The 236,160-nt window shown below is 42.2% G+C and overlaps 22 protein-coding genes and 8 long non-coding RNA genes across 75 annotated transcripts; 16 read left to right on the top strand and 14 right to left on the bottom strand.

Moving 5' to 3' along the window:
* The first annotated feature begins 18,114 nt into the window (after positions 1–18,114).
* LOC124192154 (uncharacterized protein ZK1073.1-like) lies at positions 18,115–27,678 on the top strand. 3 transcript variants are annotated; one of them, XM_046585334.1, is made up of 12 exons: positions 18,115–18,183; positions 18,359–18,467; positions 18,665–18,891; positions 22,671–22,721; positions 23,621–23,738; positions 24,047–24,257; positions 24,747–24,824; positions 25,304–25,315; positions 25,485–25,594; positions 26,412–26,583; positions 26,972–27,080; positions 27,175–27,678. In XM_046585334.1, exons 3-12 carry the CDS (start codon positions 18,846–18,848, stop codon positions 27,282–27,284), a joined length of 1,017 nt encoding a protein of 338 aa, XP_046441290.1. In that variant the 5' UTR covers positions 18,115–18,183; positions 18,359–18,467; positions 18,665–18,845; the 3' UTR covers positions 27,285–27,678. The 3 variants fall into 3 exon arrangements, with proteins under 3 accessions (XP_046441290.1, XP_046441291.1, XP_046441289.1); XM_046585335.1 differs by lacking the exons at positions 18,115–18,183; positions 18,359–18,467 and adding an exon at positions 23,278–23,341 and having other exon boundaries at positions 18,873–18,891; XM_046585333.1 differs by lacking the exons at positions 18,115–18,183; positions 18,359–18,467; positions 18,665–18,891 and adding exons at positions 21,598–21,849; positions 23,278–23,341.
* A 423-nt stretch (positions 27,679–28,101) lies between these two features.
* Positions 28,102–30,316, top strand: LOC124192178. The gene is made up of 6 exons (XR_006873605.1): positions 28,102–28,293; positions 28,404–28,505; positions 28,573–29,012; positions 29,117–29,218; positions 29,288–29,465; positions 29,540–30,316. It is a non-coding gene; the product is annotated as an uncharacterized LOC124192178 (long non-coding RNA).
* On the bottom strand, positions 30,274–32,512 carry LOC124192176. The gene is made up of 4 exons (XR_006873603.1): positions 32,498–32,512; positions 30,770–30,981; positions 30,611–30,708; positions 30,274–30,546 (listed from the first exon to the last, which is right to left on the bottom strand). It is a non-coding gene; the product is annotated as an uncharacterized LOC124192176 (long non-coding RNA).
* Positions 31,385–34,839, top strand: LOC124192175 (protein regulator of cytokinesis 1-like). 3 transcript variants are annotated; one of them, XM_046585367.1, is made up of 12 exons: positions 31,385–31,497; positions 31,563–31,589; positions 31,663–31,804; positions 31,863–32,227; positions 32,303–32,450; positions 32,513–32,677; positions 32,739–32,978; positions 33,038–33,169; positions 33,237–33,395; positions 33,462–33,608; positions 33,672–33,797; positions 34,171–34,839. In XM_046585367.1, exons 2-12 carry the CDS (start codon positions 31,576–31,578, stop codon positions 34,465–34,467), a joined length of 1,935 nt encoding a protein of 644 aa, XP_046441323.1. In that variant the 5' UTR covers positions 31,385–31,497; positions 31,563–31,575; the 3' UTR covers positions 34,468–34,839. The 3 variants fall into 3 exon arrangements, with proteins under 3 accessions (XP_046441323.1, XP_046441326.1, XP_046441325.1); XM_046585370.1 differs by adding an exon at positions 33,894–33,951 and having other exon boundaries at positions 31,434–31,589; positions 34,171–34,312; XM_046585369.1 differs by adding an exon at positions 33,894–33,969 and having other exon boundaries at positions 31,434–31,589; positions 34,171–34,312.
* Positions 34,840–34,841: 2 nt separating this feature from the next.
* On the bottom strand, positions 34,842–37,736 carry LOC124192177. Its single transcript, XR_006873604.1, has 2 exons — positions 37,014–37,736; positions 34,842–36,935 (listed from the first exon to the last, which is right to left on the bottom strand). It is a non-coding gene; the product is annotated as an uncharacterized LOC124192177 (long non-coding RNA).
* A 636-nt stretch (positions 37,737–38,372) lies between these two features.
* LOC124192170 (neurogenic protein mastermind-like) lies at positions 38,373–48,997 on the top strand. The gene is made up of 9 exons (XM_046585360.1): positions 38,373–38,777; positions 39,694–39,847; positions 41,356–41,435; positions 42,089–42,348; positions 42,424–42,769; positions 44,944–46,286; positions 46,387–46,487; positions 46,629–46,834; positions 46,919–48,997. Exons 2-9 carry the CDS (start codon positions 39,760–39,762, stop codon positions 46,979–46,981), a joined length of 2,487 nt encoding a protein of 828 aa, XP_046441316.1. The 5' UTR covers positions 38,373–38,777; positions 39,694–39,759; the 3' UTR covers positions 46,982–48,997.
* A 33-nt stretch (positions 48,998–49,030) lies between these two features.
* Positions 49,031–52,200, bottom strand: LOC124192172 (condensin complex subunit 2-like). 3 transcript variants are annotated; one of them, XM_046585363.1, is made up of 12 exons: positions 52,087–52,200; positions 51,788–52,029; positions 51,539–51,727; positions 51,365–51,457; positions 51,106–51,294; positions 50,879–51,037; positions 50,715–50,811; positions 50,208–50,651; positions 49,946–50,144; positions 49,605–49,878; positions 49,457–49,546; positions 49,031–49,388 (listed from the first exon to the last, which is right to left on the bottom strand). In XM_046585363.1, exons 2-12 carry the CDS (start codon positions 51,986–51,988, stop codon positions 49,167–49,169), a joined length of 2,157 nt encoding a protein of 718 aa, XP_046441319.1. In that variant the 5' UTR covers positions 51,989–52,029; positions 52,087–52,200; the 3' UTR covers positions 49,031–49,166. The 3 variants fall into 3 exon arrangements, with proteins under 3 accessions (XP_046441319.1, XP_046441320.1, XP_046441321.1); XM_046585364.1 differs by having other exon boundaries at positions 51,788–52,009; positions 52,087–52,189; XM_046585365.1 differs by having other exon boundaries at positions 51,788–52,193.
* A 59-nt stretch (positions 52,201–52,259) lies between these two features.
* Positions 52,260–56,546, top strand: LOC124192171 (X-ray repair cross-complementing protein 5-like). Of its 5 annotated transcripts, none has more exons than XR_006873601.1 (12): positions 52,277–52,414; positions 52,471–52,611; positions 52,684–52,797; positions 52,870–53,310; positions 53,373–53,513; positions 53,579–53,741; positions 53,809–53,954; positions 54,026–54,163; positions 54,230–54,618; positions 54,688–55,225; positions 55,987–56,054; positions 56,197–56,395. XR_006873601.1 is itself a non-coding variant. In XM_046585361.1 (11 exons), exons 2-11 carry the CDS (start codon positions 52,534–52,536, stop codon positions 56,002–56,004), a joined length of 2,166 nt encoding a protein of 721 aa, XP_046441317.1. In that variant the 5' UTR covers positions 52,260–52,376; positions 52,471–52,533; the 3' UTR covers positions 56,005–56,395. The 5 variants fall into 5 exon arrangements, 2 of the variants coding, with proteins under 2 accessions (XP_046441317.1, XP_046441318.1); XR_006873600.1 differs by having other exon boundaries at positions 52,278–52,376; XR_006873602.1 differs by lacking the exon at positions 56,197–56,395 and adding an exon at positions 56,416–56,546 and having other exon boundaries at positions 52,293–52,376.
* A 137-nt stretch (positions 56,547–56,683) lies between these two features.
* Positions 56,684–61,610, top strand: LOC124192174 (angiotensin-converting enzyme-like). Its single transcript, XM_046585366.1, has 12 exons — positions 56,684–56,811; positions 56,879–57,016; positions 58,008–58,166; positions 58,246–58,378; positions 58,440–58,583; positions 58,790–59,320; positions 59,407–59,457; positions 59,526–59,701; positions 59,768–59,934; positions 60,012–60,134; positions 60,205–60,365; positions 60,430–61,610. The coding sequence occupies exons 1-12, from the start codon at positions 56,725–56,727 to the stop codon at positions 60,519–60,521; spliced, it is 1,962 nt and encodes a 653-aa protein (XP_046441322.1). The 5' UTR covers positions 56,684–56,724; the 3' UTR covers positions 60,522–61,610.
* Positions 61,295–70,097, top strand: LOC124192168 (phosphatidate phosphatase LPIN3-like). 8 transcript variants are annotated; one of them, XM_046585359.1, is made up of 14 exons: positions 61,357–61,610; positions 65,125–65,305; positions 65,390–65,669; positions 65,735–66,045; positions 66,105–66,326; positions 66,402–66,657; positions 66,730–66,928; positions 67,255–68,101; positions 68,166–68,314; positions 68,380–68,619; positions 68,691–68,805; positions 68,876–68,979; positions 69,257–69,367; positions 69,687–69,788. In XM_046585359.1, exons 2-13 carry the CDS (start codon positions 65,129–65,131, stop codon positions 69,363–69,365), a joined length of 3,009 nt encoding a protein of 1,002 aa, XP_046441315.1. In that variant the 5' UTR covers positions 61,357–61,610; positions 65,125–65,128; the 3' UTR covers positions 69,366–69,367; positions 69,687–69,788. The 8 variants fall into 8 exon arrangements, with proteins under 8 accessions (XP_046441307.1, XP_046441310.1, XP_046441315.1 ...); XM_046585351.1 differs by lacking the exon at positions 69,257–69,367 and having other exon boundaries at positions 61,295–61,610; positions 69,687–70,097; XM_046585354.1 differs by lacking the exon at positions 69,257–69,367 and having other exon boundaries at positions 61,350–61,610; positions 67,306–68,101; positions 69,687–70,097.
* Positions 70,098–72,098: 2,001 nt separating this feature from the next.
* LOC124192285 lies at positions 72,099–73,550 on the top strand. Its single transcript, XM_046585500.1, has 3 exons — positions 72,099–72,534; positions 72,645–72,979; positions 73,038–73,550. The coding sequence occupies exons 2-3, from the start codon at positions 72,936–72,938 to the stop codon at positions 73,492–73,494; spliced, it is 501 nt and encodes a 166-aa protein (XP_046441456.1). The 5' UTR covers positions 72,099–72,534; positions 72,645–72,935; the 3' UTR covers positions 73,495–73,550.
* Positions 73,551–74,034: 484 nt separating this feature from the next.
* On the bottom strand, positions 74,035–75,654 carry LOC124192054. Of its 2 annotated transcripts, none has more exons than XR_006873564.1 (6): positions 75,463–75,654; positions 75,298–75,401; positions 75,115–75,232; positions 74,729–75,023; positions 74,522–74,666; positions 74,035–74,298 (listed from the first exon to the last, which is right to left on the bottom strand). It is a non-coding gene; the product is annotated as an uncharacterized LOC124192054 (long non-coding RNA). The 2 variants fall into 2 exon arrangements; XR_006873563.1 differs by having other exon boundaries at positions 75,302–75,401; positions 75,463–75,648.
* Positions 75,655–78,231: 2,577 nt separating this feature from the next.
* On the bottom strand, positions 78,232–119,670 carry LOC124192867 (dipeptidase 1-like). Of its 2 annotated transcripts, none has more exons than XM_046586382.1 (15): positions 119,133–119,670; positions 115,688–115,787; positions 115,285–115,488; positions 110,155–110,740; positions 98,535–98,931; positions 92,789–92,954; positions 87,652–87,811; positions 87,144–87,276; positions 85,732–85,882; positions 85,517–85,586; positions 82,706–82,882; positions 81,059–81,143; positions 80,582–80,657; positions 80,318–80,456; positions 78,232–79,030 (listed from the first exon to the last, which is right to left on the bottom strand). In XM_046586382.1, exons 4-15 carry the CDS (start codon positions 110,332–110,334, stop codon positions 78,905–78,907), a joined length of 1,860 nt encoding a protein of 619 aa, XP_046442338.1. In that variant the 5' UTR covers positions 110,335–110,740; positions 115,285–115,488; positions 115,688–115,787; positions 119,133–119,670; the 3' UTR covers positions 78,232–78,904. The 2 variants fall into 2 exon arrangements, with proteins under 2 accessions (XP_046442338.1, XP_046442339.1); XM_046586383.1 differs by lacking the exon at positions 119,133–119,670 and adding an exon at positions 115,945–116,060.
* A 2,226-nt stretch (positions 119,671–121,896) lies between these two features.
* On the bottom strand, positions 121,897–137,124 carry LOC124192868 (agrin-like). 3 transcript variants are annotated; one of them, XM_046586387.1, is made up of 14 exons: positions 136,897–137,124; positions 136,678–136,828; positions 136,428–136,617; positions 136,247–136,360; positions 135,906–136,163; positions 134,729–134,862; positions 127,522–127,653; positions 125,507–125,651; positions 124,365–124,526; positions 124,153–124,296; positions 123,842–124,000; positions 123,434–123,601; positions 122,997–123,302; positions 121,897–122,920 (listed from the first exon to the last, which is right to left on the bottom strand). In XM_046586387.1, the coding sequence occupies exons 8-14, from the start codon at positions 125,626–125,628 to the stop codon at positions 122,683–122,685; spliced, it is 1,299 nt and encodes a 432-aa protein (XP_046442343.1). In that variant the 5' UTR covers positions 125,629–125,651; positions 127,522–127,653; positions 134,729–134,862; positions 135,906–136,163; positions 136,247–136,360; positions 136,428–136,617; positions 136,678–136,828; positions 136,897–137,124; the 3' UTR covers positions 121,897–122,682. The 3 variants fall into 3 exon arrangements, with proteins under 3 accessions (XP_046442343.1, XP_046442342.1, XP_046442340.1); XM_046586386.1 differs by lacking the exons at positions 134,729–134,862; positions 135,906–136,163; positions 136,247–136,360; ... (1 more) ...; positions 136,678–136,828; positions 136,897–137,124 and adding an exon at positions 129,228–130,493; XM_046586384.1 differs by lacking the exons at positions 134,729–134,862; positions 135,906–136,163; positions 136,247–136,360; ... (1 more) ...; positions 136,678–136,828; positions 136,897–137,124 and adding an exon at positions 129,228–129,562 and having other exon boundaries at positions 125,507–125,654.
* On the bottom strand, positions 135,918–136,999 carry LOC124192514 (non-structural maintenance of chromosomes element 1 homolog). The gene is made up of 5 exons (XM_046585873.1): positions 136,897–136,999; positions 136,678–136,828; positions 136,428–136,617; positions 136,247–136,360; positions 135,918–136,163 (listed from the first exon to the last, which is right to left on the bottom strand). Exons 1-5 carry the CDS (start codon positions 136,997–136,999, stop codon positions 135,918–135,920), a joined length of 804 nt encoding a protein of 267 aa, XP_046441829.1.
* Positions 137,125–137,351: 227 nt separating the features above from the next.
* LOC124192869 (heat shock factor-binding protein 1-like) lies at positions 137,352–138,214 on the top strand. Its single transcript, XM_046586388.1, has 3 exons — positions 137,352–137,632; positions 137,704–137,770; positions 137,857–138,214. Exons 1-3 carry the CDS (start codon positions 137,438–137,440, stop codon positions 137,943–137,945), a joined length of 351 nt encoding a protein of 116 aa, XP_046442344.1. The 5' UTR covers positions 137,352–137,437; the 3' UTR covers positions 137,946–138,214.
* On the bottom strand, positions 138,042–154,498 carry LOC124192865 (inactive dipeptidyl peptidase 10-like). Of its 3 annotated transcripts, XM_046586379.1 has the most exons (20): positions 154,291–154,498; positions 154,049–154,115; positions 153,647–153,821; positions 142,087–142,256; positions 141,711–141,767; positions 141,523–141,576; positions 141,325–141,442; positions 141,120–141,214; positions 140,854–141,008; positions 140,658–140,765; positions 140,417–140,544; positions 140,156–140,307; positions 139,948–140,042; positions 139,765–139,891; positions 139,452–139,675; positions 138,984–139,388; positions 138,748–138,915; positions 138,514–138,683; positions 138,248–138,450; positions 138,042–138,184 (listed from the first exon to the last, which is right to left on the bottom strand). In XM_046586379.1, exons 2-20 carry the CDS (start codon positions 154,082–154,084, stop codon positions 138,095–138,097), a joined length of 2,730 nt encoding a protein of 909 aa, XP_046442335.1. In that variant the 5' UTR covers positions 154,085–154,115; positions 154,291–154,498; the 3' UTR covers positions 138,042–138,094. The 3 variants fall into 3 exon arrangements, with proteins under 3 accessions (XP_046442335.1, XP_046442337.1, XP_046442336.1); XM_046586381.1 differs by lacking the exons at positions 153,647–153,821; positions 154,049–154,115; positions 154,291–154,498 and adding exons at positions 142,707–142,807; positions 142,882–143,238; XM_046586380.1 differs by lacking the exons at positions 153,647–153,821; positions 154,049–154,115; positions 154,291–154,498 and adding an exon at positions 142,707–143,238.
* Positions 154,499–155,541: 1,043 nt separating this feature from the next.
* On the bottom strand, positions 155,542–175,407 carry LOC124192051 (protein big brother-like). The gene is made up of 7 exons (XM_046585187.1): positions 174,465–175,407; positions 173,380–173,690; positions 171,236–171,322; positions 168,849–168,956; positions 159,180–159,296; positions 156,800–156,952; positions 155,542–156,650 (listed from the first exon to the last, which is right to left on the bottom strand). The coding sequence occupies exons 2-7, from the start codon at positions 173,572–173,574 to the stop codon at positions 156,606–156,608; spliced, it is 705 nt and encodes a 234-aa protein (XP_046441143.1). The 5' UTR covers positions 173,575–173,690; positions 174,465–175,407; the 3' UTR covers positions 155,542–156,605.
* Positions 175,408–183,752: 8,345 nt separating this feature from the next.
* Positions 183,753–190,040, top strand: LOC124192399. Of its 3 annotated transcripts, XM_046585642.1 has the most exons (13): positions 183,753–183,892; positions 183,955–184,236; positions 184,416–184,572; positions 184,638–186,195; positions 186,265–186,959; positions 187,690–187,760; positions 187,824–187,883; positions 187,976–188,169; positions 188,256–188,400; positions 188,476–188,570; positions 188,632–188,853; positions 189,601–189,711; positions 189,784–190,040. In XM_046585642.1, the coding sequence occupies exons 1-13, from the start codon at positions 183,835–183,837 to the stop codon at positions 189,886–189,888; spliced, it is 3,753 nt and encodes a 1,250-aa protein (XP_046441598.1). In that variant the 5' UTR covers positions 183,753–183,834; the 3' UTR covers positions 189,889–190,040. The 3 variants fall into 3 exon arrangements, with proteins under 3 accessions (XP_046441598.1, XP_046441597.1, XP_046441596.1); XM_046585641.1 differs by having other exon boundaries at positions 184,638–186,959; XM_046585640.1 differs by having other exon boundaries at positions 184,638–186,959; positions 187,690–187,883.
* Positions 189,943–190,671, bottom strand: LOC124192405 (NADH dehydrogenase [ubiquinone] 1 beta subcomplex subunit 9-like). The gene is made up of 3 exons (XM_046585652.1): positions 190,513–190,671; positions 190,297–190,439; positions 189,943–190,227 (listed from the first exon to the last, which is right to left on the bottom strand). Exons 1-3 carry the CDS (start codon positions 190,608–190,610, stop codon positions 190,031–190,033), a joined length of 438 nt encoding a protein of 145 aa, XP_046441608.1. The 5' UTR covers positions 190,611–190,671; the 3' UTR covers positions 189,943–190,030.
* Positions 190,672–191,045: 374 nt separating this feature from the next.
* LOC124192400 (katanin p80 WD40 repeat-containing subunit B1-like) lies at positions 191,046–199,420 on the top strand. 3 transcript variants are annotated; one of them, XM_046585644.1, is made up of 16 exons: positions 191,046–191,577; positions 191,766–191,896; positions 194,854–195,072; positions 195,140–195,265; positions 195,357–195,544; positions 195,615–195,765; positions 195,828–196,176; positions 196,560–196,640; positions 196,878–197,138; positions 197,212–197,425; positions 197,495–197,744; positions 197,810–198,025; positions 198,089–198,165; positions 198,242–198,316; positions 198,386–198,505; positions 198,587–199,420. In XM_046585644.1, exons 1-16 carry the CDS (start codon positions 191,544–191,546, stop codon positions 198,717–198,719), a joined length of 2,625 nt encoding a protein of 874 aa, XP_046441600.1. In that variant the 5' UTR covers positions 191,046–191,543; the 3' UTR covers positions 198,720–199,420. The 3 variants fall into 3 exon arrangements, with proteins under 3 accessions (XP_046441600.1, XP_046441599.1, XP_046441601.1); XM_046585643.1 differs by having other exon boundaries at positions 191,057–191,577; positions 197,212–197,744; XM_046585645.1 differs by lacking the exon at positions 196,560–196,640 and having other exon boundaries at positions 191,058–191,577.
* LOC124192403 lies at positions 199,355–200,737 on the bottom strand. The gene is made up of 5 exons (XM_046585649.1): positions 200,531–200,737; positions 200,235–200,448; positions 200,017–200,176; positions 199,758–199,939; positions 199,355–199,698 (listed from the first exon to the last, which is right to left on the bottom strand). The coding sequence occupies exons 1-5, from the start codon at positions 200,641–200,643 to the stop codon at positions 199,429–199,431; spliced, it is 939 nt and encodes a 312-aa protein (XP_046441605.1). The 5' UTR covers positions 200,644–200,737; the 3' UTR covers positions 199,355–199,428.
* Positions 200,738–202,286: 1,549 nt separating this feature from the next.
* LOC124192402 (purine nucleoside phosphorylase-like) lies at positions 202,287–206,651 on the top strand. 3 transcript variants are annotated; one of them, XM_046585648.1, is made up of 9 exons: positions 202,287–202,422; positions 202,479–202,555; positions 202,629–202,674; positions 204,731–204,817; positions 204,938–205,032; positions 205,103–205,281; positions 205,357–205,532; positions 205,620–205,810; positions 205,876–206,651. In XM_046585648.1, exons 3-9 carry the CDS (start codon positions 202,652–202,654, stop codon positions 206,121–206,123), a joined length of 999 nt encoding a protein of 332 aa, XP_046441604.1. In that variant the 5' UTR covers positions 202,287–202,422; positions 202,479–202,555; positions 202,629–202,651; the 3' UTR covers positions 206,124–206,651. The 3 variants fall into 3 exon arrangements, with proteins under 3 accessions (XP_046441604.1, XP_046441602.1, XP_046441603.1); XM_046585646.1 differs by having other exon boundaries at positions 202,371–202,422; positions 202,490–202,555; XM_046585647.1 differs by lacking the exons at positions 202,287–202,422; positions 202,479–202,555; positions 202,629–202,674; positions 204,731–204,817 and adding an exon at positions 203,259–203,810.
* LOC124192404 (Fanconi anemia core complex-associated protein 24-like) lies at positions 206,598–207,784 on the bottom strand. The gene is made up of 4 exons (XM_046585651.1): positions 207,525–207,784; positions 207,312–207,451; positions 207,099–207,248; positions 206,598–207,002 (listed from the first exon to the last, which is right to left on the bottom strand). The coding sequence occupies exons 1-4, from the start codon at positions 207,673–207,675 to the stop codon at positions 206,763–206,765; spliced, it is 681 nt and encodes a 226-aa protein (XP_046441607.1). The 5' UTR covers positions 207,676–207,784; the 3' UTR covers positions 206,598–206,762.
* LOC124192406 lies at positions 207,076–209,536 on the top strand. 2 transcript variants are annotated; one of them, XR_006873713.1, is made up of 4 exons: positions 207,130–207,206; positions 208,758–208,833; positions 209,115–209,437; positions 209,501–209,536. It is a non-coding gene; the product is annotated as an uncharacterized LOC124192406 (long non-coding RNA). The 2 variants fall into 2 exon arrangements; XR_006873712.1 differs by lacking the exon at positions 208,758–208,833 and having other exon boundaries at positions 207,076–207,206.
* Positions 209,537–209,663: 127 nt separating this feature from the next.
* LOC124192398 lies at positions 209,664–210,514 on the top strand. Its single transcript, XR_006873711.1, has 3 exons — positions 209,664–209,799; positions 209,890–210,131; positions 210,235–210,514. It is a non-coding gene; the product is annotated as an uncharacterized LOC124192398 (long non-coding RNA).
* Positions 210,515–211,163: 649 nt separating this feature from the next.
* Positions 211,164–211,877, top strand: LOC124192397. Its single transcript, XR_006873710.1, has 2 exons — positions 211,164–211,408; positions 211,625–211,877. It is a non-coding gene; the product is annotated as an uncharacterized LOC124192397 (long non-coding RNA).
* Positions 211,878–212,324: 447 nt separating this feature from the next.
* On the bottom strand, positions 212,325–212,948 carry LOC124192356. 2 transcript variants are annotated; one of them, XR_006873701.1, is made up of 3 exons: positions 212,913–212,948; positions 212,612–212,728; positions 212,325–212,526 (listed from the first exon to the last, which is right to left on the bottom strand). It is a non-coding gene; the product is annotated as an uncharacterized LOC124192356 (long non-coding RNA). The 2 variants fall into 2 exon arrangements; XR_006873700.1 differs by having other exon boundaries at positions 212,799–212,942.
* A 1,742-nt stretch (positions 212,949–214,690) lies between these two features.
* On the bottom strand, positions 214,691–231,353 carry LOC124192352 (rho-related BTB domain-containing protein 1-like). 15 transcript variants are annotated; one of them, XM_046585578.1, is made up of 16 exons: positions 224,910–225,457; positions 224,496–224,728; positions 223,029–223,342; positions 221,294–221,397; positions 219,388–219,585; positions 218,741–218,827; positions 218,541–218,664; positions 218,371–218,463; positions 218,014–218,181; positions 217,783–217,929; positions 217,483–217,728; positions 217,315–217,338; positions 217,074–217,187; positions 216,724–216,894; positions 216,381–216,620; positions 214,691–216,308 (listed from the first exon to the last, which is right to left on the bottom strand). In XM_046585578.1, the coding sequence occupies exons 3-16, from the start codon at positions 223,209–223,211 to the stop codon at positions 216,000–216,002; spliced, it is 2,208 nt and encodes a 735-aa protein (XP_046441534.1). In that variant the 5' UTR covers positions 223,212–223,342; positions 224,496–224,728; positions 224,910–225,457; the 3' UTR covers positions 214,691–215,999. The 15 variants fall into 15 exon arrangements, with proteins under 15 accessions (XP_046441534.1, XP_046441532.1, XP_046441537.1 ...); XM_046585576.1 differs by lacking the exons at positions 224,496–224,728; positions 224,910–225,457 and adding an exon at positions 231,214–231,353; XM_046585581.1 differs by lacking the exons at positions 224,496–224,728; positions 224,910–225,457 and adding an exon at positions 229,816–230,010.
* Positions 231,354–231,870: 517 nt separating this feature from the next.
* Positions 231,871–234,158, top strand: LOC124192355 (F-box/WD repeat-containing protein 4-like). Its single transcript, XM_046585590.1, has 8 exons — positions 231,871–232,462; positions 232,524–232,622; positions 232,691–232,743; positions 232,808–232,973; positions 233,038–233,176; positions 233,248–233,432; positions 233,512–233,640; positions 233,712–234,158. Exons 1-8 carry the CDS (start codon positions 232,194–232,196, stop codon positions 234,016–234,018), a joined length of 1,347 nt encoding a protein of 448 aa, XP_046441546.1. The 5' UTR covers positions 231,871–232,193; the 3' UTR covers positions 234,019–234,158.
* The last annotated feature ends 2,002 nt before the right edge of the window (positions 234,159–236,160 follow it).

Below are 236,160 nucleotides of genomic sequence, written 5' to 3'. Positions count from 1 at the left end.
CCTCAAAAACCGACCCCCTTCCCAACCAACCCCCCGCAAAAAAGAGCCGACGAGCAATACGGCCGACTTAATTTGTGGTGCTTTCACCGGTAATATTTCGCTGCTTTTCAGCGTGTGGACCATGCGAGAAGCCGCAAGAAACGGGAATGTAATCGCAGTTGAAAAATCGTAATATGAAAACATTGTCGATGTCCGGCAATAAACTCAAATAGCAGCAAGTGCGACAGCAGTCGCACTTGCTGCTCCGACTTGACAATGCCGACATGGACATAAACCTACCCACCCCCTCCCTTTATTGGGGGGGGGGGGGTTTAAACCTCTTAAACCTCCCCTTTTTTGGGGGGGTTTTAATCACTAAAGGCAATTTTTGGATAGCCTAAACAACAAACAACAGCCCAGGTATTCCGACCTAAAAGTGAAAAAGTTGTAGTCGCAGCCGCCGACTGGCTTTACGAAAATGACCCCCCGACTTAAATGTGAAATCTTCTACCCCCTCCCCCCATCCCATTACCTCATAGAAGTTAAAATTCCCTTCCCCCAATCCCAACCGCAAAAACGGCCAAGAGCCAAGAGGGAATTATAGAGTTGGCTAACGTCCGAAGTTAGCCAACTCTAATACTCTATTACCCAAATGGAGCAGTTTGAGATCCTGCGTCTGGAAATCAATTTTGTGTCCAAAAGGGCCAATCAGCGTACAGCCTCTTTAAAACGCTGTTCGCTGATTGACCCTATTGATCACAGAATTAAATTCTAGACCCCATGTCCAACTGCTCCATTCCCATTGCCAGCGAATATGAAAACATCGGTGATGTCCGGCAATGAACTGAAAAATCGCAGCAAGATTGAAAATAATTTTCGCACTTGCTGCGACTTGCCTCGTTCACCGACATCCACCGACTGTTCTGAATAGTGAATCGTTTACCCGTTCAACAAGCCAATGTATAACACTCGAACGGCGTCTAACCGCAATACGATAACTGCTGCCCCCCCCTCTCCTCCCCATCCTTAGTTATACACACACACCCCTGAACGAAATCGGAGCGCCTGTATAGCTAGGCTACTGATGCTGTTGGGACGACGTGGGTTTTTCTCGAGTTTCTCGTTTCACAAACGAAGAAAAGCGAAACTCATTCATCAGTTCGTGCCACGAGAAATTGGATCCACCCCGTCGATTCCCGTTCGCTTGAAATTGGGATTCAATTTGATTAAATGGCAATTGTATCCTACCGAATTGTCGACATGTTTGTAAATTATAATGACCATTGAAAATCATTTCCTTTTTTGTATTTGTTTATCCATTTCCATTTTTTTGGGGAATATTTTATATTATGGCCACAGTCAATGATGCGAGGGTATTATTTAGACAGCACGGCATCAATAATAAATTAATAAGTAGAGTGACACACGCTGATGGAGAGAATTTAAAAAGATTCAAAATAATACGGCCAATGGAATGACGACGAACGGGGAGAATACAATAATTCAGACAGACATCAGCATCTATTCTGCTTGACACTACACTTTTTTAAAATTTTCAATAGACGCAAGGGCAGACGCAGTCTCAGGTGAAAATGCTGCATAAATTAGTATTTTTGACCGATAAACAGGTATATATATCTTATATGATGTGGCTCTATTTTGGAAACCCCTCCATCACTGAAACAAAATAGGCGGTCAACATGTACACCCTCTCGTCTTTTTTTTTCTTTTTTAATATTCTCCCAATTCGTTGGGGGTTCTCCAGTGACCCACCAACCAGGTAAACCCCGAAAAAGAAAAAGATTTATTCCACATCAAATCAAAAATTGATGATGATGCCACACTGCTGGAGGGTTAGTCTCTATTACATATGCACGAATAATATCCGATTTATTTTCCCCCCTCCAACAACAACAACTGCGCGTATATGCATATTAGGTTACACAATCAATATAGACGGCACACACTCGGCCTGTCTATCTCTCGCACCCGCGGACACACGCACTACCCGATCCCAACGACACGCCCATGTAGACGCGAGGCTGTGAGGGGGGAAAACGAGCTGGTTTCTATTTTCTATTTCCACTCGCGTATCAGAAATGGAGAAAATAATAAAAATTGGAACTGAAGAAGAACTTTCTCGAGTTGTATAAAGACAACAATCCCCCCCACCAAAAAAAAAATAAAAAAAAAGGGAATATAATATTTTTTTAAAGGTGTGCTCTGTGTGTTTAGTGCTGTGGCAGTATAATGCCACAGGATGAGAGTGTGTATATATATAGAGAGAAAGATGGTAGGGTCCGATGTTTATTTTTTCCACTGTGGGGGGAAATCTAGAGAGAATAGATCAGAGTCGAGATCTTTGATGAACGCATGCAACATTGGGAGAAACAAGACGAGGAAAAGAGATAGATAGATAGATGGATGCTGCTGCTGCTGCTGCTGGCGATGGATATAGTCAGCAGTCCCAGCTGAACGAGGTCGTGAGCTGGGGGGGAGAAGAAGAAGAGGAACACCACAATCTCTATAGCTCGTCGAGTCCGTAGAAAATAACGAGGGATAAAATAAATAAAAGCTAGCTGGGCACAGGCTGGAAACAACTTACGACACACAGGGTCTATATAATAGTTAGTAAAAAGAGAAAAGATCCGGCGGAGGGAAAAAGTAAAAAAACAAGGAAATGTTAACCTATAAATAATCCGGTAGTTTATGATGACTTGACGTCTGCATACAGCCAAAGCTGATGATGAGGACGGGCTATATATATATATATAGCTCTAGGACTTGTCAACTTAAGTCGAAAGACAAACAGACACGACCAGCAGCAGCTGATGAGATGTTTGATTTCCGCGCGTCTTTCTCTACTTATACAAATAGAGGCGCGAGCTCTTATACTTCTCTTCATTCCATCGTCCAGGAGAAAGAAGATTTCCCCCCATTTTAAACCCTGGGAATAACTTGACTGATGGGAATATCTATGCTGTACATTTCCCTTCTTTTCCCATTCATTTTGATTGGCATAGACTTTTTTGAATATAAGTTCCGTCATCGCAGAGCTTCTGAGAGCTCCTCAATCCTCTTTATTTTAGTTTCTTATCCAGAGTCCGAATCAGTTGATTCTTTTGTGTGTGTGTGTGTGTGATGGAGGCTCGTCGGACAAACACTCTGTGGCGTCCGACGCTTTCAGACACACACCAAACACATTTTTTTATTCTCTTTTCGGCTCTTTGCTGGGCCGTTGTTTGATGTGTGTGTGTGATGAGTCTAGTAGTAGTAGTAGTAGTGTTTGTCTTTTTTATTATATTCACTTCACTCCGAGTGATGTTGGGACTAGACCATCGTCTCCATTTTCCCCCTATCGCCACCACACACTATATAGAGTGTCGTGGCGGATGGATTGGGGAGAGCCGAAGGAGCCGTAGGAGCCGAAGGTGAGTCAGAGAAAAGTGTCAGTCTCTTTTCCTTGTCTCTTTTCTTATCTCTGCGACTCACACAACAACAACAACAACCAAGCCAGCCAGCCAGCCAGCCAGTCAGAGAGAGAGATTTAGCTACTCTGTTCTAAATATACGTACTACTTACTATAACTACACCCACCCGTGATGTTGTTGTGTATTAAATATATTGCCGTGGCGCCGCTGTGCTCCCCTACCGAATACATGTTATCCGGTTTTTCCGTACTCTACTCCGAGATGCAGCTGCATGTGTTAATATACGAAGCTGGGCAGCTCTTCGGCGGTTTCTCGGAAAATGTGTGTGTGTAAAGAGCTCAAATGGAAACCACCACCACACGCCATCAGATAAAACAAACACATCAGAGAAGAAGCCGTTGGGTTTAAAAAGAAAAAAAAGTCACAAGTCAAAAGAAAAAAAGGGCGACACAATGCCAAGTGGATCTACAAGTCCAGCCCCAAAACAGCTGCACATATTTTCTCATAAAAGAATTGACGTCTATCTAGCTATATCCCTCACACACACAACAGTCTGCTTGGGCTTGGGTGCGCTCTTCTGTTATTCCCATTTCTCTTCCAGTCTAATGAAGTCTCTTTCTCATCTCTTTCTACTTTGTGCAGTTGTCTGTCACACACGTAACACTCGTTTTTTTGGCTTCCAAATAATGTTTGGTAAAAACTCTATAGGATATATCCTGATGGCGTGCTGTGTGGGAAAATGTCATTGGCTGTTGATATACACTCATCTGCTGCGCCTCCATTAGAGAGGGGGAATTCCGTTGCACACAAGAGAGAAATAATGATGATGACACGACCGTCTTTTTTTTTTCCCGCGTGACCCGGCACAGCTCTGGGTGCCGGAATAATTGAAATGAGTCAAAAGAAAGAAAGAAGAAGAAGAAAAAGGTTGACGCGCGGGTCTAATCAAAGCGATTTCCACCGGCGTGAAAACATGTACTAAACACGTCATTAGATAATACTGTGCCATCACGACACGCCAAGAAGAGAAGACTGGAGAAAAGAGAGAAAGTTCTCGAGTTGTTTTTGTTTTCTTGACACTTTCGTCATTATCATTTCAAGTGCCAAACCTTTTTTTTCTATTTCGACCTGGAAATAAATCAGCAGAAATGGCTTTTCTCTTTTTTCACTTCGATTTGTTGCGAGTTTTTCTTTCGTGTATGGCAAATCAATCAGAACTTTTTGGTTTCTAGATCCCCAGTCGTCAGATCTTTTCACCCCTCGACCTGAACGAGGGCTGCTCACGAGCTAGAACCCACCGCCGAGTTTTGTATATATGCTAATCCTTATAGCAATCACTGCTGTGGCTTTTGCACCAACAAAAAAAGAGAGAGATGGAATTCTTTCGCCCCTCCATCATCGCAGAGATCCATCATCTTTTTTGGGGGGGTTTCCTCTTATACCTTACCTTAGTCGTTTCTTATTCTTCTCGTGCGGGGAGAAATGTGTTTGCGCTGATTTCAACAACAATCTCTCGTCGTCACAAAATGCAAAGTGTTTATCTATATAGTATATAGGAAATGCCATCAGCATCGAGCCGAATAAAAAACACTGAGCAAATGGCTGATAATAGTAAGTCGATTTTCCATTCTCATCCGAGAGCTTTTTACGTAACTTAACCGCCAGCGGATAAATTCCCTTATAAAATGGTCATATCTTTCATCGTTTTATTTGTTTTGCCAAGCGAGAAACCAAAAAAAACCTTTCAGAATAGGAATAAGAAACGAGAAACCGGTCATTCCACTCAGCATCATCATCGTGTAATTCGAAACTCCCCTTCACATACAAAAAAAAAAATAAGAAATATATGCTCTAGATGATTATTAGATAGATTCCTCCTCTACTATATATCCTTGCCCATAATTTTCATCGCTGCGAGAATTCCCTGTTTGGTTATATATGCATACATACATATTATAAGCTGGATATTATGCGCTGCGCATAAATGTTACACGCTAAATTAGCTATATCCGCGTGTAACTGTATATCTCTCCTCCAGTCCGCGCTGACGCTGGCGCAAGTGTTTATTTCGCTCGACATTTCTTGGTGGCCACCATATAAGAAACAAAAGAGGATATATATGTATTCTTCTTATTCGGATGCTGCATATAGCATGGTTAATTGAGCTCCGGCTAGCGGGTTCCAAAACATTCAAAAAACCAACTCAACGGTCGTATGTAATTACATCACCCACCCACCTTGTTCTTGATTAGCCGGGGCGCCATTATTATATTATATTATTATATTATTCAAAAGAAATGGAACAGGAAAAAAACTAAACTTTTGTTTCAACAAAAGAGATTTCTCATGTGGATTATTAATAATACACCAGTGCATCATCGACATTTCCCGATAGTTTTCTCTCTGCATCATAGGATACATGGAGAGATATGCCTACATAGTCGTTTCCCCTTCATCATTAAAAACGGAAGAAAAATGTTTTTCGAAACAAGTTTATTGCGTAACTTTTTTTCAAATAATAATGCGGTGCTTATAGCGGGGCCGCTCGCATCAGCTGATGCTGCACTATCGGAATATAAGTCGAGAAAAAGGAAAAAACAAAACAAAACAAAAAAAACAAACGGTGAACTTTAATAGCCGAGGCGGCGGTCGGTCGGTCTCGACCATTGCCGTCCATCGCTCCTTTCATCCTCTTCGTTCATCCGAAAAGGAGAAAAGAAAAAAATGGAGATAACTATATACATATAAAAGGTATAGTATATAAGCACACACGTACACTACTAGAACAGTATTACATAGCTGCGATGCTCAGACATAATATTTCAGACAGCAGACTGCTGCGCACACGGCTGGTATTTGATTTTAAAAGGCGCGCTTCTATTTCGGTTGGTTAATTCTAAACTGATATACCAAAAGTCTGAAACCAAAAACTTCAACGTTTCTTTCAAATATTCACCCCCTTGGTTACGATATGATAAAAATATAGACTGCAGAGAAAATACACTTAACCCCAGATGGATATATATAATGCCATCAGGTGGTTTTTGGGGGGTATAAAACGCGCGTTGACAACTCCATTCGCCCTTTTTTGGTGGGTCCATATATCCTCATCTTACTGGTGTCCCTTTTATTTTGGTCGAGTGGGCGGCGATAGATGCCTCCTCCTGTAATGTATACCTTTGAGCCACTATGACCCCCCCTCACTCACTCTCCTTTTATCTGAGGAATTTAGAGTAGACACAGCACAGGGTATGACTATACATATACCCTCGACCACACACGGAACAGCACATCACTGCGCTGTTGTTTTTCTTCTTCTCTAATTTTTAATTTCGGTGCGGTGGCATCCCAAACAATTCTTGGTGTCTTGTACAGACAGACAGGTATTATAATACTACACGTATGTATCGGCTGGGAATATTATTGGCCAGCAGCAATATTAAGGTGCGCATCATTTCCTGTTAATCGCGGGACGCCGGCGTGAATAATCGCAATCGGATACGCGTGGCTGACGTTTCTTTCTTTTTATAAGACACAAATCCCCGAGAGAATGAAACACACACACAAAAATGTATTGAAGAAAGAAAGCCTCGACAGTCTTAAGGGTCTTTATATAATACCCATAGAAAAGGCGGTAGACATAAAAGACGGATAAGAAGAAAATATCCGAAAATTGTTCGTTGCTTTTGATCATCATATAAGTTCGTGCTGTTCAAGCTGATGGATCATCGCCAGCATCTGCTGTCGAGAGAATTTTTTCCTTTCGTTTCTCCATCAGGCTCAACCCACTGCTGCACACGAAGATTGTCCAGCATAAGGGGAAGAAGAAAGAAAGAAAGAAAAAGAGTTGGGGGCAGCAGCAGCGGTATGTGAGATGTGCACCGGCGGGCGGCGTCATAAACGCCCAATCGACTATAATGAATGTGCCATCCCGAATTTCCCTTTTTCCTTTTTTTTCTATTATGACAAGCCAGAAGGAAAAAAGAATGGGGGAAAATATATATCTATACGCACCCCCACGTCAAACGGGTTAATTAACGACCACCGCATACCATTACATAATAACGTTCCTATAGATCTCTGCGGTGATGGCAATTCGCTCCCGCCCGTCAAACGATATGCTCGCAAACTATTTGATGTGTTCATACAGACGAGGAAATGATGGGGTGACATTCCTCTTCTTATCACACCAATTAAAATGCGCCCACGCACACAAGAAAAAGAATTGTATACCCAAACGACACATGTGATTGTTGTGTGTAACTGTGGGCTGTGTCCACCTGGGAGGAAAACTTTACCAAAGCGGATAAAACCCTCCACGAAGGAAATTTTTAAAGGAACCGCGCGTAAATAGGATCGGAGAGAGAAAAAGGGGCAGTCATCCGACTCTCCAGTTCAGCTCAACATGTCCGCCCATAATCTTCTTCTCTATACCTGCTTTGGTGCCGGGCTGCTATACACAAAACACGGTGATATTTATATGCATAGTATGGCCAGCAGTGCACTATAGTATAGTACATCTCTATACTTTTTCTTTTTTTCAAGAAGCTGTCGACTCGTGTGTATACGTTTATATCTGCCATATCCACGGCAGCGCACACCCACTGGAATGGGGATTTCACAGAGATGAGGGCCAACACACTAAAGGAAAAACTTAAGAAAACTAAAAAAAAAACCGGGGTCGTAAAGAAAATGGGGAAAAGAAGAAAAAGGTTGGAAAAACCATTTTTTTCTTATATTAGAGTGATGCTGGGCCAATTGGGAAGAAAAAATATTTCTGGTCATATCCCCCCACTTTTTTCTTTTTGCTTTTGAACTCGCACATTTACGCACAAGACACAAATAGAAGCCGCCCTGAAATAATAAAAAAAGGTGTTGAGCAGAAAGAGAAGAAGAGACCCCTGAGCTGGAACACCTTATTCCAAATTTTTTTTTCTTTTTTCCAGGAGAGTCGGCGCGTGAGGTCTTTTCAGTCCAGGAGATGGAAAACTGAAGGCTCAAGCCGATAAGGAAAGAAAAGACGATGAAAGAAAGAGATACATACAAAAATAGTAAAATCCTGAAAATCTCTTTTTTTTTTTGTTTTTCAAATATTTTTCCACGTCTTTATAGATGTAGGGTCACCTTTTCTTTCTCCCTCTTTTCATCCCGCTGCTGACGTTTGTCTGGAAACACACACAAAAAAAAATGTCAACTTCGGCCTCCTTTTTAGTTGATGATTTTCTCTGGCGACCCCATCCACTGATTCATCTGCTCTCCGAGAGTCTTTTGAGCGGTGCACAGCCTCTGCTCTGCCCGGCATCAATTTGATTCTCTCCCTTTTGCGCTGGATGTGTCTCTCCCCTTCGACTATTATATATACCAAAGAGGCCACCCATCGAGGCTTAAACCCACCCAAGATCTCATCCCTTTCTTATAAATCCCCCTCCATCAGTTTCCTATTTTTAGCGATCTTCTTCTTCTTTCTCTTGTAACAAAATGGTCCCATTATTTTCTCCAGTTTTTACGTCAGATGGAAATTTCCAGTCTCCTACCACCACCAGACTTTGGTTCGGGAAAAAAGAAGCCAACGAATATTATAAGGAGTATATTAGAAGGGAAATAATCACGTCGTAAATATCAAAGAAAAATGAATAACGTTCAGCGTTATAAAATAATTGAGTAGAATAGCATCTGTGTGTGTGTGTGTGAGCGTCTGGGAAAAATGTATATAAGAATAAATTTTTCTTCTTCGTTTTATCCTTCATCAATTTCAACGTTCCATACGTCTAACATTTTTGGTTTTTTGTTTTCTTCTCCCCCGGGACCGGCTGACGAGACTTTAATATTCTCCCGCTCCTTTTCGTCGTCCCGCTGCCGTTGGAAACGGAGGGGGGAGAGAAAGAAATAGAAAAACAAAAAACCAAGCGGACCGTGAGTGAACGACCGTAGCGAATCCGTGACTGTGCCGGTTGCGTGCCGTCGAAGATCATGATTGCCATCAAGAGAGAAAAGAAAAAACCCAGGCCTCTCTCTCCTTATTCTCTACCAAAGTTTTTAAATAAAATAGAATTCCGGTTAGTTATGGACTGAAATAGAAAAAAACGGCCGCAAGACAAAAGGGCAGCACAGCCAAAGGTGTTGTCGAATTCATAAGAAAAAAAAAAGTTGGAAACCAAACAGTCACGCGGGGTGGAACAACAAGTAAAAAAGAATCAAAGGTGAGCCCAGGTGCGCGTGCAATACCTGGTATAGGACGATAATAAAGGCGAATAATAATAGAATGGCAGTTAATGTACTTGAATGCAATATCTGAGAAGCAAAGAAAAGATTTCGAATTCTTTTTTCCTCTTCATTTTATCTTTTTTCTCCTCTTCAATATATTCATTGGTTCTAACGAGCTAGACTAATGGCAAGTTAATGACCGCGCTCCTTCCAGAAAGAAAAGAAAAAAAAAGACCAAAACTATTCATTCAGATTTTTGGTTTTTTCTTCTTTTTTTGTCAATGAATAATTTTCTTTTTGTCTTTTGTTTATTGTTATTCGGGCCAGAGTATACTAGACATGTCTGCATATGATTAGACGGCAACTTCAATAGTTTATGTTCCACACAAAACTTTGCGGATGCCCCCCCCCCTCCTCACTGGATGGATATACTACGACAGAAGAAAGCCCGGCAAATGATATGTGGCGCCGCCAGGGATCGCTGGACGGTAGTTAATGGGTTTGCCTTTAGTTTCTTCTTTTGTTTTTACCTTTTTTTCCCCAGTTTCGGCATAGAATTATAAGAGACAAGTTTTTTTTTGTTTTTCGGGGGGGTTAAAGATGACGGCCGAGTTTTCTATATCGTCCAGTTCCATAAATTTGTTGTTTGTCCTTTTTTCCTTATTTTTCTGGACAACAAAATTCAAGTCCCATGTTTTTATCCATCGGGTCTGCACCACCTGGGACAGAGAGGGGGAAAAAAAGGACAATATTTTCCAACGTCTTTGGCGCTGCGGGAGGGCGCGGTCGTCGGATATAAGCGACACACAAGAAAGTCTGACGGAGAGCCGAAAAAACTGTTGTTGGTGAAATACTCACAAAGATCATTCCCACTCATGTTCAAACCCCAAACAGGGTCGCCTATTTTTTCTGTAAATTTATTCCATCGACACTGTGAAGCACAAAAGTGAAAAACGTTTCGATTTTCTTTTGTGTCCCGCTCCTTTTTTTTCTCGGTCGGACACGCAGCGCTGGGATCGCTAACGATTCCAGGTGAATCGTGTCTTCCAGCGGCTCTATACACAATCAAATGCCACAGATATTATTATACACACCTATAGCACAAACGAAACGGGTGAAAGAAAAGCTGGGGGGGTTTGGGTGCCATATCCTCCAGGTGTTTCTTATATACCTTATTCTTCTGAGTATGTCGCGCCGTGATGAATCCGGCCCTTAATTGCATTTTACACGCTCGCTGGAGATGAGGAGAGAGAGGTGCTCACATTCCGGACAAACAATAACAACTTGTCCTCTCTATGCGTCAGTCCTATATACAACTATACAAGTCTGTCGTTAAGTTTTTATCAAACTGCTGTGGCCTACAGGTAGGTTTTTTTTTTATTCGTCCGCGTTCGATGGATTTCTTGATGTGCTGTCCAGGTGTTTTTTTTTCCCTTTCCTCTCCAGTCCATCTCCTCCCTTTTTATTATTATTTGATTATTATTTCTGTTTTCTCGCGGCTGAAGAAGAATATTTATTTATTTCTTTTTCGGGCGCGGCCGTGTTATTTCTTCTTGCGTCACAGTAAAGTTCTTCCACCTTTTTCCGGGGGGTGTTTTTTTTCTTCTTTTATGGCGAAAAAATATTTTTTTATTCCTCTTCTTTCATCTTTTATTTATATTTTTTTAAAAAAGAAAAAAAAAGCACGAAACCAACGAACAAAGTATGCGCCATCTGTAATAATCATAATAATACTATTTTTTTTTTGTGTGTGTTGTTATTATTATTATTCTGTTGCCCCCGATTTTAGATTTTTTCTTTCGACGAAATCACGCACTGGACCGCACGATCATATTTTGGCGTCTGGAAAGAAAAGAAAAGAAAAATTCCTTTCGGGTTGCTGATGGTGTGGTGGTTTTGCCTCATCTTAATGGGACGCAGGTGGACAATAGAAAAATATAATCCAAGTGCACATCGCGTCAAAAGACCGGAATATCTCGTAACCTCAATCACACGACGACGACCAAAACGCCCCAATTTTCCTGTTTCGAATAATATAACAACAACATCAACAAAGAAACACGAAATATATTTTTGCACGTGTCCATTCACCGCAAGAAGTCAAAAAAAGAAGAAGACGAAAATGATTTGATGAGTTTGACTTTTGCCAGAGGCCACACACTTGTGTGTATATAGCAACCGCCCCCAACAAACGCCAAAGCTCCTCTTTAGTCAAATGTTTTCTTTTTTTTTTCTTTTAAATTGTAATGATAATACCAACATTTTTATAACGTCGAGTTAAACAAATGACACACATGTGCGGCTTTTCCACCAGCTCAAAAAAAAAAAAACGATACAAGGGGGGAAATATAATAATAATAAGAAAAAGACGACGAAGCAAAGTAATCAGCATCGAAATGGTAATAATAAAACGGAATACATCCGACGACGTCGCATGTAATAACCCGACCCGGCCGGTACGAGCGCGCGTACCGGGTCGGGTTCATCTTCATAGACCACTAAAAAAAATAAGAAAAAAAAGTCAAATCTTCTTCGTCTTCAGCTCCCGCACTCCAGGAGGTCCTCGCTCACAAGTCTCTTCTTTTTAATATCAAAAGATGGAATATAAAAATCCTTTTCATTTTATTCCTTTTTAAAAAAGAAAAAAAAAAATCTTTTTCTTCTTCTCGGCCCCCCGAGAGTTTGTTGTTGTTCCCTTAGCTCTCTTTCACCTTTGGAGTTTTCCTTTGGTTAAATTACATAATAAGTGAGGTGCTGGGGATATGTACAATCCGAAAGGAATCAACTTTCGAGGGAAAAGGAATAATAAAAAAGTCTAATCATAGTAATAAACTCTTCGTCAGGATCGAGTATAAATGTGAGCGTCTTTAGTTGATGCCTGTGCCATTCGATTCGGTTTCAGTCAAAATTTTTTTTTATTGGAAAGTTGATGGATCATTTGTGCCTTTGATTTTTGGCCTCAGAACCTCATCGACGACTTTTTGTCACCAGTTACACCATCCCCTAAAAGGTCACACAAAAAGGTATAAGGTTATAAGGTTTAACTCTGATTATCTCTGTGTGAAAAAGAGACGATGGAAGAAAAACGTGCGTCGTGCTGATGGCCAAGGATCTTCGATGGCGTGTCAGAATCTCCTCAACTCGACGCGGCAGATCCGGAACATTTTTATTATATTTGAGACTCTCGAATGTGTTTCCTTTTCAGCCTTTTTGAAGAGTTCAGTTACACATCGCCTCTCTATACTATATACGTATATATAGTATAAGCTGCAGCTGCGGAATCGTTCTCACGTTTTCCGCTCCGTACGTCGTAAAAATGACGACGAGAGTCTGGCGACCATTTCGGAGGAGATGAAAAAGAAAACGACGAAACACTTTAATTTTATTCAGAGACAAAATTTTTATATTTGAGCCGAATTCAATTTTCTTGATCGTCTTAAGCCTAAATAAATTTGAAATCAACTTGACCATAAATTTTATATGAAATTATACAATTGCAGCACCCCCATCATTATCAAAAATACTCAAATGAATCAATCATTATGCACAGGTGCTGCCTGCGGGGCAACCCATCGACTCGACACAACAACAACAACAACAGCCATCGTAAACGAAAAAAAAGTTACACAATTTCTTTGTATTTTATTTGATACGGGGTGGCGGGGGGATAATATTTTTTTAAAAATCGTTTTTCCCACACTCAAACATCTTGAAAATCTTATTACGAACAGATCGACTTTCACGGAGGCAGGTGGGGGGGGGGAGATAGAAGTTGGAAGGGGGTCAAACTATAGCCAATTGCTTAATTGGTGTAGTATACTATATATAAGAAGAAAAAGAAGATGGGAGGTAAAAGTTTTGTCGGCGTACGATATGATAGTTGCATGGGGGGCCCCCGTGGTTAAATAGACTCGGCTTTCTTGTATACGTTTGAAAAACTGTTGATGTGGTCGAGTATAAAACAGAAAGAGAGAAGAGTAGAGGGCGGATAAATAAGAGGAGGAAAAGATGTGTTGTTCGTTTGTTTCAGCGTCTTCGTTAAAATAGTGTCCTGACAGAAAGGAGGAAGGAAGGAAGGAAGGTGAAAGACCCTTCAATTAGGGTATATGTAGTATATACCTTACCGGGTCTGTGTATATACATATATACACAGCCGGCCATATAGCCTTCAATCAAAGCCCAGCACAGATGATTGTACTTGTATACTGACCAAACTTGTTATTTCTCCAACAGTCCCCCCCTTTAGACATTTTTGGCTGTTTTTAGTTTTTACCTTTTTGGCGGAGGAGGGACCCTTCCTCCTCCTCCGCCTCCTCCTTTTACATACCCAAATTTTATTTCACCGAGCCAAACGAGGAGCGCGAGCTCAAACTGATCGCGCGAGCGGCCATTCGTCATGTCCAGCAGCCACCAAAGAAAAGAAACACAGCATAGTCTTTTTTACCTGTGTTGTGTGCTGTCTTATACACAGAGTTGTGCTGTGATATACCTGTGTGTTATGTGTGTTGCCGTGGGAGACACTCATACCATCTCTCCGTCTCTGTCTCCTTCTTTTCTTTTTACAACCTCAGGAGTGTCCTGGGCTGTGCTGCGCGTCTATATAGGAAATAATAATACAAACGACCCGTGGGAAATGTAATTTTGTGTGTCTCTTTTTTTAAAAAAACAAGGACGGGAGAAAAAACAATAACATCAGCGCAAGCCACAAACGCTGCTGTAATAATAATAGAAAGAAATGAAAGTTAAATCAAAGCAACTGCTGCGCGGCACAGTTCCTTTTTTTATTGTTATTATTATTTGTTATTTTTTGGGGGGGTGTATAAATATTTGAACATTTTTCGAATAATCTATTTATTTTTGATGATGACACATAGACTGTGGTGGTGGTGGCCCGGCTGCTAGACGAAGCGTAACGTGAAACGGTTTTTTTTCTCAACTACCGCAGAAAAGAAACCAGAAGAAGAAGAAGAAGGACAGCAGCGCAGTGCAGCACGTAACTCTATTTGAAATTCGGGATGAAAAGATGTTATATAAAAATTCTTTCGAATTTTAATTCGAACGGACGTGTTGTATAATAAAGTTCTCGCCCTTTGACAGAGAGAGAAAGAAAAGTTAAAGAAAAAGAAGAAGAAGGTGATGGGAAATGTTATTTAGTTCTGTTGCTGGTTTGTGATGAATGGAGACTCCCATATCATCCGCGCTGGATACATTTGCATAGCCACTCTCACCGTGCGCGCGCGATATAAATAAATATGTAATATGTACAGTCTGTAGCGCGCAGCTTTATGCAGCAACTTCTAGAGTGCGCATGTTGCTGTATAGATTCATATAAACATATATATACAGCTCAAGCCAAAAAAAACTTATCATCTATATTTATAGTCTGTGGGTGCTGGTGCGTGTGCCTTTCGCCCAGCAGCTATCACTACGCACGGCAGTAGAAGAAACGGGCGTGAATGTAAATCAACTTCTTCTTCTGCATTACACACTGTGTACTATGCCTTTTGGTCAGGTCTTTGCATTTGAATCACATCCATATGATCTATCCTGGGAATAATCAAAAGGAAAAAGATGGGCGACGTTTTCTATCGTCTTATACCCGCGTACCCAAACGAAACGATGATGATGCCAGACATTTAAATGAGTGAATATGATGTATACGTATAACTCAATCTCCTTCTACCCAGTTTTCCCGAGTATTACATAAAAAGAGAAAACGATGAATATCGGATGTAGTGAATAAGCGTCGCCGTTTGAACCCAACACCAAATTTGGAATGAGGAAGACGAAATAAAAATCCCAAAAACTTAAAAACAAAAGAGAAAACGGGTAAATAATAATAAGGAAATGCCGATAGGATAGAGTCGAGTCAATCCCGGACATGTTCACTTGTGGAGAACTCTTCTCCTAAGCTTTTCTAGTATAATGCAACAGTTGCTGGAATATTATAAAGAGAGACGATTTTCACAAAATACCGAGGGGTGTATATATAAAGACACACGCAACGATCATGTGTCCGTGTGTGTAACGACATTCCCCAGCAGCCAAACTCCCCCCCCCCCTTATCCCTTTTTTGCTTGTCCGTTTCGATTTTCTCGATTTTGTTCCATGTTGGAAAATTCCGTTATCTGATGACAGATTCGGATTGTTGTTGGTTGTCCTCCCCGTTTTGTTTTCGACCTCTGGCGCGCTGCTTGAAACCTTTTGCCAAAAAATCAAACCAACAAACACAATGGGCGAAACAAATGCCGATAAAAATGTTCCATGTTGAGTTTGGGGTTAGAAAGAGAGAGAGAGACGAAAGCGGATGATTCGTCACTATGGAACAATGCCATTCACATGCTAGCATTCCCGGATGAATGGCCAAAACAACAACATTTTGTCTTTGTGTCTACGTGCAGCAACTGTGTTGGTGTTACTATATACACGAACGTATGTGTTATTTATATACGTATTCACGTATTCCATTGTGTGCGCAGTTGATAACGAAATCTGCTGTTGATAAGTCGCAACGCGTTATTGTTTTGACCTTTCCAATTCTAAATGTGTGGCGGGTTATTTTTATTTCTTATTTGGAATTTTCTTTGCCAATAATATAAATATAAAAAGAAGAGATTATTGGCGAGCTCTCCTTTCCTTTTTGGTTTTGTTTGGTTTTGTTTTTCCCAGGTGTTGTTATTTTTGAATGTTACTAGAAGACAGTGTTTGGATGACTGGCCGCTAGATGACTTTAGATGGCGAAGCTTCCTCAGCACATCTCTCTTATTACCAACAGTCACGCCGAAATTCACTGGGAAGAAACAGAACAGAACAAAAGTGCGCAAGTTAAATCAATCGCGCATGTGACAATTCCACCGCCGCTTTGTCACACGACGACATTCAACAATTTGGCCGCCCATTTTTCGGTGAAAGTTTCTTCTCCCGTTTATTTTCCCGTCCCATTCATTTACGTGTTATTCCGCCAGCACACATCAGCAACGCTGTAATCATATACCCGTATAAAACGCCATCAAAATAATAATAAGCTTATACGTCCTGCTGCTCCTAAAGAATGTAATTTTAAAAAGCTTGGCACTTTTCAAATTGGTGACACGAAAAGGCAGACAAAATACCGCCCTGGTTTAGTTTTTTTTTTCCCCAATCGACAGGTATTTCACTAACTCGCCCGTCGTTCAAATAAATAACGGCCGTAAACATTTTTTTTAGGAGCTACTCCGGCCGATTCCGTATGCCGGGCGGTATATGTGTCCAGCGCGCACGTTTGCAGACATGCGGATGCGGTTTCGCCGCTTTCAAAACAAAATTTCGGTTGCGGTTTTTACCGTCCGCTTATTGTGTTGAGCTGGACAATTAAATTGTGCCCAGTCTCTGCGTGCGCTCCTGCATCGGCTATGTACAATAAACTATATAAACGGAGGCAATGCCTTCAGGAATGGGAGGGCGAGCTGGCCAATCGTGAAGATAACAGTAACAACAGCAGTTGTTTTATAGACAGTTTTGGCTGAATGGAAGAACAAACCGAAAGATGTTGTATACAGCACCGGCTGTGTATATTATGAGACTGGAAATTGCTGTGACTTAAACACAAGGAATGATGGGGTTGCTGGCAGAATGTCGCGGGATGTAACGACCAAGGACAGGAAAAGTATAAAGGAGACTTCGGAATATTTTCACGGATCGAAAGTTGAACTAGCTATATCACGGTCCAGTTGTTTTTCGTTTTTAGACAAACTTTCGATTGCCATCGGTTGTGACGTGCGGATCGACCGATTGGCGGTGCTCAAACATATGTTGGTTTTTTTTTCCTTCTCTTTGACATGTTTATCTAATATGTAGATTATTACAGTCAGTGAGTGTGCGGAGTCGTCCACCATATGTCTAGATATGCAGTCGACGTTTGAAGCCTGCTGGCATCTAAAAAGAAATATATCCACTCAATCAGATATCGCCTGACTGACCCGCCTTTCAATATAGTTCAGTCTCTCTATATTTGTTGGTTGCTGCTGCGTACACACGTATGTTTATTCACTAGCTTCCAAGAAGGTTTTGGAGGGTCTTGCTGTGACGGTCTGAAAGTAATTAGGCTATCTGCGGATTGCTGCTTGCAAATTTTTACTTTTTCCCTGTCTGTAGTAGGAGGGGCTCAGTGTAATATGATCAGGCGAGCTATTATAGATGCTATTATAATTCCAATGCGTTCAGAGGATGTGACAAAACCGCGTTTTTGAGCGATTTGGATGAGGGAGTTGTCAATTGATTATTTCTATATAATTTCTATCGTCTATCGATATCTTAGCTCTTTTGCATGACTAGTGTCGTCTGCTTTTTTATTGTCTACACGTTTCGAAAACGAAACGATATTTAGCAATTAGCATTATAAAGAAACGGAACGATCAATTTTAGAAAACGTACGTGTCTGAACGAGAAATTGTACAATCAATAAAATTACTGAAGTCATCGTGTTAATTTAAAATTTTATAACTGTTGGTCAGTTAATCATCTGTCGGTTGTCTCGGTGTGAACTTGGTGGCTCTCCATGCTTTCCACTACCCCATGGTGGTTGACGCGGGTAAATAAAATTAAAAATACAAATAGAATTATAGAGAGAGCTTTAATAGAAGAGTTAAATCAGTTTCAGTGAAATGCTAGTTTCTGACCAGCATGTACCAATTGCACCATGTAGTAGCCCCCAGTCGATGCTTGGCAGTTTGTTTGCATCACGTATAACCTTCTCCTTTCTGCAGATTTGAGGCATGAGCCAACAGCCAACCATCATAACAATATGTATGCAAGTTTTGCTTCTGCTGGTGTTGACCTGTCATCGGCAACAATCTCAGTCTCATCATCATTCGGGTAATGATTTTTTCTTTTTGTTACTTTTATTCCTGAGACCTGCTAGATAATGTGCATAAATTCAGTGTATTACATCAAAACTTTCATTTCTCCCATATTAAAAATTATGTTTTACCTACTGTCTCATTTTCAACTTTTCTCTTACTTGTTTCTGTAAATATTTTTTTCATAACTTAATTTGACATTTTTTTATTTAGATAAATAGCATCCCCCGTTTGGTTGGAGAAACTACCGATCTCGATCAAGTGACATCTTTCTTCTTTTTCCCTTTCTTTAAATCCTCTTTGTTCTCGTGTACACCCATGTGAGTGTGGGTGTATTCACGAGGACGTCACCCTTTTGCTGATCCTGCCTGGCGTATTCAACTTTACTACGCGGATGAAGCACTTGTGTGGATGCCTGGCCATATTTCCCCGACTTAAAGGTAGGAACAATGTATCGCTATTCTTCCTTCTTGACTATCTGGTGGCCTTGATTAAAAAATCGTTACACAGTACAGAGTACGATTAATCCTGAGCTATGCCGTTGACTGGAACTATTTTCTTTAGCTGTTTTTGTTTTTCTCAGTCAGGGTTCATTTTTGCCATTTCCAGTTTTTTACCTCACAACTTTGTCTATGGTTGAACAATCGAATTCAAAAATATTTGAACTTTATACACTTTAAGCAAAGTGCAATTGGAAAATTTGATGACTAAGAGCCCCCTTCCACTACACGCCGGCACTTCCTTGTTGCATCATCACCTTTGACTTTTCCTTATGTATACGTTGGGGCGCAGAGTAGCAATGAGTTAGGGTGGGTATACTAGGCGTGAGTTCCTGCGGGACCTGTTGGGTGGGGGAGGGTGAAAAAAGATGATGTGTTGGTGGGGCCGGGGTGATATTAGATATGTGTTTTACCCCTGCAACTTTATTTACCGTAGACGGATATAAGATTTGGCGGAGGCATTGGAACGTGCTGGAGTGGAATCGATATCCCGACCAGAGAGCCCTGGGCCTGTATTTTCGTCAAGACAGAACGCTGTCGGGCGTAAATGATGGATCCAACACCCTCCAGTTCCCCAGCGGCGGTCGCTTTAAACTCCGCCCCAAAATAGAGAAAAGAACAAATCTAAAAAAAATAGAAAAAGTATTGAGAAAGAAAATAGGAGATCGCGACGACATAGAAAACCTGGCAAAGGCCGAGCGCCGGCGGTGACGGGTTTAATGTCCACAATGTTTTCCACTTAAATATTGTGTCCCTTGCAGCACAAACGCCAAGTTCTCATATTATTCCGCCATGTTTTTCTCCCCCTTTTCGCCGAGCCTTTGACATTATAAACGCGGGATTAACCGGGGCGCAATCTCATCAGAAAACTGCGGGAACGTTGGTCTGCCTCGGCGTTGAAATCAGGATAAATACGGCGATAGGCTACTATCGATACCCCATCGAGATCTTTATTCTTGCTCGCTACGGTAAAATCGTATACAGATATCCTGTAGCTATCCATTTTCCTATTTGCAATGGACAGCAGCCGGCCCAAGTCGCACGCAATCCTATATAGCCGGGGTCTTTAAAACAGATCGCAATGATATAGAAATAAATAAAATAAACGAAAGAAGAAAAAAGCTGCGGCCTGCAGCGTTCATATCGATCGCCCAAAACACATCTGTCCCGACTGAGGAGAGTACCGTGCTCGCTTCCTTATATCCTTAGACTCTCCATTTCTAATAAAGTCCGAGTCATATTTTATTTTATTTTTTCCTCCCACATTGTAATCGTCGATTCTTTTTTTATTTCCATAATTTGTCAATTTAAAACGACGTCAAGAATTTTAATCCTTTCTTCCGGTATATTACAAAGTCCTTCAGCATGGACTCGACGGTCCAACAAATTGATGAAACTTTTATTTTTTTTTAAAGTAAAAAAAAAGAATTGGGAAAGTTATCGGATCTCCTGCCAGAGTTCCACACACATTTGACCGGTCAGCAGCGAACCCGAGATGGACCGTGGGGGATCAATTGAATTTCGCCATCCAGCAGAGTGGTTTGAACATTCCTTTTTTTGATAGGACATCCGCTTTTCATGTATTCTAAGGCTATTGTGTACAGCGACCGAAATGAGACCGCATCCATCGTTGCTGGTAGGGAAAAAGTGATATACGATACAGGCCAATATTTGGTGATTGATGCCCAACTGCCGATAAATAATGCACTGCGTAAAAGAAGTTGTGCCAATCACAAGTTTCATCACGCTTACTCATGGGCGCTCGTAACAAATATTACACGGGATAGTAAATACTTCAGGGCAATAAATATCACGCAGTCGTCATAGAGACAATGTAGAATTTGACCGATACGGGGAAAAATTATCCCGACAGTTCTCCAGCCATAATTGTGAAGCTGGAAGAAGAAAAACAAAACAAAAGAATCTATCGGACGTTATTAATACAGACGTCCTCGGGCGCTCTTGTGTAGTAATTGTTTGTTCAAGTTGTCGCGACTAAAGGTCAAGCAGTCTAAAATTAGAGACCCCAATTCGATAAGAGAACGTTGGCATAAAAGATAATAGCCTATATCTCGGAGCTGACCATAATGTTCCAGGCCTGTAGATACACATCCCGAAGTATTTTTTTGCGCATTTCCCATGCGACTAATGTAGACAAATAATATAAAAGCCGAGAAAAAGAGTCTCTATACAGCACAGCTTTACATGCTATAAAGATCTATTCGGCGGATTCCCCCGCGGATCTCGTCTTACGCATGACAATGAAGAGGGCGCCGACTATAGATATAGTACACTGTGTGGCTTATATACATCCTTGATGTCTTTTGTGATGACAAATATTTTGTTATTCTACCAAGAGAGAGAGAGAGAAACACTGTTTTTTTTTGGCGGATTGTGAAATGAGTTCCCACATCCCATTATTACCCGCACGTATACATTGGGTCTGCGACTGTGCATCGATATACCAGAATATGATATTCTTTTTTTTATTTCTCACACATCTAGTTATTCACTGTGTGTGAGCTGCTACTACCCCAGCAGTGGGGTGGTGCTGCAAATCGATAGGGGAGTGCGCCGCTGTCTCTGAGGTCTCTCTTTCCTGCTATACTGTCCAAAGTCTTGATGTAGGAGAGCAAAAGGGCCAAGAGGATCACTTCGCCAGGGCGGCACCAGTCTCTCTCCAGAGCTTCCAGCGTCAACGTTCGTTGCCATCTCGTTTCAAACAAAAGAATAAAAGAGGGAAAAATACGTTTTTTCTTTTTCGATTGCGTGTGCTGTTGTGTATCATCCCGCCAGTGCGTTTTCCATTTATAAAACGTGTTAGTTTGATCGACCGACATGGCAGCAGATAACGCCAAGAACGGAGACGCGCTTCCTCACGTCGACACTCACCGAGAGGTCCAATTGTTCTTTGATTTTAAAATAATTACATTTTGTGTCGGTAGAAAATTGATCCTCTTTTTCAATGTCACTTTCATTTCCGTTTTCCTTTGAAAATCGCATTAGGTCCTTTAATACTTTCGTCTATTTATCACGAGCCCTTTTTCTTTTTGAGATGGGGTAGAAGGGACCCTGGTCTTTCCAGCATTCATTGAAACTGCTTTTCATGTCCATTTCAATCCCGATCGTCTATTTGTTTATGCGAGACGCACCTCGCTGCATATATATATATTCGAAACTCCCCCATCTCATTTTTATAGAGCTATCTACTACAGAGCTACTTAAATCACCTCAGTTATTATATATATGTATAAAAGCAAAAGCTTTTTATTTATTTGGGACCCATTTATTTTCTTCGTATTACTTTTTCAAGGAAGTTTATATGGCACATTTTTCTCTCTCTCCCGCCCAACCTGACAAAAGAGAAAAGACACGTTTTTTTATTTTTCAAAAAAGTTTATTTATCGATCGATTTGTGCGTTTAACTGTGAGGCTTTCTCCTCCTACACGTCTCCGTTTGATCGGTCCACGTACATTTCTTCCTTTTTTTCTTTCTTGGACTCTATCCAATCGACTCAAATCGTTTCGAACGAAAGTCAACAAAGGCAAAAAATAGAAAATGTTGAATTTAAGTTACATACGCAGTTATCTCTGTGTGTGTGTTGTTTTTGATGTTTTTCTTTCTGGAGCTCGTATATATAGAGAGAGACGTGAGCTGTATACATCATCATGGCAAAAGTCTTAATATTTGTCTTTTGTTCTTTGTTTCCGTTGAACAGAAGAGGATCATCAGCACCAGCAATTGCGGAAACTTGACTGTTCACATTCAGGTAAGCGCTGCAGTCTATTTTGTTTGGAATACGTCAACAAGGGGAGGAAAGAAAACGTTAAAAGGAAAGTTTGGCTGTTGTTTGTTTCCGAGAGTTTTCTCCGCGTTTGGCGGATGACAGACGGATGATATAAGCGATGAGTTTCGGTTGTGATCCACATCCAACAGCCATTGCCAAATGACTGGCTGTTTTCATTTGGTCGTTGGGGCGCAACAATAACAAGGGAGAGAAACTCTCACCGTGGCGATTGATTAATCATCTTGCCAGCGGGAGCTGCCCGAGTTCCCCCCCTTCTTTATTAGTCGTGTAATGATTACATGTATTGCCCACGCCCCCCTCGTTGGGTGGGTACGCACACATATATATCCATTTGTTATTGGCAAAAGTAAACTAAAAGGAAAACAACAACAAAAGTTTATGATGTTTTCCTTTTGGCTACTGGCTATTTTCTTACTGCTGTTTACGTCTCCCTATTTTATTGACTATTTTCACGATTTATTTTTTTTATATCCGGTCCCTTTTTTTTCACCCAAAATCGGATTGACTCGACCTGAAGGGATCCCTACAACATGGCAATGCCAAGCCGGTTTTCCTCACTGTCCACGATATGGGATCGAATCGTAAGTTTCTCCTCTTCGTCTGTTTGTGTCAGCCTCTTTTTACCGCATGAACTCGAACCCTCGTGAATATTCAAAAGGGTCCCCCCAGGACTTGTGTAACCTATAGAATAATACCGTTTCTATAATATTTAGAGAGAGAAGTTTTCGATATAGAGTGTCGCTTGAAGGCTCTTGAATTGTCGAATCGAATTGACTATGTAATAAATTCTTTGAATGAAACAAACATGTCGTCGCTGTATTAACCGGAAAGATTTTTATTATCTTGGGACCATTTCACAGATGCCGAATTCTGCAAGTTTCTCGATCATCCGTCGATGCTTGACGTCAAGGAGCGGTCCGTCTTCGTTCATGTCGACTTACCAGGCCAAGAAGATTATGCGCCAGATCTGCCTGAAGAGTATGTCTCTCCTTTTTAGTCTTTACACACACTTTAGGAGCTTTGTTTTTGTCGAAAACGGTATACAGCACTTTATAGCGCAGTATATGTCTACCACCGGCTTATAGAGTGTGCTGTGCTGTGCCAATTGACGTTGAAAGTGCCTTCATCCATGTGCCTCTGGAGATCAGAGAGACGACGGCTATTATATATTGATGTCATGTGTGCACTCGGGGTTGTTTGTCCGTTTGAAGTTGCCTCGTTTTCTTATCAAGTTAAACTTAGAGCCCCCCCACATTGAACCTGCGCTTTCGTTGACTTTATTTCAGTTTCCTGTTTCCGGATATGAGGACCATCGGCCATGGATTGATGGAAGTAATCGACGCGCTATCCATCCCTTACGTCATCGGTTTGGGTGAAGGAGCCGGTGCCAATATCCTGGCTCGATTTGGAATGGATTATCCCCAACGCAGTCTCGGATTGATCCTGATCCATTGCACGTCAACCGTGGCCGGTGTCATGGAATATTTTCGTGATAAGGTGAATCCCCATTCTTTTATATGCGTCAGCGCTTTATAAATTCAACTATCCGATTTTCCGCTCCGCATTCCCACGTCACATTAAAGCGATGGCAAATATAAATAATGGGTTTATTTGGAAAGAAATGGAAAAGAAAAATCCGACGCCCACTAAACTGAGTCAACTTTTTCTTTCATAAATAATGATATGCCGACCAAATTGGGGAGAGTCGAGCGGTTAACTCGGCTTTGAGATTTCCTGCTTTCCATTTAGAACGAACGGAAATGAACTCGTTCCTGGGTGCGTGACTGACATGCTGAATGAAAGGAAACCAGAAAGAATATCACCCCGACGAAAAAAAGAAGCTAACGAATCGCAAATGGCTCCGAAATTGTATATACTTTTTCTTCTTCTTTTTGGCTAATTGCTTCTGTTCGTTTTGTTTATTTATACTTGTACATGTTGGCATCCACATCGGTTCTACTTTCTACGGCTTGACACACGCGGCAGTTGATCAACTGGAAGCTGTCGAACGTCGGAATGAATCCCACGGCGGAGCAGTATTTGGTTTTTCACAAATTCGGCCGCGTAAGTCCACATATAGCGCAGTGTTTAGAAAAAGAGAGAGACTGTAGTTTGGTTTATTTTTGCCCGCGGGAAAAGCCTTGTCACGCTAATACAATCATCGCCATGGAGGCGTAATTTTTCGCTTTCTCCTTCGTTCCAAGGGATATAATATAAGACCTGACGTGACACCGGCAGCTTTCACGTTCAGGCTCGCGTTCGCGAGTCTCACGACACCGATCGAGCGAAACAAAGCCCAATAATTCTTTCTTTTTGGAGGGGCGGGGGAAGGTCGTGCAACACTTATCCCGATATCTAATAATTATTCATCGTCGTTCGTGTTACGCTGTTGACATTTTGAATTATTTAGAGTCCTTTAAAACTATGTGGTAAACTTTTTTTTCCCCCTGTTCATAATGAAATAATTTCATTTTTTCTTTTTCTTTTCAACGCCGCGGGATGACGTCTCTGTGGATTACGACCGGCGTCGTAATGTGCTGCAGTCGTTGGAAGAGGTAAAAAGAATTCGACTTTATCCCCTCCTGTCCAATTTCCCACAGTATAAGGGGAAATTCAATCAGAAAAAAAGATCTTTTATCCCCAGTAGACCCCAGACGTATATATAAAAGTCTACTCATTTCTTATTTACCGTAATAATCGTTTCGTCTCTTTTGTGTGTAATAGCAACTGGAACGGTCGGAGAACAAAGAGAAGGTGATCAACGAGTACCAACACAAGTTGCGCAGCACCATCAATCCCAAGAATCTCCGTCGCTATGTGGAGACCTTTCTCAAGTATTGACCGCACAACGCCATTCTTTTGATTAGAGCCTAGAGCCTATCGTTCCTTCGTCGTGGTGTACATATATCGGGTTTCTTTTCTTGTTATACGCGACCGAAATCCGAATGCGTGGTACATGTATAAGAACATATGTACCGCGCTGCTGGATTATTTCATTTCTATCGCGCTGTTCCTCTTCTCCTCCTCCTCCGGTCCAGCTGTCACGTAATCAGGTTGGCCTTTTTTCGCCGTCTCAACGAGACTCGCTTGTCTCTGGCACCTCTTTTATCTTATATAGACTTTTTTCTTGAAGATATTTGCTAAAGGATAATAAAAGTGGCTCAGAGAATTGGCAACGTAGGCGAAATAAGAAAAAAAGGAGATGAAAAAGAAGTTGCGTGTCGCACAGTTGGATGTTTCACAATCCTTTTTGTACACTACTGGCACATCAAACGACAGGATTCTTAATGACGGGGTGACATAGGGAACCATCCACGACAGGAATTGATTACTTGGCTGTCGTCGCGGAGACAGTATAGACTCGTTTGCATAGGCTCAGTTCTTTTATTCTCGTACACTCTTTGGGCTATAAATCTTTATTTTACTTACCCCCCCAGCAGGAGGAAACAAATTTGGGGGGATTTTTGTGGATTCCAGACAATGTCATCGCCGTTGCCGGAAGAAATATTGACGTGTTTCTTTGTTCTATATTTTCTTATCGGCTTATGTACATCAAAACCGGGATATTACTACTCCCGAAAGGAATTAATGATTATCAGTTGACTTATTTGATTTGCTTTTCTCATCTCTTTCTTTTTTTGGTTCTGCCAGTCGGACGGATTTGAGCGAAGTGCTCGAGTCGCAACTCAAGACTGATGTGATGCTCGTAGCCGGAAGTCTGGCATCTCACTTGCACACAGTACGCACTATGGCCAACCACTTGAACAAGACGAAATCGACGCTCGTCCTGATCGATGGAGTAGGTGACGTTCTCAACGAAGCTGTAAGTTCCCGCATATTTCCACGTTCCGCCTCTTTTGACTGTGCCCAAGAGTTTGATTGACGTCGTTAACGTGATTGCATAAACGGCGTGTGTTCTCGCCCAGAGGCAGAGTCTATACCGAATAGAAGAGAAAAGAAAATGAGGTCGGCCATGAGCGTAATAGCGTTAGCGCTACATGTACTTGGCCGTTATTATATTAAAAGAGCCTCTTGTCTCCTTGACCAGAATGGGCCCATGCCATTCTTTACGACACACTTTCTTTCTTCTTTTTTTTTTTACTCCCCGGCTCCGCTTATTGTATGTGCGTAAAAGCGGCGAGGAGAATCATTTATAAATTATAACGCGTGGATTTTTTGGTTGTTTTTGTTCATTCAATTTTTTACTGCAGCCGGAAAAGTTTGCGCACAATTTGGTTCTCTATGTTCAAGGGCTTGGAAAGCTGAGCTCCCTTCCAGTGACTGGAAGTTGGAACGCGCGTAGCCGTACCACATCGCAAAGTGAGTAAACGCGCTAAATAAGTTAACTTATCAAATAGAGTCGCCCCAAGTATTGAGCGAATAATGATAGCAAACGATTTCCATCCTGGAGCAGGTTCGGACGCCCAAGATGCGGAAGCCGGTCGCCATCGATCCCGCGCCATGTCCATGGAAGAGTACGACATCCCCAACGTACGGCGCTTGAGTCTGGCCAAAAAGGATTGACGACTGCAATCAGCAGCCGTATAAATATTGCGATATCTCATTGAAGTTTACAATTATATAGTTATGTTTGTTAGCTTTAGTTTAGAAGGGGGAAAAGTCATCAATGTTCTCTGTTGATTTATTAAGAATAAATATTAAGCTCTTGAGTGTGCGCCTAGTTAATTGAAATGCTTTTTTTATCTTCGTTCTTCTTATATGGGATATTATTATGTTTCAGTCAGTGTAGGATTTTGTTTTGCTCCCAATTTTGTTCCTGATTGTTACATAACCTCGTTCGAAAGGATTTGTCTTTGTTTCGTTGGATTCGGTCTTTTTCTCTCCCACAAAGCAAACAATTTCTTGTAGCGGTTCAGATGCCGTAAAGATTCAGAAAATAAATCAATTGATTTCCTTATACGTTTCCCCTTGTTGTTTAGGTCGACGTTAAGGAAGTTGACAGAGAACGGGATGTGCGATTTGTCACGCACGACAGTTGCAGCTGACTTGGTCGATGCAAATAGTCGTATCCTTTTCACGGTTTCGTTTCCGAGACAATCAGTCCCATCGACGATCCATTCCACTGTCGTTGTTGTTTTGTAAGAAGATGCTGTTAATGTAGGAGTCGCAATTTATGTTTCGATGGTATCGTCGACATTTGTACAGGGCACTTCGCTGATGGAGAATAGCTGCCTATTTATACCGAACACATTGATGGTCCATTTCGAAAAGGAAATCGAAAGAATCTTGATTGGAAGACTTTGAATAAAATATTTAAAATCGTTTATAAAAACACAAAAGTTACATAATAAAATCATTTTTGCAATCCTAGTTTCTTGGGATCGACAACTACAAAGTCAAAAAATTCCAAGCAGAGATTTCTTCGAAATATTTCCCACGGAAGAAGGGAAATTTGGGACCAAAATCGTCATCTGTCGACTGATTCCAACACTACGTGTAAAACCACTGAAACCTATTTGAATTTGAATGGATTCATTCTTCTATCCATTAAATCCATCGTCACGTCCTTCAGGTGAGCACATTTTTCGACTCTTCAATTCCTTCGTTATCAGCGTTTTAAAAAGACAATCGTTCGTATGTATTTGAGTCTTAATTCTGTGCATTTTTTATTGCTGTGTTTAGCTATAGTACTCAAAGCTGGTCGTCCTAATCAGTACGAGAAACCACCTTCACTTTGTCTCAACATTTCCAAATCGTACCTTGAAACAAGCGAACCATTAAAAGGTAATTTAATTTGAGTGTTTTTTTTCCGGAAGTGGTTCGGTTATAATTGAGGAATTTTTGATTTTAGATGGAGAGACTGTTACATTGCGAATTTTAAGCAAATGGAAATAATCTGAAATGATTTCGACTTGGGTTTAAGTCTCATGCTGATACCAGACGTCATTAATTACCGTAGTGTCGTGCGCAAAAAAAAAAATGCATTAGCTTTTCTTGGAACTCATTTCGAGATTTTGATCGCCCATCCTTTGCGCACGAGAATGTATCTATACTACCTAGAAAAGAACAGAGGTAAAAACGACAATAATCTTCCATGAACACAACATCCTTTGTGAAAATGCTGTGAAACTTTGGACGCATAGTGTACGTCTGTCTGCTGTCTGGGAATATTGAACGAGTGATACTTGGGGCCAAAAGTGTCAGGGATGTCAGGGACCTGTTTCTTTCAGTTTTTGGCATTCGACCTCTTTTTCAGCTAGACGTCACACTATCTTTTAAAAATGTCTTTCGGTAATATTTACTTTCCTACTTTTGTTTCATTATCAGCAGTGTAATGAGGGAATTTGTCGTGTGTATTTGAGATTTAATTCTGTGCATTTTTTGGTGATAAGTAGCTGTGGTAATCAGAGGTGGTAAAGATAATCAGTACACGAAACCGCTTGGAACTTCTATTCACCTCTCCAAAGCGTACCTTGAAATAAGCGAACCACTAAAGGGTAATTTTATGTTTTCCCGAAAGTGGATTGGGACTAATAAACTAATAACTGAGGAGCCTTTGATTTCAGATGGAGAGACTATCACATTGCGGAGATTCAAACAGTCTCTTGGCGGTGGAGTGATTTGCGCTCTCTTCAACAGCACTAGAGATGAAGTTTCTCTCGATTTAACATTTCCTGTTGGAAAAAAGTATACACTCTTCATCGATGCCAATGATCATCCTTCAGCACGAATCCATCTCACTGGGTATACATACTTATTTTATTGTGGTATTTCATTTTTCTGAGATTCTGACAATCGAATCTATTTTTGTTTTCTAGGTCTTTTATAGTTGAGCCCTAACTCTTTCAGTTGTGAAAGCTCATCGCGTAATTTTTCTTGAATTTCACGTTAAACGTTTTGAATCCGTGTTGCAACTTGCAGATTACTTTTCCTTATAAATATAATAAGCTCATTCTGCCTATATTATCGTTCTACTTGATTGCTCTTCGTATTCAGATATATTTCTTTTGCGCAAGCTAGATCGTGCATCGCAGCTCCAATTGTATTTTGTCACCTTTTCTTTAGTTAAGATCTCAATAGACACGAGACTCGAGATTATCAAAAGGTGACGTACATTTTATGAAAGACGACTGGTGTTGGTGTGTTAGCGCAGACCTGGTGAGTGGTGGCACACCTGGTTCCCATTCCCACTGACTCACTTTTTCTGACACCTGTTGCTCCGACATATAGGTGGGGTTTTTATTCAACGGTTGTCATATTCTAGAATGTTCTATTTAGTTTTTGAAACATTTAGACCAGATGACGATGCGCATGTGCTGTTTATTTTTTAAAATAAAGTGTACAGTAGATTAGTATAAAGGTCCTCATATTTCGTTTGAAATACGCAAAGTTCTATTTTCCAGAGTAACACTGAAAAGAGAACGCTTTAAATAACATTATTTTCAGCTATATATGGGATTAAATAAATGAAAACCACGGGAAGTTTTAATTTATTTGTGTTAGATAATTTATTGTCAACTTCCCGTACCTACAAATGGAAGCATTGTATCAATCAAAGACTATTTCATGTTTATTAATAATAGAAAAGTGGTATACAAAAGAGAATAAAATTGTTGAACTAGATTTTTGTTTGTTTCACCGTTCTTAACGCGTAACAACGGTCCAAAACAGGATAAATGACCAATGCAATTGCTAAAAATGTAAATCCCCATTATCCATTCACCGGAAATGCATGTCTGTTAATATAGAATAATAATGCAGGCCTTTGTCGCGGAAATGTTCTCTACTCGACATTCCACTTGACACTTTCGCAATACTTAAATGCCTATAATGCCCAGAAAACCAATTAAAATTCAGTACTTTAAATTTTAGCAATCGTTATATACAACCTCAGATCCGCACTTTGCAGCATTTTCGCTACTAGCGCACCAAAAAGATGGACCCCAAGTACATGGATCTTTACCGACGGTGACATCTTCAGCCTCCACTGTAAAGGAGAAAACAATGATGCAGTTGTTAAAATAACATTAAAAAAAAAAAACGATTACCAAGGAAGGCGACTGCAAGGACGAAGCAGAGCAAAATCAACATGGAACGCATTTTGTTAACGACTGGTGTGTGGTGCGTGGTGTCAGTGTGATATATATACCTATTGCCACAGCACTCTCACTGACTCACTGTTTCAAACACCTGTGTTTTTTTTTCTGTTTTCTCTGCAAGGGACGACGACTAGTCTCATATGGAGCCAGTTTAGAAATTTCTAAAGAGTTCAATAAACTAAATGAATACATATATCACATATCCGCTATTTGAATAGCTGTTATTTGTATAGACAAAATTTATTTAAAAGGTGCCATTTGTCTATTATTTTTTGAAACGCCATTGTAATGTAATGCAAAATGGTAACATTTGATTTCGGTTTTTCCTATTAACGTAACAAGTTCCTATTAGTAACAAGAGATGTTTAATGAAGGAATGTACGGTATCATTTAGTCAGACTATTAATACAAATATTTTTACGTGTGTAGTTAAAATGTAGTTAAAAAAACCGAAAAGATTAAGGAATTCAAAAAGAACTGGCGGATGTAACATTAAGCAGAAACCGGCAACAGCGCATGTTCAAATGTACCCAATGGCAAGACATTTAGTGAGAGCATTTTAACCAACCACAGAAGTCGACTCTCACCCTCTCAATTTTTCCATTCCCCTTTTTTCAAACCGACGATTGTGCCAGTAACTGTAAGTAAGTAACTGAGTAAGGCAGCATCGGCGTTTTGTGAGTGAATGATTTGAGTCAGGTTCAGTAACAGATTAGTAATTTTATAGTTTTTTGTGTAACAGGCTTTTATTCAACATGTCTGTTGACAAGTAAGTTGGGTTTGGTCAGGTTTTCTTTTTTCTGAAGAGGTGGAATTAACTTGATTCATTCTTCTTTATCAAGGGCGTTCGAGGACGAGTTCCTGAAAGAAGGCTCGCAAGTTTTAAAAAATGTAATTCCGAAAATGGTCCAAATCTGGAAGCAACTGGGCTTTCCTCAAAGTAAAAGCCAAGAGCGTTTCAAAACAGCAGTTTCTCATCACAAAGTAAAGTCTTTGGTCACATAATTATTTTCTGAGTTTAAATGTTCTTTGTCCATTGCAGGAATTATGGGATTCCATGCTTGAAGAAGAGCAGATTAACAAGAAAAAGATAGTGAGCAGCATTGATCGTCTAGGAAGACAACACCACCAACTTTGTAAAGAGTTAGGTACCCATTACAGAGAATTTGGGGAAGAGATGCCACTTCTAGAAATGGAGAAACAGCTACAAGAGACCTTAACTGCATTAAACAGAGAAAAGGAGGAGCGTATGAGAGCAGTGAGAGCTCTGTTTCAAGAAGAGGATGTGTTGTGTTCTAGATTGAATGCAGAACGCTGTTCCCTCAATCGAGACAGAATTCCAAGTAGTGACCAGTACGGCAAGTTGCAACAAGCTATCAACGACCTAAAAACAGAAATCATAAAACGGTAAGTACAACCTGAATGCTACAAAACAGTTTCTACATTCTAATTATAATTCTTTTCTTAATGATAAATGTGTAGGCAAGGACAGTTTGTTAGTATGAGAGATTCGATTAAGAACTCCATGGCACAATTAGAAATGTCAGCACGGAATCCTTTTGAAATGGATCTTCTTGTGAGCGATCCGCAAAGCGTATCGTTGTCAGAAACTGATTTGAATAAAATCAAGGTATGTTTTGGTTAACTTTCTATGTTGAACCAGTAAATAATGTATACCTTTTCACATTCTAGGACATCCAACAAGGGTTGATTTCTCGGATTGAAAAAAATCAGAAGAAAGTAACTGATATGTGGAATACCATTGAAATATTGTGGGAGAGACTCAGTGTTGAACCGGATGTTCGCGAAATATTTCACATGCAGAATCGTGGATTTGCTCCATCCACCGTCACAACAGTATGTTTTAGATAATTTCCCTTAAGTAAAATAAACTTATGCAAAGTTTTTAATTTCACAGTTGGAACGTGAACTAACTCGTTTGGAAGACCTTAAACGACAAAATATCGAAAGGTTTATTCATTCAGTAAGACAAGATTTGATTGGTTGGTGGGATCGCTGCTATGTTTCGGACGCCGAGCGTCGCAACTTTACCCCATTTTATGCTGAAGTATACACCGAAGATCTACTTGAATTGCATGAAGCTCAGGTAGAAAGGTACAAGGAGCTGCATACGTCTTATAAAGACATATTCACGAAGGTAACTTAAATTTCAACTTGTCAATTCCTGTACGCTTAATTATGATCTGTTGTCATTAGGTTCATCATCGAGAGAACTTATGGAAACGCATGGAGGATATCGAGGCCCGTGGACAAGATCCGTCTAGATTGTTCGGTAATCGTGGATGTGCGCTCTTGCAGGAAGAAAAAGAACGCACCAAGATAATGAAGGTAGATAAAGCATTTGATGTAAAATCATTATGTGCTACACAGAACATTTTTTTAAAATAAATAACAGGAACTCCCTCGGGTAGAGGCCCAACTGACCGAGTTGATCAATAACTATGAACGGACAAATGGGCAAGTATTGCTTATTGATGGCCAAGACTATCGTCAGGTTGTCGTAGACCAGTGGGTCAACTACGAGGAGCAAAAAGAGCACGAAAAACTCCAAAGGGTAATCTGAAATGAATCTTTCTTAAGTTGCTTAAAATATTCATACTTTTTTTAAAAATATTTTTAGCAACGAGAGCGTGCCGACAAACTGGTCGAAGAAGCCAAAGGAGGAGCTAAGCCCAACACACCGATGAAACGGCGCTTGGGGACAACTGCCATTCGCACACAGATGGAGTCACCAAAATCCAAGCAAAGGAAACTATTGGTGCCCTCGGTAAGAATTTCTTCAAACTAGTCTTATGTTAATCGAGTCTGACAGAATGTTTGTTTGGGAAAGACGGCTCCTCAGGCACGACTGGGACCTGGTCGCCGGATCTTGACTGAAGCAATTGGCAATCAGCCTCCTCATGCGACGCCCAGTGATCATGACGTTTCGGTCATGTCTACTTATTCTGTTTTTACAGTAAGTGTTGACAAGACCACCTGACGTGTGTGTCTTTTACGTTTCAAAAGACTTCTTCTCGTACTGTCCAAATGCTTCAATTGCTTCATAATGCAGGAAAACGTAGCTGCTCGCATACAGGGTGCCAGCTCGCCAAACCAAAACTATTGAAGATGTGTGTTTTTTTATTCAAGTAAAACGTTTTTTTTCCGCCAGAATCTCACGTAGCGTCTGTTGATTCCGTTACGCACACCCCATACACACACTTGTAGTTTTGAAATTTTTTGGACCGCCATGTTTGTTTGTTACAATCTAGTTTTGAAAGTAGCTTGCTTGGGAAATATTTTTTCAAATGGATTATATTCTAACATTCTGTTTTTCGTTTATTTTATAGGAGACGTTACAAAAAGCTAGGCAAGCGAAGTGTGTAAACTCCACGGTTTTGATGGATTGTAACACACCATCATCAAGTCGTGGAAACGCGACGCCATCAACATTACCGCACCGTCGATCTACACGTTTGGCTGCAGCCGCCGCGCCGACCTTAACACCTCAACCCAACCGCACACAACACCCCATGTATCGACGCTCGAAATCACATTCGATAATGGCCGCGCCTCTAACTACCCGTCTCACCCCGGCTCGTTCCACACCTAAACTCGCTATCCATAAAAGGCCTTTCCTAATTTAAAATAAATGCCTTTTTTATTTTTTTTTTTAGCGCTTGATTTGATGGCTTACTGGTCGGTAATTTCAAAATTAGTAAGAATGTATGGTATCGATTTTCCATGTTCATGTATATATCTAATTCCTTCTCTCCTGTTGATGGCTATACTAAGTTTTTTTTCTTTTTTTTTACATGGCAGCTTGGTAGTCATGTCTTTCGAAAAAGTTTCAACTGGCTTTTAACCAAGGTTATCTAATAAATGCTATTATTCTGAAAATATTGAAGAATTGTAGAGGCTTGTGTTTGCTGTTTCAGTGTGGAGTTACTATGCACTAATGTAATCGTTTTCTTTTCATTATCCAAGGTTTATTGAAAAATAAATTCGAGTTTCTTCAATCTGCAATTTCGAAAGTGTGTATAGGAATAGCTTCTTGTTTACAACAAATGTTTATTCTGAAAGTTGCACAATTTACGAAAATTTATTTATATCTTCATGAACGAACTGGTTTTAAGGCTTCTTCATGGGAACTGAAATCACACGGGTTGTTGTATCGGAAGTCACGTAAGAAAGCTCCAAATGGGACCTTAAAACAAGAAAATAACTAACGTATTTGTTGAATATGTTAATATAAAAGCAAACACTGTTGGAATGGCTTGAGATCCAAGTGGATACTTTCCTCTCGACGATTAGTTCCACCGAAATCTTCCGAGTACACTCAAAGTAAGTTACCTAAATGAACATTAATTTCCTGTAGAAATTAAAGATTAAAAAATGTCTGTAATATCTAAGAAATTTGTAAAACGGTTTGCGATTCTTTTCTCTTTAGCGATTTGTGGGTCCTAAAAAGGACCCGTTAAAAAAAAAGGGATGACAAAGAGAGGTGGACAAAGTCACATGGAAAGAGCGATTGACAAAAACATAGTAGACATAACTGGAGCAATTTCAAGAGTTGATTTTTTTTTGTTGCATGAGGAAATAGAAAAGACAAATTTAAAAAAAAAATGGGGGGAAAAAGAATGCTTTCTGGAAACAAATGAAAAGATGGACGAACGAAAAAAAAAATGCAAAATGATCACAAATAAAGTAATAAACATTCGATTGCAGCGAAATGATGAGGCTTCAAGGGTGGAGGGGCGAGAGACACGATCAATTGTTTGGAGGAGGAACTTGGGTTTTATCACAATCCTCTTGTAAACAAAATAGCGACTGGCAAGCGACCACCACGACGGCCATTAACCACCATACTGACTTTAGACATAAAACAAATAAGAGAAAAAAAATTGGCCATTCAAACAAATGCAAATAGATGGGGATGAATTTTACTGAATGAACAATGGGCATTCACACTTTTCTTGTTTACATCGGACACATTGCTTTGTTTTTGTTTAAAAATAGAGGCTCGGACGCCCTAAATCTTCTGATTTTCAAATACACATATATGGTAGGGGTGGGGTGATAAACACGCTTTGTACTCTACCGTTATTTACATCCTTAAGAATTTTCGACAGAGTGAGGATCATCCAGTTGACCATTTTTCTTACTTAACCTTAATTCTCTTTCTAGCCGACAAATTTCCCTGATGCCAGCAGCTTTGTGTTCTTGTCTCCTATACAAAGGTTCGTCGTTTTCAAATCTATGGCAAAATTTCTCTGGGGCTAGACTTTTGGAAATATGGTCTCTACTGCAAAATTTTACAAAGGTGACCCTCAATCGTACAAACAAGGTGAGGGAACTGGTGGAGGGGATACAAACAATTTGATACTTTAATTGTAAATTGTCAGCCTTTGTTCCAAAATCCAATTTTAAATTCGAAGGTCTTTAGCGAATGCACTGTCCCGTTTGTTTTCTTTTTGGTAAAGAGAGCATTCGGATTGGAGAGGGCAGATGGGATGGATTGATGAGATTATGATGTGCCAGGTATGCGTGAGGGGATAAGATATATAGGAAATAGATGATTGTGCATTCTTAGGCCTTGATGTTGAGGAGCATCTTCAACTGATTGGATATTTCTTGGAACTGTTCTTTGTGGTATGTTGCATTTGTAGTGGTCCAGTGAGGTGGAGGTTTAGGAAGACTGGCCGCCGCTGGAGCCTCACTGAACTTGGCACCCGCATAGAAAAGCCCATTGGTAGATGGTGATGCTCGATTGGGGCTTGATTTGGAAGATGCATAAGAATGAGAACGGGGACTACCAGACTGGACACTTCTTGGTGAACCATAGCGTCTTCTTGCACCAGAATCAGGAATGGCAATAGGCTGAGCAGTAGGTGTCCTGCTAGCCCTGTTTGGGGTTGAAGCCGTATTGGATTGGCTTGAAATGGCCATGTCCTCTATGGGATTGCCCGTAGAGGTCGAGCAAGCACGGCCTCCCCGTCTAACCCCACCGTTAAGGCTACTCTTGGCAGTAACCATGATTCTCATCACTTCTTCTTTCTTGATTTTATTAGCAAAAAACAAGCGGGTTTCTTCTCTTTGTTTCTATCGACCCCAACTACAAAACAACAAAAAACATGAAAATCTCGTTAATGACAACTAAATAATAAACCAAGCAATGATAAAATGAGCTTACCTTGAGACGAGATCACAAAAACACAACGAAAAAGGCGAAAATGGATGATAATGCGCAGTACACACAAGTGGCCGTAAATATACAGGACTTGACGCCACCAAACAAAGGACCAAAATGGCGGCTGCTGCAGCTGCGACGCAACAACGACGACCTGCTTGGTTTTCCCCGATACGACGAGTATAGAATAGTAGATGTGAATTGGTGTTTGTGATGTGCTTTGGTAGGGAGATAGATAGAGAAAGGCAACGTTTTCTCTTACCGACGACACACAAAGGAAAAAGAAAACTTTCTTCTCAAGTCTTTCTTTTCTTCAAGACAAACTGTTTTTCTTCGAAAACAAGTTTGTTTCTGATTGCGCAATATATTGCCCAAAAATGACTCGTTGAAAAATCTCTCTTTACCCCGTTTTTTTGAAAAAATCGAATAGCAGTTAACCGTATTTCAAATAAATGAATTTTACACAGGGGTTTAAAAAGAGAGGAACGAATCACAAAAGATTTATAAATTTCTGCTTGTCTGGAAAAAGGCTTCTAACTTGACTCGCGAACACTTCCCGGCTAACTGGTTGGCCAACAGGGGGAGCTTGGCTTCTTTGCTTAGATGGCCTCAAAACTCAAGGCCGAATATGCTTTTTGTATAGATACGGATTAGTCAATAGACGAGGGTAAAAGTCCCTATCCTGCAGAGCCATCTGGTGATTTTTAAGAAATAATGCTTGCTAAACGTAAAAAAGACAACTGATGCATCGTTTAAGTGGATGCAAAAAATACATCGAATATAATACAATATATTTTATCATTGAAAATTAAGTTTAAGGTAATCAACGGTATTTTCGTAGTTTTGATTTATTGAAGATTAAATGATAATTATAGGTGGCGCTAGTCACCACCAGCTTTTCGTCTTTGTCTTCACCAGCCAATGACGATGCAAGATTGCTTCACATCACGTGACCGTCTGCACACAAGGAGAAAACAAGGACAAACGTTGATTTTCTCGTCATTTAAAAAATACTTGGGTGAGGAAGATCAGTAATGTTATAGAATACAGAAATAGATAGTATTCCCAGTATTGGCTGTCCCCCAGGTAATCTGACACAAGCGATTTCCTTCGAAAGAAGAAGTACTTAAAGAAAAAATTACAAAACCCCTCAGCGAAGGTCTCGTAGACCAACGTTTCGAAATATTTCCTCCCATCATATATATGAGGATAGAGTGTGGGCTGCGCTGATGTATATTTCGAAAGCCCCTGGAGTCTCTCTCTCCCTCCTTTCTGTGTGAACAACGTTGCCAAATGCTGCTCCAAGATGGCGGTTGTTTTAGGCTCCTCCCCTTCTCTCGCTAGGACCTACGGTTTAGGTTTCCCCCTTGCGTTCGAGCCGCGCGATCCAGTCTTGCTCAGTAAGCTACCGGAGGTGGTAGAAAGTGTATGGTCCACGCGCGTGTGTGCAGTGAGTGTGTATGTGTACGGTGGGGCTACGTCACGCAGCTGGGTCATATCGAACCTGAATATCGAATGATTGCATATATACAGCTTCTCTCTTATTCATTAAACTCTTTTGGGCATGAACTTGTTAGCAGTGGTGGTGGATCGAATTGTATGAGCATCATGGAGAGAACCAACTAAAAGTCCACAAAAGTGCACCCCAGCTCAGTGTCGAGAAACCACGTTGTTGCCGCCACTGCCGTCTGTGCGTCGTCGAGCTTGGATATATATCTCTGTGTGCGCTGAGCCTCGAATCTATAGGATTACATATTCCCAGTCGAGGTAAAAGATAAAAGTGGGAGGAAAAGGAAAAAAAAAAAGATTTGATTGTTGAATTTTATGTCTGATGCTAGAGCTACGTTTTTGCAGCATGAAAATCGATTTCAGATGGGGGATTCCGGTCCTTGGCTCCTTGCTTGGGGGAAAAAGGTTCCTACTACTAACACACACACAACTTGGAAAGGGGAGGGAGTCTAGGAGGTGGTGGTGGAAGGGTAGTACCCAAGTAGTAGTCATCGGTACAGATTGGGGATGCTAATCAAAATAAAGTTGTCCAGATTTCTTTCAAGTGGAAGTAGTCCTTTTGGTTTTTTTCGTAAAATGTTGTGTTGAATTTATTTAAAAAAAAAAAGAAAGAAACTGGAAAATGTGAAAAGGAGCACGCGGAAGAAAGCGCCTTTTTCCACTCTCGCTTAGGCAACTTTCCCACTTGTATATCCAGCCATCCGCTTTTACTCCGCCCACCTCTCCCCTCCTTTTCTCCCTCTCTCTCTCTCTCTATTCCGTCTTTCCGTTCTCTCTCTCTCTCCTTGTATCCCATCTCTCTCTTCCTTCGTTTCTAGGTTCCACCCGGAGGCTATCTGGCTTCCAGCAGTGTGCAGGTGCAGGGCCCTAGCAATTTGGCTCCTCCACCAGTTGGGTTGACCAGAAAGCCCTCCTCCTTCTTCCTATAGTCCTACTCACTCCTTGGTCCCCCCTCTGCTGCCAAGAAAATTAAAAAAAGAAAAGACCCGAGGGTGTAGGGTGAACAAGTGGTGGTTGGTTGGTTGGGTGGTATATAAAGAAAGAAAATTCTGAAAATAAAAAAGAAACCCCCCAAAAAATAAATTAAATTTTATCTCATCCGGTCTGCTTCTATTAAAAGGAAGAATGTATAAATATTAATCTCATCTTTTTTTTTTTAAATGTTCTATTTTAGTTGAAATCATTCCTGGAGAACAAGAAAACTACACTACCCTTTTACTCCCCTCGATACCCAAGTTGAATGGAGTCTTCCCACGTCGGAGGGTCGTCGGCGACCAACAACAACAGCAATGCACGGTCGTCTCCGCTCGGGCTCCGAACTCTGACCGGTAATTATTGCTTGACATTTAAATTATACGCATTTCTGCGTGTCTGCATTTCATTTTTAGAAAGATAAACAACAAACCTTGCACCGTGATCCCAGGAAGAGAATCTTTTGTTTGAAATTCTTCCTGTTTTCACGATTTTGAATACCCCCCTCAAAAAAAGAAAATCAAATGCACTGGTCAAAGGATCTAAAAATAGGGTTCCAAGATGTCGCTAGTTGTTGTTATCCCTCTGGCCCTGGGGGGTACTCTTGATGTGCCAAAAAGGGTGTATCTATCGTACACACAGACGAGCTATACACACACACACAGACATGGCACAAAATGTTCTGCGATTGAATTCCTGGATATTGTTAAGCCTGGAAAAGGTTTTTTTTTTCTTCTATTCGTGTGATATTCATCCCCACCGTGTCAAGAAGAAAAATTGGGGGTCTCTGCTGGGAAAATTGCTGTTCCAAGACTTTTTTTTTTAAGGGGAGAGAGAGAGAGAGCCCTGGAGGGAGACTTAACCCTCCTGCGCTCCTCCCACTCTTTGTTAAAAAAATGTTTCTTTGTGAACCCGGAAAAGCTCTGTACATTTTTAGCCCTGGTAGAAGAAACTGTCAAAATCTGGATCGTTAAGTTTAAAGACTTCAACTTAAATACGCCCGAATTTTCCGTTGGGAAAAATGAGGTAGGCAGTGGTCGTTATCCCATGGGGCTAAATTTGAATTTTAAAAAAGTCTTGAAAGGGATTCTCGCATACGGTAGCTCACGATAAATCACTTGATTGAATGAGATTGGCCCCAAAAAGAAAAGAAAAATAGTTGATGAACGATAGAAAAACCCAACTGTGAGGAAGAAAAAGAGTTGTTGGGATGGTTCAATTTTCTTTTAAAGAAAAAGGGAATTTGAATCAAAATTTTGTTTTAAAATAAAGAAAAGGGCTGTTGTCCGAGGGGGTTGTCTGTGAACCCTGACCTCAAGCCTCGTATTTCATGTCACCTGCATCCCCCCTCCTCCTCCTCCCGAAATAATTCTTGTCTGGTTTTCACTAAAGAGAAATGAGAAAAAATAGAAAAAGAATATATAAATATAAAAGAAAATATAAAGGAAGAAGAAAAAAAAGTACTCTTTTCAGGTTCCCCCCAACCCCCCTTCTCACAATCTCCTACGAGGAGCCCTTCGCCAACCTCCTCCTTTTCTTTTTTCTTCTTCTATTTTCTTCTTTTTCTCTATCGACCCGCTCTCTCCCGATGATACGAAGAGTGGGCACAAAAGGAAGTTGATGAATAGGAGTAGGTAGTGAGAGAGAGAGAGAAGAGAACCCTCCTCATCCTCCTCCGGGGAAAATGCAGCAGCGCACTAGGTACTTTACTTACTACCCGGGGGAGGGAACAGACACATACTGTTTAAATGCCCCATGTATTATGTATAAATACAATCATCTTTAAATGTTATAACCTTAAAGTTCTCTAAAGAAAGAAAAACGGTCGAAATTTCATTGTTTTCTAAAAATTTTCTTTTTCCAGATTTAATTCCGGCAGCTGGAAGGCTGAGTCCTGTCCCGTTCTATCGTGTGGCCAATTCGAGATCTCAACAAGAAACGAAGGTACATACAATAAATACAAAAGCAATTGGAGTGGCGTACTAGTCATAATAATAATAACAATAAATTCGGCACAGATCAAAAACTCAACACACACACATACACAAAAAAACAGTTTTATTTGGATGAGACCCGACTCGTTCCTGTGTGCGTTTGTGGAGTTATTGACGGGGGGGACCCCTCCTGTTTGGGCTAACAAGCGTTGCCAATGCGCGTAGAACTAGAGGGAAAAAATAGAGGAGACTAAACCGAGACTATAGTATTATTATACGAGTATAAGAAGATGGCGGTATACTAGAGAGAACCTCTCTCTCTCTTTGACTGGAAAAATCCCGCCTCTGCCATTTTTATTAGTAGACTGTGACTAAATTTTGAGAGACCTCTCGATTTCGGATTTATTTTTTTCTTTCTTTCTTTTTTTGCCGATCAAGAAAAAAGGGGGGCCGCCCTTTCAATTTTTTCATCTTTTTACAACTGAATATGCACTATAAATTTCTTTTATGCTGATTATGATAAAAACGGTAAAGATTCGACCCAATTTCCCGTCATCCAATCGAACGATTCTTCCAAGTTGGGGAAGAAAAAAAAAGTAGTAGGATAATGTTTAAATGAATTAAATTTAACCCGAAATTCCGTATATATTAAATGTTATATAGGCGAGTACGAGTCCAAGTAGGAAAAGGGCCCGACTGGCCTCGGGAGGTGGAGGGGCGGTCGTGATGGGTAGTGGCGGTGGAGGGGGTGAGTCTAGGACCACTCCATCCCCGCCGCTCTTATCGGCGCCTCCTCCCGTTGTTGCAACATCGCCCAGAGAGCGTGAGAATCAAAATCCGCACGTTGGAGGAGGCCCTGGTGTTCCAAGCGACCGGGATCGACGGAGACATCCATCGAGGAGTTCTGCCCGTTGCGTACCTAGGTGAGTTGGATATTTTCCCGATTGAATAATTATGATGTTCAATTTTTAAAAATTGTGAATTTGTGGAATTTCTAGTCCACATCTGAGACGGTGTCGATATCGGGATGGCAACGGCGGAGCTAGCGCTGCTAGCGGCGTTCAGCGACTAGGAGCTGGTCCGTCTCACCACCACCAGCAACAACAACAACAGCAGCAACAACCTCAACAACATTCGCCCGGCAACAGCGGCGCCAACAACGGGTCGGGTGGCGGCAGCAATAACAGCAACGGTGGCGGGGGCAACAACGGCCAGCAGCAGCAGCAGCAGCAGCTCGCAGCCCAATCGGTGGCGGTGGCAGCAGCGGCGGCCGCGGCCGCAGCCGCCCTTCATTCGGCTTCCTCTCATCACAACAACCCGGGAATGGTCCTAGACTTGAGTCAGGTAAGTTCCTGCGCTGCTTTATGCATTAGAATATACCCTGCAACAACACAGGTCTCTCTGCCCGTTCCGTCCGTGTGTTGTTGTTGTTGCTAACCGGTCGATCCCCTTTGCGCGATCCTTTCGCCATCTACTGACTCGAGCCCGAACGATCAATCCTACGACGCCTCTTTTTCTTTAACATAACTATTTCCATTCGTTGTTTTTGGCCTAGAAAAAGGGAAATGGGCTTCCCTTCGAAATTTTCCCAACCAGATCCCCCCCAACAACAACAACAACAATATTCCAGAGCGACGGTGAAAACGCGCCAGAAGAGAAGGCGCCCTAAAGTTCCTTCTTCTTTTTATTTTCTTCGAGTTGTTGTTGTTATTCCGCACGATTCGAAAGAGATGGAAGGGAGGAGCCACGAAATGAAAACAACAATAGTACTATACTACGTAGCCGAGAGAGAGAGAGAGAGGAGGAGGTGCAAGAATGCGGCTTTTGGCAGCGCTTCAAGGACAGGCCACCAACCAAACACGGAGAGAGTCAGAAGAGAGAAAGGCAGAGAGACGAGAGGAGGTTGGATAACGGAGCTGGAAATCAGCTGGGGCCAAGTTTTTAAAAGGGAATAGGAGAGAGAGAGAGAAGTAAATAAAAGAGAGAGAAGAGAGAGAAAACTGGATGCGTGTGCACTGCGCAGCTCCGGAGTTGTTGTCGATAGTCTTTCTCCCCTATCGTCGACTTTGCATTGCGCCGGCGCCGTCTCGTCCGTCGATCTGAAAACGAAGCGGCCATTTCTTCCATCCCATTCCGCATGGATTGTATGTGTGTGTATATATATACACACACACGCGCGCAGGATGCACAGATCGATGACGCCATCGTCGTATACATTGCAGACGCACATACCAACTCGCCAACCAATAATAATCATCAGGTCATCTCTTCCCTTTGCCAAGTCATGGGGCCAAATATTTTCCCAAAAATGTTTTCCTCCTTTAATTTTTCGCTTGCATTTTAAATTAAAACATCTAGACGTTTTTTTATCAAAAGATAAGATAAAAATGGAGAGAATCCCGAGGCCGAAAAAAGAGGAAATCTGGTTAATTTGATGACTTTGAGATGAAGGGAGGGGGGCAGGATGTCACTCTGACGTAGTAGCAACAGCCAAAAGGAAGTGAGTTGGAGTGGTGGTGCTGCGCAGTAAGATATGAGCAGCAGCTGAGCTACAACGGAGAGGGGGGGCAGCCGCACGGTAATGGCTTCAACTGTGGGTGTAGTTTTGTGTGGTCCAAGTTCTTCTCTCAGGAGCCAAGAAGGAGTCGGTGTGTTGGTTGGTTGTTGGGGTTTAGTAGCTGGAGAAATCCGTCGTGTGTGTTTGTGTGTGTGTGAGTGACTGTGTATGTGACTGTGGGTGCCATCACATAATTTTGCTTTCATGTACACAAGGGATGTCGTCGTGAATCTTGCGTAGGAGGAATATCATGCAAGGTGGACGTTTTTCTAGTGGCCGGTGACCCGCCATTGGAAGAATAAAGAAACGACGGTGGTCCAAGAAGAAAGAAGAATTTCCTTCGGGTCAAAAGGGACGTTGTTGCCACCATCATTTTGTCCTTCCATGACGTAAGAGGAAGAAACGGAATGTCGGTTCCTGGCGTCTTTTCATTGGCGTTAATTTGAAGAAAAACGAAGAATTTCGATTTTCTTCTTCGTCTGTGTGTTGTACAACACACTACAACTGGGCTCTCTTCAAGGACGTCATAGGCAAAACCCCCGCCCTTCTTTCGGCCCACACCTCCCCCCATTGCTACCCCCCCTCGTCCGCCACCACCCGAAAAGTGTGTCGTCGATCGATTCCGTTCTCGTGTGCGCGCTCCGCCACCGCCGCCATCAGAGTATATAGCTCACACAGTTCTCTCTCTCTCTCTCTCTACTATCTTTTTCTCTCTCAATCCCGATGATTGTCTCTGTCGTGTGCGACCTCTGTAACAATATCGTCATACTTAACTGGCTATGCTGATCTGCGCCATGCCCTACCGACACGGTGTCGATACTGGGGCTGTGAGTGTCCTCTCTCTCATTACGGTAGGCCAAAACGGCCCCAATAACCCCACAACTTTTTGTCGATTGTCGACCATTTAGATTGAAAATATTGGCCGTACACATTGATTGATTGATTTGTTTTATTAAAACAGGTTCCTGTTTCGATTCCGGTTAACCTGCCACCTCAGTTGAATTCGTTGTATTCAGCTGCTGCTGCGGCCGCGGCAGCAGCGGCCGTGGCGGCCCACGGACCCGGCAATCACGGTCCAATGCCTCCTCTTTGCACGAGCGCCAGTGGTGGGGGTAGTGGCAGTAACGTCGGCGGCGGTGGCGGAGGAGGAGGAGGCCCGCATCATCACATGTCTCAGAATCCCAATTGCCATCAGCAAGTCCATCATCAAGCCGCCCTTTACGGCTGCACTGGCGGCCACCAGCACCACCTGCCGGCCTCTACGCAACTCCACCAGCTGGCCTCGTGCTTGCCTCCTCCTCCGCCTCCTGCTCCGCACCAGCATCATCAACACCACCCGCACCATCACCCCTACACACCCATTTACCATCCGCACCACCACCATCACCATCCGCACCACCACCACCATCACCATCATCAGCTGGCCGGCCATCCTTTGGCCGGTCCCTCACAGGGCCATCAACCTTTGCAGGTTACCTCGCTTGGCGTAGGTATCGGCGTAGGCGTCGGTGTAGGTGTCGGCGTCGGAATGGTCCAGCCGGCCCACAACCAACCGCCCTTTGCTCACGTCCCTCCGCCAACCTTGCTCCAGCAGCGGACAGCCGAGTCCGACTATCGACGAGCTGCCGCCGCCGCCATCGCTGCTGCAGTCGGTCCATCCCCTTACTCTCACCCCGGATCCTATAGCACTATGCCTATCAATCCTGCAGCTTCCTCTTCATCTTCCTCCTCATCCACCTCCTCTTACGGCCACGTCCGCCAGCAGCAACAGCAACAACAGCAACTCTCCCTCCATCACCAACAATCCCTGTCGTCATTGGCCTCTAGCGGAGGAGGACGACTATCGCTCAACAACCAAGGAGGGTACACGATTACGAGCCATTCTAATCCAGCTGCCAATCAAAACCATCCAGGTCTCAATCAACTGCAAGGCCATCCGTTCTTCGTCCATGACGGAATCCTCCACTCTCACCATCACCACCACCATCAGCAGCAGCAGCAGCAACAACAACAGCAGCAGCAGCAACAACGCTTACGAAGGAGCCGTCAAAATAATAACAATAATAACAACAACAATAACGGAATGATGGCCGCTGGCAGCAGCAATTCCGGCTCGGGTGCCGGTCCGTCTTCATTAGGAGCCTCGTCTTCAGCTTCCTCCAACGTATCCATCGCTGCAGCAGCCGCGGCTAATGCGGCTACAGTCGCATCCATGTCGGCAGCCGCTGCAGCTGCAGCTGCCAGAAGAGCCTGGCGTACCGGACCCGTCCCGCAACAGTACCCTGGATTCCTCCTTTCATTCTTGTAAGATTTTCCATCTCGTGGAAATTGTCTTTCCGTTTGTTTGTCCGAGAGACTTTGTACTAACTAATCGTGTTCGGCTTTTGTCCTTGGGAAAATGTAGGGCAATGCTGTCTAATCCGCCGATGAGTTATGGGCCCGATTTGGGGGCAGCGTCCGCTGATCCTGTCGAGACGGAAAACTACGAAGCTCTTCTCAATCTGGGTAAGGATGCACAACATATGATACTGGCGTAGACTAGATAATCTTTTGGGTAAATTTCCGGTCTGTGTTTTTTTTTTCTTGTTGTTGACTGGCTTCAAAATAATAAAAATAATAATAATAATATTTGGATATTTTTTCCAGCCGAACGCTTGGGTGAAGCCAAACCTCGAGGATTGGCGCGTACGCAGATCGATCAACTGCCGTCGTATCGATTTTCTGGCGAGATCGAAGAAGGTGGCCAGAGCACTTGCGTCATTTGCATGTGCGAATTCGAAACTCGTCAGACGCTTCGCGTTCTCCCCTGTAGCCACGAATATCACGCCAAATGCATCGACAAATGGCTCAAGGTAAATTCCGTCCGTCCAAGTCGACTTTATTGATCGACTCGAAGCTTTATAATTTAATGAAATGTTGTTTTATCCTTCCAACAGTCGAATCGTACCTGCCCCATTTGTCGTGGAGATGCATCGGAATTCTTTCACAGCCTGGAATAGAATGTAGCAGCACCATGTCTCAACACACAGGATGATTTTTGTTTTTTCTTCGTCTTTTTATCTGTCCTGGGCGCCATTGACCCTCCCTGGAAGAGCGGAGGGCTCCCACATACACACACACAATCTTCACCACCACCACCACCACACACTTTGGCTTTAGTGTCCTCCCCAAAACAAAGCAATCTTCCATAGCTTCCTTCTTTATTTTTTTTATTATTATTATTTCTCCGAAAATTGATATTTTTTCGTCTCTTGCAATCGCACTTGACCCTCCCCTACCCCACAAAAAAGAAATAACAAAAAAAAAAGAAAAACAAGAAAACAAACAAAAAACGATGTGTCGTGGCGTGTAACCCGTCGATCCTTTTTTAGGTTGGAGCTTTCAACCCTTATCTGGGAAAATATGGAAAAAGAAAAATCTTCTCTCATTCTGCCGGATGTTGTTTGTCCCCTCGTAGGCGAGCTTGTTGATCTCAATGTTTTCTTTGAAATGATTCTGCTGCTCCATCATCTCTTACCAAACGCCCCTGGAAAAAACCTCCCGCCATATTATTAATGAATAATGTCACTTTTTGAAAAAAGTAGAAAAGTCTTTAAAGAAGAGAAACCACCACTTTACTCCTCGTACGTAGGCATTCCGTCACTTACCCCCTCGAATCCATCTGGCTCCAGCACGCGCTATATATTTTCTTTCTTTATTTTCCATCCATCTCGTCACCTTCATCTTCTCCGTTTGTTTTTTCTTTCTTCTCAACGTTACGTGAGAATGACTGGTCGCTGTGATAGATATTTGCCATCTAGCGTCTGGGCTTGCAGTTTATTTGAGGGATTAGAACAGCCAGTTTGCTAATTTTTTGTTTTTCCTTCAATGATTGATGATTCGATTCATAAATCAAACACGCCACTCGCTGCATTTGTTTGGTGTGTTTTATGTTTCTTTAACTGTGACACAAAATAGTTTCTTTACCACCGATTCATCTCTATTTTTTGGGGGGCAGTTAAAATTTGTTTTCTTCTTCAGTTCGAATTATTTTTGAATTCCCGCATACGCCACATGCGCTGATCCATGTTTCTATATAGACAAAAAATCGGGTACCGTACACATCATATTGGTTCGCTTGTTATACATATACCTCCCCCCCCCTCAATCTCCCTCTTTAGACGCCATTCTCCCCCCCCCCAAAAAAAAGTTAAGTGCAAAATGTTGTCTATAATATTATTATTATTATACAAAATTACAAAAAACCCTACCTACCACTGGCCTCATAAAATTTACGCGTTTCTTTCGTTTCGATGGATCCTCACCCGCTCGGAGATGATGTAATGATTTCAAATTTTGCTGTGGTGTCTCATCCATCCTCTTCTCTTTTCCTTTTCTCCAAATAATCTTGTGTGTGTCGTAACTGTTTGTTCCTCGACTATTCAGCTAAAAAAAAAATAATAATCTTCTGGGCACATCAGGAGAAGGACCGTGAAGTTGTATATCTTTTTGAAAAAACACACACAGACAACTGCTCTCTCTTTCTCTTTCCATCTTTTTTCCTTTCTTCACTCTTACGTCTATTAAACAAAAAGAATTGTAAATCTTTTTTTCTCATTCTTCTTCTTTTACGCCACATTGTTTTCGTTTTGTGTGTCCGAAAATTGACCGTTTTTTCATCCTTCAATCCCAAAATCTTTGTTTGTTCGTCGGTTTTTTCGTCTACTGTTTCGCTCCTTTCTCCCCGAAAGAAAAAACAATCCGGGAGAAATTTAAATATTGGAATATGTTTGTTTGTTTGATTGTTTGTTTCTTTTTTTTTCCTTTTTTTTTTAAGTAATTCTTATTATTCAAGTACTGTTTCAATTACAAAAAAGTAAGTATACAGCGTGCGTGTTGTAGTGATGTCCAAAAAACAACAGTGTGTTGCCTTGGTGGAACCCTAACTATAATGGGTTGCAGTTTTCTAAGTTTGTCCGATTGTTCCATGTTCGTCTCATCTTAACCCAATACATGCCTCGTTGATCAAACCGCAATTTTGTCGTTTTTTTCAGTTCAAAAATCAAATAAATTAAAAAAAACAAACTTGTAATGCACAGGCCAATAATATTTGTGGGGAAGATACAAAAAAAAGTGGGTCTTTTGTTGTTCTAAAGTGTACACGAGTAAAAGGGTAATAGGGTCATGAATCCACAATTTTTATTATTAATTGGGATGAACGATGGCGAAATCGTCCAAATTCCCATACTCTTGCGCAAGATGAAGAGTGTTCTCGTTAGCCAAATGGAGCAGAGCTGCAAAAGCCAAAGCTACACTCAAGTTTTCGGCCATTTTCTGTGGAAGTAAATTAGGGATTTGGTTGTACATCTGACAGAATCCTTTCGGGTTCCCTGCAGTAGGCTTCTGAGCATTATCAGTTTCGTTGGGCTACAAATACGAAGATAATGCGAATTCGTTCATTAACAATTTGTAACAAATGGCGAGGTGACTAATACCTGATTCAGCATGTTCCACATAGTCGATTTCAATCGCCTCATATCCATCTTCTTGGCTACTTTGGCATAATTAATTTGAATTTTGGCCACCTATCACAAAATGAAGAATTTAAGTTTAGGAAATGGTTGGATAGGAGAATTTTCGTACCATGTTCGGAGCAGCGATAAGATTATCTCCAGAGAATTGGCCAAACGTTTTGGTACCATCACTTTGGCTTGCAAAATCGGCTGTTTGATCATTAAATGTCATGGGATCGTCGTGATGATCATCGTTGTATGATGAGTCAGCGTTGACCTCAGGGCAGAAGTTATCGGCATCTCTTCGATTCGAGTAATCGTAAGGCGATAGGATTCCCTCCAGGTCCTGCGAAGGTCCAGTTTTCGTGCTTGATCTTACTGACAGCATGGGCCGCGTAAACGATCTGAATAGATTTACAAAAACATTTTAAAACGCAAAGTAATTGGTTTTACTGATCACTATCAACTCACTGAGAGAATTCCTTCAAACCGTAGTGCAAGTCTTCTGGAAGAGTAATCTTCTCCGGTAGCCACTGGAGCAAAGTGGCATTTGTTAACTTGGATGTACTCTTTGCAGGTTTGAAATCGTTTCCAAAATCAGGAATATCTTCAAAACTCATGACGAATGCATCCTTCCGCCGCTTTTTCTTTACTTCTCGATTCGGATCAACTACAATGTTGAATTTAATATAATTAAATCACTGAGCTGTAAGAAATTAACCAAGTGTTAAACCTCTCTGTCCTAGTTTGTTAAGTCGCCAGTGGAGTGGACCCGCCCAGGCTGAGCGAACAGCGACGCTGAAATAGGAATAGTCTTGCCTGTTGAGTTGATCTTTAAGCTCAACGATCCCCAAATTTTTCCCGTTGCCGGCAAGGATGGGCACTGGATTCATTCGTCCGTCACCATTCCGGTGACGATCGATGCCTTCCTCTTCGTCAATGTCTTCCATTCCCAGATGGGTTTCGTTTTCAGAATCATTGCCACCATACGTTTCGGGAACGGCATCCATATCGAAAGCGTGATCTTCGTTAGAAGTAGGTAACAAAGGCACTTGGTATTCTTCATGTTTCCTCTTGGTGGGGCTTTGAAGAAGACCCATGAGATCGTCATTCGTGGGATCCCACGTAGTAAAACTGAATCCTTTCAGAGTAGGGCAAATCTCAGCTGAATCTAAACCTGCAAAAAGAATTTCAACTATAAGACTTGCAAATAAATTTAATAATAATAAAAATTTCTTGCCTTGAACAACAGGGCACGAAGTCTGAGTTTGTTCTAAACGGTGAGACACGGCATTACACAATGAATCAGAGTCCATAATAAGTTGGCAACCATCGTCCTACAAAAAGAAAAAAATACAAGTTTACTATGAAATTCTTTTTCAACATGAACTGAACTTTTGTTACCTTCAACATCAAAGAAGTTAGAAAGTTTACTCCTCCGTTACGACCTTCATCAAATCTAGCTGAGTTCTTTTTGAACAATGGGTCGACGTCATATTCGAGATCAAATTTCGACATGTTAATATGATCGACATTTGTTTCAATGGTTTTCTTGTTCTTTTTCTGTAAAAAACGAGATTTTTTCAAGTCAGGTTGTATTCCAACATAAACATATGCCACTTAAATTATACCTTTGCCTTTTTCTTGACTTTATTAGCCTCATCCTGTTCTCCTTCAGCTTGTCCATTTCCTTCTTGCTCTTGCTGGCCTTCATCTCCAGTTCTCCCTAAGCCTCCAGCCATTTTAATGGTGTCTATATGAACACAGTCAACTCTGTAGGCATAGATCTTGGCACTGGCATCTAATGTACAGCTGGCAGCCTACACAACAATTCCAATACTTAATTCTATATTGATTTAAACAAATCTACAATACTAGATTAATCCTCACCTGAAAGTTATTCATCTCTGGATCCTTTTTCCTTAACATTTCAGACATGCAGTCTATAAGTTGCAAGTTGAAAGCATTTTTCATGTTGATTTTCTTTCAAAAAAGGTAAAGTATTAATTGTTGTTGTTGTGAGGAAATTGATTGTGTCCAACAATAATATGCTAGTAGACCTACATTTTCTGCAGAAAGTTTAATGCAGTTGGAATAGTGTTCAACCAAAGCTGCATTGGTCATTCCAGTGGCTGGACCCATAGACTTCCTACGATCAGCAGGAGTAGACGGGGAGGCCAAGCTTTGCTGTTGCATTTCAGCAGCTCTCTGCTTCTGTCTCTCTCGTAACTCTTGCTCATCATTATTCTGAATCTAGGTAAATTTTGAAGATAAGTGTTCATCATTTCAGAAAAGAGAGAATAAATAACAAACCTGGACAGACTTTGATGGGTCCAATAATGGTACACCTGTTTCTGCATGTGGTGTTTCAAGCAGAAGAGCTGGGGAAACATTGCTGAATCCTATGGATTTTCGGACTTTCGGACTGCTGAAAAGTGATATACTTCTTCGCGAATTAGTTACCGGTTTTGGTGGAAACCTTTCCATAGTTGGCGTCATGCTAACAGCCATCATGACAGCCAGCACTGAAATGTTCTATTATAACCTGTATTAAACTAACAACAGATCGAAAATATGAAAAATAGTTTGCACTCTCCGTTTTCAACACTTACGATGTTCTGAACAACACTAGTGACATGTAAACAAACACGCCTATAAACTGAAATGTCTTTATGTGACCGTTTCGAAAACCAAGCGGGAAATCAAAGATGGAGTTGTTGCAATAACGAACAGCCGTTTGAAAATGAAGATGCGTTCATAGATGGCGTCGTGTCGTGTGCAGACGATGTTTCGAAACTGACGAATTTTCAACATTCAAATCTCGACCAATTTTTTCCCACGAGACACGACTAAAAGAGTAAAAGTTTCCTTAACTTAACAAGTTTCCTTAACTTTCAACAAGGTTAGAACAGATACAGTCTATCAATAAATATAGCCAAGGTGTGATGTGGTATATTGAATTAAAGTCATGAATTTGTAATGTACTCTTAATATAGAGAAAAAAACTCATGTGTTCGTGGATTGCCAATTCCAATGTTCAACTTCAACATTACTAGACCATGTCATATTCGAAGAATTCTAATTGGAGCCAACCTGGTACGAGTCACCGACCTAATTCCAAAGCCATAAAACCAAAAGTAATTTTTCTTTCAAGTTATCTAGTTCACAATCTTGGCTTTACATTAGAACTAACTCCATTACTTTTTTAGAATGGCTATGTTTTGATTGCTGACATTGGTTCTCCTACTTCAAGGATATTACATCGTGACAGAACATATGCTCAACAGATTAAAGAATGCCTTATTGCGTTCATCCAACAGAAAGTATAATAAATTTAGTAGATCCTATTCTAATTTGAATAAATGCAACAACTTTATAATTCTTTTTTCCCCCAGATATTCATAAATAATGCAATTGATGATGTAGCTGTTATATTGAGTGGATCAGATAAGACACAAAATAGCCTTGATTATAAGAACATTCAAGTTCTGAAGAACATGGAGAAAGTCAGTTGGGAGACAGCAAAACTTGTGAATGAAACTGTACAAACAAAAAATTGTGAAGGAGATTGGATGGATGCCTTGGGTGTTGCACTAGACCTGATCCACAGGAAAGTGAAAGCTGGGAATGTCTACAGTTCCATTCAAATTATATTTTTTACTGCATTTGAGTCACCCTTCAAAACTTCTGAGAGAACCCAGAAAGCCTATATATCTGCCCTTTTGGCTGAACATACCAGCCTGTTCATTGTAGGATCAAACATAAATCAAGAAATTCTAGAGAATGAGGAAAAGATGAGTAAAGGAGAACTAACTGCCTGTCAGCTTATTCGAGAGGTTTGCTCTTTGTTAAGATTATTGCATTATTTCACAAAAAAATCACAGTTTATATTTCATAGGCTAATGGAGGAATTTATAGCTTTGGAGATTTTTCTGCTGATGTGGTTAACTGTACGGAGCAACCTAAAATTGGTTCACCGTTTAATGTAACTTTAGATATTGGATCTAAAATCCAAATTCCAATTTCTGCTTACATAAAAGTAAATATATATTTGGTACAAAGCAAATAAGTAATGACTGTCACTTACGCCAATGACTTTTTTAGACGAAAAAGAGCGATAGCCTTAAATGGAGTGAAGAAATAAGCACTGGTGAAGCCCTTGTTGATAAAGAAAGAACCTATCAGAAGGAACAATCAAACGCAATTATAGACAAACAAGATGTCTTGACTGCTTTCAAATATGGTAGCAGAATCATCCCGATAACAGGTATATTTCGATTATAATAATAGCTACATGTCGTTAATTTGGCTAAGTTCTCAAACATTTTCCAAAGTTGAGGATGAGAAGCAGTGGAGTTACAAGTCTGGAAACAAATGCTTGTCCGTCTTAGCTTTTGTAGATCCCATTCCTCCTCAGTTTGGTTCAGGAACCGGAACAAGATTTATTTTTTCACACCGGAAATCGGGAGTTGTTGATCGTGTAATATCAGATTCAGTGTAATTTTTTTAATTCTATCGTGAAAACTAAATCTTTTTTTTTATGTTTATTAGAATTCACAAATTGCCTTATCAGCCCTTATTAACGCAATGGCAGAGACGGGTAAAGTTGCACTTGTTCGATATGTTTACGCTAACAACTGCCGCATGGCCCTTGGAGTTCTTTCGCCGCGAATCAAATTCAAATATGAGGTTTACCATATAAATGCTAAATGAAAGAGGTTAAAAAACAGAATTAAATAATTTTTTTTTTTACAGTGTTTAGTTTTTCACGAATTACCTTTCGCCGACGACTGGCGCCAGTATGAGTTCCCACCCATCATCACTCCAAAAAGTCAACCTAGTCATGAACAAATGGAGGCAATCGATCAGTTGATCGACAAACTAGATTTGACAAACGATGAAGCATTTGATTCAACGAAAATGTCTGATCCCTATGAAGAGTATGTTCGCCACGTAATTGGCTTTAAAGTTCTGAATCCTGAAGATCCATTACCCGAAATTCCGCCGCACATAAAAATGTACCTCCAACCATCCCCATCATTAATGGAAGGAGCGAAAGATGTTTTAGAACGCATTCGGCAATTGTTTCCACTACAAACAACTGGGAAGCTTAAAATCAACGATTTTGAAGCTTCTAAACGAGAGTAATTCTTATTTTCAAAACCAACAAACGCATTTGCTTGAGAGAAATTTAATTATTTGTTTTGTTACAGAGCCATCCCGGCGACTGCTGAAGAAATGGAAAGGGAGATTCAGAATAAAAAATCTCGGTTGGATGTAGGCGGTGATGTCGATCTAGGGTTCATTTTAGGAATGAACAGTGTTGATAAGGTTGGAACAACAAACCCAGTCAAAGATTTCTCGCTTCTTCTTCAAAGTGGAAAGAAATCAGTTGAAGAAATTTATGATGAAATGTCAAAAGTTATACTTGAGTTACTTGAAGACAGTGGAGGCACTAATGCTCCTCTAATGGTAAAAGCCAAGAATTGCATTGAAGCTTATCGGGAGCATTCCGTGGCAGAAGGCCGGGTGGCCTATTTCAACCGATGGATGAAGCAGTTCAAGGAACAAGTCATCAGCAATTACTTCACTGACTTTTGGCAAAAATATTTGACTGAATCACTGGGTTTGATCACGAAAGACGAATGTCCTTCATCTGACGTTGACAAACATCAAGCTGAGACATTTCTTCGATTACCTAAACAGCAACAAGTGAACGAAATCGATTCCGTGGATGAAGATGAAGAACTGGTAAGTGGAATTTTTCTTCTTTTGTTTGCTTTCCTTGTGTTATTACCGTGCGATTGTCCTGAACTTGAAAAATCAAGTCGCAAACTTGCAACACATGTTTTGCACCAACTCGCTTACCGAGCGTAACCACTTTGTCCCATAACGTAACACTAAGTCAAGTCATCTGCTGCTCGAGACATAATATTTGCCCTACATACCAGGCTTATTTGCGCCTTATTGTTCTTTCAACATTGCGGAGATTTCAGGGAGGCTTGTTAAGAATTATTGTTGGAATACTCTTTTTAATATTTTTTTTATCCTTTTATGTTTTCCATATTTTTCGTTTGCTATTCTTGTCCTATCTTTAAAAAAAGTGCAGACGATTGGAGAATAGGGGGGAATGTCCATAACACCAGTTTTTCTCATCGCTAAAGGAAGGTGAACAACCTTAATATTTTCGTTTCTTTTGAAAATGAATCAAAATCTCAGCTGATGGGAATGTCTGCGGTTGCCACTTGAATTTTTCCAGTTGAGTTTCTTCTAGTTTATACGAGTGCTTAGCTGAGACTATGCTGAGATTTCGATTTAACAAATAATGGAAAAGGAAATGACGTTGTGCATCATTGGAATCGGAAAATTTTTATACTCCCGACTGTTTTAACGCTTTACAAGCACATGTTATTGTTGGATTAAACAACTATTATGTGTGTACTCAGCCCCGATAAAAAGCCCTCCGTGAATGTTTTAAAATGTAACTAATTAAAATGTTTGTCTCTTTTCAGCTCAATTTGATTGACTGAGACAAGTCCAGGTGGTCAGCAGTTGAGAGACGGGAGCATTGAACGAGACGGTAACCAATTCTTTAAAAAGTATTTCTTGCCCTGGAATAGTTTTTTCGTCTAAGATTATCTTTTGTTTTCCTGTAAATCTACGTTTTATTTCCGGGCTTCTTGGTAACCCGCGTTCCGCACGACTTGGTCTGTTGCGAACAGGACGTTGCATCATCGGCTATTAGTACATTATACGATTCAATTGCTTAAATTCACGGTGTGATAGCGTTGATTGAAAAGTTCAGTCATCCGAATCAATCTAAATTTTTTCCATCATATGAGAAAAAGTACCAAAAAATCCCGTTCTTTTCGTTGAAATGTGATAATAATGGACACTGAATAGATTCTTAAGTTGATCAAGCTTCATGTATATGTTTCAAGTCGGTGAATGTGTGTCGCAAAAGATGGGTGAAAATGAATTGGATGGTCTGGATGAGTTGTAATAACCGTCATGCAGCATAGCAGCAGCACAGCAGCCGTGCTGTTGCTACTTCTGCTGTTGAAAGGGACGGCTATTGCGGCCATCGCTGGCCGAGCGAATAACCCATAGCTAACGGGCCGCATAGCACTGGATGGTTGTTGGCAGCTGGTCTGCAGCCGTTTCTCTCAAGCACTTTAGGTGAGGAGCTGAGTTAGCCTGTTCGTTTCAACAGTCATTCTTCTGGTTCCACGAAAGAAGCACCTTCCATCATGAGACGGTTCTTATTGCTGGCGATGGCGCTATGTTACGCCTCTGCACGCAACATCACTTCAACCCCCAACACCAGATACATTCAGGCAAGTTTTTTTCTTTGATTTCAAATTTTTAAGTCGTAGTTTCTTATTTTGATTTTTATAAGTGCAGGGGAATAACACCGATGAAAAAGAGGCTCTTAATTTCTTGTTGGCATACGATCGCGAAGCAAGTGCCATGTGTAACAATGTTATGAACACCCAATGGGATTTCAATACCAACATCACCGAGTCTAGCAAACAGCGAATGGTGAGTACAACATTTAATATGTGATCTAAAAAAGTACTGGCAGCTGACGTACTAATTAATGACATGGCGAATTTTGAGAAAAAGATTAGTGTCCCAAGTAAAATTTACAATCTTTTGGTTGGAATAGTCAGTTTAGTAGGCTCTAGCTTCTCAAGACTACTAGCGAGTACATGGTCATTGTAGTGTGTGAATTTACAGTTTGGAACTTTCGAGGACTATCTGGCGGGTACAACGTACGTAATAATCTGTAAGGCCACAGCAGATGGTCAACTGAGAGTTCTGTCTTACGGTTTTTTTTCTTTTGTTCTTATAGCTCGAGGATGTTCTAAAAGAGAGAAAAAACATGTATAAATAAATAAAAACGTTGGATGAGGAAGTTACTCTTACCGCTGCGAGGGACTTACTTCCTGATTGGTTTTTTTAATCGTACCTAATCCCAGTCACACGTTTCCGCGGCATTCTTTGTTTTAAAGCAACTTACTCATAGTGTAAAATCACTGAAGCTAATCCGCCTCTGTGTGGTAAGACTCACTTCAAAACGTGTTTAGCGTGCCATATTAGCAATTTGCCGCGTTCACTGCCGTGTAAAATCGCTCGATCTACAGCCAATAGCGTAACTCATTACCAGTTTCGCATCACTGTAAGAAAACCACACTGGCCGAGGATGTCGTATTTATTTCTGGGAGGACGTTGATTTAAACATAACAGTTCAACGAGCTATGGCGACCTGAGATCTAGACTGAGAAACGAAACGGTAGCTTCTGTCTTTATTTTCCGACAACAGCTGTCTGTATTTACCTTAACACTCCTCTTCATTTTCGCTGTGCAATCTAGCAGTTCTTTTTTCAGCATCAAGAATGAGGGTCGTTGACCCTTGTTGTTGAGTAGAGCTGTCCTACCTTCTCTTGTTACAGTTTTCAGCTTTTTTGGATTAATCCAAATCGATCTAACGGAGAAACTGACGTTATCGATTTAAAATGTAACATTTTAGTTGGAGACGCAACTGGAATACGCCAAATTTCAAAAGGACGTCTGGGCGACCGCTACGACTTTCAAATGGAAGACGTTCCGCGATCCGAGTATCCGTCGCCAATTCAAGGTGCTTTCTGTTCTCGGTAGAGCAGCTCTTCCAGAAGAAAAACTCAAAGAGGTAGTAGGCAATAATTCATGATGTCCCGTTTCCTTTCCTTGTCACTCATTGTGATCAATGGCTGCATGTCCTTTTTCAGATTCAACAGCTTCTGGCAGATATGCGAGACATTTATAGTCGCAATCGAGTTTGTCCTTACGTTAAGCAGCCTAAGAACGCGTCACTACCAATCCGAATGGAGTCAGTTAAGTGCAACCTTGCACTCGATCCTGGTACTTGCGATTCCTTCATTGAGTGAATTCATAAAATATTTATTGGTCATGTTGCTTGCAGATTTGACCCGCATCATGGCCAAATCCAAAGATGACAATGAATTAACCTACATGTGGCAACAATGGCACGATGAAACTGGACGGCCCCTTCGATCCAAATTCATGCGCTACGTTGAGTTATCTAACGAGGCTGCTCGTTTAAACGGTAAGTTAAGCAATATCAGTTGTCTCTAATTATCCCGCAGTGAAGCCTATTTATGGTAACCTAACATCTGCTTCATCACAAACCTCGAAAATCCCGCTTGTGTGTCCTACATACATACCACACCATCTTTTAAAATTGCAAATGATGTTCTGGGAAGTTAGTCTAGTTATTGATGACAACTTAATGATCAATATATAACTTTTTAGGTTTCAAGGATACTGGAGATCAATGGAGAGCCTCGTACGATATCGAAGATTTCAATTCAGAGCTCGACGAACTCTGGATGGGGTTGAGGCCACTATACCAGCAGCTACACGCCTACGTCCGCCGAAGGTTGCATCATCAACATGGGAAGATTGTACCTCTAGATGGACCGATCCCTGCTCATTTGTTGGGCAACATGTGGGCTCAGTCATGGAGTAATTTATACGATACAACGGTCCCTTTCCCCAACAAAAATAGCATGGACGTTACCCTGAGTCTCAAGCGCCAAGGCTACGATCCGGTGCGGATGTTCCAACTCGCTGATCAGTTTTTCGTCTCGCTGGGTATGAAGTCTGTCCCTGATTCGTTCTGGACTGCATCGATGCTAGAAAAACCGCTAGATCGCGAAGTAGTATGTCATGCGTCGGCTTGGGATTTTTGCAACGGACGCGACTTCCGCATCAAGCAGTGCACAGAAGTCACCATGGAGGATTTGACTACTGCCCACCACGAACTAGGACATATTCAGTACTGTGAGTATCAGTGAAATAAACATAACGTTCAAGATCATGCAGGTAGTATATGGCCCATGTATTTATTTTACCCCCATTACTTTCAGACATGCAATATGTGAATCAACCGTTAGCCTTCAGGGAAGGTGCTAATCCAGGTAATAGTGTTAACTAACGATCACGAAATGTGGTAGAGTTTACAACTGTTATTTCGTATTACTTCTAGGTTTTCACGAAGCAATTGGAGATGTCGTCGCGTTGTCCGTCTCGACACCCAAGCACATGCAAAAGATAGGCTTATTGGATAAAGCAGCCGACGATCCCGAAGTCGATATAAATTATCTTTATTCTATGGCTCTGGATAAGATTGCTTTCCTACCTTTTGGATTTTTGCTTGATCAGGTTTAATAATAGGATTAGTTCGATTTAAGTGCGTGCAATTTGAAACCCATTTTATTGATTTTGTAGTGGCGCTGGAAGGTGTTTAGCGGTGAAATTCCGTTCGATCAAATGAATAAGGCGTGGTGGGAACTCCGGCTTCGCTATCAAGGCGTGGCACCTCCTGTGAATCGTAGTGAACATGATTTTGATGCGGGTGCCAAATATCATGTTCCAGCCAACACACCTTATATCAGGTTTGTTCGTTTCTACAGAAAAATTAATTTTAGATACTGTAAATTAGTTTCTAATGTATAACTGACCTCTTCTGCAGATATTTCGTCAGTTTTGTACTCCAATTCCAACTGCACAAGGTGTTATGCGAAGCTTCCGGTCACGTGGGACCGTTGCATAAATGTGATATTTATCAGTCACGAGAAGCCGGAAAACTATTGGCGTAATGCATATCATATTTGTATCGCATGACTGAATAGATTGCCAGTAACAATATTTTTCAATTATTATAGAGAGCTGTTGAAGTTGGGCTCATCTAAACCGTGGCCTGATGCCATCCGCATTCTCACTCGCGGTCGAACGAGCCGGATGGATCCAGGAGCCATCATGGAATACTTTCAACCGTTAATGGAATGGCTCCAGAAACAGAATACTGAAGAAAAAGCCGGGTGGAGTAAGTTATTGCAATTGTTGACTCTTAGGCCACTTTTTAACATTTTTCTTTCGTTATCTATCAGGAGGAATGAATAGCGGAATCACAATCAAAACCACTTGGGTCGCCGTTGTTCTCTCGTTCGTCATAACTTTGGTATTTTCAAGATTGTGGTAGTGGTTTGGTTTCCTTTTGTGGGCCTTTTCAACGGTTGTGGACTTTAAATTTTCTCGCTAACCCAGAATTCTTCATCCACATTCAAGCTATTTTTGTTTTAATATTATGCGGTTCTTTTCACGAACTGTCCCTGTACAGAAACCATTTAAATTATCATTTCTGGAAAAATTAATTTTATTCAAAATTCCTCACGTTGAAGTACCCCTGATTATTGTCTTGTACCATTGTCCAAAGTGCGAGTTTTATTTAATACATCACATAATTGGCTCGTCTATTTTTACGTGATTTCTTTTTAGCTGAGAACGGGCTTCATGTCTCCTTTGCTTTCTTTCTTATTAGACTTTAGTGTAATTTTTAAGCGTTAGGTGGCGTTTGTTCTCGTAAAGCACTGTAGGCCTCAAGCAAGGAAAACAAAAGAGTAGCACAAACACTTGTATTTGTTTTCCTTCGCAGTTCCCAAGCCTTTTTTTTGTCATGTCTAATGTTTTCACAATGAATGACCTACTTTTCTATGGTAGCAAATCATAAAAACTTAAAGGTAGTAAGTAGATTAGTAGATCGCGAAAGAAGGAAAATATCTAGGGGGGGGGGGTCTGGTTCTGCCTATGAGAAAATTGCCTACACAAAAATTTTCTATGTAGTATCTTCTCATGATGATTTCATTAATACCACCACATTTTATTTAGCTCTATTTTCTAGAGTCATGATGGAACGTGTGAAATGAGAAAAGGAGAGAGAGCTGAAGGAAGAATCGTTGTACGGTAATCTGTAGTTGGCGTGGTAGGCAAGCGGTGGAAAGGGACTACTTTGTGGGAACTTGGAAGATGACGACTCTCAGCTGACAACCCAAACTAGCTTCAGTTCACAGCCTAGCGTCGAGGAATAAGCCTGACAGGGAAATCTCTGCCGGGCTTTAAAATAGATAGTACACGTGATCTTCGAAGCATTCGCATAATTTTGTTCAGTTGCATTTTACTTGTTCGCCGTGTGAGAGGTCTGCTCGATGGCCGACGTTTTGTCAAGAGCAAACCAACGTTTCCCACTTGACTAGTCTGTCGACAAATATCGACCGTCCATCTGCACGTAAAGGTGAGTCATCGTCGTTTTTATTTATTTTATTGAAAGTTGCATCTCAGGCTTTTAGATTAAACTTATAATTTTGTCAATGGTCACGTTTATCTCAGAGAAATGCATCAGTTGGCACCTGCCATGGGTTCATGATTAGGGTTATCGATTAACGTCATTTCTTCAACAGAAAAATGATAGACGAGTCGAGGTTAAGGTTCCAATCGTGACATTTAGAAAAGCTAGACAGATTTGATAAAGTTTAATTCATTTGGACTGAATAAACTTTCTTTTGATTCGCCGTTTGAGTAGAAAATTGTTGAAGGTCTCGGTTCAAGAAAGGTTAGAAACGATGATCTTACGACTTCACAGTTAACCTCTAGTCCTTTACTTGACTTTGATAGTGTCAGCGATAAGAATTTCTTCGTTATTAATAAATTGATTCGATGCCAGTTTTTTGCAAGCCGTGATTCGCCACATGCTTTAGAGAAAAACAGGGGCGCAGTGAATCATTCGCTATTTATATAATTAAGACCCTGGGTTTCTTTGTCTAAATAACATGGCTAAATAAAGTGAAAAAAGGTTTCGGGTACGAAGCTCGAGAGAGTGAGCACAGGATTTCTCCACCCGTTGTTGAAACATCCCTTACGAGGGGGGAGGTGGATAAAAAGAAAAGAAAGTTCGCTAGCGGTCGCTGACCTCATTGGCGTGATATTGTTGCTAACGCTCCCGACTCGTAAGCTATTCGTGAAAGTGTGCCATTTTATTTTAGATGACCTTGTGCAAAAAACATTTTAGGCTTCAATTGACATGCAGAAATCACGTGTTTGAGCTGGGTGCCATGTCCCCATTTTTCGACATTTTTTCACTCTCAAACGTCCACACTACGACATTTTGTTTCACCAACTTGTGGCTAGACGTTATCTCGACGTGAGTCTAAACAAACGCCGTTTGAATCTGTCGGGAGTTGTTTTTCCGTTTCGAGCCTTGGAAATAATCTGCGACGCACTAGACAGCAACAACACATAGTAACGTGAAACGAGAAAAACATGCTATCTATCTATCATCAACTGACAGCTGTATAAAATACATTTTTGAGTATAGCGCAGGCCGACACCCTCCCTACTATTTTTTATTTTATTTATATTTATATTTTTTTTTTCCTTCCTCGTTGGTCCTGTATTTGTTTATCTAGAGTTTCTAAAATTTATGCGTTTTAAAATGAAAGGGAGACATTGGTTTAGTGAAAGGCTCGCCGCTCGCCCCCATGTTGCCCATTTAAGGCCATGGCAGCTAGCAGCTCGACGACCCGCGACATTTCTATTTACTTTTTCAACCCAGGTGACATTGAAAAGGTTTTAAGTATTCCGGCCGATATTTGTATTTTTTTACAGGATGAACTTATACTTTTTTGGCTTTGAAAAGTCGGAATTTCGCACCGTCATGACGACTCAGACTGGCGCTGAAAGTGTAGAAAGTTTACACAAAAGAATGGCAATCAAACAGACCGTCGTCAACGTTTTTTGGGTTAGATTTCACAAATGCGCAGCATCTTTTTTAAAGACGAGCCTCCATCCTTGCAATTCAACAGTGGCCGTCACGGGAATGGCGGGGGGAAAAACACATCCCGAATCAGTCGCAATAAACGAGATAGATTCAAGGACTCTAGCCAAATGTTGTTGTTGTTGTTGTTGTAAAATTTTTCAATGGGCGACCGGAGAAGGGTGCCAGCCTTGTTTGCAACGCAATTTTTTCAAGGACGAAATGTTAAATCACGTTAATTCAGGTTAAATGTGATGGTCTACAAACGAAACGTTAAGTGGGTCGTGTTGGGATTAATAAAGGTAGAAATAATAATCCCTGCTATCGTTTGTTGTTGTTTGAGGGTCCCCTTTGTGTCTGGTCGTCTTGTCGACCAATGAAATCCTCGGAATAGAAATCGTACGATTCATAGAACCACGTCTATAAACCGGAGTGCATGGGAGACGACTTACGCTCAAGGCTCCGCCGCCGCTAGCCAACAAGCACGTTGAAAGCCAAACCATACACGTGAACAAGAGTGACAGCGCACACTTGGAAAAAGTTCATGAAAAATGCCTGTTGATGACCTCTGCAGATCAACGTTTCCGCACATGTGCGGATCGCATTAGTCTTGACATATTAATCCTAGCTGCACTCCCAAAGTACCTAGTAATAACAGGAAAATGTGAGCTCCTTAATTACCATTGGGTCATGAGAATGAGACGTTTTTGTTATTCAATACTTAACGGAAAAACTTGATTGCCTGGTTTTGACTACAAGATTTCCGCAGACCACAGCCACCATGACGGAAATAGAATTCCCGGATGCGCAACCTTGATGTTTTTAGGTATTTTATGGTAGAAATTGCGTTTTTTTTTATTTTTTATTTCACGCTGGTTTGGCCTCTATGTTTTGTGTGGGTGGCAGTCAGCCAAAAATTCAACAATCCATAGTAGTCGGTTGCATAGTATTTTGCCGAAAAAAATGTGGCGGGAAGTGTGACTCGAAGGTTGTCTGGGAAAAACTTCTACGCATTGGGAGGCCCAAGAAGATATGCGAAGGCAACCCCCTGTGCCATGACGTCGCGTGTTGTTGGGTGTGGGGCGGGTCCTCTAGTCACGCCTCCTTCTAGCGGAAGCCGGTCGGTCTTATGGTCTGCGGTACTACTCGTTCTCTGTTCAGTTAACTTTCAGCATTCATGTTGCTACCTATTCGCCTGTGACAAGCCTTCGATGACAATTTTTAAAGATTAAGTGTTTGTGCGTTGTTTGTTTGACCTAGTCTGGAATTTGGTACGAACTAACCGGTTTTCTCTCTCGTCGTCTCTCTAATCACAAAAGAGAAAGTCTCTGGAACCTTTTATCCAGCCTATGTGGTAAATTAAGTTGTCATCTGGTTTACATGTTATATTTTTTCGTATTATTAAAATTGTAATTGCAAATTGTTTTTTTTTTTACGAGACGAATTTACCACTATGTTTGACTCACGTAACGGGACTACCCATTTAAAACTTGAATTTCGAGTGGATAGTAGTGTATTTCAATAATTATGGTCATGGCATTTTTTTTTTTTTTTTTTATGTGTGAACAGTCACAATGGCACTTTAGTTGCATAAATTCAAAATACTGATTAACTTGTGTTGTTGGTCTTTGCGGCTTTTTAAAATCGTGACATCGATTTGATGTCATTAAATAAAGTAAGAGAATTATCTCCTGATATTAGTGATGTCACGCTTGAATTTCGTCATTACCGTTTCAAATCATAGATATCTTGATTCTGCATTAAGTTATTATTTATCTTGAAATCGTATTGCCACCGGCAACGTTGTCTAGCAGACGATAATTCAGCCAAAAAACAACAAAACATTCCCGTCTCGCTTGAACAAGCCACTACTCTTCCATGAAATTTTATTAAATTTATATTTCGTTCTTTTTAGAATGTGACGTAATTAATAAGTAAATGAGATAAATGTGCGAAAATTAACAACCATTTAATGTGTGTTTTTGTAATTTTTCAGAAAAATGGAATATATTTGGAGTCTTACACGTAACTTTCGCGAGCTGTATAACGGCATTAATGGTGCTACGTTGACGGGTGCCATCGACATAGTCATTGTCCAACAGGAAGATGGCACTTTTCTCTCGTCACCGTTCCACGTCCGTTTTGGCAAACTCGGAGTACTCCGTAGCCGAGAAAAGGTATTTATGATTTCTCTTTATGGCACATTCTTTTATATTTTACCAACCATGCTCACATCCTGGTATTGTTTGTCTCTGAAACAGGTGGTTGATATTGAAATCAATGGCAACCCAGTTGACATTCACATGAAACTGGGAGAGTCTGGTGAAGCTTTCTTTGTCAGCGAATCACCAATTGTCAATTCAGATGGGCAGATTTTTCCTCCCCACATGGCTACATCACCGATTCCACCATCTCTAATTGAAGAGAACAAGCTGAGAGGAATCAATACAGCAGAATCCAGCCATGAACACATGGAAGACACATTGATGGGGAAGAGAGATGAAGGCATGCTAGCCAAAACATCAGATGATATTATTTTAGGTTTGAATGTCCACCATTCTTAGTTTACATGAATGTCTTGTATGATAAATCTTTTTGACGAACAGGAGAGGACTCTTCACAAGGAACTTTCGAATCGATTGGAATTGAAAATGCGGAGCGCTCATTCAAACCGATCGACCCTGACCATGATGCGGAAGCGGAAAGCTTGATGCCGGATTTCATCGAAATGACGGAAGAGGATCGAAAGCGGTGGAGAAAGAAGAGTCGTAGACGACGTTCTCAATTAAAAAAGAAGATGCAACGAGAGGCTAACAAAACATCGTCAGAATCTGGAACGGAGCATTTTCCGAATGAAATGGAAGTGGGACTGGAAGTCTCTCCTGCAATTGGACCTCATTTGGCAGAGACGTCACCAGTAAGATCTAAATATAAGCTGTTTTGTACCAACTTTCACTAATGGTTGTCTCGAAATAGGTGAAACCAGGTCATCGCAAGTCACATAGTTTATCGGGAATTCAGCTCAAGGGTGATGTGCCACCGCCTGTTGGAAATCCAGTTGAGGACTGGGTTCGAGGCGGAATTATTTCTAGGTCAATTGGTCATGAATTCCATTTCTTCAGCGACACTGAAATGGAAATCAGGAGTCCCGATGGATCGCGTCCTCCTACTCCCGTCCACTCCGACACGGAATATGAAGTAGGTTCTTATTGTTCTTGTTCTTTCGGGGCAACACATCATTTTTGTTTCTTCTTTTTACCAATGTTATCATAGGTTGGCCACATGAGGCCTAAAGTATCAGAATTGGGCGTTCCATCCAGAAATTGTCATCAGCAGTCATGGCGCTGGGGTGAATTGCCTAGTCCACCTGTTCTTAATCGTCCGTCACCACCCAAGCCCATTACACGATCCAGTCGCGATGTTTCACCCTCAAATCCAGGCACTGAAGCGGGTGCAGTCGCTACAGTCAATAACGAGACTTCTGATGGTACGGATAATAAGGCCCGTCAGTCCCAGAGTACGGCAGAAGGTATGGTTCAACATAAAATCGATTCCTTTTCCAAGTCTCACGACATTTACGTTTCACTTAATTCCCAATCAGCGGAAGCCCAACGCTCCATGTTGAGTCACATGTTCAGCTTTATGCGACAGACCAAGAAAATGCGACACCAAGGTACTACTGCGGGTGGAGGCATATACTTGGACGATTTGAACGTGGACGCCCTTGACCCGGAGTTGGCAGCCCTTTACATTACGCAAAGTTCTTTCCGTCATGGACTCCCCGATCCGGCGGTCGCCAGGTACTAAACAGAATTTAGACATGTAATTGTGTTTTGACCTTCAGTCATTTGGAACCTGTTTGGTGCGATTTAATGCGGATCTCTGATTAAAGACCCAGATTTCCAAACTTGTTTTTTCGAATGAGACGCGAGGCACAAATTAGGGCAGTTGAAGGTTGAAAACTTGAACTTTCGAATGATTGCCATTCCGATTGTTTTTTTGTTTGCCCTTATCTCCTAAATGTTTTGACAAATGTGCCCTAGTTTTTAAAAACGTTGCAATTGTCTGGTGTACTTTGTGATCATTTTGCTAATCTGCGCATATCTTGGCTGTGTTTTCTATTCAGCCAGTATCAGAGCGGGATTTTCACTGACCCACATCATTCTTACGTTCACAGATTGCGTGATGAAGAAGACACGGAATCGGGTAAAGGAGCATCGCTACCCCAATCGCCGCACAGTTTATCAACAGCCACTGCAATGCGCAGTTCAAGAGGTCCACGTTCAATTGACAGCGACTTTGAAGATTCCCGTTCGGACTATCGCTCTTTGCCCGATGTGGCTCTCTCACTATGCGGCCACTTTGGCGATCAGATAGATCCGCCTGATGAGCTGTTCCTTCAATCTCTAGTCACGTATGATGATTTCATCGAAAACCCTCGCCTAATCGAAAATCCTGACCTCCTTGTCCGAATTGGCAACAAATACTACACGTGGCAAGCCGCATGCCCCATTATTATGAGCTGGGTTCTCTACCAGCGATTCTTACCTCAGTCATCAGTTGATGCCATTGTTCACGAGTATATGCCCAAACGAAAGGAAAAGAAGACTGAACCAGTTGCAGCCCCTGCCCGCAAATCATCGTGGTTTCCTTGGGGAAGACGAAGTGCCACTAAAAAGGAAAGTGGTGAACCGGAAGTTAATACCGCAATTGCCAGCACCACCGTTCAACCAGAAGCAGCGTCTGCAATTGGTCCCAGCAGTGCCCCGAAAACAACAGAGTCAGTTGTCAAGAAACAGAAGAGCGATCGTCAACTGGTCGGAGATGTGGCAACAACTGGAACATCGTCTGACAATGAAAGTAACGATTCAAATCAGCCCGATAGTGGCAAGAAACTTCCAATGGAAAGACGACCATATTACGAGAATACGGATGTATTCTGTAAAACGTTGCGTCTTACGTCCGAACAGATTGTAAGCTGAAATTAGTTTTGAAACAATGCAAATTATTTGACATGAATTTATAATTATTTTGCAGAGACAATTAAATCTGCGAGAAGGTCCTAATGAGGCCGTATTCAGCGTTACAACTGCTTACCAGGGCACAACTAGATGCAAATGCCACATTTATCTCTGGCGCTACGACGACAAAGTTGTCATCTCTGATATTGATGGAACTATTACCAAGTACGTTTCGTTTACTTAGTTTTATTTTATTTGTGTTGTCCAAACTCTAAATGGTTGTGGTTTAGGTCGGATGTGCTCGGGCATATTCTTCCCATTGTCGGACAAGATTGGGCTCAAAGCGGTGTGGCCCAACTGTTCACAAAGATCAAGAACAACGGGTATCGTATCTTGTATCTGTCAGCTCGCGCAATCGGCCAAGCACATATTACGCGCGAATATCTTCGGTCTGTCAAACAAGGAGATCTCTCTCTACCTGATGGACCTTTACTACTCAATCCTACTAGTCTCTTGAGTGCCTTCCATCGGTAAGGCTACATTTTATTTTGCTGCATTATAAGAGCAATGAATTGAAACATTTATCCTTTTTCGTCAACAGCGAAGTCATTGAGAAAAAACCTGAGGAATTCAAGATTTCCTGTTTGCGTGATATCCAAATGTTATTCCCATCGCATTCGAATCCTTTCTATGCTGGATACGGCAATCGAGTCAATGTACGTATAAGCTTATTGTTTAATTTATTGCCAGACATAACACACAGTTTTTAAATTGCTTTAATGGCAGGATGTGTGGGCGTACCGGGCCGTTGGCATTCCTACTTCCAGGATCTTCACAATTAATCCACGCGGCGAGCTGAAATTAGAACTTCCACAGGCCGTTCAATCATCGTAAGTTGAATTTCGTTATACTAAATCTGCACGCTTTGCTATTTTCATTTAGTTGTGCACAGTCCTTCTCATCGCAACTTCCAGTTCTTCTCCGAGCCACCTGCTGGGCGCTTTTGATGCTTTATGTTTCATTCCTGTGAATGGTTCGTTTTCGTCAGGGGTTCCAGCAAAAGTTGTTTGTTAGATTCAAGACTTAGATTAAGCCTTACTTTTTTTTTTTCGTTTTTTATTCATTTTCTGATCGGAAACGGTTTGTTTTCCTTCTTGACTTTGCTAGTTACTCCTCTCAAAGCCAATTGGTGGATGAGTTGTTCCCAGTTTCTAGCAGGCCGATAAAGCGGACCACACCTATCGCCATTCCTTCACATTGGCTCAGACACTGTTGATAGTAAATAATTGAATTTTCCAATTTTGTGTTTTACGCTTTATCAGCTGTTGAGCAAGTTGTGTAAATACCCATCACACTGTTATGAAATGTTCCTGGACTCACCTCACAGCATGCAATCCTTAATCTATCCAGTAGAACTCATTATCTTCGCTATCCTATATACATGCTAGGGGGTGAAATTACCTATTAACAAGGCTAATGAAATTATTTGTTGCGCAACTACGAAATAACTGAAAGCTTGCGCTTAGTGGACAGACAATGCATTTAATCGTTTTACTTAATGTCACCTTTAATTTCTTTAACTTTTTTTAAATTCCAGATACTCGAAACAGAGTTTCATCGTTGATTTGGTGTTTCCTCCGTTTCTTCACGGCACTCGCGAGATTTTAGAAGGTTCCGAATACAGCGAGTTCACTTATTGGCGACAACCTGTTCCTGATACGCCCGATGAGGTGGAAGCAGCCAAGTTCATTACCGCTTACTCTGATTCGAACAAACAGCGTCGTACAGTGGTGACTAAAAGTGAACACTAGCGCTTTTCGATCCCCATGTAATTTATGAAAAATGGTTTTTGGTCGAGGTTATTCTTTCACTTTTCTTTCCTTCGTCTCGAGTCTTGTTTATTTCATGCCTACGCATTGTTTAATTAAGGTGGGATTATCTTTTGAATGGTTCGTCTTGATGGAGTCTCGCGTCGAAATAAACGCAGCTGCGCTGTTCATAAACTGTCCATCTTGTGATAGTTTCTAAGGAATTACACCGTATTTGTTTACCGTAACTCTTGTTGAAGACAAACCGTCTTCTATGACATGTTCAATGCTATTAATTTAGCATCGGGTCACCTTTTCGTGTCAAAAGTTTATTCACATTACGATTGTTTGTTTGTTTTTGTTTTGTTTTTTCAGCAGGAATGTTCTCATATTTTGTGTACGTCGTCCGTTTCCAATTCCGGTTTTCTCTCAGCGTGGTCTGATTAGAATCAAATGCGATATGCGATGGATGACCTTTATAATATAAAAGAACTCACGCACATGTTTAGTTATATGGGAAGAAATGCTGACGAATCAACTTAATTATTTTTTATTTCGAAATCTTAACGTTAAATGTAACTAAATGTAACGGTTCAAGGGGAAAAGAAGTAACCGTTCCTTTATTTGGTTACATTTGTAATGTTTCACCAGTCCAGTCAAATTTAACTGCGTGACGATAAAGCAAGATAAAAACAGAAATCCCAAACAACCTTTCTTTTTATCCTTGTCTCTTGGTTTTCTTTCTGCAATAAAATTCGAGACTTGTCAGTTCGATCTCGGATCTGCTACGGACCTACGGCACTTGCTTAATGCAATATTTTAACACAATTTAGTTTGATTTATTTAAAACATTAAAAAACAGACCGTTCGGTTTAAGTCGCAGCCAATCAAAGCAGGATCCCTTCTTCCCCAAAGTCAACCTGCAGAAGGAAAGACCAGGTTTGCATGTCCTTCTCGCGCGAAGGTCACGGAGATCATTACGTAAAACGTGTCATGTAGTGGTGTAGAGGTTGGGTGAGAACGGGATTTGTTACAAAACCATTTTGTATTCATTTTGATGTTTTTGTAGACCCATCCCCGGAAACGTCAGCCTAAAGAAGGAAAGGCCAGTTTGCATTTTCTTCAATCGAAGGTCACGGAGATCATTATGTAAAACTTTTCATGCAATGGTGTAGAGGTTGGGTGAGAACGAGACGTTTTTACATTAACCATTTGGTATTTCATTTTGATATTGGTTGTTGTAGACCCATCCCCAGCAACGTCAACCTGCAAAAGGAAAGGACAGTCACACTCGAAGGTCACGGAGATCTTTACGTAAAACGTGTCATGCAGTGGTGTAGAGGCTGGGTAAGAACGACACGTGTTGCACCATTATCAAGCAGGTAGAATAGCCGCAAGGCTTAAGAGGTGAGGGTGAGAAAACAAATCGTATAAAAGGAGAGAGAAAACGTGAAGCAGAATCAGTCGAGTGAGCATCTCCGACACGGCAACAACTGCAGCGCACTCTCTGCCTTCTTCACCGTATTGCCAATTCACAACCATGGGTAAATATTCTGTCTTTACATGTAGTTTTCTATAAATGTCAATTATTTTCTGTGTGTTAATTTGTTATTATTGAGTATTAATGTTTGAATTTTTTTTACTGTCTAGTTAATGTCGTATGCTGTTGGAAGTTGTATCGTTGATGGCTGAGTCGACCACTAGTGTACTGATGTCTCCTGGGTATGGCGGATACCAAACCGCAACGCCGCCGTCTCCCACACAACAACCACATACGCAACAACCAGTTACTACACCACCAAGGCTCCAGAGTATTCCAAGGCCCAGAGTACACCACAATTTATGATGCCCCGAGCTGCTACACCGAAGTCCCGAAGTATAACTCTGCCCTGAGCTACATCACCAGAGAGCCGGAGTACTACACCGAGGCTCCCAAGTAGGCCTACTAAATCACTAAGGCACCGGAATACTACACGTCTATGTATGCTGCCCCTGCCTACTACACCGAAGTGAGGATCTCCGACACGGCAACAACTGCAGCACACTCTCTGTCACCATCTGCCTTCTTCATCGTATTGCCAGTTCGCAACCATGGGTAAATATTCTTTACATGGAGTTTTTTATCAATGCAAATCATTTTCTGTTTGTTAATTTTCAAGAAATTTTTGAATATTGATGTTTGAATTTTTTTTACTGGTTAGTTATTGTCGTATGCTGTTGGGTGTTGTATCGTTGATAGCTGAGTCGACCACTGGTGTACTGATGTCTCCTGGGTATGGCGGATCCCAAACCGTAATGCCGCCGCCTTACTATGCAACAGCCAGTTACTACACCACCAAGGCTCCAGAGTGTTACACCACAACTTCTGATGCCCCGAGCTGCTATACCGAATCCCGAAGTATAACTCTGCCGCAAGCTACATCACCAGAGAGCCGGAGAACTTACACCGAGGCTCCCAACTACTATGTCACCAAGGCATCGGAATACTACACGACTACGTATGCTGCCCCTGCCTACTACACCGAGGTCCCTAATTACTACGACACCCTAAGTGAGGATCTCCGACACGGTAAAATCTGCAGTGGCCTATCTGTCACCAACTGCATTCTACATCATGTAAGCAGTTCGCAGTTATGGGTAAATATTCTTATTTCTACATTGATTTTTGTATCAATCCTTTTTTTCTATTAGTTAATATGCCTGTTATTATTTAATATTAATGTTAATTAAATTTATTAATTGTCTAGTTAACTATGGTGTCGTGCTGCTGTTGGGTGTTGTATCGTTGATGGCTGGATCGACCACTGGTGTACCGAAGTCTCTGGGTATGGCGGATACCAAACCGCAACGCCGCCGCCGCCTTGCTACACAGTAACAACTTTCGCAACGACCAGTTACTGCACCGAGACCTCCAGCACTACACCAATAAGGCACCGGAGTTATATACCACAACTAACGATGCCCCGGGCCGCTACACTGACGCTCTGAAGTATTCCTCTGCCCCGAGTTACTACAGCACCAAGGTGACGGAGTAGTACATGACTACGCATGCTGCCCCATCTTACTACACCGAGGCTCCCAAGTATTACTCTCTCAGCTACTTATTGCACTGATTTTCCTAAATACCACTATGTTCCCAGCTGCTACACCGAGGCTTCCGCTGATTACTCCACCAAAACGGTCGAATGCTACACCGAAGCGCCAAAGTACTACTCTGCCCCGATCTACACAACCACAACTGAGGCGACCAAGTATTACGCAGTCCCGACTTGCTACACAAAAGCTACTCTTCCGTGCTACGTTGAACTGAAACACTACACTGATGCTCCAGTCTACTACACCACGACCTACGCTACACCTAGCTGTAACACCGCAGCCTCCAAGTACTACACCGAAAAAGCCGCCTATTACACAACCACGTACCCTGCCTGGTATACTACATCGAGGAATTTAAGTATTACCCTGCTTCAAACTATTACCAAACTGAGTTTCACACATAAATTCTCCCGACTGACGTATTTCTCTGGATGTGTTGAAAGATTACTGAAATACAAGATTGATTTAAAACACAAGTACATGTGTCTATTTTCTCCTTAAGTCCCTTTCCTCCTACGGATAATCGCATGATGTGAGAAAGTATTCCTTGTGTGTGTATTGAGTTCTATGTAAACTTACAAATAATTGATCTTGTGAAATACATCAATAAAAATTCAATATCATGCTTTACATTTGAATAATAATTAAACCCTTCCTTCTTATAAATATTTTCAATAAAAATGCAAGTCCAACAACCAATATTTTTCTCAAAAAAACCAAAGTCCACCTTCCATTATTTCTGCTAAGTCCAGACTTTTGTTTTTGAAAAAAAATTTAAAAAAGTCCCCCTTACACGAAGTTTTTAAAAAATTATCGCGAAAAAATTTTATCCAAATATTTTATTGCTTTCAAAATTTATTTTTTTATATTCACATACAAATATTTTTCCTGTGGCCCCCAGGGGGGGGGGGCCTGTCGCTTTCTCTACCGCGATAATAACATGATGCAAGTTATATGCAAATTATTATTTGTTTGGCGCAGAAAGCTTGTTTGATCTAGCAGTTCTCGACTGTGTCAAACCTGACATTGATCAGGCTGCCTCAGTCGTATACTGCATGATTGAATGAAAACTCAAAAGACAACACATCAAACACTTTCAACTTTCAAGTCAAAAACAAAAACGACAACACAAAAATTTTTAAGTCAGAATCCAAATGGAACAGATCAGCTACAACAGCACAGCAACTTCTGGATTACACTGCAACCGCATGCTGCATACAATGGTTCATTCTGTCTTCGCCACACCTTTCACCATTTGGCTGCAACAAGGTAACCAACAGTGTTACAGAAGTGTGGTTGTTATACCTATTTCAGAAAAGAAAATTATTTTCGAGAAACAAAACTGTGAACACATGCATACTCATTAACAAAAGAATACAAAGAGTAACAGAAAACTACGCAGTCCAACAGAATAACTTTGTGTCTGATTCAAAATTTCTATAGTAGCGGAACAAATTGGTCTACTCTCTAGTCATGTTAACTAAATCTGTAGTAGTACTTTTGCAAGACATTTGATCAAAATAATTACTTTTTGCTGTTGCATGGAATGAGACGTACGCCTAAGAACAGGCAGGAGGCAGCGAGTCACACGAGGCACGCCATTTCGGCAATGTACAGGCACTTCCAAGTCTGGGTTGAATGATTTGGCAAATTGGTTAAACGTGCTAAATCACCTGTAAATTTTCACATTAACATTATACATTCAATATACCAATAGGAAATTAACAATAAATACCTTTTAATTTTCATCACAACCGACAACCAATTTCTGCTGCGTATTGGAACAAAATGGCCGAAATGCGTCCCTGGAGACACTCGCGCTACCTGGTGGACATTTCAGCCAACTATTGACAGCCACCTATTGACAGCCATTAGATTCCTGTTCCAAATGACTGAACGCAACGGCTGGATTGCTTGCTTCGAGACAGCATGCAGTAGGTCAATTGAATTCGACATGCCTTTCGGCTTTCACTAGCTGGCAGGAAATGAATCAAATGAGTATCAACACCAGATTACTCCAGCAGCTTTCCCTATGACACGAATACACAAAGTTTGTAGTTACCTTTACAGAATTTTTAACTCTTTCAACATAAAAATCTCAAAGATAAAAATTAAACTTACAATTTCCTGAAGAAAAGAATAATTTTCCTGTCTGTGGCTGTAAGGCAGCAGCAGCAACGGTTATTGGTGTTTGAGTTAGAGTTCCAACTAACTTTGGCATCAAACAGTTATGTTGAATCTAAGAGAAATATTTCAATAAATATTCCAACATTAATAATTCAATAAAATAAAGTGAATTCCTACTTACTGCTTGAGTAAAAATCAGATGAATACACCACAAGTTGGTATGTGTCATGCATCTTATGGGGTGACCATGGTGTGACTTCCCAAAAGTTGCTGCAATAAACCTGAAGATTACACATGGCCTTGATTATATTCCCATATGACTAAGCTATTATTGGTTTTTACCTGTATTAACTGGATGATGCATTCAGCAAAACAATGATTTCTACTGAAAGAATTGATGGTAGGCTAGTACTTGTACCCACTGTTTCCTGTTCCTTCTACGCCTTCCTACAGTGTTAGAATCAGAAATTTGAAAGATGATCCAACACAAATACAAAAAAAAATCACATCACCAACAAGTTGCACAGAAAATAAACTTGAATGTAACTATGAATCCACCAATGATTATGGAGAAGAACCCAAGATAGAGCAACGTCAGAGTACAGCGCACCTAGCGGCCTGACGTTGCTCCAGCCATGCCATATAAAGAAACCAAAGTAAAATAGGAAAGCGCAATGCCATATTGATTTAGTTTATTTTCCCGTATTTAGTACAAGATATCACATACTATACAGTAAAACACAACATTATAAACATGCATAATACACACAACTGGCTTGACGTTGCTCCAGTATAGCGCAACGTCAGACTGCAGCGCACCTAGCGGCCTGACGTTGCAATAGCCAAAATACACTATGGCAACGTCAGCCTGACGTTGCAATAGCGACGACCGTATATTTCGAACAGGATCGATCACGTGCAGAGATCACGTGCTGAAATGGAATGTCCTTTTCACTGTAATCAGTCATAAATGTTGAAATCAACATCTTCCATATGACACTTATTTAACAAGTAAAATCCTAGTTAACTTTTTTGTTCAGATCCGCAAATGCACTCACATGCACAATTTCAATAAAATTTTCAAGTTTGACGTGACGGCCACGGCAGAACGACAAACGTTGTTCAATTAGCAGCAGACGTTCTTTTTCTTTCCTGGAAACTGAGAAGCGGCGTTGCCAGTTTATGGTTGACTGTCAAATCGGAAATCGCATTCGTGAATCGTGATCGTGCCAGATCGTGCTTATAACTGGAGAAATGTGGTCACTCAGAAGTCAGAAACAGTTCGGGACCTTTCAGTTTCATCGAAAAAAGATATCTCATAACGCTTATTGAAATCATAGTCAGCTAACGTAATCATAGTCATTGAAATCATAGTCAGCTAACGTTTGTGATAGTCTGTGCTGCTAACTCTTAACTTAACGCGTCAAGGGCTAAATTTTCACTACTACCATCCGAATGCATGGGTTTGCGCTTATTATTGGGCAGGTCAAAAGGGAACTCGAAGTGGGACGACATCAGCACTGTAAAAGAGAATCAAGATGAATGTCTATGTGGTGACTTGAAGCGGTTTCTAGCGAATAATTGATTAGGGTAATTCTGATTCTAGAAGAGGAACACTAAAAATGTGTGCACACATTCGCATAGAGCTCTTTTTGAACTTCTGCGACTGAGAAGCATATTAAAGAGGTGAAAAACTGACAAGAAAAAGTCACTTTCAAGTTGTCGTTCTATACACCATCCGTATCTTTGAACGCACACAGAAAAAATTACAAAATCAGTTCATGTATATTGAACGCGCTCCTGACTGAGAAGAGGAATAAGTTGTGTCATTCTATTCATTTGGTGGTTTTATAAAATACCGCACTTCAGAAACTATTTTCGGAACCAAGTTTGAAATCTGAATTTGTATACGTATCCGTTTGATGATGAAAATTCTGGTCATGGCTGAATGGTTGACGGACGAATGGTGCAACCTTACCAATCTTTATCAAGTCCATAGACTCCATTTGATGAAGCAGCGCTATTCATAGCGGATGTTCATTGCGACCGTTGTATCAAGAAACAGCAGCAGGCAAGCGAGAACTGAAGAGCAGGTTTCGAACGAAAATCATTCCGCTTATCAGCAAACGAGAACTTTAACCAACTTTTCCACCTCCTTTCAGGCAGTAGCAACTTGTAGAGCATGAAATCGTATTACTTTTACATTCTATACATGTCTCTCGGCACGAATTCCTATTCGCATTCGTTCAAACATTCAAGACTTTCGGGAGGGACTAGACTTAGCTCCCACAATTTGAAATAGTGTTATAAAAACGGAGCAAATTAGTTTTTCTTTCAAAAGTTTTTTTTGTGGAGGGGGTACCAAGTTTCATGTCGCCCTTCCCCCACACTCTCTATATACCTTGACGTTTGGCTCAAATTGGAATAGCTGTCGATATTGGAGTTCTATTTCCCAATTTCAGATCAATTTCAGATTGATCAAATTTAGGAAGTTTCCTGATAATGTCAGATTGACAAGAGTCTGGACGAAAACTCAATATCGCTGTCGAACTGTTGAACATCACACAAAAAGAAATTCGTCGGATTTTTTAGAGGGGGTTTTGCGCGTACCAAAGTTGTCGGTGGATTCGTGGATTGCTTGACTCGTTCGGACTCTTAACTTTTCAGCAGCAAACTTTCGTAACGAGAAGTAAATATATGACACAGGACTAGATATGGATCCGCCCTGAAATAAAAAAAAAAAAGAAGAAAAGAAGAAATCGGCCAGCAATACATGGAAGTACAACAAAGGAAGTTTCGTTATGAAAGTCTCTTTTCTTCCTTTTTTCGTTGGTAGTCACCGTTTCTTTTGAATTACACAGGCTACGAGGAAAAAGTTGTCTCAGCTCACGACTTGCTCACTAAAAGTAGAAAAATCACGGGACAAAGAAAAACACAGCAGTTAATTGAACTTTATAAACTGAGTGAAAAGTTTCCATTCGGACTAATGGTCTCGATAACAACTGCAATAGATATAAATGATTCTTATTGAAACGCGAGTCCCTTTACGCGGGCGCATTTCCGTCTTAAATGTGACGCCCTACCATTCGTTTTCAAGTTCATTTTCATCCATTTGAAATTTCGGACCGTTTATGTCAACAAAAGTGTTATCAAATACAAAAGGATTTCACACTTGTCCGCGCCTACACGGTAGGCAGGAGAAACGGGCGTCGACAATGAAGGATATAACGAAAAATAGAATATTATTATTACAAGAAAAACAAAAATGGGCCACGAAGGAATAACAACCAATCGTGAAACGTTGGGATTCAATATTCGGCGCCATCGTGATTGCTTGCGAAGGGGAATTGTGTAAACGAAAACCGAAATCGGGAATAACATATTTTACTGCTGCTGCACAACTCCCGCTGCACGTGCCGGTATGTGTGTACTGTACCCATTTTCGGCCATCACTTTCGCGTGTGTGGGAAAAAAGCACAGCAGCAACAACAACAACAACAACGCAACAGACAAACTCGGGTTCAAATAAAATCTGTAAAACCGAAAGACCAACGGAGCGAACAGAGTCAAAAACATCAGGATCTCGCCGAGAAACGCATGTAAATATGTACATCAATATCAGATCAGGTGGGGAGGGTGGGAGATTGAGGGTGGGCTAGGGAAGAAAATATTTTTGGGCGGATGACGATAGAGACACTGGTTGGGAAGAAAAAGTTGTTGGTTTGGTGAATAGGTAATTGTATTTAATGTGTACATTCCAGCGGTGGGGGGTTTCTCTCTCTCATCAGGTAACGATCGACTGCACAGCGCTGCGCTCCTGATAAATGCACTGCAGTTGCCCCTTCAGCTCTTCGTTGGTGATGGACGTCTCGTCGGCCAAGGCGTTGGCTCGTCGAAGATCTTCACGAACCTTGAGCCAACGAAAAAATGAATGTCAAATCGTGAAGAATTCAGCGTTTGCATTAAAGACGACCCGCATAGCTGGGCAAACTTCCGGCCATTATGCATTAGCGTAGGCATGCAATGTGCATAGTAGGTAATAGCGAGGGAGGCCAGTTCACGTCCGATCGATCCAGATGGCTGTGTCTCTACCATATCAGAATGGGACCAGTCAGGTGCGCACGAGCACTTTGGTCCTATTACAGCAACCAATCCCGACCGCTCTCGGCGGTTCCTTTCCCATGTAGTATTACTGTTTTCTCTCTTCATTCCGTCGCATATTATTTATAAAAACAAATTGAGAGATAGCAAAGTAAGACTCTCAGAACCAGGAAGGAGGAACGACGAGAAGACGGATGAGGAGGAGAGAGCTCTCTGCTAACAAACTCACGCTTCGATGGCGCTTCCTCACATCGAATAAAAACAACGGAATAACCGGGCTATGGCTGCGAATGATTTATTCAAAGTAGGAAATCCCTTGCTTCCTTGCAGTGCATTGAAACTATCCCAGGACGTGAACCCCCCTCTGTATGGTTTCCTTTTTTTTTTTTTTTTTTTTAAATTTTATTTTATTTTTGGTATTCAAGTGCCGGATTTCGGGATTTATGTATTCCCTACATAATCACGCTCACGATATCCATTTTTTTTTTATTCTCCAACAAAAATGAAAGTAAAAGAACCCGGGTTAAAAAAAATCAAACGAATAATGCAGATGAAGGAAAAAGTGATGGGGAAAAGTAGCTAAACGGAGCGATACGGAGATGGCAGGTTTTCAATCCACAGGCTCCGTGATGGAAACAAATGGAAGGCCAGCCAGCACTGACAGTAATCGGAAGGCGACTGCCAAACGCGTGAAACAAAAATTTATGGATTTTTAACCATAATAGTCCGATCTTTATTATGTGCGCAACCGTATGGCAACTGTAGGGCCTAACAGGAAACGTGCTTCAATCGCCTAGCTCCTTATTTCTCCCAAAACAAAACAAAAACGGCCGAGTCAATTCAAATCGTTAAATTCATCAGCCTGGCGCATTAAAACAAAATTAATTGAATGACGCCTTCGATCCACCAGAAAATTATAAAAAAAGAGAGAGTAAAGCCCTTATCGTTTCCCAAATCCATCAACGCTCATTAAAAAACCAAGTCACATTAATTGTATGCAAAGAACTTGTTCATTAAGCACCGTAATCTAATCCCATACTACCCACCTACTACCCACCCTTACTATATAAGCTTGATGAAGAAGTGTGGGTGGTACCTTTTCAACTTGTCGAAAGACTCGGAGAAAGTTTAATCCGGCTAGTTTCCTCAAATCCTCTTCCGTCCACGTTGGATCCTGCAACAGTTCGGCGAAGAGGTACGGATACTTGGAGACATCCTCCAATCCTTGAGGTGTCCTATCAGAAAAGAGAAAGTCAATATCAGGCAAGAACACCAACGATGAATGGAATAAAACGACAACAATCGAGGTGGGCTAATCAATAACATTCCCCCCAGTGGAAACCGAAATAAGATAACGTACGTGTTGATGCCGTCGTAACCGGCACCGATGCCGACATGGTCGATTCCAGCGACGCGCCGGATGTGATTGATGTGAGCTGATTTTGTAGAGAGACGACCGTGTGTCCATCGGCAGGATATAGAGTCCGTGTCCAAACATGGTGACAAGACGAGTCAAGTCGGACAAAAAAGGAAAAAAGAGAAAATCGAATCAATCGCAAGAGAAAAAAGGGAATCAAGAAACCGAAAGATGAGCTTATACTTAACCTTTTGTACATTACGGTAATACTATCTCAAGTTGAGGAGGAAGGACAACGGACAGGTATAAAATAACAGAAATAAAAAGGAAAGTGAAAAACAAGAGAAAATCAATGTATAGTGCTCTTGTCGCAGAGAGGCATTGAGGGAAGACGGGGTCACATGTGACGATGAATGGGGGGATGCTGTGATACTACGGCGAGAAGAAGAAACACACAAGAAACTCTGACGAGACACTTACCAACGACGTCCGGGATGGTGCTTGTCTTGTTACAACTGACGAAGAGGCTGAAGAAGCTCACCATCACTATTCCACCGTTGGTCACCTAAAAAATCGTGAGCAAACAAGGCCACCCGGCACAACAGCAGCCAAAGAGAGAGAGAAAGTCAATACAGGATCAACAATCGAACAAAAGGCAACCCAGGGTCAGCAAGGCAAAAAGGTATATAGAATAGGCCTCCTATATAGTGCATTCTGCCCCCCCCCCACCCCGTAATGGCTTAGTATATATAAAGATCCGTAGACACAGACGGATGAATCGATACGCCCAACTCCTACGCGCGCACTGCTCCATTTATAGGAGCCGAATGAACATCACCTTCAATTCCTCAGATTACTTTCCTTTCTGGGAATCTTGAGATCTGCGCGCTCTCGCAGTTATTACCGTTGTTGTGAAGTCTATACGATCGGCAATGAGAAAAGTCGGACATTTCATCCAATAATCGACCGAGACGACGCTTTCGTAGAAACATGCAACTTTCTTCTTTTTTTCTCTCTCTCTCTCTCTTTTTCTCTCCGTTTTCGGGACTCATTTCCCGTTTATTTACTTATTTCTCTCGAGTTAAGAGACCGTCTTTTATACGTCGTCCTCCTTTTACACAGGTCCGTTTTGCCGCTCCATCTGTGGCCAACAAAACTTGTAATGGGAACGACTATAGCCGGCGGGTTGGCCGTCGTTGACTGTTGTCTGGACAACTCGATGGCAAGGAGAGAGAGAGAGAGGGTATACATAACAAAAACAACAACTACGACTACTTACTAGAGCATATAACAAAAGAAAATGAGATGCCATATAAAACCCGACCCGGCCTCCTCCCCCTTTTCCACCCACACATAGTATGAAGAAGAAGAAGAAAAGTTTTGGGGCCAGCGCTTTTAATCGTTAATTACTCGGCTGCTTGTGTTTATTTTTACCCAGTGATATACCGCCCCGGCGATGGAATATACAGTTTCGCTCGTTACGTTACTTACAGTGTACACATACATACACAAGGACTATGGCCAAAGCAACGGAGCGATTAGGTGTCCGTCCTCGCGGCTACTTATTGCCAAAGTCAAGGATATCCAGTGAGCTACATATACATGTCTAACGGCAATCACGAATGGAAGAAGGAAAATAAAATAAAGTGGAAAAATAACCAGAGATCTCAAAGCTTAGAAAATAACTGGACTGAACTGGACTAAGAAGTTTTGCGGGAGAATGGCCTATATAAATGAATATTGCAGCTCGGCTATAAATGAAATGTCGAGGCTTTCAGGAGTTGTATCAATGTTGTTTTCTTTTTCCCTTCGAAACTGATCCCTTATAAGTAAAGGATAATGACGGCAACGTTCGTTTCACCATACAACAACTTTTTCCCCCCCCTTCTGACCCCTGCTTGCCTGCTGGTATTGGCGGCAGTGCGAATACTACTCTCTTGTACAACGACTTCCATTCGATCTTTCTCCTATATACACATAACAAGGAGCCCTACAGTGTTCCCTGCAGCTGTATGCTGTCTCCTTTCCACTATAGTCTATTTATTATTTATGGTAGTCTCCTACGTTTCGAGACAGGAGCAACACGAATAAAGGCCTGCATATATTAAGAGAAAAAAAAAGTTTTACCAGTCTTTTGAGAACTTCGTCCGGCACGTTGCGAGTGATATTGCAGAGGGCACGGGTCGACGAGTGCGAAAAGATGACGGGCGCCCGGCTGGCGTCCAGTGCGTGGTGCATGGTAGCGGAAGATGCGTGAGAGAGATCCACTATGACACCAAGTCGGTTCATCTCTTTGATCACCAGCTGCGTATAATAATGATCAAAAGAATGTTAACTCAAAGAGAAGAAGACACACAAATCCGTGCGACTACCCAGTGTAGGTACGATAGAAAGTTGGGCCGCATTTGTTGGACATTGCAAGAATATAATTACAATAGTACGAAATCTCCTTTCGCTTAATTTCCGTCGACAACAACGACCCATCAATAAAGGACGGCAAATTGCACAGACGGGGGGAAATTTTGATGATCGACACAAAAAAAAACGGATGGGAAATAATTGAAAAGCGAAATCAAAGATAAAGACGCCAGAGACGCCAGCGTATAATAGAGATAAACATTGGACGACAAAATGCAAACAAGAAAAAAAAAAGATGGTGGAAAGAGAAAGGAGATGAAAAAAAATAAATATCTCGTATAGATCTATCCTTCGATGAACAGCGGGGAATTGTAAGCCTCTTATATGCTAAGATCAAGATGGAACTCTTATATTCTAGACTTTTTTTTTCTCTCTCGCTCTTTGGCTTACGACGCAGGCAAAGAAACTCGGCAGCCTTTCGGTCCTGTGCATCTAAGCAGCCGTACATTCGGCAACATGCAGCAGTTTTCTAGCTTTTGCTGGGGATTTGACGCTATATAGATCTTTTCGCTTTTTTTTTTCTTCTTCTACTTTCCTTCTTTTGTCGATTTCCCGTTTCTATCTATCGCAATCTTTTCGTTTGAGACGCACAATCGTCGATAAATAATACAAGTTTTCTTTTTTTTGTATTATTATTATTATTATTTCCGAGAATTCGACCAAAATTCCCGATTTCACATTGATTGATCCTGCGAATGTGTGTGGAAAAACTCGAGAAAGAAATAAACTTGAGCATTTCGCTCCGGCCACTGTGGAAACATGTAGCGGGAGCTCTTTGAACGTTTTTTGTTGATTGCACGGTGGTGCGCAAATCGCTTTTGTAAGTCTTCCGACGTCTGTTGTGGAAATGGAGGTGAGAATTATCGATCCTTTTCATCACCTGCCGGTGGTCTGTGAAGCCCTCTTCATTCAACCGACAACGCCGCGGGATCAATTCATCATCAAAGCCCCCCAGCATTTTGAGTGGACACGGAGCAAAAGAAATCCGACCGGAACAAACAGACGTACAGACGCACGGAGCGTAAAAGGTACACACTCATACGTATACGTATGTATCAGAAAAAATAGGAAACGTGGTTACTCGGCAAGAAGGACTTAACAATATGTTATATCTACTTGAACAGCTTCATTCACGATCCCGTGATCTCCAACAAATGGAAAAAGGGGACCCCAAAGAATGGCTCTAGGAAATAAGGGGGGAAATAAAAAAGGATGCAAGGAGAAGTAAGATGAATTGAACTCGACAGTTGGTCGAGTCCACCGGACACACACACACACACACACACGACGGTGAGGTAAGCGGCTCTACACAATAGCACACGGCACACAGAGGAGAAACGAAGAAGAATTTATAGAGTCTATACGTAAGGTTCGCTTGCTTGCCGGATAGCGGAAATGGATTGTGACAATCTCCCTGAGGGAGGAAAAGCGACGCAGCAGTCGACAAAAGGAGAACAAGAAAGAGAGAACCTGTACATTCAAGAGAACGGGATGGAATAAAGGAGAGGAACAGAAAAAAAAGCAATAGTAGTATACATATACAGTATTCTTACATGTATATCTACTATATTGTAGTGTTCAAGATTCGGATTAGGGCCACGAACGCTCTCCGGCTCTGTATGTGTACACAGCAAACACCATCAATTGACACGAAATGATGGCCAGGGTCTTATCTAGTACTACGTCTGTGTAAAAACCTGTCTCTCTGTCTTTGTTATTTATCACCTTTTTCTCTATCGCTACACTTTTCTTTCGTTTATTTTGTTTCACCAAATGACATTAACTTGCTATACTGTCTGCAAAGCTCCCAGCATGATTCGATTTATTCCCTCTTAAATCTCCTTATTTATTGATAAATGAGTCGGGAGTTCCCTTCTGTAAAGAAAACACCTGGGAGCCCAGTAAAAAGTTTTGCACGTTCTCAGGCCAATCGCACTTGTCGGTGAGGGGGAAAAAAATCAATTACAGCTGGAAGAACCCAGCAGAATTACACCCTGCACTTGCAGGGAGATTTTAAATAGCAAAGAAACCAAATCCATAATAGATTTAAGGCGACGAACGGCTGTTTCACTTGTACCCTGGATTGAATGCAAACATTATTCCGCACTCTACTGGCTCACGTATCTACTTATTCCTGTATGTAATCCTACACATATTTAATGGCTATTCTATTTCAGTCGCTTACACTCCCCAAGTTGTCAACGGCCGCCTTACATAACCGTTCGATAACGTCACCCACAAATGAAGAGCCGCGTGCTATAACTGTCCTAAAGCTCGTCGACACCAGGGAGATGTTTTATTTATTACATTGCAACCGAGTCGTTGGCTGCCGCGTCCATTTGTTATGTTGTTTCCACCCACAGAGGACACAGTAGCTACAAATGTGTTTATCTCGTAATTTCCTGAGTGGATTGTTATATAACAGTCGAGAGACCAGCAGCGCGGCATAGAGCCAGACACTGTAATATTGACCACTGCGCTCACCAGAAAGAAAAAAAAATGGATTTAAAAATTGCAAACCTTGCCAAAGTGGGTGAGTCCTCCTTCACGCGGATGATGAGGATCGGCTTCGGCGATGGAACAGTCTGCCCTAACAGCCAGCCAAAGCGACAACGAAAGCGAGTGTTAGTTTCCGATACAAATCAGCAATTCGCTTGATTGGATTCTTATTTTGGTGGGGTGGAAATCATCGAAAAAACAAACAAATTCAATAAGTCTAAAAAAAAATAGCATACCATGGCGTGTTGCACGTATGGGTGAGCGTGACGTAACGAATGCCGAGGTCGTAGTAAGTGCGCAAAACGCCGAGGCTGTTGCCCAGAGAGTGGCCACCCTCGACGCCCAATAGACTGGCTATCCGTCCTTCCTGATGTGATTCCTCAATGCCTGCAAAAACAAATACAAACACATATACAACGCTGTAGCAGACAAGGGTGGTATAAGCCGTACACGACACGTTGTTATTTCACGTCTCTCGATCCCCCCATACTCTCCGGTTTTTGTTTGGGGGTTTTGTGGTATGGTTTTTTTATGTCTGCCATCATTACTTATTTCGCTCTTTTCTGCTCGATATCACCACCCGTTGATATGGGGCTCTGTTTCTTTCTTGATTGCAGCACGGAGCATCTCTTTGGTTTCGTCCGATCGATTGCGTCATAACCATTCTTCCCTGCCCAATCTCTTTTTCCCCCTTTTCCCCCCATCCCATCCTGTTTGCCCTGCCCTGTTATCTAGTAATCACACTCTGCGAGATTGCTCGGCCAGAGTCAAACAAGAATAAAAAAAAAAGCTCAGGCTGGCATAGTCCTGTACGACTCTGCAGAATCCCGATACTAAGCCGACCTATATAGTATCGCCAGCCAACGACCGGGGACAGCCGAAAGCTACCCACTACATACACACACAGACACACACTGAGGAGAACAAAGGTCCCGTGATCTACTATCCTGTCTGTTGTATATGTATACATATACATTCAGCCAGGCCGACGACGTCTTCACGGAAGAGACGAGTATGAATATATACGGCGGCGGTGGTAGAAGCAAAGTCCGTGCTGGAGGGCGACGGCAGGACAAATGCAAATTCCTGCGTCCGTTCGTGGATGCTGTCGTTTGACAAGCAAAACTTTGCCATTAGGCAAATAACGGGTCTCTCCCTATCCAAACACTAGGCAGGACATCAGGAGTGAGTTGACCTGCTATCTATCTATCTTAAATTGCGACCGCCCAGGTCTTTCGCCGAAAAGAGTTCCCTCCCGCCAACCCTCCGTGTAAAAAAAAAAGTCCTACAGGCTCCAGAGACGGGACAGGCAGGATCCGACATTAATGGATGTGGCACCCAAAAGTTGCGAGAGTCATTGCTGTTGCTGGGTGGCAAAAGACGAATGATGCCAGACCTCGGCATCTTTCCTCGTCTGGCCTCTCTTTCGAGTATAGTTCCTGCGATTGATATTTCGATTGGCTTGATCTACAGATAGACAAGTTCAGATGCGATGGATGTCTTTACAACTCTCTATGCATTAGTTGGACAGCAGGAAAAGAACGATGGATTCAACCCAATTTTCAAATCGATAACTTATTGATAGTACAGAACTTTGAAACATAATACAGACAAATGAAGAGAGTTATGAGAAATTCTTTGAGCTCACCTTTGGCATCGACGGCTAATCGAAGATAGTCCGAATATCGATCAACCATTCGCTTGATCAAATCGATCTGCTCCAGCGTTTGTTTGACGGCGTCCAAATACTGGGCACCGCAAGGGACGTAAGCCGCCCAGAACTGCAAGTCCCCCCAAAAAAGGAAGAATAGTACATAATACATAATACAGTCGTGATGAGATGGATCGAAAGTCCCGCTTCCGGGATCCAGCACTATACACTAATACACTATACAGAGCTATACAAAGATGACGCTAACGCTGGCGGGATTTTTAAACACAGACAGTCGAACGCATTGAAATGCTCGTAGAAAAAGAAAAAGAAAAGGAGGAACTGCGGGGTATCGAACGTGGACAACAGGGATCGAACAAGGCGAACCAGGATCCGGGTTTTCCTGCTGTGCGGTTGCAAGGGTTATTTTGATGGAGGGGGTCAGGGAGGACGGAGTAACAGCCTTAGACGTCTGCTACTCGTATGCACACTAACTGGAACATACCTGGGCTCCGACGCGTCCCTCTCGCAGCCTGGGCAGATCCGTATGCGACCAGGCACTCTTGGACCACGGGTCTTGATGTTGAAGGCCAGTTTCTAGGGCCCTCAGCGTGTTGAGCTTACCACCGGCAAATTTGCGGATGTTCCACGGCATGTCGTTGTGGCTGAAGTGGGGCACACACATGAAAAGAGAAGAAAAGGAAACAAAAGATTCAAGTAGTTCAATGTCGTCCAAGAGTCAAGTCATTAAACTACGCGGCTTGAAACAGCTCGGTCATCAAACAGGATGGATGGCGATGAAAGTTGGAAGGGGAGTGTGTACACACCATTTATACGTGTGCGTGTGTGTGTGTGAGAGAGAAAAAATAAGTCGCAACATTTGAGACACTTGCCCCGTGCATTTACGGGTCGTGTAGTAAATCGATAAAGTTCATTACGGTCGAGCCGGTAATTACATTGGAAGCTGGCAGCAGACGGGGTCTGCGCTGCATTTTAGCCAGCCAACCAGAACGGCATTAGAAGCAAACAAAACGGAAATAAGCATCAGCATCCAGCAAGTAGCATTTTTCTTCCTCTTCTCTCAACAAGAAAATAAAAACACGCAAAACGAAAGACACGACAAACAGTTGAGAGAGAAAACTACCGAAACGCCGCCAGTCAGACAAACGTCAAGTTGGCAAAGAGAAAGATGGAGAAAACAACAAACCTAAAGCTTATAAACATGGCCAGCCAAACAAGCCCAAAAAAAAACAACAACAAACAATTCTATGTATACGGGTGTGCGTTATAGAGAGCTGCCAATGCCTTTTGTTTTGTTGTTGTGCTTTGCCAGCACTCTGGGCAGTGTCCCGATCATTTCCACGAAAGGTGAAATCACGCTGCCAGTCACGACGTGATTCCGCATCAGGCGGAATTATTCTCTCTCCCGTCCAGGAACGTCATCACATCGCACAGATGAGCGGAGATGAAAGGGATAAAGTTGGGGACTGTCAAGTTTAAGGAGTCCACCAAGAGTCAAAGATCAGATGCCGCACCTCCTGGCGGCTAATGACAACGACGACCAGCCAGTGCTGCTGCTTTTTCGTCGAGTCAAACCGGTCGTCCAAATTTGATTGACTCGCGACCCCCTCAAAAGTCCCCACACACGGGGGAGAAAAGAAAAGAAAAATGTCCACCCGAGCGCGCTGAATGGCGGTCACGCGGGTGGTACACATTACTCCGTCTAATCCACATAGATGTGTCATGTCGGGGGGAAAAGAAAAAAGAGAAGGAGCAGCGTGTGAGTAAACAAACGGGAAGGTATATACACAAACACGGCAGGCAGCAGCTTTGACGCACAAAAGAGTTACGGCGGCCGGAGGAAGAATGAAAAAAATTAAGGATCGAAAAATATGGGCAGAAAATTCCCGAGCCGATGGGCGCAGCAAGAACATTATGGAGAGTTTTGGACAAACAAAAAAGATAAGAGGGGGGAAAAAAATGGGATAAACTAGACAGGAGCATCCGTCGCCAACAGTTTGATGTTATCGATTGAAAGTGTAGAATAGCGCGGGGGGGAAAACGACGGCTGGGATTAAATAAATCCTGACACAGCGTGATCGTGCCGCTCTGCATGCGATTGCACATGAAAAGTACGTATTATAAGGTGCGGGACAAGCGCTGATCCTTCGGGAAGGACATAATAACTGGTGAAAGGTGAAATTATCGCTGCGGTGAATCTATAGATATACTTTCGCCTGGTGAAATTGTAGCAGCAGAGTACGATCAGTTTACACGCTACTACCACAGGTACATTATACGGTGTATAGTTATAGACATGGATATACACACACGCGCGCGCCCGCTGTTCACATACGGAATCCGGCACCTTTTCTTCCGCTCGACCGGTCTCATTTCCGACCTGTTTCTCATCGTTGCATTCAATCGATAGAGCGAATGAATATATGTTGCTGCTGCTGGCGCCCGTGGAGCACCAGGGCTTTTTCATTCCGGCAACAAAACATCCGTCGCTTGAATTGATGACTTTTGGAGAGTCGAAATCGCAGACGGCTTCAGTTTGAATATCAATCTCGTCTCTCTCTCTCTTTTTCTATATATACTGCTGCTACTCTCCTCTAAAGCTTTTTTCTCCATTTCGACGTAGAATTCTCCCATTCTAACCCTTTTTTTTCCTACCCATTTCTATCGCCATTCTGTCGATTTCTCTTTTTCCCATCGCGGATTCTTATATATACGTATATATATTCCGCCCCTTCCAGTCGCTCACTTCCATTTCTTCGTCTCAGCTCCGCTGGCATCTCCCAGTGTGCGAGTCTGTACATATATATTAATGGGCAGCAACTCGATCCGTGATGGATTACAGAGAGCGGAGAGCAGCCTGTCGGATCTTGGATGGAGTCGAGAAACTACTACAGCCCTGGTGCGGCCCCTGCTTATACAGTAGTAGTAGTAGTAGTAGTAGTAGTGTGTGTACTCCTAGGAGAGAACTACTACGCGTCAGCTAAGAGAATTGGGCAACGACCACCACGATCCTCACTCGGAGAAAAAGAGCTACTCATTTGCTGTAATGGATTTATCTTATTGCAAACGAGCGGGCTTGAGGTAAATGAAAACGTGGACTGTACACACAACGGCTTAGCGTGCTCTCTTGTCTTATCTTCTTTTGTTTTTCTTCGGCCCAACTATGTTAAGGGCTACGGCTAATTGAGAGTGTATACACTGAATAAAGAAAGCGAGGCAAATTGATGACGGAAAGAAAAGAAAATGAAATAGCTGGCAGTCGAGAGCTCGAGAGTCTCCCAAATGAAAAAAAAAAAAAAAAAAATCCATTTACAGCTAGTTAATTGATCCTGGAAAAAAACCATTTTGCATAATTCAAACCGATAGTGGGAACAACGTAATGAAAATTCAGAAAGTCGCTAAATTCAGAGAAGCTAGACAGACGTCAGGAATAAAATGAAATTTCTGTTGTGCTAACGTGTAAATAGTTGTTCTGAAAGCAATCATAGACGGACAGTCGCTTGGATGGCAACTATGCGGCATGCGCTTGATTGACAACGTCAAATATTTTTGGAAAAATTGGAAAATAATAATTCAAAGTCTATCCCGACACGGATCGAGTTCTCTGCTGCTCCTAACCGTCTAACGACAAACTTGGTAGCTACTCTGACGCAAATGGCCACAGCCCAGTGTCATGCCTGTGCTACTGAATTTTTAAAAAGGTTAAATAGCCAAAATTGGGTTTGGCTGACGAAGTCGCTTGTGGTTGCTGGCCCATGGGTTTGCAGTGCCAACAAAAGAACTCACTGTGGGGCCGAACAAGGAGACGGGTAAAATCAAATCAATCTATTACTGTGCGAGTAGAGAATTGGCGGACTGATTCGGCAGTTCACACAATCCGATTGGGCTGGCGCACGTTCTCAGTGACTCTCGCTCGCGAACAAGTTGATTCCTCAACCCAACGCCAATCGTTTGGTTACATCTATCTATGCATGCAAGCTGATGGTTTTCATCTTCACCGTGCCGACTGCTCATTCGGTCTACAGTGACACGGCCGGTACGTATTTCAAGTCAAGCAAATCCTAATTCAATTTACATTGGAGATGAGGTCCGTGTCGCCAGACAACCCGAGGAGGAGGAAAAATAGGCTGAATCCATTACCTTAGATCCCTTATAATCTACCGCTCCCGGTACTGGTACAAGTGCTGCTGGCGGGATCCGCGTCAAGAGACTTTGTGCGTGTCTTAATCCATAAACATGCTGTACACGGCTGTGTCCACACACAGCAGCAGCAGCAGTACAGTCGGGTCTACCCCCAGTCCAGTAGACAGAAGTAATCAGTTACATTCCGGCTCTGATGCACCCAAAGTCGAACTGTTGGAGAAGTCTAGGCCACTGAGCTATATTGCCGTCAAGTTCTCTCCCGCCACACCGAAAAAAGTGCTAGACGCGCAATGCGGCCACGCCCTGTGCAGATGAATCATACGGCGGATTTGACGACATATCAACTTGTCATTGACTAGATGCCGCATCCCGTCATCTGTGGGAAGAAGCCATACAGCAGCCATCCATCCAGCAGCAGCAGCAGCAGCACACCGCCAAAAACAGTTTGGCTAACAATCCACAACGCCAATACATTCATATATGCATGCACGCGGTGTATATAGAGACATGCGCTATATATTACTATTCGCATAGTTCTTGACGTCTTTACGCTAGTGGCATTGGCAGTGATGTGGCGTCGTCGTCGCGGCACATCATTATTCGGGACTGATGCTGTTACAAATGAAACTATTTTGCATGCGATCCAGTATTCATCATCAAATGAATCAGCTATGCACGGCAATGTGTCAGCGCCAGCCGCTGCCGATCTTTCCCGACAGCTGGCGAAGAAGAAGAAGAAAGAAAAGAAACTCAAATGAAAGTAGAAGAAGAAGAAGAAGAAAAAAAGAAGCGATGAACAGAATGGGAATGAGAAAACGAATAGCTAAGTAGTTGGAGGGCTCGGATGAAGAGTTTTCTTCTTGAGAGAGAGCGGCGAGCCGCCAGGGCCACCAATAAAAAAGAGGACGAATGGAGATATAAAAAGGAATAAGGAGGGATTTTATGGTGTGGAAAACGAGTGGCAGGGCCCCTTTAGTCTCCGAGAAAACAGGAGAGAAGAAGAGAAGATATATAAGAGAATTGCTGGGCGAGGAATGAATGATATCCGAGGGAGAGAAAGAAAGAAAGAAAGAGGGAAAGAAGAAGAAAGGAAATTGGTATTAGCATTCGAAGAGTGTCCATCGCGACCCCCAGCTGGTTAACATAACTTTGGGGCCAACGTGAGATATTTACTGTAATACTCCATCATTTCAAATAATCATTTGCCGCCATTTCGCATGCCGAGAGATGGAATTAACGAGATGCGGAAGCGCCATCAACTATAACCGAAAGCAAACAAGGGCGACTTTTGACGAGCAATATGGAGCCGAACGAAATAAAAAAAAAGGCTAAACGGGCCACTAAAAAACTCGACTTGAAAATGGCACACACACACACACACACACACACACACAAAAGGGGGGGGGGGGGAAACGGACGGAAACGGAAAATAAGAATTTAAGAGGCGCTTTTAAGCTCTCCGCTTTTGTATGACCTACCCGTCAATGAGAGGCACTTGAGCCAAGATGTTCTGGGCGGCGATGAGTCGTTCTTGCAGCGACGAGCCGGATCGTAAGGCCAATGGGAGGCCGACGCCAACGCCCGTTCCCAGCGCAACCAAGAGAGCCATGCAGAGAATGCACCATTGCTTGCCGCCAACTTCGGCTACTTTGCGGGAGCGTGTATCGACGTAATGCGCGCAAGAGTCAAGTTTAGGATCGAGCAGCAGCAGCAACAGCAGCAGCCGAGAAAATGAATCCCAAAGCGTTGCGTGGTGTCGATCAACATAAAAACAAATAAAAAAAGGCAAAAGAAAAGAGATGAAAATAACAAGGCTAATCATTAGTCACCCTAGAAGCCCACCCCAACAACACTTTCCCTTGCAGCTATAGAGTCGGATAGATATAGACTATATGCACAGCGAAGCTCTATAAACGACGACCGAAACTTGATAGCGTCTCGTTATCTCAACTACATACCATAATGTTTTCCTATTTGTGATATAGTACAACCGAACTTGAGGACTAGAACTCAAAATATGTTTTCCAAGCAATCAATTCGCGTGGATCCGATGGAGTAACCCCCCCCCCCCAACAACAGTATTATTAACACAATTATGTTCTTTCGGATATCATTTTCGCGATTTTAGAGATACACTAGAGTAAGACTGTATTTTTTTTTCTTTTTTTTAAGTTTTAAAAGAGAAAACATCTGACAATGTTTGTTTTTAAAGTTTGGAAATGTGTGACTTTGAACAATGTTACTATTCTTTTTTAGTTTTTGTTGAAAAGTAGTCCCATGTTCGCATTACTTTGTGTGGAAAAAAAAAACTACAAGAAGTTCGGGTATTTATAACAAATTTAATTGTTATATTAGTGTTAATCAAATTGCGCTAAAATTTGATTAGCACTCTTAGTAGTACAAAGGATCGATTAAGAAAACTTATTTATTGAACGCGTTTAATTTTTCAGGCAATAAACATGTCAAATAATTAAGCGGAACGGCAAATGTGCCCCAGGCACAGGAACACGGGAGTACCTCAGAGTCGAGTGCCATAAGCTTCATTTGCCTAGCAGGGAAATCTTAAATTTGTATTTTAAACATTTCCATCTCCTAAATAGTCTGACATTAGGCACCCTTTCAGTTTGAACGAGCTTCGGTAACGTGCAATCGTTCTACAACAGGAATTAAGTGCACAATCATCCAAGATAGGTCATATTTCATTTAAAGTAATGAAAGCTTCCCATCCCAAGACTCGAATCGGATATTTGCGCAAAGCTAATTATTAATTTCAACCTCTGTGCGAAAATAAATAAATCTGCCGATACTTGTTTCGCTTCAAAGTTTCTCTTGCCTGCTTAGATGTGCCGAGTAGGCTACAGCTTGAAAGGAGCCATCCAATTATTGTGATCCCCCAGCAACGGCTTAGTTGTTTTCTACTTGGCCACTAAGCAATTTATTGAATTATCAATCCATTGCCAGAAATCTTGATGCTCCTATGAACTTTGAGAGGGTGGGGGAGGGGCGATATAGCGCAATTAGCATCCATTAGTTTCGCCTGCTCCTTTCGAGACTCACCGACAAGTTCATAGGCGCCGCAATGCTCAGTTATTTAGACTCTTACGTCATGATCCACCGCCCACCCCCTCAACGAATGTGTATTTGCAGATAATAATACGACAGTGTGGCAATCCCATAGAGTTCCCGCTACTGTTGGGGAGGTCTTAACTCTTCAGTTAAAAAAGGAGGAGCCAGGAGTCTGTACAGTACTATATTGTATGCAGACACGGAGCTATAGAGAAAGTGTCTCCATAGAGGAGAGGGGAGTGTACTATAGGCGCCGTCGGAGTAAAACAGTCAACAGACATCCAAGCCTCTCGTGCACAGTTTGCACGAAGATATTGAGCGACAGTATAGTAGAGAACGAACGCGGGCGGATCGATTTTCGCGCGTGGCATAACACCTTTTCACATTACATATCGATATAGACGTCTGTAGGAGAGAGAGAGACTCCTGTTCAACTAACCTCTTCAGACCCCCCCTTGCACACACAATGGCAAACTGTGTGTACGCGTCGCACACACAAGAGGAGATCCTATACACTGCAGTCTTTACGGCTCTTATCTCTTGGCTGCTGTAGTGCTGTACCCTCCTGTTTCCGCGTGACCCTCTTTGCAACTCCATCCATCCGCACCGCCTTTTTATATGAACTGCGCATCCCCCCAACAACAGCAACAACCAGCCCCCCTCCCAGCAAAAGAAAAAAAGAAATGCATTGATGTAATAATAGGAAGACGACCGCGCGTCGATTGTGTAGGAGCCCGTCGCCAAATGTCACTGTTGAAGGTGACGCATATTATTTATAGACAGGACAGGAGGTGAGAGCAAAGAGAGAGGCCAGGGTGGCAGGAAGGAGCGTCGACAGCCGAGGGAACGCTGGCTGGCTGGCCTGTCTCCCGCCGATGTATGTACATTTCTCCCCGTTCGCTAGTTTCTTTTTTCTTTCCCTTCCATATTTCTTGATCTCATTCCAGGCAATCTCCTATATAAAATGCAATAGGCCGTGCAAGAAGAGGAGGAGCCAAAAAATAAAAGCCGGCTAAAAGAAATTGGGAGGAAAAAGGAGAAAAAAATGGACGACTCTCCCGGCGACATGTCACGTGAAAACGGTAGACGTGCGTATATATACGCCATTCAGCTTCAGCATTGCAATTCAGTTGGCTCGTGTGTGTTGTGTGTGTGCCTTTGGCGCCATCGTCTTTTCCCCCCAGCCCAATACATACACAAGACGACTGTACGAGATATACACAACGGGACACGAGCCGCGTGCCCCGTCATAGCCAAACAGGGACTGCGATGGAGAGTGGGAGTAACGGGGGGTTTCACGCTCAGTCGGTGCTGATGCTTCTATTCGGCACTGGTACACACACTCGTCATGTCATCGCTAGGCTAGTCTATAGAGTTGCGGCTCCCGACTGTTTGCGCCACCCCGAATCTCTGGGCCATCATTCCGAGTTATTGAATTGAATCCCATCACGCGGACGAGCGCCTCAAAAGGAGCCGGAAAAAAAAAGAAAGAAAGAAGAACGAAAAAGAAAAAAAGGGGAAACTGTGGAGGCCAGTCGAGATGATGAAGAGCCCACACCCTCGGCAACAGCCCCCATCGTCCAAAATAACGCGTCACGAAATCTAAATGGTCCACTATCCCAACAGCTTCTGGGGAGCTTTCAACTCGACGACGACTTTTGCACATATTCTCACGGGGGGGCGAAGTAGGAGGGGGGGGGGGCCAAGTTGAAGAAGAATATTGACATCGCAACGAACGAACGGAATGGAATCAAATAAGCCGAGCTGCTGTGATGTCCGAAAAAGAAAAGAAAAAAAGAATAAGGCGCAGACGTTTCGGGAGCGGCTTAGACTGTGTCACTCTAGAGAGTTTAAGCGTAGGTAGTAGTAGTAGTAGTAGTAGTGCATTGTCGACGCAGCAATCTCGTTATTGCACGGGACTTTCTCGGTGGGACCCGTTTAAAAAAAAAAAAAGGCAAAACGGAAAAAGAATAAATAAAACTATATAAGAAAAAAGAGAGAAGATGAAAAGAGACGAAGGTGTTGCGCTGCTTGTCCACCCGACACTGAATAAAATATACACTACTCCCCCACGTAAATATATACATTGCTCTCCCCCGTAGTACTAGACTTTTATTTATCTGCGCTGGCGAAAGATCTTCAAGACAGCCAAACGATTGTATGCCACTCGGTGTAGTATATATACACACACGCAACGTTATTTTTTCTTTCTCTTTTTCTTCTTTCTCCTCTTTTTGGCGTTCGCCATTTCCCAGTTGAAGATGCTCGCAGGGGCAGGGGCGCTGCTGTGCTCCTGCTTGAAAGGTACCAAACTCAAATACAGAGGAGAATAGCCCCACGCGTTCCTTTCTGTATACACAAGGGCTCTCTTCAAAGTCATTCTAATCAAAATATCAGTTAGAGCAAAGAGAAGGCGAGGTCGAGAGCTGCGAGGCCGCAGGGACTGGAACTGGACGGACGTATATACTATGGCCGGGGATATAGTCTTCTTCTTCTTCTTCTTCTTCTTAGACTTGTATATAGGTACTATAGCCTCCTCCTCCTACTCCCACCCAAATAGAAAAGTCGACATACAGCTGCGACGGAATTTCCCTCAGACTAGAGAGAGCTCTAAGACCTAATACTCTTCTTCTTATAGGTCTATAAAGAGCAGAGAGCTAGCCGGCCTGGGGGGTAAGGAGGGCAAAAAAAAAATAAGAAAAGAAAAGTCAAAGCTGATGAGGATGTGCTCAAATATCAAATAGATTATGGATCCGATGGCCGGATCGAGGCGTTGGGAGAGACGGGAGAGACGGGAAAGACTAGAGAGAAGATCACTAACGTGACTCACGAGATTAATGACATCAATATCATTCAGCGATAAACCGAGGATTGAAAATTGCCATCACAGTTCGGCTTGCGCTCGATAGCTACTGCCGCAATAGTCTCGGCCAGTCATTTGTAACAGGCGGAATAGACTAATTGAATTACAAGGTCGATAGAATCATATCCCATTTCCAAGTCGGACGCTCAATAACATTTGTGTAATCTTGGCAGGGGAAAAAAAAGAACCCACAAGCTAACGAAAAGCCCCATGATCTACTTTGACTGGAAAACGTGACGAAAGAAATACAAAGTCTATCATTGGTTTCCGATCGATCCAAATACGATAAGCAGTCAAAAGTCTGGTCGTTATTTTGTGTGTTGAAAAACTATAAATCAACGACGTCCTTCTCGGTTTTTTTTTGAATCACGAAAATGCACGACATCATTACGGGTAGCGGGTGTGGCGGGTCCCGGTATAGTCGTAAACGTACTACTACGACGGGGCGATTCCCGTGCTAGCTAGCTGCTTCATAGTCCAATAATCCCAAGTATTTCGTTTCATTATGCATCAAGAGTGGTCTTAACGCCTCGTAATGGCTGGCTGTTTGTTGAGAGAGCGCACCGAGGCAGGGCATCTACTGCGCTAATATAAGAACCGTGATGGAATGGACAAGCAGCAGCAGCAGCAGTCGCAGTCGCCCAAGTGCCCTCCTGGCATTTGATGCTGCTTTATAAGCCCCGGCAACTGCAACGGCGGGTGTCACACACGTAGTCGCTCCCTCGTTCATTTTCCAATTCGCCAGCCGAAGACGCAATGACCGGAAACTTTGTCATCACACAAAACAGTTGAGCGAAAGGGGGGCAGTACACATACGAGAGCGTGACGTCGAATAAAGACATTGGGAGCGCCAAGCGGAGGAGAGACTCTTGACATGCAACATTGGCCGTAGTACAAAGTAGTACTCGAATGTAATGGCACAGGGTTGTTGATTGTCTAATTCAATCACTTGCTCTTATTACGCCAAACTGTCGATGCATTGTTATTATTATTATTATTATTATTAAGATGATTATGAAGTCCAGCAACACGCATTGTGTGCACTCAGCCTGTGTCGGGCGCATTATAGATAAGCCCCGGCCTGTTGTGTGTTAACAGACATTGTCGCTCACTAAGTCGAGAGACGGGAGTAGGTAAAGCGCTTCTCCTCTTTATGCGTCTGCTATATACCCCGGCTGCTGTCTTACGCGGAGACAATAAAGTGTTGATAGGAGACAGCGACAGCCGTGGGGCATCATTATGATTGGCATTCTGATTAATAAAGCGCTAACGAGAAATGAACGACTTTGACTTGCCTGCTGGTCGGCTAGACTGCTGCGAAGCCGAGTCGCTATCGTCGTTCATCAAGTCGTCGGCGTCGAGACCCGGTTCGGCAACCATCGACGCCGAACCGTTGAGCGGATGCGGCAGATGTCGACGGGCAGACGAAGCCGAGCCGGCTGACGCCTGACTCGACGGCGATAGGAAATGACTTTCGACGATGCCACCGCCGGTGGAGTAGTGTTGATGCAGTCGCCGGTGGTTTCTCGGAATCGTCCCGCCTCCATTCTGGCCGTAATAACCGGCCGGTATTGAGGAAGAAGAGAATTCAGATCGGCCGTTGAAACTGCCCGGTGAACTGCACGGCTGTGTTTTATTGCTGACGCAATTGGGCGTTACCAGAAATTCGTCGCCGATCTTGTCCAAATTATCCTGTTGAAACAATGATTCCATTGATTAGTCGGGTAAAAACGTATTACGTATCAAATAAACTCTTGTTTGAACAAACATTCATTTTCGATTTTTCCAGCTGCTATTTCATTAAAGATAACAATTGTAAGTAAAGTCTCAACTATGCATTCCATTTTCCATCTATTCACGAGAAAGATTTGTTCAGTTCATTCTGATGATCCATGTGGAAGTCGCAGCGTTCGGATGGCCGATCCATTTCATGGCTACGAAACGCAAATTCGGTGCACAAGAAACGGTACATGCTGTTGCGTAATGGCTACTATTAGGCGAAGCAGTATAGCGTAGAGAGAGCTTAGCATATCATTTTGCTTTCAAGTTAAAACAAAAAAAAAGGAGGGGCTGCTGTTGTTGGAACGGCAAGACTTGGCTTGAAGCGGAAAAAAAAAAGATGAGCGTCCCGGGAGAGAACACGGGGGCATGATTTGTGGGCACAATGCTCACCATACCGCTGGGTTGAGCAATCACAGCTGCTCGTGAAGAGAGTTTTGAAATGGAACAACGAGAGGACGCCGAGGACGCCGGCAATCAAAACAGAACAACATGCAAGGAATAATATAAGGAAATAACAGCTCTATCTCTTTCCTTTTTTTTCTCTTTTTGCTTATTCCATCTCATCATCTCCCGCCGGGCGTGTCCGACGGCCCGTCCGCCCGTCCGTCTGTGCATACTGTTTGCCATCGCCGTTTCTTTTGGCTCCCTTTTGTTAAAAACTACACTACAGGGGGTGCTGGTGCCTATTTACCTTTGAAGAAGCGCCCAGCAGTCCTCGGCAGAGGGCCATTCAAATTGAGTGACAAGAGCAAAGTGCCAGCAGACTTGTCAAGTCGCTAGAGGACCATCCATCCTCTCCATTCTTATTCCCGTCTTCCCCAAGATATAGTAGTAGTACTCCTCCCCCTTCAAAAAGTTTTCAATGACTCGGCTCTCTATAGAAAGAGCAGAATACGAAATGTCCAGTACTGCATATATAGTTACCAGTCCGGTCGACTGGAAATGCAAAAGTCATGAGGTCTCTCTCTTTCCTCTTTCGACTCGTCTGACTGTCTGTCTTCTCTTGTGAACTCGACTCAACATACAGCGGAACTACACTTCAAAATAAAAAATAAAAAAAAAAGTTCCCAAGGTGTGACCCCATTAGAGAAAAGAGCGCGCATGCAGAGAGACGAGGGACGGAGACGAGTTCTTCCTGGGCACCCATGTGTGACTTGTGTATGCATGTAGCTGCGAAAGTCTATAGAGAGAGAACCCAGAGTTGAAAGATAATAATCTAACGAAACCAATCTTTCGTTTTTTTTTTATAACGAAGCCCAAAACTCGAGTATACGCGCTGCAAAGGCATTCCAGCAGCCTATAAAACATAACCAACACGTAGGTAGGACTCACTATTTCCTCAAAATAAAAGCCAATTAGAGAACAGATTTTTTTTTCTTTTAAAAAAGAGAGACCTTTAAATAAACTGGTTCGACTACGCCTGATATTGATATCGTTTGCGGGTGAGCAAGCACGCCATAGTTATTCGTTACAGCGAACAAACTCGATCGGGAGAAAAATAAAAGTCGTGGCTGAAACCTTTTCAAAGTTAAGGGTTTTTCGATTTTCGTGAAAGAGTTTGTAATAATGGAGAGTTAAGCTATGCCCTACGTATATGTATAGCGTTCGCCACTTGTAACAGATACTTGCCGGTGCAATTCCAACCCCATAAATTCCGTTCGATTACGTCACCAAGTCGACGGAAGCTTTTATTTTTTTTTTATTTGACTAATAATTCGCTGCTTCAGTTTAAAAGCTTGTTTTAAAAAACAAAGAAGCCTTACGTCGAATATATTGACTCTCCCGAAGTCCCCAGGGGTTGTTATTGCGGACTCGGCGTGTCGAAAGTGACGTCACCGGTTTTCATTTAGCGCGGGAACGAGAAAATAGACGAAGGGCGAAGCTGACGGGGTTTTCCCCCGTCGATATTGGGTGGACTAATATCATTTCGAGACCGAAGGAGCCAGGCCGGAGCCAGCCAGCCAGTCCTGCCATTTCTGTGATCAGGTGGAATCCTTTCATGTGAGAACTGCGAAGCTATCCTGGCATCATCTTGACTTTTTCACAGCTGCAGCCGCTGCCTGCCTTCTTTATTCGTGAGCGGTTCATAGGAAGCAGCTGTTGTACCCCCAAACCCACCCACTCACGCCATTTCCTCGCCCTTTTTTTCCGCCTCTTCGTTCAAGAAAACTCTTGGCCGACAGCGAACCGCGATGGAACCCACTCCACCAAACATATTCTATCTCTTTCATGCCGTTCTTCTCTTTCTTCATCTTTCACACACACAAACAGTTCTAGACCTATCAACGTCATCATCATAAATAAGGAAAGAAAATAGGAAAATCCTGCGTCCGCTTGTGTCGTCTCCTTTCGGTTCTTTTAGAAGAGGGGGACAGCAGCTCAAGGGGAAGGCTACTGGTAGCGCCGATGTTTGCGCACGAGAACTGCATCACCAAAAAATTGGATCGAGCCGAAAAAGCCAATGATGCAATTCCCTCAAATTTTTCGATTGCTTCGGGTGCTGCGGCCGCCCATAGCCGAGGCCCCTACATAAAGCAATACAACCACAAAAAAAGGGGCGTTCTTCTATCGACATTCAAATCATCCGCCAATAACCAACGGAGATTTGCCTAATTTTCAATTACATTCGAATTGGGGGACAGTAGCGCATGTAGTTGTTTCCTGTCTGATGATTCGATATAAAGGTGGTACCAACTCTCCGTTGTTCAATCACCTAATAAAGTCAAAAAATGTTTTTTTTTTTTTATGTTTTTTTTTTTTTTTTTAGATTTAATTTCCGTTGGAGAAAATTGATATTATAAAGCGGGCGCGTTGCTGGTGGGGGGTATAATGCCGACAGATTGGGAGCCCGCGATCCGCTTTGCATATCCTTATCGATTCTCGCCTAGCGCATTCGGCTCGGATTTTCTTGTTATTTGTCGACTGAAAACGCGTCCCGCTGGCAATTGCATTGCGATAAAATATGCGACAACGGCGAGCGACGTGAACTGTTTGACAAGCGCAGCCACCGGAAATGATGACACTAACGGGTCAAGCGCTGCATAGATCGTGCACGAGGCAAAAAGTCCCAGAGTCAAGAGCGAGAGATGAGAAAGCACACAGAAAGAGACGTCGAAGAAAAACGTCCATGTTTGCGCTCGACGCGTTTCCGAGCTCTCGACCCCAGAGCCAAAAATCAACTGGGAGCCGAGTAGTGGCCGGTAACACTTGCGTCCAGGCCATTGAGTATAAATAAATACACCAGCACCAGCAGCAGCAGCAGTACTGCACGCTCCTAGACTGATAGCTCTCCTTTAGCTAGGTTCTTTTTTTGTTTCCTTTTCTTTGTCACGGACGGAAGAGAAAAAAGAACAAACAAAACATTGGCCGCTGGTGTCACTTCGTCCGGCTTGCATTGTCGTTCAAAACTCTCTTCCGATCGCGACTCTTTGGCACCGTATCTAATCGGATCCCAGTTATTTGGGGTGGGCTGCTGCTGTATATGGAGAGTGAGGAGGGAGATTTCTCTTAGTATTCCGTGTATTCGTTGTTTATTTTTTTTCTTTTAGCCCGCTGGGTGTGGCCGCTCTCCAGCAGCAAAGCATCACTACCATCAAACCTTCCATCTCAGGATCGGGCCAAGTCCTTCAGTCGATGCCTCATCTCTTGGACTGCCTTTCTTATTTTTTTTCTTTTTTTTTTTTGGCTCTCTCCTATTGTCATTTCTTCAATTTTTTTTCTTTTTTTTCTTTTTGTGACATTCTTTAGGCTATAGGACGTTACCCTGAAAAGGAGATAACGAGCTGGGAGAAGAGAGAGAGATAATGGTACGAGCGTTTATGATATCCCCAAGTCTAGGCCCCCTCCCTCCCTCTCTTGCATCCCAGTCGTTTAACTCGTCGTTAAATGAAGTTAAGAGCGCGCATCAAACTGGGTTTTTAACCTTGTGTAAAAGAGACAACAATTGAGAGGAACAACAAACAACATTGAGCTGTTCGACGTCTTATGAAAAGAGAACGAAAAAAAAGCAATAAGACGCGAAGATGTCAAAACTTTTCGTTTCCTAGCAACCTTTTGACGATCCTAGTTGACAGTTTTAGTCGCATTTCTGGCCCCCGCTTTGGTAGTTTCTCTCCGACGTGTTTTGGGCTCAGAAAGGGCCGAACAAAAGCGGCTGACAGCAATAAAAGTCGGCAACTGTCGACTTGAATCGATTCAACACGATGATAAATAAAGTCAACGACAACTTCAAGTATAAAAGACCCAGGTTGGAAGGAAATGTTTCGTGTGAAATAGATACGATTTTTCTAGAGCCAAACTGTATAAAAGAGTAGTTTTTTTATAAAGACAAGTCTCAAAAGTTTCGTGTTTCCAACTCGGCTAGTATACGTGACTACTAGGCAGTCGGGAAAAATCGGGAGAAACTTGGGCCCTATACGATGGAAAGGTTGCAGATTCATTAGCATTCTAATTAAGTCGAGAGTAACTTGCTCATCATCGTTGACTGGCTATACGATTGCAACGTCCGCTGATGCACTCACGTCTCGTTTTTAGCTTCCCAAGCTGCGAAAGAACTTTTGTGCAGGAGCCACCAAATGGGCGTCCAGCACTTGGCACATATTGTGACAATCTTTCGTGATGACTGCTGTTGGTCTCCGATGGAGAGTTCCAAGAGATCGCACCCAGCAACTTGGGTCATCCATTCCATGGCCATCTACAGATTTGCACTGAAGACGATGATGCTCGTTGATCTTTAATACAAAGAGCCGTGTTCAATCAAACATGTCGCAAAGTCCGAGCTGCTAGAAGCCCCAGCGACAATCTATTTCTCTCTCGGTCGGACGATCGCCGAGAACAAAGGACCATTGGCGTTATTATCTTTTGGACGCCTCTCGCTTTTTTCATTGAACCATGTCGAATGTCCATCGTCCCGTAACGGGTGGTCATCTATTTTATCCCGGCAGGAATAAAATAAGGCCGTCGAGCCAAACAAACAAACAAATAAACGACTTGGCTTAAAATTATCAGCTAGCAGAGAAACGACCGTGGGGTGCTGCGCTCGACAATTTTTAGACGTTTCCAAGTTACCCGGGACTTTGATCGACCAAATCGGCGACGATGTTGATCCTGAGCCCCATCGAAAAGTCTCGTACATGCTTGTAAGGGAAACGTGTAAGTAAGTTTCGACGAACACGGAATACCCTGTTGAGAAATCGCATTCAATCAAAGACGGACTCTATACACTCCAGATCAAGCCGAGGAGAGAGTCTAATCTAAAAATGTCGCCAGTTCTATATCGAGCGCGAACGTGACTCTTCAACAACATGATGACGTCAAGCAATCTTTCTCAATTTTCAATACCCATCCATATTCTCATCAAAAGCTCGTAGCCTCTACGAAAATAATTCGCTTGGTCACTCGTGAACACGAAAAATCGGCATTAGGCGCAGACGCAGGATATATGTTTAAATTTGTCCAAAGCGGGATTAATTATCGGACATCTTCATTAGAAACACATTCTGATTTAAATTGCAAAGGTGTAAACCAAACATTTGTCAATTAGTAATCTAAACCCATGGCAACGTCTAACTCTCCACTCATTTAAATTAAATGCGAGTTCCAATGAATGGCGAAAAGGTTCGTAGAAATCGTCCACGAAAGTCAACGAGACTGTGAAGCGAAACTCATTCAAGGGCCCATTAGTGCTGCTGCTGCTGGATGTCTCAAACACATAATTGTAGGGCTCTGTCAAATAAGATGGTCCAGTTTGCAACGGACCATCTCGGTTGAATCATTTCAAAATAAAAATTCGCAATCAACTATCAAAATCATTACTAATGATCATGGTCCCGATTTTTCTCACAAAGGCGTCTGCAATTTGGCGGAATTCGGTCAACTCAATGCAATAAAAAAAAAAGACGCATTGGCATAAATAGCGGAGCAAAGAAAAAAAAAGTGACGGGCCGGCGAACGTGACGATTTCAGTAACCACACAGATGCAGCAGCTAGGACAAAAGAGGAAAGTTAGCTTTGCTTCTTTGGGTAGATTTTGTGAGCTTGTTTATAAGGTGCTAAGACAGCCTTGTAAGTGTAGACATACGAGGCAATCATAATGCTATACACAAGATGTTGACATCCAGTCCGGCACAATACACCAGCTGATTGGCGGAAAAGTCACGCGACGCCTGGTCACGCAGCGTCTGTTGCCACGGCATCGTCTACAAGAGTCTATATGTACACTCTATCCAGCACATTTGGCCATGGCGAGAGAGAGAACGAGAGAAGGGGGGTGGGGGAAAGGGCCAGGCAAACAAACGCGTTGCCGAGGTAATAGCCAAGGCAAGTCGACGTCAATGTAACTCAGAAATACATCAGGCATTGTCATGGCACTAAAAAAATGTGTTCAAAAATTGCTCGATGAAATAGACTGGCCGTCGAGTGACGCAAAGTGGCAAATCATCTTGTCGGAAACGTTGCTCTGGCATCTTTGTCGGGTGTACTACGCTATACTACAGTCATTTTCTATGTAATACGTAAGAGGATTTCGCCGGTTCCTTTTCATTTGATTGCACTTGGGATAAAAGAACATCGGGCAGCCGTGAACTGAACTGTGCTGAATTCTGGCTGCCGTATTTTCTCGTCTCTGTCTCGAGTGCGTCGTTGTTGCAGAAAGGAAAAAAAAAAGAAGAATAAAAAATGCTTGATCGATTCACGCCTTCCGGGAATTATTAGCTCTGACTTGTCGCAAACTTCGTCTAGTCTGCTACGTTGCAACTTGCAACTGTGATTGGCGCATTTGAATCCGGCCGGAGAAGAAGAAAATAAAAAGGTTCAAAGAAGAAGCTTAACAGACAAATTGGATACCCCATAAAAAAGAGAGAAGGATATGGAGACTTGCGGTTTTTCTTCTTTTTTTTCTGTTGTCCGCCTTTTTTCTTTTTTTGGCCCAACAAGACAGCCCAACCCCTATAGTCATAGTTTTCCCTTAGACTTCCATTTTACATATGATTTACATGTAACGAGTTGGTTCCCCCGATTTGGACTGATACGCGTGTGTAAGCCGATCGATTCTGTACTATACCGGCAGCAAATACAGCAGAACTCTCAACGAGATTGCTTGCTCGTTCCCCATCTCTTTTCTTCCGCTGCCCGCTTTTCCGGCAATCTTACTTAAGGCTTCACTCCAATAAATGCATCTTTTCCTCTCGTTATTTCTCCCCCTTTTTTTTTCTTCTTCTTCTTTTTCCCTTAAACCAATACAAGTCATCTTTTGCAAGCTCGATCGACCTTCGATTTTACACGGACCCGTGCTCTGCCGAGTAAAAAAAAACAAATTCCAACGCCCGTCAAATATACCATATCATGTTACTCGTTGCTGACAAAAAAGTCATAGATTTAGAAACCGGCTCATTCTTTTTTTAATAATGAGACTCGTCAAACTGCAGAGGAACAATGGAAGGAGCGAGATGAAACGACTTAAGTGAGAAAAAAAACACAATATTCCGTTGCCAGGGTAAACACTGGTAAACGCGCATGTATGTATAATGAAATCTTTGAGACCCGAAATGAAGAGAACAAGGATCTCAATCTATATAGAGCTAGCCTCCCTCCCCCCCCTCCCCCCCCTCCCCCCCCTCCCCACGCACGAAATAATTCAAAACTTAATTCACTTGATTCGACTGTTGACTTTGATGTAGAGCTCCACGCGTGGGCAGGAAAACGGAAAAAACGGATTCAGGGGAAGGAAGGAAGGAAGGAAGAACTGCTCTTCTTCCTTCCCTTGCGTGATTTTTCGAGACAAAGTTATTCAGACTATGAAAAGACAAAAAATTGACAAAGAGCGGAAAATGTGGAAGGAGCGGACAAAGTTTTACGTCGTGAAAAAAAAAAATTGTAATGTTTGCCGCTGCTGTCGAGTTTTCAAAAAAAATTCAGCCGAACGCTTTAGCGGTGGCTGCTGTATTAGTGCAGCATTGTGTTGCCATCATAGTCAAGTTTGCGGCCTACCTGGGCGATGATATGAATCCAAGCAAACGATAATGGGCTCCATTCATGGCTGGCATTGGAGATTTCCGTGACAGATACACCACACGAAAGGCGACGCACATGATTCGTTTCAATCATCCGGCACCGGGACAGACCCGAGGTTTGTCGTGCGGAATCTCTCCAACAACAAAAGGTATCATATAAAAAGGCGTAAAAAAAAGCAGCCAGTGACAAGAGCTACTAATCCTCAAAGGCTTAACGATAGCAATATACGGCGCTAACGTCAATAAAAACAGCCACCGCTGGAAATGCAATAAATTCTTTTCATTCCCGCATTTCAATTTCTGCTCGTGTAGAAACGCCAGCCCGATCCGGATGGTTGAACAAACACGCGCCGGTAACAGCAGCAACTCGACTTCTTCATTCAAACTTTTTTTTTTCTAACTCTTTGCCATGTCTCGTCATGTTGTACGACGTAGCTGATCGATGCGACAAGAGCTGCTGCTGAACTAGTACAAGAGTTCATATTGGAATGTCTACGCCGGTGAATAAACAGATACGGCGGACGATTGACACAAAAAAGAACGTCATTTCATCGAGGCGGCAGCACATAACGCGGTGGTGGAATAGATCGATATCGTCCGTTTGATCTGCGGTTCCGCGCCCTGCCAAGTCACCGTGCACACACTCGTCGATTTGGGATCGAGCTTCCATCAGTATTTGACGGCAGAGGAATAAAAAGAGATAGGCCCAGACTTATCTGATATCGACTCAAATGAAAATCCAATAGAAGCGCCACCCACCCTAGCGCACAAGAAATAGGAGCGGGATATAGGTATCAAATCGATCCGCATCTCTTCATTCTATCCATCTCGAATCAACCATTTCTATCCCAGGTGGGAGAGCCTGGAGAGTTTATTGTTGTTGTTGTTGTTGTATTGCTACTAGCCCAATAGACGAGACTGGGCAATCCAGAGATGAGGTATCAAACGCTCCTTTTTTGATTGCACCATAGAAAAACGGTTGTGATATATCACATGCCTATTGCTCACTCCGTCCCCCTCCCTCTCTTACAAAAAGCGGAAGAAAATGCGGGACGAATAAAGAGTCAAGAAAGACATTAAGCCTATACTATAAATACGGGACTTGGGGGGGTGGTCTGGGCTATTCGCTTCCCATATTGTCTCAAGTCCCACGTATCTATATAGAAGAGCCTAATACTTATGATACTCCCACCCGCTCTTCCTCGGCACAACGGTAAGATGAGGAGGCAGCAGCGATACTGTACCACGTCGATCGATAAGCAAACAATTACCTTGCAGCAAGCACAAGATCCGCATGCTCTTGACGATCAATCTCGCAAAGTATATCTCCGTCTATTATTACTGTCTCATGCGGTGGGTGTGTAAAGACTGGCCGCACCAGATGCTCAGCATAACAGCCTCCTGCCAGTAGTAAATACAAGCACCAAGTGAAGAGATGGGGTTGCTTAACAAAGATTGGACAGTCCGGAGATGGTTGTTGTTGTTGTTTTCTCTTAGTAGACCATCATTTCTTTCGCTCCATCGTTCACAAACATTCCCTTGCACGGAAATCAACCGTGCTTTTTTGGGGTTTTTTTTTTCGTTATGTTTTTGTGTGATCTATTCCGCAGACGATCCTAGCTCTCCCCCGATCTATTCCTTGTGGTCTCACTAAGGAGAAAATGATGATGATGACACACGCTGAATAATACACAAACAAGTTTGAGATGCTCGGCGACATTCTGCTGTCTCCCGAAGAGTTTTCTGGCGATCACCGGGGGGAGAAAGTCGGTTGGAAGGAAATGACAAATCAAATGTTACCAAACATCTACTACGCGCCAACTATTGCGTTTGGTCTTCAATAATAGAATTTATAAGCCACTGTACAATACCCCCATCAGCAGCAGCAACGTCTGAGCTCAAGGAGGAGAAACGTTGCGTGCGTGCTTTTGAATTTTCATTCTTGACGCATCTCCACCCCCACCGTTTCCAGTCTACCCATCTCTTTTCTCTCCTTCTCTCTCTCCTTCCCCGGACTATCTCTTAGAGTCGCTGAGAAAAGCTCTTTCCAGCCACGTCAACGAAAATCTGCTGATCCCAGCGGACTTTCTTAGACTAGCTGCTTCTTCTTCTTCTTCTTCCGTTCGCCGCTCGTCCTTTTTTACTCTCCACCACAGCGGCGAAAATGTTGTGTTGGCTAGAGTCTCTAACCGTAGATGATATACAACTGCTGCCACCCATATTGGTTGGCCGAGGAGCGTCAAAGAAGCTCGCCTGATGAGACTTGCCATTTGATGATGATGAAAGGGACGTGTTCCTTACCGTGGAAAGGAAAAGAGAAAAAAAAAAAAACCAACAGCACATCCACGCTGGTAGACTGGTACACTACATACATAAGAGAGACTCTACGTGGGTCCTTTCTATTGGCCTAAAATTGCACCGGCGATAAAACTCGGAACGTTCAAGGAGGAAAGAAAAAAAAGGGAGACTAATAGAAGATCAAAATCGATAAAGGCCAAGGCAATTTCAATTATTCTTACGCTTATAATAAAAAAGAAAGTTTGCCTTCCACGAAGAAAAATGCAAAATAAATGAAGAAGAAGAAAAAAAAACCAATCACCGGCATATTAAAAACGGATGGCGTCAGAAAAACATGTCAACATCCGTTGCCAGCGCGAACCCTTTTTTTTCTCTCGTCACCCAGTGGCACCCCCTAATAATATATTAGATAGAGCCCCGGCGTTTTGTTATGAAGATGCGCCTATATAATACAACACGGAGGCGTCGTCGTCGTCGGCAGCAGCCAGTCATTTCCAATCGCCAAAATGAACAGCAATAATAAAGGGGGGAAAAATCAAGATTGCGCCATGCCAAAATGATTGACGTTTCGATCGGCGCAAAAGACAGAGGGGCTAGACAGCTCCGGCTGACATAAGAACAGACAAAATTGTTTTTCTCCAATATATACCCTGTTACCCGCCCGCCAGCGGTAGAACAACAACAACTGCAGGTCTTGACATCTCCCCCAGTTCCGTATTATGTCAATGAATCGACAGTCTGAGAGATACGGGCGCCGAAATGTGAGTGACACGCCCACGTTTTTTCTTTTGAATATAGTACAAGAAAAGTTTTGCTCACTGCCTACCTTGTAACTCCAGTAATTGCCGTAGCCCATGTGATTGCAAGAACACTGGCAGTGGCGAATGTGATGCTCGAGATCGAGTTGTTGGTGCCATTCTTCCAACTCTTGTTGCTGCTCGGGCTGCTGGTGCTGCTGCTGGTGCTCCTGTTGGTGACGGTAGTGAAAGTGATGATGATGGTCCATGGTGTTCCAAACGCAAACGTCTGGCGGGACCCAAAATCGACAGACTTCACTGGGCACAGGCACAGGGCGCACTAAAGCGGCGAGGGTCTTGCCGTCTTGATTATATATCGTCGGCACGCGCCGCTGTCAAAGTTTCCTGGTTTGGACGGTTAGATTTTCGGCGCTACACTGCGGAGAGACTCTGCTGAATGCTGGTGCTGGGCACTGTGCTGTGGCGGCGGACGACGACAGCACTGACACTCGGATAGGCGCTGCCATCAGCAGCAGCAGCAGTCGCCAATATATACACACGGGACACATGCGCACTCCTCCCTCGCTCTCTCTTTCTTCTCCGATGATATTTATATCCAGGCAGAAGAAGAAAAGACAATTCAACAGAGAGATGTGCGGCGAACGTGACGAGGGCCTATAAGAAGAGAAACAATAAAACAAAAAAAAGTCGCCGTCATTAGTTTTTGGACATCATGCGGACTGTTGCTGGCGCCGAATTCAACGTCGAACAAGTAGGACAAGAGAACAAACAATCAAACGTATCGATTTTAGAAGACGACGACGAAAAGCCGAATTGATATTGGCAACAATGTAGACGGGGTTGACTCGTTAGACGAATTTAAACCAAGTCAGGAACAGATTGTACGCGCACAGCAGTTTAAGGGATCCGCAGATAGGCGCCGTGCCCTTTTTAGAAAAGTTGTGTGGCCCCATGTTTCCCTAAAGACCCAATGGCGCTAAAATTCGTGGAGAAACGACAGTTTCCACAGCGTTTTGACAGCAGAAGCAGAGAGACAAAATATCAAGTTCTCCACACACAGTTGGCAAAGGTTAAAGTTTACGAAACGTTCGTCATCACTGGTATCATATCCAATACATTAACTCCTGCTGCGCATACTACTGCTTTTTACCCTGCACAGAATTTTTCACAGGGTGCGTGTGGAGTACCTAATGTAAAATTCCGCGTTTTTCTCGTCACACGCTCCATCGGATTCAGTTTGTTGCTGGAGGGCTTCAAAGGTTTTCGCAAAAAGCGAGTCGGGCGACTGTACGGCGCGATGAACAATAACGAGATCAAATATTTCCGGAAAAAGAAGAAGAAGAATATGTATATAATAACGCGATATCATTTGAACGTTGGGAAGCTCCGTGTTGGCGGGATGCATAGAGAGACGGAGAGAGAGAGAACCGGGAGTGAAAATGCTTGCCTCTTTAGTCTGGCTTCTCCACTCTCCACCTATAGCTTTGATATTAACGAGGTACTCAATTTGATTGTTTGCCCACTTAAGAGGATCGATAGGCTTTTGCTCTTGTTGGCAAATCAGAGCGAGTCAGGGCAAGTCGGAGCGCCGGATATTCTAGTAGCGGTAGCAGCGCTACAGAGTGAAGTCGAGACAAATTGAGGACGGCCGAGTGATGTATAACTCTTTGTCTCTCACAACTTGCTGTCGGACCTTTTCCCTAGTCGCCAGAACCGAGCGCTTAATATGTTTGATATGCTCGGACCATGGCCGTGGCAGACGGCAGATTTACAGAACGTGCTGGCTTTGCTTTGCTGCTGCTGCCGCTGCTGCTGCTGGTGGGTGTGTTGAACTAGGCAAAGCTCGTGAAAAGATCAACGGATAAGAGAAGAGAAAAGAGAGAAAAAAAAAAGAGGAACAGTGTTCCTGGCAGAGCAATCGATATAGACTCCCCGGAATGAATTATGAAGCTTTCTATCTCGACTATAGTCGCCGTGCTGTAGATGAGAGAGTACGTCGCCTTCTCTTTATTAAGGCGGCGGATATACGTTCCCAATACTCAGATGAATGATCGTTCGTTTTCTCAGGGCAAAACACATCCTTAAAAAAAGAGTCGCCAATATATACATAGTGTACATATACGATCGAGAAAACGAATTTCTCATCTCTCAAGTCAGAAAAGGGACCGCTGTGGAGAGAGAAAACACGTTGAAAAATATCCAGGCAGCTAGAAGGATGAAAGAAAGATGACTTGGAGGTCTTGGCGACAAATCACATCGAGACGATTCATCATTTCCATGTAAACCTCCCCAGTCCCCACCCGCGCCACGAGTGTTCAATCCGCTCCATGACGACGTCGACGCCGGGCTCACTCCCTCCACCGTTTCGTTTGGAACCCAAGGAAACGTAAAAGCCCTGTCTCAACAAGTGGCTAAAAGAATCAAGGCATCAAAGGGGGGAAGTAGCGGATATATAGTGCTATGCTCAAACTCGATCACTTTACGGGTGTGATGGGCATTCCATCAGGAAGTGGCAAGGAGCGAGAGAGAGAGAGAACGCGCAGCGGGAAACGACAAATAAGAGCCGACAAAAAAAAAGAACTGAAATAAAAAAATAAAGAGTCAAAATCCGCCTTTTTGTGTGTGCGCTGCGTGACCCAGCATTGCCGGAAGCCTAAAAGTGTGTAAGTGTCACCCGAGACCTTGTAACTCGAACAGAGATCGATGTCTTCTCTCGTAACAGGATCGAGTCATACGATAGAACGGAGCACAGCTCTCAGGCCACTTGTCGTTGCTTCTTGAAATGTTTCCACGATACAAACATTTCTTCCTTTTTGAAAACACTTTCGCTTCTTTCAGCTGAATCGACAGACAAGGCAAAATCGTTAACCCACACACACACACACGAAAGTAAATATACTACTACCCTGTTGTCTATGGAGAGCAAATCGTTAACCCACACACACACACACATACAAAGTATTGTGCGGAGGAGTTTGCGGAGACGAGCCTAACGGTTATAGAACAGAGGAGGTTCATCCTTCCGGATTAGTGCGCCGCAATGGCATCCAGCAGACTGTTAATATTATATGCATAGGTTTATAGTCTACGAAGCGAGGACAGACACAGTAGTAGAAATGTTGAATAACGCGATCGCGCACTGTATATAGCAACATCAGCCAGGACCCAAAGAGAGAATTCAATGAGGCATCGCCGACGTCATCCATTATGTATGAGCACCGGCCATACCGACTGCCTACGACCTTTTGTTTATTCCGCAGCTCCCAATGTTGTTTCGCCCCCCTCCACCCAACGAGAAAATATCCGACTGCTGCTGCGATATCTATATACTCGGTTCAACTTGGGAATCGGACTTTTTTTTCCTGCAGCTGTTTTATGAAGTTATATTTTGTGCAAGTCGACCCCCGTGTATGCAGCATTATACTACATGTCCTATACACGTTGGTTTTGACGGTGCATAACGCTATGCTTTAATAAATTGCAGCGACACACTAAAGGAACTGAATTTTTAATCATTTCACAGAATTTGGAATCACCAGTTGAAACTGGATAGAAAAACACACACACACAAGAGGAACTCCATCTAGCCACCAACTTTTTCAATGGAAGAGAGGAGGGATGAAACAAAAGTACCCAGCTGTTTGCACAGGCATCCCAGAGAGCGGGTTATTCAGCGGAGCTGATCCTCGCATCCAGCCCAGAACTGGTATGAGGTTCCCTCCTCATTCCGCATTCCCGAATCTGCTCTATTACGGCAGATTGTTTCATTCTATACGATTCTTCACTCGTTTCTTTTTTTTTAATGAGACGCATCAGTTGTCGCTGAAACACGAGATGGAAAGAGAAAGAGCAGAAAAAAAGTGATAAAGAAAGACAATTGATTTTTCTCTCAGACAGTTGGAAAACGGGAGGGGCCAGGATTGCAATTACGCTGGAACTCGAGAATAATCGGAAGCGGGGACCATATACAAGGCGACGATAATGATAACAGAAACTTTCTGGGTGCTAACTTTGGATAGACTTGAAAGTGCCTACACTGAGATTGATCGGGCCGCAGCATTGCATCATCCGTACATTCTCTTTCTGGCGAGAGTATATAAAGTATAAGGACGGGCAAGCCGCACACACTATGGCAGCCAAGGGGACTGTGAAAACTAATCAATAAAAAAAAGGAGGGGGAGGGGGGAACGGATATACAGCATGCACATAGATATATATATATACTGTATCTACAACGAAAAGATGAATCATTTACATAATGCAAATAGAGTTTACATTGGCCACGATTTTCGCTGTCGGGAATCATCTCCTTCGCAAGTTTACCATTAATCACCTTAGGACTATCCATATTCAGGGGTGTCGAGTTCTCTGCTGGCGTGCAATAAACGCCAGACCCCCCCAAGCCACTTTACACCCCAATCCAACTAGAGTCATTATCCACAAGACTCTATAGTTCAATAGGATTCATACGCAGAGGAAAAGCGAATTTCAAAAGATGACTGCATTAACCACCATCACCACCCGCCGTCACCGTCACCCACGCCCAATTAAATCCAATTATCTCGCTCGAGAAAGATAGAAAAAAAAAGAAAGTATTGGGCGTCTGAAGTCTCGAAAGCCCTAACAAAAGTGACTAAATGTGAACACAGAATCGCTTCCTACTGTTTCAATTGGCGACACATCTAGCCGTGACATTTCATCGCTGAGCGCAGCGTCCTTAGAGAAAAGCCGAGCAGATCATTGATTAGATCCTGCCACTTGCTTGGTCTGCATTTCTTTTCCAGGAAATATCGATTCACTCACTTCCACTATTTCGCCACCTTCTCGTTTGAAACGGTATGGCACTGCGATGCCGCAAGATGTAAAACAATTCGAAAAACTAAATTCACTTCCACATTCGCAGATTGCGTTATTATTAATCTACAGCGTACGCGAAATCGATAGATCCGTTGCAGTTCAGTGGGTAATTGGATGGTTTACCCACAGAAAAAGTTGTGAGGTTCAAAACCGAGTCTACAGTCGTTCGACATATGAGATTTTTAGTAAACCCTTACTGAGAAAAAACAAAACTGAGAGAAAACAGTTGCAGTCATCAGCCTAGCTCAGGGATAAACATACTCCGTGACTACGTAACGATTTACAATCAACGCCGCCAAAAATTGTCAAAAAAGGAAGAATATATGTACATTTTGTCCTACCTTTAGGCCTGGGAAGTACAGCCATACACCTACAGTTGCTCCATCCATCCGCAGAAGAGCTGAATTACACCAGACGGGATAGGGTAAAAAGGGTGTCCTCGTGAATACACCCATATTCACATGGGCGTACACGAGAACATTTAAAAAAAGGGGAAAAAGAGAGATCCATAACTCGATTTGCCAATGCAATGGGATGCTTTTTGTCTAAATAAACATAGAAAATGGGTTACGAAAAAATATTGACAGAAACGACAAGTGAGGAAGAGTTAAAAATGAGACACTGGGTAACCACTAATTATTAATATGGATATGGGAGAATGAAAGGCTTACATGTAGAGACAGGTAATGCAGCATTAAAATATATAGTAGGTCACAGGTCAATTAAAGTAAAGGAATTCGTTACCCAAGTGATGATCCTGAGATTGTTGGTGACGACAGGTTAACACCTGTACAAGAAAAACTTGCATATTGTGTGGTTATGATTGATGGCTCTGGCCTCAAATCTGCAAAAAAAGAAAAAAAAGGGTTACATAGGAGAAACAAACTGCCATGCATCAACAGGGCAATCACATGATGAATGCTAGTTAGGAACACATTTCACAAATTTGGAACAGGTTTAACTCCCACAATCATTCTATTAGTATTCTTAGTTTTATTTACCCGCTAAACAGCATGGAGTATGACTGCTATCAAACACAAATAAATCTATAAGAATATAAATCTTGAACCACGCTTCATGCTTGAAGTCTTGAACTTTTGTCTCGAAATTTTTAACTAATCTAAAGCAGACGACACTTGTCCAATTTTCTTCTAATCAGCATGCTTACGATAATAAGATATCGATATTGCCGATATAAATTAGAAATTATACAAAAATCAAACTCCCCTCTCAAAATCCAAAACAATAAAAACCAATAAGGGAATAACAAAATAAGTTGAGGGAATAATTTTTAGTTGAAATCTAATACCATTTCTGCTTGGTAAATAATTCCCCGGTAAGACCCCCCCCCCCGCAAATAAAAATCGATTCCTTTATCGCCCCCCCCCACCCCAAAAAGTCGACCCCTTCCCTAAATCCAAACCACTAAAAAGGATAAAATCGGTTATTAATCGCCAGCGCTCAACATCGGCTGAACGGATCTGCATTATTTTCATATCAACTTGTTCTTCAACAAACTTTATTAAGCCTACCCTCGATGGACAATATTCAAATACAAATTTGCACAAAAGCCGCAGAAAGACCGAAAATCCGCCCTAATAACACAACCCCAGGACTCTCTTGGAAGCCAATAGGGAATAAACTTTTACCTTTTGATGTTTTCCGTCAAGTCTCTGACATTCTAAAGTTATATAACATTTCAATTCTGTGGAAGTTTGCGTAGGCGTGCCGTGTTTGAAATCGATTGTAGGAGGGCGGTGTAAGAGTACAGGCAAGAGAGAAGGAGAAGAGGAAAAGCAAACATGATATACCGGCAACAGGCTTATCCATCTGCTTCCGCTCCAAGGCGATCAATCATTCTCAAAAGCTATAAAGATTTCTTCTTTCTTTTTTCTTTTTTCCTTCTCTTCTCCCGTCTATACTCCTTGCCCATCTATCAAGCTAGTTTGTTGTGCTTTCTTGCCCGGCTCAGCTCAGATCTTATATATGGGAGACTGCTGTTGCACGCGTTCATCGACAACGATATTGTACATGCAAGAGAGGAAGAAGGCTATATCTACCTGTATATTATGGGGCTCGACGGAATAAGGGCGGCAAGTATGAGGGCAGTAAAGGCCACAATATCACACACGACGAAGGAGACAATATCGGCCGACAAGGAGGAATGCCCAAGAGCGAGCGAGTCCATTATATTGGATCGGAATAAATTGTTTCCTTTTATGTTCACCCTGTCCAGTTGGGGGGGGGGGGGGCTACAGGATCGTGCGTGAACAAGACTGGGGGAGAGAAGCGAGTAGATTTACGCACAACTCGACGAGACGCGTGATGGTGCACATCTAAATTCGAACGTCTTTCTATCACCATCCATTTCGGATCCGTCGCCAAAGGAAGTCTACAACGAGAACGAGCCCTATATTCTTCCGGGCAGTTTATGGTCGCTAAAACAGGATTATTCGAGCCCTACCCTTCTGCTCTAGTACAGATAAATAAACGGCAAAAATTTCATCGCCCAAATCAACTGTGCACGAAAATCCATATTGGATTTTTCTTGCCCACTGTCGCGACTAGGGAGTCTGTTCAACGGAGAGTATACTCGGCAAAATTCGCCGCCAAACTGTCTGTCAACGCAATTCTTTACGAGGGTATGTTTTCGGTAGAAACGAATGCAAGTTCAGCTTTTAAGTAATTGACAAACTCGCAAGTTAGGGTTGGATGTTACGACCTGCGAACTCCTTTTAAAAGTTATTCGCAGAGCTACGCACGCCATACAACACAAATTCGACGACAAGTTTAACGGTTGCAATTTCATTATACGGAAAGGTAGTATGAAAAACGCACAACAACACGTCGCAAAGTCGTTTGATTTTTCTTTTTCAAGTTGATTATAAAACTTAAAATAGCCAAGATATCTTCCGAAAGTTTGGATCATTTTCACGCAAAAGAAAATCTCATGTTGTGGGACACGTTTAGTTAATTATTATGAAATTCCGACCGTGCGTTCGAAACATTGTGCATAAAACTGCGCATGACTATAGGGATGTCTGGCTTTGTGATTGAATAATGTCCAGGAGTAAATGTTCATAACACGAGATCCAAATAGGCATGCAATCCTACGTATACACAAGGGAACATGGGTATGAATAAATCGAATTCCTGCAGCTGTCAAAACTTAATGACAAGATTTACGTGCCTTAATGCCATGTTTCCTTATTCACTACATAGCTTGCACTAAAACTACCACACATATAGGAGAGAAAACCTGGTTAACGACACATTTAGACATTTAATCATAGGGATAACGACTTTACGTTCACTGCTTTATTCTGAATTCAAAAAATCTATATTTGCCCTCGCCTGATTCAATTCATTTGACGCTACTATTTTGATGTAAATTTACCCAAATAAAAATTCAACTGCGATCAAGAGATCCTACTGGTTCGAATGAAGCAAATGACGCAATGTTTCCCTTCCCCTGAAAAATCCCTTGACGATATTAAAAACTGGCAAGCTAAAATATGAGTTTGTACTGTCGACGTAGAAAACGACGAGGACGAAGAGGAAGCTCAGCACCAGCACATAGTTAGTGTAGCCCAACCAACAACCCAAAAGTGATTTATTGACGTAATAATATTCGTACCGCGATGGTGCTATCCCAACCCCTATGCTGTGGTCGAGGTTAGCGGTAAGGTTGGCCGGCATTTTCCGTATAACAAAATAGTGAATGCTACTTCTGCTCTTTTATCTGCTATAGACACGTACGTTCAGAATATCCTGGTTATTATTTCACGTGTCGTTGAAATGGTGTATCATCGTCTAACGGATGGCATTTACGATACTTCAGCGCGTGCCATGAAATCACGCCATACAAATAGGATACTTGAAACGCTCGACTTTTCCGTGTGCGCACAGGACAGCAAAAGGTCCAGCAACAATAATAATTTTCCGAGAATAACAACATCTCCGCCCTAGTACTATCCTCGTCTGCAACTACTGGCAATGCACCAAGCACTTAACCCTTCATCTCATCTGTGCACAGGTTATTAAAAGCAAACGCGCGATACACGATATCTCGGCAGCACAAAACAGCAACAAAACATGCGTAACAAAAAAGGGAGGAAGAAAAAACAAGATTCATTTGAAAACGGGTTGGAAAACACAGAAGAGGATCAATAATATTCGTGGATTTTACCTGCCAGCAGCGATGAGAATCCTTTCCGGTGAAATCGTTTGATATTTACGAGGCATGAGTTCACTTTATTACACGCATCGCTGCGTGCGTGTCACAGGGTAAGGCTTTATTGCTTTGTAGCTCTTAAAGGCCGTTCTCTGACAGACGTTTGCTCGGCGTAATACTTTCGCAATGCTACAGCACGACACAGAAAAAAAGTAAGCCCGCATGACGAAACAAATGTTTTAAAAAAACACACACACTTCAAAACTATATATATTGGATTCCAGTCGGTTCTACTATAACGCACGCTTTCTTTACGGTGCGCCCATTGTGCACTGTGCGACTGTCTTGATTCTTGAAGTAACTGAAAGGCCCCGGTTTTCTTTTGGAAAAAGTCGTCCGATATCGAAGCGGGAAATAAGGGAAGAGTAGGAAATCCCCTTTTTGGTCCTTTTGGGTCCTTGGAAGGAAAGTTAAGTTCTCCCAAACTCAAACTTTTTTCCGCGGTTGGTCGCTCGGTTTAAGAAAAAAAAAACTTTTTACGTTCTCATCCCTCCATTATCGACAGCTATTAGTTCGACCTCTATGCCCGCCATAATTCCATTCCAAGGCCCGACGATTCAAAACAGTTTTGTCCTTTTTTCTATAAAATCAAACCCTTCCCCTAAATTACATCATACTAAAATTTGTTTTTGTCAACCACGAAATAAGAAAAACGCCCCCAAATCGATTAAAGAGTTACCGTTATTCATTCAACAAAAACTCAATTCCAGTCTGTTTAGCACATGAATGAAAGTCACACTTTAGCTAAATTGTTCGGGATACGCTGAAATGAAAATAGAGTTCCATAGACTAAAATAGAAAAGTTTATTACGACATATGGGTTTCTAACGGAAACCGAGTAAGTAAGTAAGACGTCCCTGATGAATTGCGACATTCAGATTACGAAGTTGCCATGACGTCTCATTGGTTACTATAAAATGAGATGGTACAAAAAAGATGAAACAAAATTGCAAGTCATGTGGCGTCGTTCAACTAAGCGCCTGGGCCAACGCCGCCACCCTTTGCTTAAGGTATTTACAACAAATATAATCATCTATAAGGCAGGCGGAGAACTACACAAATAACAAGCTCGGATGCAACGAATCGTATCAAAGCTGCTCTTGCCGCATCATGACGATGGATCAGAGAGCCAAGACGGACATCATCTTTATACGTATATATAGGCCACTTTTCTTTCAGCCGAAAGGTGAACTTTTCCCGGAGTTATTCGGAGCAAATAACACGCAACCAGGGCTACTACCTACTCTGATCCGGCTTTGATGTCGTGGGACGTCTTTCGAGTGCAACTTTTACTTTTTTTTTCCCTCCTTTTTCTTCTTTTTTTTCCACATTTTTGGTTGTTGTTGTTGACGTTGTTTTGACGAGGACATCCAACCGTGAAACGTTTGGGGTCTTACTTACCAGATAGACGGAACAGACGGTGCATTCCTATATAGCATTCAGGGGATCAAATAGTGGGATACTTTTGCGGCATTCTTCGCGTAACAGCGCTCTGGTTTTTGCTACCCTGTAAACAATTGACGTAGACATTATACTTTATCCTTTTCTGTTCAACTTCATTGTCGTTCTGGCCAATTCTACTTGATCGTATCCGAGGCGCATCTATCTACAAAATTTCGTTGTTGTGTACTTGATAGATTTTGTTCTGCTTATTCGAATTCAGGTGGACGCAAACGTGTGCATTGTATAATACTCAGTGGACTCTGTGTAAAAAGTTTGAAACAGAGCCGATAGAGGGAAGTAATTGCTGGAAGCGAACGGCCGAAAACATTCCGTTGTTCCCATTCACGTTCCTGTCTTATAATTATTTTACCTTCTACGGAGGCGTTTTAGTCGCATTGCACTCAAACATAATAAACCCACCGGGGAGCAAAAAAAAGGAAAGAAAAAAAAGTTTACTGAGAATGTATCGCGAAACAATCTCAATTGCGCGTTCAAATTGGCGAAACTCGAGCGAACCGGGGCGCGGTTGTCAGTCGGGTGGATTAATAATGTTAACGCAATTCTGACATAGTCGTGCAATAGAAATTTAAGAGCAGAGCTACTAGAGCTGCTCAACGCTGCCTACCGAGAATGTCTGTTCCAAATCAACAAAGTTGAACGAATCGCAGTGCAACAGGAAGCCTGACAAAGTCTGACAGCTTTTACAGATTTGGAATGCTTAGTACGTTTATTTCTCAAACTGTACATCTCATTCAAGCAGGATTAAAACTTGCACGATTCAAGGGAATTATATTTTTTTCTTCAACGCATTTTAGTTATTTACTTGGGTGCGTATTCGGCAAGCAGCAAACTCCGAATCGATCGCTATTCACACAAGCAAAAGAAAATTGTTCTATAATTTTGTTTGAATACAAAATATTTAAAATATGAGATGAACCACATGATTCGTTCATGTGAGGTGCGGTATCATGATTCGAATACATATAGATTCACCCGGCCACGCCCAACTTTAAAATCAAAGTTATGTAACGTAGTAATAAAATTAGAATTCAAATTCCAAGTCTTTGCATTTTCCAACGAGAATACACAGACTGTCGTTGCTTTCAAATTTCTGATGGCATGTGTTTAAATAAGGCCGCCACAAGGCAATCATTTCCTTTACATTCCATCACGTGACGCCCTATTGCGCCATTTCAACATATCTCAAAACGAACGGTACGGACGATGATACTCGCCTAATAAAAGCAATGAGGCGACTGAAGGGCGCGCAAATGGGTCGGGCTTCGAGTATTTTATTGCTTCAACATTCATTATTTTTTGTTGTTGTTCTTGTTGGTTACACATAACCGCCTCTTAAAAAAAGAAACAAAACAAAAAGAGCAGAACAAAAGATGAAACAATAAAAACAAAACAGGCGTGTTCAGTTCACGGACCTCCCACCAACAACAAAAAAAAGTAATCAACAGCTTATTGTTTAGCGAGTAGGAAGAAAAGAGTGCGGTGGTATAAATCGAAACACTTGATAACTGCACATTACATTCTTCGTCTTCGGGCTAAATATTATAATGAGAAAATGATAACAAAACAAAAAACGGGGAAAAAAGATCTCAGACACTGAAGCGGATAGCCGTCAAAGAATTATGTTGAATTGCTACTTGCTTTTTTGTTTAATAGAATAATATTTGATGACAATCGCGCTGAAAATTTGGCAGAAATTATATAACGATTTAAATACTACCGTAATCAAATTGTAATTTAAAAAAACGCGTCGTTCGATCAATCAATTCAGTCAATGAAATTTTTAAATAGAGAGCCGTAATATCAATCTGTGATGGGTAAATAGAACGTCAGCAACAAACAATCGCGCGATTGCTGCAAGTCCTGAACCAAAAATTTAACGATAAACCGAAACGCTTAACAAATAAATCAACAAAAAACAAAAATGAAATAAGGGGTTGGGGGGGAGAGGATGATGATGGTGTAAAGGCGCGATGGCGATCGGGTTTAAAGGAAAAGCTCCTCTTATCTTATAGTCCTCACAGTTCGTCCTCGGTGATTCTGTTTAGTAGATGTAAGCTTTAGGCTCGGCGACGGGCTCTCCGCACTTGCCGTGGTACTTTTTGATGACTAACGATCGGGAACGACAGTTCTCCAACTGCAGGAAACATTCGTTGGAATAGGTCTTACGGTCCGTCCCGCAAACGGGATCGTACTCGGAGGGGCAAATGCGGTTGCATCCAGTGAAGCGGAAGCCTGCCAGCGCCAAACAGCGAGCCATTGGCACCTCGTACACGTATTTCCTATTAATAGACAGACGGATGAATGATGCGAGTTCAACCCACTCGACAAAAAGGTGAATGAATTTTGATTCATTACCCGCAGTTCTTGCCGCGCATCTCGCAGAGATTGCGGTAAATCTTGCCGTCACTGCCGCAAACGGACTGAACCTTTCGATCGCACTGGGTGTTGCACGACTCGGTGGCCGTGCAGTGGTGCAGCGCCACGGGGATGACGTGCTGTCCACACGTTTGCTTCTTCATTTCGCATTGAGTCCTGTAGACATTGCCGTCGGAGCCACAGACCGGCTGGTCAGACTCCCGCTGGTCAGGGCACGATTCCGGGCAAGAGTTATCGGGGGTAATCTTCATGCAGGCGCCGACATGAGCCAATTCGGTACCCCGACTGGGTTGCACGTTCAATAAAGAAAAAGAGAAAACAGATATAAGACTCTCAGACGTTTCGCGAGGGAATTGCTGAGTCATCAGCGCGGAAATGGCGCAAAAAAAATGTCGAGCAAATTATTTTCTACTTACGTGCACGAAGCCATCCTGAGGTGGCAAGGGGAAGGGTAGGTGCGGCCGTCATTACCGCAAACATAGTCGGGGTTCTCTAGGTCATCTTGGCAGGTGAGTTGGGAGCAGCGAGCCGCTTTGCCCGAGCAGCGTAGCCAATCCACGGCAATCACTTTGTCGCTGTTCGGTCTACACAGTCATCGAACGCAAAATTCATTAATACAAAAGTCAAAATGGCCCGTACGTGAAGAAGACGGCGGTCTCAGTTCATTTAATGGTTAACGAGCCGAATCCCGAAACCCGTTACAACTCAAAATTCCAACCCTCAATATGTTTATGTTCACACGGACCACCGTGGTCAAAACTGCTATAATATCTGTTGAATGGATATGTTTAATAGAGAGAAGGTTAGGTTGGAGTTACACGTACCCACAGTTGAGCATGCGTAGCTCGCAAGGGCTGCCGTAAATGTTGCCATCGGAACCGCAAACCTCTTGTGGTTCGGCGCTGTCGCACTCAGCCGGGCAGTTGGTAATGGCGCGCTCTTGCGGGATGCAGTTGCTGATGGGGATCTCGAAAACGTGACGCCTATAACACGTACGTGAGAGATTAAAGAGTCGAGATGAATGTATTTTTAGGCGATTAGTTTCGGCCCGCTCCGCGGTAAACCCGACAAGACGAATGGGTTCTTTGAATTCAAATGGAATGAATAATGATGAAGACATGGACATACAACATACCCGCAGTTTTTGACTTTCATCTGACAGCTACTGGCGTAGATATGGCCATCAGAGCCACAGACGGCTTTGGATGCCTTCCAGCAAATCTCCTTGCAGTGACTGGTCGTCTGGCAGAACTTCTCCGACGTCTTGACAACACCTTGTCTGCAGTTGATCAAATATCATAAACTCGAGCCCATCTTTTCAAAATTAGCTAGCTTCTTAATTCGTACCCGCAGGTGTGGCGTTTCATTTCGCAGACTGACTTGTAGACATTGCCGTTGGAAGCGCAAATTGGTCCGTCCTTGTCGTTTGAACTGCACTGCTGCGGACAAGGTTCTTCCAGCGCCGTAGAGTTCATGCACGGTCCGACGTGAGACAGACGAATTCCTCGCCTGTAAATTCATTCAAGAAATGTTTAATCACGAAATGTTCATCAGATTATTTTGACTTGCGAGATATTAGAAAAAGAATGCTATCGTCATTCTTTTCTGTTCTTGGAACTCGGCGTGTAAGCAACGTGTACGTCATACCTCTTGCATAACCAGAAATTCAAAAAATAGCTTAAAATAATAATAATAACGAGACAAAAGGCGGTATATGCAGTCTAAAGGAAAGTCGGCCAGCGGATGAATCTCAGCCGCTCCCAGCGGGATGTTGATGATAAATAGACCATTCAATTCCTTAATAAGACAAGGTGCCCCGTTGGCTGTGATCATCATCAACTTCTGCTACATTGACTTCATACGTGTAACACTTTTGAGATATTACACATAATTTCAAATCTTCGTTTTGTTTTGTAATTTTTTTTTTCTTTTCGGCTTCATCGAAACAAGTTCAGAAATTAGCGGCCAATAAGCCGGCGTATGTGTACTTTTCTCGGGTGAAAAGGCTGTGCGTGTTCCATAATTTTATTTTGAATGTTTTCCTTCTTATATATTTCTTGCTCCTTTTTTTGTTCTTCATTTGTTTGCTCTGAAACATTCCCAGCCAGCGGCGAAGACGAAAATTTTTGGCAATTTTCTTTTGGAATATGTCTGGCCCTTTGAGACGTCGAGCAACGCTGTCGGGTTAATGGACATACGTGCACGGTTTCGTGGCATCTTCGGCGGCTCCCTTCCGACAAGACGATAGGATATTTAAACAAAGTTTCCTTTTATTTCAAATCCGACCGAAACCCGATAAGGGGTGCTGCTTGAAAGCTTTGAGCAGTTGCTGGTGTTGCATCACGTTGCTGCTGTTGGCAGCAAGCGGCGGGGCTAATAACCGCCAAGTCATTCCAACTCGATTAAAAACCTGACGAGGTCACCGAGTCTATTGGTCTACATACCCAAAATAATCTGTCGAGTGGGTTTGATATTTGCAATTTACTTACTTGCAAGTCTCCACTTTGAGAACGCAGATGTTGAGATAGGTGCGCCCGTCAGAGCCGCAGACCAAGTCACGGTCCAAACTGCATTTGTTACCGCAGTACGAGCCACGCGATCGGGTGCACATCTTGTCGTCCACCGTCTCCACTTCTGCTTAAAGAATAAAAAAAAGTTTTTTTTATTATTAGAATAAACAGTTTCACCATTTCCACTCTCTCGTAAAACTTAAGAAATACTACGCACGATATAAGTTATAAACGGTTTTAAAAATTTTGGTTTACAGCCGACACTTGAACAGTTGATATTATTACGGTATAACAAGATGGGCTCCAGGTAAAAGTAGAGCGCATGCTTCATTGACATAAAATAAAGATGAGGATATAATTATGTCAGGAGTATGTTGAGTTTCTCCTCCCAATCCGTAGCCAATTACGTACTTAAATGCTTCTTAGGAGCGCACGAAAGCTAGCGAAAAGGTGGAATCTATTCATCACAAGAGTCGTGGCGGTTGTCATATTATAAATATAGACAGAGTCGGCGATAAAAAGGAAATTTTGTGGCGCAGAGGAGAAGATATAGCAAAGTGGAATTGAGGCCAGCGTTATCATCTCTTTTGAACACAATTTGGGGACAAACGTCGCCGCTAGTTTTCGCGTAGATAATCGCCTTCAAAAAGCGCAAAGAGTGAAATTAATGTCTTTTATTTCCCTGCAGGTCACTGTGTCACCTTCATTTCGAATTTAAATTGAGGTTCCTGCAGTTGGTTCTCCTAGCTATGTATCGCAGTCATCCGATTCGTCAACGGATTGCTTAAACTTCTTCGCTCATCGTCTTGTTTGTGTGGTACTACAGACCCGCGTTGAACGCGTGACATACCGCGGCTAACAGCAGCTGTTGGCGGCATTTTAATTGGAGCCTTCTCTTTGCGTGCGTGTCGACGTGTTCTATGCTCCTTTCAAGATTTTATCTCTCGTCTTGTTGATTTGACTGTCGTTATTCTGTCGTTCTTTTGAAATTTGGATGCCATGGACCCAGTTATCTGGTCATTATTTTCAGACAAATGGGACTGGATCTATGAATACTCTGATTGGACTTGAGAGTTTGTTGGCACGCCATAAAAAGAACGAGGACCCTTGTCGACTTCCTTTTCGTCGTGCAAACAATATGAAATCCATTTTCGGGAGATTGATAGCTTTGGATTTCCATTTTGAGCCAACCAAAGTTCGATGATTTATATCCTACCGGTTGGTATGTTCTTCACTTGGAAGAGATGCCGTGCGCATGTTGAAAGACTTCAACTACAACAACAACAAAAAAAGAGGCACATAAAAATGAAATGAAATGTAACAAGTTAAATAAATGAGCAAAGGAGGAGGAGAGGCAACGAGAAGGATGAACGAATGCTATTCACGCTATTCTGGCGCGCACCACCTGTTTAGTTCCACCTTGACTATCATCGTTTGCCCGTTGAGTGAATGGCCGCAAGCAGCCAAAAAAGAAGAGGGGGTTGGTCGACCCAGGAATATCTCATTAAAACGAACGTGGAATGTTATATTTCATCTTTTCTTTTATCTCCTTTCAATCCTCCTATCTCGTTGGCTGATGCTGTAATTCTCTTCTTCTTTCTCCTCAAAACATTTTCTTTTTTTACCGCGATCCATTTTTAATGCCGTTCGCGTCCCCGGGCCCTCGTCTGCCTCTTTGGACAACGAAAGTTATTCCCACACATTCCGTCAGCAGCAGCACCGGTAAACAATCATCGGCATTCAACCGTGTCTGGAACCCGTATGGAATGACACTGCCACATAGTATTGTCGCATATTAGCCACATATTTGACATTCGGGAATTTGGAACAGGGAAAATGAAATAATAATAATAAAAAAGGGCATCATCACGCAGACACAAAAAAAGAATTACAAAAATTAAAAAATTGTGTTCGGTCACATATCAACGAGTGAAGTGGAAAGAACGAGAAAAAAAGAAATGAAACATTGCGATGGCATTCTAACTGGGGCTTACCGAGACCGCAATTGCGGCGGTACAGGTCACACTCGTTGGTATAGATGACACCGTCACTGCCACACACCGGCTTGTTTTCTTTGGGGCAGAAGCGCGGGCACGAACTGCCCTCCCAGGCCGCACGGACACCTCCTGTGTGACACAAATAGAAAAGAAAATAAATTAAAGAAAAAAAAACACACTCATTAAATCTACTACTCCTGTTATTGTTGAAATCTTTTTATGTTGTACAAATTAAAAAATGGTGTGATCATTGTTTAATTTACAAATTTTTGTTTATAATGAAATTAAGCGCAATGAAAGAACGGCTAAGTGATCTGCGGGGAAGAAATTCAAATGCAACATTCAACACCCCCCTTGTTGTGTGCACCGAAGAAGAAAAGGAAAAAATCATGACAGTAAAGTCAAGTTTACTAGTCATTTGAATGCACAAGGCTTTGTTAGCGTGAGCGTGAGAATGAGGGAGAGCCCGGATGAGACCCGCTGTCAGGTTTTCTTCCCGGCCGCATCCTCTGGGTCGTTTCAAGGTCGACAAGGAATCACCCCGAAATAGTTAAGAATCGAATTGACGGACCATTTTTTATGATCATTTGTTATTGTTACGGGGACAAGAAATTCGCTGCGGTTGGATCACGAGACCGTAACGGGTTTGTAACTTTTGCTCCTTGTTCCCTAGCTATCTACCCCCGTCGTTGGAAATCTTGTTGAAAAAGTTGTTTTTCCACTATACACTTTTTTTCTTCTTCTTGAATAGTACACTCTCTATTGAACGGGAGTAGCCTTCAACCGCGGGAGCTGTTGACACAGAATAAGATGTATAATGAATGTGTACCACACCGTTCGGTGTCGTCAATAACTCAACAAAAGAGTCTAGGAAAACGAAAAAAATTTGAATTATGTATGCCCATGCCATGCATTAATATTTTTTTCTATTCATCCCAGACAAAGTACAATGGAAAAAGGAAGCGCCGGAATTTGACGAATTATGATTCAATACAGGATTTGGTTTGTTTTTTTCTTGCTGACCTAGAGGAGTCAGCCATCCACGACTAGACACCAGCCAATACCACCCCAGTGGAAGTTCATTGTCCCCCAAAATTTCCTGTGTGACGACACACACGCAGTGCGACATTTAAAAAAAGAAACCCAACAATCAATAAGGAAAATAAAAATAAGATGACGGATTGATGAACAAAAGAGTGTCGCAGTGTGGTTGAGACTAAATCACGCCTTCCCCAATTGGCAATTGTTATGGTCGAGAATACGACCAAGGTTCATTCATTCACGCAACGACAAACGTACAAGCGGACGGCATAACAATGGAAACAGGGAAAGCGGAAGGCTTGGAATCCGGCAACTCAACTCCAGACGGCGAATAATATGGAGCTTGATTTTCTACAAATCGCGGTGTCAGAGAGTACTATTTGGACGCCAGAAGAAAATCTGAGTACCCTGAGCTGTTTTCAAACCGACTAAATCAACTTATAACTGAACATTTTCTCTCGAATGGAATGATGGATGATGATTAACGGGCAAAAGACTACAATAAATTCCGGTTCTAGATATTGTATCCAGAACCATTAGGCCCTAGACTACATTAATAGAAACGGACAAAAACGGTCGATCAAGCGAGAAGATGACTGAGTTCAAAGACGAGATCGTTTTTAGAATTAAGAAAAATACAATACAAAAAAATAGTGACTTACCGGCCAGTACGAGGAAGAGGACAAACGATTCAGCAAAAGCAAAAGAGCGGCACATTTTTGGGTTTTTTTTTTCTTTCTATAAGAACAGCTGCTGTCAACTTGTTGACTGTTTTACTGGGAAGTTGGAACGACGAACTCGACTCGAACCGGATGGCCGATAACAGACAAATGTCTTTCGTTCAACGACAGAAAGTGACGGGGGATGGAGGGAGCAGATGGACGCCAGAGAGACAATAATCTGATGCTACACGTTCAACGACCGCCACGTGAGTGAACAGTCCGTCTCGACTGCTTTGGGGTTTTTCTTTCTCTCTCTCTCTCCTTTTTGTGTCTCTTCCCTCGGCAGCTTTTAACCACCACCACCTCTGGCCCTCCTTGCCGTGTCCCCCGCCCGACAAATTGAATAGCCGCGCCGCCTCCTTGTCCTCTTTCCTGTTTCTCTCGATTTTCTTTTTTTCCATTTTTCCATCTCCACCCTTGAGGGGGTAAAAACTACAAACATCGTTCGTTGGTTTGTTTCAGATGGCGGCGAATTTCCATCGTTCATTCAATGCCAGTGTTATTATTATTTTATAGTGCTTCGGCCATCGTCGGAGTTTAATACTGTCCCTTGATAAGGCCATCATTACACTTCGTTCAGCCAAACTACCAATATAACCCGTATATCGAATCGGATACAGGAAAGGGACGTTTGGGTCGTTCTTTTTTTCCTGTCGATGCTGCTGCTGTCCATTCAATTCGTTTACCGTAGTGCCATCAGAGCACATTTCGTTGCGGATGGCGAATGAAGCTGGAAAGGAAAAAAAAAAGAAATTCCGCGCAGTAGTGCACAAAAGCGCAATCCCCCCTGCCCATCTTGAAATATCAAGAACCTGAAAATGGGCCTCGAAGAATAACAACAACACAAGGCGCAGCCAGCATTGCGAGAGGAGATAAGAAAAGCATATAAAGAAAATACGAGTCGATTTGATGCCGTTATTCCAATGCAACACACAGACAATAGGTATACCATGGTAACCTGAAGAATGAGGACGATGGTGCATATCGACACACGACACACGACTGCGACTTGTGTGTCGATATGTTATATAGCTTTCAGACCGCTTCGGCACTTGTTTTCGTAATGACCAGCAAAGCTAAGCCGGCCAGCAACGGAATTGTGCTGCCGCCGCTGCGCCACATCGGTCCACATCGTCCCCGATGTCTCATCCAGCGCAAAAATGAAATGTCGGCGTCATGTTGCGTCGTTCCATCTCTTTCCGTCCGGAATGCTTAATTCAAAGGACCAAAATCAGGATTAAGAATTTGGATTTTTTTTTTACTTCTAAATACTTGGTGGAACAAAATAGGAAAAATAAAAACAGTCGTGATTTTCCAAAGGGCTTTCCGGGTGGAATGAACGATTGAACTGTAGAAAGTATATTGCTATAGAGCTAATGTCTCCGATCCGCGGATACGACGGGTGCTGATGGTTCAGAATAGTAAAAGATATACTATTCAAATGGCGCTTTCTCTTCGCGTGATTGGCGGCGACAATCATAACAAAACGAGCTGCTGACACGCTTCCACTTCTGTTGAATACGCTCGTGGCTAATTGCGGTTCGTTTTCTGGCGTGTTTTTTTTTTTTTCTTTCTGCTCGTCTTTTCTTATCTGCAACAGGATGACCATATACGTGTATGGAGACTAATCTTCCTTTTGCGAAAGTTGGACACACAGCCCAGTCTCCAAAGCGAAGTAGCCAACACAATCATCATCAGCATCCTTCACTATTATGTCAACCGTTTATATCTCTGTTCCTTTATCTCTCTCTCTCGGTTTGTCAGGTTTTCTTTCTTTCGAATGCTTGGAACCAGTGGAATTAAGAACAGCAAAAGCTTTTGCCCTGCTTTACTAGGGTCACGAATGAGGTTCCGTTAGACAACTCGTCAATAAGTCGAGACAGCCAACGTCAACGCCATCCACAATGGAAATAATGAGCTTAGAAATCTCTTGTCTTTTCAATTTTCGTTAGCAATATCGCTTTCTTCTAAGGACGAATGATTTCTTTTTGATTATAAGGGCGCCTTGTAGTGCATCAATCTTAGCCAGAACAGCCAAATTCTGAGCAGTAGGTTGCGGATGTTTTATTCAGTCACTACATGTGTATACGTAGAGTCGGATCGGCTTTTTGTCATCGACTTTCACGATCACATTATTGCCCGTATTTTGATTTATCGAACCCACTCCACCAGCTTTCAACTCGTGACCGGGCGGAGAGAAAACTAGGCTCGGTCGAAATGAATGCATCACATAATTGCATACGTGCAATAGCCTATATCGGCCTAATTCACTGCCGCCCTGAATTTCACCTGAAATTCGTCGAAGCTCAAAAGTATCTTTATGTAAACCAGCGCTCGCCATTGAAGGACATGCATTTAAAATGATAGTAAAAAAAGAATAACACGTTGGGCGCTCAATCTCTTCAATAGAAATCTTTGATTGAGGTCGCAGAAAGTGTGTTATATTTTTAGAGAAACACATGCAACGACTTACGCAACAGTCGTTTTATGTTAACCGTCATTATCTGGCTGCTGACTGTCCTCGCCCCATCTTTTCCTTGATCGTTTACTATTTATAGCTGATGGTCTACATGCAACGGGTTCGTTGTACCGTGCGTATCATTCTTTAAAATCCGGCATTCCTCCAAATCCCCCGGTCGAACGGGAATGGATTAAAGTACCGACCGAATCGATTCTAATTTATGCAACCAGTAACTTTGTTGTGGGTGGGGACCAACCCATCCGTAAAACACTTTGAATTTATTTCCTGCGAAACAAAACGAATTCTCGTTGGGGAACAAAACGGCCCGAGCCAACGAGAATCGAATAAAGAAGCGTTATATTGAGCGTGATTACCGGTTTCATCGATCCAACAAAGTCAATATTTTACGTGCATGACTATTTACCTGCCGTAGAAAAACGGAACTTTATCAAGCACATTCCGCAGTTCGTGATCGTGATGCAGCTAATCTGCCGTGTATTACCCTAATTCTGTGAAAGTATGGCGACTTGTCTCCGCTAAGCCGTTCAGCGAATCGTTGCTGCATGGCCGAGTCTTATATCTGCACATAATCTTGGAGCGGAATCGAATTGAGGGGAAAAAAAAAAGGATCCGCGTTTAACCGGTGCTTGGACACCTGTCGACCACACGAACGCACGCGTCTTATTCACTTCTACGACCGAGTCCATTCATCTACACGGCTTGTTAATTCTCACCTATATATAGACTTTTATAGTGCAGATAGTGTCCAAATGTCGCCACATAATCGTAATGCATCTCTCTCTACGATCGACTGGGCGTTTTTCTTAATTGTCTTTATTTTAATGGGCTAAAGGGATGGAAGGCGAGCTGGAGCATCGTGTATCCGGGCCCAAACGATGAAAAAGACGATAGAAATAAGCGAAGGAATTAAACCGCACGCATTAAAAAGCCATAATCCAATTTGTTTTTCTTCTTTTCTTTGTCTTTTGTTTCTCCTTTCAGAATTACGTTGCAAACTGGGCAATTTTGAAATTGGAGAGGGAACTTTGTGTTACGTTGCATTGTTGTTTAGGAGAATAAACGCAGCACCACGCCCGCGATGATTTTCCTGTTACTGTACTTTTCTTCAATTTTTCCAGTCTTTTTTCTTTCTGTTTTCCTTTTTTGGGTTCGATAAAGTGGTTATGCCTAGCGGGGGTTTCCTATTTGATCAAGACGACTTCCTATGTTTTTTTTTAACGCCGTCTCTCGACCGCGGATGGACCTATAATTCAGTAAAGAAACTCGCCTGATGATGACTGTGATGAAACACAGTCAAGCCGTCGCGCCTAAATGTTCACAACAAAAATATAGACGCTTGTGATTTTGGGTTTCCGGCTGAGGCGGGTAGAGGGCCGCGGGCCGGGACTCTCTCATGTGTCGAGCGAATCGGTTGAATTTTTTGTTGTTGCGCTGCTGGTGTGGCTCATTCTTCTTGTGAATGGGATAGCGTTTCGTAAATCGTTTTTCCCCCTCCGGTTTGTATGGCATTTTTTTCTTTCGCCATCACCTGACTGAGTCGACCTATGACTTGTGGGTTAGTCGATCACATTTCCACTGGAATGTTCCGAGAAAAGAACGAAAGAAACGACCCCGACGACGGAGGAAAAAGTACGAGACCCGTTAGAGCGCCGCGGCGTACTGCCATCACCGCCGTGACGACAACGAAGAAACGACATGACATAGCGATGGGGAGAGGGCTAACAAGTGGCAACGGATGCATCAGTTCGTCTCTGTGACCTTTTCCCGGAACGATCTAAGCAACTGCTTTCGTGTGCTCTGACTGGTGGGTACGGATATTCCGGTGAACGACGACGACGACGACGGGGGCCCCCCACACCAAAACTGACACAAGTCACAAGGGAGTTTCAGTTTTGTAGCCAAATAACAAAACGAGTACATCGTGTTTTACGTACTGTACATTTAGTGACCGAGTCTATGCGATGACCCATATGTGCGTTTGCAGTGCACCAAACTCTTTCCGAGTCCACGCAATGGCGCAATCGTGGAAAATGAATCGTAAAAAAGACACAAAAAACAAAAGGGGCTCCTGAGAAAAGAGGGGAGAGACAGACACATGAAAAATGTCGGGATTGAGCAAGGCACACACGGACTAATGGCTAATACAATTGCATTGTGTATACGGGAGTGGGATCGTGGGAACATTTCCATCCAGTTCAGACAGAAAACAGCAACAAAAAAGTCCCGCATTTGTCCAACAAACATACCAAAATGTAATTTGAATGAATTGAAATGATTTCCCTGATCTAACCCAAGAAAGCAAAATGTAGTCGGCCAGTTCAACCGTCCACGGGAATTTCGTACATTTGCTAAATGGTCCGCCCTTTTTGTTACATTCAATAACCCAAAAACAAGCCGCAAGGGAAAGAAATAAAATTAAGTATAGCCTATATCGTCCCATCCAACGGGATGATGACGCCGGACACACACACACAAAAAAAAAGAAGAAGAATGAAATAGTCGAATATATGCGCTCGTATAAACCCACAGAACGTATCTAACTGCAACATACGATCACATCTGTGACGACCGACAGCACCCGAAATGACCATTAAACAATGTAATGGCACACAGCAAGGAACGTGAAATAACTTTGGACAAACTAGAACCTACTTGTGTGACACATTGGACAGATGCTGCCGTTTTCTTTTGGCCCGTTCTCAGCTTCACAAATGGCGAATTCTAGTTCGATAGGACAGGATATTAAAAAAAAAAAAAAAAAACAGCCAAGAAAGAATAAATGTAGCTTAACTACATAAAGTCTTAACTATACACAGCACATTTACTTTAGAGAAGGTGTCCCTATAGCGATGAAAGGACACGTCGCCGTGCGTAATTGTATAGTGTACGAGTTTTAGAAAAATGTGGTTCTGCCTACGTGCGGTTATTACATGCGATGAATCCATACTCTATCATTCACCTGTTGATGTTGGCGCTGGACCGTATAACCATAGGCGACCAACAGCAGCTGAAGGGGTTTCTCACTCAACAGTTCAGCGCGACTCGTCCCGAAAAGTGTGGTTTCTTTTGTTCTGTAGTCACCAATGCTCAACTCTATAGGAAATTTATTTATTATTATTCGATGCGGGGGAAGTTTTTTTTTTGTTTGTGTTGCTGCTGACTCGATCGTTGCATGTGACGGCCTTGCGGAAGAAAGAAAAAAAACACACCAGCACTCAAATATACACAAGGGTGGCAAAGGGATATGGGAAATTGGCCAAAAGGTGAGATTGGAAGTAATGAGGCGTGCGCTTTGTTGAGAGAAAAAAAAACAGACAAAAAGGGAAGAAAAACAAAGGACGATGTGGAAAATTCTAACGGTACTAGTCCCTGACAGAGCCGACCGTGCCTGGCCATACCCGGGTCGTCATTCGGTCGCTCTATTTTTTCTCCTTCGTGCTCTTTGGGTTTTTTGTTATTTCTACGCATGTTATCTGTTTTCTCCTCTTCTCCCCCGTTTTCTCATCAACGCTGAGTCTGCTAATCAGGTCTTTTACAATCTTACATTAGGCCAAATTCGTTTCGCTGGCAAGAGATGATGACATTCCTAGCGCAGCTCCATCAACTTGAATTACCGACAACACCAAATTACATCTACTGGCGAAGGTAGTACGGAGAAAAGACTCTTGTTGCACATTTCGGCCTTGGATGTCCATCGGACACGATTGAGGCTACTTCGTACGTCAGGGCCGGCGCTTTCACCAGAGACTCATATTTTACGTCAAACTAATCTATACACTACCGGGTCATCAAGCACGGGAATGTAGGCTAATAAGCAGAAGCGCGAAGGTTTTGACGAGCCACCCACCATTACGAGGAAGTTACTGTTGTATCCTAGAAAGTGCTGATGCACTTGATGGTTATCTATATAAAGTCGTAACGAATTTACGGATATGGCCCTGTCCGTCTCGCTTTCTCGACACCCACAAATTGACGAGTAGTATCTATTAAAAGATTTGTGAGGATGGTTGTTAATAACGACACAACGACACACAAAGAAAAGGAAAAACTAGTTTTTATCATCAATGAAAAAGCCCTACTTCGATTCGGGTTCCCCAGCTCGTTTAGAAATTACAGGATATGCATGAAAAACTTACAGTTCTGATGACCTAATCGCTGTCAGACTCCACAGCACTTCTTCCTCGTCTAACACCACTTCTCCTACGGCGTGGCTCTTCGCTGGACGATGCGGATGGCGTTTGCGATAGGGCTTGCGAAGCAAAAGTCTGGGAGAGATTATTTTCATCATCCAAACCGGACAATACTCGGTTACAATTTGGGCATTTTAATTTCAGCTTTGAAATGCAATAGCGATGAAATTTCGCACCACATGACGTCTCCGGGCAAACAAATTTCTACGTCAGAATTAAATTAATGAAAAGAAATAAAGAAAAGAAATTTAAAAAAAAGCAATACGCCAAAAATAGTCTCTCCACACCTTAACAGCAAGTTTGTTGCAGATAACGCAGTCTCCGAGATCGTCGCCTAGTTTTTTCAACACGGGCTCCATCTCCAACAACGTTCTAACTGTAAATGATACTTCTCCCTCTCTCTGTACAAATGAATATGTAATTTAAAAAATAAAAATAACATTGAGGATAAAAATAAAGAATGAATACCTCCTTTAACCACTGTGCAGCAAAGAACTTATCCAAAGTTTTTTGAGCATCTGTTTTGCTAAGTTTAGGAATGTCTGCGCTGTGATTTATACAGTCTGTGGAAGAAACTGAGCCAGTTTCCGATGAAATGATTTCTTTCATGATCCACTTGAATAGGTCCAACTCAGCAGCAGAAAATTCTGATGTGTGCCTGTAAACTTAAAATACTTAATCAGAAACATATAATTTTATCAAAAAGGGAAAACATTACTTGGCTGCTTCACTTTCAATCAAACTGATCAGAGCGAAATATTCATCATTATTGTCTTCGCACAACCTTGATTTGACAGCAAGCTGGGCAGGCTTGAGCAAATCATTTAAGGATTTTATAAGATCTCTGATTTCATTTCCTCGTGCCTGGTCTAAAACATGTCATGGTAAATCATATATATTTGTTTGATAACTTGAATAGAAAAGCTTATGGACATACTTTTAAAAACAGTGGCATAAATTTTCTCCAGTTCTTTACTAGATATCAAAGGCTTGTAAAGCAAATATTGCAATACTTGTTTTTTTTCTTGTTCATCCGCCATTTAAAACGAAAAGGATATTATGGGTGGTAGGTTAAGTATATGTTTCATGGAAATAAAGCAGGATCGAGATTTCATGAAATTTTCGCGGTAAATGATGAATCACTGAACGAGGCAACGAGCAGACGATGAAGCGGTAAAAAAATGTGAAATGATTGCCACTTCCAAACAAATGAATACAAAATTTATCAGATTGTGAGTGCCAATTATTGATTGATAAAATTATCCATTAAACATGAATTAATTTACTGAATTGAAAAATGTAATGATTAATGAGAAAATAAACCTTTATAAATCCAAAGTGAAAAGACAACAGTGTCTCAATCAATGCCAGCTGTTTCCATGGAAACGTCACAATTGTTTTCTTTTTTCAGCTGAATCTGGTCTCTCTCTTGCGTCTCTTCAGGGTCTAGTCTATTTTAAAGCAAGATTTGAGAGAAAATGGCTGATAATAACAAATTGAGCGCCAGCTCGGAGTATCCGTCTGATGTTTCTACTGAACTGAATGTGAGTGCAAGTCTCAGTAACAATGAAAGTTCGGGAAGTAACGTTCGCGATTCAGTGACTAGTATTACCACAGCCAATCCACAGTCCAGTACTCCTGATTTAAAAAACGTTCAAGATCTCACTCGCTATGTAAATACGCTACACTTTCTCAGGAAAATTTATTTTGTTAATTTATACCATTTTCTTTCTGAATTATGCAGGTTGAACTTCTTCTGCAGCAAATGCAAGAAAGATTTCAAACTATTTCGGATCAAGTGCTTTCAAGAAATATCCTTTTACACTAAATTAATTTAATTTTTTTTTTTAAATTTCTTATTATATCAAAAGCATTTTCCTTAACCCCCAGTTTTCACTTGATGATATGGGAAACCGTATTGATGATTTAGAGAGGAACATTGCAGATCTTGTCACTCAATCTGGAGTCGAAGGACCCCCAAAGTAGAACTTTGGTCATAACATCACAGCCCTCAAGAAATACTGGATTTTTTGCACATTATTCACTAGTTGCACCATGTAAGCAATTCTTTTTAAAAGAATCTGCTGTACTATAAACTTTTATTCATCCACCACCATGATACATTATGTTAACAATCATTTTTGCAGACATTGTGTAATGAAATGTTCCAAGGAAAGATAAGAATGGTATTCAATCATATTCTTAATCCCAGCCTGAGGATAAGTCTGAAATTCCAATAAATATATCATGAAAAATGCTGAGTGAACATTCATCTAGGACTAGCTTACTTTGTAATCGAAACGAGTGCCTGCTTTAGTCAACTGAGAGTTGAATTTCACGGATTGAAAATGTTGAACCGGGTTGTATGGAAACGAGTCCATTAATAGTATTGTATCATTTTTAATCAAGTGGATGTGATTGTCTGTTTTTGACAGGACATAATTGTGCTGATCAGACGCATCTCCCAAGTATCTTTCAGCAATGCTTGCCTCTGAGTAGAGCAAACAAATAGTTTCATTGGGATGCTATTTTTCTATAGTGCAAAAGTACGTACCGTATATGGACCATTCGGTAGTGGGCGAAATAACGATGCCACATTTGAAAATTTCTTCTTCCTCGTTGGCCACCATTGCCATCATCATAGTTGCAAGATAACCACCGATCCCTTTGCCAATTAGAACAACTGCTTGCCTGTCAACGTGGTTCAGCTCTTCCATGAGAAACCTGGACAAGTGGATGTAATAACGTTATCATCAGAACAACAAGGATTTGAGTCAGATTCGTTTACTTGACAACAGTAAGAAGGTCATTTACGCCAGTCTGAAGAGATCCATACTTATTTGACCTGTCCCGTCCGCTTATCCTAGCGTATATGACTTGCCGAGTTAAAGTAAAGTACGTGGGCCAATCTTTTCGCCACTGGTCAGTCAAGGCGTCCCCAGCATTCCAATCCAAGCTAAAAAAAAAAATCCAAAGGTTATTTTTCTTTATTAAATTTAAAATTACGAGAATTATGTATTTTACGTTTGAATAATAAGAGGGTAGCGCAGTTTATGGTAAACGTTCTCGTTCCAGCTACGGGGTAGTAACAGCTGGACCCTTCCGACACCTCCATTTTCGAGCGGAATTGTTAAATATTTGATCGTTGGCGTCAGATGTTCGAGAAGGTCTCGCAGTTCGCCATCATCGGCAACCTGCAGAAGTGTAGCGAGAATTTCACTGTCGTCGGCAGTCAAAACGTGAACACTGGGAATGTGAGGCCCTAGGCACTGCAGTTCGTAGAAATCTGTGTTTTTCGGTTCGAATTTGGCGTCGACAAAGTTGCAATTGTCGGCCATTATTTGACAGCTGAGACATTCTGTCGTGGCCCCGTTCACGCGATACACATGCCTCTTTTGGGGCTCGCTTGTTGGAGTGGCTAACACGTACCTAAAATGGAAATTATTCAAATATCACGTCCGATCTAAATTAAAGATTTGAATGCAGAAGTACGTGGTGTCGTTCGCTTCATCCCAGCCTAGTATGCGGTTGACTTCTAATTGGTTGAGGTCAACCGAAACAAATTTGTGCCAAGGCGATTTGTGATAAACGAGACGCTGGTCTTCCGCTTGGCCCATGTTTGAGATTGCCAAAATGAAGCCGCTGTCACCGCTGGGCGAGGGGTACAGCGACGGGGAGGCCAGCCAGCGTCCAGCGACAGCTTCTTCGACAATAATCTACAATTTTCAAATTGGGGCAGGCCCACTCAATGGCTAATTGAAAACTTGTGAATGATGTTGGACGAAAGAAAAGCCCGGGTACGTACTTGGCTGCATCCAGGCACGGCGGCCACCTGGCAGTGGAACACTCTGAATTCGTTCTGATTGCGGGTCATCCAGGCCGTCACGAAGCCAATCGCGTCCAGCCACTCGACTTGAACCAACATCCATTGCCTGTCGTTCCAATTAATGAGGGAGCTTTTGATCGATTCGACGGGATCTGGTCATACCTCTGGTTAGCCAACTGGCTGATGGCCAATTGGGTCTCTGAATTGCTCTCGAGATGGATCAACTTCAACTGGATTTCGGGCAACTGGCCCCCTGGCTTTCAAACCAAGAGTCAGACAACCAATGAGTAATCATCAACTCCTCTCTCTCTCTCTCTCTTTCTTTGTCTACATGTTGTTGCTACATAGAAGGATGGAATGTTGTTTGTACCACAGCGTGACGAATGCTACTGGCCCGCGAACGGTCCGCTAAATATTCGATGAAATCCAAATGGTGACACTGGCTAGAATTCAAGGTTGCGTAAATTAGCCAATCGCCGCCATCGTTCGGCCACATAAGGTTTCGCCAGCGTGTCACTCCTTCTGTAGAAAGTAGAAGGGGAAAAAAACGATTACTGGTCAAAACGAACAAATGTACAAACCAAAAAGTCGTGGAAAACACAAGGACGAACAAAACAACAAAAACAGAAACCTGAATATGTCCAATCGGGTAATCCGGTACAGAAAAAGTCTTGTTCCGGCTCCGAAGGAAACTGGTCGTCGTTTGCACCTCGTAGTTTCCATCCGCTCCGGCTGGTGGCATCACTAGTCCAAAAGATTCTGGTGTCGCCCAAAAATGTTGAGCAACGAGAAAAAAAATAGGTTGTTTCCAAATCGAAATTTTAAAATAGTTTCGACGCTCGTTACAAAAGCAAATGGCTATAGTTAAATACCTATTGCGATAAATGGCGTAAAGTCGGTTGGATCGCCCTGCCCATCCAACGAATCCCAAACGAGTCGGTTGCAGTTCTTCCGCTTCCAGTCGTATTTTCCACAAATCTCTGTCGGAGATGAAACGTAAATTCAATCAAGATCAAAGAGCCGTGGGCCTAGGCCCAAAAGGCGAATAAAAGAAAAATTGCTATTCACTTTTCTAGTGTGTCGTAGACGGCGTAATAGCGCTGCGGCTGATGGCAGCCGTAAAAGAGTTCGCCTTCGCTCTGCGGGTCGCCCGTGTGGTGCTGACGAAGGAGAACGTAACGGCCGTCGTAACTTGGCCAAAATTCGTCCGCTCTCCACTGCGACTTATTTCATCGTCAAATAATAAAAACAAAAAGAAGAAACGTGGACGTGATCAATCGAAATGGAGCTGAGCAGCTATGAAAAATGTTTAAATAGTTTTGTTGAAATGGTACCACAACATGAGGAGGTACGAGGACGAGTGATTGGTTGGTCGTGGCACGGTAGACACGGAGTCCGCCAGAGGCATCCCAATAAACCAGTTGACGATCTTATTCGATCAGAGGGGAGAAAATAAAAAAAAGAGACCAAAAAACAGAAGCTGCTCACGAATATTTCTAGATGGACTTGGAGGGAAACTGGTTTTTCTGTATATCATACCCGAAATCCAGCGCGTCGACTTCCACTGATCCTTGGACACGCTGTTGTTAATGAAGATGGACGATTCCGTGTCCAAAACCGAGTTGAGATCGTAAGACACTTTTTGCCAGTAAGCCCCCTATTTGAAGAAGAAACCAAATTCAATTCCAAAATATTTCTCTTTTATGTGTAGACGTGTGACTGTCAGGTAAATGTTACCTCGTCTTCGGGGTGGCGCATATAGAGGGCAGCTGTGCTGACGGCCAGCAACACCTGGAAATAATCAGAAACTCTGTGTCAGTTATTATAATCTTGGATATCATTCGACGGCTCACTTTTCAGTTATATTTAACGTATTATTATTATTTTTTTTCTTTGACATATAATATGGTGACGATTTAGCTTACAATGGTGATGGCGCATATCGCTATGCCCGTGGCTCTCCAGTTATGAGGTTCCTCGGCCTTTGCGTCGCATCCGTTTACGAGAGAATAAGAGAGACAATTATTGGCAACATTAGTTTTTCCCCTCTTACGACTTATTATTACATATTCTATTCGGCGTGTAATCACTGTAATTATGACGTTTGACGAATTTAGTTTATAGTCTACATTTTTCTGTTATTTGTGAAACTCTTTTCCCCCTTATTTTTTGGGGGTTTTTATCGCCGTTTCTCTACGCGCGGTTTAGTTCTTAACTGCCCAACAAAGTTATACGACGTAGCTGCAGCTCTCCGCAGACACACATCAACTGATTATTGGTTTTTGTTTGTTTTTAAATCACCTGTTCCTTGTCTGATGGATCCACAATGACCGTGTCGTCTTCTTGGACTTTCCATTGGTTTTTCTCCATGCCGACGTTGCCGTGCATAGTTGGCACCAGCGGCCGCTCACGTTCGTGTTCGCCGTCTGCAAACTTTTGGGCTGGTGACAACTTTTGTTTTTTTGATTCAACTGAAAATAGAATTTCGATACGCAATTTCAACATTTTGTCTTTTGTTTTAAATATTTGATTTCATTTAGGCCTGGCGACAATGGCGTCAAATGAAATGTGTGATTATTACTTTCCATCTCACGTCAAAGTAAAAACAAAAATAAAAATAAAAAATTCGACGGGAATAGACGTCGACACAGTGTCTGTAGCCGTTCATTCCCACCGCCACTGATTACGGTGGTATAATTCAACGCTTGTTGAATTTGTTGTGCACGATGTTTAGAGGCCACATTATTATTCCGGCCGGCCTATTTTAAAAAAAAATACCCCGACCGAAAAGAGTTCACATCTCACACAGACACAGCCCAGCAGACACACTCTCCCAAAACAAATTTATAGTTGTGGAAGAAGAAGGAGAAGAACAAGAAGAAGACTGTGGAAAAACGATGGAAAAGAAATAAAATTCTTACCAGAAAGCGGCGGGTTGCGGGAGTACACTAAGTGCCGGGTTCACGCCGACCACCAGACCTGAAACTTCGCGGCTTCCAGATAATGCAGCAGCAGGTAGGAGCTATAGGAGCATCAGCCAGGTGAACAAAATCGAGATAAAGAAGAGAGACTATACACAACAACAACAACACTAACTCCTGTTTGGAAACGTGAGCTTTTTCACTCGTTCGTCCTGGTGTAGAGTAGATAGACTGCGGGGCTAATAGCCTACGTGCATAATAATAACAGCTTCACTTAACACGCCTATTACGACGTGTTGTAAAAAAAAGAAACACAGAGGTGGAGAAAAAGAAGAAGAAGACTGACGGAGCGGAGAGAAATTAAAAAAGATCTTCAAATTATGAGTTGAATGATGCTGGAGGGGGTCTGGAAAACCGAAACCAAAAAAGAAGAAGAAATGCAAAATTGTGTTCACGCGGAATATATCGCCACAGTCCCGGCTCTCTTGGGCTCAACTTGTTTCTGGGAGGAGGACACACCAAACACCAAAGGAATCAGGATCTGCGGTGCTGTTGGGGCCACCAACAAAAATAAAACAAACCCAAAAGGAAAAAAGAAAGAGAATAGATGAACGAGGAGTGAGTATTTTTATCAATTCGTGGCTGCCGCAGTGTAGCGCCTGCCGCTATAGTAGCCCTTTTTTGATTTTTATAAATAGATCCGGTTCCTTTTTCCTCTACACCCGACAGAACGGGAAAGAAATAAAAATTCTTTCCTTTTTTTAATTTAAAAAAAATACGCCCGGACTACAAGGTGCAGCAAAGAAAAATGGAAATTCCTGATAATATAAAAAATCATTGATTGAATTTTCGTTGAAGAACTAGCGACTATCACCCTGGAGTATTAATTAGAAGAGACTGCAGCACTTGGCGACATTCCCAAAGGTGATGGTTTTACCCCCTCGATAACGTTCGTCTCCACCTCTCGTCCCTGATTATTGTTTACTTATTGCCTAATTCTACAGCAGCTATATAGGCCCATTCACAAAGTTGTTGTATAATCAGCGCCGTCACAGAGGAGTCTATATATCTTACATATTCTTTTTCTCCATCCCTTTGGGGGGGAGAGACGATCCCCATGAGAAAAACAAACAACTTGTCCGTATACCATCAGATGGTATTCGGGTTCTCCCTCTCTTTCTGCGTGTTATTACATTATCCACATCAAAAGAGTGTAACAGCGTCTACATAAGCCAGTTCTAAGTGTCTGTGTATTATATTGGACAAGTATATAGGCGGCTATAGACATCGACTATGTGTGTGTGTGCGTGTGTGTATATAAATAAATATAGACCGAGAGGATAGCAGAGCCTCGCTGGTTCTTCCTTTTTTTTCAGAAGGAGGGGGGAAACCTGATGGTGGAGAAACGGACGTTTTTCCCAAAGACAGATTACATCCCATTACGCATTTACATATGGATGATGTTCCAGGTCAAGTTATTTTATTTTTATTTTTTCCCCCCCAAACGTATAGCTTCGGCCAAACTATAAATACATGGAGATTTGGCGTTTTATTTTTGATTTGAATATCCCGCCGATATTTATTTCGATATGACATAAAAAAAAGGAGCTTATGTTTTATAGCCTAGCGGAGGATAGGGGTGGCCAATTCAATCACAACATCGCGGGCGCTGGGCGCGCGTGCACCAGCGACGGGCGGGATTTCTCCTCGACGTGATTAATGGAATTCTGATGGGGAGGCGTTTTTGTTTGCTGTATATATGCGAGGGTGGGAATGGGCTATATTGGATGGAGAAATGGCAAGCCAAGCTGCCACGCTGACCCGGCCAGCCCATCAGCCAGCAGCAGAGAGTGGGCCACTTGCTGCAGCTTTTGTCGACACGGCTTATTGACTTTGAATGGATGTTAAATCACAGCAGCAGTTGCTGCCCAGCAGGCGCAACTCAAAGGGGTTGCTCTTAGCACTGTACATCATCTCTCTCTCTCTCTTTAGCTCATTTCGTCGGTGCCCGGCCGTCGACGTCTGACGGATTAATCGGATGGAATCGACACCTCCCGTCAATTCGCTAGATACTCCCTTCTCTCATCGCGTATCGACCCACACATGCATCCCCTCCCTCCCCCAACTCTCCTCCTCGTCTATGTTACACAAGAGATTGAGAGAAGCTTATTTTGCCGTTTTCTCTGCTGCACTGCACTGCACTGCTGCCGCTCTGGTGTCACTGGTATTATACAAAGACGAGGGCCCATTCATCGCCAACTCTCAACGGGGTCGTAGAGATACATAGAGCTCGGGCTTTTTGAGGGGGAGGTGGGGAGGAGGGACGTCGGCGAGCAATTGCTCTATGATGACTCTATTACACGGTAGACTCACACAAAGTGAATATTATGCAGAGTCGCATGTTATTGCAAACGAAAAAAAAAGAAAAAGAAAAAGAAAAGACAGGCCAGTAGAGAGTTGGGCTATTTGGTTTGACGACTAACCAGCTGTTACAAACGTCGCACATATTAGACTGCATATATTAAGGTCGCCAAAGGCCGACTGAAAAACAAGACAAAAAAAATCTGAATATCAAATCACTAAATCAGATAGAAACGGTCGATACATCATCGCGCATACAACTCAAAATAGGAGAAATATACTAAATATAGCTCGGCGAATATGTTCCAAAAATCAAAGTTTTAGTCAAAGCAAATGGGCGCTGTTGTAGAGTGGGCGTGGTCCTTGTTGTTCTTTGTTTCCAAAGAGACAGAGAAGATTTCGGAGGGGGTATACTACATGCTGTAATAGGCAGCAGCAAGAAATAATGAGGCGGCGCACAGGTCGCATTTGGAGGTCATCAGCAGGGGGGCCTACGAAATCCATCCATCCATCAGAGCTGGTGGCAAGTTGCAGCATCTCGATCTGACGAGATGAATGAAAGCCCAGCGGATGTGTATAGGATCCATGGTCCTTTTGTTGCGTGTCAGGATCAGCTTTTATGTTTGAAACAGCAGTTGCCTATCGGACGGGGGCGCGCGCGTGCTGCCCGTCTCTTTTGTCTAATAACTTACGTAACTTTCTCTACATGCGCACAGATGATGCCGACCGATTCTCAATAGCAAGGCCCCGTGCCTTCCTATTATTTCCATCCGAAATCAAACAAAAAACTCTTCTCTTCCGGGCCAATAACAACAGACAGACAGACAGAAAAAGAAATTGTCTCCTCCATGTTCTTGTTTCATTATTCCAACACCGTGTGTCACATCCGTCCGTCTACATTTGATGTATTGTGCAGCTGGTATACGCCCGCCGTCACGAATTGGAATTTCCCGTCCAAGTCTCGATGAGTTTATAATAATCTTAGCCCCCTTTTTATCGCAATTGGAATGACCGAATTGGGATAATGACACGTTTCAAATGGAAAGGAAAAAAAAGAAACAAAAATTAATTCAAGTCGATCGACTTGTATGTGAGGTACGGGGCGAGTCAAAATAAAATAAAAATTGAAAAACCGAAGGCACCGCAAGCCAATGGATTCGAAGTGAAACCACCACCACCACCACCACCACCACCAAGAAAAAAAGAAATAGAGTTGGGCTGCGGGAAGCCGCTGATGATGATGGGAAGTTGTTGGTCAAAGACGTCGGCAGAGTCCCAATTGGACGTTGCGCGCGTATCTCATCAACCGTTATGGCGATGTAACCGAACACCCAACCAAAGTTACTCCTGGATATCGGTAAGTATATAATTAACACCATGCCAAAAGCCATTGAAGCCAGGAGCCAGAGACGTGAGCGTTTGAGCTTCAAGTGTGTGGCCGAGTACCGATTGGTCACGCCCCATCTCTGCTTCTCCGAGGAGAATGGCATGGAACAGCAGCAGCGACGACAAATTATATTCTCCTTTTTTTAACATTTTTTTATTAAGGGCAAAAGATGACGGAACCGTGGGACTCGTCTGCCGTCATAGACTGCGCGCATAATAATGAGAGTAGTAGTATAGACACCTTGCTCCTATTTCATCCCATCCATCAGTGAGAGAGTCTAGGACACAGACGGAAGCCTCCAGATCCCCAAGTCCGGGCAGATGTGTATACTGTACAACACCGTCCGATCTACACATCGACACCCGACGGGGAGTCTCATGTCAGCGCTGTCAATCACTGTGAACACACACACAGCCAACGGTTATGGACGCGTTGCTGGGAAAAAATATAATGACGGGCGAGAATTGACTGCGCGTGACGGCGACGACGCCAATATCCACAATCATTTTGATTTCATTTTTTTTTCAGGGGGGGGTTGTTGGAGGAGAGAGATGTGCCGGGGTGTCCTGTGTGCTTTTGATCCCGTTACCATAGAAACTCTTTTCAATTATCTGTTACTACTGCTACTACTGTCCTGTCACAGGGGGTACAATGTGTCTAGTAATATAACAGAGGGAGAGAAGAAACGGAGGGGGTCTGTTATATAACAAACCCAAAAAAAGGAAGGCTGGTACCACGTATAGTACGAGTGCCGCTGTTATATTCGCAACTAACAATGGCTGGAATAAATATTTTTTAAATAAAAGGGGGGGGGGGCTCATCCTTCTTACGGCCAGCGGATGCAACGGTTCTTATTGCGTATGCCTTCACCCTGTCTGTTTAACGATCGGAATGTAATTTTAATCAAGTTTGAGCCCCAAAGTGCAAAGGGGTCTCCATTCAAAATTGGGAGGGAATTTCAATGGCTTTGGTTGTCCAGTTGGTCGGCCAGTAGTCAATATGGTGGACAATGCAATTTAGCACGCAGAATGCACTTGACGACTACGACGGCCAGCGGACGACTGGCATTCCATGTTTGATCGAGCCCATTATATTTGACTTCCTTCCGAGAAAGTTTGAAGGGTGCCGGGGCCCATTCCCAGTTATTCTCTTTCCTTCTTCCCGTTTTCAGATGAAGTTGACGTCTCGATCCGAAATGCGCATAATAGCAAAGCTATTTACCGTACACATCAGAGAGCGTCGGAGCGTACAGGAATTAAAGCTACGCGCACTTTTGAAAGTTTGGAGTCGTGTTGTTATTATATCCATCCAACGGGGGTCAAAAAGGTTTTCTCCTTCTTCTTCTTCAACAGAATAAGAGCGCAAACAAAGTAGTATTTCAAGAGAGAGGGGGGCATTGCTGCTGCACAGTCCCCATTTATTATTAAATATATAAATAGAGAAGAGAAGAGAGAGAGGCGACGCTTTTGCCTTATATATATTGAGACGTGTGTGTGTGCTGGCGCTGGCGCTGGATGCTTGAGCGTCTAAATTGTTGACAGCTTGACTTGCCGCTGAGTGCACTCGAAAAGAGTGAATTGTCAAAAACACGATTTCATATTATATATAGGAGGGGGGAAATGAATACAAGGGGCGCGTCGTCATGGAATAAGAGAAATTCGCCCATCTCCTCCTCCTATGCGGATGGATGGATGGATGGGTGTACAGGGCGGCGTGTGATGCGGATCCCGCTGTGAGAGAGAGACCAACTGACAACAACGGAGTCGGGGTGAAACGCCACATCCCAAAAAAAGCTACACAGGAAGAAAAGAAGATTTTTTGGTTCCCAACAATAAAATGGAAGAAGAAAAAAATGACGAAATGTAGAAGAAAGATGGCCTAGTTATTAGATTTATAGAGGCCTACGAGCGGGACAATGAAACATGTACATCTCTGAACCGGATATTTGATTTCTGTCTCACCGACTCTACATTTCTTCACCTATTATTAAATTCATACCTTTTGATGTGTCTACAACAATTCCGTTTTGGCCAACATAAAAGCTGATTCAATCATGCGTCAGCACACTCGCTGACGTCCTATAAATCACATTTCTACCTTCAAAAATGATATGCAACTGAAACATTTTTTTTTTCGAAAGTAAAAAGAAAAAAAAATGATTTTGGGGGTTGTACCGAAATTCAATTACCGGTTCAAATCATTCAAAATTGTGTACCATTGCATACACATCAATGATCCATAGGCCGTCTGTGTACGGATCGATTTATTTATATATTACCTTGGCTTGATCCTTTTCAAAAATATCAACAACCCAAAATTGGTGTAGTACAACATTACACAACAATGTTCCAGAACTTTTCAAGTTTGTTGGTAGAAGCGGAACGAATAAGTTCCGCTGGATATCAACAAGCGCTAAATATACTATATCCACGATTGTACACATAAATCAAAAGATTTGAATCACAAAAAAAAAGATATAGCTTGGGAAAAATAAATACGTGTACGTAGAATAACTCGTATGTATTTATAGCTATATTTAACCGGCAGGTATACCTATATATATTCACCATTTAACGACGAACGGTGGTGATTGTTACGTCCTAGTATTATAGGGGGGAGAACGCAGTATAAGAGGGGGGCCTATAACACACACAATAGCTCCGCTGATATATATATATTCCCTCTTGTGTAAATCATTGATAAGTTTGTCTGTATATATTTATTGACGCATCAGGATTCACTCGTCCGTGCAACATTTATATCTATTGATGGCCGGGCGACTGGCGCTCTGCAGAGATGAGGAGGAATAAAAAAGAAAGGCACAAATAAAAGAATGACTAAAGAAAGAAGAAGAAGAAAAAAAGAACTTTTGTTAGCGCTGCAGCAGCAGCCAAACAACAACACATCAGCCTACATTTATTAATAGGCGGCCTACTATTCAATCTTATTCCCCCGTCATCCATTTCGATATTATTCGGCATTGAACTGACGTAATAATTGAATCAAAAAAAAATTTGAAATTCAATGTGTCTACTACATCCGGTGTGATTACAAAACTTGAAATCATTGCGCCGTGTGATGCAAGGCCCATAGACAAATATGAATAAATATCCCAAAAAGGGGGGGTATATCATCATGATTACTTAGTCCGTATATAGGCCTAGTTGCGTGACAGACTCTATGCGCCTAGATATTAATAATAACGTCCTTTAAGGAATAATAATCAAGGAGAACAACAAAAAAAAAAAACAGACAGACACACACACACAAGTCTAAAAGAAGAGAAATCTTTTGTTGATTCCTATTATGTAAAATTTCCTGTCGTCCCCTCTTTTGTTTTCCCTATATATATGTATCTCGATCTCAAATAGAAGGAGGCCCTACTACAGATGAGATCCGATTGTTGATGACGGCCATGGCCAGCTGGCTCTATATACAAGATCCCCCCTTTCGAAAAGGACACATTGATTTGCATGAGGATGGGGTCAGGCCCCGCAAGAAAGACAAAAGGGGCGCATAGAAGAAGAAGAAAAAGAAGAAGAACTGAAGAAGGACTACTTGATGCTTGCTGGTCTGGTCATGTTTCTCGTCCCCCCAAACTAGTCCTGATAATGCTGGTTTGTCCGACGTGTAAATAATATTCGAAACGTTCCGATATCACAAGGTGAGCAGCACACGCATATCGCAGGCACATTATACATGTAGGGCTCCTGCTCGCTGCTGCTGGCCCTACACAGGGACGGCCAGATCCAAACGTGACGAGCCTCCTTAATATGAATAGCGCTATCGGCTATACACACACACAGAGAGTTAGCTGAGGAGCTTAAAATATTCCAACAGAGAGAGCAGCGCATCAGAGCGTATATCTAAATAAACGAATTTAAATCTAAATCGTGACAAAAAAAAACGAAGGGCGGTGATGTGTGTCTGTTTGTCTATAGGCCCCTTTTCTCTCTCTCTCTCATGACACATCGGAAAAATATACACAAACACACACACGCGGGGGAAAATATAAAAAGGCGCAGGGCAAAGCGCATCAGTCGGGAAGAACTGAGAAGAAGAATCCGTTCAGTTTTTGTTTGTCCTCGATCCGTATCGTTGTAGTATAGATTTATTCTTCTTCAACAAACACCACACGGCGCGGCTCCTATTATATCATCTCTCCCTCCTTCATCGCCCTTTTTTTCTCTGTTCAAAAGAAAAAGAAGAGGCAGCCGAAAGATCTTATATATATAAAAGTATCGATCGGAAGAAAGGGAAAAAAAGGGCTTTATATAACGCCGGAGTTTATGTTCCTATAATCCGATGGGGGTTAAGTAGCTGCTGGCTGAGACTGGTATAGACACACAAAACAACAAGCAAGAGTATATGATATACACACACATCATTATTATCCGCCCTGTACATCATATAATGCGGAATGGATACGCTACTAGACTATGCGTCTATACTTGTGTAAAGTAGTCGGGGAGGGCTATGGCTAAAGTGTTATCATATTATTGTGTCGCAATCGAGTTGTCTGCCGCCGGGCTATTTAGTTTACGTACTACGAACAAGAGGCCTACTACATGTCTGACACTCGATCCATCCGCCTGGACGTGAGAGTGTACATAGCTGCTGTTGTCCCCAGTATTAGATGAGTTCCTCTTTTTCCTGGATATCCCTTTGACCCTATAATGTAATAGACTGCGCAATAATGGCAAGAGGGGGAGTGCGCCATCAGCCAGATGGAAAAAAACTGAAGTATTCTATTTAACATCCATATGCTGTGAGCTATCGAAATCTGGAATCTTAATGGATGTTAAATAGCGACGGACATGATGTCAAACCTTTTTTAATAAAATAAGACCCGAATGGAATTCACCATCATTTTTTTTTTTTCATTTGTCCATTCCATTCGGTTGGTCGGCGGCATGGAATGTCTATCCTTACGCTGGACCACGGTCATTTTTCCTATTGATCACAATAATAAAAAAAAAGCTGCTGCTGCTGCTGGGCCGTCTCCTTATAATCAGGAGAGCTGGAAGAGGGCTGGAAAAAAAGGAGGGCCATCACCGGTCGTCAATCCGTTTTTGTGATTACTATACACAACGCCCGTGTCACAAGGTTAAATGGCGACAAAGAACACACACACATCAGCGTGCCCCATAGCACATTTACTGTATAGAAGAGAGGGGAGTCCAGCCCATAAGGATATAGAGGGGGAGAGAGATGACTGGGCGCTGTGTGTTCTCCTTGCTCATGTGCGATGACGTCCACACAAAAGCTCGGCGCTTTGATATCTTGATATAGAAAAGATCCCCCCTCGATCCAGCTCTCTCGATCCCCTTTTATTCTCCACATATCCTTTGGTGCAGCATTCTCCCATTTTATTTTTTTGTTCTCTCTCTCTCTCTCAAGAGTAGATAGATCTAAAGTGAACGTGTGTGTTGTTGTTGATGTGTCTACTATACACACACACACATCCACCCTCCCTCTGAATTCATCCGAATCCGAAAAGGAATTTGAATGGAGCGCGCAGTGACACATATGTATTCTCCGTGCTGAATCCAGTTAAAGAGTCCCAGGGAGAAAGAAAATAAAAAAAGAACCGGAGCTATAGGATATAGACTGTTGTCGTCGTCCGAAGCGAATCACATGGCCACTGGACAAGTTGGCTGCCACTGAACGCCATTTCACTCTCAACCGGACCCAATGGGACTCGCTACTTCATCGCTACAAGGATCCGCATCCTATCGAGATCAAAAGATTTCCCTTTATTTCTCTTTCTCTCGAAAAACAGGAGCAGGGGAGGATCAACATTCTTCCGGCCGCCGGCCAGTTATTATTGAGCCCCATCAGTCACATCACCTGGTAATAGCTTCGAGTAATAATATGTACAGGGGAGAGTTTGTTGGGAATAAACTCACGGAATGTTTATGCGATTGGCCGTCTACATACATAAGCTGTCCCAGCTCAAGACTCTCGGCAGCCGGACCACTCGACTAGATTGCGTCAGACAACATAATAATATAGATACAACAGCTGTAATGTTGCATGTTCAATGGGCTTGTGCTGCGGCTGGGCTGGTCTGGCCCAGGAATTATTTCAAAAAATAACAAAGATAAATGTCATTTGCATTTGATTTCCAAGTGCTGGGCACTACCTATACAAATACAACACTCGAAAATAAAAAAAGAAAAGCTGATGTTGAAAAGGGAAAGAAAACTGACAACAAAAGATGATGCGAACGACCGGGTGAAGCTGGGAGCGACCAGCGGGAGGTCATTAGATTCACGGCGGGGAGCAGCACTTGGCCCAGCGCATCCGTGATTCCAGCCAGCCAGCCAGCCAGTACCCCATCAGCAGTTTATCTTATATATTTATAACTGTATATTCTGTGATGTGTAAACGTGTTATTATATATCAAATATGTTGGGAAAGGGAGGGCGAATCATAAGCAATCGGCCATGTCTTTCCGTTTTGTTCACACTTTCTCTCTCTCTCTTCTTTCTTAGCTTTTTCTTTTTTCGGTCGCCGGTTACATTCGGACGGACTATTACGTCGACTGTTGTGAACGTCGTTGCAACAGAAAGGAAACTGTCGGAGGAGGGGGGGCAGGAGGGTAAAAGAAAAAGGGGGCGGGCGATTATTGATTTGGTGTCGTTCCTTTTGTTGTCAGCTCTTCTTTTGAGCTTCGACCCTTTTCGAAAATTCATTTTCATCCCCGCACTTTTTATTTTTTTTTTTCTTTCGGATCGGACAATTTCTCGCGCCCTGGCTCGGATTTTCAAAGCCTTTCAACTGTGATGATGTCTAACCATCGGAGGCGAAAAAAGAAGAAGAAGAAACAGAATGGATGTGCTCGATTCTATACATCGTGTGACTCTGTTTGAATTGAATCACGACTACAAAGTCATACTAACGGGAAAACCGTTCAAATTGTAGGTAACCCAAAAGGGACTTGCAAGTTATATTGCTGGGCGACACAATAAAGAATAAGTGAGGTCCAAAACAAAAGAAGCCTGATCTCCACCTCCAGTCAGTCGTATTTAAAGGAACCCTAACTGAGTAAACATAGAAACGGCAAGAGAAAACAGTTGCAGTCAATCGCCTAGCTGTGGAATAATCGTACTCCGTACTGTGTAACGATTCATAATCAACGCCAGCACCAGATAGTCAAGAAGGAAGTAAAGAAATACTATTTTCCTACCTTTAAGCCTGGGAAATACGGCCAGGCATCCACGTGCTTCATCCATCCGTGCAGTAAAGTTGAATACGCCAGGCAGGATAGGCAAAATGGGGTCCTCGTGAATACACCCACATGAGGACAGATGGGATTCAAGGAAAGGTGCTGACTTTCTCCAATCAAATGTGATACTGTTGATCTAAATGAAAAATAGAAAATGGGTTACGCAAAATTTGGACAGAAATAACAAGTAATGAAAAGTTGAAAACGAGGCAGTGGGCAAACCCTAAATGTTAATTAACAAGAGAATTTTAGGTTTCCAAGTAATTCACTACATTTATGCAAGACGTCCATCATTCTAACATCCATCAGCTGTTCAGCTCTTCAGCTCACAGGTTAATGAAAGTGAGAACGAAAAATCATTACCCAACACTTCAGTACCAGCATGAGCAAAACTTGCATATTGTGTTGTTATGATGCTCAGGCCTCAAATCTGCACAAAGGAAAAAAATTTACATAACTCGTGAAAACAAACTGCCAAGCATCAACAAGGGGATAATACATGATAAATGCTAGTCAGGAACTAACATTTCAGGAATTTGAATCAGGTTTAACTCTTCTATTTGAGCTCCCATAGTCATTCTATTGGTATTCTTAGATTTATTTACCCGCCAAACAGCATGGAGTGGAGAGCATGGAGAGCCACGACACCGAGACAGAGTTCACACGAGTTCACACCGAGATAACCGACAGAGTCCACAAGACGACCACATCCCAGTAATTTCATTAACTATGCAATTTCTTTTGCAGCCACGTACATTTTCAAAAATTGATGGTTCTGTTTTCTTTATAATCTTAAACTTCGTCTCGTTCTCAACACTAGTCTAGAGTCTAGACAATACAGCAGACGACACTTTTCTTCCCGCTTTTCTTCCAATTAACCATGGTTACCTAAGATATCGATAGTAATTAAAAATCGACCCCACAGCCACCCCCTAAATGCAAATCTTTCAAAAAACGATAAAACTTAAAAAGCAGTTCTCTCACTCACACTCGACATCCGCTGAACGGATCGAGATTATTTTATTAGTATCTAATAGTTTCGTCTCATCAAGTTACACTGCGACCCGCTACCACAGTCAAGACTTGAAAAGGGAATAAGAAATTTAAACGACAGCCAGAAAAACGACCGAAAAAAAAATGAAAAATTTTATTTTTTTATTGAATAAGAAACCTGCGGATTTACCGAGAAAACAGTAAAAATTGCATCCAGTGGCTGGCTATAATTTGCTTTAAGCCGGAAGCCGAGCGAAACAAGAAACGAAAAATTACAACTCGAGTTTTCTGATGAAACCCGCGATGGACAATATAATACACAACGGACACAACAATAACCAAAAAAAAAAAAAATAAAACGCACAGTAAAAGAAGAAGAAAACCGGCCAATTATATATCCGTGTTTTTTTATACTTTATTCTTTTCCTTATAACCAAAAGAAGAAGACGTTTTTCTTTCTCTTTTTTCCTGCTATTGTGAATTTTCTCCTGGTTGTTGCAAGACGTCCGTTGTCCCATACGGAACCGGATCGCTTTTTGCCGCGGCGTCCTCTCGAAATAGACACAAACAACTCCGATGGATCGAGTACTACACCCAAAAGATAATAGCCAAGCATCTCTCAAGTGTCCCCGTTTGAAGGACGCGTACTACAAGAGTATGAACCACCGAGAGATATCCGATACTTTGGCAACGATCTCATGGGGCTCGGCTCCTCAATGCTGTTTTTTTCTTTCTTTCTCTACTATTTATTTATTCAATCTTGTGTCATAGCCAACAACATTGGCCAGGAGAAACTGTTACCAATGTTTTTTTTGATTTTATTTCTTTGGAAATAGTAAAAAACGACTATCAAGGCAATGAAATGTTATATAGTATACGGTATATTTGATGTGGACGCCACACAAACACATACACACACACACACACACACTGTACAACAACACGCAATAAAGGATCAATAACGCGGAGTTGAAACGAACGAAACGGCGGTCATCATCATCATGTAACACCGAAGACGCGCACACACACGAAAAAATTAAAAAAAAAATTCATTTTTCGAGATGAAGTTTGAATTTAATGATTTGTCATTCTTATTACGTCACGGAAAGTTTTTCGAACGCAAAAGACATTTAAAAAAAAAAGGACAAAAACTCTGCTGATTATTTTTGCGTGCGTACAAAATCAACACGGCGATAGGGAAACAGAATATAGAAAGAAAACAAAAATGGTTGAGGTGTTGTAATAGTGTGGAGGAAGCGTTGCAGGTTTTTCATTTTGAACACTCCGGATGATGGATATGAAAGGAACTTTTTTAGCGCTGTGGTTGATGTGTTTTTCTTTGCAGTTTACACGCCGAATTATTATACAGTTAATAAATTTCAATTGAAAATGTTATTAGTTCAAGTTACTATTTTCTTCTTCTTCGTTTCAGGAGAATTGTGATATTAACAAGAAGAAAAAAAAACATAGAAAACCCAAGACACACACAGTCCATATATCGAGGGGAAAGAATAAAACGAACGAAGAAAATGAGATGACGATGAGATTGGGTAAAAAAAAGAAACGCACGAAATTCTGGCGCTGTTGTGAAATTTGAATTCAAGTGTGACCTGACTAGCGGTCCGAATCGCTCGCGTATATATGATATATCATTATCATGCAATTAAACACACACGAAAAAAAAAAAGAAAAAAGACAATTGTTTCAGTCATCGCAATGAGGAAAAAGAAAAACAGAAGAGCAACTGAATAACGGACACGCAGACGGCAATCATCTAACTGTCTGTTTGGGTTGAGATGAAATTAGACACACACACACACACACACACAACAGCAGATGATGGAAAAAAAAGGAAAAAAAACAATCGACGGATATATTTTATGTATAGTGTTGTATGTCTCCGCATCCGACGGCTCTCTTTTAATACTCAGTGAGGGGCGTGGCCGGCGGATAGATCCATCTTCTTGCGCGCCTGTATAATCAACACATTTCCGAAAGGAGAAAATTAGACGAAAATGTCGGACAATGCGTAACAAATAAGTGAAATGTCATTTGTTTCTCAACCGGAAATGTGAACGATGAATCAAGAAATTGTTGTATAATAATAATTGATCAACTCACATCGACCATGTCTGGATTGTTGTGTTCAGATTGGGATTGGCGTTCGACGGCGGCGGCGACGTGATGATTGCGATAGGCCCGTTGGTCCTCCTCGAATTCGCGCAGGCGCTGATTGAAACGTTCGACTTGTTCCCGCCGGTAAACGTCTTCAATCTGAACACACACAAAAAGGAATAAACGGTTAATAAATTTGTTATTTTTCTATTCATGTGAAGAAGAAAAATAAACATCAAATGATGATGATGATATAATAGTTAAAAGTGGTTAGTAGTATATATAGCAAACAGCCTTTTATGTGTGTCTATATAGGGGCCGGGCTGCCTGGAATCAGGTTCTTTTAATGGCGCACTATTATTAAGAGGCTGGTGTGGTGGTGGTGGCATCAAATGACTTGATCGACTCTTATTATTATTTTACCACGACCACCATATCGCTATTATTAGACGACCATTTTCATTGCCACCCATTGGCCCCCGGTAAACACATTCAAGTTGCGGAGGCCAAAGAAAAACGGAGACGATTAGTCGGACAGATGATGACGAATTGATATATCTCGCCGGGCACCAGCACCGGAGAAAATTGAAATAAATACAAAAAGATCCAGGAAGGAAATTGAGCCGACTGAATCAACATTCAATTGCGTGAAACATTCTCAAAACGCTCAGCTTCTATTATATTCTAGCTCTGGTAATTGTTTGATGGGAGAGTCGAGGTTCTTCTTCTTCTGTTTGGTAGCTACCACCTACGTATTATTGAGTTGATCGTCGTTTGGCGTGTTTGGCGTGACGGGTCAGGTTAGGTCTCTCCTTTGGCCTATCACATGATGATATTTCTCTCTGATGATTTATTTCCCTTCTTCTTCTTATTTTCATTTTTGGAAGGGAAATGTGTAACCGAGACAGACACAGAAACGGTGAGGGGCCTCGGCGATGTGATTATTTCGGTCACACACAACGTGCAAGCGGTTAGTGAGCGCGGCTCTTATTATTCTCGGTCGCCTAGAAATATTCTACCGGCGCCGCTGCGTCGGGCACGAAATTCACAGCCAATTTCCCGACTCCCTTTTTCTTTTTCTTCTTTCCAGAAAAAAAACATGTCGACACCAAAGACGAGTACCACCCACTTCTAGAGAGAGAGATAACCCTATATAACCGGTAGCCCGAAACACAATTGTGTGTGTGTGTATCTCTAAACTGTTTTTCCCTTTTTTCTCATCTTTTTTTCGACGCCGCGTCGACTGATTAAGGAACTTGAAAATAAAGAAAGAAAGAATATTTGAGATATATTTATAGTTGTTTCTCTCTTGTAGATGGGCTGCTGTACATAATACGGTGGCGCTCAACAAGAAAAGAAGAGAAAGGCTACCGAATTTTCATTTTTCTTTTCCTTGTAGACTGTACGTTTCCGTCATATCGGAACCGACGGTCGCGTTTCTTACAAGGAGAATATATAACGCACAGTTCCATGTTCTTTTTGGGCTTTGGGATCCCCTTATTTTTTTGGGGGGGGAAGGAAGAAAATTGGGGAATAACACGACGCGGTCTCCTAACCACAAGAAGAAGAAAAAATAGGTAGGCAAACTGAGCACAGCTCTCTATCATTAGAGGCTATTCAATCACCGGTGCCTAGCTGATGGCGTGCATATTGAATATTACACGCCGTATATAGACTATAGTACACCCTGCGCTGGGCTGGGCTGACTTGGCTGGCTGATGTTATAGCTCTAGAAAAACTGTAAAAATAATAGACACACAGTGTATTTAGCTCCTGGTCTGAGCGTGCCGTTCTTCTTCTTCTTCTTCTTCAACAAAAAAGAAAATTGAAGGAAGGTGTGCAGACAAGTCAGCGTAGCCTTATATATATATATGCCGTGTGTGTGTGGTGTGCGGTTGTACATATCGTCTTTTCTATACTTATTTTTCACCTCCAATTTTCTTTTTCTTTTTTTTCCACCTCCGTCAAAGTGCGACTCTTTCGCTGTGGTGGTGGCGACGGGGTTTGCGGGTTTCCAGACGGCGGCCGCAAACCTCCACCGCTCGATTTTCTTGATTATTTCTTATTCCCTCTTTTCATGTTATTAGGATAGATATCCGTGATAGGAGCGTACAGACCGTATCTACGAAGCTCATTTATAATATTTGCCTATTTCTCCTCCCACCACCCCCCGACCGCTGTTATTATCATCATTACGTCACAATTGGCGATGGACGAGTTCAGCATCTCCCGCAAAACGCTCAATTGACGTCATTCAACACATACTGTGTGCGGGCAGACATAATGACAGGCTATTAAGCAAATCGTTCAATCGACCGAGAACCCAAAAGTGTGAAAACATCAAATTTGATAAAAATAAGATAAAAAGGCAGAAAACAAAACTTACCCGAGCGGCTTCTTCGTCGAATTCGACACATCCGACACCGTCGAGGCGGTCCAGGTCGAGCCATCCCCGCCATTTGGCGCAAACTCCGTTCAAAATGAAACGTGACTTGATGTGAACCTGCGTGGGTGATTGAATATACAAGTTATTTTAGAACTTCTCATTCATTTCGGTTTTTATCTCAAATGGACATTTCGGTTTTATGGTTTTTTTTTTTAAACAAAAAACAAAAAACAAAAAAGAAAATTGTTCCGACCTGGAAAAATTTTAAAAAATAAAAAAATAAAATCCCCCTGGACACACACAGAAGAAAAGACGATGGAAATGTGATTCTATCAGCGGTCATTTATAAATATCAATACACTGCTGGGCGCTGCGAGTTGTTGTGTTGTTGTAAAGGAAGAAGGAGAAATAAGAAGAAGAAGAAGGAAATGAAGGGCCGAATGGAGAAGTCGCTGCTATGAGACAGATATAGTCAACGCCATTGTTTTTTTCCCTCCTCTCGTATTATCTACTATACGACGAAATATATACACACAACTCGAACTCAAGCTCGTCTCTTTCTTATTGATAAAAATGACCTGTCGACAAGACAGTTGACGCGGACAAATTATCAGCGCGGCCATGTCTTATACGCCATGAGCAAAAGAGATGGCCCCTTCTCTCTCTTCTCTTCTCTCTACCTGTCCTTATTCCTCCACCCTTCGTCTTTTAAATATTTTTTTTCTTTTCTTTTCTTTCTTTCTGTTTTATTCCTCGACTTTGACAAAACAACCCACCAATACGAATACCAAGAGTGACGTATATTAACTCGAAATAGCCGCCCAGGAATATAACCTGGCCCCATAGCCAGCAGCAGCCCAGGTAAAGATATATCTAGATATCTATAAGCTAGTAGTATAGTAGTAGCCCTGGCCGTTCATGTGTTGTTGTCCACCCCTTAAAAAGAAACTATATAACCTCCCCCCAGAAGGGCAGCAGTAGAATCTCGACTCATCAAGAGGACGACCAATTCATTCCCAACCATCAACTGTTCTACTGTGCTGGGCTGCTGGACCTATTAAACCCCCCCCCCCCCCCCCCAAAAAAAAAACAATACAAGCCAAAAACAGTTTGCTCGCTGCTGTGTCTCAGCTCATTTCCTCGGCAAACTTGTTTTTTGAAAAGAATAAAAAGAAATGTGTAGCCTATATGCTATTGTGCGTTATAAATATTTAAACGGAGTGACTCGGCGCGCTGTTATTTTTCATGAAACAAAAAGACATTTGGCGGAGGAGGAGGACGTACACGGCCGGTCATTAGAGCTAAGGGAAAATGTTTTATTTTTTTCTTATTCTTTTTCCCACTTGTCGGACGCAGTCGACCGCGTAACGAAAACATCTGCCGATGCCATCCGCAATTTTCTGTTTTAGTTACCGAGACACACAAAAATACCAGGGGGGGAGTAACTTCTTCTTCTGCCAATCGGGTTATTGTATACAGAGAGAGATGGACGTATCAGCGGTCACATCTAATTAACATTCACGCAAGGTTAAATCGACGATCGTAGCGCGTGTTAACCTGCAACACGGTCGCAGCGAAAATTCAATCAAAAAGACAAAACTTTTTCTTCTTCTTCTTCTTTTTGATTGGAGTTGTTTTGTAACCAACACACCTGTTTTTTGTTGGTTTTTAATACACCTGATTGTTGGACACACACGATCTAACCTCAATTCAGGTATACGCGCACAGGACAATTTTGGCCAGAACCTTTTTCAAGTCTTTTCTGTGACGGACAAGAGAGCTGCAGTGGAGCTGCTGCTGCTGGAGTTTGTCATGTCAACTGGTGGCTGCTGTTGATTATAATATACGCACCGTGTTGTACTACTGCGTATGTAAATGAGCAATCACGACAACAGTCAAACGAAATATAAGAAACGATTTCCAGTTGGAAGGACGAGCTATAGAAACTGGTTTTGACGTGGCCTGTCTAATGATTTTGGGGTCGACAGCTGCTGATATTGTCCCTCTCTCCCCGCGTGGTATTTTCTTTCTAGAAGAAATTCAAATCAATTGGACAGGTTCTGTGCCAGGCGGCATCATCGTGAACACCTGGGCTATCCACCGCGACTACTGGTCATCTCATCGTACAGACGTTCCCGCATTTCTTTTTTTGGCATATCCTTCGATTATTCCCCCCGTCAAAATAATCAAATATCCAGCCATTGATCGCCAAAATTTCCTTTAGGTATTTTGGGTTTTGGTTATTTATTAATAGAATGCGCTTGGCGCGCAGGTAGAGACGCGATCGAGCGTTGTTGGGAGTCGTTGCATAATGAGGCAGGTAGGCAAAAGGCATCAAGTTTAAGGTCGATGTTGTGCGTGCGTGTCCGTCTTGTTGCAATAACAACCGCAACAACAAAAGGAAGAAGAAGAAGAAAGAAGGAAAGAAACTTTGGCCGCGCGCTCGCCGACCCAATGGAATGGAGAAAATTTTTCCCGACAAACACAAAAGAGGAAAATAGAAAAGAAACAAAACAAACAAACAAACAAACAAAAGGAGATCCAATTACACAAACAAGACACGTCTCCTTACATCTGAGCAGCGAGCGAGAGCGACTAAATAAGAAAACCCCTAGACTACATCATATAATGTTAAAAAATAGGACGGAGGAAATAATAAAAGATAAAAAAGAAGGTGGCCTCCCTCTCGTCTGTCTGCTGTGTCGGAATGTTCGACATCCATCCGCTTTCGAACGGACCCCAAAAAAGATTTCTGTCCGTCGTTTTATTATTTCTTTTTTTTATCTAAATGTCATCGACATTTTGACTAGCTCTTTTTATATTCCATCTTTTCGAAATTAATTCATTCGAATGATGTAATCGATATACTCGTGCGTGTGTGTGGGCGTTTTGTTCTTGTGTGTATAATATACTAGGGTCGGCATAACAACGAAAATTTGAAGGATAAACAAATATAATGTACACACGGCCCGGGAAATGGTGGTCGGTTTTTTGTCCTTTTTATTTTACGAAGCGATTAGTTGGCCGTTTGTTGGGTGTAAAAAACCAAAACAAAATGGAGAAGATACGACGGCCGGTTGTATACAAAAAAAAAAGAGTCCAGCTGCTAGGATTATATTTAGGTCCGTTTGTATATTTTCTTTCGTTTGTCCCAAAAAAACAAAAGTCCCGTCAGAAAAGAAACGCCGACGACGCCGCCCACTGGCGCAAAACCAACAAACCAAACGGCGGCGCGCCTGAACGTTTTTTATCACGTCAATTGGACAGTTAATGTCGGGCGGGTTTCATCGCGGGCAGTTGATTTTTTTGTTTTCCCGGAACAATTTGGACGGTGATGACGGACGCCCGTCGAAAACAGCGTCGGCTCTTGTTTTTCACGCGTCCAGCAGAGTCGAAAAGAAAAAGAAAAGAAAGTTGCTCATAGGGTGGGAGGCGGACTTGACCGAACCGCGCCCAATCCAATCACGTCCGTCCGTTTTGTTTGGTGTCGGGTTGGACGCACATGCGCATCACCCAGTTGCTATCGATCCCCCCCCCCCCACCCACTTCCCATCCAGCAGCTATAGATATATACATACTCGACGTTTATAAAATGGGCAACAACTTTTCTAGACGAAGAAGAAGAGGGGAAAATCTGATTTCCAACTTCCGCCCGACGCCTGTTTGTTACTTTCCCTTTTATTTTTCCTGCTAAAATGAAAAATACCAGCGACCAATGCGCTTCTTCCGGGCGGCAACTTGTTATAATATAAATTTTTGTTCCCCCAGTTTTTAAATAATTACACACGGCAGCAGCCAATGATGGATGGCAATAAGAGACGCTAATACGACACATCCCCCCCCCCTTTCCTCAAGGTGGAAAAAAAAAAGAAATTAAAAGGCGAAAGGAAGAAGAAGAAGAAGAAAAACAACAAAATTATTTTTTCGGGTTCCATGAAGGTTGGAAAAAGAAAAGTGTCTGGAACGGAGCGGGCGCACTGCGGGGGAACGATAATGGACCCCCTGCCCAACCCCGGTATCCCGGGGTCTATAATCACACACACACAGCACACACATAGGGAAAAGACATAGTCTTGTATATAGTTGAAAGTCGTGGAAAATAATCGCCCGGGAGGACAATTAAAAAAGAATAGGAGAAAAAAAGGAGCTAGTATAGAAACTAATATTTATGTTTGATTATTTGAGTGTCTATATAATATAATAGAACATCCTCTTTTTGTTTAAGCTTTAGATATAAGAGTAACAAAAAAAGAGCGGAAGTTGATGTCTCCCTGATCAACAACAAAGTGCTATAAAAGTTAAAAGAAAGTTTCCTTCTTTTCTTGGGGGCCAGCACACACACACACACACACACAAAGTGCGTCGTTACAACACACACGCGGATGTGTCGCCATAGGAGGAACAACCAAAAAAGTTTCGATCGAAAAATCCAACAGCAGCGACAAATAAAAAAATCAACTTGTGTTTGGATTGGTATTAGAAGCCGGATAGTCTTGGCTTGCAACAATAAACAGTATATACTACACAACTAACTACGTAACAACATCAAATGATTTGCCTCACGACCGGAAAGAAAAGAAGAAAAAAAGAGAAAACTTTTGTCTGTGCATGGTCGAGATTGCGACGACGACGCCAATCTATATAAGAAACAAAGATGGCGGACTGTGGAAGCCCAGCGGGGAGGACTATGGAAACAACTCCGGAAGTCGGCAATAAGCGGAGGAACCTTCTTCTTCCAGGCTCGCCTGTACACACACAGTGGATAGTAATAACACCTCGAACTCCAGCTCCAGTCGCCTCAAGGGGCTATACACAGGACGGCCAGCAACGCGCGGAGGATATGAAAGAGGCGGTGTGTGTGTGTGTCTCAGGCTATTACAACAGCCAGGAGTGTACAGTTGTTGTGTTAAAAAGAGAAGAAGAAGAAAAAAGGGGAGCACACACACGTCTATAGGTGATTGTGTGTAGGTCTTCCCCCCACGTACACACTATGGATAGAGTCCGGAGAAAAAGAAGAAAAAAAGTTAATTGCACTCAATTATCCGGCGATTGTTCCATGGCCGTCGGCAGAGTTCTCTCTCGGTTCAAGACATATAAGCTATATGCTATATAACTACTTAGTCCTTCCTCTGCAGCAAGACACACTTTGCTTCTATTCTATTCTCATATATATTCGTTCGCTCCACTGAATTGCTCTTGTTATGTTGGCGACTTTTCCCTTCTTTTTCTTACATTATAGCTGCTGCCTGGCCGGCCAGAGTCCGTCTATGGGAGATATTTTTTTTTGTTTAGTTCGGAAGTCCGGCGCCGAAAATATATTACGTACAAGAGTCGGACCAAGGAGTATAGGAAGGATATTAGCCGATAAATGTGTTTGTCTACTCTGCCGTGTCCGCTCTGAGCACTGCTGTGTCTCGGATCATAATTTCTTTTTTGTTTTTTTCTACTGGGCGCCAGGCGCCTGTTTAAGTTTCTTGTATTTTTTCGGTAGAAAAACGAAACGCGCTAACCGGATGAAAGGGACCGTCAGGGACACACAATTCGTGAACGCTCAAATCACGTCGACATTTCCGCTCTTTCTCTCTCTCACGTGCATTTTTTCTCGGCTGGAATTTTCGTTTGTTTTTTGGCGTTGGATTATGGGAGACGACCGTTCGAGTGCCGCAAATTCAAACGTCGTTAGACAGGGAAACCCTTAACTGGTGTACCGGCGGCCAGATTAGACTATCTTTATGTATTTGGTGGGGGGTGCTGATATTTTTAGATTTAACGAATGACTGGACAACCTTTTCTTGGAGAGAATTGGATTATTAGAACATGCGCTGTTGCTGGCGACGACTGTGTGCGTACATTAGGCTAATACTCTATCGCTATTGCACATTTGTGACGAGACGCATTCCGGAATCGCATCTCTTTCGGGTGATGTGGTCGTCATAACAAAAAGGGCATTACTTCTGCGGTTAAATGGCCTATGGCTATATCGATGTAATAAAAATAAGGAACGTCTGTGTGTAACATTCAAGGTAGTACAAGGAGGTATAGCCTTCGAATCAAGCCCGGCACGATCGTGTGGAGAGACTATTCCAGGAGCAATAGCTATATACACAACAAGGCCTATATAATATTATATGGAGATTCAATTATTCACGGGTTGCCAAACACTCAACAGTGGGAATAGCAGACCTGTGGGATTTTCGTTTGAAAAAAGGAAATAAATCCGCGCCTTTTTTTTTAAACTGTATAACGGCGCGCGTTATAATAAATGTTGTTCCGAGTGGATTTTCTTTTTTCTCGGTTGACCAAAAAATGAAAAAATAAAATAAAAAAAAAAGTGTGGGCGCTCGTGGGCATCCCTACATATCTCACACACACACACCCATATGTAATACGGCTAAATATAGCAGCTGTATATTAGAGATATATATATGTAATGCGTTCGTCTGATACTCTAGTTTAACCAAACCCCCCGCAGGGAATAAACCGACCAATAACGCCAAACCGTTTATCGCCTATCAGCTAAAAATAAAATGTATCCCCAACAACCAGCTGATATCAACCGAGTCGATAGATAGAAAGTCTTCTGCTGGCCAACTCAATTTTAAAATGAATTCGATATCGCTTATACTAACGGAGGTTTATAGTTCAACTCTCAACATTCCTGTTTCTAACTTTTTCTTGAAATTTCCGATCCCCCCTAGTTATATTCACCGACATTCCTGGCGACTATTAAACATGGCTCGTTTGATAGCGATTCAACTCATTCAAGGCATGTATTTATAGACACACTGAAACATATTTAGATTCTCTTATCAAAGGGGGGACGACAAAAGGTTTCTCTAATCCTGCCGTATACATGTGTGGTGGCTACCGGCATCGCTATGCGCGGCGCTTTTATTTTTTAAAAAAGGTTCGACTATATCTCCGCGTCGGATCTCGTCGTAGGCTTTTGTAGTACATGATGATATTTCATTAGAATCTACAAAAGACCAGCAAGAGGGGATGAGCCGCCCTAATCAAACCCAGGCGGTGGAGGGGGACTAATATAACTGCAACAATTGTGCAGTTTGAGAAACATCGGCGAGTCACTCGAGTGGATATAAGAGGGGGGCCAGCAGCAGCACACCGATGAAAAATGGCGAGCAGATCATTCATATTGATGGCCGACTGTTGTGATTGAGAGATGTCGGCATCCTAATAGCCTATATAGCTGCTGATGTACGCGCTTGAGCTGTTGCTGGCAACCCCTTGGAAATATGATTAATTGATTGGCCCTAAAGAGCGCCAATCAATGGTATACGTGTCTACTGATGTGTTGGGACCCCCCCTCATATCCGCCATTCATGGAGAGAACAACAATCCAAAAAAGAAAAGAGATGGGCAGTAAAATGGTCTACACGTCAATAAGAGAAAGAAATTTCTATTCAATTGTGTTTGAACGGAGAGCGCGTGCTGCTGCTACTCCCCATAGTTCCTCCTCCTACCCGAAGAGATTCTCTTTTAATCCGCACCGACATGTAAACGACGAGGTACAATGCTGGCCGCGGGGTTCAAAAAATGTTTGTCGGTGTTTTTTGGGCTGGGCGTTTTGATTCAACCGAGGCTGAAATCCTTTTCCCTCTTTATCCCCTGGTGCTGTGCATATTCGCAGGGGGGTGCTGTGATGATGAAGAGGAAATTGTGAAGAAAACTAAAAACCTCTTTCAATCTTTTCATGTAAAGGAATATAGAATAAAAGAATCACACAGCCGTGTTCACTTTGCGAAAATCGGCTCGACTAAACTTTCGGCTTCATTTTCAATCAGCCAGTAGGGGAAATAAATAAGAAGATTGAAATGATCTCTGGTGGTGGTCTAAAATATTTAAAAATGGCAGTGAAATGATCCGATATGAATGTGTGTGTGTGGGGTCGCACCGGTGTAACAGAGTGAAATTATATATGATGACTAGGACAGCAGTAAACTGAGTAGGCTAAATAACACTTGATTATATAATACGTGACCCGGACAACTCAGACGCATCAAATTCTACCTGATTTGTACATCACCTCATGAGAAGATGATTATCAAATGTACTGTCGAGTGTACATTGAATAGGGGGACAACACATGTTTGATATCGCCAGCAGGGTTTCATATCATTGCAGTTTGGGGGGCGATATAAGAGAGACCTAGATATTAAGTGTCGGTCCGTTCGATCGTATTTCGTCCAACATCGTCGTGTGGAGGCTCTATAAAATATATATAACCAGTTCTTATTCTCTCTCGGATTTCACCCCCTTCCAACCATCCCCCCCCCCTTCATTCTGGCCCACCAAGAATATATAGCGTCCCTCTTCTTTTATTGTATTTCAACTGCAATTTATGAAACTGTGTCCTTTCTTGGCGACAAAGTTTCAACTACACTATAGGCGTAGGCCTAAAAAGATGTCCAGACACGAGCGCTGGCCTTCAGCTGACCTGCCAACACAAAAATAAAAAAAGGGAAAATGCACAAATTGGCGTCTAAACGACGAGAGCGTTTCTTATTTCTCCTCATCTGCGACCGTCTCTCTCTCTCTCAATGGGCACGGTTGTTTGGCTCGTTAAAATCGCAATAAAATGCCCATGCCAGGCCAATATAGTTCGGGCCTTTATTTTCCTTGACCAGCATCAGAGAAATGGACTGAGGAACCGGCGCGAGCGCGATCGTCAACTTTCTTTTCCTCTGGTGATGGTGGTGGCTCTGTGTGGTGTTGCTGTGGTGGTTGCTAGTTGTCTTGTGTGTGTTGAAAAATGCTCTTTTGTGTTATTTTCTTCTTCTTCTTCTTCTTCTTCTGTGCTGTTATGTTTTACGACCGGAGGATATATACTACATCCAGCCATTTAAGCCCAAAGGGAAGGAGGGTTGTAAACAAGACACACATCAGTCCGTCTTTTGTCATAGAGACACTGCTGCTGCTGGGGCAGGGTCGTGACCCTTTGCTGGCGCTTCTTCATCTTCTTCCTTTCAAATCTTTTTGGGGTTTTTTTTTATCTTTTTACGACGGTCTTACTCATATAGGAAAAAAAGAGAGAGGAGATATGACTTTATATATTTCTATTCCAGTGTGTGTGTGGAGGATACTATATGGCCGGCGGAGGCATTTGTCTCTCTCCATTGTGTTTGTGTGTGTGCGACTTCTGGGCTGCTGCAATCAGTTTTTTTCTTTAAACGGGACAACCCCCAAAACAATAAAACAATATAACTCGCGTCGTCGTTCCACCAAAGTTTAAGAGAGAGCTGTATATAAGCTGGACGTGCTCCAATCGTTACAAGTCTCTATAGATTGAAATATAGAAGAGACTATACGGCGCAGCACAGCCCGAAAAATTATATATATTTGTTTGCTGCGGGTTTCTTTCGCCCCCCTTCCAAGACTTTGTGAATTCTGATACTTTTCTCTATCGTCAACTGCGCTGCTGAATACCATACATGTTCTTCTCTATACTTGTTTTTTAAAGCTGTGTCTTCTTCTTATTTTATTTCACCCCTCTCTCGGACGACAACGGAAAAATGTTCTTATAATTTCGGGTTTCCTTCCAGTAACGAAAAAAGCCCTTTTTTCCCCCCTATACACTTTCTTATTATTATTTTTGGGTTGTTGTTGTTGTTGTTGGCATTTGTAGAAGAAGAGTCGAGTGGTGTGTCTTACCTTGCCGGGCTCCTTGTCGAAATCGCAATCGCGGTTGGCGTCGCTGCTGAAACCCCACGTGCCCGGTCCGAAGACTAACTGGAAGTTAGTGCCCGTCGCCACAATAGCCTATATGGTGGAAGGAAACAGAGAGAAAACAAATGAAAAATTTGAAAAACAGATTACATAAGAGATTGGAAATCGATAGAACGTCTACTACGCTAGCCAAATAATATGATCATTTCATTTGAGAGAGATGGTACATGTATGTCAAATTCCGACCAGAGAAAAGAGAAGCCATAATGCACAACATTCGGACAACATTGTCGTCTTGATGCACATCCAGCAGCGGCTCATTATATTAAAGACAACTGATATTGAAAAACGACCAGTCTGAGGGGAGAGAGAAAAACAAACAAGACGCTCGGCGCAGTGATCCGGACACGCTGAGAAAACGAGATATCCTGATGAGCATATCCATTTCCCTTCCCCTTGTCGAATAAGACGACTGTACGGGTAAAGAACAACACACAATAGCCCCGGCCGAAAATGTAGTACTTCTCCGGCTGCGTGTAAAGTGATCGTCTAGCGACCGACGACCGAATATAACCGACCGAACCATTTGAATGTCTTTTTCGCCAGTGAGTTCCTTATATATTCTTATAGTACACATTCACTTGTGCGACTTCTTTTTTCAGATATTCCTTGGGTGTTTCCCTCTATGTGTACAGTCTAATCCTGTTCCGTTTCTTCGAGTTGCTCGGTCGGTCGCTCGGTTGGTCGGCGTTTCTTCTGAATACATGTGGCCACACGGCCGCGGCCACCCAAAAACTTTAAGGGCTATATACGTATAAGAAGTCTTGAACGTGAAGAAGCCTTGCGTGACTTTGGGCTGGATTTTGGACGTCGACGTATATGTAACAAAGACAAAAGCTCAGGCTTTGCTCTTTCTTTCTCTCTGTCACTCTTATTATTACTAAAGACAAAACAAAAAACATCATTCACAATCACGCCAAATATCATGGCGCCTTGATTTCAGGCGCCGCTTTCTTCTTTGACTCCACCCACTTTCTTTTTTGCGTTTTGAAGGGGAATCTTTTCACAACTCTTTTGTGTGTGTGAGACACATTTGATGTGTTATATGGTGTGTGTGTCTGTTTCCGTTTGACCGGCCCGACCCAACATTTTTCACACTTCCTGGAAAAAAATGTATGCGACTGCTGCTACTGATCCGGCGGCGTTGTCTCATCCCAACTCTTTGCTCTCCGTCGTTCCTCATTGGCCCAGGCGTTGACGGGATCCTCGACGCCCAACCCTTTTTTCCCGGCTGAAATATTGTAAAAATCGATGCAAACGAATTCATTTTTTTGTTTTATTTTGTCAAACTTAAAACTCTCGAACGAGATGAGGATTGGATTTCAATCGGCAGGATGCGGATTTTCCAATTTGACAGTTTGCGGTTCGGTTTTTGTTTTTATCGCACATCCTGCTGCACACAAGTCTTGGTCGATAACGTCTTTCCTTTTTTTCACGTTTTGAATGTTTGTGTGGGTTTATCTTTTGTGTTTTCTCTGTTTTTCTGGCGTCGAAAAACGTGGGAAACCCAAACGAATATAAAAAAACAATTTTTGTTTCGTTCCTTGGTAGATTTCCAACTGGTCCAAAAACGCCGGGCCGCTCGTCATCAAAAGAAAAAGAAGTTCTCCCTCCCCATTTTGACTCTTGGCCGGAATCAAATGGATCCGGTCGTCGTGTAATAGATTGAAGAGGGGGGAAAAAGTTGCGTGAAAGCATCAAACAGCGCAAGTCCATCTCTTCTCTCTTTCCTATCAAGTTATTTTCTTCCGGACACATCCGTTAGTTCTCTCTTTTTTGAGACTCTTGGCTCTCTGCGCTGGATGGATGGAACTGGTGGTGGTGGTGGGGTGGATCTTATATTGATCGGGCAGCAGTTCTTTTCCTTTTTTTCGCCCTTCTGCGCTGCTGTCATCGCGTCTATTTAGTCGAGTCTTAACTGTGATCTCTCTCTCTCTTGTTGGCTTCTTCCCCTCTCTCTCCTTTCCGCCTATTGGCTACCGCTGCCAACACACATCCACTCCCCACCACTCCTTCAAGGAGAGATCCTACTCCACTGCTGAGGGGAGCCAAATCCCCCCCGAGACGTTTGCTCCCACCGACGTCGTCGTCGTCGTCTTCCGATGAGTTTGAGCCAGGGCGGCGGCCAAACAGCTCGTTAGCGTCTCATCAATTTCATGTCACACACACACAAAACGTAATAGAGCCTCTCTCTCCCTAGCTCTATCCACTTGGCCGTCTCTCTTACACACGCAACGGAGGCAACACACAACTTTTTAGACGGCCTTAGTTTTTTTTAAGATTCAAAATTGCAGTAGTTAAGTCAAACTCACGATTTCAGCGTGTCCTTCTCGACATCCGGCCGCAAATCTCATCTGGCGCTCCTCCAACGGCCGGTCCCGAAATCCAACGTATCTCACCTGTAATAATTCAAATGAAAACGAATTAAATTAAAAACAGAAAATAAATGTTTGATTGAAAAATCATTGGGTCCCAACAAAGGGACGTGTAAACGTCAAACAAGCCCCACCGCAATAATCATCTGATAGTAATATAACGGCCAAACATCTCGATTTTCTCGTCGCATCGTTATAACAACTGCATTTGATCATCCGAGTCTTTCTTCTTCATCTTTTTCCCCCCGCCAGTGTTGCGGCCAACCACCAACCACACGCCAATGACCATACAACAACAACAACAACAGTTATTTGGTGGCTGTATATGTACGGCCCGGCAAATATGGAGAAAGTTTTCCCTTTTTTCTTCAGTTTTTTTTTAACAGTTGTGGAACGCCGATTTAAGTTTTTAAATGACCAACAAAAACATTCATCCCCTCTACGGAAAACCTACAAGAGGCGCCCAAGAGTCGTATATATATATATATGAGTTAGGAGTCAGAGAGTCCAGCCATAGATCAATTGAGCCATTACCCCAGCGTAGTATCCAGCAGTCCTTGTATGCGAAAAAGTTAGAAGATATATACCCGTCGGGGGGTAAAAGACTGTCGTTTATATATATTTGCTTTTCATCTTTTTATATTTTTGGGGGCCATTATTTTATTATTTTCGACCGTGTTTTATTGTTGTCCACCAGGAGATGGATTCGTTGGCTGTCTGCACTTTTAACAGCCAATAAGTCCGTCTCTTCTCTCTCAACGACGCGCTGGACACAGCCAGCCACCGTAAATAGCCTATTATCAATAGGCGAGACCGAGATGTCAATAATAAAAATGGAGAAACACTCTTTTCGGGGCCGGCAGCAAACAATTGAAGACGAAATATTCAATAGGACGATTTTTTGGCCAACATTTTGACTCGAACAAGACGTAGTGATCGGTTATGTGTGTTGAATGGCCCCGGTGGTGTGTGGTGACATTTCTCTCTTGTGTCCGTCTGTGGATGTAGAGACGTCCCGCTGGCCCAGATGATAACGCGAAATGAAGAGCCCAGCCGACGACGACAACTATTTTAAAAGGAGGGCGATTGTGCACAGCGGGGAAATGTGGGCAGGTCAGCCTTTTTCTCTTCTTCTTTCTAAATTTCTTTGCCACTGGTGTTGGACCGAGTGGCAAGTTCTTTTCTTGACGCCCGTCCTTCCTGTAGCCGGCCAGACATTTCCTCTATACCTGATCATATAGCCCCAGCCTTTTTTTTTTACTATTTCTATCAAATAGATTTTTTTAAAAGAAAATCCCCGCCGAGTTAACTTTCTCACACACAGCCCCAGAAAAAAAAAGAACTTTTTTTATTTTTCATTTTCTTCTCGGCCAGCAGCAGCAGCGGGAGGTTGTGCCGTGTTGTTGGTTTTTCTTTTTCTTGGCCCAGCAGCACCGGCCGTTGCAGACAATAACACATTGGTGAGAGTTGCCCAGCCATCCGTGGATCAATATAATATATATAATACAACATAATGACTTTTCCCTTAGAAGCTACATACGGAGATGTGTATAAAGCCAACTACAGCCACTTGGCCTTCTCATATCTTTTGAGACTTGGCTATTATAACGCCTCTCTCTCTCTCGACTGGAATGTGTCTCGACAAAAAATATATAAAACATAATATAAAAAAGGAGATAGCGAATTGACGGGTGAACGGGCCGTTGAGCAGGAGGATCGCGTCGATATAGAGAGTCGAGCGTGAAGAAGCCTATATACACGTTAGATTAGCTCGAGATATCTCTTGTCATATTTGTGTATAAATATAAATACATGATTATAGAGAGAGTGTATTCCATCCGGCTCTCTAGGACTCTACTACTATCTCTATAGACAGTAGATCGAATTTGATATTGGCAAAAACAACCAAATAAAAACTGTCGACTGCGGCTAACAGTCAGAAACCGCAATGAGACGCTCTTCTGGCCCACTACAACCAATTCAATTCCGACGGCCCAAAAGCCGAACCCCAAAAATGTGATTGTTAATATTTGAGCAGGCCAGCGACGGCGGCCTATATAGATTGGCCGTCAAGATCTTACCTCGGATTCTCGGCTGAGCCGACGGAAGAGCTCGTCGGATTCGAATCGGCCCTTCTGGTCGGGAATGACGCGCGGCACTCTGTACATGAGACTGGGCTTGGTCTGCTCGTAGAGGCCCATCCCGCCCATGGAGTCGTAGGGCAGCATGCTGGACAAGAGATGCTGGGCAGCCGTTTGGTTCATTCCCTTGTACATTTTTGTCGAATTTAAATGGAACGCGCCCAGATGATGATGCCAAAGTCCCAAAATCACAAATTCACTTTCTTTCTTCTATTTTCGAATGAACCGACGGCACACCAAAAGTTTCCAGCCTGAAAATATTTTCAAAATAAAAATTGAATTTAGAATTTGATATAAGAAAATATTAATTGAATCAAAAGAAAGAAACAGTTCGATATGTTGAATAAATTGTGTGGCTACTGGTGACCAGCCAGGAGCTATCATTGAAACCGGTTTGAATTTTTGTTGTTTTTTTTCTATTCAAAATATTTTTTGGTTGGGGGGATTTCATCCTGGGTTGTTGTTTGATTTTTTTCGAAAAAACCAAAAAACCAAAAGGGAGAGATTGTTTCTGTTGATTGGTGGTGTTGATTAAGCGGCTGTCGAGCCGTTTGCCCATCAGCGCACGAGTTCCATGTTACACATTATATAAGCCGGGCGAGGAGGAGGAGGAGGAAATGCTCTCTCCTCTTTTGTTATGATGTATCAAAACGACGACGGTCTTTTAGATTAGTTTCTCGGTGACAAAAAACCCCAGCAAACAGCATTTCTAGAAGACTCTTCTTTTTCTTTTTCCAACAACAGGATTAGATTTTCGGCTGTATACAATATAACCGATGACGAGAAATTGGCAATGACTGATCGCCATCTCATTTACGTACACCGGCTGAGAGCTCTGGCTGTTGGTCAATGGTCAGCCAAGACCAAAGCATTGCGAATCAACATAATCTAACTTATTGGACATCTGTCAAATGACGCAATTTATACAGTTGATGAGCTACACCACCTATACCGAGTTCATTTTTCTTCTATAATTGAATCAATCGAAGATTTTTCGAGAGCTAAATAAATGTTGTTTCACTTACCGCTTCAAAGATATATTGATAAGTGGTGGGGGATGTTGTACGTGGATGTTGTTGGCGTCTAAAAGGTCCAATTCGGCTCGCACGGCTGAGCCGATTGAAGGTGAATGCTGCGGTTAGAAATAACCAAGAAAAAAACAACACACACACACACACAGACACACGCACTGAGACTGAGGGACACTGGAGAGTATGGCGATGTGATGGTGCGGGAGCGCGCGCACAGGTGTCCCAGCACAGCCGACCGACGTCACCAACAACAGCAGTCGTCTTCTTTTTTTCTATTCACTCACGACACGGCGCGTGTGTGTCGCACTTGCGTCAATAAATGAACGACCAGAATTTACAAAACCCAAAAAGTTTCAAATCAAATCAAATCAAATTTTGGGAGGATGAAATCGACACTTGATGACGCGCACTGCGAGTTGTGTTTGAAACAATCAAAGGTACAAGTAGTAGTTGTTGTTGTTGTTCAATGTGAAACCATGTCCGCTGGGCCACTAGCTGCTGCTGCTGGACTGGTTGAGTCAGTGATGTCCTTCTGGTTGGAGGCCGGAGCAACGACTGAAGAACTACTGCGGTCTGTATGTAGGCAAAACTCTTTTTCCCTTTTTCTTTACACCCACCAAGAGGTTCTCCCAACTTCTCTCTTGGCTAGTGTGTGTAGTGTATAGCCTTGTGTGTGTAAAGAAAAGAATTGTGTGTGTAGTAGTTCTAATCCGCCGTCGGCAACGCTCAGAGCTCGACTGTTTTCCCAACTAGCGCCGCCATGATTTGGTGTCTACACACAACACACATCGACTCGATGCGGCCGGGCCGGGCTATTGTGTTGGATGGGATGGCTATTCGGGCCGGCTCTTCTCCCAGTCTATAGTAGTAGTGGCGATGGTGGTGTCTAGTGGCGGTGGTAAAGGTCCAGTCCAGTCGCTGCCCAGAGAGAAGAGAAGAATCAAAGGCAAAAGAAGAAGAGAAAAGAAGAAAAGGGCAGATTGAAATGAAGAGGAAGGAAATGATTGGTCGATGGGCCGGGCTATCTAGGGCAAAGCAGAAAGAGAAGGGGCTGGACTTGTGAGACGTGACTGCGCCCACTTATTCCCGCTTGCAATGGCCCGTCCTATCGTTCACCAAAGCCGAGGGTGTGGTGATCTCCGCCAGTGGGAGGAAACCAACAACAAACGGCGACTTTTCCTTCTTCTATTTGAAACAGCAGCAACGGACGAGAGTGAGATGGATATGCCAGTCCTGTGTGTGTCAACTGGCTGGGCCAGCCACATATAGCCACAGCCAAGAAACCGTCAGTCGGTTAGACACACATACATACAACAACTGTAGTGCTGCTGCTGCTGCTGTTATGCATGGCCAGCCTTCTTTTCGGCTGCGCTGTCTGTGCTGGCCTGGCCTGGCCCTTTTTCTCTCTGATGGATGATCCGGTGTCAAGACCAGTAGCCATGACGGAAAAGGGGAGGAGCTCCTCCACTACTCGTTACATGCCCTCGCCCTTTTATTTTCTCCACCAGATAGATATGAAACAACACAAACAGCTGAATGTTAACCAATGTATTTCTCTTGATATAGATTGCTGCTCGCCAACGTACATCACCAGCCCTGATGCTGGCCATATCTTTTCCTTTCATCAACCCGTCCAACCGAATGTATTGAACAGACATTGATCTTTTATATTTATACTTATTCTTCATTGCAACAACAATTTTATTTTTTGGGGAAAGACAAAAAGAAAACCTTGTAACAACAGACCGGAAATGCGTAAGACGAGGTTTGGCCTATAAACAGCTCGAACCGTTCATGTGTGTTTTCCCTCGCCCGCCGGTTTTTATAACTGAAAAAAAAAAAAGTTACACCACCCAAATTTCCAATTTTAAAAAGAAAAGGCCCATTGCACACACAAGAAAAAACAACAGTAGCAGGCCAGCCTTCTTATTTTGATAATAAAGACTCTGGCTGCGACGTACGCCATCAGCCAAAATGGGGAAAATTCATTTTTTGTTTTTTCTTTTTTTTTTAATTTTGAAAAAATAATGACGACAAAGTTGATGTGTCGCTGTAATGATCTAGCCCCCCTTCTTCCATCACAGTACACAAGGCCAAAGGAGTAATATATATAGGAGTAGATTTCATTTTGTTTCCCATCAAGGAGCCGAGCAGCAGCTGTTTCGGGTGTATAGTGGTGCTGGCTGGGTTGATTGCAGATGAGACAAAACAACAAGACCATCAAAAACGTTTTTCGGTGGGCGACGATTAGCACTTGGCCGCTAGAAAACTGTCGCTAAACTCTCCTGCTGCTCTGTGCTCTGCTGTTTGGGGGTCCCCTATACACACTCCTCCTTCTTCTTCGACATGCATAAATGAGTAGATTGTCGACTCTGTCAGTGACGATAGATAATTGACACTCTCGCCGAGAAAAAGGGCCCACCCACACGCTCGGCTTCTTCCCACATGAACCCCCCATAGCATAGCATAGCATCTGTGTACGTATTATACGTGTACGGAGTTAGCACAACGTAGGTATATATTCTACTAGCACTTAGCGTTCGTCTTTTTCCTTCCACCTCTGCAATAAAACACGTCGCATTTAATAAGAAATGAACTTGATAGTCTCCCTGTTTGGGGCGTGCCGGGGTGATGATACAGAGCCACCATCACTTCTTCTATCTCGTCGATATTTTAGTTTATTCCTTTCGATCTAATAAGAATGACGTGATTCGGTAATAAGGAAAAATAACTAGACGAGGAAGTGATGAGGGACGTAGAGGAGCATTGGATTTATAGGCCCCGCACCATTGATGCAATTGTGTGTATACCCGTGGCATTTGTGTATGACGAAGGGGCTTGTATGATGTGTACGAACCCCAGGTGGCGACAGCTGACCCTTTTCTCATATCGGCCCGATGTATTTATGATGGGGCTAGATCCTTTTTTATTCCTTTTTTCTTATTTCACAATTTCAAATGTAAACCTCACTCCCTCCCCCCCACCTCACCCCCACCATCGCGTGTGTTAGCCTTTTTTGACGTCATCCACACGGTTCAATGCGTCCACTTTTGGATTATATTCCACCTGTTTCTTCTATTGGTTCAACTAAAAAATATGGAGAGCTCGGATTATTATTAAACTTATCCGAATTTTATCCAGGCAAAGTTGTGTCAACTGTTGTCGTTTTGTTTGCTCATTAAAAAAGGCACTCGTCCGTTTCTCCCCCCTTTTTATTACGTGTGTCTCATTTGAAATTTCATTATTACGTCAAACAGACGCGGAGGAGGAGAACGAACGAAAGTTTTTCTCGTGAAAAGCCTGCGGCATATCCGGCCGCCCAGCAGCGGGCGGTCGAGAGCCTGGGATGTTGTTCAAACACATTCGCTTGTTCATAACACATGCGGCACAGCAGCGGACATTTCAACATGTTTTTTAATCATAACTGCGCTAATGTTTTGTGTATGTGTGTGTGTATAGCCTCTTATATGAACGGGAGCTTGAACTATATATGTGTGTATCCTCATCCAGCTGATTACATATCCATTTTTATCCGGCCCTCTACACACATCCTGTCTAGCTCTCTCTCTCTCCACGCAGTTGAGTAGAGTTCTAGACACACACACACAGAACGGGCACGGCCGGTAGAGCACACACAGGAAACGAACTAGTCGACTTTTCTCGAATGTGTTTTATCGACCCAAGTCGAATGGAAACGCAGACGGAAAAACATTTTCTGGTGGAGAGAGAAAATCCTGGCCGGCAAATAATCAACGGAAAATGCTGGGGGGGAAGCAGAGAAAAGCGTTAGCCCTTGGCCTGTGTCAAATAGTACAAGAACTATCGATCCTACACGACGATAACACGATCGACATCCAATCTGGGTCACTTTTTTTCTTCTTTCAAAAAAGATTTTCTTATTCCAAATGTTTTCCCTTGACTTTTTAGGGCGCATCATAAATTGATAGTCGGCCGTGCGACAGGACCGACACACACAGGCCTATATAGACATGTAGATATTTATGTATACATGTATAGGCCTCTATAGATATATATATAGGAGGGGGGGGGGAGAAGAAGCCAAAAGAATCCGACGGATTTTCTCTCTCCCCTTCACAAAATATTCCCACCAAAAGTTTTTTTTTTATTTTTTAATAATTTCCAAAAACATTTTTATATTCCTCAAAACGAGGCAATTGAATTCTTCTTTAACTATTTCTTTTATTACAGTAGTTTGACATTCCAGTCAATGATTCTGCGCCGGGTTTGTTTCAATCATTTTATTAGATACATGTAGATCTACCGTTCCGGCCGGATTGCAAATTTTGTAGTTTAGCGACATATCTTATAGGTGAAATAGAATCACATAAAATAACACAATAACAGAAGCTTTTGCGAAAGTAAAAAGAAAAGATCAAAATCTTAAAGCTAAGACTCTTACGAAGGAGATAAGACACACATGCGGAGGATCCTCTAGCTAGCTCTTCTTTAGTGATGGCTATCTAATTTGTTTTCGGGGTTTTTTTCTTCTTCCACGCCGGTCGGTTGTAGGGGGGGGGATTTTGAAACAGGGAAGAATGGCGGGTCGTCTAATAAATAAATAGATGGAAGAAGAAGAGCTAAAAAGGGAAATGTGTGTATAGAGATACATAAGACCGGCGGCGGCCTCTTCTTCTTTTTATTATTATAACACACAGCGACAAATAAGCGCAGATTGTTTTTATAAGCCGTATAGCCCGATATTCTGTATACATATATTCATGTAGGCTTGATACAGATAGATTTATGTATTTATTTTATATTGGACACTGTCGTGTTAATTGCCGGGCGGTTCAAGTCCGCGTCGCCGCGCTCTCTGCCGCAGTCGCCGCAACCGTTTTGCGCCGCCGCCTCTTTTTCATTTTTTCTCTTTTTCCACCCCGAATCCACAACAACAACAACAACAACAACCCAATGGAAAATATATTGTCTGTGTGTGTGTGTGTTGTGTGTACAATAAATAATATAATACGACATCTGATGTTATCTGACGTCTATACTATATCTCTCTCACTTTTGGTTAAACTTTTTCTTATTTTTTTTCGGTTCACATGTTAACAGGGGCCCGTTGGCTAATTTAAACTCGCCCAGTTTCTTTTTATCACACGGATAAAATGGGCACGGGCAATTTCAAATCAGACCGTTTATTTACGATTTGAAATTTTGTCTGTTTTGTTTTATGGACGGGAAGACAAAACATTTCGATACGGAGAGGAGCAATTCCCCTCGTTTTATTTAGAAAATCAAATTTCATTTCATTTTATCATTTTTTTCGAGGGGTGTATTTTCACCCCTCCCTTTTTAGTAAAATTTCGAACCAAACGAAATTGACGAGACGACGGTCGTAAATTATTTCGGCGGGCGGAGAGCAATTAGCGAAACGTGCCGCGTCTATTATATTATTATACAATCTCTTCTTTCTTTCTATTCGTTCTTTTCTTTCGATCAACGTTTTCGGATACTAATTATTAGGATCGGTTGTATTATTCTAATATCCCGCGTCTGGCGCGTGTCCAATCATCACGGCGGGGGCGCAACATTCAATTGAAAAAAAAAAACCCACGCCATTGAAATGCAAACTCAAAAAACCGAAAATTCCCGATGATAAAAGGAGGGGGACCATTCCTTCTCCTCCCCCCTCCATGAAATTTAAAAAATAAAATGTTTAAACGATCCGTTACGGGCGACGTCATGTTTCTCACAGTCACGCTGCCATCAGAAAGGAAAGAAAAATAAGAGAGAAGCCTCTCCCGATCATATAATAATAACGCGCCCAAAAATGAAATTGATATGAAAGAAGCTAAGAAGAAGCCGGTGTGTGTGTGTTTTTTGGCGGGGGGTTTGACGTCATTGTGTGGCACGTGACCTATTAAAGTCATAAATATAAACGCGTAGAGACGACTATAGAGCGTTAAGGGACGGGAATTTCCAGCCAGCCCGTTCTGTTGTTGGGTAATATAGGTGTGTGTGTGTGTGTTTTTTTTTATTATTTGGCTGTGGCCGGCGCCCATTTACACCCGTTTCACACAGCGTGCCATCCAGTTTTTTTTTTCTTCAGCAGCAGCACTACCATATTTATTACACGGATAAATTTTGATGTCCCTGGTTGTTGTTGCTGTTGTTGCTGTTGTTATATTGGCTCCGTGACGCTGCAGCTTTTGGCGCAGTCAAAAAAGGAAAAAAAGTTTCCGCATCGCCGAGTTATTAGTTGAAAAAATGATTGGAATTTTTAACTGGTTCGAATTCAAAACCCCCCATGAAAACGCATTCGTTTTTTTGAAATGTACGTCAATGGCATTTTTTCCCCCCCTGTCCTTTCTGGCCGTGACGACCATTTCTATTTCGTTTGTCGAAGGTATTAAATCAATCTGCGGATCAATTATCGATTGAACAACAAACACGATCGACGACGGCGGCCGACGGCCTTTTTTTCCTGAATGGAAATACCAGGAGCATCTCAAATTACTCCGACGGCCATTATTACACATTTCATTCCAAACAACGTTTCTATATAGTAGATATCTTGGCCCGAAATAGATGCAATGCGGCGTGAATAATAGCCGGATTATCCTCCAAGGCGGACGGGATTATCCTTCCCAGCACCCGGCAGCAGCAGCAGCAGCACTCTGCCAGCCAGTAGGGGGGGATTAAGAAATTCTTCTTTTGATTGTCTGTGCTGTAATATAGCTGCTGCTGCCCATGGAGAGTGTGCAACAGTGGAAGATCATTTACAACACACAGCACATATATACATCTAAAGCTCTAATAAATATCAAAAGAGCTGCTGGCTGGTCTGGTCTGGTCTCTGAAATCCTTATATAGCGGAGCCTAGGAGTCGCGCCCAATCACGAAATGAACAACGGCCATGACAACACACAGCAGCAGCAGCAGCAGCAGCAACACATCACCACCATTGTGCGCATATAAAAGACTCGATGATGCGCGAGTGGAATCGAATAATGTACACAACAAGAAGAAGAAGAGAATCTAAATCTAAAAAAAAGGGGGCCAGCAGAGTCTCTCTCTCTCTCACCAGCAGCAACTTGTAATGGCAACCGATGAATAAAAGCGTGTCGTGTGTGTTGGCCAATGGCCCCTTCTTCGACGCCCAGGCTGATATGGCTTATATCCATTACGCACCGCTACACACAAGAACAAAACGCGCAACCTCACGTAGATAACCGTTTTTTCTCCAACAAATTCCAGCCGGTTTTTTTTTCTTTTTCAATTCTATCAAAGATTCCATTTTTTTCCCCCTTTTTCTTGTGTGGTGATTCACAAAACACCTGGACGTGTGTGTTTCCACCCCTCCTAGACCGGATATAGTTTATAGTCTGCCAGATATTAACAGGAGCGCAGCGCGTGCGGGTAGTTAGGATATACATGTCGGCCATCAGTTATACGTAGACGAGCAAGTTATATTTTCGATCGATTGAAATGTCAAAGAGGGGGGTGTGTTACATGTGTGTGCTGCACAGAAGCGATGATACGATGTCGTGTGCGCCCATGGACGGAACAAAGTGGGAGAACCCCCCACTGACTTTTCCTTATATTCTGACGAAACTATACCCACACATGATCAGGTTGCATGCGTGAAACCATTCATATATATCCCGAACACAACACAGAAAATGTAGATTGGGGGTGAGCGAAGTTTGGCGTATACATATATATATACCTGTTTGTTTGTTTACGGGAGACTATTGTTTAATGCTCATCATCTGTTTGGCTGTTTTTTCTTTCCCCCTCTTCTATTTTTTTTCCACCCCTTTTTTCGGGGGGGATAATAGGTAGGTCAGTCGTATATGTGTACACGATGCCTGTCATTAGCCTGTCACTAAGGTCATCTGCTAGTCACAGCAACTCGTCATCATCATCATCATCATGGAGCACCGAGCACCGAGCAGCAGCAGCGGCGGTGTGGGCGGGACCCCTCGTCATTTGTCACTCGGCGGGCGACTCTCGGCTCTTTTACTCTCATTTATCCTCCCCAGTAGCAGCAACAGCAGCTCCATTATGCCCAGAGAAAGTCAGCAGGAAGACAACAAAAAAAAAGGGAAAGTATAGTATGTATATAGAATAAATATAAAAGCTCCTTTTATATTAGAAAAACTCTCCACCCACTCGACTTGTATTGAGATGCGCGTACAGCTCTTGTCGGTACCTCAGTGAATGAGCCGCCCCACCAGATCGGTTCACCTAGACGCACACAGCTCACTCCCGCTCATCACTCCCCCACTTCCATTTTCGCCAAAGGACAAGAATTGAAAATGTAAAACGAGAGGGGACGACGTTACGGTAGGTACTATAGTATAGTTCCTTATGGGTCTCCTCTGTAATTTGGTGAGCGACGACACAACACACAACACAGCAGCGACGACTAATTATTTTCCAACCCTTGGTCTATACTATATCATATCTTGGCGAGTTCTTTTTTTCCTCTGTGCTGTGTACGTGCTGTTATTCTACTACCGGATGATGATGACTCTATCCACCAGTCGACTCGACGGGAAATCTACAAGAGCAATTATCCGCGTTTAGTTTTGTTATTTTTCCTTTTTTTCTTGGTAAAATGGGAAGAAAAGAAATGTGTACATGTTCTCTCCTTTCAACTTCATTCACGATTTTTGAAAAATGAAGTGGTAAAGGTCAACTTTTGGGCTGCGTTTATTTTTTACACATTCGGTGTTGGTGACCCCGCACCGTTTTCAGTTCATTTTTTTTCTGTTTAATGGACCCATTTGGGGCTGTTGGGTTATTTTATTCTTTGGGGTACTCCCGCAGAAACCGCAGCTGCGAGGGATCACACGAGCTGCGATGAAGTTGTCAATCACTGGGGTTGAAATTGTAATGCGCGCTGTTTTTTAAAAATGAATAAATAAAATGGTTGAAACCCTGTTTGACCAGGTTTTTCAATTCCCTCGGTGCCACTTGAACAGTTGCCCAGCCCCACCCTGCATAATATGCGGACCGCGTGATTTGTACACAATCGGATTTAGAAACTATGAAATATGCTGCCACTCAACTATCAAAGAGGGGGGGGGGGAGTTTGGATTTCAAAATATGCAATTTTAAAAACGACCCCCCACCTTCTCCTGTTTGTGGTGACATGTGTAGGGATTCCCAGTCCGCCGTTTAATTTTCAACAAATTTTTTTATTTGATTCAGTCTAGTGATTTTGGGGTGTTTCAAGTAGTAGTTTGATTTCCAACAAGAGCTTTCATGAAGCCGTCTTCATTATTTATTTATTTGGGCTGTTTGTGTGATCCCGCGTCGCATTTTCTCAGTTTGCGAGGGAAAATCAGCCACCTGGCGGTCGAATATTTAACTTTGTATTCAATACCGAATGACGCTGCCTAGCGGTTTCCCTGTAAAAAAACAAGGGCTACATTCCCTAGATGCAGGTATGTGTGTAAACAATCTCAAAACAAAAACGCAATTATTAACCAAAAACTCTCATGATTAGTTTGGTTGCATTCAATCAGATTTGCTGCATGTGACATGGAGCCAAGGAACTATAAATGTGGGGATGTGGTTTGGGTCATGGCCGGCAAAAGACTTGGCTGGTGGGCCGGACGTGTCGAAAACGTGGAGGAATTACGCCAAGACTTGGTAGGAGACGTAAACGACAAAACTATTGCTGTCGTGAAATATCTAAATGAAGAAAATTACCAATTTGTGGAAGATGAAGCCATCATTTGTGCCTATGACTCAGACCGGAAGGAAGAATACATATCCATTGGAATGAGTAAGTTTTGGTGCTGGGTTTGCCAATAATTACCGTTTCTTTGTATTCTTTTTGTACAGGGAAAGTGATCAAAACTTGTATGTTCTCAGAACGATTTCATTCCAAGTCTAGTGCCATGTCATTCTTTCATATAGAATCATTACCAGGCATGATTTTAATACTTATTTCATTATTTACAGAAAAATATTTCGAGAAAAAAAGATTAAATGAAACAAGTAGTCCCTTCATAAAATTCGCCAACAATGTCAAACAAGCCGAGCAGTTGACTGGTGGTAACCCTGATATAGTTGATGATGAGAAATATCAACCGAAGAAAGCTGTACCTGCACAGTCAAAGTATATTGAATGTTATGTTACAGTACAAGGCTTTTTTCTTAAATAACCATTTCCCCTTTTTTTAGGTACAAAGACATTTTTGTTGATCCCAGAGTGAAAGAATTGAAACCAAAATCTCCCATTAAAGGGGGAGCAACCAGTTCTCCGCGACGTCCTGGCCGCCCACCTGCCAAAGAAGTCGTCACTCCTAAAGTCAATCACCCTCGCTTTCAGGGCCAATCGGATCACGAAGTGAGAATTAGGAGACAAGAAAAATCGCCTGCTACTGGATCGCCAGGAGTCGGCGAGTACAAATGTGACAGTTGTAGCTTTCAGACTACTCGCCTCAATCTTATGGTTTTCCATAAGAAATCTGAACACCTGAAGAGCTCAAACACTGCTACCACCAGAACACCTACTACTACCAACATCACCAAACAAAGAGCTGCGCAGAAGAGGCCGTTGAATTCGCCAACCAAAAAGACGACTAGTAAAAAGAGTAAGACAGTCGCAGAACCAGAACCTGATGGGGACCTGTTTGATCAAATCAAGCGAAACTTAGAACCCAAAGAGACAACCGATAGCAAACCTTCTCCTCAGTCGAAAACGTCTGTCAAAGCCTCGCCGAAAGTAGCCAAAACTCCTAAACCGCCTCGTACACCTCGATCAGCCAAAGTTGCAACCGCTGCAACGTCGGCCAAAACTCCTACAGTTAAAGCCAATGACACCAAGACACAATTCAATCCGAAGAAGAAATGGCTCAAGTCCCTTCAGAAAGAAGCTAACCCAGAAGTTAAGAACAAATTGATGGCAGATTGGGACGAGGATGACGAGGAAGAGAAGCAGCAACAGATCCAGAGAACAGAAGTGTCTTCAACTAATACGGAGAGTCAAGTAGAGCCAACAGCAGATAGTGATTCGGATGACGACACTCGGCCATCGAAATCCGGCCTCCTTCATCAGAGAAGCGACGACGAAGAAGATGACGACGACGACGCAGCAATAGAGACTGACACACCGATCCTCAAAAGTCCCGAGAAAATCACCCAGGATGATGAAGAGGCATCGAACACAGAAGCGTCGTTTATAGCTGGAATCAGCGCCGAAATAGATAAACTCAATGCCGATCTCGATGCCACTAATCATGAAACACGAAGTTCAAAGATTAACGGCGAACCCGAATCCACCAACAGTTTGTCTCCTAGAAAAGACACGAGCCCAGCATTCGTGAACGGCGTCGAATCGCCATCCCGTGATCCTCAACCTTCAAAGGGCGAAGAAGAGATCAAGCTCGACGTGGCATCTCTTCTAGCCGAGACTAGTGTACCTATTATCCCAGACATAACCGAGCTTAGTAAAGTCGTTGAAAACGAGGTCGGGAAGAGAAAATCCTCCCAGTCAGACGACGAGGAAATGGAACAAGAAGTCGAGAACGAGGAGATCGAAAAATCCAATGCAGAAGCGCCAGTGGAACACGGAGAAATGGATCAAGTGGTTGAGAACGAGATCGAGAAGACCAATTCAGATCCACCAGTAAACGAAGAAGAAAAAATAGATCAAGCAGTTGAGAACGAGATCGAGAAGACCAATTCAGATCCACCAGTAAATGAAGAAGAAAAAATGGATCAAGCAGTTGAGAACGAGATCGAGAAGACCAATTCAGATCCATCAGAAGACTTAGAAGAAAAAATGGATCAAGCAGTTGAGAACGAGGTCGAGAAGACCATTTCAGATCCATCAGAAGACTTAGAAGAAAATATTAATCAAGTTGATGAGAACGAGGTCGAGAATACCATTTCAGATCCATCAGTAAACGTAGAAGAAAGTATGAATCAAGTTGATGAGAACGAGGTTGCAAAGGCCAATCCAGAGCAGACGATGGAGGAGGAAGAATTAGGTCAATTGCAAGATAATGATGCCAAAATTAATGAAAATTTAGAACCTTCAACAAATGCAAGAGAAATGGATCAGGTGGTAGTCGAAGAAGAAAAGAACATTTTCTGTGAAACTTTGTCAGTCGAAAAAGAAGTAACAGCAGTGGCCTTGCCAGAAAACGGAATTGAAACCGTACTGGAGAATGGAGTCGAAGTTGCAGTCGAGAATGAAGAGGAAATTGTGTCCATGACTCAAAATGGAGAGGCAACCGAAGTCGTCACAACCAACGGTGGCAGCAACATTCTGATGCAGGTCGAAGGAGGAGAGACGTACATGGTCGTGTGGGAACCCGGCTCGAATATACATGAATTCTTGGAGTGCGGAGGTGACGGAGAGGATACCGGTGGCACTCAGACGTTGCTTATCGATCCATCCTCCCTGCAGGCCGGAAGTGACTTAGAAAACCTATTTCAGATGGCGGTCGCCGCCTCTGCCGTATCCCAACCTCAACAGAACGAGCAGTCAAATCCAACGTAAGGCCCGTTGAGTATAAAAACCATTTTTTTTTTTCAAGTGTTGTTACTTTTTTCACCAATTCTCTGGAATTCTACGTGCAATCTATATTCTACACTGCGAATTTCCATTTTCTTTTCAATTTTTTTTTGAAGCCTTGAGAATTGTCTGGCACATGAAAGAACACCGTTTTAGGTTGAAAGAGCAAATTTGCACTTGAGTGGCATTTCTACCGTAGCTCTGTTGTTTAATGCAACATTTTCTCGTCTTTATATCTTGATGCGAAGTGGAAAACGATGCCGATAGTGTTGATGATCATGATGATGACCTTTGTATTCCCCACCTCCTACCCTGATACACTCCGAACAGAGATACGACAAAACAGAAACAAGAAAAAAAAAGTAAAATACACAAACGTGTATTGTTTTATTGAATTTCCGAGTCGCAGCCTTGATTTTTCTCTCATTTCCCTTCCATTCTTCTGTCTTTCGGTTTGAACCGAAACAATGAAAATGCTTTCGTTAAAAATAACAAAAAACAAACAACCGCGAGGTGCAGTAGAAAGTTTTTACAAGTGTGGGTCAGTAATTCAGTAGTGGGGTTATTGTGTGTAAATAAAATAACGATGCATTATACCTAGCTAGTTTTGACTTGAAAGTTGATGGATCTGTTTTTTTTTCCCATGTTTTGTTTATTGATTACTCTCTTTGTTATTTACGTATTGGAGGATTTCATTTCATTTTCTTTTAGAACGTCAGTCACTTCCAAAGATGGTAAAAGGTCAACCAAATGTGCGTCTTCCAAGGGTACACCCACCAAGGGTAACTTAGGCATTTATTTATTCATTCATTTGCAAGGGGTTTTAAAAACATGCGTATGTCAAGGTAACAAGTCCCAACTCGCCGAGGAATTGCTCAACAAACATGGAGATGCCGTCAATAAAGGTACAGTATAATAAATTTTACAAAAATTACTGTGAAGTGAAGAGAGCAGAAAGTGCAATTCAAATAATCTGGCAACGTAATTAATGTGAAAGAATTGGAGCCCAATACGTTGGTGTGGTATAAGAAGAGTCCTCGGCTTTTCCTGCCGGGAGCCGTGATCGAGTCGTCAGATCCCAAATCCATGACCCTTCTGGCATTCAACATCGAGCAGCCCAATAATCAGTGCAAATACCAACGCAATCGAGTCATTGCTGCCTTTCACCACGAGCTTAACCTTGAACTTCTGGTATGACGAGATTGATGCACGATTTCTCTTATTTACGGTTGACAATTTTGCTTTTCTTCTCATAAAACATGTTCTGCTCGCAACAGACTTTCGGCAGGACTAGAAACAAAGCAGCCGACCGCCAAAAACTCGACTTCTTCTTCGATCACGCATCCAGTTTCTCTGATTTACGCAACAAACCGAATTTTACTCAACTCACCGCCAGACAGTATTTAACTTCCTGCCATCGCTGTATGTATCAATTGCACAAGAGCATTTCCTTATAAAATGGCCCTTGTTTTTAAATTTGATTTTCCAACATTTCAGCGCCTGTAAAATTGTTTTCCGAACGCTACTTAACGTCATCCCCAGAGATGATGGACCTTTCGTTATTTATGGACAACAGTGATTCTGAAGAAGAGGTATATCTTGGTGTTATTAAACTTTTGTGAATCATTGGTTTCATTTTTGCAATTGTTGTAGACTGTAGTAGAGTCTGAAGAGGAATTGAGTAGGAGGCGAGAAATTGTGAACACGATGCTGGAAAAACATGTTTTGACCGATTCCTGCCTTCAGCACCTTGCTGACTTTGTTGAATCACCTTCAGAAGAGAGGGCCTTCAGGCTGAACCTGTACGAGTCGAAGAGCTGGATTCAGTTGACTCGTTCCGCAACTACATCTGGCATTCTGGAAAACTCACGCGAGGCAAGTATATTTACTGCATTGATCGTGATTGTTTTATTTTTGGCCTCCGGGTGGTCCTTCAAAGACCCCCTGTAACGCGGGAAATATTCTCTACTTTTGGACAAGACAGCGTATAGTTCGGGTTCTGAATAATATGCTATCCGTCATTACTTTCCCTGGCTCGCTGGGAAACGTGACGAAAGTTATTCAGCGACAGGAGAGAGAAAGAGATACCGGTCACGTGATGTTGTAATTACGTGATCATTAGGTCCTGCTGGGTTTTGCGCGGAAAGGTGACATAAAACTTCATGAAATTTTAGACGGTGGGATCGAGAGAAGATGGATGCAATGTTGCTGCTCGCATCGCCGAACATAATCCGCTGCACATGCAACACCCGTGTGGAAATGTTCTTGGCGCTTTTCTGATTGTCAACGGGTGGTTTCACTTGCGTGGGTAAAACGGTTATAGACTAGCCTCGAATATTTATATCGTCGTGAGTTGATACCAGTATTCACCGAAATCGAGAAGGGGGGTTTCATTTCATTTTTTAAATGGTCTCGTCAGCATGATGGATCTTTCGTCATGTACTTGATCTTGTTTCTTTTGTTTTTAGCCATCGTGCAAAACTTGATTTTCAAATTGTGTCACGGTTAAAAGGATAAATGAATCACTCAACGAATATGATTTAATCATTTATACATTTATCCTATGCAAATATGGATTGCGTTTTCTAATCGACTTTCTTCTCCTGAAACGAATAATTTTAGCTATACAGCAAGGTGGCAGATTTTCTCGACGAGAACGTGCATCGTGTCCGAAAACTAAAGGAAGGAATCGACCATAAAAGAGCTTTCGTACTAGATTTATTGATGCCAGAAGTATTTTTCTTGTGTTATATTATTGTGATACAGTTCTTGTTTAACTTAATTTGTTTCTGTATTCCAATAAAGGCTCTAGTCTATGGTGTCCAACAAACATTCCATGTCACATACCAGGAAGCTAAGGAAATGGTGGTCTATGGCTTGAAAAATGTATCAGTCAACACATCAATTTAGATATTTGCATGATTCACTGCTTGCATCAAATTTAATAATAATACCACAGTGTTGTTTCTTTTGAATTCTTTTGACTGTATTTCTGTCTGAATTCTTATCTATTTGTCAATGCCTATACACAGTAATTTGCAGAAATAAATTTTCAATGATGATGATGTAGTTCCTCTGCCTTATTGCCAAACTTCTTTTCCCAGTAGACTATATACTCTTTCTTCATTTCCTCTCTACGAGCAAAATACTCTGGATATTGAGCTTTCTCATCTGGGCTCCAGAGGTCTAGCACCCAGTCAGGAGATTTGAGCTCTCGTCCATAGGCTGATCCTCCTGGTGATGTAGCATCTGTTTTATTTTTTAAAGATGAAAAAATTTAATGAATAAAACAATTAATAAGATCAATTATGATGTTACATCGGAAAGGGTGGCTGTGTTGTTTCTGAAACAGTTCCTCCTTTGTATCCTCAATGAGAGTTTGCACTTTGAGGGCATCGGTTAGATGACGGTTTTCTTCGAATTTCTGTCTAACACATACAGCAGCGTACCGATATGCAGCTCTGAAAAGTGTACAATTGACACGTTAAGACGTTACTATTTCTGACAAAATAATTAAAAATTTGTATGAGTAACCTGTTAGGTGCATATTCAAAGACGTGTTTCAAAGCACTTTTATAGAGTCTACATACTTTTTGAGTATGACCAAGAATCTCAGTTTGGAGATACGCCATCTTGAACCTTCAATTCAGAAAACAACAGAAAAAAACAGCTGCCTAGCAGAACGAAAATTACACCTTGGTGTCATGTATAAGTTTAACCAACTATTTGATCATCATATTTTACTGTATTTCATTTCTGAAAGATATTATAGCATTTAAAAAACCTATAATTTGCACGCATTTGTAGATTTATGTCATTTTATATTATTTATGTAAGTATAAACGAGCATATGTTATTTCGAACTCAATGCAGATGTGATCTCGAGTACTTACAAAAGATTGAAAATTATCACAGATTCATATTTCTCACATAAATCTATTTTTCAATGTAATAAAAGTCGACATAAATCATTTGGTATGAAATAGAAAATTAGAAGTGAACCTTTTCTCAGCTCACCAGGTGGCTCTGAGCAGACGAAATTCTCTTTTCTCCTTAAAATTTACATTTCTCAACGTTGTGTTCTTCAGAGATAGCAGTGAGCAGTTAGTTGCATGAGCTCTAGAGCGGAAGTCTAATATTACTGGGCTACTGTGGAAGTAAAAAAGTGTGTCCTGATTTTCTTCCGTTTCTATTTTTTCAATAGGCACTTTTACTGTGATTCTCAGCGTGATTTATAGAAAAGAAAAAGTTTGACCTGTATTTCTAACCCTGATTGGTGTGTAGTCCCATTTCTTTTATAACCCGCCAATTATTCCAACTCTACTTTCAAGACGAAAATCCATGTCAGACGTACTGAGAATGGCGTAACATCACATATCTACTCTACAGTTTCTCCTTAGTGGAATTAAATGTGCAACACTCTCATCTGGATGATGATAAGATGATATGAAACTGATAAACAAGTAAACCCTGTGTGACTGTGTGTGAATGTGTGAGTGTGTGGGTTGATTAGGGCACAGGATTAGGATTCACCCCTGATTTTTTGGCTCTGCCAAACAGAAACCATGGCTACGACAACGAAAAGAGCGTGGAAACTTCGTAAGATTTTGATCTTTTCTTCCAACAACCTTGCATTTTACTAGATCTTTCACAGAGATTGCCAAACTTCTTGCTGTCGGTGTGCCAAAAAATCGTGATGGCCACTTTCTTCTTTCATTCTTTTTTTCACCATATGCATTCTACACCTACAACTAATTTCCATACTGTATTCTTATTTTGTTTTGCAGAAGAGTTTTCTGCCCATGGAGCCAATGTGAATTGCTTGGCCTTAGGAAGCAAGTCAGGACGAGTCTTGGTCACCGGGGGAGATGACAAAAAAGTCAATTTATGGGCAATTGGCAAACCATCATGCATCATGGTAAACACAATTACATTTTTACAGTTTCTTTAACCATTGAGGTTTTGTTTCAAGACAAAAGTCAACAAACTTAGATTTCCCAGCATGTTGGATGAACTCTGTTCACCTGAGATTATTCGAGAGACTGAAAAGAAAACCCATGACCGTTTAATGGCAGGGAACTTTTGATTCACTGTGTGCATTTCCTAATTATATCTCAGAAAATAGTAGATGTTGGGGAAAACAAAGACTTTTAGTGGGGTGTTGAAGGGGTGGGAGATCACCTGAAGGCGTAATACTTGGGAGGTCGTTACGGGTCTCCACCGGAAGCTCGACCGACCGTGTTTCTCTCTTCTTCATCGGTGGGAAAAGCAAGAAGCAGCAGTAGAATTACGACAGTTTCTTTTCTTATAGTCGGTTCGCTGTATCTGTTCTCTCTTTGGCTGTCGAGTAGAAGATTTTTCCTAATTCATCGGCTCCGGATCGGCAGACAATGCGTCTCGAGTCATCATCCAGAAATGTAGCCTTCGGCTTTTGGGATACTACAAAATAGAATAGAATAAAAGGCAAGAGGGAGAAATAAAGTGGGGGAAAGGCCCATCTTCCGCCGCGGCTGGCCAACAGCGCGTTGCGAGGAAATACGAAGGCCAATTGAAGCGTCAAATCGACCGTCCGGATGGAGGACGCGGCCTCTATTATTGCAACAAGGGCTTAATTCTCAGATGAACATTTTGGCAGCTGATGAACAATTGTCTATGTTTTTGCTTTAAACGGGCAACGTGCGGTTGTTCTATAGCTCATCCTCGGGCCACAACGGGAAAAAGTAGTCAAGACAGTTAACTTTTTCCCATGGCTGCTTTCTTCTTTTGTGTATTTCAGTTTTTTTTAATTTCCAACGAAAAGATGTTCACCTTTTCCAATCCGTCAACCCGCAGTGTTCATTGTCTAGCAGTATTGACGAGCGTTTCTAGCGTCATTTACCATCTGCCCTTGACGTCGGGCATTCAATCTCTTGTTTTTTTTAGTTTCATAGCGTGACATTCTCCAGAGGTTTCCTAAAAATACAAAAGAAGCGGAATTTGAGCCCAGGTTTCTTTGAGGGAAAACTTAAACTAAAAGGGAAAGGCCTTCCGCCATGTTGGAAATCATGGTATATGTAATCAAAAGGTAAATAGAAAAGTGGATGCTGAGTGTTATTCACAGATAAATACGAAAGTGTTTGCTTGTATCTGCGCCCTCACTCTCGCTGACCGTTGGAAAATTTGTCTTGGATTTGCATAGAACAAGCCGTTAAACAGGAGAGTCAAGTTCCATATAGGGCATAGTAAGACAGCGCCCTCGATTCAAATCGACTCAACCGCCAGCCCTGTATCCATGACGACGTCGGGGCACCCTTCTTTCTTCTCGTGTCACGCTATAGATTCTGAATCTTTTTTGATTGAGGCTATCGACATGCAACTTTTGTTTCGTGCGTGTTACTTTTGGTATGCTCGACTATGTTTGTTTTTCATACGTATTGTTTCGTACTTGTTTCCGTTAGATGGTTCAGCTAGGAGTTGTTAATAAGGATGCATTACCTCATCGTCGTCCTCGAGCGTTCAGCTAGCTGACTTACGTACAACCCACACGTATGCTGGCATTTTATTTTTTTACTGGTTACCAGCGAGAAAGAAAGAAAGAGAGAGAGAGCTTGACGAACATTGCCTTTTACGGAAGGATCTCCTGTCTGCGCTGTAGCTTTCGTTTTTTTTTTCTTTCCTTTTTATTGTTTATTTTCCAGCTTTAGAACGTTAGTTTAGCTGTATTATTGAATGACAGAATTCCCTTATGCAAGTGAATCCTGATTAATTAGGCCTACTTGGTCTGCCAAGGTTGGCATAGCAACCACGTCGTCGTTTTTTTCTGCTCTCCTTATGAAGAAAAACAGCAACATCTGCCATCCGTGTCTGCCAAAAAATATGCCCAGAAAAATCGTCTGTCGGATGTTTCCCTTCTGATATTTGCAACGGACGGTGCCCATTGTTCTTTTAATGAGCTGTAGAACAGGGGGTGTATAGTCCAATCATTTTATGTTGTTTTGAGATACGTGAATGGGTTAACGGGTTTGTTCGGTTCTTGTTGGATGGTCATTCCGAAAGCCGTGTGGAACTAAACGTCGGTAGTTTTTTTTTTCTCTCCTTTTGGCTTGCGTCTATTTGTGTGGGAAACGTCGCGAGATTATTCCGCTGGACTGCACGATTTAGACCGTTCCAAGACGTACAGGTCGTGGCTCAGTAGCCTGCGGGCCCGGTTCGTTTTTTGTCTTTCTTTTCTTTTCTTGTTATCCGCCCTCCGAATCCCGCTGCTGCTCCCCGTCGTCCGTCGTAGTCGTTGCCGACAATCAAAGGGGTCAAGGTAAATTGAGTTTGTGTGTCCATGTCGGGATAACGCAAGTGGTACGGACCACTTTTTGGGCAGTTTTTCAAGTTTGAGATACACCACCCAAAACAATTCAAGATGATCTCTGGAAACACTCGTGATTGTGCGTGATTTTTTCGGTCATGACACAAGTGTGGTGTCACGTGCCGCCTATTCCTGATGAGGCCTTGGGCACCTCTCCCGGCTCTTTCTCTTCTCCCGTCTGCATTTCATCTCGGAAGAAAGTATTATAACAGTAGCGAGTAAAGCTCGTCCTTCACAAGATTCCCCTTCGTGCTTGGTGAAACCGAACAAAAAAGGGCAGACCAACAATTCTCGGAATGCCGAAATACAAGAAGATGTAAAGATGGCCGTGATTGAAACACATTTTTCGGCTTTGTTCGTGAAAACATAAATTTTTACCGTGAAGAACCTATTTTTTTCTCTTTCAAGAAAATCATAAAAAGAAAACATTATGTTTCGGATGGAGTGGATATCTCTTGCCAAACGTGGGAAAAAGAATTTGTCGTCCTCTATAAATGGTTTTTCTTTTTTTTATCTATTTAAAAAAAAAAAAACAGAGTCTGAGTGGCCATACAACGGCTATTGAAGCGGTGAGATTCTCTCCAACGGAAGAATTGGTGTGCGCGGGAAGCGCTGCTGGAGCTGTCAAGGTGTGGGATCTGGAGGCGGCGCGGATGGTGCGCACGCTGACTGGGCATCGGGCTGGCATCAAAGCCCTCGATTTCCATCCCTACGGCGACTTTCTCGCCACTGGCTCAACAGACACCAACATGAAAGTAAACCTCCACACATTTCATTATTATGTTTTCTTCACTCATCAAAACTCCTTTTTCGTCCTGCTAGCTGTGGGATATTCGACGCAAAGGTTGCATTTTCACGTATAAAGGACATAGTTCGACCGTCAATAGTCTGAGATTCAGTCCCGACGGTCAGTGGGTGGCCTCGGCCGGTGATGATGGCTACGTCAAGGTATTTTCGGTTTTCCTCGTTTCCTTTTCTGTAAAAAAGGAAAAAAATGGACAATCAAGTCATCAGTTTGTGTTTGATTGCTTACAAAAAGATATGGGACCTGAGAGCTGGCCGACTTTTGTCTGAGTTGCGTGAACACACAGCCGCAGTCACTGAGGTCGTGTTCCACCCGCACGAGTTCTTATTGGCATCGGGGGCCGCTGACCGACGCGTCCTCTTTTGGGATTTGGAGAACTTTACGTTAGTCTCTAATTCCGATCCAGAAACAAGTGGCATCAGGTTCGTCGAATAAATTGTTCGTATAGAAAACCAATGGACAGACATTAACATTTTGAAATATGATTCTTAGATCGATTTATTTCCATCCGGAGGGTAAATGTTTATTCAGTGCAGCTCAAGATGGACTGAGAGTGTATGGATGGGAACCTTGCCGTATCCTGGATTGTATTCCACTACCATGGGGTCGTATCCAAGACATGGCCGTCACCTCTGGCCAATTGGTAAGAAATGTTCAAATTTAGATGGATATCTGGTTTTTTATATCCCCTGTTTTAAATTACAGATTGGTGTCTCGTATAACTTGAGCAACGTGTCGATCTACGTAATCGACCTGAAGAAAGTGGCACCCTTCGGTGATTCTTTACAGACTTCTTCTGGCCTCGGCGGAGGAGGAGTTGGCATCGGAGGAGGAGGAGGCGGAGGAACGGCATTCCAGCACGGCGTATCTTTTCGCAAGAGTTTCAACAAGGAGCGACCGCCGGGTGGTTTGCGCCAAAGTCAGATCAAGATGAATCACGACACAATAGAGTCGGATGAAAAGTCGAGCACTGAGACGGAAGACGACGGCATCGCTGCAGACATTAAGGACTTGAACCACTACCACAACATCTTTCAACCTCGTGGTAGAGAGTGTAAGTCTGGAATGGCTTTCTTAGTTCGTTAGTTCTTAGGTTATTGTGTGCGTTCACAGGTTTTTTGCATGTCGCACGACATTTTTCGGAAAGGTACTTTTCATCATTTTGTGGTTATCGTCTTACTTAAATGTTGTTCCAGTTACCTCAAGTCATTCCAAATTTGGTTCTTGTGTGCCGTGTCAAAATGCGCGCAAAACTCCTTATTTGTCATGTTTCTTTTTGCTACAGTCATGTGAGTTAATGGGTTTTTTTGTGAACCGTAAAGTGAACAAAACCGCCATTTATCGATAGGGATATTTGTCGAAAAAACAAACTTTCTAAAGTCCTTAACTGGAACAACGTGATTTTTGTTATTTTCATGTGTTTCTTGGCATTTTCAGTGTCTCGCACCCCCCCTCCGCTCGAGATCAATTCGGACAAAGAGTCAAGCACGGTACTAATCGGCGACAAAGTGAAACTGGGTGAGTCGATTCAACACAAAACAACAACAAAAAAAAAAGAAAGCAAAAGCTTTGGCGTGGGTGGTGTTGGTACTTCTTGGTTTGCTCTGGTTTCCCATTTTTGTCCAGAGGCATGCGGTTGCGGTCGCACCTTGTTTTTTCTCGTTACATTTTTTTTGTTGTTGTTCTCTTTCTCGACCACAGTATTAAATTTGTAAAAAAAAAGAAAAAATCGTAATTTGCTTTCTATTGTTTTAGATCCAGCCATTCCGCAGGTTATCCGTCCTCCGCCACCTGATCTGGTTCAGCAGCATTCACCTCTCCCTACACCGGCATCGGGTAATAGTCCGGTTCATCGGCCGTCACCTTCACCTTCGCCACCTTTCGTTAAAACGTCACAGAGTGGACCCGGAAGACCGGCTGCGGGTCTCACAACTATGAGAGAAAGACGAAACAGTACATCATCGGTAACTTTGTCGTCTAACAAGACCATCGCATCTATCACGAGCGTAGAAAGAGGTAAAAAAGTGTTCGAGTTTTCTTGGCTTTCTCCACATCTGCTCAATCCCTTGTCCTTATTTTCTCTTTGTAGAGTCCTATAACCTGCATACACCGACCAATTTAATTGCCATGACGTCTCCACGTCCGGACGTGACCCACTTAAGTGGAGGCCCGCCCGTTTTACCGCCAACCGGGCCGCATACATCGCGCGGCCGTAACCCCCTCCGTCGAGATTTGGTTCACCGAAAGGATTCGATTAAAGAAGTGCTTCAGCCTTCGCTTTCTGATCCTGAGAATCCACCAAAGTCTGTCGTCTCTTTATCGAATAACCTCGTTACAGCCTATTTGATTATATTGTTTGTTATCTTATCCAGATTGAACAACATACGCCACAGCCCTTCGGAACCTTCATTGAATATGCGATCGCATTCGACATCACGTTCCAGTTCTTTAACTCGCAATCGACCAGATCTGACTGTGCCCACTCCGAAAGCCAGAGTCAATTCCCTTTATTCCCCTTTCATGTCATCACAACCTCCGATGAGTACTCATAATGTTCACCAGGATTTCGTCCCAATTATGTCTGATAAACCGTCAGGCCTCGATCTTGAGGATTTTATGCCGGTAATAACTTTTTTTAACGATGGGCTAATTAGCGTCATTTCCTTACACGCTTTGATTCTTTATAGCGCAAATTCAATTCCGTGTCGATGGGTGGTGGCAGCCCTTCAGTATCTGGAATGTCCAGTCCGTATGAAGAATCCAGTTCCCTGGCGTTGGAGCAAACTGAAATGGAAATCGTGACCAACATTGTCCAGGGGCATCAGCCGATGATGACCGTTTTAAGTAGTCGGCATCGCAATCTGCAGATAATTTATAATCTCTGGCAGAACAAGGATGCCAAGGTACTTTTTCCGTTAGAATTCGCTCTTGTTTTAATGACGCTATAATTATGCATCTTGAACCAGGTGGCTGTGGAGACGGCAGTAACAATGAACGATCCGGCCGTTGTAGTAGATTTGCTCAGTGTAATCATTTTCCGACCGTAAGTCATATTTTAAATAGACTAGAACTACACTCGTTTTGATTTAAAATAATTACTTTTTCGTTTCTCTTTAAAGATTCTTGTGGAGTTTGGATTTGTGTGTGTTATTATTACCCGCCATCGCCGACCTCCTTCAGAGTAAATTTGAAGTGTAAGTTGAACTCTTGTTTGGTTATCAAGTCTACTTGTATTAAATTAGTTTTGATTTTGTTTGCCACAGATATGTCAACACGGCTTGCAATTCATTGAGACTGGTATTGAAAAATTTTGCTACGGTGATTAAAAGCAACATCGAGACTCCGACCCAATCGGTTGGGGTGGATATCTCACGTCAAGAACGGTGAGTCATTTTAATTTTTTTAACTTGCGGATGTTGTTGTCACGAGAAACTTTAATGACCGAAGGGATTTTGTTTCTGCAGGTTCAATAAGTGCATGTCGTGTTACAGTCAATTGGTGCCTATAAAAGCCTTTGTTCTCAAACGTCAAGCCATGGCCGGCAAAATGGGGCAGACGTTTCGGGAGCTTCACATCCTACTGCAGGTCTTTGATTGAGATCCTTTTTATTCTGGTGTGCACTTCACCTTTCACCTCAGCGTACAGCTCCCACACCGTCAGGATGATGAAATTACAACGATGCATACATCCGTCCAAAATGAAAAAGTCCCTATCTCCTGAAAACAAGTTAAGCCGTAAACAAAGAGATATTCTCTTTTTTTTTTTGTCCTTAGATGCCATAAATTCATTCTTTAATTTAAGAAATCCAACATCAATAATGTTCGAAAGGTGCGCTCACCGTCTTTTGTGATATAACAAATGTGTTTAGCCTTACAGCGCATGTTCGCGTATTCTTTTTTTTTGCCTCCCGCCACCAATTGTGCGAGTAGTTCTCTTTTTTTGGGTCTTTTGACTTTCCTTTTCGAATGCTTCAGTAGCCTTTTTCAAATTACAAATTAATTTTTCCCTCTTCCCCAAGAAAATGGTTGATAAAATTAACGTGGATCTCAACATATATTTTGGGGAAGATTTGTTTCTCTATCGTAACAAGCTTTGAATGAGGGACGCAGTAAATCTCGCTGTTATCCTATACATTCCTGAAGATTAACGAGAGAGGTTGTGTCACATTGTGTCTGCAAATGGAATTAGGGCGATGATAGCATGCGTCTTTTCTTTGAATCGATAATTCATGATTTCAGAACAAAATCACCACTGTAATGCGCATATTTGTCAACAATAAATCATACTGTTATCAACTATTTTTAGATTATTTAATGTCGTCGATTTCTTGATCGATATAATCTTCGTCTTCTTCCTCATCGACCAAATCGGACTCCTCTTTAGAAATAGGCCTACTGGCCATTTCTGCCTCGCGCATCATTGCTCTATTTTGTCTTCTTTCCATCTTCATTTTCAAAACTTCTTGTTCGTGGAGGTATTTCTTGAAGTCCACCTGACGTTGACTGTCAACTAAGTTTCTGCTGCTGTCCTGTTCAACCGGTGTCGACTTGGGAATATGATTCATCGATCTCAAAACCTATTTAAGGGTACGTGTAATCAATCCACGGTGAGTGAATATATAAATTATTTTCATACTTGATTCATTATGGCATTTCGATCGATTCCAAGAACGTCAGAAATTTTATTAAGCTCTTTCGGAGTCTCCTCAGATCCTGGAATTGTGCTTGGACGACTAGTCCTGTCTGGGTTATAGTCAGGTCCAAAATCTGCTATTTTAAGGAGATCTTCTACATCGGTAGATTTATAAAATCTTCGGTCTAAACAAATTGTTTTATTTATTTTATGAAAACCTAAACAAAGATGACGCAAAAAATATAATTGAATTAATGTTTACCAAAGATAAAGTTGATGTGGGGTACTCGTCCATTATGGAGTTGAGAAAGTTCATGTCTTAACCAACCCCCCATTTTTGGAAGCTCTTCTATTACAGCTGCACAATTTTTATCTGCATACCAGTATACATGAAGTGCTGAACCATCATTTTGAACTTTAACCTAGTGAAATGTAATATGAAAAATCGTGATTATAGATTTCTTAAAGAACAACAATTACCTTTGTCACAAAAAAGCCATGTTGATGCACATTTGTTGCACCATGATCCAGTCTAGAGGAAACCAGAATGTCACTAATTTTCTCTAAGAACACTGAATTTAAAACGGCAACTCTTCGTTCAGTTATTTTAGCATTTCCACCAGACTTTCTCCCTAAAAAATCAGGCAAATGAGAGGTTGACTGATTTTCAACGAAGAAACGGTGTTCCTTTTTACTAATTCAAATATAAATGTCATTACTCAAATGAAATAAGCATTTAGAAAGAGTAAAAATATGTACAAAAATAACAAAACTACTTTTTGTCGGATCCCATGATTTTCATCATAATCCTGGCTTGAGATGAAATCTTGTCATTAACGGCTGATCTGTGGAACATACGTATAAATATTTTGCAATACTCAAAATTCATTTTGTGATTCGTGCGATCTGCGATGACTTAGAATTGTTATTTTTCTACAGCAGACAATTTTCAGCACATGGGTTTTCCGACACTACTGCTGACCTCCATTCTCCAACGGTAGATGGCTCGAAATCAAATGAAAGACGAAACTGAGCGGGTAAGAAATTCAGAATTTTTTCTAGTAACTAGTAAGTAAAATAGAAAATCTTATAGACTAATAGTAACATTAATATAATAGTATATAATAGCACATATAATGCATAATCACGCAAACGTGAACAAAATAAGAACCAGAGTCTTGTTCTGTTGTTTATTCTTCAATAAGAATTCCCTCTCGACTTCAATAAAACCAATAAACAGGGAAATCGGCTTCAAAAAGTCGGATAAGTCTCTTACGATGAATTCCCCTTACAATTGCAACAAGTAGAATTCGGGATCTTTGTGTGATTGAAAGGTTTCGTGGGTAAAGCCACGTGACTGGATCGTCGAAGCTTATATGATGCGAATGTAGAACCCAAACGGGCTTTCTTTTACTTTTGCCCCGAGTCTCACAGGATTCTTAGAAATGCTACGCAGCTCCAAAAATCGTGTTTACAAAACCTTTTGTTGTGCTTTGATTTAAATACCAAGAACGTGTTTAAATATTGAGGGGAACTAACTTTCTTTATTGAAATTGTTCTTTCCTTATAGTTATCTGACTAAAAATGAACTGAAAATGAGCATACATAATTGATCGATGATACATGTCAATTGTCAATCTGCCTTCTTAGTTGAATCAGGTAGATTCTTAAAGCTTACATGTCCTTGGACACACCTAAGGAAGTCTGTTGATACAATTTCTTTGCAGTCTTCAACACTCAAACCAGTTGCTGTAGATTTCAATGTTCTGGGATGTTTTATTAAAGATTTATTGTTTGCAATGTTTCCAAGATGCTCAATAAATTTTGACCATTGTTGGATGTCAACCTTGGATGCCTCACCATGGGTGAAACTGCTTGCAACTTTGTGTCGGATGTGTTCTCCAATATCCCTGTAATAATAACAAATAAGAACATGATTTAGCTAAGAAAATACTTTCAAGTTTTTAGTTTAAGATTTACCGTCCTTTTTTGGATACATCCAATGGCCATCTACTAAGAAGCATCGTAACACTCCGGTAAACATTACTACTCATGGCTAATCTACCTGAAGACAAATATATCTGAATGAAGTGAAAATATGTCACACCCACAGGAAATAAGTCTAGAAGGATTTTAAAACGAAATAACAAGAAACACTGAAGGCAAGGTTGTTACGTAAAAAATTAGATATAATCAAATGTGCAGAAGTAGCAGACAAAAATCACAACAGCAGAAGGCATTTTTCGTTGCTATGCAACAGACAGCAGATTTTCGAATTTTATTCAATTTATCAGATGCAGTCGAAAATGTGTATAACTCGTTGTGGGATTTTGAACTAAAGCAATTCAATTTAAAAGGAAACATTTAAAAGAAACAAAAACAACTCATTATTGACAGAAGTGACGTAATTGTTTGAAAATGAATGGGAATTTGAGACATTTCACTTTGTAAACATTCAACAGCCTAAGGAAAAGGATTTACTACAGATCTAACAATTGTTTTTAGAAATCATTTAAACATAAATTATGCATGTGTCATGTATTTGTGAGATTGTACAAAACATTGTTTATATGTGTGCTGTACTGAAGCAGCTAAAAGAAACTTGGATAATGTGAAATCAAGAGCAAAGCGATGATTGATTCAATCACATACTCTACTCTCAGAATAGGTAAGCATTCTAATATTCATTCAGTATATAATTCTAATGCGTATATACGTATACAGTTGGTGCGCAGGTCTTCGAGTAACGATCAATTTCGGGAGCCATCTTGATATCCGGACGTTCTGCAGACGAACGAAAGGTACTATCGGGATTCGGGACTATCCAAGAGTGTCAGAATTCAATCGAGAAATTAATTTCTTTTTATTAAATAGAATCGACGGAACATTGTTTGAATATGTCATCCTGCACTTCCGAAGGGTAAGTCGAAAAATTCACCTTAGAAAAAGCTTATAGAAATCGTTTGTTTGGTCACCTATGGCAACATGCGATGTTTGAATTGTTAATTACTATTTTTAAGCAGTTATTTTTATAAAAGTGAAGGACGCTATAAAGCCAATTCTCAAGGGATGCAATCATTAGCTCCCATAGTAATTCTTTAGATTTGCTATTTAAGTATTTCTAAGCCATTAAGCGATATATAGATCATAGGTCAGCAGTGAATAAAAGAAGCCAAAATTTAACACCTTTAAATCCGGATGAATTTTGAGCTTCTGACGACCTTGTATTTCTATTGTTATAGATACCTTGGTTGATGTTTTCAAGGGCGTACACATCCACAACAGATAGTTGACAAGGAAATAATATAAGAAGGACATCGCCATATTTTCATCCATTGTTTCTGCCTAAAATCCAGTCCCACCTATCTGGTCCGCTAATCAGGGCCATTAAATTCATAACAATAAGCACTTGTATTTTGGTCGTCCCGCTAGGAAAATCGAAGAGGAAGTGCGTAAATTTTACACCACAGTATAAGTATCAATTTTCTCGGTTTACTGAACTCTACATCGTTTTTAGCGCGTGTGATCCCATCCTTATTTTTCGTGATTCGGTTTTCTCCACCGGGAAATTAATCCGAGACACTTTCGCAACCGCAGAAAATATCACGTATGTTGCAATCATAAATAAGCTGTTGCATTAGGTTGTTGTTTTCTTCATGGCTTGATTGAAAGAGACATGTATGAAGAACGGGAGGTGTGTCGACTCGTGCCAACCAATCCGCATTGAATATACTCGCGCCATGCAGTGTTGGTTGGCCTTGGGGAAGGAAGGGGGACCATCGAGCGTGTGTTCTGTTACCCCACAGCCTCCCGCGAACAACCTTATATAAGGCTGAGCAGCATACACTCTCCGGCAGTCACTTCACTATTAGTTGCGGAATCCACTGACATCGACATTCGTTGATTTTGTTTAGAAGCTTTTATTAAAAATAAACCAAGAATTATGGCACCAGAAAGAAGTCAAGAAACGGTTACCCTGACCAACGGTAGTCTCAACAGCAACGGCCATTATGTTGAACCGTTGATGAAACACCCTCTTCCCGATATCGACCGACCGTAAGTTCTTCGTCTTATTTTTTTACCTGCTACCGACTGCTACCTTCTCCTTTACATGTGTTACTAACTAAAAACAACTTCAAGGTCGGTTTACCTTCGTAAATAGCACTAACTATTTGAGTTATTTCCTGTTTTTCAAAAACTACTCTGCATGCTAACATTTTTGCCGAATTGCAATCTCTTCGGACCATATGTTTTCGCCTTTGGAGAAGGGGGGGTCCTAAGTTGTTGTTCAGTTTGAGTGAAAGCTGGAAACAAAAACAACGCTGCCCAGGGGCTATCTTGTGCTACTCCGAGAATTTATATATACACCCAGGTTTTTCCTATGAAATTATTTTGAAAAAATCTGATGTGTCAGTCGCAAGTTCAGCGAGTTTTGGAAGATTGGTTACATTTCCTAACGCTTGATGCTCTGTCGATTGGACCGTAATTTGATATCGTAGCTGCATGTAAATACTGGTTCAGGTCGAGAGTGTAGTATCGTAAAGCTTATCTTGGACTGGCGAGTGATACCACTGGTCGGCCAGTAAAACTAATGATGCTTTATTGCAAGTCTGCAAACTTGTGCAAGTTAGGATTTTCAGCCCGAAGCAAGTTGGCTATTCTTAACATTTTCACGCAGGTAGAATGAACGAAAAATGATGCCCGCTAGTCGTGTGCCTACTACGACGCACTACGAAATCCTTCCCCAAGGCTAACAAGCTCCTCGCTTATAACGGTTAACTTCTCAATGACAAGGGAAAGAAAAAACTCGTTTTTAGTCGTCTATAAAAGTGTCCCGCATATTTTTGTGTGTTCCTCGGGGAAAGGTACTAACTAACTAACAAAATGTAAAATGCATGCTGTTTTTGGCTTTTGGTCGCTTTCTTTCTCTCTTTCTCCTCTATCTATTTGGCACTGCGAACTTACCAAACTGCCAGAGTTCCGCCGCCAACTCCAATCACGGCTCACGCTTCGGGTGGTGGTCGCGAAGTACTCGAATTCGTTTTCCCCGGCGATCCCCATCCGTAAGTGGAATCTGAACCCTACTAACATTCCCCTGACTCGGCATGAAATTCGATTGCTTTACTATTTTATAGTCATAGGATCTCATCCACAGTCTATTAAAACTGGTTCACGAAAAACAGGTATACTTATGAGGTCATCGAACAAAGTTCCCGCTTTCTTCTGGAACGAACGAAACATCGCCCACGAATTGGAATCATTTGTGGATCCGGACTTGGTATGTTGGATAAAAATTTGTTTCTGTCATGTGTTCAATCTGTAATTAAATTTTGAATAATATCCACAAGGTGGTTTGGCTGAATTGCTAAAGGAAAAAGATGTTTTCCCCTACGAGGAGATTCCAAACTTCCCCGCATCGACTGTTCCTGGACACGCTGGACGTATGGTGATTGGATTATTGGAAGATGTACCAGTTATTTGTATGCAAGGGAGATTTCACTGCTACGAAGGATATGCACTGTGGAAGGTTATTCGTTTATATGTCAAGGTTTTCTGTACAGCTTATTTAAAGTTTTCTCTTGGTTTTGTTTACTCTATTTAGTGCGCAATGCCAGTAAGAGTGATGAAACTTACGGGTGTGACGCACATCATCGTGACAAATGCTGCTGGTGGACTCAATCCAGCATATAACGTTGGCGATATCATGCTACTCAAGGATCACATCAACATGCAGGGGTTCGCTGGGGACAGTCCTCTAAAAGGACGTAATGACGAAAGGTATTAAATAATCAATTAATCCGGAAAAGACCATGAGAATGAAGTTAAAGGAAATGACAACTTTTCTCTTAATATGGCTCCCGCCAGATTTGGACCTCGTTTCCCGGCCATGAACAATTCTTATGACCAGCGACTACGTCAGTTGGCCAAACAAGTAGCCAAAGATATTGGAATCGACCAGTACATTCGCGAAGGAGTCTACGTGATGCTTGGCGGACCGGCTTACGAAACTGTAGCTGAACTGAGACTTTTGCGCATGTTGGGCGTCGATGCAGTTGGTACGCTCTTGTTACCCTAAAGCTTTCCTTCAAGCATTTACACTACTACTGTTATTATGTTACAGGAATGAGCACCGTTCCCGAGGTGATGGTGGCGAGGCATTGCGGAATGACCGTCTTCGCTTTCAGTCTCATCACCAACGAGTGCATCACCGATTACGACGCTCAAGGCGAAGCCAATCACGAGGAGGTCATTGAAACGGCCAACAAACGCCAGAACGATCTGAATCTCTTTGTAACACGTGTAGTCTCGTCCATGGCAAGCGAAATGACCTCAGCCAATGGTAAGAACGGATCGGTGGACGAAAATTGATATTTCCGACATTCAAGTCGGACATTCGGTCGGGGGGGTAAGCAATTGTCGTAGGAGATTCAATATTATTATATGTATACAGTACTACAACCTTACTGTGCAATGTAAAATTTATTTTCTGACGTCAAGCGATCGTTAGTGCAGCAATGACGCATTTTGTCTTCTCCCTTTTCAATAACATTATTCATATTCAGATAGCGATAGCTGATAATCGTTTATCTTCATGTCCAGCAATTTTGATCCCAATATGAATTACGTACATTCTAGCCACCTATACATCTGTGCAAATTTAATAACTATAAACGATTTTGAAAGTTGATTCGAATGCTGTAAATTTGTCGGCGAAAACTTCCGATGATTTACTGTTGATAAAAAATCAAAAAAATTAAAATAAAATTCCTGTCTCATAAATTCCCACAACTTTTGTCTTTTCATCGTTTAGTTTCTTGCGACCATGTAAATGTTTTAATAGACTGAAGCGAATCAAGTTCATTTATTTGCACAATATAATACAATTTTGAGACATTTGAGGTATTCTTGAAAATTTTAAATTTTTAGAAATATTAATTCACGATTGAAAGCATTAATTTTCTGAAATTTGTCTTTTAAACCAGTACAATAATAATACTTAGGAAAAATTTAGTTGAAATAGTCGCGCACTTCACGCGCGAGTCCGGGACCAAGCAACGATGTCAGATCTTCAACGGGAGCCATTGCAATGCTTTGCAAAGAGCCAAATCTCTCAACAAGCATTGCAATTTTTTTATCGCCAATTTTTGGAACATTCTTCAGTGCATTTGATATGTGATTTGATTGGTCACTCTGAATTTTCAAAGGTTGCATGAAAGGATTTTTGGATATCTTATTTTCAGCAGAAACCTGAAATGCAGCCCCCAAAACAAATAAACAATGTTTGTAACAGGTAACAATAAAACATGTGGCACTATGTGTCTGTCATTTTAGGAACTATCATACCATTTGAACTAGCAGAGCATGAAGACCATTTTCTGTCACAGGAATGAGATCAAGTTCAAGCTCCAGGACCGCAAACTGTTGAAGTGTGCTAAACTGCTGTAAAGAGAGGTAAGTTCTTTCGGCCACAATAACCTTGCGAATTCCTTTGACCTAAAGAGAAAAACACAATTCAAACAATCTCACTGATTGAGAAAAGGGGGATATTATACTCACTGATTTGAGTCCAGCCAGTCGTTTTTTGTACAAAACACCTTCAATCATTTCCGCTGCAGAAATATAAACTACTGCACAGTCTCCAGATGGGTGAAAGTCCACCACACCCAAATCAGAAGTAAACAAAACTTTGATGCTCTCTGTTGGTTTTCAATGGTTCACAGTGACACTTGATTAGTTTTGGGGAATGAACTGTCATAAAATTATGTGTACCTGTCATTTTCTGAACCACTGAAGTATTCCTCCATTTCAGTGAAGCCAGAATGTGCCCCACCGGGATCTTTTGATTTTTTCTTACAAATTTTTGGCTCACAGGAGGTGAACTTTTAAAATCATCTTCAGAATTGTTATAGGCGCCAGCCATTCGTGTTTGTTTAATGTTCACCGAGGTTTTGAACTTTTTTATTTTCACTTTGAAACGAAAGTAAACATTTCATTCTGCCATCTACCATTAGAAAAAGAAACTATCAGTGAATGCCCAGCAAAAAACACGATTTTTGAAAGTGCCCACAGTACTTGTTGGGTAATCGTCTTGTTTGAACTATTAATAATGCCTTAAAAAAATAGCATATCCGTTATTAAATAGATGAGTTCCATTCGTGTGGAAATCAAGAGTTGCCAACACAGCAGGAAACAAATTACGCCGCTCATGTTGAAAATATGAAAGGAACCGGTTAACATGACCTTTCGTGAGGGCCATGTATGGTATGATATATTGATACTTTTAAATGATAAGACACTTGTTCCTGGCGCCTGGATGCCCTGATGTTCGCGCTGTGCCGGCTGCGCCCGCCTACTCTCGTCATGCTATCGACCATTGCCGATAGCTGCGTCTAAGATTCCAGGCTAGACAATTAAACTGTAGACGATGAAACGATAAAATAAAAATAGCGAGCTCCTAATTAATTTTCCTGACAAAGATGGACTGGCTAAGATCAATCTTGCGAGTTGGTGGGTGACGGACGAGAAAACATTCGTGCAAGTCGTCGTCGATAGTAAAAACGCGAAAAGTTCAACAGCAGGCGGATGAGTTGTTCAGGATTGCAAAAATTCGCAAATGTTAAATCACTTGTTAAGACCGATACCTTCTACTCGAGATATGACCCACCATTTAACATTTTCTGTCTCTTGATTCCGTCCAACCCCTTAGGCTGCTGCGTAACTGCATCGGTTGAACGCACAACATAAAGAAAAACGAGAGAGCTAGATCGCGCGCTCTAACAGTCCCGAAAAGCTCTAGTTCGCTCGAGTCTTATTTAGTTAGGTAAAAAGATGGCGAGGTATTTAAGTTGGGTGAAAATTATACAGCGAAAAATTGATGGTGAAAGAATGCCACATGTCGATCAAGTTGATATTCCCAAACAACATTTCACGAGACATTTTTTGTTGACATTGTTTGGCAAAACATTGATGCTTATAGATCAAAATTCCTTCGCATTATAACAGGAAAAGGACTGTTATTCGCTGGTTCTCCAACTATAGGGAATTACTGAAGCCCTTCAGCAGCGAATTATGCGCCAAGGTAAATTTCCTTTGGCGATATTTACTGTATAATTTCTGTATCTCTTACTGCGACTATCAAAGGTCCTTTTTAACTACAATCCTTATCTAACCATACCACCATAATATCTTTTCGTTCGGATTATTGTCTTAAACGAAAAAAAAAATAAAACATCTCTTTTGCAAAAATATAATAATCAAATCGAACAGTTGGTTAAATGCTTCGCAGTTCTATGATTTTTTTTCGTGGAAATTGCCAGACATGATTTTATAACAGTGATCCCTTTTTATCGTTTCTTTTAGAGACTTATCATCGCCCAATCAAGGTGACGTGTCCGTCTGATATTGGAGAGATAGGTTCTATTGGTCCTCAACGACTGCGAAGGGCAATGTGGATTTAATTATGAAATGGAAGATTCATTCACTGAAGAAACGGAGTCATTTGGGATAAAGTAAGTTTTAAGCCATAATCATTTAGTATTCATTTTTATATTGGTTTTTGTAGAACCATTCCAATCCCCAGCAACGTCAACCTGCAGAAGGAATGGCCAGTTTGCATTTTCTTTACATTCGAAGGTCACGGAGATCATTACGTAGAACGTGCCAGTCAGTGGAGTAGAGGTTGGGTGAGAAACGGGATATTTGTTACATAACCATTTGGTATTCATTTTTATTTTGGTTGTTTGTAGACCCATCCCCAGCAACGTCTACCTGCAGAAGGAAAGGTTAGTTTGCATTTCCTCTACATTCGAAGGTCACGGAGATCATTAAGTAAAACTGTCAATGCGGTGTTGTAGAGGTTGGGTGAGAATCGGACGTGTTGCTTCATTATCAAGCAGATAAAATAACCGCAAGGCTTAAGAGGTGAGGGTGAGAAAACAAATCGTATAAAACGAGAGAGAAACGGCGAAGGAAAGTCAGTCGAGTGAGCATCTCCGACACGGCAACAGTTGCAATTCCTCCGTCGTATACCAGTTCACAATCATGGGTAAATATTTGTATTTTTATATTTATTTGTGTATTAATTTTTATTTATATCTGTTGCATAATATTCCCGTTATAACTGAATATTGTCTAGTAAACTATGTCGTCTTGCTGCGCTGCTGCAATTGGTTATTGTATCGTCGATCAAGGGTTTATCGATGTCTCCTGGGTATGGTGAACATCAAGAAATAGCAGCGAAAGAATACTATACCACGTCGCCTCCTTACTAAACAACAACGTAATCACCTACTTACAATTCGAAGGCCTCCAAGTACTACACCACCAAGGCTCCTGAGTATTAAACTCCAATCTACGTTGCTCCAGCTTAGGAAATGGGTAAATATTCTGTTTTTTTTACATGGAGTTGTGAGTCATTTAATATTTTTCAAATGTTAATTTACTAGTTATAATTGAGAATTAATTTTAAAATTCTTTACAGTCTAGTTAACTATGGGTCGTGCTGCTGTTGGGTGTTGTATCGTTGATGGCTGGGTCGACCACGTGTACCGATGTCTTCTGGGTATGTTGGTTACCTAACCGCAACGCCGCCGCCTTACTACACAACGAAGTCAACATACGCAACATTTATTACTACGCCAAGGCCCCCAAGAACTACACGACTACACGAACTACACGACACTACACGAAGGCAGCGGAGTACTACACCACGAAGGCAGCGGAGTACTACACCACGAAGGCAGCGGAGTACTACACCACGAAGGCAGCGGAGTACTACACCACGAAGGCAGCGGAGTACTACACCACGAAGGCAGCGGAGTACTACACCACGAAGGCAGCGGAGTACTACACCACGAAGGCAGCGGAGTACTACACCACGAAGGCAGCGGAGTACTACACCACGAAGGCAGCGGAGTACTACACCACGAAGGCAGCGGAGTACTACACCACGAAGGCAGCGGAGTACTACACCACGAAGGCAGCGGAGTACTACACCACGAAGGCAGCGGAGTACTACACCACGAAGGCAGCGGAGTACTACACCACGAAGGCAGCGGAGTACTACACCACGAAGGCAGCGGAGTACTACACCACGAAGGCAGCGGAGTACTACACCACGAAGGCAGCGGAGTACTACACCACGAAGGCAGCGGAGTACTACACCACGAAGGCAGCGGAGTACTACACCACGAAGGCAGCGGAGTACTACACCACGAAGGCAGCGGAGTACTACACCACGAAGGCAGCGGAGTACTACACCACGAAGGCAGCGGAGTACTACACCACGAAGGCAGCGGAGTACTACACCACGAAGGCAGCGGAGTACTACACCACGAAGGCAGCGGAGTACTACACCACGAAGGCAGCGGAGTACTACACCACGAAGGCAGCGGAGTACTACACCACGAAGGCAGCGGAGTACTACACCACGAAGGCAGCGGAGTACTACACCACAGAAGCTGCTAATTCGTACTACGTTGAACCAGAATACTAAACCGAGGCTCCAGTTTACTACACTGCAACCTGCGCTGGTCCCATGTGCTACACTGAGGCTCCTAAGTACTACACCACTAAGGCATCCGAGTATTACACCACTACTTACGCTGCTACTACCTACTACTACCTACTACCACCAACTACAACGAATCTCCGAAGTATTACTCTGCCCCCAGTTACCACACCACTAAGGCAGCCGAATATTACACCACAAACTACGATTTCGCAACTTTCTACATAACTTTTTACCCGAAATTTTAAATTTGATTTTATATCTATATTTCGGTTGTCTTTGTGGTCGTTGGTCACTGTGGGTTAATTGTCGATCTTAAATGAGAAAATAAAAATTTTAATGTCGGTAATTCTTTTGTAAGACTTTTGTTAGTAACTTCAAGAGTTCAAGCCTGTCAACATTGCGGCAGGTGTCTATTGGTGTTGGATTTCTTCAAGGCCAGTATCCTACGTTGTGACACGTCTGTTTCGTGTTTTAAAGGTGACTATTGCCTTAGTCGCTTTGCTTACACACGTATTCTTGTGTTTTGACGATGTTTCAAGTGTAGGTTATGAAAGAAACATGTAACTGTTGATTTTTGCAAATCTTAGAAGTAAAAGGCAATTGGCTGACTTTTTGTATAATTGAAAGACTTTAAAATTGAGAGAAATATATTGATACAATTCCTAAACAAGACTTGGTATAAATTAAGAGACAATGAACAAAACACTTATAAAAGAATTGTGTTATATTGTCCCACCTCCACCCACAATTCCACCACATTTTACAGTCACATACATACATACATACACTTAAGTTAACCCGTTGGCTGCCACGCCATACAACCCGTAGGTTGTTCTCTACTACTCTACGCGCCACGTCTGAAGGATCCATGACCAAAGTGGGACTTGCCATTGCTGACAAGTCCGGGCTGACACGGTGACAGGAGAAGATGGAATGCACGCCTCTAGAATCCATCACCGTATCGACAAGGGGGAAGTCCCTATGGTGCACTGCCTAACAGGCGCCTTGCGGCGAATCTTGGGCTGGTGCGACTGTCCGACCCCGCGGCATGTAAACCACGAGACCGAACAGCGCGGCCCGTGCTAAGGAGCTAGGGGAGAACAAAGGCGTGGCAGCCAACGGGTTAACTAACACAAACGAAATAATACCAACAGTTCGATGATCCACGTTGATGACGAGTCTCGGTGCCGGTCGCGATTGTCCCTTTCCGTTGCCAGTGATGGTCCCTTTTCATCGCCAGAAGTATTTTGTTGACGCATTCTAAATCAGATTTTAAAAAATAGGATAGGATTAAAATACAATACACACAACCTAATTATGAGTAACTTGTAAATGATGAACTTACATCCATTTTCTCAAACGAGTTTCGTTGGCACCAGGAGCAGGGGCAACATCCGACGGAGACCGGTGACGATTTTTAAAGATGAGAAAATCCATCTTCTCGAAGTCTCCTCTGCATTACCTGAATAAAGAAAAAACAATTCTTTTTTAAGTGACATGCCAATAAAAGTTACATAATAGTCACATTATACATATAGGTTCATTGATCTGGGTTTTTTTTGCTCAAAACTTTAAAGGCGCGCTTTAAATTGCTTAAAATCTACCTAACAATATTGAGAACTGTACACATAGCAAAGCTCACTTACTAGTCTTTTAAAAAAATTCCGGAAGTAAACCGGAAGTAACAACAGCGCCTCAACCATTGAGCTGTCGTCAAATTAAACCACATATTCGTGATCTCCATGAAATTTGGGGTCGATTAGGTGTGATTTAAACGAAATCCAAAATTTGGCCAAAATCGAGAATTTTCCTGAACTATAGTTCAGGAAAATTTTCGAAACCGGAAGTACGAAAACGTAAAAAATATAACATGAACTTTACTACAAATTTTACGAGGATCACGAATATGTGGTTCTTTTGCTCCTCAAATGAATATTTACTGAACTACAGACTGAAATGAGCAAACCGGAAGTAGAAAAAAAAGCAAAATATCGAAAATTTAACAAGTGAGCTTTGTTGCTGGCATAGTAATCGTCAGTTATCACTAAATATTTCAAAAAAATAACTGCCGATAAATGTTAAAAGACATGTGCAAAGTTTCTGAAACTGACTGTTTTGACAGCTGCAAATTTTCAAAAAGCCATCTAGCGTTGGAAAAAAGAAACTTCAATGTTAAACTTCGTTAGCGCGTAAGAAAGGCCTGATTTGGAAACTACTACACAGACAGAGTCTAACTCAACTAGAGTACTAGACTATTGGTAGATAACCTACGAAAATAAATCAAATGTTGGGTACCTGGGCATAATCCCGTGGTGAATGATGACAGGTGTGTCACAGCGGGCGGAAGCGAACACTGAAGTGATTTAATTCGCCAATGAAGCACAAGAAGCAGCGTACGTGGTGAAGATAAGGACCCGAACCTTGGTAGAAGTCCTTCTTCTGTCATGGACAAAAACCAGCGTTGGTTCAGGACTCACGATTCCATGAAGAAACTGCGTTGTAGATTGAAACTGGTGGCCGACTCGCGATCTCAAGGGACGTCACAAATAGTTCTGTAAAAACGAGTTGGGAATTAAAAGGAAGCTTAAACAAAAATGAGATTTTGGCGTCTTACTGGAAGATTTTATATCAACCCCATCAAGCAGATCTGGCAAATGTACAAGCACATGAGACTTCACACTCTTCATGTCACTGAAACTGGAACTCTAAAATACTCTAGCAATGGGATAAGGAAAATTATCTACATTATTTACAAATTTACACAAATGTATGCATGAAACCTCTACCGCTCTACCTATATCTCAGCTGGGTTGCCTTCTAAATGGATTTATAAGTGGTCTTAATAGCAAACATTCTGTCACAGGTTACACTATCAAAATCGCAAGATTCGGAAAAGATCCTATGGTCCATGAGCAAGTATACCTACATTATATGAAAATATGAATTATAACAGTCTCAACGCTTTGTTCTTCTGGTGTGGTAGTAGTAATGGGAAATTACCTCATCTCAGCACATTTTTCTAATTCCACTGTAAGTTGGCTTCAAATGTGAGTTTCTCACTTTTGAGAGCATAAGGATCGAATGGATGGAAAGTAACTGAGCACTTTTAGTCAACTTGTTGGAATGACAGACTTTCTAGAATTTGAAAAAAATGGATGTAATATATAAAAATAAGGAAACTAGATCAAGATAAACCTACACAAATGAAGTTCAATTCGATATTTGGTTGGAATCACAGAAAAATAAGTATAAAATAGCAACAATTTGTTTTGATATGTTTCGTGTTCGTGATGCAACTTCATGACAAAATCAATTGAAGTCAGTGGCATCTAGCGGTCAGTAAAGAACTAGTACCAAAAGAACAACGCTCGGAATGCGACAGCGTTTGCGACTCTAACCAAGAATCTTGTTTTCAAATCAAGTGTTTTTGTGGGAAGAATGATCAGCATTTGTATTTAATAACATCAGCAGCACGTATACCATCTAATTCGAGTAGATCAACTTTTATAACAGCAGACAGCCATCACGACTAATACGCGCACTAATAATAAACCACGAATTGAATAAGAATTTTGCTTGGCGAATCAAGGTCTTAAACGGAAACAATGTTCAACTTTAGATTATTTTTAATGGTAAAATTTGAACGTGGTCATGTTGTGCACGACCGAAAATAGTGGGGATAATTTAACCCTTTCTTCATTTTTAGTTAATCGATAACATTTGGTCGCTGTAGTACGTAATATGGCAGTCAGTTTTGTTTATTCATGCATCTTTTTTGTTAACGGTTGAATAGGGATAGAATTTTTAAGCTCGATCTACTTTTTTCGACTCGTTGTCTTAAGCTGAAATCCACATTTTTAAAACGTTTATCCCGCGTTTTACTCAAAACAAAGCGCGCAAAACTGAAGTGAAATTTGGGGGGTATTATGTTGGAATATACATGGATCGGAAGAGGAAGAGCAAAGTGGAGGGGGTACACACTAGTTCATATTTTTTTAAAGATGCGATAAAGCTGTTCAATTTAATAGCATGATAAGAATAATAACGGCGGCATTGATTTTGTTTTGTTTTTCTGTGTTTTTTGGTTCGTTATGCAACAGAATGCGCGCGCAAATCTATAGATATATATATATACATAATATATATACTTGGATATCAAATATTGATTGCGAAATAAGAAACCGCGACAGAGTTGCGCGGTTCGCGATTGAAGGAAGGATTTGAACTGGTTGCCATAAAGTAGAGACCGAGAAATCTCTTACTCTCTTTCTCTCTCTCACTCACTCACTGTTATGACAACTTCAATCTCTTCGAAGCACAAGCTTTCTACTAAATAGAAGACGCAGCATATAAACCTCTTTTCCAAATTGAATCCCTATTGCAATTCTCTATGGATATTTCATTGGGATCGAGGGGCGTGGGACAAGTGCACGACACTGACCAAACACGCACATATGTATATATATATATGTATATACTGTACAGTGTACACACAATCGGCAAATATAGTGGAACGGTATTGTGAAGACCGTGTCACGCTACGGCGTGAAAATAATCCATACATGCATATTTTAAGGATACCTCTCGTCTCCTCCGCAAGCTGGGCTACTAGCGAAAATTTTTTGAGATACTTTTAAGAATCGTAATTTCTCTTTTTAGGCTATTACGACGGTCACCATAAGATTTCCCCTCCGTTAGCTCTTGTCCATCATTCTACTTTCTATCGTCTACATCTACACCGAATGATAGCTGCTATCATCGCCACGCCTGGTCTTGCCAACGAAACAGAGGCAACCGGAATTGTTCCGGCTGCGTTTCAACGGTTTGCTCAAGCCTTCCTCCTTCTTGCGCTCGGCTACGTATTTGTCGTAAAAATCGCGTTCCTTCAGGTACCAGACGGGCGGCCAGCGGTGGTGGGCCAGGTGAGCCTGGTTCTCCGAGTGCAGCGTCTTCAAGATTTTCGGTGCTTTTCTACACGTCATGTTGTAGTTGGTCGACAAGTAAGTCATGCACCACTCGGCCAGCTGATCAGCATTATGAATCTATTGATTAAAAACATCAAGTCATATACAACGGTTCCAAATTTTAAATGAATAAGAATTAATCGAAAATACCTGACAAGGCTCAAGGAGCATGAGGCACTCCATGGTAACTTCGCCACCAGCGTCAATAATCCTCTGCATCTCAGTCACCATGTAACTTTCAATGAGCTGGACTAAGCGAGAGAGACAGAGTCGATTGGCTAATTCGACCAAAGGGACGCAGGCGATGGTTTGAAGCGGGGGAATTCTATCCGTGTAAATGTAATGCAACAGCTGACGGAAAGTGGTCTCGCTCACGCCCGGCATTTGCACCTACACGCACAAAAGGAATTATCAAATTTGAAAAAAAAAAACTAAAAATAAATGGAATACAATAGGCGAATTGAATAGGCGAAAACACGGAATTTGGACTTGCCACTTTGGCTGAGCTTTCACGGAAATCGCCGGCGAACATGGCGTCCATGACGTCACAACGAGCCATCAGAAGCGGTCGATGGGCAGGGCAGCTACCGTCGTCCAGCAGAAAGTGCACGTCGGCATAGAGACCTTGATTCAAACCAAGTTCCAATAACCGGGATCGAATGATCTATACGGAAAAAACGAAATGGGCAACAAAAAATAGAGCACGTTGTGAAAATCCCGGTCTTTGTTCCAGTATTTGATTATAAATTCCGTCCGTGTCTTGTTCACAATTTGCTTTTCTGGTGCCGCCCAGCAACTGCAATTCACGGACCGGAGACACAACGAGGCAGAGAAGAAGATAACCTGTCTATATTGCTGGCGTACATCGTTATTGAGGAACTCTTCGTGTATGTGGATGTTGTGAATAAAAGCCAACAGCTCGGGAAGGTCGAGGAATTCTGCCGCTTGTCGAATTTCCTAAAGGCGAACCGAAAAAGAAAAAAGTTAAAATTTCAGGAAAAAAAAGGTCGACGGGGCAATTTGAGTTCATGCCAAATCCCCTCAACGGGGGATCGTATGAGTCAATCAAAACGACAGCTCTTACCAGCAGCAAAGTCATCGGAAGCGACTGAAGGGTCAAAAATTAGGTCGGGATCAAAAGGATTTTGGATAGGACGAAATAAACAAGTTGCAACGAGAAGTCAAAGATGTAAGGATCATGTTTCATGAGTGACGTGACACATTTTATGGACGACAGAAATGGTCATCTCACCTGCAGCGAGCAGAGCCGAGTGTCAATCTGGCCCGTGTAGATGAAGCACAAGCACTGACGCATGGCATTGGGTGTAACGATTTTGGTCAGCGTCACCACCGTCTGAGTTGACACGCACGGCCGACCCCTGTGGTCCATTCCCTGGCACTGTTCCACGCTGATCGACTGGACCGCCGGATGGTAAATTTCGCGGCTAAACTGCGGGCAGCGGAGGTCGTTGGAATACGCGGAAGTAGTCGACGACAACTGGATCAACAAACGCAATTAATTAAGCTCATTAGCAGCCGAATTTGAACGCACCTGAAAGCTGCAGCGACGTTTTAATTTCTCCTTGATTCGATTAGACAAGCGTAGATAGTGTGTCCTGTCGACGTCCAGCAAGCATTCCGTTTCTTCGCTGTGATAACTGCTACCGCCCGACGCTGAAGTGTCGCCCACACTGCTGACCTGATTACCATCACAAATGTCGCACACATAAGAAATGAAAAGGATTACAGGTCCGTTCAATCAATAAGAATCTATACAGCGTACCATGCTACAATCGCTGGAGGATCTCGTGCCAATATCAGAGCAATTAATATCACTGTTGGCCGTTGCCGTGGCGATTAGCCGGGCCAGAGAAGGAGCGGCTGCAGCGATGTAGAATCGGTGCGCTGAAAAGCCCACGCTCCCCGTGATAAATATCACGTCCGTGTACGCCTGATCAGCAACAACAACAAAAAGGGGAAATAGGTAGGTAGGTAGGTAGGTAGGTGGGGGGAGCGGGTGTGCCGGAAGAAAAAGAATCATTTAAAATATAGTAGAGAGTTGGGCACAGAAATCAATAAGACCGAGACAAACCAGCGAAAGAGACGCTGGGAGACGTTAAAATCTTTTCTTTTTTCTCACCTGGCGGGTGTAAAGAGTTTGGAAATTCTCAAAGTAAGTACTGGCCGAGACGTACATATCTGGGTAGCACGGTTTGGGTGGGCAGAATGGAGCCTATAGTATTGAAAGATATCAACCCATTAATAATCAATAGGTATATGTGATATTTCATTTCATGTTTAAATTTTTACTTGGAGCAATGGCCGCTGAACGCGTTTGAAACCAGCCAGCCAGAATCTCTGTTGTCGCCTTGAGACTAAAGCGGCCCGGATGGCATTTTCGAAAACCGAGTTTACTCCGTAATACGTCAACACACTAGAAATCGATATAAAAAATCCAAAATTAATTCGTAATTTCAATGCGTCAAAAAAACATGGATGGTATATTTTACCTGGTTTCGTAATAAGGAAGACCCAGTTCAGATGCGATGGATCTCGCTTGGTCCGGCATGACGAGGTCGCATTCTTTGGTCGGCCTACTTCAGTGAAGCAACGTCCATGATATCCATCCCCCCGTTATGTGTATAGAGGAAAGAAAAGAAATGAAACAAAAACCATGTTATCCAGCAGCCGCGCAGCCGTTCGCAGATCGTGTGACGGAAAGGGTGCGTTAAACGGGAAAATATAGCCGAGTCACGAAACAACCCCCCCACTCACCCGAAAAGAAATAAGCTGAAGAAGACTGGAGAGGGGGAGAAAAAAAAACGACCATTTGGCTGGTCGCCAAGGCGATTTCAAATCAATTCTCTGCCTTCGTCATCTCGACTTGCCACTTTCTACGGATCCATCAAATCTTTTCTCCGACGGGCTTCTTTTATTTGTGTAGTTGGCTCCCACCCCATACTGCACGAATCATTATCATACCGCTTACACACACAAAAACTATCTGCTCTTATTCTTTTCCCTTATGGGGAATAATCGGAAACAGTATTTTGGGGTGATGTAATCCATCCGTATCACTCGCCACGATGACATCAAGTTAGCACCAGGATGGAGGGCAGATAAGATGGATGCGCCGCCTTGATATCGTTCGTCTTACCGCATAAACGGGTTTCGATCCTTGAAGTAGGACAAGTAGGTCTCGTCGCAGTACATGAAGCGAAGATCGTTCTTGCATCCGACGAGCAAGACGGGCGTGTTGGGACAAAAGCGGCGGATCTCGGGAAGCCACATCGCCTTGCAATTGCGCAGAGACTTTGGGTTGCCGATGGAGAAGCACAGCAGTACCACATCCGATCTGAAAGTGAAGATAATTCCAAAGAAACGGGCGGGGAGGAGGAAAAAGGGTGAATGGAGAGAGAGAGAAAGAAAAAGGAAGTTGTTATTATTTATAGTAGATGTATACGTCATCGTCTGATTCCATCGACCAGCGCTATTCTGTTCCTTTTTTTTTTCGCGTGACGCATTTCGATCCGGTTCATCTCTCTTTTTCTCCCGTCGGAACGATATGAAAGCGATACTTCCCTTATGGCCTATCCTGAAACTTTGAAAGGATCTTTTTGTCTGTTGTCTACGAACAAAACCGGAAGCCGAAAACTTTTGATTTTTAAAAAGCGCAAGTAATAAAAAACCTTTAAATAGAAAACTATTTAAAGGTTTTTTATTATTTGATTTGCGTCTGGGGGGGGGGGGGGGCAGTAGACACGTGTAGACGTGTATTCTCTTTGTGAAATTTCGACCAAAATAGCCGTTGCCATCAAGTAACCATAATTGGGAAGCAGGGCCTTGAGCGTTTACAAAGATTGGCACAAATCACATTAATCCTGCGTCGGACATTGGTAACTGCCACGCAACGATCGGATCAAATTTATTCCCCAATATTAGTTTAATAAAACAAAGCCAAAACACAATTTAATTATAATAAATGTCGAGATGTCATCTAGCTCCGTATTTTGAGTAATATCAAGAGCTATTATTATAGAGTTGCCATAGGGTTCTATAGCTTCTTGGTGAATTTCTTTTCTCCCCCCGGCAACTGGCCACTGGTTTTACGATCTCCTTGGCGATTGGCAGTGCTCCGGCTTATAGTCCTATAGTCGCTTTTAAATGAAAGTCTTCCTTTAGAGAGCTCTATACATAGTTCACTTTTTGTTCATCCTTCTTTTCTGCTGTACGAGACGAGAGCAAGAAAGCGTGAGGTGAAGAGAGAGAGAAAGAGACGAGTCTCGACCGAAATGGTTGGATCAATACAAAGTTGGCGGGTTCCTGCATTTAAAAACGTTCCTTGATCGACCCCCCACCGTCCCTATTGCTACAAATAGAAAAGAAAAAAGGGGGAGGTGTCGACAAAGTCAAGATGAACTTGACTCGCCACGGTCTATAAAGGCGAAAATAAAAATAAACCTCACGCGAGAGTTGCCATCGGCATATACATTCATCAAATTGCGTGATAAGATCAATTTCTCGCTCTACTTCTTTTTTTCTTCACTCTGTCGACTCCTTTCGCCAATATCGATTCATTTTATGGACAGAGATGGATGCAGAACCGCAAAGTTATCGCAAGTCCCCTGATTACAGCGCAAACAACGGAATGAAAATGATTGTTCATCACATCATCAATTCGTTTGGGCAAGTCAAGCCCAGCCAAAACAGAAACAACTTTACATCAACAAAAAATCAAAATAAATAAAAAAGGGGTGCCCGTGATGTGATTATAAAAAAGATCATGTATGGCTAGACACGTCAAGGTCGGCAACAGCAGGATATCAGAACCCCCCTCCAATGCTTTTCCGCATTGGGTGCCGAGATGGAGCTAGCCGGAATCTGCACATTTGGTTATGGAAGGACGTGTGGCAGTGGGGGGGAGGCCAAAGCTCGTTCTTCAGTATAGCTTTTTTTTTTTTAAGAATAAAACGACACTAATGCCTGTCCGGAGAACTTGAAGCCCGTGATTAATGATAAAACGCTGGGACCTTTTTTTAGTATAAAATTCGAATTATTTTCACCTTCCATAGGCGAAACGCCGGTCTTTTTCATGGTCGCCGAAAGTGTCCCATAGTCGCAGCGAGACATTCACTCCGTCAACCACCTCCCAGGAGCGCTCCAAAACCTGTCGACAAGTACAGAAGAAAAGATAACGAAAAATTTAGAAAAAAACCACCGACCACAAAGCTAAACAGGACGATCTAAAACACTGTAGAGGGGAAATGAACTGCTGTCCTTGCACCGCCGCCGCCGCCGCAAGAAAAAGCTAAAAATAATCAAACGCGGATGCAAAGAAAACAAAAGAGGGGTGGATATTGCGACACATTTGTCTGGAAAGAAAAAATAATAATAAAAAGTCCGACGCTCTCTTCTGTGACTTCGGTTTGGTCACGTCGCAGAAATTGGGCAACGCAAGTCGATAACCTCCAGCGGCCTCCAAGACAAAAAGAAACCAGAGAAATGCACATAGTGTTTCGTTCAACACTATGCAGCAGTCTATTCGCTATAAAACTACCAAAACCAGTCAATCCAGCATCCTTGGAACCTTGGAAGGAAGAAAAAAATAACTTTCCACGACGCAATCAATTGCTATCGCAGCCTTGAAATTCCTTAAAAAAAAAAAAAAAAAACACTTCAATTCTCCGCCGTCCATTAAATCTGTTTCGAACCGACACTTGCCGAGTTGCCGCCCATACGTTCCGAAGATGGAGGACTATGGCGCCAGCAGGAGGACCAGGGAGAAAAACAACAAAAAAATGATAGAAATAAATAACAAAACCGATGAAAATCTTCAATAAAAACGACCAGCCCAGTCTCATGCGCGGAAACGATCTGGTCTGGCAACGACGCCCTTCAAACATAAAGGGAGAAAAACCCTTTAAAAAAGAGCGTACGCCATTGAATAAAAAGTAGCAAGAAATCAAAAGAGGAAGAGCGAACATAACAAGATGAAGAATATTATAACAACGGCACGAAAAACAAACAAAAAAGCGAAGCGAAAGAGATTTTTTGGTCCGTTGACATACTACACAAAAGCTTTGCATTGAAGCGGAATATTGCAGCAAGTCGGGCAGAGTATTGAACGGCATGTAGGTCGTGATTAGAATTCAATTGAGGAGCAGGTCCTTTTTTTTTTCTTTGATACTTTTGTTTTGGGCGAATCAGCAGCCGGTATCCAGGCAATGACTGCGGAAATGGATGATGATTGTATTCTCTCTACGGGCGGACAATGACGGAGACAATTGGCCCGACGTGAATATCGGAAAAAGCCAATCCCAATCGAAATGACTAATCCACTTGTACGCAATAGAGAAAAAAAATCTGGGTCTCGGGCCGAGACCCAGATTTAGCCGAGACTCTCGGCTAAATGAAACGCACACTGATTGAATTCCAAATGCTCTCTCATGACAATATCACGCGATTCTCTGGGAAATCTGAATCACGTGAAATAATACACTGCGTTGTGTGCGAGCATAAAAAGAAAAAGGCTGGATATTAGTGCCGGATAGGTCAGGTGACTTTCTTTCTTCTGTTTTTACGACCGTCGACTCATATCACACTCTTGTTTGATATGTATACGGGATAATAACGGCAAGAGATAAATCCTCGATGGGGTCTCGGAAAAGGTGTCATCGTTATTGCATCTTCCGCAAACTTGACGACACTCGGCCACCAAAAGATCAAAAAGGGGCGCCGGAATGCGGATAGAGACGGGGGATAAATGGAGAGCTCATTCGATATCAAATTGACACTCACTTCCTTGTAGATGCGGTACTGATCGATGGCCCAAACTGTGGGCACGTGCGTGTTGAGCAGCTGGGAAAGGGAGACCTTCTTGTTGCAGGCCCTGGCGCAGATGAGCCGCGTCTTGCCAACGGCCGTGTCGCCGACCACGACGCATTTCACCAATTCCTGATTTGACAGCTCATTATCCATCATTGTTGTGCCTTATTGTGATTGTGATGATGCCGACGTGTGACCGCCAGTCCATCACCGCTCTCGGCTATCCTCCGCGCACTTTTCTCCGATATCCGGCACCTGTAATCCGGCACCGGCTGAACGTCCAGCACCTGCAATTTCATCCGTAAGAAAAAACAAAAAACAAAATTAATTACGTCATCCAGACATCAAGTAATTTGATGGCCCACAACCCAACAGCACACAGACATTCATAGTCTCTCTCAAATGCGTCACAAAGAAATCAAATATGCAGGATCAGTGAAGTTTTATAAGAAAACCCGCATGACCTTAGTGGGCGTAACTTGACACAAACTACGTTGTTCTTTAGAAAAAAGAAACCAGATTTTAAAAAAACACCGTTATAGTGCTACTACGCAATTTTGAAATTGTATAATCGCATTTCTTTTTTCTTATTCTTTCAGTGCGTCGCAAATAATATCAGCATCACATTTCGACTCGACGTCACGATTGGATGCGCAAGATAGCATCCAATAAATAATCACTAATCTCATATCTTTTTGATATCGTTGTTATAAGACCGGAAATGACTCGGCAGCTGTTTTGAAAAGCAATTTTTTAATACCGCCCTCCAAAACCCGCGTAATTTACAACATATTATTATTTCGCCGTTCCTTTATTATTATTTTTACGACGCTGATAGATAAAGAAAGAAATACCACTCTTATGTCTATCTAAGCATTTACCGCAGATATAATATATAAAAATAAAAAGGAAAATCTCTCCACACAATGGCTGCCATTGTGCGGAGAGAAGCGCCAAAAAAATAAAATGAAATAAAATAAAGAAGCCTTTCACATCGGCCAAGTGATTAAGAGTTGGTCCGAACGAGTGGAGGGGGGCAAAAAGAGGAGGACGCGTCGGACCATAAGAGAAAAGAGACGGGACACAAAAGGGGAGCCGGAGACGCCAAGAAGAAGAGATCAGTGCAAAGGATTTGACGACAGTACAAAAAAGTTCCGAGACCCCCCTCCCCCTTTTGCTCGTCACACGGTTGGCTAGCTTTGCACTAGTAACGGCGACCTCTCGCCATAAAGAATAAATCTACCAGTCACGATCGTGATATTATCAGTAGTCGACAGAAAAAGAAAAAAAATAAGGAATAAGCGACACGGAGGAATGTGTTCGCTCGACGACAGCGAAATAATAAGCAAATAAAATAAAATAAAAAACAAGATGAAAGTGCGCCATTGAGTGGAAGACATACGCTAGGGTAAATGAAAGACCAAAGAATGCAGTTAATACCTTTTTTCATGTGGTCTATATTTTGTCGGGGAACTTATTTCGGGTGGGGGGGAAGAACTAATTTCATCTGATTGTTTTATTACTTTTGTGTGGCATTCGTCATCCGTTTCGTTTCGTCAATGAAACATTCGCAGGTTTGGAGATGATCAGCCGGTGCAAGGATGGGGGGTGGTGAGTTCCGGTACTGGTATATCGTGCGCGATCGAATCGAAAAGAGCGGGGATGCAGCACGACTTGACCACACGACAACAGGCAAAATAATAAATAGCAAAACATTTTTCAACAAGACAAAATCTAAAATAGAGAACAAAAATCTAAACGTGCGGAATCCACAATTTGCCGTTTGTGCGATCCTGTCATCGGGAACAAAAAATAAAATGAAAGCAGATCGACCTGTCACAGTTCGATCCTTACCCCGCGTTTGCCCAGATGGGTCTTGGATTCACAAGCGTCGGCTGCGGCCATCGGGACCAATCAGCGAACGAAATTGGAGGAAACAAATTCGAATTCAGGTCAGCCAACAGCGAACCGAGAACAAACTATTCGTACTGCACAACTGCACCCAATGGCACCTGTTGATGGTCGGTGGAGTAGTAGTAGTTCTCCCGGAAATTTTGCTGGGGAGAATACGACGATGGCCGGAAGGATTCATCCAAAATGAGCGACTTTGTTGTGCCACTCGAGACGAAAAATTAAGAAGAAGCGGAACTTATATACTCCTATTTTTCCTTTTTGGTAATTTCAAACTCGATTTCACCAAATAATAATAAAAAACAAAGAATCCGCCAGAAATAGAAAAACAAAGAACAACCGCGACACTATGGTGGTGGTGGTGGGGAACGCGGAAAAAATTGAAGGCGAGAAAAGAAAAGTTGTTGCGCGAGTATTTTTAAGGACAGACCCGAGGGAACGACTGAACTCCGTGCGGGCCAATTGAGCAGCTGATATACGTACAAACACACACACACACACACACGCGGCACACAGCATTATAGTGTGTATCGCAGCCGCTCCCACAAACACGAACGGAGGGGCGGAGAAGAAAAAAGAGATAAGAACTGAGAACATTTCCACTCGGCTGGTCACAAGACCATAGGATTCATCCAACATTTTTGGAGGTTTGAGGTCAACAAACGATGCCGGGGAGAGAAAAGGAAGTGGCTCGACGACGCAGATATTTGTTTAAACAAAACAGAAAAAGAGACATTTTTTAATAAATGTGTTTTTACCCCGACCAGCAGAAAAAAATAAACGTTTTCGTACATCCGGTAGGTACGAATGGTTGCATAATATTGCATTCGTACAGAGCGCGGGTGGATTGAACGGTCGGAAGGAGGAGAAACGAACCGCGCCTTCGTCTCTCCCGTGACGTCAAATGGCTGATGTCATGTTCCGGTTGAATTGCATATACACGGCTGGCTAGGCCATCACCACCACCTGCACTTTGCACATCAATTGCCCACTATTGCATTTGACTTTAATGTTTGTTTTTTTTTTCTTTATTTACTTTTTTTTCTCTTCGTCATGGGAATGGAGAACATTCGAATTGATGGTACACGTGATAAAACTCACGCAACGCCGAATACTTTCGTTCAAGGTCCTATCGTTTAAATGATGCCATCGAGAATTCTACACCGCAGAAACCACCAGCAGCAGCACCGGTTTTCCATATCAAATTGGGAAGTTGAGAACCGAGTCAACAAATCGGAAATTGACGATTAAACAGGTCTCTCATCCATCACGTCTTTTGATGTTCCCACTCAGCCAAACGTCATCTCAGAAATTCAATTTCATTTTCTTTTTTTTTCACGACTCTGACGTTGATTTGATTATCCAAATATTGTCTGACCCGTTATCAGAGGCTGCTCAATCCAAACACATTTTTTAAACGATAAAATAAATAGGAAAGAGCTCAAAGTTTGGCATTTCCCCACCCCCAAAAAAAAGGTATGCAAATAAGAATTAATCTCGACTAGAGCCCCTTAGTTACAGCGGAATGTCTTGTCTTTATTCATTGAAAATCCCGGGCTATCAAACCTTAGCTCGAGTCTTGCTAGTTCGAGTTTGCGTCCAGCCGAAATGAATCAAAGGCATCCGAGAAGTTGCGACGCATTGGGTTCAGCGGCTGAGCTGCACCTGATAACCTAATAAGGACGCCGCCCCCCCCCATCTCTGAAACACGATTGGATTAAGAGTTCTTCTTTTCAATCACTGACTGTGGCCCCCCCCCTCTATATACACACAGTCTACGTCGCAATGCTCATCATTCGCAACTTCATCTCTGAATACACACAGAGTCTGCGATGCGAGGCGGGGGGATTAAAGACGGAGCAAGACGGCCACTCTCTCAAGTTGGTTGTATGCGCTAAGCGGATGGTGCAACTAACATCGCATTCAATCCAACTGCCTAGTCTATATTTGACGACTGACGGAGGACTGCGACGACAACCATGTAGAGCATGTTGGACGTACAAGGAGGTTTAGTCGGAGGGGAGGCGAGTCTTAGTCAAACAGATAACCCTATCTTTCGACGATGGACAGGGTTTGCATGTGTTGGGGAGGGCCATTCATCCTGTCAGCTGGCCTAGTCCGTCTCTTTTGTTTGTTGGTTCACATCCCACCATCGTCTTTTTTCTCCTTGTTTTTTATTTTTATATTTTTTTACTTTGGCTTGAGACTCGTCTTTTTCGCCATGTTCTGATATTGATCCATCCATGAGGAGAGAGAAGACAGGGTAACGACCACCAATCGAAAACACGGGGTGGGAGTCCTTGTGTGTCGTATATAGCTCTCTCTCTCACTCCCAAGTCCCAGAGTACGTACGTACACACATCCAGTGAAGTCTGCCTGCCCACTTTTCCCCTATGCTTTGTTTACCTCCAGAGTACTGCGATGCACGTCGTTTATTCCCATGACAACAATAAAGATCTTGGAAATTTTTCGACGTAAATCAAATCTAGGAAAAAGGGGTCTCGCTATAAAGTAATACAGTCGAGAAGTGTAGACATTGTCAAGACTGAGCTTTTCAACCAATAACTCTTTATCGATACATGTAGATATTCCAAACGCTTCTGCTAGTACTTTTTCCCCCTAACCTCTCGACTGAAGCAAAAATCGGATTGGCATGTCACCAGTTCAACAAAGGAAACCCAGTCGCCTCGCGACTGGTACTATTTATCCACTTTTATCTATTTGTAGAGAGATGCTTGCTGTCGCTCTCTAAAGTTGTACACGTCACCGCCAAAACTTGAAAATTCCCAATTTCCATATTATCAATTGCTGCTGACTGATATATTGGATATTGAACGCAAAAAGGAGGACGGACGCCGACCGTTTTGAACCATGTAACTCTATTTCAACCCAAAACGTTTACCATATCTTTCACAATAGGAGCTTCGACGCAATTTCTATGCAAGTCTATATTGTTACCGAATTGCCTACCAACAGAATACGTAATCACGTAGCAATGCTGCTCACCCCCCATTTGATGTTATCAATTAGACCTTCATCACTGAGCCAAAGGCAAAAATGAAAGCCAATCCTTGTGCAATCGAGAGTGATCAACAATGATAGTCTGTTTTTTTCTGCCCTTTCTATTTTAATTCGATTTGGACGCCGGGCTGCTGCCAATCGAAATCACTTGGCTTCATTAATGTCCGGTCGCCGTTGTAGTCCATTAGGAACCGCAATTAGCCCGCAAATTGTTCTTGACACGACAAAAAAAGAAGAGAAAATCTCAGTTTCGTTCTCTCGCTAAAGAAATTACTGTTGCTGGCCGGCGTCCAGTTGCGAGACGCAGCACTTTGGGTGTGCGCGGGGCAAAGGCATCTCTGCTGACCTGTTTCATCCAGACTGTTTTTATTTATTATGAATTGTTCGGTTATTTTGCTCTCGCTATTCTTTCCTGCTTCTAAAAATATATAACACTGGACGCGACGTCATCGTTCGGAAGCAGCAAAAGTTATTTGTTATTCCTTCTGTTTGTTTTTGGAAAGGGGAATAACACGGAGAGGGCACCGTAACCATCAAAGCTGCGGTTGGCTTCCAGAGGACTATACGGAATATGACAAGGAAGAGGAAACTTGATCATATAAATTTCATGATCAAGTTCAAGACGGCGGGACGCACTTAAAGGTCGAATGGTTATTCCCCCTGCTTCTCATGCGGGAACAGCTTTGAGCTTTGAAGCGGAACTCATCGAACATTAATGACCAACGGCACTGGGAGGGAGCTTGATAATATGGCATCCATTTTTGATATTGTTGTTCATCATTTGTTCCTTCCTACATTGGCGAAAGATAACGCCGTTTGTCAGTGACCACTGCAAAAGGGCGGGGCGCAGAGATCAGTCTAGATCATTTTTGAAGGCCTATAAATACCCAGGAAATATATTTTTTTCAAATAAAAGAAGGCCTTCGAATTGATGAGCCACGTCATTCGTTTTTCTCGCAAAACGTGTTCAGAAAGAATAAAGGAAAAGAAAAGGAATCGTAAAGAAATAAAAATGAGATCTCTCCAGCTAGAGCTCTTCTATATGCCATATAGAAGAAGGAGGAGGAAAAAAGAGCAGACGAATATTGAATCATGGCAACATGCCCAGCGTGAACTGTCAGCATTTTGATGAAGGACTAGTGCGGGCATGTATGAGAGAGACTCTCTAATCTGCATATCGAGGGAGGAGCAGGTCGACAAGGACAAGAGGAGGTTCTCTCATTAGGCATGCCAATCGACAGTCCGATGAACACAAGCGGGTCAATACTACTACTACGAGAAGGCAGGTTCCTTTTAAGTGCTCTACAATGCCGAGCCAAAATGTTAAAAATTCGAGCAAATACGGAAAGCGGCCGACACGCAAAAATTTATCCGTTTGGAGGATTGTGCGAATTTCGCCACGATTCAATCAACATTCAGTTCTACTCGAGTTAGAAAAAATTTCGCTCGGGCGCTGGCCTGTGCCAAAAGTTTGCGAAGAGTATTGATCAAACCAGGAACTTTACGACTTTCTATTCCAGCCCCCTTCTTTTTTAAAACTTGAAGTTTATTCCTCTCTCACTCATTTTTGGTTGCGATTCTAAGGTAAAGGCTGGGTCGCGACTTGTCAAGATGGTTCGTTCCGTGCGTGAGAACACTCATTCATACCTCGTGCACAGATTTGGCGTCGACGTCGTCATGTACAAACAGAAGGAGGGATCATTATTATTGAAATCAGACCAAAAGCTCGGACAGACATTTAAAACTGACGGGATACAAAATTTAATTCTACGCTTTAAACAAACGAAATTTTGTCGTTGCCATTCGATTTGCAATGCCGATTATTTACCGTGATTGGTGCTCCTGTTTGTACCTCCCCAATCGCAGATGAAACACGTACCACACGGTAGAATATAACGAGAATTTCTCGAAAGTTACGCAATCGATGAAATTATGTAAAACCAAAAACAAACCCCCCAAAAAATTGGGCGACGAGCTCAATTTGATGACGTTCGGAAGCTCCGGCTGGATCAACCAGCACTGATCTTCATACACATACATTTATCTTTTTTGTGTGCGTGTGTCCGCCTTCTCTCTCTCTCTCACTCTCCCCACGGCGCTGCTTTTCGGGGTGAGCCACGCACGTGCAAAGTTGTTGCTGGCGTCGTTTCACGCAAAGGTGGGCGGAGACCTAAGCGAGAACTGCAGAGAGTCTGCGTCGCCGGATCCTCCTAGCTTTTTCCATTCTCTTTTCTTTTTTTAACTGGGATTGGTATGTTTCTTTCTTCTATCGGTATCAATCTGATATGTTGTAAGATGGGGATAATGAAATTGACTAAATCAGTGCCCACCCAAACTCTTTAGTGAATCACGTTTCACTAAAATCGGCCATTCCTATTGAAACCATTCCAGAATTTAAGATCGTTAACCCCCATCGAGAAATTTGATTACAATCGAAATTACCCTTCTCTGGCTTTCAAGAGGAGATGGAGGATGTGAAAGAAGGAATGTTATTCAATGTTTTGCCGATTCATCGCGAAAAAAAAAGAAATAATGTCGTACAAAAAGATGAAACGAGTCGCTTTGACAACACTGTGGCGAACTGAGAGTAATATATATACGTAATCGGCAGGCTTGTCTATATGACGTCAACGCCATCGATCTGCAAACCTAGCTCTATTGTTCGGTCTCCGGATTGATAAACCGCTGCTGTTTGCTGAACGCCAAATCCGCGTCGTTCATTACATGTTCTTCGTCGCAATTCTGTGTTTATTTCGGCCTAGGTCAGCTTAAATGCTTTCCGTCATAGTTGAACGGGGAATTTTAACTTAAAGATTTACCTCGTCGTCGTCGTGTGAGCAAACGTGAACAGGGAAGAAAAAAAAATAAAAATCCTCATGAATTCCCGCGGGAACTTTATGTCGCGACAAATGGTGAGACTGTCATCTAGCGGCAGTTACGATAACTAAATTTGTAAACAATTGACTTTAACAATCAGCCAGCGTACCGACCTTGCCATTGGCCTCCAAGAAAATGTGCGAATATCGATCCAGGGGCAAAACTTCGTTAGGCAACACATCTATAATTTCCTGTTCCACGTCTAGCTTTAACCTTGAAATTCTTGGGACAATTGCCAGCCTCCACTTGACAGCAGCTTCTGACCAAACCCTTGACCCTTGAGCTGCTAGAGCTCTTAAAAGTACGTGGTACTACATACAAGGAATATTGCCAATTGTCACTTGCTTACCTGACAACCGGAAGATTTAGACGACATCTCGGACGAAACGGACGTTCAACATGTTGAGTGTCCTTGGAAAAGGCGAAGGTTAATTTAGTCAATTGATGGTATGGCCAGGCGAAGAAGGAGCACTCGTGAGAGGGTTGATATAACTGCGACTTGAGCACACAATACACAGGTCGTGAGTCTGAAACGATGCCAAAGTTCTGATTCTCAAACGATCGAAGCGCCTCCACTGACGCACTGCAGCTCCGTGGACACTGCTGACGGGTGGAAACTGAACAACAACAAAGTTCGAAATGGCCTTTCTCCAGTTAATGCTTTTTTCCAGTTACAAGAACAATTCACTGCCTATCTAAACACGTCGGAAGAACAATACATGGTGGCAATGTCGTGACCGATACGATTCAGTTAATTCACGTCGAGTACAACGAAACTGTACTCATTATATGACATACACACAACAAGTTTTGCATCGAAATGAGTAGGCAAGGATAGATTTGAACAGTTGTGTCTGGGTTTTACTTTACAATGACTCGATATGCTTCAGAAAGTCGTATCTTCAACAAATGATTCAGGAATGTTATCAGCCATCAAGTATTAACTAATAAGCTAGCTTTTGATTACCAATCTCCAGCTGCTGATATCGACTGATCTGCGCATTTGGCATTTGGATTTCTATGCAAGAATAACAATAACTAACAAGTATCGCCACCTGACGGCCTTGGTGGGCAATTCAAATTGATCGTCATTTGTTTCTCTAAAAAGAAAACATGCATCAGACGAACTTTAAGTTCGAAAATATCAACATTTAGATTTGTTCAGTTTTTTTCTTATTTTAATTTTTTCTAATAATATTTCGTGTTGATTCTTCAATAATTTTGAGATTTTACCGATTGAATTTCAAATTAAAGCCATCAATTCAGAGGATACTTAGATCATGTGTTGTCGTCTCTACTCAATAATAACTTGTTATTTGGTTTGTAAGAATGAGTTATTCTTCGAAATTGGATGTCGACAACGGTTCCTTGTTAAAGGACTCATTGGAAGACAATGAAGGAAATATCTTAATGTTGACCAATCTGCCAACTGATATTCTGTTACATATTTTTGCTATTTGTGGACAAGACTGGTGGCCAGCGATTGCCCAAGTCTGCCACAGATTTTATGCCATTCTAGGACCAGATAGTTTTCTGTGGGAACAGATAGCTAAACAACTCCTGTTTGTCAATCAATCCTCATCAATTTTTCAGTTGAAGTGAGCTAAATATATATCATGTTTTCTAATCTCCTATCATTAATCTAGCATCGTTTTGCAGGATTCACACTTATTTGTCTGCTCAACTCAGGTTCAGAGTTCACAAGCATTGGGAAAGAGGGGTTTGCTTGGTCAAACCAATTGCATCCATTCGTGAAAAGTGAAATCAGAGTTTATTAGAAGCAGATATAATTTTTGCTCATGAAATTTGCATATTTTAAATTCCAGGCATGTACTTCCTTGGCTGGTACTTAACTCAGATGTTCTTTGGGTTGGAACAGGTAAATAGACTGAAATTACATATTCTAGTCAATTTCCATACATAATAATTCTTTAAAAATATAGGAAATCATATCAGAGCATACCCTAGGGTCCCAGCAGCTGCATTTCATCACAATAAATCATTCTCAGGAAGAGTTAAACCAAAGCTGAACCTCTCCGGTTCAAGAGGAGACATGGGTCGATTTGTCGTCAAGGATGACGGCGAAGATGTAGTTGTGGCAGGCGACACGTAAGTTTCATTGAAACGTAATCTTATTCAAACTACTAATTTACAAAATCATTCATTTATGTAGAAATGGATCTGTTTTTGTTTGGAAGGCATCTACAGGAAGATTACAGTTTAAAGAAACCAATTGCCACTCGTCTGATGTTGCTTCTGTTAAATTGTTCAAAAACGTTATTGTGTCTGGAGGAAGAGACAAATTCGCCAAGGTATTATTAATTAGACTTGTTATCGCATTATTGTATTCGTTTATTGATTAGATGCTGTGTGGTTTCACTAGGTATTTCGATTTGACAACTCAAATTCAGTATTGAATCATAGTTGGAAAAATCAGTGTGCAATAGAAGAGATTTATTTAGATGACAGAATCTTGTCCCTTGATATCGATCCTTCCGGTACGTTATTTTGCACAGGGACTGCCGGACATGGCGGTGTTCCACCGTCTCATTTGTTTGATTTGGCAACGTACGTAACTCACGGGAATATGAGATTCTTCTAAACATTTTCATCACTGAATTACTTTAACCATGGCTTTCCATTTTAGCGGTGCCTTAATTTGTCCTTTGCGAGACAATTTTCGAGACGGTGAAGGTGTTTACGACGTGCACTTTGAATCCCCCAACGAGTTATTGACGGGCGATTTCAATTCTGCATTACGTCTTTGGGACTTGAGGTGACTACCTTTGTTCACGATTTGTTTCGCATTGTTATTTGTTAAGACATCTTGTTGCATAAATATTCTAGAACGCAAAGCAACGTCTCTGTGTGGGACGACCCTCATGATTCTGCCATCAACTGTATCGCAACCGACAACAATATGACCATTTTGACTGGAACAGCCGCACATGGAGGAGTTCGCCTTTGGGATAAGAGACAAACCCGCTGTGTTCAGCTTTATTTTGTCAAGCCGGAATTGCGTTCGCCCGTGTATTGCTTGGATTTTGACTCATCAGAATTGTATGTAGCCCTCGACAGCTCCGTTTTAGGTTTCGATTTTAGTGGCGGCATTCGTAAGCCAATCAAAGATTTGGTTGTTTACCCTTGTAACTAATCGCAGATTGAAATAATTGTATTTAAGAATTTCATCTTTATCGTTTGTTTATTCTACTTTTTGAGAATGTCCATGTTAAAAAAAAACCTTCTATTTTGTGAAGTTGTTTATGAATACTACAATGTTTTTCTTCTTTTAAATTATGGATGGTGTAAACAAGGGAATTAATATGAAAACTGAAACGATCATTAAAAGAGATGCATGTTGGCAAAATGATCTTTGTTCTTGTAGACCGGGCCCCATGCTCCGTATTTTTGCGAGTCCATCTTCTGGCTTGATGAAGAGCTGCTGCTCGACGAGCCGTACTGCTGCTTAACGCCAACCTGGCTGTGGGTTCTGTAAATGTTTGACACACAGAACAAATCGAGTAGTAAAGCGAATCAGGGCAGCCACTAAAGGGTTTCTCAGATTACCTGCCAGCCATTGGATCACTCACGTATCCAGTGTCTTTGCGGGAGACGGCAGTGTTGACGTTCATGAAAGACTTTGATCCAGATTCTTGCACCATTTTCAGTATGTAGTTGTTGTTTAGCAAAACTGAAATACGCATAAGTAGGACGTGAAGAATTAAATTAAGTGATAGCAATTGTACACGAGAGGAACTAAGTTTGCATCGAGTCTTGACTAGCAACCAGCAAGATCTGACTTTCGGGATGTAGGACGAGCATGTCTTTTATATGTAAGCCCATCCCCGAATTTTTTTCACTTATTAGAGGGCCTTGGACAGCTTTCGCAAAAACACGAGTCGAAACGGAAATCCTCTCGAGCGGAACAAGGTCTCAGTTCAACCTCAGTGCTTCCGCGGTTTCACTTGCTAACAGGGTTTTCTCCATTTCCCCATTTCCTTCCTTGTTCAGAGTTACCATGGGAAGCTTACGGTGTCGCAACATTATTCTATCGCAAAGCGTTAAAGGCGCATATTTTAAAGAGATAACAAAACTTAAAAAAAAAGGAAAAGACTTTCGAACCAAACGAACACGAAATGTGCACGTGATAGCGAAACCGGCCGAAGACGGTCATCAGCGAGCCAAAATAACCGACAGCAGCTACATTTGGTTATCGTTTCCCATTCCTACCTTTCCCCGTGAAAAATGTGTAAAACATAACTTTTAAAACAGCAAATCGCTCGAGGCTTTCGAGTGACCTCAAAAGGTAAAAAGCTCTCAGCTAACGAATCAGATGAGTTCTCTTATTTTTCCAGTTTTTCTTATTTCGGTTGTTTTAACCTGCTATTTTTGGTCTTAGCAACGACGCACAAGTGCGTAGCAACATTGAAAATAAAAAGCGAATTGGTAACTTACCTCAAGGGACGTAGTGAAGCAGCGTCAATACCTGCGAAAGAAAAGAAAGCGAGAGTTGAAATTTCTATTCTGCTTACATAAAAGTTTTTACTTTAATAGCGGACTTACTCTCAATTCTTTCTGATTGCCTGAGTTTCCCAGACGACTGCCCAGGAGGGATTGGAGGTTAAGGTGTAAACTTTAAGGAAAATGAAACAAAAGTTTAGCAAAATTCATTGGAAATGAGTGTTCATTTTTTAAATAAAATCGATTCGTGACAAAGAATATAGATAAAAGCGTATCTTACTTGGCGTTAAGTAGCAGCAACAAGTCGTGACTTGATAGGGGAAAGTTCTTCATTAACACGAATGCTTTGTACTAATAAATCATAATTCAGTGATGATTGTCAAGTATAAAGCTTCGTCGGTGATCAGCAAAAATGTCGTGAAAGAGGTGAATCAAGTTGACTGACCGGTGCTAAACAATGTCGGGAAGTTGACTGTGCTGGAACAGAGGGAAGGCTCGGCCATTTATACCCCCACGCCGAACCCAGCGGTGGGCAACCGTTCACTCTAAAAAGGTGTGCTGTGACTTAAAGCTCCTAGTGTGGTGGAGGAGGAGGAGGATAGAAACCAGGTGGTTTAATAGGATGGGGAGAGACCAGCAGAGGACTTTTTTTTTTAAGGAAAACGCCCCTGTGTGTCTCAGTAACTGGAAAACAAAGGTACAGGGAATGGTTATATTCTGAAAATAAAAATAAAAGGTCATCTGACCAGCTGTTGCTATCCCCCTGAAGATATAGTGTACTACACGTGCAAAAGATCACGTACAAGTTACATAATTCTGGGTTTTTGCTGCCAAT

The sequence above is a fragment of the Daphnia pulex genome, chromosome 4 (genome assembly GCF_021134715.1).
Source record: "Daphnia pulex isolate KAP4 chromosome 4, ASM2113471v1".
Classification (NCBI taxonomy): domain Eukaryota; kingdom Metazoa; phylum Arthropoda; class Branchiopoda; order Diplostraca; family Daphniidae; genus Daphnia; species Daphnia pulex.
The sequence above is the reverse complement of the archived record's forward strand: the minus strand, read 5'-3'. Positions and strand labels throughout refer to the sequence as shown.

Coding starts and splice junctions, on each gene's coding strand:
- LOC124192402 (XM_046585646.1), top strand. CDS start 202,386: ATGATTGATTCAATCACATACTCTACTCTCAGAATAG. Junction 205,033..205,102: donor CATTTGTGGATCCGGACTTG/GTATGTTGGATA, acceptor AATATCCACAAG/GTGGTTTGGCTGAATTGCTA. Junction 205,282..205,356: donor AAGGATATGCACTGTGGAAG/GTTATTCGTTTA, acceptor TACTCTATTTAG/TGCGCAATGCCAGTAAGAGT.
- LOC124192400 (XM_046585643.1), top strand. CDS start 191,544: ATGGCTACGACAACGAAAAGAGCGTGGAAACTTC. Junction 195,073..195,139: donor CAACAGACACCAACATGAAA/GTAAACCTCCAC, acceptor TCGTCCTGCTAG/CTGTGGGATATTCGACGCAA. Junction 197,745..197,809: donor ATCTTGAGGATTTTATGCCG/GTAATAACTTTT, acceptor GATTCTTTATAG/CGCAAATTCAATTCCGTGTC.
- LOC124192154 (XM_046585333.1), top strand. CDS start 21,790: ATGGCAGCAGATAACGCCAAGAACGGAGACGCGCTTCCTCACGTCGAC. Junction 22,722..23,277: donor ACTTGACTGTTCACATTCAG/GTAAGCGCTGCA, acceptor CTCGACCTGAAG/GGATCCCTACAACATGGCAA. Junction 23,342..23,620: donor CCACGATATGGGATCGAATC/GTAAGTTTCTCC, acceptor ACCATTTCACAG/ATGCCGAATTCTGCAAGTTT.
- LOC124192051 (XM_046585187.1), bottom strand. CDS start 173,574: ATGTACAAGGGAATGAACCAAACGGCTGCCCAGCATCTCTTGTCCAGC. Junction 159,297..168,848: donor TCGACAAGGAGCCCGGCAAG/GTAAGACACACC, acceptor TCACCCACGCAG/GTTCACATCAAGTCACGTTT. Junction 156,953..159,179: donor TCGACGAAGAAGCCGCTCGG/GTAAGTTTTGTT, acceptor GTGTGTGTTCAG/ATTGAAGACGTTTACCGGCG.
- LOC124192405 (XM_046585652.1), bottom strand. CDS start 190,610: ATGGCGTATCTCCAAACTGAGATTCTTGGTCATACTCAAAAAGTATGT. Junction 190,440..190,512: donor TTTGAATATGCACCTAACAG/GTTACTCATACA, acceptor TACACTTTTCAG/AGCTGCATATCGGTACGCTG. Junction 190,228..190,296: donor ACACAGCCACCCTTTCCGAT/GTAACATCATAA, acceptor AAAATAAAACAG/ATGCTACATCACCAGGAGGA.
- LOC124192867 (XM_046586382.1), bottom strand. CDS start 110,334: ATGGACCATCATCATCACTTTCACTACCGTCACCAACAGGAGCACCAG. Junction 80,658..81,058: donor CACCATCCCGGACGTCGTTG/GTAAGTGTCTCG, acceptor CTACAAAATCAG/CTCACATCAATCACATCCGG. Junction 79,031..80,317: donor TCTTTCGACAAGTTGAAAAG/GTACCACCCACA, acceptor CGTTGGCTCAAG/GTTCGTGAAGATCTTCGACG.
- LOC124192514 (XM_046585873.1), bottom strand. CDS start 136,999: ATGGCGGATGAACAAGAAAAAAAACAAGTATTGCAATATTTGCTTTAC. Junction 136,618..136,677: donor ATTGAAAGTGAAGCAGCCAA/GTAATGTTTTCC, acceptor TTAAGTTTACAG/GCACACATCAGAATTTTCTG. Junction 136,361..136,427: donor CTGCACAGTGGTTAAAGGAG/GTATTCATTCTT, acceptor TCATTTGTACAG/AGAGAGGGAGAAGTATCATT.
- LOC124192175 (XM_046585367.1), top strand. Junction 31,805..31,862: donor CAGCAGTTTCTCATCACAAA/GTAAAGTCTTTG, acceptor TGTCCATTGCAG/GAATTATGGGATTCCATGCT. Junction 33,170..33,236: donor AACGCACCAAGATAATGAAG/GTAGATAAAGCA, acceptor AATAAATAACAG/GAACTCCCTCGGGTAGAGGC.
- LOC124192868 (XM_046586384.1), bottom strand. CDS start 129,282: ATGTGCCGCTCTTTTGCTTTTGCTGAATCGTTTGTCCTCTTCCTCGTA. Junction 124,527..125,506: donor CTCAAAGTGGAGACTTGCAA/GTAAGTAAATTG, acceptor ATGAATTTACAG/GCGAGGAATTCGTCTGTCTC. Junction 123,602..123,841: donor CTACGCATGCTCAACTGTGG/GTACGTGTAACT, acceptor ATGACTGTGTAG/ACCGAACAGCGACAAAGTGA.
- LOC124192399 (XM_046585640.1), top strand. CDS start 183,835: ATGACGCTGCCTAGCGGTTTCCCTGTAAAAAAACAAGGGCTACATTCC. Junction 187,884..187,975: donor TGGAGATGCCGTCAATAAAG/GTACAGTATAAT, acceptor TTAATGTGAAAG/AATTGGAGCCCAATACGTTG. Junction 189,712..189,783: donor TAGATTTATTGATGCCAGAA/GTATTTTTCTTG, acceptor ATTCCAATAAAG/GCTCTAGTCTATGGTGTCCA.
- LOC124192168 (XM_046585351.1), top strand. CDS start 65,129: ATGGAATATATTTGGAGTCTTACACGTAACTTTCGCGAGCTGTATAAC. Junction 65,306..65,389: donor TACTCCGTAGCCGAGAAAAG/GTATTTATGATT, acceptor TCTCTGAAACAG/GTGGTTGATATTGAAATCAA. Junction 68,980..69,686: donor CCACAGGCCGTTCAATCATC/GTAAGTTGAATT, acceptor TTTAAATTCCAG/ATACTCGAAACAGAGTTTCA.
- LOC124192869 (XM_046586388.1), top strand. CDS start 137,438: ATGGCTGATAATAACAAATTGAGCGCCAGCTCGGAGTATCCGTCTGAT. Junction 137,633..137,703: donor TTCAAGATCTCACTCGCTAT/GTAAATACGCTA, acceptor TGAATTATGCAG/GTTGAACTTCTTCTGCAGCA. Junction 137,771..137,856: donor GGATCAAGTGCTTTCAAGAA/ATATCCTTTTAC, acceptor CCCAGTTTTCAC/TTGATGATATGGGAAACCGT.
- LOC124192352 (XM_046585571.1), bottom strand. CDS start 224,960: ATGGCCGCAGCCGACGCTTGTGAATCCAAGACCCATCTGGGCAAACGC. Junction 218,828..219,387: donor GATCGAAACCCGTTTATGCG/GTAAGACGAACG, acceptor GCTTCACTGAAG/TAGGCCGACCAAAGAATGCG. Junction 216,895..217,073: donor TACGCCAGCAATATAGACAG/GTTATCTTCTTC, acceptor TTTTCCGTATAG/ATCATTCGATCCCGGTTATT.
- LOC124192865 (XM_046586379.1), bottom strand. CDS start 154,084: ATGCAAGTTTTGCTCATGCTGGTACTGAAGTGTTGG. Junction 140,545..140,657: donor TACGCCATTTATCGCAATAG/GTATTTAACTAT, acceptor GGGCGACACCAG/AATCTTTTGGACTAGTGATG. Junction 138,916..138,983: donor TACCCTCTTATTATTCAAAC/GTAAAATACATA, acceptor TTTTTTTTTTAG/CTTGGATTGGAATGCTGGGG.
- LOC124192403 (XM_046585649.1), bottom strand. CDS start 200,643: ATGAATTTTGAGTATTGCAAAATATTTATACGTATGTTCCACAGATCA. Junction 200,177..200,234: donor ATGGCTTTTTTGTGACAAAG/GTAATTGTTGTT, acceptor ACATTTCACTAG/GTTAAAGTTCAAAATGATGG. Junction 199,940..200,016: donor CCACATCAACTTTATCTTTG/GTAAACATTAAT, acceptor CAATTTGTTTAG/ACCGAAGATTTTATAAATCT.
- LOC124192404 (XM_046585651.1), bottom strand. CDS start 207,675: ATGGCTGGCGCCTATAACAATTCTGAAGATGATTTTAAAAGTTCACCT. Junction 207,249..207,311: donor GACTGGCTGGACTCAAATCA/GTGAGTATAATA, acceptor TTTTCTCTTTAG/GTCAAAGGAATTCGCAAGGT. Junction 207,003..207,098: donor ATGCTCTGCTAGTTCAAATG/GTATGATAGTTC, acceptor GCTGCATTTCAG/GTTTCTGCTGAAAATAAGAT.
- LOC124192170 (XM_046585360.1), top strand. CDS start 39,760: ATGGAGTCTTCCCACGTCGGAGGGTCGTCGGCGACCAACAACAACAGC. Junction 39,848..41,355: donor CGGGCTCCGAACTCTGACCG/GTAATTATTGCT, acceptor TTCTTTTTCCAG/ATTTAATTCCGGCAGCTGGA. Junction 46,287..46,386: donor GGATTCCTCCTTTCATTCTT/GTAAGATTTTCC, acceptor GGGAAAATGTAG/GGCAATGCTGTCTAATCCGC.
- LOC124192355 (XM_046585590.1), top strand. CDS start 232,194: ATGAGTTATTCTTCGAAATTGGATGTCGACAACGGTTCCTTGTTAAAG. Junction 232,623..232,690: donor ATTGCATCCATTCGTGAAAA/GTGAAATCAGAG, acceptor TTTAAATTCCAG/GCATGTACTTCCTTGGCTGG. Junction 232,974..233,037: donor GTAGTTGTGGCAGGCGACAC/GTAAGTTTCATT, acceptor TCATTTATGTAG/AAATGGATCTGTTTTTGTTT.
- LOC124192174 (XM_046585366.1), top strand. CDS start 56,725: ATGAGACGGTTCTTATTGCTGGCGATGGCGCTATGTTACGCCTCTGCA. Junction 58,379..58,439: donor CAACCTTGCACTCGATCCTG/GTACTTGCGATT, acceptor TGTTGCTTGCAG/ATTTGACCCGCATCATGGCC. Junction 58,584..58,789: donor CGAGGCTGCTCGTTTAAACG/GTAAGTTAAGCA, acceptor ATAACTTTTTAG/GTTTCAAGGATACTGGAGAT.
- LOC124192172 (XM_046585363.1), bottom strand. CDS start 51,988: ATGATGGCTGTTAGCATGACGCCAACTATGGAAAGGTTTCCACCAAAA. Junction 51,038..51,105: donor AAGTCAAGAAAAAGGCAAAG/GTATAATTTAAG, acceptor CGTTTTTTACAG/AAAAAGAACAAGAAAACCAT. Junction 50,652..50,714: donor TTCGTGCCCTGTTGTTCAAG/GCAAGAAATTTT, acceptor TTCTTTTTGCAG/GTTTAGATTCAGCTGAGATT.
- LOC124192171 (XM_046585361.1), top strand. CDS start 52,534: ATGTCATATTCGAAGAATTCTAATTGGAGCCAACCTGGTACGAGTCAC. Junction 52,612..52,683: donor CCAAAGCCATAAAACCAAAA/GTAATTTTTCTT, acceptor TTACTTTTTTAG/AATGGCTATGTTTTGATTGC. Junction 53,742..53,808: donor CAGAATCATCCCGATAACAG/GTATATTTCGAT, acceptor CATTTTCCAAAG/TTGAGGATGAGAAGCAGTGG.
- LOC124192285 (XM_046585500.1), top strand. CDS start 72,936: ATGACTACGCATGCTGCCCCATCTTACTACACCGAGGCTCCCAA. Junction 72,980..73,037: donor TACTACACCGAGGCTCCCAA/GTATTACTCTCT, acceptor CTATGTTCCCAG/CTGCTACACCGAGGCTTCCG.